The sequence below is a fragment of the Cygnus olor genome, chromosome 25 (genome assembly GCF_009769625.2).
Source record: "Cygnus olor isolate bCygOlo1 chromosome 25, bCygOlo1.pri.v2, whole genome shotgun sequence".
Classification (NCBI taxonomy): Eukaryota; Metazoa; Chordata; class Aves; order Anseriformes; family Anatidae; genus Cygnus; species Cygnus olor.
In genome coordinates this window covers 5,249,607-5,495,420 of record NC_049193.1, presented here as the reverse complement: position 1 = coordinate 5,495,420, position 245,814 = coordinate 5,249,607, and the positions used below count along the sequence as shown (strand labels likewise).

Here is a 245,814-nt window from a genome sequence, read left to right as displayed (position 1 = left end):
GAATAAATAGAGTGAGTGCAGCCACCAGCTCCTCTCCAGAGGCCCTCTCCAGAGGCTGCTCAGCATCACCGAGGGCAGGAAAAGACTAGGTCAGACCAGACCTTGGCTCCTAAATCCTGATTTTCACCCAAGCTGCCTCCTTAGGGTAAGGTTTGAGGTCACACTGCAGTTTCTGGCCCCCCTCCAGCCCTGCTGGTTGCAGAGTTGGCACAGGAACTAAGAGACCAGAGTCCCCAGGGATGGCTGGATGCAAAAGGAGGCTTTGAAGTAAGAGTAAGGGGAGAGAGGACAACCAGCAGCTCTGTGAGGGAGGGACGGGCAGGGTTTCTGAGCAAAGGGCTCGAGGTGATGTGAGAGGGAGGGAATCGTAAAATCAGCAACATGAGGTTCAAGCAGGGTCACCTCCAGCACTTGGCTATTAGCAAGGAGGTGCCCACAAGGCACCATTACAGAGAAATCCCCCACACCATTTCTAGGAACTCAGTGTCCTGGGGAGCCTCTTTCATGTGCCTGTATACTAATGGATGCAGCACTGGGAATAACCATGATGCATTTCCTGGAGGGAAGAGGGGCCTGAAAAAGCTGGTTCTGATTCAAGGATCACGTCCTCCAAGCTCAAGGTGGAAGCAAGGACAGGTAACGTGGAAGGAATAGAGACACTGAGCAGCTAAGGATGAAGTTAAGAAAACTAAAGCTCAAATAGAATTAAATCTATCCAGAGATGTCAAGGACAACAAGGACAGCTTCTGTAAGTACATTGATGACAAAAGGAAGGCTGGGGAACTACGGGCTCACTGCTGAATGAAGCAGGAGACCTGGTTACACAGGACAGGGAGACGGACTGAGTGCCTCAGTCCTTACCAGCAAGACTGGCCTTCAGGAATCACAGGTCCCAAACAGCAGGAAAAGTTGGAGCAAGGAAGGTGCACCCTTGGTGGAAGAGGATCATATCAAGGAACACTTAAGCAAACTGGACATATATAAATCCTTAGGCCATAATGGGATGCACCACACAAGTGCCAAGGGAACAAGCAGATGTCACACTGAGACCACTCTTGATAATCTTTGAACGATCACGGTGGATGGAGAAGTGCTCAAAGACTGGAGGAAAAGCAAGTGTCACTCCTGTTTTCAAGAAGGAGGACCTGGGGAACTACAAGTCAGTCAGCCTCACCCCAGTCCCCGGGAAGGTGTTGGGGGCAGCTAAGCCTGGAAGCCATTTCCAGGCATGCAAAGGGTAAGAAAATAATCAGGAATAGTAAGCATAGACTCACCAAGGGGAAGTCATGCTTAACCAACTTAAGCTTCTGCAGTGAAACAGCTGACCTGGCAGACAAGGAGAGAGCAGTGGACATTGCCTGCCTGGACATTCACAAGGCCTTTGACGGTGTCCCCACGTAGACAAGCTGGTGATGCGTGGGCTGGATGGGCAGACTGAGGTGGATCAAAAGCTGACTGAAGGGCAGAGCCCAGAGGATGACCATCAGTGGTGCAACACTTAAGTGGAGGCCAGCAACTAGCAGAGTACCCCAGGGGTCAATGCTGGGACCAGTCCTGCTCAGCACCTTCATTATTCATTAACGATGTGGGCGAAGAGGCAGAGAGAACCCCCAGCAGGTTTGCAGTCCAGCAGAAGGCCATGAAAGTGAAGGGACTGAAGCATCTCTCCCATGGCAGTGTCAGAGCACTGAGTCTCAGAGGGTCCACATATAAATGTATATAGATGAATGGAGGAAGGGTGCAGTGAGGACAGAGCCAGGCTCTTTCCTGTGATGCCCAGTACCAGGCACAAGCTGAAACGCAGGAGGCATGCTCTGAACACCAGGAAGCACTTCTTTACTGAGCAGGTGACTGAGCCCGGAGAGGCTGGGGGTCTCCCTTCCATGGGCGGGAGTCAGAACCCCCAGACATGGTCCGGGACTACCTGCTCGAGGTGGCACTGCTTGAGCAAGGGGTTGGACCAGATGGACCCAGAGGTCCCTTCCAACCCCATCCCCGCTCCTCCCACCCACCTGGGGTTCAGGGCACATTGCCACCCCCCTCAGCCCCCAGGGGAAGGAGGATGCTCCCTGTCAAGGGACTTCACCTGGAGCCATCCCCTCTCAGGCCCTGTCCCCAGGGCACAGCACCAGGCTCCCTCCCAGACAAGGCAAAGGTGGTGGCCCAGCCTCAGGAGAGCCTGTTGCTGACTCCCAAAGGGCGAGAACAGCTTGGGCAGCTCTTTGCCACCCCTCCCAGTGATTTTGGGAGAAAGGAGCAGCACAGGGAATGCAGAAATCCTCAGTGCTTTATTGGGCTCACAAGACATGCAGTGAGAAGTACCAGGCTTAGCTCTAACCCAGGTGGCCATGGGGGCACTGGTTCCTCACTGGGGAGGGCAGGCAGCCCTGTCCCCACACCAGCACAGGGGCACCACGGGTCTGGGCTGACCACAGGCTGGCCAGGCCACGGTGCAAAGTGCTGTGACAGTGGAGAAGAGTCACCCGCTCTAGGTGGCCCGGGGCTGGGGGATGCTGGCACTGCTCTCTGCCTGTCCTGCAGTCGTGATGCTCCCACCTTCCACCTCCTCTTTGTCCATTGGTGGCTCGGAGAAGCTGGAACCCTGCTGGGGCAGAGACTCAGAGGCTTGGTCCTCCTCCGGGCTGCAGCACGGGTCTGTGGGCAGATGGACAGAGGGCACGGTGAGGAGTCACCTGCATTCAACCCTCCTCCTCTGCTGGAGGAACATACATGACACCAGCACACCAGGCCCTGTAGGGATCAGCTCCTGATCCCTGGGATCCAGAGCACGTTCAGATCCCAGCGCTGCAGAGCAGTATGCACCGGTTCCAAGGCCACAGCAGCATTGGCCCCTCAGGGCTGAGGACAGGGGGCTTTGGGGCACAGAAGGTGCCCCAGAGCAGAAGTGCCCCACCGGTGACATGCCCAAGGCACTTGGTGGCACCAAGGCAGGTCAGGGCAGAGGTAGGGGTGACAAAGCAGAGGAACAGGGATTGATGGGGTGCATTGGAGCCAATGCTTCAGGGCCATCACCTTCCTCATCCTGAGCCTCTGATGCTCTCCTCTCCGTGTTCTGGGACAGCAGGGCGAGCCTGTTGAGCGCCAGCAGGGCTTTGCCTGTTTTCTGGAGAGAAGGGAAGGAGCACTGAGGCCCACAAGAGCAGTCCCCAGCCCCACGGACGCCACCATCTCCTAAACACATCCCTCCCCACGTACCTGCCACTTCCGACGAGCCAGGAACTGCTTTATCCGCTCCTTCGGCAGTGCCTTCGTGCTGCTGGGCAGGGGCTGCTGCAGCCAGGGGTGCAGCAGAGCCTCGGGGCTGGAGAGCCGGTGGCTGGGGAGGGGGCACAGTGGTCAGGGGCTGCCGTCAGGCCCTTGGCCCCAGGGAGAGGCTCTGGGTACTCCACGGGCAGCATTCAGCACAGTATGGCTCACTCCTTCCCCTGTTCCTCCCCCCCTACCCTCCTCACACCCCAAAACCCAGCCCGGCTCTGTGGGGACGCACCTAGCGCCCACCCCCAGCTCCTACCCAGGGTCCTTCTGCAGCAGTTGGCTGATGAAGTCCTTGGCCTGCGGGGAGATGTCCGAGAAGGTCTCCTCCTCGAAGTCCCACTGGGCAGCAGTGATGTTGCTCAGCGTCTCCATGTCGGTGTCCCCCTGGAAGGGGGACTCCCCGCTCAGCCTGGAGAGGGGACAGAGGCTGTCAGCAGCAGCTCAGCCCCTTCCTGCCCAACTGCCGTCCCCCAGGAGCCACTCACAGGATGTAACAGATGACACCGACGCTCCACATGTCCGTGGCAAACCCCACGGGCTCGAAGGAGACCACTTCTGGAGCCATGAACTCGGGGGTCCCGTGCAGCACCTTCACGGGGGTGTCTGGAGCTGCAGAGAAGGTGGAGCTGTGGGGCAGTGCCTGGCCAGAACCTCCCCAGGGCACCCCAACACACACCTCTGCCTGGGGGAGAGGGAGTCCAGAAACTGTCCCCAGGGCCCATCTTGGTGCTGGGCACCCATGGGTGCAGGGCTCTCCAGGCTGCCCACCTCACGGGTTGCCCCGCAGCACCCTGTCGTCAGCAGGGACCCCCCCTCGCTCACCCAGCTTCCGCGCCAGGCCAAAGTCAGCGATCTTGAGCCAGTGGCCGCTGGGGCTGACGCAGACGATGTTCTCGGGCTTGAGGTCGAGGTGGACGACGGCCTGGCCGTGCATGTACTGCAGCCCCTCCAGGATCTGCCGCATGTACTGGGTGCTGCTGGGCTCCGTGTGCTCGAAGTCGTCGTCCACGATGCGCTCGAAGAGCTCCCCGCCAGCCACACTGGGGAGCAGGCAGGGTGCTGGGGGACCCCACTGGGGTCTGCCAGCCCCGAGGAGGGGGACACCCCACCAGGGAGCCCGGACCCAGCGCTCTGGGTGCATCTCAGCGCCCAGGTCCCCGGGGTCTGCAGGTTCCCAATCCACCCTACACCCCATGCCGGGACCCTGGGGTGCAAGGACCCTCCCCAACACAGTGGGTGTTCCCAGCGCTGCCCCCACTCACTACTCCATCACCATCACCAGCTCGGCGGGGCCCTGGAAGGCGGCGAGGCACTGCACGAGGCGCGGGTGATGCAGCAGGTTCATGAGCTCCACCTCGGCCCGAGCCGCCTGCTTCTCTTTGGCCGTCCGTGTCCGAAAATACTTCCCAGCCCGGATCCTGCCGCTGGCTTTCTCCTGCAGCCGGTACACGGTGCCGAACTTGCCCCTGGGACAGAGCGAGCATGAGGGATGGAGGAGCCGTCACCACCACCCCGACCACGCGTGGACAGACCCCGCAGCTCAGGGGTGGTGGGGATGCAGGACCCCAGCTTACTCTCCGAGCTTCTCCAGCTGCGTGTACACATCCGAAACCTTCTCCTGGGTGTTGATGACGACATCGCAGTACTCAAAAGCCTCCTCACCTGCTGGCAGGGACACGCACAGATCCTGCTGGAGCTGAGCCCAAGCCTCATGCCGCAGGGGCCATCCCTTCCCCAGCGGTGCTCGTTTCTGTACCCCAGCACCCTCGGGTCCATCCAGGACCATCCAGCTGCCAGCCCCAGGCACTGCCGCTGGGGACAGGGGCTCCTGTGACCTGCACCCCCCAGAGCAGCCAGCACCATGCAAGTCCCAGTGCCTCAGTGGTGTGGGACAAAGGTGCCTGTAGGATCAGAAGGGCTGCAGGACCCTGGACCGGGTGTTAAATGGGATGGGAGGTGAGCAATGGTGTGGGGGGGCAGACTGGGGCTGTGGCCATCCCAGGGCAGCCCAAGGACTGCGTGGTACCTTCTGCCTGAGACATGGTGCTGTTGTCGGCTCCTTGCCAGGTGCTGGCACGGTCAGGACGGCTGCTGGATGTGGCCCCAGGAGTCCTGGCAGCCCCGGGCTGGGACAGGCACTGCCTGCCTCGTGCCCCTGTGTGCCTGCTCCAGCTGCGCCCTGGGCTCTGCACAGGGAAGAGCCAAGGCTGGACATGAGGGGCCAGCCCCACGGCACCGCGCAGCCCCGAGTGCCTCCCTGCACCTCCGTCCCGCAGAGCCCCAGCGCCTCCGCCACAGGAGACCTTGAGCACCTTGCTGCCTGCACCAGCCCCGCCTGACGTGCCCATCCTGCCCACGAGCTGGCACCTCACTGGGCACCGACACCAGCAGGCACACGGGGTCAAACCCTCTGCTTGGAGGCAATTTCAGAGCAACAGCCCCGTTTCTTTCAAATCAATCTCTTTCTAGGACCACTGACGCCTTAGGCAAGAAGCTGCAGCCTTTCTCATGCTCCATCTTGTGACAGCCAGGAAATCCCCAGGAAAAGCTGCATTTCTAGGGCAAAGGAGCTGTTTCCTTAGCTCGTTCCCCTCCCCAACCTGCACATGAGTAGGGGAAGAGGACAGAGCACGAGGCAGGGACACCCAAGCCCCAAACCGAGAGTCTCAGCACTCACCTGCCTCTGTCTAGTCCCGTCCTGGCCCAGGCCACCAGCACAGGTCTCCAGTCCGTCCCTCTCAGACACTACGGAGCCACTGGAGTCACGAGCGAGCTGGGAAGGAAGGGGTGATGCTGGGGCTGGCATCGGGGACCACGGCGGCCACACAGCCCGGATGGGGACGTCTCAGCGCCAAGCGCCAGCCTGGCTCCAGGAGCAGCTGGAGCATCCCTCCTGTGGCAGTGCAGGAACGGCCCGGCTCTCCCCTCCCTTTCCTTCCCAGCACACGGAGCATTTCCACGCGTCCCATTTCCGGGCTTGGGGATAAACAATCACCAGCATCACCACTGGGCTGCCCCACAGCCACCTCCAAACCAGCACTGCGGTCCCAAACTTCGCCCCACGCAGGGCTCAGCTGGAGGAACCCCAACCAAAACCACCCAAGGGTCTGCAGAGACCCAGCACACCCCCCAACACCCAGCAAAGCCCCCACCTCTGGGCCCCTCTCCCTGCTTGCATCCAGCCTTGGTCCCTCTCAGGACCTAAATCCTGCCATAGCCCAGCCCCACCTCGCCTCGCCCCCACCCATGGGTGGGGGCCCACAAGGGCACCAAGTTCCTGCACCTGCTACCCCAGCTCCACCTGCAGCCAATATCCCACCGGAGCCATCGCTCGCCCCAAACCCACCCCTGGCTCTGGCCACCCCCCTGTCCCCAGCTGAGCTGGGCTCTGGGCTGGCCTCAGGGACACGGAGGTGTCCGCAGAAAGCCAGGATGAACGGGAACGAGGTGTTGCAAAACCACTCGCTGCCTCCAAGCCCTGCTGGTGTGGAGCAAAAATGGGATTTTCCAGCCTCTCCCCCCCCAGGGCAAGGTCTCGCAGGCTGTGTGGCCGCTCTGACACCGGGCAAAATGCTGTGCCTCAGTTTCCCCTGCTTTAAACCGGGAATAACTCGGTGATTTCCCGCAGAGGAGCCTCCAGAGCTGGGGATGGGGCAGAGGGACCCATCCCTTTGGGCAGCCCCCTTTCGCAGCCTCCCCACGGCACAGGGGACATCACCCACGTTACCTGCGGTGCCCCTGCGGGGTCGCGGCGCTGGTCTCACCGCAGAGGCGATTTGGGGCTCCGCCAACACCAGCAGCTGCACCGCCGACACCACCACTCCCGTGCTCAGCCCAAAGTCCAGGGGCAGGGAGCTGAAGGCCGGCGGCAAGCGCGGGGACGACGTCCCCAGCACCAGCGGGTGGTGGTGGCAGGGGCCACCGCGGCCGTGCTCCGGTGTGGAGCACAGCCCGGGGACGGTGGCGTGGCCTCGCTGCTTCCCCGCGACCTCGCCGGTGGCCTGGTGGGAGCTGGGTGCAGCGGAACCCACGGGGGTGGGCGCTGCGGCCGGGGGGGGTGCCTGCTGGCCCCCAGCCCCGTGGGCCAGGGCCGCGCGGCTGCTGCCGGCTCGGTGACGTGGGCAGTGTGCGGCTCGGCCGGGCCCTGCTGGGATATTGACCCCGCCGGGATGCGGCAGGGCACGACGAGGACGTGGAGGACACACGGGGGAGGAACGGCAGAGGAGAGGCCGGGACCACCGGCCTCACCCTGCGGGCTGGGGAGGGGCGGTGGAGGCCCCACTTGTGCCCGGCAGCACCCCCCTTCCTGCAGCATCCTCGGTTGGGCCCTGCTCAGGAGGGTTTTGGGGTCCAGGCCGCGCTTTCCTGCCCGACACGGCAGTCAGCCGGCTTCTTGCATCTCAGCACAGGGCGAAACGGGGCTGAAAGGGACAAAACGGCAGGCTGAGCTCGTGGGGTGCATCGGCAGGGGAGGACGGGGGCTGCGCGGGTGATGCAGCTCCCGGGGAGCAGGATCCGGCCCCCACGTGTGAGGGATCCCAGCAGCCACTTGATGTCAGTGTTGTCCTGACGCTCATCCTGGCCACGAGCAGCAAAAATTACAAAACAAAAACGCTCAGAAAAAGGCCCAACCACCTCGGTGGCGTTGATCAGCCTCTCTGGAGCCCCACAGCTGGATCTGCCCCCGCACCCCCACCCCCCCTTTACATCAACGCCAAAAAACCCCGAAGGCAACGCTTTTGGGGCACGAGTGCCAGTTCTCGGTGCGCTGGGCAGACCCAAGCCGGGAGCTGTGGCAGCGAGCACGGAGCCTTCTCCCCGCAGAGCTCCGCTGGCCGACATCCACCGACGAGCGGGGGCTTGATTCCTTCTCCTCCTCCCTGCCGATGTGCCCGGGTGCCATTGGCCTCCCGGGCGAACCCCGGTCGTGGAGGGGCTTTGGTGTCCGATAATTCCCTTCGAACAACTCCCGAGTGCAGTTCACATCCCCTCGCTTACATTTTTCCTTCCTTTTGTGCCTAATTGCTTTCAGGTCTGGGAAAGCCCGTCTGAAATGTCGGGCGGCGCGTTACCAGCCGAGGCCGGCCTCTGCTTGCACGTTATAAAAGTAATTAGATCATTATCGCCTGCGCCCCGGCAACCATTAATTCCTACGGGGGTGATCGATGTGTCTCCAGCTGCCAGCGGGCGCCGCGGCTTCGCCCCGAGCAAAACGCCGCAGGAAATGCCCTGGTGCAGGATTTGGGGGCTCGGGGCTGTGGGGAAAGTTCCTGGGGTGGAGACTCCAGGCCGCGTCCACGCCACTCCTCCTCCTCCCGGTGGGAAAGCCGCCGTGCCCCGTCCCTGCGCGTCCCCGTGTCCCCAGGGTGGTTCCCAGCCCGCTCCAGGTCCCCCGTTTTGTGCAGGACGCAATGACAAGCTGCCTGTTTTTGTGTAGGTCCTACAAAAACTCCTCTGCGGGGCTCTGCCCACTCACCCCACGGTGCTCATGGCCGCGGCCGTGAGCCCGGGTCCCGCGGGGACTCCCCGCAGTGTCGGGGTGCGGCCACCGTCTGTCATCGCGCCCCCGCTGCTGCCACCCCCCGTGGCCACCCGACTGCCACCCTGGGGGCTGGGGGCAGCACGGGGGGGGACGGTGCCACGGGGGGGGAACGAGGGGAATGTGGAGGGGACAGAGGGGATGCTGGGGACACCGGGCACAGGGTGGGGACGTGGGCACACATGGGGGCCACAAGAGGAGGTGGGCCATGGAGGGCATGTGGGGGACAGAGGGGACGTGGGGGACATGTGGGGGACACAGGGGACATGGTGGAAATGTGGGGGACATGGGTTGTGGGGGGACGTGGGGGGACACAGGGGACATGGGAGGACACAGGGAATGTGGGGGGACAAAGGGTGGGGGGGACAGGGGGGGTGGGGGGGCATGGGGGACACAGGGGACATCGGGGGACACGGGGTGGGGGGGACAGGGGATGTGGGGGGGCATGGGGGACACGGGGGACACCGGGGCCATGGGGACACCGAGGACCTGGGAGGACCCAGGGGCACCTGGGGGCACACGGGGGACCCTGGGGGACACGGGGACACACGGGGACCGGGGGGGGGCACCCAGGGGCAGGGGGGACACGGGGGGACCCTGCCCAGGTCCCCCGGGGGCGGGGCTGGCTCTGGGCGGGGCCTCGGGGGAGCGGGGACAGGGCGGGGGCGTGGCTGGTGCGGGGTGGGCGTGGCCTGGTTCGTTGGGGGCGGGGTCATGGTCTGGGGGCGGGGCCGCACGAGGAGGGCGCCGGAGCCTCGGGCACGGCGGGGGGGGAACTGGGAGGGGGTGCTGGGAACTGGGGGGGGGAACTGGGAAGTGGAGACTGGGAACTGGGAAATGTTAATTGGGAACTGGGAGCTGGATACTGGGAGATGGGAACTGGGAGGTGGGAGCTGGTTACTGGGAACTTGGAGTTGGGAACTGGGAGCTGTTAACTGGGAGCTGGGAGATAGGAATTGGGAGCTGGGATCTGTCAACTGGGAGCTGGGATCTGTTCACTGGGAGCTGTTAGCTGGGCTCTGGGCACTGCGCAGCCACCACTGCGTGCACTGGGCGCGAACGCCTTGCCGGCGGTGCCTGATCCACGGCAGCCTTGGCACGAAGCGGAACAGAACGCGCGGCGCAACGCAGGGGTCACGGGCTGGGGCTCAGGGCGCCCGGGGTGCGAGTCCTCGCGGCAGCCCCTGTGGGTCATCCCCGTTGGGATCGTCCCGTCCAACGCCTGGCTCCGCACAGGACACCCCAAAATAAAACATTCCGGTGTGGTGTGGCCCCGAGTTGTGGTTCCCCCCGCCTCTGCTGGGCACAGGACGCGCTCGGGGCACCACGCGCGGACGAGCTTTGGCTCCGTCTCACCGGCTGTGGGAGCGAGGACTGCGTGTGTGGAACCTCCTGGTCACAGAGCAGGGTGAGACCGCCCCGGGAGGGCGGTGCACGCACACGCAGCTTGGCAGGGGCAGGTTTGCAGGCGCCCCACTGCAGCCAGTAACGAGGCTGCTGGCTAACGAACCCAAGTGAGAGCCCCCCCCCCCCCCCATTTATTTGAGGGGCTTTTTAGCTCCCCGTCGTGAGGGCAAGGGACAAAAATAACCGCACGTGGCAATGGCAGCCTCAGAGCCGGGCTCAGCCCGGCCAATGGGACGCATGAGTGCCGCCACAGCTACCAAAACCATGCCCCCGACACAGGAAAAAAGCATGGAGTCCTAAAGAAGGGGGTCCTCGGGCTTGTAGGGACGGACCGGCACATGGGAGCGCACCGAAACACCTCACGTGAGCTCGGGGTGTGCCGAGGAGAGGCGAGGAGCAATGACCCCATCCCGGGGGTGGCGGCTCTGCCTCCCTCCTGCCCCCTGAGAAGATGCCAACATCACCCTGGGTTAACGCTGCTGCTGGGGACGGGGACAAAACCTCAACTGCGCCCCAGCCGGGGCTGCGGGGCTGAGCTCGGTGCCGGGTTCTCCAGGGCTTCTCCTGCCCCAGCACGGCGTCGGCCATCGCCGCCGCCCGGCCGCAGAGCGGGGCGAGCACGGGCCACGGCCGCTGGCGCTGCCTCCCCGGTGGGTGCCGCCGGGGACACGGGCAGGGAGCTGGCCGACGGGAGCTGGCACCGCGCCGGGGAGCTCCCCTGTGGGGCGTGGACGTGGCAGCGACACTGCCAGCCTCGGGCACAGCTACGCCGGGGTTCCGCAACGGGGTTTCTGCTCCCCGCTTTTTTCCTCGTACCTGCAGCAGGGTCACGCTGGGACAGACACAGTGAGAGGGGGGGATCTGTCCCCTCCCGCCCGCTGAAATCCTGAGGCTGAGACCGGCCCTGGCCCATTTCACATCCACCCTTCCCCTTGGACCTTCGGGAACAGGCCGTTTCCAACGGCAGCCCTCCAGCGGGAAAGTTCAGCACGATTAACTCAGCAACAGCACAAACAAAGGGGGTGGCAATGCCGGGAGTCCCTTACCCACAGAGCTTGTCACCGCCTGCCCTGACAGCGAGGGGCGGCTGCGGGGGCAACCGTCATGCAGGCAGCGCTCCCGTCCCGTTTACCACACACCTTCACCCCGCACAGCCCCAGAGAGGTACCGCCGAGAGCCGAGGGCAATGCCGCCGCCTCGCTCTGAGATTTTAATTCACCAGGAACCAGTTCGCCAGGAGCCCTGCTCTGAATCCTTCCCTGAACGCCAGGAATGGAAGCAGAGATGGGGGTTTGCGGAGGAGGCCGAGGAAGGGAACTGGTGCGGCACTTTGTCCGGAGCCGCTCGCCGCCCTTCCAAATGTTTTTGTGTATTCTGATGTGCTGACAGATTACTTCCGAGGAAGAATCAAACTGTTGAAATTAAATCCTAAGGAGTGCCTGTGATTTTGTGGTTTACCAACCCAGAAAAAAAAAGCCTCTTTATCCTTTTGCAGCAGCAAAATTTGACTGAAAAGGCTTCAAGGGGCTGCAGGGGCCGACTCCGTGCATCGTTCCCCTCGTTCCTCCTGAACTCACAGGGGACGCAGCCCGGGCTCAGCCCGCTCCGTGCCTCCCGTAAGGCCCGAGATGTCTGCTTTCGCACGGCTTTTTGTCGCCCGCCGTGCCGTGCCGTGCCGTGCCCTGCCCCCGACAACCCGGGCTGTCTGTTCCCTTACGCGTGTGCCGGGCCGAGCCCCCCGCCCGCAGCGGCACCACCCCGGGGGCTCGGGGCCAGGCCCTGCGCGAGGAGGGAGCTCACGGGCCGCGCTCCTCGGGCCGCTCCGCTCCCGGCCTCCCAAGCCGGAGCCGGGAGGAGGAGGCAGAGCTGGAGTGAACTGGTTAATTGAGAACTCGGTTAATTAATTGGGATCGCCCAAGCCGCCGGCTCCCGGGGAGCTCCCCAGGGGGACGCTGGTGCCCGTGAGCGGTCACCGGGGCACGAGAGAGGCGTTAGCGGGGGAAGGACCCGGCAGCGCCCGGCCTCGCTCACAGCGGAGGGGCAGGGCCCGGCCCCCGGCCTCGGCCCCGGCCCCCCCCCGGGCGCTGCTCCGGGCAGGGCCGCAGGAGGCCGCAGGAGGCCCCAGTAGGCCGCAGGCCCCGCGCCCGTTGCCATGGCAACGCGCCTCGCCCAGGTGCGGAGCCCCCCGGGAGCAGCCGCTCGGCATCACGGGACAGCGAGTCCGCAACCGCCTTGTCTTCATCACCGCGCCGCGGCGGCGGACCACAACTCCCACAACCCCCTCGGGGCAGCGCGGCCCCCTCCCCTTCCTCTGCGCCCCTCGCTTCCATTGGCTCCGCCGCGACGCCGAGCGGCCGCACGGCGGCTGCCGATTGGCGGAAGCGCGGCGGGGCCGAGGCGCTGCCTATGGCGGCCGAGCGGGCGGTGGGGGAGCGCGGCCGCCATTTTGTGTGCGCGGAGGCCGGCGCCGGGCCTCGGTGCCCGCCGCGCTGGGGCCGGTGAGGGGCCGGGGGCGGGCCGGGGGCTCCGCCGCGGCGGGGCCGGGCCGAGCCGGGAGCGCGGGGGCCTCCGCGCGCCTGGCGGAGCGGAGCGGCTCGGAGCGGCTCTCCCCGGGCCGCCGCCGGCGCTGAGGGGAGCGGCGGGTCGCGGCCGTGCCCCCTCCGGTGCGCGGGGCCGGGGCCGGCCCGGCGGGAGCGTCCCCGGGGACGGGGAGGGAGCCGCGGGGGAGGCTCGGCCACGGCCACGGCCTCGGCCTCGGCCCGGGGCGTTGGGGCCCGGCCCGGCCCCGCGCTCCCTTCCCCGCCTCGGGCCCCGCGGCTCCGGTTCCCCCCCGGGCCTCCGGGCGCGGCGGGGGGAGGCCGCAGCTCGCCCCGTGTCGGCGCTGCGGGCCCGGCCTTAACCCGTGCTGCTGGGGGCGGGGGCGAGCGGGGCCGTTTCTCAGGGAAAAGCTCGCTTGGAGCGGTTTTGGCCTCGCGGCTCGGTTCCCCCGGGCGGCGGCAGGCGTCGGGCGCTGCGGGGCTGGTTCCCGGTCGGTGCCAGGTGGGGAGGCGCGGGGCGATTTCATACTGAAAGTGTGAAAGGCCTAGGAACGAGTTTCCCGGATGGGCGAAAGCTGCTGGTTGTCCGCCATACAGTCGCACCGCACCCGCTCTGTGTGACCCCAGCCGTACGTCCTGTCTGCAGAATAACCCCGAGAGCTTAATCCTTGGTTTCACACACCCCAGCCAAGCTTCCCGCAGGGCTTTCTCCCTGGCCGGATCCGGGGGATCGCAGTTAACATGGCCTCCCCGCTGCCGAGGCAGCAGTTACCACCGTGTCCCTTCCAGAGACTTAAAAATAAAAGCGCTCCCCCGTTGCTGGGGCCGCCTTGGGTAACTTTTCGAGCCGGTAATAAACTGCAGCAAACCTCGTCTTTCGGTTAGAAATGTCACTCCTCTAGCTGGTGGAAACAAGAGCTGTGGAAATAACTGAGTGTTCTTGTGCAAGGAGGAAAAAAAAAAAAAAAAAGCATGGCTGCATGGAAGCGGTGCTGGGGAGGTTTGAGGCGAGAGGAGCCGCTGGGTTTTGGCTTCCCGGCGAGCGGGGAGGCTGCTGGCAGCCCCTGCGTGGCGAGCGCCGCGGGTGCCTGTGCTGCTGCGCCCGGCTGAGCCTGCTCCCGGCACGGGGCCTGGGCTGAGGCCCCGGCTGCATTACGGGCCCAGTTTATTTAAGCAAGTTCCCCGGCCACGTTTTTTCTTCCCTCTGCACGTTGGAGGTGATGCCAGCTTATCCCCTCGGTATTAACGGGGCTTGGTTTAGATGTAAAACAGTGAGGTTTTGGAGGCTGCTGTTTTAAGTGCAGATTGTGCCGTGTGTGGAATCTTCCAGTCATAAACCAGATTATTTTATGTTTATATGCTTGGAGTTTTTTTTTTCTTTTGGAAGCTGTTTTGTTGAAATAACTGCTGGCAAATTTTCAGGCTGGCTTCCATGTTGCTTTACCAGTTCCTGAACTCTCAAGCTTTGTATTTTACATATTGCAGCGTTTCTAAGCTGGGAGGTTTGTTGTCATGTGTGTCTTAGCGTGCACACAATAGCTGAAGGTCTAATTTTAAGTTAATTTTGCCAAACGAAACAGAGTTATATTTAGTTTAAGCCGCGTGCCTTGCACCTCTCTGGGTTGTTAGAAGGTTTTTTGGGGGGAAGGGTGGGAGCAGAAATGAGAGAAACCGCAGAGGGCCTGATCCTAACAGCCAGGCTTTGATATGTTGCAGATGGACCAAAAGCTGCCTGCTTTTTGGAAGGCTGATGGGCACTGGCCCCATCGGTGAGCGCTGTAAAAACTCTTCCTTGTACAGGTTAACTCCCTGTTACACAGCTTCTCCTTTAAAAAGAAATACTGCTTATATTGCAATACAACACGATCATCGGGGTAGCCAGAACAGCTGCGTAAGTATACTGCCGTAGCTTAAAGCTAAAGAAATTAAATGAAGCTGGTGCAAGTGAGGTCTCAGGTAGGGTAACGCCGTGCTGTCAGCACTGTACCCGTGCATTGTAGAACGTGAGGCGTCAAGCAGCCGGGTTTAACGGCCGACTTCAGGGCAGATTGCAGCACTACGGTAATCCCAGAGTCAAGCCTGAATCAAAAAGGCGAGGATCGGCCCCTGGGCAGCAGACGGGAACGGCGGCGTCGAATCGTCCCTCCCTTCTCCGCTGCGGGCCGGGGCTGGAGGAGGGTTGCACAGCACCTCCTCTCCTGCTGGTGTTACGGGGCAGGATCTGGGTTTCGCTTCGCATGAACGTTGACTGTTACAGGGTGAGCACGCTGTTGAGGTGGGCTGCTTCCCTTTTTGTTTTCTTGCAGCGTTTTCAGGGAACTGGCCTGCTATTGCGCTGCTTTGTGTTTGCGCTGAAGAACGGCCGTGCCTGAAGGTGGGTTATGTCAGTCCCCTTTCGTGGTCGTGCCTTCGCACAGTGACTTCTGCCTCTTCCACCCGGGGCGGGGAGAACCACAGTCCTTTCCTCAGCAAGTTGGAAAACCCTCGCGAGGGAGGAACCGCGAAAGACCTTTAGCCAAGAGGTCCTTGCGTGGCCGCGTTTCTGAGGTTGCTGCAGCGCTGACGAACCGCCCCACAGCTGGCGGGGCGCAGCAGCAGGCGGGGCAGCAGCGAGCCCCAGAGCCGTGACGGGTACGAGCCCCAGCGTGGCAGGTTCCTGCCGCCACCGGCTCCGCACTGACGTGCAGCCCATTAGGAGAGATTTAAGTGAAGCTGCAGAGGCAGCAACATTCCTGGGCAGCACAGCTCACTGCTCGAGCAGCGCGCTTGATCTCGGCTCTCCGAAGGAGCCGGAATAAAGGCCAGCTGGCTCCAACAGCCCAGGAAGGACCAAGCGGCGGTAGCGAGAGGAGGGATGTACTTCAAAGCTTTGGCAAGCGCGGCTGCTTTGCCCTGCAGGGAGGTGCTTGCCCTCGACTAGTTAAGACAGTGCTGCCTTATTGTCAGCAGGGCCTAATTGCTGCCCTTTGATACCACATCACTGCCAGTGCTGCAGCACGTTTATCTTTGCCGAGCTCTAAGATTTTATTTGTTCCTCTCAAACAATCCTGTCACCTCTGCACCAGCTCAGAGCTCTGCCCGGCTCCGGACGAGCTCTCCCCTGGGCCAGGGCAGCTGGTGAAAGCGGGACGAGCTCCCGTCTGCGGGGAGGCTTCAGAGGCCCCCAAATGCAGTAATTCTGTGTCTGCTGTGGGGGGCAAATGCAGGAGCTGGAGTAAGCCCCTGTAAGGAGGCATGCTGCTCCAAAACACCTTCCGAAACGGGGATCAGTCTGATGCATAGTGAGACGGCATTAAAACAGAACACGGCATTGGGTTGTAGAACCAGAGGGTGGGTCAGCACGGTGGGAGCAGCGGTACTTTGGGTGCGGGGGGGCGCCCCTTACTTTTGTAAGTCCCAGCAGTTAAAGTATTTGCAGGTTGGACAAAAACTTGTTCCTCGGAATGAAACCTAACAAGGCGGGGGTAACGGGATGGGGGGCAGTGTCTGGGTTCCTGAACTTTTTCGCAGCCGTCACTTTGTAACGACTGTTGCTGCTACATTTGACTAATGCCCTTTCCTTGTGCTAAGTTTTTCACCTTACCCAGGTGCTCAGCTCTGGGCTGTGGCAGGTTGTTGCTGCTCCAAGTGCAATGCCCTCCTGCTGGACTCGGTGCCGTCGGGCACAGCCCTGCCGCAGAAGAACACAGGAGTGCCCCTCGCAGCGCAATTGCTGAGAGAATAAAATCTCAGCTGGACAAACACATCTCCAAGTGCTGGAGAGAAGAGCCCGGGGTGAAGGAAGCGGGCTCATCGGCTGCTGTTTCTCTTCCCGAGTGATGGATCTCTTCCTACGAGCAGGAGCCTGATTAACCCGTTGCCTTTCGCAGCACCTCACCCCGGTCCGACCTGGGGAGCAGCAGCGGAGCCTCGCGAGCGCCCGGCTCCCTCCCGCAGCCAGCGCTGCTGCACCGGCGCTGGCTCTGCCCAATGATGTCATAGCAGAGGGAAGGGAAAAAAGGCGACTGCGAGGCTCCTGAGCAAGTAAACCTCCAATAGTTTTCCTTTCTTCCTTCCCCAAACTAAGAACTGATGCCAGCCTAAACCCCAGAGCAGACTTTTTTTTTTTGCCAAGCTCATGTTAAAAACCTACCTCAGTCCTTAAATCTCATTCCCTCAGCGGCAGCATTGCCGTGCTGCTTCAAATCCCCCAAATCTGTAACAGCTGCTCTGAGCAGAGCAGACCCTCGCTGGGGAAACCTCGTCTTCCTCCTCACCTATAGTTTAAACCCTCTATTTTTTTTATAAAAGGATGTTCCCCCACCCGTAGCGTGACGGGTAGTTAAGCAGGCTGATTCCCCGTTCTGGAGGTAGGAGTTGCGTTCTGTAACACACGTTCCCAAACTTGAGCCTGCTCTCCTCCGATTACACAACAGCACGAACCAGAGCAGGCTCAGCCCCTCCATTGCTCTGCCCTTTACCTTACCTGGGTTTTCCCCACAAAAAAAAAAAAAAAAAAAAAAATCCCAAACCATCAACCACTCAGCTGCTTGGCGCTTCACCTGCCTGCCTTCCACTTCAGGTACAGCAGCAAGAAACTAAAAGGTTCGGCCATCACATGCGACTTCCACCGAGCCACCTCATTTGTCAGCCATTTCTGAGGCAGTGCTGACGACCGTAACTTTCCACAGGGCCACTGCAAAAAACTTTAAGCCTCACTTGTAGCATTAAGGCCATTTCCAGGCGTTTTTGCTATGATTTCAGCTCAATGGCACAGGTTCTTACAGAACTAGAAGGAAGCAGGAAAGTTGGGCTTAACTGAGCAAATATATTTTAGCTTATTAATACGTTAGAAAGGTATAAGTAGTGACCATTATACAAATTATATTAAGAGCATGGGATGTTATCCCTCTTCCAGGTATTTTAAGAGTGCCAGAGCATAAACTCATTTCATGGGATTAGAAGTGAAAAAATAAGGGGAGGAAGGGGGGGGAGGCAGAACCAACTATGCAAAATAGCTAAGTGAGAAATTCCAGCTAATTTTAATCGAAAAACTTCATAGACCAGTTGTAATATCATGAAAATGATTCAAAATGTATTCCCGCGTGGGAGAATGACATTTTGAATATTTTCTAGAAATCACACCGAAACTGTTACAGTTACAAGTAATTAAATTTATTAGACCTCTATAATTTTTATAGTCAGTTTTGGCCAATTTACAGGTTTCTCGGGGATCATTTTTGGTTTAAACACACACACACAAAAAAAAAAGCATCATAAATCGAGTTCACTTATACATCAACCCCTCCCCTAGCCCCGTCACAGCCACCTAAAAAAGGGGGAAGCCTCAGCTGCACACAGGCCGAGCAGCACACACACTATACTACAGCGAGAGCGTCAAACCGATACAAGGCTGTGGTTTATTCCGATTACGCGTCGTAAAAAGGGTCCGCCGGCGTCTCTGTACACATGTATATAATGTTACATCCCACCACTGTAAAAAGCCCCCCCGTCCCCCCCCCCAGTGTCACTCCCCCAGCTTGCTGGGGGCTTTCTCCTGTCTGTGCAGGTCCTTCTCCTTCAGCAGCTGCAGGTTCTCGGCTCGCAACCTGTCCACCTCCAGCTCCAGCTGCCGCACCCGGGCCGCCTCCGCCGCCTCCCCCCCGTACTTTTTGCTCTCCATCCTCAGCCGGTTGTTCTCGTCCTCCATGCGGGAGAGGCACTTCTCCAGCTCCAGGTACTCCTTGACCAGCTCCTGCTTGCTCATGTTCTGCAGGCTCTCCACATGGTACCGCTCGTAGGTCTCCGAGAAGTCCCTCTGCAGAAACTCGCTGCCGTCGCCCCCCATGCCGTCGCTGCCGCCGTCCTCCTCGGCCGCCTCCTCCAGGAAGTCCTCCTCGCTCGTGTCGTCCGACTTGGCGGCCGCCCGCCGCGGGTACAGCCCGGTCTTGAGGTCGGGCTCCTCCTGGTCGTGGTCCTCCATCAGGAACTGCGTCGTGTTGTAGGGGGCCACCGGCTGCCCCTTGGCGAACATCTCGGCGCGGAGCCGCGAGGCGCGGAGGCTCTGCCGCTCGTCGAACTGCTGCTTCTCCTCCCAGCTCAGCTTCGAGTAGGGCTTCCAGCGCCGCTTCTTCTTCGACGGCCGCCGCCGGTGCTTCTTCTTGGCCGGCCACTCCTCGGCGCGCCCCACGGCCGCCCGGTACCGCGGCCCCAGGCCGGGCCGCGCCGCGCCGCCCTCCGCCGGCCGCCCCTCGGCGCCGCCCGCGCCCTCCGCCGCCGCCTCCTTTTCCTCCGCCGCCGTCGCCGCCGCCCCGGGGGCCGGCAGCCGCCCGGCCTCACCGTCCGCCGCCGGCGGCTCGCCCCGCTCGGGCTCGGGCTCGGGCTCCGGCTCCGCGGCGGCCGGGGGCTGCGGCTCGGCGGGCGTCGCGTCTGCCATGGCTCCGGGCTGCGCTCCCGGCCGGCCGCTACCCGCGCCGCATGGGGTCCCCCTCAGGCCGCCGGGGCCATGGCACGGGGCCGAAGCCCGCGGGTCGCCGCCTCCGGTCGCCGCCGGTCGCCGAGGGGTTAACGCCGCTGGGCCCGCCCCCCCGCGCGCATGGCACGCGCCGCCGCCTCCTCCCCCCTCCGCGCCCCCGCCCCGCCCCGCCCCTCCCCGCACCGCCGCCCGCCGCCGCCGCCGCCAGCTCCCGACTGCCGCTCCCCGCCCGTTTCCCCGCCTTATATAGCCGCGAGCGCCCCGCCCCGCCCCGCGCAGGCGCGCTGCTCGCCCCGCCCCCGCCGCGCCGCGCCCCGCCCCCGTCGCGCGCCCGCCGCCGCCACCGCGGCTCCCCGCGAGCCGCAGGCCCCGCCCCGCGGCCAATCGGCGGGCGCGGGGGGCGGGAGCGCGCGCCGCGCCCCTCCCCCTGGCCGCAAGTACAAGCGGGCGCTGATTGGCGGGGCGGAACGCCACTCGCGCGCCGCTCCACCAATCGGAGGGGCGGGGGAGGGCCCGGGCCGTACCACGCGCGGGGGGGCGACCTTCAGGGCGGCGCTGAGGGCAGCGGCACCGCCCCCCCCCGCGCCCGGCCGGTGGCACGGCCCGAAAAGAGTCCCCGCGGCGCGGAGGGAGACCCGGGCGGTGCTGCGGCCCCGCCCCGCCCCGCGGCCCGGCCCCGGCCCCCCCGGGGCTGCCGGGGGTCGGCGGCGGGGCCCGGGAGGGCGGGGGGGGGTGGGGGTGGGAATTGGGGGTTGCGGGCGGAGGAATCCCGGGGCCGCGCTGGGTGATGCGGCCCGGCCGCGCGGAGGGAGATGTAAACAAACCGAGCGGTGACGAGGCCCGGCTTAAAGGCGCCGCGGCCCTCACCAGAGGGGCGGGGCGGGGCGGGGCGGGGCGAGCGAGGGAGGGGGGGCAGGGGGCAAGAGTGGGGGGCGCCCCGTGGGCACGCGGGGGGGGGGCAGCCCTCGGGGACCCCCCCCGCCATGGCCCTGCCACCGAGGGGACACCGGGACACCGCGCCCGGGGCTGGCAGGGCCGGGGGGAGCAGCCCCCGGGGGACGGAGGGCCGGGGCCGGGGGGCGGCGGGGCCCGCACCGGGCCGGGCCCGTGCCCGGGGGCGCTGGGAGCGGGGTGACCCCCCCCGGCCAGCAGGTGCGGGCCCCGCCGCCCCCCTCCCCCCGGGTTCCCCGCAGCAGCACGGAGCGGGCGCCGGGCTGAGAAGGCAACGCTTTAATGGGGCTGGGGCCGGGCGGGCCGCGGGCCCCGAGCCCCCCGGTGCTCCCCGCGGGCCCCCTCGGGGGGGGGGGAGGGGGGGCTCCGGCCCCGCTGCCACGCTCGCGGTGCGCAGGCCCCGAGCCCCCGGTGCGTGATGGCGGCGGCGCTGCTCTGGGTGCGGGGAGCGCTCGGTTGCCCCCGTGCGGTGCTGGCCGGGCCCCAGCGGCTGGTGGCGGCCGGTGGCGGCGGTGCGCGGCGGCCCTGCCCTCCCCCCCCCCCCCCACCCCGGGGCCGGCTGCGGGGGGGCTCCTGGCGGCCCCGGGCTCGCAGCTCGGCCCCCTCGGGGGCAGGAAGGCGGCGGTGGGGAGGGAGCCCCGGGCCGGGAGCCCCGTCCCTCCCCGGTGCGGCGGTCCCGGCTCGTGAGAAGCAGAACGAGGACGGTGGCGGCGGCGGGGCGGGCGGAGCGGGGCCGTCCCGCGGCGGTCACCTCTTGGTGCCCTGCCAGCGGCGCAGCAGCCACTGGGTGACGAAGGGCCAGGCGAGGAGGAAGAGCAGGGTGCGCGGGGACACCGCCAGCGGCCACGGGGACGCTGCCTGGCGAGGGACAGACGGGAGCGGGGTGGGCGGGGGCACAAGGTCACGGTGGCACCGGTGAGACCGACCCCCCCCCCCCCCCCCGGCCCTTATCTGAAAGGGCGGCGGGGGCACCGTCACAGCCCGGCCGTCCTTTTCGCGGCCGTCGTCCCGCCGAGGTCTCCTCGTGCTGCCGCCGCATCGTCCCTGCTGCCTGGACGCTGGGGACGCGTCCCCGGCGCTGCTCCTGCTTTCCAGCTGAGGGACCGTGCCCCCGTCTGTCCCCCCGCCACCCCCAGCGGTGTCGGGGTAGGGGCTGGGGAGCCAGACCCAACGGGGCAGGGCCACGTAGGGGCCAGCCCCGTGCAGCACCGTGCCTGCCTCCGACTCACCTGCGGCGCAAGCAGCCGGCCACGTTCGGTCCCGGAGGCGTCGCCCTGCGAGACAGGAGAGGCGTCAGGGTGCGGCCGGGGCTGGGCAATCCCCGTCCAGCCGCTGCGTCCCCAGGGGACAGGCGCTGGGCAGAACCGGGCCCAGGCAGGGCTCTGCAGGGCACTGGGGCCAGGATCCCAGGGGCAATGGGGATGACGGGGGCAGCAGCTCCCTGCCCGCACCTCGGGGCAGCTCAGAGCAGCATCCACAGCCTCCGCCCTGCCACGCACTGACTGCAGCCCGAGGTCTCTCGGCACCTGGGCCACCCCGGGCTGCATTGGCAGGGACAGGGACTGGCGACACCTTGGGGGGCACCAGAGCCCCACCAGCCAGCACCCGCGGCTCTCCGCGTGGCCGGGCACGTACCTGTGCGGAGGCGAGCGTCTCCAGCTCGCTCAGGCGCTGCAGCACGCGCTGCATGTCGTCCTGCAGGGCCCGCACGGTGCCGGCCACGTGGGCGTCCACCTCCACCAGCAGCCCCTGGCTCCCATGGGCAAGCTCAGGGGTGCCCTCGGCATCCTGCGCCGCCCCGGCGAGCTGCGGATCTGCAGGGTGCAAAGACGGGCGCTGCTCAGACAGGAGGCGGCCGGGCGCTCGCACGTGGCGCGGGGACGATGCCACTTGCCCAGGCAGGTCGAGCTCCCCGAGGACCCGAGGCCGCGCACTGCTGCCGACGGCTCTCAGCGGGTGCCTGCGCCCTGCCCCGGGCTGCCCGCATGGCTCTGCCCAAGCTCGGCACACGCAGAGCCGGGAGCTCCCAGCCCGGCCCAGCAGCCCAATTCCCTCTCCCCCAGCGGCTCTGGGGACAGGGACTGGCGCCGTGTCCCCAAGTGCAGCAGTGGCCGTGGTGGGCGACCTCTGCCCCACCGACACGGCACCTGCACGGGCACACGCGGGGTGCCTCGGTTCACCCAGCGCGGCATCGAAGGCCAGGAGGGTGCCTGGCCTGCTTGGCTGCCGCTTGGCTGGGCCCCAGGGCCCAGCGGAGCCCCAAAACCTGCCTCGCCACAGCCCGTGCGACACCCAAATAATCCTCGCTGCGAGCGGGGGACAGGCAGGTGCCTGCCGCGGCACGGGCTGCTCCTTGGCCCCCGCACTGCGCTGCCCGCTCGCTCCAGTGCCCCGGGGACAGCCCAGCCTGGCTTTATCGGCCTCGTTACAAGTTAACTCCCAAGGTCAAGCAGCCCGGGAGGGTTGGCGGAAACATTGACGGGGAGATAAGTGCGGTGGCGGGCCGTGCTCCTGCCCCTCCGCAGAGGGAGCCCCGCTGGCGAGGGTGGCGGAGCCAGCCCCGAGCACGGAGCCCCCGGACGCGTCTGGCGGGACGGGGAGAGCACGGGGCAGGAGCAGGGCTCCTGGCTGCATCCCCGCAGCAGCGCAGACGCCGGCAGCACCGGAGGCTGCTGGTGTGCGACTGGCACCGCAGGGAGGGCTGGAGCAGGCAGTGGTCCTGGCCCCTGGGCCAGCGCCTCCAGGGGCACCAAGACCAGCTTTGCCCGCCCAAGCCCCGCGGCGAGCTTCCAGCCGCGTCCAAGGGCACCGAGACGCTGCCGGCGGGGCCGTGCGGGGCTCACGATGCCGGGGAACCGCGCTCCAAGCCGGGCTGCCGCAGGGGAGCGGGCACAGCTGGCACAGCCCGGGGACGACAAAGGGGACCTGTCCCGGAGGGGTGAAACACGGAGCTGCTTGGGCACCAAGGGGTGAAGAGAGGGCACGCACGGGACTTGCGGCTACTGCGCCAAGCTGCCGGTGGTCACAGCCCTCGCCTCTCTGCTCAGCCCCTGCACGGGCACCCCAGGGCTCCCCGGCGGGGAGGGAGCAGCGGGAAGGCGCCAGGAGCCCAGCGCCGCACCCACCTCTGTCAGAGCCCGGGGCTGCGAGGCCAGTGCCGCTCCTCCCCGCTCGTCTTCTGCCTTCGCTCCGCTCTCCCCGCCCAGCGGCACGGGGCGCTCGGGGCTCAGGCCCGGCTTGGGCGCTGCTCGGGGAGAGCCCCTGCTTGGCCAGCGGCTGCCCAGCCTGTGCGGGGGTAGAGAAGAACGGCCCTGAGACCCCCCCTCCCACCCCGGGGGCTGCGGGAGGCCGGGGCGGAGGTCCCGGGCGGCCTCGTGCCTCCTGCCCACGGGCGCTCGCTGCGGCACTGGAAGCGCCCCGCGCTGCGGGCGGCACCGTGCTGCCTGCTAGCGCAGGGACGAGCAGGGAGCAAAGAGCGAGCGGCGGTGCCACCGGGCGCCTGCACGGCTCGGGGCCGGCCCTGCTCGGCCGCCAGCACCCCGCCGGGGCCGCGCTGCAGCAGCGAGGGAGGCCGCGGGTGCTGCTGGGGCACCCCGAGGGCTCCTCAGCCTGCCCTCGGTGACGGGGACCGGGCTCCAACGGCACTGGGACGCAGCAGGGCTGCTTCACGGGGGCCCCTGCGGATGCTGGGGGTGTCGCAGGGCTGCCAGGAAAGCAGTGCGGAGGTGACAGCGAGACGCAGAGAGCCGCCCGTTCGGAGCAGGGCTGACGGCAGGGGAAGTTGCTGCCGCGGTGTGGCGGGACCCCAGCCCTCCTCGAGGCCGTCCTGCCCCGGGAGACGTTACCTGCTCGGGCTCCATCTGCTCCAGGGTGTCGCAGAACACTTCCCCCTCGGAGTCGCTGGCCACCTGGCTACCCTCGCGCGTGTCGGCAGCAGGAGCCAGCCCTCCTCCTGGAAGGGAAGCACAGGGCTCAGCCGCAGGCGGTGCCGGCGTGACAAAGGCGTTTCGGGGGCCGCTGCGTTCGTGGGGCAGCGGGAGCCCCGCGCGGGCGGGCACAGGGCAGCGGGGCTGCAGGCGGGCACAAAGGCGGTGTCTGCGTGCACAAAGCAGGGTGGCAGGAGGAGGCCGGAGCTCTTCAGCGGGAGGCTCAAAGCAGCGTTAACACCACCTGCACGAGGCAGCAAAGCGTCGCTCACGCTCCTGGGGAGGAAACCAAGGCACAGAGGGCGAAGGAACGGGCTGCTGCTGGATCAGCACCGCGGCCGGGAGTCCAGGGACCGAATTCCCCATCCCCTCCCCGCCCGACGCGTTGCGGAGCCTCACTCGCAAGCCCCGGTGCGGGGCTTTTCAGGGCAGGTTTCTGCGCACGTCCGGCTCGCCCCGGGAAGAGGGCTGCCGTGTCCCGACAGCACAAAGCCTGGCACGGAGCGCTGCAGCATCCAAGGCCCCAGGGAATTAAGTCGTCGTCCCCCCCCCCTCCGAGTCCAGCGCTGCTGAGGGACACCACAGCGCACCCCGGCCGTCCCGCGTGTGCCACCAGCACCCGGGTGACAGCGCCCGGCTGCGCTCACAGCCCCGGCCCACGCTCGGCCGCGGGCGCTCGCTCCGTGACCATATTCGCTCCTCGAGGGAGGGCCGGGCAGGACTCCTCCCTGCAGCACGAGGCCGAAGCAGGGGCCCCGCCGGGCGGGGAGAGCTGCGCGTGCCGCCGCGGGGCGGGGGGAGCACAGGGAGTTTGCTCTCCCCAGCACAGCGCCGGCAGCGGGTGGGTGTGCTGGGGCCGTGCAAATCCACCACCAGGGCGCTGACAGCCCCAGAGAGCGGCTCCCGGCCCCGCCGGCTGGGCAAACTTGGCCTGAGCCGAGGGAGAACTTCCCCTCCCGGAGCACGGACCTCCCAGGGCATTTGCCCCCTCCGCGGGAGCACAGGAGCACGTCTCACTCCCGGCCCTCAGCCCCCAGCGGCGGTTGAGCAGAATCAGGCCCCTTCGCACAGACACGAGCGACGCGGAGGCACCCAACGCGCTCGGGGTTACCCCGGGGTCCACGACAGCACCGAGAGCTGCCCCCACGGGAAGCTCCGGCTCCGCGTGACCGGGGCGGTGCCCGAAACACGGGCAGGGTCGGACCACACGTGCCTGAAGCCAACAGCTCTGCGGAGAGACGGGAGCCCGGCCCGGCCCTGTCGCCGGCGCCTCCTCCGCGGGGTCTCTGCCGGGTGCTGGCCACGCCGGGGAGACCAACCTGGCGCTCGCTGCCCGTCCTGCTCCTCCCGCCGCTCCTGGGCCGGGCTGCTCGCTCGCTCGTCCTGGCTGGGGTCGGCCGCCTGCTCCTGCCCGTCTGCACGGAGACAGAGAGAGGGAGAGCAGAATGAAGGCGCTGCGGGTGTCCGCTGCGGGCGTCCCCGTGCTGCAGCCCGCCCTGCTCGGCTCCACGCTGCGCTGGGCTCCTCGCAGCTGTTTCCCTGCTGGGCAGAGCGGGGGGACGTGCGGATTTGGGAGCCCGGTGCGGGGAGGACGTGCGCAGTGGCGAGCTCGATGGCTAGCAGCAGGGGAAGAGAGGCTTCGCCCGGGGGCAGGCAGCAGCCAGAACGCGTCTGTATTTATGTACCAGCTCCCCCCGTCTCCCCGGGTGCCCGGCGGGGCCCACGGGGTGAAGCCAGCCACGCAGCCCTTCGGCAGCCGGGACTTTGCTCCCTGCTCCTGGCCAGGCAGGGATGTGGCAACGCCGCCCTGCCGGCGCCTTGCCCACGCACCTCCGCGGGGCTCCCGTCCCCAGCCCGCCATCACGACAGGCTCCCGGCCACGGGACGGGACCGCGCGGCGCAGGAGCCAGCGTGAAGGCTGCTCCGAGACCACCGCCGTCCCCAGGTCTCTGCTCGGAGCAACCCCTGCGCCTGCCCCAGCGGGCAGGGTGCGGTCACCTCCACCACGAGGAGCCAGGCTCCGCCAGCAGCCCCCGTGCGCCCGCGGGGCTGGAGGAGCAGCACCGCCTGGGCGGCGGGACGGAGGTGCTTAACTGTGGGTCCGGGGTTGCTTCAGTCTCGGCCTACGTGTGCAAAGATGCTTGGGAAAGCTTTGTCTGGGCTCCAAGTCGCGGTTTATGGCGCGCCGGCTGTAAATAAACAAGAACGAGTGTGGCTCGGCCACCGCGCGCACCACCTCTGTCCTGCAAGGCGAGGGGGAAACCACGCAGCTCTCTGCGGGCCGGCGTCTGCCACGTTCTGGCCGCACCTCGGGCACCGCTCCCAGCGCCCACCCACCTTCCTCGCCTGCAGTATCACCAGCAGAAGTTGCAGCAGCGCAACATCTCACGGCAGGTTTAAGAGCCTTTAACATAAATGACTCAACAGCTCAAGAAGTTCAGACTTTTAAACCATGTTTTGGGCGCCTGGGGTTCATTTGCTCTGCAGACAGTGCCGGGTTTAGGTACAAACGAGGCTGTCATTTCTGCGTGTCACTACGCAGGGGGACACTGGCGAGTGGGTAGTGACTGGGAGTTTAGCCCCAGCTTCTATGTACCAGAGAAAAATAAAGTCTATTTGCATTTTAAAGGAACTAGATTTGACGTCAACATAGAGAACAAAAGCGTCTGGGCACCATGGGACGGAGCAGCCACTGTAAGGCCAAGCCATACAGGAGCGTGCCCCCCAGGCGACGTGTTTCGGCAGCTCTGCGGACACAGGGGGTGACAGTGGCTGTCAGAGTGGGGACAGATGCCTGGGGACAGGCAGAGAGCGAGGCTGTTTGCCAGAGCTCTTCTGACGTTAGGGAAGCACTGACAGTTTATGCCTGCTGCGAATACACCCCATGGCTCACCTGCTGCTGAGCTAATCTGCTGGCAATTAGGCACGGGCACACGTCCGGATGCACAGCCTTTCTGCGGCAGCCACCCCTCTGAAACAGCACGGATGGCTCCCAAACAGCCCAGCCCCTCACTCACTCAACCACTTCTCGCAGGAACCACCCTGCTCCTGGGGTGAGAAGGGTCCCCAGCGACCCCTCAGCGTGAGACAGCAGCCACCAGCCACATGTGGAAAGGGCTGGAAGGGGACTTTTTATAGTGCAAGGCTGTCCCAGCATCTCCAGATCCCACTAATCCTCTTTCTCAACCCCTGTTTCTCCACCTCCGCTCTGCTGCGAAGAAAGGCACCTGTTTCTATCGGATGACCCTGGCTCTGCTTGGCAGCCCACCCTGCCTGGAGGCGTGCCCGTGCCCAGGCTGACCAGGAGAAAGGAGAGCCCCGCGGCCAGGATGCTGAACCTGCGCCGAGCCCCTGGCGCTACTTTTGGCTGCATACGGCCTTGGGGTGTTCGGAAGCCAAAGCTCAAGTTTCCTCCCCAGAAGTTTAGGGCAGAGAGAGCCCAGGCTGAGGAGACGCCTGCCGGAGAGCGGTGCCCAGACAAGCACCTCAGCAGCACCTGCTCAGGAGCTGGGGAGCCAGGCGGGACGCGGTGTGTCCCCCCCGTCCCCTCTCGGGGAGCAGAGCCTCGAGGCGAGAGCTGTACCGGGACAGCAGCAGCAGGGGGGAGCAGGCGTGAGGAGCACGGCACAGGAGCGAGGGGCGTGCGGGGCAGCAGGGGGGGCAGCGGGGCTCCCACTCACCCCCTTCCCCTTTGAAGAAGTCCTCGGGGGGCCGCGGCATGTCGCGGATCACCTCGTAGAGCGGCTCGAAGTACTTGAACATCTCCCGCGTCGCCTCGTCCATGGGCACCGTGTCGATGACCTGGGGACGGCCACAGCTGCGGCGGGGCCCGGCGGGGGGCACCGGGCCGGCCCCGTCCCGCTCCCCGCTACCTTCTGGGCCACCTTCTTCATCTCGGCCACGTACGCGGCCATGGCCTCCTCCTTGGACATCCGCCCCAGGCTGTGCCACGCGTCCCTGCGGGGCACGGCGCCGTCAGGCGGGGCCGGGCCGGGCCTGCACCGGCCCCGGAGCGGCCCCGACCCCCTCCCCCCCCCCCCCTTACCACTTGTACCGGCCGATGGGGTCCCAGAAGCCGGGCCGGGGGCCCTGGCAGCGCCCCGCCGTCGCCTGCTTGTAGTAGCTGTAGAAGCGCAGCATCTCCTCGTAGGACGGCCGGTACGAGCCTGCGGCACCGCAAACGCCTCAGCGGGGCCGCGGCCGCCGCCGGGCCCGGTAACGACCGAGCTCCCCCCCCCGCCCCGGGGGCCGGCAGCCCGGCCGCACTCACCGCTGCGGGGCAGCCCCTGGATGACGCGCACGGCGGCCCGGAACTGGGCCCCGCAGCCCGGCTCCGCCATGGCCCCGCCGCCGCCGCCCCGGTCCCGGTCCCGGCCCCGCCGAGCGCCTCTCCGTGAGGGGAGAGCGCGGGGCCAATCAGCGCGCGCCTTTCATCAGCGCCTCGGCGCCGCGCCCAATCAGCGCGCCGCTTCCGAAACGGGCCGCGCTGCCCCCTCCCCTCCCGCCCCGCTCGGTGAGCGGCGCGGCGGAGCCAATGGGAGCGCGGCGCGAGCGCTCCCTGCTGGATGAGGGGCGCGCGGCAGCCAATGGGAGAGCGGCTCGGTCGGGGAAGCAACGCCCCCTGCTGGCCGAGGGCGGGGCTGCAAGGCGGCGGGCAGGGGGCGGGGCCCCGGTGCGGGGCGGGCGGGGGATTTAAAGGGACAGCGCCCGGGGATAGCGGGGGGGATTTAAAGGGACAGTGCATGGGGAGGGGGGAACGGGGACAGGGACGGGACGGGGTGGGGGGGGACAGGGACAGGGACAGGGACAGGGACAGGGACAGGGGCAGGGCACGGGGGCACTGCAGCAGGGCGGTGAAGCAGGGCACCAGAGCTGGTTGTGGGGACACTGGGACGGGCCCGTGGGATACTGGGAGCACTGGGAGACGTACTGGGGGCACTGGGAAGGGTGTGTGTCGTGGGGGGGGGCTCACCGCGGGGCGGGTGTCACTGCGTGGGGCAGGGGACTCACCGCAGGGCACGGGGCAGCTGGGCCTAGCGGGGCGATCGGTTATTTTGATTATTATTTTGGTTAATTATAAAAATATAATTGGGGTTAATATAAAAATCTGATCGGGTTAATTGCTGTGGTGAGGAGGGGGTGGAACTGGGCGTCGCGGCGCTTCCCCGGTCCCCACGGTGAGGCTGCAGGGCGTGGGTGTGCTGCGGGGGGACGTGGGTGGCACGGGGACGTGGGTGGCAGGGAGGCACACAGTGCCCTGGGGACATGGGCGTTACGGTGACAGGAGTGCCCGGGGGGCCACAACCAGCTCGGGGACCACCATGGGCAGACCTGCAGTCACCTCGGGGCTGCCTTGTCCCGGCCCTCAGCCAGGGCTGGGTGCGGGGAGGGGGCCAGGCCCCGTCTCTCGGCAGCCCCCCGCATGACCACGGCTTGGTTTTCCCACATTTGGGGGATTTGCCTTCACCTGAGCTCCGCGTCCCGGACCCGGGAGGCTCAGGTGCAGAGAAAAGCCCTGGAACCGCCGCGTCCCCACCCCGCAGGGCCGCAGGGCCGCGCCGCTTGGCGACATCGCCCGCGCTCAGTGCAAAAGTTCAAGACCCAGCAAAACACGGCAGCGAGGAGGATTTTCCATCCTCCCGCGGCTTCTGAGCTCCCACAGAGGATTCCTGCCCACCCAGGACGGCGGCCTGGGCTCTGACTCACTGCAAAACCAGCCCCGGCCGCGGCGAACGCCCCGGCTCCAGCCCGCCGTGATCTGGGCCCTGATTCACGGGACGCGTGCTGTGCTGGACGGGGCCGGGACCGTGAGCCGCTGCCCATCGGCTCCCTCCACATCACGGCAGAAAATGGCAATGCTGCGAGGGCCCCGGGTGGGATCCGCTCCCTCAGGGCCTGAGGTGGGATCTGCTCCCGCTGCGGGCCGTGAGGGATTTCCAAGCCGTGCTCCCCCCCCCCCCCGGCCTCGGCCGTGTTTATTTTATGCAATAAGCCATTCTTTCCCCGCTTGTAATCCTGCTATTAATAATGTTGGTGGTGGCGATGTTTTTTTTTTTTTTTTTTTTTTGCTGGGTAGTGGTTATGCAACGTGTTTTGATTCCCCAGCGCGGCCCAGGGCTGGTGCAGGATGGGGAGGGGGGGGGACGTGTCCTACCCCCGGGAGCTGGTGGCTGCCGCCACGCTCACGGCACCGTTTCACGGTTCGCTTCTCCCCCGGGATCCTCCAAAAATCGCTTGGTGTCGGCAGCTGAATTCCTGCCCGTGCAACTGCCCTTGGGGGCCGAGGGCTTGGAGCGGGGCCAGGGCAGAGCCCGGCTATCCGGTTGCAAGTGCATTTCGGGGTGGATGCAGCTGCTTTCCGAAGTTTTCCAGCAGAGAAAGAGGCGTTTTGCATCAATACACCAAATGCCTTCATTTGCGCATAAATAACACCAAATGCCTTCATTTTTGCATAAATACACCAAATGCTTTCTGCAGCTCCTGAACGGGTAAAAGCCTCGGCCCAAGCAGAAGGGGGCACTGCCCTGGGCTCTGCTGCCCCTCGTTAAAATTCCCCAAGTCCCAACGTCCCCAAAGGCCTCAGCACCCCAAAAACACATCCGAGGGGCTGCCCAGATGTTCCCCCCGGCTCCCCACATGTGCCCCCAGCTCACCCAGGTGTCGCACCGTGGTGCCCAGACACCACCCCGAGCTGCCCAGGTGTTGCCCTGGATCCTCAGACATTGCTCCAGGATGCTCACAGACCATCCAGGACACCCGGGTGTTGCTCCAGGGGCCCGAGGGTCTCCCTTGAAGTAGAGGTGTTGCTCCAGGATAACCAGAGGTGGCCCCAGGGATGCCCCGACATCATTCTATGGTGCCCCGGTGTTGCCCTGGCTGTACAGATGCAGCCCCAGGATGCCCAGAGGTCACCCAGGTGCCCAGATGTTGCCCCAGGACAACCAGAGGTTGCTGCAGAGATGCCCAGATGTTGCCCTGGATTTACAGACGTCCCCCCAGAGTGCTCAGAGATCGTCCATAGTGCCCAGATGTCACCCCAGGGTGCCCAGATGTCATCTCAGGGTGCCCCCCCAGTCCCACATGTGGCCACGGTCACCCCCTCCCTGACCGGGGATGTCCCCCCACGCGCTGTGGCTCCCATTTCCTCGCTTTGTGCTGTGGTTCCCAGTCCCCACGTCCCAGCCTGGGGAAGCCTCTTGTCCCCCCGGTGCTGGCAGTTTTGGCAAGAAGTGGTACCAGCCAGGTGGAAGCAGCCCTTGTCACCGGCACAGGGCTTGAAATCAACGCCCGGCTCGGGTGGAGGGGACGGGGATGGGGAGCCTGGGATGGGGCCGGAGGCGCTCCCTCCGCGCTCACCCGTCCGTCCGTCCCCTCCGACCTGACCTGAGAGAGCCCGCCACAGCCGGGGGAGAGGTGGAAATGGGTACAAATGGAGTGAATTGGGGCAAATCCCCCCCCATTGCACGTGTATGCACACACACAGGCATGCACACATGTCCACAGCAGCACACACGTGCACACGGCTGCACAAAGGCACGGATGTACACACGTGCACACAGCTGCACACACATGCACACAGCCGCCTGCACATGTGTAGGTGTGCACACGTGTGCCGTGCACACACATCCTCCGCAGTGTCACATGGAGGCGAGGGGACATGGTGACACGGCTCCTGTGCTGCAGGCCTTGGTGCCAAAAGCTTTGGTGCCGGGATCTGGACCCCAGCTGCAGCGTGACCCCAGGCAAGGCCACCATGTCCTGCACCACCGACGCGGCCGTGTCCCCGTGTGCCACCAGGCTGCCACCACCCCGGTAGGCCAGAACAGCGTCACCCAGTCCGAGCGCACTGGGTGCCACCGGCGCTGTGACAAGACGCTGTCCCTGGGTGCGGTGGCAGAGGGGTGGCCCATGTGTCCCACCTGATGCTTGGCACCAGCTCCAGCACCAGCACCGGCAGCCGTGCCCCTGGGCAGAGCGGGGTCCTGTGACGGAGATGGGGGGCTCCCCCCGGTGTAGGCCCCTGGGTTCAACCCCCCCGGTACTGCTCCCCCCCGGTGCAGAACCCCCCAGTACTGAACCCCCCTCAGGTGCAATCCCCCTGGTACTGACCCCCTCTGGTACCAAACCCTCTCAGTACCAACCCCCCGGTACTGACCCCCCCCCCCCGTACAGAACCCTGCCGGTACCACCCCCCCCCTCGGTACAATCCCTTCGGTACCGCCCCCCCTCCGGTGCTGCCCCCCCGGCACCGAACCCCCTCGGTGCAGACTCCCCCCCGATGCAGCATCCCCCCGGTACCGACCCCACCCCCCGATGCAGAACCCCCCCTGTGCAATCCCCCCGGTACCGACCACCCCCTCCCCGGTACCGACCCCCCGTGTACCGAACTTCCCGGGTACCGAACACCCCCCCGGTGCAATCCCTCCGGTACCACCCTCCTCCGGTGCCGCCCCCCTCCAGTAACGAACCTCCCGGTACCGACCCCCCACCGGTGCCGACCCCCCAGCAACGACCCCCCCGGTGCATTCCCTCCGGTACCGACCCCCTCCAGTGCTGAACCCCCCGGTACCGAAGCCCCCGGTGCCCCCCCGGTGCCGACCCCCCTGTTGCCCCCCCCCGGTGCCGAACCCCTCCAGTACCGAGCCCCCAGGTGCCCCCCGTTACTGAACCCCTCGGTACCGAACCCCCCGGTACCCAAGCCCCCGGTGCCCCCCCCGGTGCCGAACCCCCCCGTTACCGACCTCCCCGGTGCCGAACCCCCGGTACCGAACCCCTCGGTACCGCCCCCCCCGGTACTGAACCCCCTGTTGCCCCCCCCGGCGCAATCCCCCCGGTGCCGAACCCCTCGGTACCGACCCCCCCGGTACCTAAGCCCCCGGTGCCCCCCCCCCGGTGCCGAACCCCCCCGTTACCGACCCCCCCGTTACCGACCCCCCCGGTACCGACTCCCCCCCGTTGCAATCCCTCCGGTACCGACCCCCCCAGTACCGAACCCTCCGGTACCGACCCCCCCGGTACCCCCCCCGTTCCCCCCCCTCCCCGTCCCGGCCGGGTTACGCCTCCCGGCCGCGGCGCGGCCCCTCCCGGCCCTTCCCCGCTCCGGGCCCCGGTCCCGGCGGGGCCGCCCCGCCCTGCCCGGCCCCGGCCGCCGCCTCCGCCCAGCCGGGGGGGGGGGCCGAGGGGGGAGCTCCGGGGGCCCGGCGGACACCGGCAGCACCGGGCCCTCGCCATGATCTGCGGGCGGAGGGCGCGTCCCGGCGCCGAGCAGCCCCGGGCCCCCCCGGACGGGGCCGGTGGCCCCCGGCGAGCCGGCAGAGCCTTCAGGAAGATGGGTGAGGACTGGAGGGGGGGCACCGGGGGAGGGTCCCGTACTGTCCCGTTCCCCCCCTCCCCGCGGCAGCGAGGGTCCCCAGTTGGGCGGTGTCCCCATGCCGGGAATTGTCCCCAAGGGTGGATGAGGTCCCCGTGGTGGGGGGGTCACCGTGGTGGGGGGGTCACCGTGGTCGGGGCGTCACCGTGATCAGGGGGTCCCCGTGGTCAGGGGGTCCCCATGGTGGGGGGGTCACTGTGGTCAGAGGGGTCACCGTGGTCAGGGGGTCACCGTGGTCAGGGGGTCCCCATGGTGGGGGGGTCACCATGATCAGGGGGTCACAGTGATCAGGGGGTCGCCGTTGTCAGGGGGTCACCATGGTCGGAGGCTCCCCATTGCCAGGGGTGTCCCCATGGCTGGGGGGTTCCCTATTGCCGGGGGGGGGTCCCCACTGCAAGCAGAAGGGGACAGAGCCCTTGTCACCCCCGTGCCACCCCCTCTGGGTGGCCAATGCCTGTCCCACGGGGCGCAGGGGGACAAGGGGCTCGAGGTGGCCGGGTGGCGGCGGGGGGCTGTGTATGGCCTCACATGGCGGGGGGGGGGGTCCTGGTTTGGGTCCTGTCGCGGGTGACAGGGCAGGAGCTTGGCTCCAGTGGCTTCAGGCGCGTGTCCGTGCGTCCGTGTGTCCTGGTGCCCGGGTGTCTGGGTGTCCCTGCATCAGTGCACCCGTGCACCCGCCCGTCCATGCACCCGTGTGTCCTCACATGGCTGCATCCGTGTGTCCGCGCGTCCCTGCAGCCCTACATCCTGCAGCCCTACACCCACCTGTGTATGTCCCTGCAGCCCTACGCCTGTCTGTATGTCCATGCATCCGCACATCCCCCCGTGGCTTGGCCGGCTCCTGGCCCCCAGCGCCATGGCTCATGTGGGGGCTTCATGGCCCGATGGGGACAGGGACGGTTCCCGCAGGAAGGTGTCACAGGAGCTGGTGGCAGAGATGGTGGCCGTGTCCCCGAGGCTGTGGCCCGCTCAGGGACCCGAAACTGCCGTTTCCCACCCCAGGCAGAGCGTTCCTGAAGGGAGCGGGGGCACAGTCACTGGGGCCGTTCTCCGAGAATGGTTGCAAAAAAAAACCAAAACGACTGAAAAAAAAAAAAGGAGGAAATAATTTTCATGGAGAATGGACGGAAAAGTCCTGGCAGTGAGACCGTGGGTGTGCAGGTCCCCCGAGGCCACCCTGTCATTGTGCCCAGCCTGGTCACCAGCCCCATCCGGGCTGGGACCGTCACCACCGTGTGGTCCTTGCCAGCCCCGGGGGCACGGTTGGGGCTGCAGGGGACAGTTGACAGCCCCGTGCCTGGCACTGCTGCCAGCAATCCCACACCGGATTTGGGCGGCTTTGCTGGGATCCAGCAGCCCTGGCCTGAGGGCTGGGCTCCGTGACCGCTGCTGTGCCCTGCCTCGTCCTGCCCGGCCATGTGGTGCCCAAGACGGGCTGAGGGCAGTGGCTTGTCCAGTCCCGTCCCATCCCGTCCTGTCCTGTCCAGTCCCGTCCCATCCCATCCCATCCCATCCCATCCCATCCCATCCCATCCCATCCCATCCCATCCCATCCCATCCCATCCGTCCTGCCCTATACTACTCCATCCCCTCCTGTCACACGTTCCATCCACCCTTTTCTATCCCATCTGACCTGTCCCATCTTGTCCTGTCATGTCCTATCTGTATTGTCACACCCTGTCATGTATGTCCCATTCCATCCCAAACCATCCCAAACCGTTGTCCTGTCCTGTCCATCTTGTGTCATGTCCCATGCCACGCCACACCATGCCATCCCATCCCGTCATCTGTTCTATCCCCTCAGTCCCATCCTGTCCTGTCTTTCCTGTCCCATCCCATTACATCATCTTTATCCTGTCCCATCCTGTCCCATTCCATCTCACCCCATCCCATGTCATCCTGTCCTGTCCTGTCATTCTGTCATGTCTGTCCCGTCCCATCCCATCCCGTCCCGTCCCATCCCATCCCATCCCATCCCATCCCATCCCCTCGTCTGCCCTGCAGCGTGCACATACCACACGGAGATGTGCACAGAGCCCCCCCGTTCCCACCCGGTGCCCCTGGAGCCCCCACCCCGACGCACCCACGGGCTGGTCCCCTCGCAGGGCTGACGGAGGACGAGGACATCCAGCTGATGCTGCGGGGCTCGCTGCTGCGCAAGATCAAGTCGCGGCGGGCGAAGGAGCGGCTGTACCGCCTGCAGGAGGACGGCATGACCGTCTGGTTCGAGCGGCGCTTCAGGCGCGCCCCCTCCAAGCAGATCTGTAGGTGCTGGCGCTGGGGGACTGTCCCCAGGGGCTGGGGACCCCGGGCTGGGTCCTGCCGGCCTCGAATTGCGGGGAGCGGCGGGGAGGGGGGCAGAGCCCCAGCCCACGTGGGGTGCAGGTGGGAGCTGGCACCTGGACCCCAACTCAGCCACGGCCCCCCCTCCTTGGGCTTGTTCTGCCCCCCAGCCATGGACCAGTGCCTCCCAGTACCTCCCAGTACATCCCATTCCACCCAGTGCCTTCCAGTACACTCAGTGCATTCCAGTGTGTCCCAGTGCACCCAGTGTATCCCATTGCCTCGCAGTGTACCCATTGCCTCCCAGGGCATCCCATTACATCCCAGTGCATCCCAGTGCACCCCATTGTGACCCAGTGCACCCCGTGTATCCCATTGCCTCTCAGTGCATCCCATCACATCCCAGTGCACCCGGTTTCTTCCACTGCACCCATTGCCTTCCACTGCCCCCAGTGCTTCCCAGTGCCCCCAGTGCCCCCCAGCTGAGCCCCCCGAGCCCAATCCCTTTGCTCTCCCCCTCGGGACTGGCGCAGGGACCCAACTCCATCCCGGCCAGACTCTGTCCCCACTCCCCGGCGTCACCCAGCTCTCTCCACGCTCACTGGGACGTCTGCCCAGTGCTGGCACCGCGGCAAGACGGCGCCATCCCCCCGCTGGCGTCACCGCCCCCATCCCCGCAGGGGACAGTGGCCTGGACCCGCTGGGCTCTGTCTCGCCTGGGATTAGTGGCTTTAGCACAGCCGCAGCATCACCCGCGCCGAGAGCGCCCGGTCCCTGCCCACAGCACCCTGGGGAGCGGAGGGGACACCCAGCGCCACCATGGGGACACCGGGGGTGGCCGCCAGCGGGGTGCTGGGGCACGGTGGGTGGGGGCGATCCCACGGCCGTGCTGAGCCATCGGCTCGGCTGGGGGCCGGTGGCCTCCTCCCGCACGGGGTGGGGACCATCACCGCGCGTGTCCCCGCAGTCTCCGTGATGCACATCGAGGGCGTGCGCCAGGGCCACCAGTCGGAGGGGCTGCGCAAATACGGCGGCTCCTTCCCCGAGCGGCACTGCTTCACCATCGTCTTCAAGGGCAAGCGCAAGAACCTCGACCTGGTGGCGCGGGGCGAGGAGGACGCCCAGCACTGGGTGCAGGGGCTCACCAAGCTGATGGCGCGGCTGCAGGCCATGAACCAACGGGAGAAGCTCGACCAGTATCCTTTGTGGGACAGCGGGGCACGGCGCGGGGACAGCTTGGGGACAGCCCGGGGCGGTGGCCACGGCGCTTTCCTTAGCGAGGCGCAGCTGGATCCACGGCATCCTGCAGCGAGCCGACAAGAACAAGGACAACAAGATGTGCTTCCAGGAGGTGAAGAGCATGCTGCGGATGATCAACATCGACATGAACGACATCTACGCCTACAAGCTCTTCAAGGTACCTGCCCTGCGCCCTGTCACCCGCTGTCCCCGCTCTGCTGTCACCTGGCTGAGGGCACGCTGGCTCCTTCCCTGCCCTCCCCTGCCAAACACAGAGGACTGTCAAACTCATGGCACCCTGAGCGCTGCCAATGTCCGGGTCCTCTTGTGATGGGAGCTGTCCCCACACTGTCCCCACATGGCTCCATTGATCCCCAGGGTGTGACACCTCCCCAGGTGGCTCTCTGGGGACAGCAGCACCTCCCCAGGGCCCTTTAACCCTAGGGAAACTGAGGCACGGCCCTCTGCTCGGCTCCATCCTGAGCTTGGGGGGCAGAGGAACTGGGGGGACACAGCGGGGTTGTGACCCGTGTACTCCAGGTGACAGAGGGCTGAGGGGGACACAAAGGGGACACCTCCCATGCACAATGCAGCCCCAAGCCCCCCAGCAGGTAGCCGAGCCCCCCCCAAACTCATCACACAGACTCCCAGCCTGGGTGGGTCTGGCCGAGGGGACGGTCCCCAAGGCCAAGGGGACGGTCCCCGAGGCCGGGCTGCGGTCCCATCAGGAGTGCGACCGCTCGGGCGACGAGCGGCTGGAGGGCCGGGAGCTGGAGGAGTTCTGCCGGCGGCTGCTGCGGCGGCCGGAGCTGGAGGAGCTCTTCGGGCACTACTCGGGCGAGGACTGCGTGCTGTCGGCCGAGGAGCTGTGCGAGTTCCTGCGTGACCAGGGCGAGGAGGCCACCCTGCGCCAGGCCCGTGCCATCATCCACGCTCACGAGCTCAACGAGAAGGGTAGGGACGGGGATGTCCCACGATGAGGACGGCAAGCTCGGCTGGTGGCTTGGGTGCGGAGCAAAGGGGATGGCAGCTCATGGGCGCCCTGGGGACATGGTGGTGTCCCCCAGGTAGGCATGGGGCTCCCCAGGGCTGGGGTGAGTGGCTGTGTCCCTCTGGTCCTTCCCTGGTGGTGGCACTGGGTGGCAGTGCGCCAACATAGGGGACATAAGGGTGGAGGTGGACACCAAAGGGACCTCCATGTCCTTAGGGTGCCATAGTGCACAGAGAACATGGCACAGCCCGGGGACGGGGGACAGCAGGGCAGGGACAATTGCCTCCATGTCACCAGCAGGACGTGGGACATCTGAGTGGAGGTGGGACACCAGGGAGACCTCCACGTCCCCTGGGTTTATGATGCCAGGTGATCATGGTGCTATCAGGACAGGGGACATCTGGGTGGAGATGTGACCTCCATGTCCCATGGGAGCTGTGATGCCAGCTCCAGGGTGGATGTGGCACTGCCAGGGGCTATCAGGCAGCGATGGGACACCCAGGGGACATTTGTGTCTTCTGGGTACTGCAATACGAGGCCTGGGGGTGCTATCAAGATGGGGGACATTGGGGTGGGGACAGGGAACCTCCACGTCTTGTGGGTGCCACCATGCCAGGTCCAGGGTGGTTGAGGCAGAGGTGGACGGAGGACATCAGGGTAGACATGGCCCACCCAAGGGGACTTGCGTGTTCCCTGGGTGCCACAGCGCTAGGCCTGGGGTGAACATGGCACTGCCAGGAGACAGGGGACACCCGTGTGGGGACAATCGATGGGGTGCCACCCTGCCGGCTGCATGCCAGCCCTCTGCAACACCCCTCCGCTGTGTCCCTCAGCCAGGCAGCAGGACCTGATGATGCTGGACGGCTTCATGATGTACCTGCTCTCGGCCGCCGGTGACATCCTCAACCAGGAGCACACCAAGGTGCACCAGGACATGAGCCAACCCCTGTGCCACTACTTCATCTCCTCCTCCCACAACACCTACCTGACCCACAACCAGATCGGCGGCACCAGCAGCACTGAAGCCTATGTCAGGTGGGTGCTGCGAGGTGCCCGTGGGCACGGCGGGGTTGCTCCGGGTGGCGCGGGGACTCACCCGGCGGCGGCGCGGTGGCAGGGCGCTGATGACGGGCTGCCGCTGCGTGGAGCTGGACTGCTGGGAAGGTGCCGACGGGGAGCCCGTCATCTACCACGGCCACACGCTCACCTCCAAAATCCTCTTCCGCGATGTCATCGAGAGCATCCGCGACTACGCCTTCAAGGTGAGGCCAGCGCTGGCAGCCCCGGGGCGGGTGCTGGGTGCCGGGTGCTCAGCGCTGCTTGTCCCCGTCCCCGTCCCCAGCAATCGCCCTACCCCGTCATCCTCTCGCTGGAGAACCACTGTGGGCTGGAGCAGCAGGCCACCATGGCCCGGCACATGAAGGCCATCCTCGGGGACATGCTGCTGACACAGCCGCTGGACGGGCAGGACCCCGACAACCTCCCGTCCCCGGAGGTGAGGCCACCCCGCCTGCCGCGGCGTCCCCGTGTCCCCAGCCCGCCCTGAGCTCGGCCCTTCGTCCTGCAGCAGCTGAAGGGGAAGGTCCTGGTGAAGGGCAAGAAGCTGCCAGAGCCGTGGGGTGAGCCCCAGGGTGTCACCGCCATCCCCAACCCCGAGGAAGAGGAGGAAGAGGAGGAGAAGAAAGAAGAGGAGGAGGAGGAGGAAGTGGAGGAAGAAGAGGAGGAGGAGAGGCTGCGGGAGAGAAGCAGCCAGCGGGTAAGGGGCTCTCCTGGGGCTGTGGTGCCAGGGGACCGCGGTGCCCCAGCAGTGCCGCAGAGCAGGGCAGGTGAGCACTGCGGCGTCCCCCAGCACGGCCTCGCTCTCTCCTCTTCCAGGCGCTGCAGGAGATCCAACCGCTGCAGGTGGGTCGGGTGGTGGAGGCGGGTGGGGGCCACGGGGGGCGAGCGGCTCTCACTGCCCAGCTTGGGGAACCCCTGGTGGTGCCTCTCTTGCCCTGTGGGGTCTGGTGTGCCATCTCTGGGATGTTCTTGGGAACACCATGGCTTTGGGTCTCCATCACTTTGGGGCCTCCATCACCTCTCAGTCTCCATTGCCTTGGGGAGGGTTCTCCATCACCTTGGTTTTCCATCACCTCGTGGTCTCCACCACCTTGAGGTCTGCATTACCTCAAGTTCCCCATTGCCTTGGGCTGTCCATGACCTCAGGTTCTCCATCTCCTTGGGGTCTCTGACATCTTGGCTTGTCCATCGCTTTGGGGTCTCCATCACCTTGGAGGTCTCCATTGCCTCAAGTTCTCCATCACTTTGGTAGCCTCCATAGCCTTGTAGCCCCCACAGCGCCAGCGGTGTGGGGGCTCTGCGGACCCTCAGGTGGCTGCTGGTGGTCCTGATGCCGCGGTGGCTCCTGCAGGCCAAGGACGCTTCGCAGGTGGCCCCAGAGCTGTCAGCGGTGGTGGTGTACTGCCAGGCCGTGCCCTTCCCTGGCCTGGCCCAGGCCCTGCAACACCCCCGGCCCTGCGAGATGTCCTCCTTCAGCGAGAGGAAGGCCCGGAGGCTCATCAAGGAGGCGGGTGAGGGCAGTGGAACAGGGACGGGGATGGGGATGGAGCCACGCCAGGACACGGGTCAGGGCTGGACCAGGTGGGGATGCTCTGGGCCCTGTAACTGAGGTGGCTCCCTGGGTTGGGGACATGCCGGCCACAGCCAGCTCAGGACTGGTGGGGCTGGGGGCTCGGGGTTGAAGGTCAGGGCTTGGGATGTGGCATCTGGGGGAGTATCTGGGGCCAGGGCCTGGGCTCTGGGGCCAAGGTCTGGGCTTTGGGCTCAGGCTCAGGGCCTGGGGTCTACAGCCAAGGTCCAGGGTCAGGATCCATGTTCAAGGTCTGAGGTTGGGGTCAGGTTTTGGGGGCCAGGCCAAGATTTGAGGTCCACGCCCAGCTGGCTGGGCAGGGTCTGCGAGCGTCCCCTGGCACAGGGGTGTGGGCAGGACGTGTGGCACCCATGGGTGCTGTGGCCCCTGCCCTGCTCAGCTGGTGTCCCCCAGGCCCGGCGTTCGTGCGCTACAACGCCCGGCAGCTCAGCCGTGTCTACCCGCTGGGGCTGAAGATGAACTCCTCCAACTACAACCCCCAGGAGATGTGGAATGCCGGCTGCCAGCTGGGTGAGCCCCCAGAACCCCTGGGCACCCCCAAACCGGCACCCCCAGGCCCAGCACCCACCCTGACGCCCCTGTCCCCGTCCTCGTCCCTGTCCCCGCAGTGGCCCTCAACTTCCAGACGCCGGGCTACGAGATGGACCTGAACGCCGGGCGCTTCCTGGGCAATGGGTGCTGTGGCTACGTGCTGAAGCCCCCCTTCCTGCGCAGCCCCCACATCGAGGGCCCCTGCTGCCTCGTGCTGCACATCAGGGTGAGGGTCTCCCCCTCCCGCCAGCGTGGGTGCCACCTGCATCCCCACTGGGTGACACCAACACCAACCCCATGCCCAGCCGGGCGCTTCCCACCTCCCTTCTCCTGGGTGACACCAACCCCAGGCCCAGCCAGGTGCCACCCACCTCTCTTCTGGGGACACTGGTCCTGTCCTTGCATCTCTCTGAGAACCACCCACGTCCCTGCCCCTGGGTGACACTGCCCCCATCCCAATGCCCATCCAGGTGCTGCCCATCTCCTGGGGGACACCAGCCCTGTCCCCACTCCCAGCCATGCGCCACCCTTGTCCCTTCCCCCGAGGCCACCGTCCCCGCTGTGCCGCCAGCCCCCTGCACCCTCTGGCCCGCAGGTCATCACGGCCCAGCAGCTGCCCAAGCTGAACCAGGAGAAGCGCAGCTCCATCGTGGACCCCTTCGTGCGGGTGGAGATCCACGGCGTGCCGGCCGACTGCAGCAAGCAGCAAACCGGCTACAGGAGCAACAACGGTGAGCGCCGCCGGGCCCTGGGGCACCCAGTCCCCGGGGGTGGGGGGGTCCTCCGGGCACCCCATGGCCCAGAGGTCCTCTGTGCGCCCCAGGTTGAGCTGGTGCTCAGGACATCCCAGTCCTCCCAGTGCTGCTTCCTCCTCCTCTCCAGTATACCCCAGCCTGGTCCCGGTGCCACTCCCATTTCCATCAGCACTGCCTTGCTGGTCTCCCTTGTCACCCCAATCCCACCCAGTACAGCTCAGCCTGCTCCCAGTATGGCCCCCCCTTCCTGCCAGTATACCTCAGCCTGTCCCCATTGTCACCGACATTTCCCCAGTATACCTCAGCCTGCTCCCAGTGTCACCATCATTCCCCCAGTATACCCCAGCCTGGCCCAAATGTCACTCCCATTCCCCTGGTATACCCCAGCCCGGTCCCAGTGTCACCTTCATTCCCTCCAGTATACCCCAGCCTGCTCCCGTTGTGATCCCATTCCACCCAGTACATCTCAGCCTGGGCCCAGTATGAACCTCATTCCTTCCAGTATACCCCAGTATGAACCCCATTCCTTCCAGTATGCCCCAGCATACCGCCCCCAGTGCCACCCCCATTCCCCCACTCCCCCCACACCCCACCCTGGGGTGACACCCGAGCCACCAAGGACCCAAACCCAGTTGGGGCGAGCACGGCGGTGGCGTGATGAGCCGGTCCCATGCCCGGGGTGGCCGGTGGCCGCGGTGGCCGTGCCCACCCTGACACGGTGCCGCAGGCTTCAACCCGCGCTGGGAGGAGACGCTGACCTTCCAGCTGCAGGCACCCGAGCTGGCGCTGGTGCGCTTCGTGGTGGAGGACCACGACAGCACCTCCTGCAACGACTTCGTGGGGCAGTTCACCCTGCCCCTGGCCAGCATGCGGGAAGGTGGGTGGGCGCCCGCGCCCCGCTGCCGGGGTTTGGGGGGAACGGCCCCGCGCCGCCCGCTCAGCCTGGCTCTGTCCCCAGGGTATCGCCACATCCACCTGCTCTCCAAGGATGGGGCGTCCCTGTCCCCCGCCACGCTCTTCGTGCACGTTAAATGTAAGCGCCTGTGAGGTTCCCGTGGCTGCGGCGGGGGGGACGCTGCGTCCCCGGCCCGTGCCGCACGTGGGGTCGACGTGCCCCTGCGTGGGGCTGGGCACTCGCCCGCGCCGTGGATGCCCCACTCCCTGCACGGGGCGCAGGGACGGGCTGGGGACACCGCTCGCTCGTGTGGGGGCCAGGGTGCCAGCTGGCCAGGGTGACAGCAGGGCAGGTTGGGGGTCCCTGTGGGATTAGGGGACCCTATCTGTGTCCCACGGTGCCACCCCATCTGCACACCCCGCTCTTCCCCTCTCTGGCTGTGAGCACATGGGGACAGGGACGCTGTGACAGCCAGGACAGGGTGGCCAGGCCACCACCAGCCCAGCACAGCTCTGGGGGCACGATGAGTGACAGCAACCCCCCCGCAAACATCACCAGCCGCAGCCATGCTTGATCCTGGCCCCTTGGGCTGCGGGGGTGGTGACTGCCACCACAAGGTCCCCAAGGGGACCCTGCCACTGCCACCACAGCCGTGGTATTGAACCTCCGCTTGGCTCAGCGCAGAACGCAGGGCCGGCCGCATTCGGACCTGTGCTCGAGTACTGGCGATGGTCAAAGATCTGTACCCGGCTGTCAAGCGAGTCGAATAAAGGTTTATTGTAACAGAGCCTGCCCGACGTCCTTGTCACCTGCTGGCATCTGCAAGGGTGGCTTTGGTGGCCACGGGGAGCAGGAGGAGATGGTGGGAGCCCCATTTCCTGATGTCCTCAACAACACTGGGAGCTGGTCGGAGCCAGGTTTTGCACGCCCCATGGTCCCACAGCCCCAAAAAGCCCCATGGCTCCTGGCTCCACTGCCCTCATGGTTGGTGTCCCCCTGTCACCACTACGGGGTGGCCCCCAGCTCCGCGGGGAGCAGGAGGGGACTCAGAGGTGCTTGCATTGGTGACACAGGACCCTGGGCACCGGGCTGCAGCAGTGCTGGCAGCGGGGGCGTGGTGACTCCCGGTCCGCCACCGAAGCCAAACCGGCCCAGGCTGGGGTGGGCAAACAGATGCCCACGGGGCAGGGATGTGCCACGGGGCACAGCAGCCACAGCGCGCGGGGGGACAAGGATGCTGGGAGTGCATAGATGGGCGCTGGCTTTGCGTGCAGCTTTGGAAACCTTTGGCGTGGAGATCGAGAGCATCTCGGAGCGATGGAAACAGGCGGGCTGATGGTACCGGGGAGCAGAGACAAACCACGGGGCTGCACCATCGTGCCGTGGTGACAGCGCAGCCACCGCCGGCCACCAGCAGCACGGGGACAGGCAGCCTGCCCTGCTCCTTCCCCACTCCGAGTCCCAGTGCCCGCGGCATTTCCTGGAAGAGGCACCGCCGAGCTTCGCAGCAGGGCTGGGGTTGGCAGCAAGCTTCTCAGGCATTGGTTTTCAAAGACGACTTAATGGGCTAGAGGGTTTCCGTGGAAGAAAACATTTCCTTCGCCTCTGAGGCTCCTGCAGCACACGATGATGAGCCTGGTGGAAGAGGCACTGGGGTGGTTGCAGAGGCTGACCCCCTGGGGAAGGCTGATGGCACGTCGCAGGGCGATCAGTGGCGTGCGCGTTGCATTTCGGCGATTCAGAAAACCAGTGTGGACAGCACAGCAGCTGAGCGGGGCACCTCGAGGTGCGGCAGCGGAGATGCAGCAGGCAGCGTGCGGCCCTGGTGCCACCTGGGGCGGCAGAGGGGGAGCACCCCGGAGTTCGAGCAGAGCTGGGTGCACAGGACATGCTCCGACAGTGGCAAGGATCCGGGTCCCCCAGGTCTTTGGGAGTTGCTGCTTCTCGGTTCAGCGCTTGCCCCGTTGAGCAGAGAGGTTTTGAGTCTCCAAGGCTGGGGAGGAGAAGGGACAAGGCATTGCTTGCACAAATAGCCCTTAAAAACAAATATCGAGGTGCTCCCAGGACTGCAGGGAGGGACGGCACCATCCTCCCTGTCCATGCACTTGCGGCAGAGCTGGGCCGGCAAGGACCGAGTTTAACAGAGGAGGGAGCGGATGGAAACGGCCGAGCACGGGGACAGAGCCGCAGGAGAGCGCTCCAGCCCTGCCACGGCACCGCGCCGCTCCCGGCCCGGTGCTCCGCTGTGTCGGTGCCAAAGCGGTGGGTGCGCTTCAGGAGGAACCACCTCGCTTGTCTGCTGGGGCGGGATGCGCACAACTCTGCGCAGGGAAAAGCCCGGCACGCCAAGCCTCTACCTCCATCAACCCGGCTTCTCGTCGAGAAAAGTCAGGGTCCAGCGAGCAGGTGGTGACCTTCAGCAGATGAATGCGCTCGTGTCAGTTTGGAACAGGAAAGATTTAAAATATATATAATATATACTTTTATTATTCACCCGTTAACTCCATTATATGCCAATCATGAGCTAGTTTCAGCAGTTACATTCCCTTGATCACGTCTTTACGAGGATGCAATTAAATCAAAACAAAGGAGACCACTGCCGGCACTGGGGGAGCCGTGGCCGGCACTGCGTGACACAGTCGTTAAAATCAGCCGGTGTCTGCGTGGCTGGCTCGCTTCCACCGCTCCGCACGCGGCTCCGGTTTTGGCAGAAGCAGCGAGGGCAGCCCCTCTGCTGGGCCAGGCTCCTCCGCGGCACTGCGCTCTCCTCGTCGGGTTCGCTTACTGCAACACCAGTCCGACCTGGGGAGCCAACGGAGGAGACGCAGGTCAGGAAGCGCCCGAGCACGAGTGGCTTCAGCCCCAGACCCGGCTCCGGTCGGACGCAGCTCCCTCGCCACGCCTGCTGGTAGGGCTCTGCTCTGTTCGCTACCGGTGCTAGGATATTCGGCTCTGGGATATATCACGCCTGCGTGACAAGCCCGGATGGTCTGCGAGAGCGAGGACAGCACAGAGCTGTACAAAGTGCAGAGCTCCAGGGCTCCAGCAGCTGGGGTGATTTGATTTGCTAGTCAAGGTTATCTCTAAGCTAATGACAATAGATTTGGGAGAAGCTGCTTCCTGACAGGTCCCTCTGCAGGCAGCTGGCACGCTGGGCGCTCCCTGGCCGCCGCAGGATGGACGTGCTGGTGGCTGTCCCAGGGATGTGCCTGCAGCGCAGGGACGGGCTCAGCCCCAGGCTCCAAACCCAACAGCGCTCTCGGCGAGGGGAGGAGTTGCTTAAGCCTCCCAGCAACCTCCGAGAGCTCTTCAGAAGGCTCAGTGACAGAGCAAAGCTGCTTTGAAGAGTGTGGATTTGTAACCTGCGGGTGCTGCGTGACTTAGAACCGCTGGGACAGCAACCCAGACACCTCAGCTGGAGAAGGCCACAGAAATACTTAATTCCACGCATTAGTCAGCCTGTCGGACCTCACACCTCTGGCTACCTGTCCGCAGGGCCCTCCTGCTTTCTGGATGGCACAGACAGAAACTGGCTTCACCAGCTCTGCAAACGGAATCGGAGCCCAGAGAGTGCCTGCACAGTGGGGCAGCTGCTGGTTCTCAAGCACCGGCCTCTCCATGGCTGTGAACGGGACGGATGCCGAACCACAACGCCTTCAGGGTGGAGATGCTGCCTAAAATGGCCCAGGGCAGGCATGAAGTCTACGGGCACGGCTACAAGCACCTGCAAGTGCTCGGAGTGGCGGGGTGGGGAGCAGGCTGCTTGCCCCGGGGGCACCGCGGCACCCACGCTGTGGGTGACCACGCTTGCAGAGCCCCCCATCATCATCGTGGGGTCCCGCACAGCGCGACCCGACGGCTCTCAGGAGCGCCTGTTCTCTCCAGGGGGCTCTTGTTCATCGTGTCCCTCCGTGCCATGCCACGACAGACTGACACACAGGCTCCAGGGCTGCGCGAGGACACCCAGCCCTGCATGGGCTCACGGGGCACAGCAACCACCTGCAGGCTATGGACAGGTGACTGCTGCAACCACCGGTGTTACATCTGTTAACTTGCAGCCCTTTGCCCCTTCACAGCCATAATTCCCCGTCTCCTCTCTGTACCTTGCCTCCTTGCACAGAGGTCAAAAGTGCAGACGTGTGTGGGGTTAAGGACCCTGAACCACTCCGGTGCTGCACCAGTGCAAATGTAAAATGGGCCTGGGGAGATGGGTGCTCTTCCCCAGGGCCCCCCTCGGTGCAGACACACTGGGGATGGTGGAGAGGGGCTCGTGGTGTCACAAGACTCATGTTACTGAGTGCAGCTTTGCACCGGACAGCGGCTGGCCTGGGAGCAGGCGTGTGTGAGGGCAAACCCTTGTGCTCGCACGGCGAGGACGTGGCAGCCCGCGGGCAGGATCCCAAGGATCCCTGCAAGGCGAAGAGGCAGCGCCCAGCACCGGCAGCCCGTTCATCTCCCTGGGGGCTCCCTGGGGACGAGACCCCGTCCCGCACGCTGGCTGGACCCCACAAGGCACTCACCTTCTCTGGTGCCATGCTGGGACACTTCCAATTGTACAGGTAATACTGCAGGTTCCCGTCCCCGATCCCAAACTTCAGCTTCTCCAGGAAGGTTTTGTTTTCCATGAGATCCAGTGCATTGAAGACGTCGAATCCTTTCTGCAGAGGCAAGACAAGGCCATCAGCCCGGCCTGCTTACACGCTGGGCAGCATTCCTCTTCCGTGTGTGCTGCCTGCCCCCTCTCTGGTCCAGCTCTGCACCCCCAGAAGGAGGGAGTGAGGGTGCTGGGGATGAACTTGGCACTGGTGTGCCAAGTTATATCTGTATATATTGCCGTATATCTGTAGATATCAGAGATATTGTGTATATCTGTAGATATATGGCAATATTGTTTGCTCTAAGAACCGAGTGGGCACCCTGAGCTCAGCTCAGCGCCAGCTGTGTGCCCTAACCTGGCAGGCTCAGGCTATTTGGGTTGCAGACCCTGCAGGATTTGGCTTTGCACAGCCCTGGGGGGGACGTACAAGCCCTACCCCACTGCCAGCCCTCCCCATAAACCCAGGAGCAGCCAGGCGAGAGGAGATGCTCGTGGGGAGCTGCCCGGTGCCCCACGGCCCCGCTCCCAACCTGCCCGGCCCCGCCACGCTGCTCCGCCAGCGCTCACCGACTTGGCGAGGATGAGAGCATCGCTCATGAGGTCAATGAGAGGCGTCTTGGTGTGAACGTTGTAGAAGGAGTAAGCAGCTTTCAGACTCTTGTGAGTTGGGTGGTTCATGATGGTGGAGGGCAGCGTGTAGAAGCTCAGGAAGTCTGTCACCTCCCCTTGGGCGCTCTAAAAACCAAAAGTGACACCTCTGTGACACCTCAGCACGTCAGAGACACATTAAAGCCTGCTTAGAGCCTCTGAGGGGCTTTGCCAGTTGTGCACATGTTGGCGCCACCAAGAGCTCCCTGCGAGCAGGCTTGGGGCAGCCCAGCATGGAAAGGCACCACCCTGCAGCAGCTCCCACCTCCCACTCTCCTCCCAAGGGAGCAGCCCAGGAACCCGCCCCCCCCAGGTCTTGATCCTGCTCCCTCACCTCTACCACAAAGGTGTCGATGATGTTCTCCTGAGGTAAGAACCAGTGCTCCACCTCCTCTCGGCTCATGATGGGTGTCAGGTGGAAATGCTTCAGGTACTCGGTCAACAGCTTATGCACTGCAGAGATATCTTTCTGCTCCATTGGCCGCAAGCCGGGAGTCTTGGGAGTCTACAAGAAGCGGGACAAATCATTTGCACTGCTTGTAAGGTGGCTTTCACCTCCCCAGGACTCTCAGCTGCCTCAGACAAGCAGCACGGAGATGCTCTGTGCTGAGATCAGCCCACCTGCAGTCCCACAGCCCCTGCCGAGCCCTCTCCCCCTCCAGGCACTAACGACACAAGATCTCTGCTTCCCTCCAGGTCTCTGCTCCCGAGCACAGCGGGGACGGGCTGGGAGAGGTGCCCCGGGCATGGCAGGGTGCTGCACGCAGCTGGCGTTATTTCTCATTTGACTCAATTCCTGCTCTAGGGTTGGGATTGCTCAGCAAAGCCCAGATGAAGCGGCGCGGGCTGTTTCTGGGTCTGGGTTTCTGCACAAAAAGTAGCCACAAAACAGCAGCTGCTGCCTTTGCTGACAGGGGAGGCAGCAGACAGGAGCCATGTGCTGCCCAGCACTGAACCAGCGTTCTCCAAATGAGGCGAGCAGCTCTGACCGACAGAAGGAAGCAAACAAGGTCAGGGAAGGTGGTGGCAATTTTAATGCTTTGTTTTTCTTTTCTCCCATATCCAGCTGGGGAACTTCTCCAGCAGGACAACTGCAGTGACAGAACCGATCAGTTTGACTGAAGAATGAGGGACTAACCCAATTCAAGGTCACTCCGAGGCTGTGTTTGGACAGATGAAGGCTGTCATATCTGCATTCTTGTTTTACTAGGACGACAGGATATGACTCACCATGAAATAAAAGATCACAGGGTCCTCTAGTTGCAAGAATTTGCCCTTAAAATGCAGGTACCCAGGCAAGATAAATAAAAATTAAATAAAGCCCAGTGGCTTGACAAAGCCATTTACGACATGAAAGAAACCCCAGTTCTCCAGGAAGAGGGCTGAACCTCAGCTGAGGTGGTTGCGTGCCTGATTCAGAGCCTCATCCCTTGCTCAGCAAGGAGAAACTCACGAGCTCTGCCTCCGCAGCTCACAGCCCTGCTGGCACCCACCTCGGGCAACCGGTAAAGCTTCATGGTACGTTGCATAGTCATGTTCCTGCTCAGGTGGGAGAATTTGACCTCGATGAGTTTCCGAGGATTCAGGGAGCGGTGCCAGTACCTGCAGAAACACACTCGCTGTGGGAGACTTGTTCTTGGACAGCGGCAGGCTGCAAGAGCACAAGGCTCTCGTAGCTGCCATCAGAGGGCAAGCGAGAACGTTGCGACAGCTCACCGAGGGGCTCTCGCAGGCCAGGAGCTCCCGCAGAGCAAAACAAGGGCGGCCTGAAGAGCCTGTGCTACAGACTCCGCTGCCTTGTGATAAATGAGCAGCTTAAGCAAAGCTGCTGGACTTAATCCCTGAAGGACACCACGGGGAGGAGAAACCTGGGCTGGAGTTGATCTGTCGTGCCCTGGGGAATCCCACACCTGGAAGCGCAGCCGTCCCGGCGCTCTGCAGCACGCCACGGAGGGATCCCAGCACGGGAAGGTCTGCAGAGGTTTTCACTAGCCCTAAATCTTTTCGGAGAACTGGAGACACTCACCTGCAAGTCCCCACAGGCTTCGGCAGCACCACTCCCGCTGTGTAAACAGCCTGAAATATTCCCTCCAGATGAACCCGCCGCGTGATCTCACGGATCAGAACTGGAGCCACTCGTTTTGAGCGCAACTTTTTGTGGACGCACAGGAAGTTTATCTCCACCATCTTCTTCTCTCTTGGGAAAGAAACAACGCATAGCATGAAACCCAACTGTCCTGACCTGGGAGGATCAGTCCAATGCCCTGGGCAATTTACTTCCAGCCTCTTCGAGGCACAGGGGGCTCAAAGCCCCAGGGAAGGCCAAGGGGCAAGGTCTGGCTTTGGAGAACTCTCCTTTAAGCTATTACCCAAGATTTTCCCAGGAAATAGTCTCCATCCAGCCGTGGAGGATTTCTGTAAGCCAGAGCTCTAAGCTGACCTCACTCGCTGGTGAGCCAATATCCCCCTTCGTGGCTCTCAGCTCCAAGACATCCTTGCACAGAACTTTGCTGCCCATCTTAAACATTCCCCACCTTCTCCTCCAAGCAGCAAAGCATCTCCATGGCTGAACAGCATAGAGCCAGCTCAGTCAGACTTCCTGGGCACTCCTGGGAATGTCATCAAGGGCCGGCATGAGAAATTCAACTGAGCAGCACTTACGTGTCATAGATGTGGATTGTGGCTGGAATTGCACTGATAAATCCAACCAGCTTCTTGCTGGAGACAACTCGGACACCACAGTGCCACTGGGGCAACCAGCCTGGGGGACGCAGGGCCCTGGAAAAGAGGCGGTGGTCACGTCCCACCCGAGGTCCCCCGCGCACCTACTTCTGCCTCCTGCCTCCCTGCCTGCCCTGGGACGCTTTGAGTCCTGCCCCAGGCCACCGAGAGCCGTGGGTGTGCAGGCAGGAGAACGAGAGGTGACCACGGTGTCACAGGGCAGGACGGCTGGGATCCAGGGACATTCCTGCACTCTGCGGCCGAGGCCAGTTCTCACTGGCGACACGGGAGCTAATCTGTGTTCCTCGATTCATGAACGCCCTGAGGAAACAGCAGCTCAGCTGTAACAGGTCTCCAAGTGTTATTGCTGGCAGCATTACTTGGCAGTCACCTTCATCCTACAGCTCTGGGTCACTGGGAAGCTCTTCAGCTACCAGGATTTTTGCAGTACTCAAGAAATGAAAACAAAGAGGAAAAAAAAAAACAGTTTGGGGCTCCTGTATCTCAAAGAAGCCGGAAGCAGGCAGGGCTGGGTGAAATCCCTCTCGCAGGGTACCTGGGACGCAGCTCCCAGACAGATGGGTGTGGTGACAGATGGGAAAAGAAGATTTTGGAAGGAGGTGAGAAGGGATGAGCAAAGGCAGCTGCAGTGCTATCAGCGGGATCAAGCTCGCTAGCATCCAACACCCTCTGCTCCACGGTGGCAGTGCCACTCACCACAGCAGGAACTCGGGAGAGTAGTCGAAGCGGAACATGTTGTCGTCGTCTTCCACGTAGTTCTCGTTGAGAAGCGTGTACAGCTCTTTCAGCTAGAGCAGGAGAGATTGAGCAGGTCAAGCGAGTCGGTCACCCATCGCACCCCCCAGCTGCCCTGAAATGGGGCCCAAACACTTTTTGTGCGGCTGCAGAAACGGAGTTCTCGTTCTTCCCCATGAAGAAACCAGACAAACGTGGCCAGTGTGGGACGAGAGCTAAGTGCATGCCGGGGGGAAGTCAGACCCACCCAGCTCTAAGGAGATGTTGAGATGGAGATGTTGGAGTGGTGGAAGTGGTTCAGTCAGTCCAAGCACTGAACCGCTCACCATGTTCCAGAGGCGCCCACCCAGCGAGTGTGTGAGGGGATCTTAGCAATGTTTATAAATACCCGAAGTGGGGGAGACGGAGGGATTTGGCCAACCCCTTTTCAGTGGTTTGTGGGGACAGGACAAGGGGCAATGGCCACAAAATGGAGCACAGGAAGTTCCACACCAACATGCGAAAGAACTTCTTCACGGTGAGTGTGACGGAGCACTGGGACAGGCTGCCCAGGGAGGTTGTGGAGTCTCCTTCTCTGGAGATATTCAAGGCCCGTCTGGACACCTACCTGGGCAGCCTGCTCTAGGGAACCTGCTTTGGCAGAGGGGTTGGACCCGCTGATCTCTGGAGGTCCCTTCCAACCCCTGCAATTCTGTGATTCTGTGTGCCGAGCTGCCTCTACTCACCACGCCTCTATCCCCAAGGTCCAGGGCATCCCAGGTGAAGCCTTGGGGCAAGGTGTATGGCTCCTGGCGGATGTTGTCTTTGTCTGGTTCAACGGGACCATGGGTGTTCACCACTTCTCCTGCGAGAGAGAGCAGGGAGACATGAAGACGCTCTCTGCTCTTTGAGGTCAAGTCTCCATGACACTCGTCTGACCAACACGCCTCGCTTCCACAGCCTGGTCTCTCACCCTCGCTGCCGGTATTTCACCCGTCCATTTTGGGACGTGCCACGTGTTCAACACAACGTGGGCAGAGAATCAAACCCGCTCTTTCAAGGGCAATGGCAGAGCAAAGCAGGCAGCGGAGAGGAAGCGACCGAACTGATCAGAGCTTCAAGGCCACAGCGACATCGGCTGTGCCCGCAAGAGACACCGTGGTGCTCCAGCCCGCCTGCCTTCTCGCCCTGCAGCAGAGGAGCTCTACGCAGAGCTGTAAACACTCTGTGCTCATGCGCTGAGGATCCCACAGGCTTGCTCTTCGCAGACTGAGCCAGCCCAGCCTTTCTTAGCCGAGCAGAACTTCAGCCTTCAGCCAGGCAAAGCAACCACAAGAGCACGGCCTTCCCCTTCTCCAAGCCCCAGCACCAGCCGGCAGTTTCCCATGATCTGCTCCACCTTCCCCGCAGCCTCGGACGGTGGCTCTCTCCCTGCCAGCTCTGGCCCCTGCCATTTGGCAAGCCTCAGGGCTTCCTTCCCACTGCGCTTAACTGAGAGCTGCCGCGAACAGGACAACTTTTGTTCAAAAACACTGACTCCTGAAGCACTCGATTCAGCCAAGAGGTGTTGGTTAAAGCACCAGCTTTTTCAGAGATGTCAACACAGCTCTGCAAACAGCAGCGTCACTTGAGTGCTGCCAAGAGAAGCACACCCCACTGATTAGGAATTCCCATAAAAAGGGATTTGAAAAGGTTTCCAGGCAATGGGGAGGCAAACAAAACCCAGAGCAAGAACTGCCCCCATCACAGCCGAAACAGGACAGGTTCCTGAAATGCTCACCCACGGCAGTGCCCTGTGTTTTGAATAGGTGCTGAACAACTCTGAAATCTGGCCCCAAAATGCTGCAGCACTTTTGCTACCAGACCCTAGATAGCCTCGTGCACCTAACGCTGTGTGCCAAAGTGCTCCTGACCCAGTGCCAAGAGACACAGTGCGACCGTCAGCCAGAGCGCGGCCAGCAACAGGCTGCACTGTGGCTGTGTTGTGCCTCTTCTTCTCCACCCGTTTCAAGAAATGAAATATTTTTGAAATTTCCACCTACCAGGGTTTACCGAGGCAGAAACGACGTTTGCCACGTCAGGATCCTCTGGTGAAAGGGGCAAACACAAGATCAGACTTTGCTGCCTCAGCAACCCCGTGCCCGGGGTATCTCACAATGGTTTTCCCAGCACGAGCACAAAGAGGGACCAAAGCTGAGTGTCACTTCCAGCAAACGGTCCTCTGAGAGCAAACAAAGCCTCAGACTGGTGCTGACAACATGAAAAGGGAATCGGTTGTGGCGTTTGCAGCAAGAGGGGCCGGACACAAGCGTGTGAAGTTTCTACAGCTAACTGCAGCCACAATAAGCTTCGGGGAAATCTGGACACCGTGGGCTTGGACCCGTTCATTAGTTCTCTGGAGCTCTGCATGGATTTTGCTGGGAGATGCAGGGGTGGAGAGAACAAGCAGAACGATCCCAGGCGCCACTGGAGCGCTGCAGATTTGCTCCAATTAGCTCGGGAACGAGCTTTCCAGCAAGGCAGCTCTGCGGCAGCCCGCCCCTCTCTGTGCATCTCTCTTCCTTGCAGGTCTGCTCAGCCGCTAAGCGCTCCTGCCATGCCGAGAAACACCTCGTTACCGACAGCAAATCACTCTGACACACGCTGACAGAATCGAGAGCAGACGGGAGAAAGGGCTGGAGCAAGTACTAGAGGCGGGAGGTGCGGTCTGGCTGCTGGCAGGGGGAGGAGGGCTCGGGAGGTGGGATTCCCCAAACTGGGACGCGCACCGCAGCTTGGAGGTGCTGGTGCTCGCCGTGTCTGTCCCCCTCTCTCCAAGCCTGGGACTTGGTAAGAGGAAGACTGGCAACACTGTGTGTGAAACTCAGCCACAAAGGGCTTGGAAGGTCCATTTTAAGGCTAAAGAATGAGATTGAGGGATCCCAAATGGAGGAGGCACCAAACCAGACGTCTGAGGTGGCTGCTTGTCCTCCTGTCCCCCCAGCCGCGCGTGCGGCCCTCCTGCAGCAGGGTCTGCAGGTGGGGGATCAGTGCTGTTAATGCTTTCAAAGCCCAGATACAGCAGTGAGGGGCCATCCAAGGACTCGCTCGCTGGCCACAAACCCTCACAGCTCCCACGAGGGCTTCTTCAGACAGCCCGGGGACCACAAGGCTGGACCACGGGGCACAGCAGGGCGAGGGGCTGCACGTACCTAGCTTGGGCACCGGCTGCGTGTCCCAGAACTGGTAGCTGCGCTTGCTGGCTTCCTCCATGGTTTTGGCAGGGCCCTGGCCTACAGAGAAGAGCTCGATGGCTTTTTGAATCTCCTGGATCCTCTCAGCAGGCAAAGAGTTGACCTGAGGGTAGAAAAGGGAGATGAAAGGACAAAATGAGTACGCTGAGCTAGCAGGTCTGGGTTTCAGCTCCTCACATGGGGAAACTGGGGCTGACCCTGCCTTGGCGCGCCGCCAGGAAGGGGAGATGACGTTCCCTTTCCAGCCTACATCTTCTCATAACCCCCTACCAGATGGACAAACCCTTTTAGGAGCCACCTGCCACGCACCTAAACCTAGCTTCTAGGTGCCCCTGGGGCAAAGGGGACAGAAGACTAACCGCCTTAAAACGCGTGACGCTTGAGGAAGGAAGGTGTTGCGAGCACACAGAGCAAACGCCTCTGCCTCACAGCCACGCAGCCACCCTGGGCCAACCCCCACGCGGCGTTTGGGTTTTCTGCGCTGTCTCTTCTCTCACTGCTTCAGCCCGTGACTCGCAGGTGAGCCACTGGGCACTGCGGGCCAGGACAACATGCAGCGAGGCTGCGAGGCGCGGCGCGGATGAAGGACGCGCTCCTCTTCCTCCTCCCCACCCGGACCTTCAGCAGCTGAAGTCGCGACCCCAGCTCCTCGCTGATTCCCCGGGAACCAAGTTGGAAACCCTCAGAAAGCCCAATGTAACGCTCTGCACGGGCAGATAGACAAAATATTGGAAATATTTGGCTGACGGGGCTGACCTCCCGCGCTGGGGGTGCCGCCCCAGCAGGGACAAACCGTGCATGCCCCAAGCCTCCTCCTGAGGCTCCGAGCCCAGGGCACAGCCGAGAGGAGCAAGCCAGCCCCTGCTCTGCCCCCGCTGCTGTTCTTATGTTAATTAAGCAAAAATCAACAACATGGGCCGTCGGCCAAGGAGGAGGAAAATGCGCTCCTTGTGCCGGCCGCGGGCAGGAGAGGAAGCTGGCAGGCGGCGGCCGGGCTCGGTGGCACAGAGCGGCGCTTCCCGGCCCTCCCCAGCTCATCTGGGGAAGGAACAAGTCGGAGGCGCCGGTCTGACCCCTTCCCTGCGCCCGGCTTCGACAGCCACTGAAGGACTGCATTCACCCCGCGGCCCTCCCCAGACACCTCCCGCGGCGCTGGGAATCCCCATGCGCCAAGCCAGGCCGGGGAATTAAAGCTTCAGGTTTTTCTGAACAGCCAAGTGGCTGAATACAACAGGCAGTGTCAGCTCTGGGAGGCTCCTTCCTCGCCCTAAGCCACGTGGGAGAGGTTTGGGATGCTCTCGGCCACCGGGAAGGGGTCGGTCACCTTCACTGGCTGGTCCTGAGCCTGCTCAGGTTGGTCTCCTCCTTTCTCTTTCTTCCGTTTTGGTTTCTTTTTCTTCTTTTTGGCTCCACTGTCGTTCGCTGGACTCAAGCCACTAGGGAACAAAAGAAACATCACTGCAGCCTTTTACGTTTATTTTTAAAGGACACTTACACGGTCTCTGAAGCTCTATAAAGAAAATAAAGGCTCCCTGTTCTGGATCCAAGCAAGCCGCCAGGAGAGGAGGGCCCCGTGCACGAGGGACGCAGCCACAAGCACTGTGCCCCGGATCCCTTGAGCCCAGCTCTTGCTCGACGAGCTCCCAAAATGGGACGAGCAGGAACACCTCCCGCCCCGCGTGGCTCCGCGCGGGTCCTGCAGCAGGTCCAGCCCCGGGATCAGGCACTGCAGCAGGTCCTGGCTGAGCCCCACGGGGGGACCGTGGCCAAGGAGGCTGCAGCAAAACTTCCCCCCACGTGCAGGGGCGATGAGCTATGGGGATGGGTGGTGGTTAAATTGGGAAATTATTTTATTGTTAGACTGGGGCTGGAGAAACGAGCCGGGGCAACAAATTCTCTTCGGGAGCAGAGGGTGGGAAGCGCTCAGGCCAGGGCACTGTGGCTCTCTCCAGGGATTTGGGGCAATCCCCGGCCGCGCAGCCAGCAACCGCCCCGAAGCCCCAGGTGTGAGCCCTGTGCAGGGCGCGGAGCCGGGCTCCCCGTGCCCGCAGCCAGGCCGGCGGCAACCCGACGTCGTGTGGGGACAAAGCACGGGGGAGGCGCCTGTCCCCAGCACAGCGTGCGTGAGCGGGGATCCAGCTCGGGAACACGCCCTTCAGCTCGTCCCCGCAAAGCCAGCAGCGGCTCTTCCACCGCTCTCCCCCGGCACCCTCTTAGGAAACTGCGGGGTTGAGCAAGCGAGTTGCAACGAGCGGAGGCGAGGGGGAGGCGGGCGAGAGGGCAGTCACGGATCCCACCGAAGCTTTCGCGTCCTCGGCTGCACGGACGAGCTGCGGAGGGTTGGTTACGGGTGGCTCCTGCCCGGCGGCAGCGTGCCGTGCGGTGCCAGCGAGGACGGGAGGACGGGCAGCGCCGGTGCCTCCTCGCCGGCGGTCCCCAAACCAAGGCTGCAGCCTTGGGCAGGGCCACGGCCCGGGTGGGAACTCGCCGGTCGAAACGGCTGCAGAGGGACCGAGCTGAAGCCGCATCGCCCGCAGAAGAGGGTGGCACAGAGCGGGGGCACCGGCACCCAGCGGGCTCCGCTGATCCACGTGCCCCGGACCTGCCCCCTCTCCCCTGGCCCTACCGAGTTTGTCTGGCTAAAAAGCGACCGTCCCGTTGTCTTTTCCATTTTCACGAAGGACACCAAACCCCTCGAGCGGAGCTGGAAAACCAACCCGCACGGAAAATCCTCGCTGAGGACCGCGGAGGCTTCCTGGAGAATCTCAGCCCGCTCGCGTGCCCTGGGGCTCCTGCCTCCCCGCCACCCCCGGGAGGTCTCCGGGCCACCCTCCCGTCCCCACCCGCCTGGGGACACCCCGCCTGCACCCGTGCACGTCGCGGGCTTCGGCTCGTGGCAAACCTGGAGGCATCAACGGTCGAGACCAAGCAGAAGAGCTACGTCTGGGACTCGATCCCCGTGCTCTCCCAGCTCGGCGCAGGCAGCAGCAGGCGAGGAGCTGGAATTTCTCCTCCCCTCCCTTGTCCTGCGGTTGCAGGGCCGCGGGCTGGCTGAGGCTGGCTCTGGGTGCCCCTGGCCCAAGGCCTGCCCCAGCAGGGCCACCCAGAGCGGGGTGCCCAGCACCTGGCCTCCCGGGGAGAGGTTCCAGCTGGAGAGACCCCACGGCTGATGCCCAGAGATCTCTCCATACGTGGACACGTCCTCGGTGGGAGGACATCGAGCTGCTCCCCTGTCCGTCAGCATCTCCCCCAGGTACAAAGCCCCGTCTGGTGGCACAGATCATCACAAGGGACGTACGGTGGCCTTCACCACGCTGTCCTGCCCTCGGTGTCCCTCGAAGCACGCCTCAGCCGACCCGCTCCTCCTTCCTCTTCTCTCCCCAGCTCTTCGCGCAGGTCTCCAGGGACCCAACCCAGCACATTTCTCACTCTACAAACCTGAGGCTGCCTCTTCCTTGCAGCCCCAGCACGCCCTCAGCGCTGAGCTGGCCCGGCGGCGGATGGAGAACCTCCGCACCCGTGGAAACCCCCTCGGTGCGGCTCCTCCGGGGGCGCCTCAACGACTTTGCCAAGCAGCAGATAGCGGTGAACAGGGTGGAGCAGAGAAAGGGAAGAAGAAACACGCTGGAAAATATGCTGGAGCAGCATCCAACTATTTCTTTCGGAAAGGCCAGGAAAAGGAGAGAGCCAGGAGGGGGAATAAGGCTTAAAAAACCCTGGACGGAGCAGCAGGGGAGTTTTGAAAGCAGGGGAAAGGGGAGCGAGAGCTGTGCTTTGGTGGTGACACAGCCAGAGCCGGGCGCAGAGCTGTCTGCTGACAGCGAGGCTGCTCGCGTTGAGCGCTGCAGAAACCTGATGTAACGCGGAGCCATCGCCCCGGCGAGGCAGCGACCTGTGGCTCGAGGACGTCTCTGCGCCACCGAGCAGCGACCGGGGCCGGGCTTTCTTCACGCGACTGCAGACGGCATTTCCCTGGGGGACGAGTCCTGCCCACTGGGATCCTCCGCGCCCGGGCTTTTCCACGTTCCCCTGACGCTGCAAGGCCCCGCGGGCTGCTCCCCGTCCTCCTCGTGTCCCGGCGTCGCGCTGCTCCTGCGGCACGGCGACCGGGCCCGAGGCTGACGGGAGCCGGCTGCTCTGGAGCCTCTGCGCCGTCACCGGCGGCTGCTGCCGAGGTGCCGGTGAAACACCAAAGCTAACGCCCCCACGACCCGCTCCCGGAGCTCGGCGCCTCCCGGACCGCTCCGGCAGCTCGGTCGTGTGCAGGGCAAGTACCGGTGCGGAGAGCGAGAGGCGCCGGCGGTGCTACCTGCACGGAGCCGGGCAGCGTCGGCTCGCGAGCACGCGGAGCCGTCGGTCGCCCAGGGCCGCTCGCTGCCTCGCTCGGCCAAAGGCAGCTCGCTCAGCGCCCCCGTGCTCTGCAGGAGCGTTTCGAACGCCTGCTCCGGCAGCTGATGAGAAAAAAATCGGCTCTTCTCTCTGCAGAGACGGGCGGTCGGGGGCTGTGCGCAGCGGTCCCCGCAGGGGATGTCTCACCTCTCCTCCCGGCGAGGGGAAGGGGCTTTGCCTTTGCCCCAGGAGCGCGCGGTCTGACATGACAGCGAAAGTAATTACAGCAAAGCGGCCCTGACACGGCTATTGATTTTGGTGACAGACGCGTGACGGGTTTTTTTTAACTCCCCGCACAGCCCCCGGCGGTGCAGGGAGGTGCTGGCGGAGGGGGAAGGACGGCGCCGTCCCTGCGCAGCGTCCCCTGGGGCGGCTGCACCCGGGTCCTGAGCCGGAGAGACGAGCGAAACCGACCACCATGCGGACCGCCAGAGCTGCAGTAAATGCGTTCAGCTCATTTCTTACCCGTTTTGGTACCCCGAGCAGCAGAAGGGGGTGTGCGAGCGCATCCCAGTGCCAAGGGAGATGGGCGCGCTTTCCCAGGTGAGCGGTGCTGCCGCGCTAATCCCTCACGGCGGGACGCTGCGGGTGTCGGAGGCGACAGACAAAACCCTCCTGCCTTCCCCGCTCCCACCTGCCCGTCCCTGCGCACGCAGCCGGCGTCGCCTCGCTTCATAAGTCAGGGCTGCCAAGTCCAAACTCCCCCTGCTAATGAGTTGAGCCCAAGACGATATCACTTTACCGACGCGTTGGGCTTTCAGGTGAAAGCGGGGAGAAAATCCTCCCTGATTTACGAGCAAAGCTGTCGTGACCAGGAAGAAATCAGGGTGGACTGAAGCCCCGCCAGCTTACCCTCGGCAACGCTCGGAGGCGACTTCTATTTTCAAGCCCATTTAGTAAACCACACGCCCTCCTCTTTACCCGCCAGGGTCCCCACTCCAGGGTCCCCAGTCCCTTCTGGCGCTCCCCAGTCGCCGCCATGCCCTGCGGCGGCGCCCGCTGCGGGTGCCCGGGGCCCGAGTTGCGACGGCCCCAAATCCCCGCTAACGGCGCCGACGCAAGGCTCCGAGCAGCGGGCGCGGACGCCGCCCTCCCCTCCCCTCTGCCGAGGAGCAGATAACCGGCAGCCCCGGGCAGCTCTGCACGAAGCCCGCGGCGCTCCCAGCTGCGCTTACAGCCTGCCTCCGCTCCTGTCTCCTTTCTGAGCCGAGCTGCTCTGACAGATAAAGCGGGTGGAGGAGGGCCCGCTGGCCGCGTTAGCAGCTATCTATCTCGCCCCGCCTTGCCAAGCACCTGCAGGACCTCTCCTGGGGAGCTCCACCACCCCCTGAGCACGGAACCCGGTCGCTCGGCACTCTGGGCAAGGCGCCTCCGATGCCATTTCCATCGCCTTTCCCCGCGCCCACCTTCCCCACAGGGACGGCTCCTCCAGTCAGAGGAAAAGGAGCCCGAATTACTTTCTGCACAGCAGTCAAGACTCACGGCCCGAGCCCTCTCCAAAACCGGCCCTCGGAAGCCCCTCACTAAACTTCACCCGGCTCGGGGCCGCTGTCCTGCGCAGCCCCGCTGGAAGCCGGCCAACGTCAGGTGCACCAGGAAGGCGCTCCCGCTGTGTTTCCGCGGCCGAAAGCTTTATTTTGTCACGCAGCGCGAGGGAAGCCCGAGGGGGAAGAGCTCGGCGCTCAGCCAAGCCTTCCGACCGTGCTCGGGCTGCCCGCAGCCCACTCGGCTCCCAAAACCCAGCAGAAGCTGAGTCGTGAGGGGGGCTTCGAGACCGGGGCTGGGGCTATTTGCCGCTGTGTGAGCGCTGCCGCGATCAGAGCAAGATCTTCCTTCCTCGCGCAGGCCGAGACGTCGTGCTCGTGCTCTCAGCCTGCTTCACACCTCGCCTAAGAGAGCGAAGGGGTCCAAACCCTGCCGGTTGTGCCTCCGAAACCAAGCGGGAAACGACCGCTTTGCTCGATGCCGTAAGTCTGCAATTCCCCCCAGGCACAGCCTCGCAACCAGAAAGGCGTCGGGCGAGGGACGGCGTCCGTCCCGCATTTAGATGCTGGCAAATCCCCCTGGCAAACCCGCGGCTAATCGGGCGCAGCCGCACGCAGGTGATCTCCTTAGGCTGCGGGGCAGAGGCGAGGCTCGAGCAGGAGGGAGGCCGCCCAGACGGCGGGGACGTCACGGAGCGGGGCGCGAGGACGCACAGAGCGCAACGGCGCGCGCCGAACTCGCTTCTGCGTGTCAGCCCCAGGGAGGCTGTCTGGGAAACATCCTCCCGTGGGGTAAGCTGTCAGCCCGGGGAGGCTGAGCGTCCTCCCGTGGGGAAAGCAGGGGCAGCGGGGGCGAAACCGGGGAACCGCCCACGGGCTCCGCAGGGCCGTTTACCCACGAGCGGAGCGATCGCCCCGCGGACGTGAGACAGCTGGGACCGCCCGGACGTCCGCGGCACGGAGCGGCGGGATGGGTTGTGCCAAGAGGCCACGGCCACGCTGCCCCCGCGCAACGGGAAGCCAGCAACGAGGCTGAGGCTTCAGATCTGGAGCACCCGCGAGCGCAACGCCCCTTTCGCGCGCAGGAAATTAGGACGAATACGAAAGCGCGAGTCTGTGCTGGAAAATAAACCCGGTCGGCTTCGCCAGAGCTGTGCAGCCACTTCCCAGCGCTGACACGGGCCCGGGGCGGAGGAAAACTCAATTCCTCTTTCCTGTCCTTAAAAGGAAAGGAAGCGTTGCTCTTGCTCTGCGATATTTTCGTGTTTTTAAATCCCAGAGCCAAGACCTGGCGACTCTCGGCACGAACCGGGCACTGGCAGGGGCACGACTCCAAGCAGCGCTCTGCAAACCCGCCCGGGAAATTCCGGCTGAAATCAGAGCTCCCCGTCCCCTGCTGTCCCCGTGGGCCGGAGACAGCGTTCGCCCTGGACCAGAAACACGTCTACACCTCGGCGCAACGGGGCGATAGGAAATCCACAGGACTGACAGGCGTCAGGAAAGCAAACCACAGCCTCTCCTGCTTGGCCTTTTCTCCCCTGCGCAGCTCCGCGGCCAGAAGCCTCGGTGGGGGACGCGCTTGCTCGCGAGCGCCCAAGTCTTCCTGGCTATCACCAGCCCTGCCATTTTAAGGTTATTTCCCAAGTTATCTGAGCTGGGAACTCCGCAAGCGTATTTGTTACGGGGACTGTCAGCTTGTGGTGCTCCAGCCCCAGCCCTAGCAGGGGCAGGAAGCTGCACCTTAGCTCCCCGCGCTCGCAGGGGGCGCGATGCCCGCAGCGGGGCACGACGAGCGCTCCGCCACACCTCTTCCTGGCAAAGAGCAGCCTAAACAGCTGGACTGGGAAATAACGGCGAGAAAGCTCGTCCAGCAACAGTGATTAAGTACCGTGCCTCCTCTCTGCTTGGATCTGGTTTCCGCAAACCTAATCACGTCAGGGGGAAAGAAAAGAAAAATCTTCCCAGGCACGGCTAAACCTATTAAACCGAGACACGGTGCCACACCCGGGAGGCAAATAAAATACAAATGCACATCTGTGCTGTCATAAAGAAGGCCCCGGTAATATTTCTTGGGTGACCTTTTATTAACTTCGGTTACCAGACAGACGACATCAGCTGCTGACGGGGAGAGAAAAGCTCCTTGGCCAGCGGGGCCGGGCGAGCGGCGGGAGCGGGGCAGAGGCACAAAACCCTCTGGAGGCGTGCGGCGAAGCTTCGGGGCGGTGCTGTGCCCGCTGCCGTGCCCGCTGCCTACGGGGCGGGCGCGGGGACGACGCCTCTCCTGCACGCCACGCGCGCCTCGAGGCAGCCGGCGCCTCGCGGAGCGCCACGGGCACGGCGCCGGGGTCTCCCGGCTCCCCTCCTCCTGGCTGCGTGAGCCCCTCGCCGCTTGGCTCAGCCCCCGGCCAGCTGCCTGCGGCTGCCCCCACGCCCCAGCCCCTGGGCAAAGCCCTGGGCACTGCCCCGGGGCCCCGGGGGGCAGGCGGGGGACGAAGGGCACAGGACGCCCCAGGGACGGCAGCGCGAGGCCGTGGGATGGCGGTGGCACCGCCGCAGGGCGACAACCTGCAGGCGCCGGTGTGGCACTGGGTGACACAGCGAGGCTGGGGGGGGGCCGGGGAGGAGCGGGGGGGGGCTGTGGTGGGGAAAGGGGGACACGGGGCGGCATCACCCCGGGACCGGCACTCGGCTGAGGGCGGCCCCGAGGCTCCCCAGCCCGGGTCCCGTCTCCCATCCAGGCCACGGACGCGGCCGGACCCGCTTAGCTTCGGGACACGCTCCCGCAACGGGAGTGAAGGGGAGCCCGGCGGCCCGCCCCGCCCTCTGCGCGACCGACAGGCAGCTCGGCCAATCGCAGCGCGCGGCGCTAGCCGCTGGCCAATCAGCGCGCGCGCGGGGCGGGGCACCGCTCACTTCCCGGCCGCTGCCCGCCTCAATGGGCCCGGCAGCCGCCGCGGCGGGCGGCCCGGCCGCCGCTCACCCCCGGTTCGAGCCGCGCTCCGCCTCGTTCTCGCAGTCGCTGCAGTGCTCGCGGTCGTTCTCCTCCGCCGGCGGCCGCTGAGGCCTCGCCGGCGGCCGCCTCGCTGCTGTCTCACTGTCGTCCGCCATCTTGAAACGGGGCCTCGGCGGCTGCCGCGCCCCCGCAACAACGCGCGCCGCGATTGGGCGGCGGGCCGCGGGGTATGCCGGGATCCGTAGTCCGCGCGGGCAGGCGGGGACGGGGCCGGGCGGAGGCTGGAACTACAACTCCCGTCAGCCTTCGCGGGGCTGCGGGGGCGGGCGGGCACGGCGGCGGCGGAAGCCACCCGGTGCCCGTCTGGATCCCGCGGCGGCGGGGAGCCTCCTCCTCCGTCCCCTCCGCCGCCCGTCCCTCGTGAGGGGCTGCCCGCCCGCTTCCTTCCTGACGGGGCGGAGCGGGGCCAATAAGCGCGGCGCCGATTGGCTGGGAGAGGGACGGCGCTTGGCGACAGCCAATGGGCGTGCGGGACGCTGCGCAGCGAGTGAAGCCGCGCAGGGGGGCAGCGGGTGAGGGAACGGGGGGCTCGGGGCCGGCGGCGGGGCTGGGAGCGGGGCGGGCGGGCGGCGGCGCCGAGGGGAGCCCTCGCGGCAGGGCCCTCACAGAAAGAAGCGCCCCCTGTGGCTGCTCCTGACCTCCCCCGGCTGGCCTCTTGGCCTGCCTCCCGGTCGAGTCGCCCGGCGGAGGCCAAAAGCGTCCCGAACCGGGGAATTTGGGGCAGAAGCCGGTGGTTCCGGCGCCTGCCTGCAAACGCCTGCGGGAGCGGGGCGGCCGCTGCCCGCGCGTGCCGTTCGGTTCTCGTTACGCGTTTACGCTCAGCGCCCCGGAGCTTATGTCCGTGCAGTCTCCGCCGCGGCGCGGGTGTTCCCAGGCCCCGTCTGGCTGCGCGTCCCCGGTAGCCCCTCGGGGTGCTCCGTTGCCCCGGCGGTAGCTCTCGGGGCAGCCGCCCGCGCGCGGAGCCGCGTAACGGAGGGACGGAGGCAGCCGTGGGACCGGGGCCGGCTGAAGCTGCCGGCCAGAGCCCAGCGGTCGCTGCGCTCGCAAACGCTGCGGTTCCTCCACGCGGGCCGGAGAGTTTCAGGCTTTTAACCGTGGGGGCCGCGCCCCTTCCCCTGCGAGGCCGCGCGCCGAAGGCCTCCTCCGCTCCTCGAGCTGTGCCAGCCCTGCGGGCTGCCTCAGAGGGTGTACGAAATCCTGCCGGAAAGGGCTGGGCCTTAACCCGCCGCGGCGCAGGGGCGGTGAGGATCCGACCCTCTGTCACAGCGCGCCCGCTGCGGCGCAGGGGAGGGCTCCCCGTGGGGACTGGGTCCTCGCTTGGCAACAAGGCCCGGGGTTCACGTCAGCCTCTCGCAAGGCGCTGCTGTTTATCGTAAATGCCCTTTCTGATTCCCTTTGAATTCCCCCTTGTCGCTGCTGGAGTTAACCCCATCTGTTTGCCCGGCTTCTTGGAAGGGAAAGGAGCACGCGGTGGTGCTGGTGTGCGCTGGCGTCGGCTCCCAGCAGCCACGGAGCGAAGCCGCTTTGCGACGCTGCTGGCAGGTGCTGCTGGCTTCCTCGCTTTCCTCCGACTCCTGGTTTTTCCCTCTGCAGAACTGCCTCCAGCTGCCGCAGAACACATCCAGCCCCTTTGGTGGACCTGGGTCCTCTTTGTAGGACCAAGTCGTGGCAAAGGTGTCTTTTTCTAGCAGCATGGAAGCAGCGCTGCGTTCTTGGGATGATCCGCCCATCCTCAGCAGTCCTGCACAGCCACATTCCTGCCTTTAGCATGGTCACAACAGCCTTTTGTGGGGGCCCACGTGGGCAGTAGGTAGCTGGTAGCTGCGTGCTGAGTTCTTGGAGCTGGTGCTGAGGTGTATGGAGAGAGGAGTGACACAGGAGCCAGGTTAGGCAGAACAGGGGCTGCCGTCAGGCTTGGGGCAGGTGGCTCTCCAGGAGGGGTGGTGGGAGCTGGATTTCCTTCGTCTGGCCAAGAGGAGGCCGAGGGGTGTCCGAGGGCAGCCGGTGACTCCCGGAAGGGCGCTGCCAAAGACGTGGAGCCAATTCCTGCTCAGCGGCACCAGCTGGGAGCAGCAGCCACCGCTGGGGCTTGGGAGGCTCAGGCTGGGCACGAGAGCTCCTGGCCCATGAGGGCGTCGCGGTCCTGGACAAGGTGCCGTGAGGCTGGGGACTCTGCCCGTGGGGGCTTGCAGGACTCGGCTGCACCAGTGAGAGCTGCTCTGGGTGAGCAGGGTGGTCGCAGGGTCCCCCCCCGGCCTCGAGGCTGTCGCAAGCCCAGGCTGTGCGTTTAGTGCCGCCCTTGTGAGCTGACAGACACAAGCCCGATGCACGGAGCCGTGCTGCCGAAGACGGTGCTGGCTTCCAGGTAACGTGGCGCTGGGATTTACTCACTGGCTGCCGCGCTTTGCGTCCCGATTATGTCGGAGGCAGCTCATCTCCTCTTACAGCCCATCTGTTGAGATCAAGCAGCGCCCTCGCTGTCAGCCCTCGTGTCTGTGGGCTGAGATGTTGGGTAAGTTCTTCCCGTTTGTCGCTGATTCTGGGTCACCCTCGGCAGCCCCGCCAGAGATCTCAATGTCCTGCGATCCGGGGTGCTGGAGGTGAGGCTGTGGCTTGATGCGCGGGCGCTAAAGGGGAGCAATCCCAGCGAGTGGCGGGGAGCTGCAGGTAACCCGCGTGCAGGAGCTTACAGCTGGCTCAAACCACACATCCTGAATTCGCAGGGCCCGGGGAAGCCTCGTTTAACCTGGCTGTTTTTCAGCCCCTGAAGCAGGGGCGCCCAGCGCAGAGGGGTGCCAGACGTGTAATAAGGTCTCGGCGCCCCCCTGGAAGCGTGTGACTGAGCTCTGAATGGAGTCGCCTGTTTGGTGTAAGTGTGTGACGCGCACAGCGTGAACAAAGCAGCCGTGGCCTGGCGTGTTCTCAGCTCTCTCTTTCTGTTTCAGAGCACGATGTTCCTGGTCGGACTCTCGGGTGGAATCGCGTCGGGGAAGAGCACGGTCGTGGCCGTACTCCGGGAACTGGGCTGTGCCGTGATTGATGCCGATGTTATTGCCAGAGAGGGTTAGTTGTGCATAGCTCATCTTTCTCCCCGAGGTTCCCCTGACGACTGGGATTGATGTGCGGTGAAGCGCAGACAGCAGAGGGTGCTCTGGGTACATTAGACGCCCGTTTCCCTCCCATTTCCCCGGTCGACGAGGATGTGCGGAGCGGCTGTCTCGGGGGATTGGAACTGGGATATATTTCTAATCAAGAAAAAAAAAAAATCAGATCATGTCCTAATAATAAATGCCCTGGGGACAATTTGCCCTGAGTTTCCCTCTCCTGGAGCGCAGTGCGGTCAGCGCTTGCTGGCTTTGAAAGCCAACTCCTGGCGAAAGCGATGCGCTTCTCCTTAGAGCGGGTTCCCTCGGCTGATCCGACTTCCTCCCTCAGCCCCAGGACACCCGTCCCAAACCTCGGTTATGTCAGGTGGGATCGCTGATGCTGGAGGAGAATTTCCCTCTGCGCTGGGCGTTGCTTTCTTCTTAATACAAAGATCGATCCACAGAGTTATTTGTGCCTGAACGTGCTGAGAAAAAGCACCTACGAGTATCTCAGATCAGAGGGAATTCGGTCTGCGCTTCCGCCCGGCACACCTGCATCTTGCTGCTCCGTTCGCCTCGCTACAGCGAAGACCCAGAAACCCAGATCTGTCGCACCAGTGGGCCTGGAGCAGACCCCGCTCTCCCCAGGTGTGACGTGGGGCGAGCTGTCAGTGCCCCCGAGACGCCGGGGAGAGCAGCGCTCGCTTCCACGAGGCCCGCTCATTCTGTATGCGCGAGGTCTCGGGTCTGCAGCGGAGGAGTGGTGCAGGTTGTGTCACGGAAACGCCTGCACCGTGCTGCTTGTCGAGGACCTTACCTCGTAGCCGCTCAAAGCTGTGACGCTCCTGCGTCTTATTGCACCGTAATTCCCCTCGAGGTGTGGAAAATTTGCTAGAGGTGCTAAAAGCCCTCAGAGACCATAGGCAAACACCACAGATACGCGGTGTCTGTGTTCTGCCAATCACTTCATTTTCCTCCAATTCCCTTTTTAGATGTCTGTTTACTACACGGATTTCACCCATACCGAAACTGCCTCAATGTGAAACTCCAATGGAGAAAGAAATCGGTCCTAAAGACTTTTATTAGGTTGCCCTGAGGTTACAGCCTGTGGCAACGTTCCTGGATTTCTGAGAGAAAATTATATACAGGCTGTCGTTCTCTGTGGTTAGCCCCAGCTTGATCTTAATTATGTTTTTATTATTTCATCCTTTTCGTTGGCGATTTTGGTGGCTCTAAAATTCCGTGCTTCTGTAATGTCAGAGTCCCTGCAAATACCTGTTGGGAACGGATCTCTAGGAGGTTTCTGTTCATGCTCACAAAGAATTTGGTGACTGAGGCTAACAACAGTGGGGAAAAAAACCCTTAGTAACAGCCAGAACCAACCACCAGCGTGCAGCCAGGCTGCGTTCGCCTCGTGTGAGGTTCCAGCTGAAGGAAACCAATCTCTTTAAGATCCCCCCGCTCAAATCCTTGCCCTGCCCGCGGTGGGAACGGGCTCGGTCCCGTCCCTGCTGTGACAGCGAGTCCCTCGCCCGGCCTGCTGACTCCTAACCCGCACGTACGAGGCGGGTCGTGGCGCTGAATTAATGCCTGCAGGACGCTTCGATCTCGCGGGTGTCAGACCTCGGAGGCACCTTGGGCTGGCGGTTCTGCAGACGAGGTTCGTGCAGCACCGCTGCCAGGTGGCTGCGAGGCTGCGGCGCTGAGCCGCGCCGGTCTGGGCTCGGCGTGCGCTGGCAGCCAGATGCGCTCTCTGCCGAGGAGAACGAGCGCGGTTATTTAATGAACAAAACCCGTTTGAGGCCGATCGCTGATGCAAGCGCTGGCTGTGCCGTAGAATTGTCTCTAACCTCCGGCTGTTTAATGTTATCAGTGGTGCAGCCCCGCTTGAAGGCCTATCAGCAGATAGTGCGTTGCTTCGGCACCGGGATCCTCTTGGAGAGCGGCGAGATAAATCGCGAGGCTCTAGGAAACATTATCTTCTCCCACCCGGAGAAACGGCGGCTGCTGAACGCCATCACCCACCCCGAGATCCAGAAGGAGATGCTGAAGCAGGTCTTGAAGTACTTTGTGCTGGGTAAGAGACCGGGCCGCGCGGCGGCCGGCCCCGCTCGCTCTGGCTTCGGTGTTCAAGTGGGGAGAGGGATGGGGAAGGAGAAGGGAGCGGCGCTGAGGGACGGCCGTTGTGCTCTGCCGCCCGTGGCCTTTAGCGCCGGCGCCTGGAGGATCCGCTCCTGCCCTTCCTGCCTTTCATTGCTGCCCTTCGCGTCCTTCTTCTGTGGTGTAAAGTGCATCTGGAGGGCCTGAGCGAAGCATTGTGAGGCCTCTTCTGAGATTACGTGCTGGATAATGCCATACCTTCCGAAATGGCCAAATGTTATCCCCCGCTCCCGGCCTCTCTGGGCTTCGATGAAAGCTGCGAAGCGCTTTTAGTCCCGATAAGGTGAGAAATGGGCTGACAGCTGTGGTTTCCGAAGTCCCCCTTTTCCCCCTGATAAATATAACAAATACAGCTGTCAAACTTGGTCTAATCAAATGCCAGATAAGATCACCAGCTGTTTCGGAGGTCTCCGTGTAGACAGAAGGATGTCTTAATAGAGTCAGACTGGTTCTGCAGAGCTTATCAAAGCTGAGCCGTCTGACAGCTGAATGGGGCCGCGCTGGGGCTCCGCGGGGCCCCGCTCCCCGGGGCTGAGGAGGAGGAAGGCGGGGGAGCCCCGGGCAGGGAAGCTGGGAGCTAAACCGTGCTGGAGTTTCGAACCCAGGCCGCGGACGCAGAAGGAAGACACTGTCCTGCCCCTTGGCGAGAGCGCTGCGTGTGTTCAGCAGGCTGCTTTGTCCTCATTAGTCAGGCTTTAATGATTCGGGATAGCTGGATGCTGTCTCTGAGGATTGCTTTGTAAGGAAAGCGCTATTGATCAAGCCATAGGGCAGCAAGAAGTCTCTCTGTCTAGAGATGCTGGTAAAATGGTGGTTTGCTGGATGATTACGCCTTTGTCAAGGCTTTCGTTGCCGCGGGCAGGTCGGTTCGGGAGCGCTGGCTTGGTTTGCGAAGCCGAGACCCCGGCGAAGCTGGAGATGTCCCCGTGGCCGGCTGCGTCCGAGCAAACGACCCGGGGAAGTGAGGGCCCCGGCACACAGCTTTCCCAGGCCCTCGCCAGCTCGTCCAAGCCGTGCAGCACCGCCCCGACCGCCCCAAAAGCTGCTGTAGGAGCTTGGGTTCCTGCAGGCGGAGGAGCAGAGGCACGTGGAGAGGTTGGGGTCGGCTGCAGGGCCCCGGAGGATGGAGGCTCACGGTGACGGACTCCTCCACCAGCTGCCCCTCGTGCTCACAGCGCCAGAGATGGAGGGGAGGGGATTTAAAGTTCGCCTGCTCCATCCAGCCCCGAGGCAGGCTCAGCTCTCCTCTGCCCACGCTGTCCCGGCCGTCCCCATGGCTCTGTGCAGAAGGAAGCCCGGCGCTCGGTGCCTCCGACACTTCTCATGCCCAGCCCGGTCCCGGGGTGCAGCCAGGAAGGGTTTGGGGGCTGTACGCGTGGTTTGGGGATGTTTTAAAGAACCTTGGCCACGTTCGGTCAGATATTTGAGAGCCTGGCAAAGGGCATGCAGCCGGCATCAGAGGGACCCTGGTGTGAGTTCTCCGGCTCTGGGGCTGTACCCGGAGGCACGCGCCTGTTTCAGCTGCGAGAGGTTTGCAAGGATTTCCTTGCTCCCCTTGGGAAAAGTGGGGCTGCTTAGCTAAAGCTTTCCAGAAGGGAAGAAAACTAAGTTGAGAAATGAACTGGGAAGCCTCGGCTTAAATGTCTGTAGCCTGGCAGAGACTTGGACAGCCGAAAGAGAGAGGAGCAAATTGTGCTGTGGGCACTGCTCACCGGGAGAGGCCGGCAAAGGCGCTGAGGCTGCCGCTCTTGCCAGCAAAGCACAGGCGCTTTCATTTGAGCTTCTTGTTTCAGCTCCTCATTATATTTCTGCAGCTTCACCTTTGGTCTGAGATCATCCAGGTTAGGGTTGTTGTTTTTTTTTTTTTGGTCTTTTTTTTTGTGTATATTTTTTTTGTTGTTGTGGAAGCTTGGAATTGAACCGTTTCCTCCCTCCGAGAGGGAGGAGGGCAGGCGCGCTCTGCTCTTCCCTCTGGAGCAGCTGTAAAGCTCGAGCAGCTGTGGCTGCGCTGCACGTGCGGAGCGAGGGGTTTGGGAACTGCGAGTGAGACTGTTCCTTTTGGCGGGGGCTGTCGTTCCTGCAGGCTACCGCTATGTGATCCTCGACATCCCCCTGCTCTTTGAGACCAACAGGCTGACGAAGTTTATGAAGCACACTGTCTTGGTTTACTGGTAAGTGCCACGCGAGTCACGAGAGGCCCAGGACGCTGCCACCTCTCTCGGAGGCTGGGGTGGGGCTGTCCCATCCCTCCCCTGCCCTCCGGTGCGGATTTGGCCGCAGCCTCGGCGTGGAGCCGTGCCGTACGCCGCCTCTGCTCTGTAAGCACAAGCAGCAGCACCTTCCTTCATCCTAGCGGAGGAGTGCCGGAGTCTTCCTACCGAGGTTTCTCTGAAACCTGGCACCAGCGTAATGGCAGTTGCTGTCCCTGGGCCTCGCACGAGCTGTGCCCTGTCGGCCGGGGCAGGCTTTTGGGCACCACCCTGCTCTTACGGGCCAGGGGAATGCCAGAACCACGCAGCACAGCCTGCCTGGGCAGCGGGGTGGCAGTTGCTGCGTTCTGTCCATGATGAAGCAGGGCACGTCTCTCTCCCCCACCCCGGCCGTTTCCCCTCGTGCCCAACCAAGACAGACAAACCCCGTCGGCACACGGGGCCGGCCGCGGACCCCTTTTCCCTCCCGTGCCCCTGTCTCAGCGCCGCCTTCCCGCCCCGGCAGCGACCCGCAGACTCAGCTGTCGCGGCTGATGAAGAGGAACGGGCTGTGCCAGGCCGAGGCCGAAGCCCGCGTCGCCTCCCAGCTGCCGCTGGACGAGAAGCGCAAACTGGCGAGCCACGTCATCGACAACTCCGGGGACCGCGAGAGCACGCGCCGGCAGGTCCTGAGGCTGCACGCCCGGCTGGAGGATTCCCTGGACTTCCTCTGGGCACGGCTGGCGGTGGGAGCGGCTGTGGCTGGCCTTGGAGGGCTGGTGTACCTCCTCCTCCGGCACTTCATCTCTTAAGCCACCTTTTTTAGGGGCATTTTTTTTTTTTTTTTTGTCTTTGAAGGGCCTGGATTTCCAGGTTTGAAAAGGGCAGCGAAAGGCCACCTGTTTTAATGAGCTTTGCCAGCTGAATGCAGACAGGGGGGTGAGGCGTCTCCTTGCAGCCTTCCCAAGGTGAATACGAGTTTTCTTCCAGCACCGTCTCCCGTCTCCTTTCTTTAAGTTCCTGCTCAGGTAGTTGCCCACCAGCTGTCTGTGGGGCGGGATGGCTGCCCCTGGAGGGGATGAGGCCCTTGTTTTCCCCCTTGTGGGCCTGAATGGTGGGACTTAGCCTGCCGTGAATTCAGGCACTTCAGTGTCTCCTGGGACAGTCGTGGGGGCTCTCAGGTCCTGAGGCTGCTACCAGGTGTCCCCAGGTTGGTCCCCTCCTAGTGCACAGCCCCAGCTAATCGGAATTTAGGTGTGGGATTTCCCCTTATTTCGTGTTAAATGTGTCCACGCACGTGGGATAGGTGCTCAGCTGGCTGCTCATGGTCCCTCCCGCCCCGTATTTCTGCAACGTAAATAATCCTGCGGTCATTACTTGTGGGTCACCCCTGCCGAAGGGGGGTGATGCTGAGGGGCTGATGCATCCCTGCAGGGGGCTCAGAGCTGGGACCTGCCTCGGGAAACGCGATTGCTGCTGTTGGAGTTCGCCTTCAGCGGCTCCCTGGGGGGGAGAGCACGAATCTGGGCAAAGCGGGTGCGGGTTCTTGGCGTTTGTTTTAATAAAGCACCGAACAGCAGACGGTTCCCTGTGGCTCTGAAATCTCCGGGCTGCGAGCGCTGCTCTTTCCTGGCCGGCTCCCAGGTTGTTCCTACGCCGGGGCACGGCTGCGCTCTGTAAAGTTCACCGCGTGCAAGCAAAGCTTATGAGTGCGCTCGTGCTTTCGTGATGCTGAGCCCGGTCCTGGTCCCAGGGAGCTCCACGGGCATCAGCCGCAGCGCCAGCTTCCTCGCCAGGCTCGGGGCTCGGCCCCAGGTCTGAGCTCTGCAGCTCAGCTCTGGGCTCTGGGCCATGGCTCGGTGTTGGCTCGGGGACTTGGGGTGGTTTTCTGAGGCTGAGGTCAGTGCTTTGCCCTCGGGAAAGTCGTGTCCTGCTGCCACCGGCGCGTCTGGGTGTTTTTAGGACGTCTGGGTGTTTTGGGGGAAGGTGGGTGCTGAAGGGCTGGGGACTCGAGGCTTTTGCCTGCCCCTGCATGCGCGCAGTGGTCTCTGGGCTCGCCCCAAGACCATGCAGCGTGCTTGGGCTCTGATCCACCGATCAGCTCAGGGGCACGGCACAGTAAGTCACTGTGCCCCGGTGTCCCCAGCGCCAGCCTCAGGCACGGGCACCTTTCCCAGCGTGTCCCAGACCCGCCCAGCCCATGCGTGCCCCCCGTTCCCCTGTCCCCAGCCCAGCACCTTGGCCCCCCAAGCCCGGCGGGGTGCCCCGGGGCCTGGCTTGTTTGTGGGGCTCTGCTGGTCCCCGAGCCGCAGCCCTGGCACCGACGGCTGTGGGAGAGCGTCCCCAAGCTGGGGCACCCGGCCGGGGCACCCCGGCTCGTCGGGCAGCGTTGGGAGGAGCCAGTCACAAGCAATAACCTCCGACATGCCCCGCTCCGCACCCAGCCCCTCGCCTCCTTTTTAATGTGCCTTTAATTGCAGTGGTAAGGTCGGGGCTGGGAGTCCCTCCCAGCAAGCCATAAATCAGGGCTGGAGCAGGACGGTCTAAGCCAGAGATAAGCACTGATTGCGCTCCTCCCTCCCGGCTCGCTGCCTCCGCGATAAATGGGGCCGCGATGAGGCCGGGGGGAGCGAGACCAGCACAGTAATCACATTTGGCGCTTCGTTCCTGCCCTGCTGACGTTTCCCAGCCGCTAATGAGTTTAGCAGGGCCGAGGGAGGGGGGATTTTCAGGGGGACTGCGAGGCGCAGCGCTCCCCCGGCGCGGGCTGGTGGGAAGGGGCCGGGGGCGGCCGTGGTGCTGCGGGGGCTGAGCTGGGGTCGGGCCTGGTGCCCCCTCTTGGTGCGTGGAGAGGGCGTTTGGCACCCCTGGGGGGGGGGCACCGAGCCCGGTGCTTGGCCTCAGCAGCAGCCCACCCGGTGGGCACCCAGCTGCTGCACCCCTGTGGGCGCCCACCCGTGGTCCCTCCTGCTGCGGGTGCCCCAGGACAGACCTGTCCTCCCCCAGGTCCCGCGTCCCTTCCTGCAGCCCCTGCGCCACCCCGCCTGGGGGACAAGCCGTGAGGATGCCGCGTGTCCCCACCCCTGTCCCTCTCGGGGACAACCGTCCCCCTGCGCTCGGCGGTGGCCGCGCGGCTCAGCCCGCAGCCGGTGATGGTGACGGATGGCTCCGCTCTGCGGGCTGCCGGCGCTGCTCCGTGTCATCGACAGCTCAATCGATGGCCCTGGAGGGGGCCTGAAGGGCAGCGCGCATCCAGCCCGGGGACACGGCGCGGGCACGCTCGGCCTGCCCGAGCCCCACGTGCCCGTCACGCTGGTGGGTCACCCCGGGGACCTGGGTCCACGCGGGCTCCCGTCACCCGTGGGTCACCCCGGGGTGCTGCGGACGGGCGGGAGCCGCCACGACGGGGTGGGCAGGAGGTGGCCGCGGGAGCTGGCGGTGGCCCAAAGGCACTGCACCGTGTCCCTGGCATCCTCCAGCCCGCGCGCTGAGGCCGGCCCAGCTCGCCGCGCCTCGCGCCATCGATCGGGCAGCGTCTGAGCAGCCGCTCGCCCCTGCCCACCCGTCTCCTCTCGTCGGGCTCTGTTTGAGCAGGGAACCCGGCGGGCTCGGCGCGCAAGCCAAATATTTGGCTGCTGCAAATTGGCGCCTGGATCAATTACGCTGCGGCTGGTGGGGGCCGGGGGCCGCCCCCTCCCCGTGCGCCCCGTCCCGGTGCGTCCCCTCCTGGGGCACCACGAGCTGCACCGGGGGTCCCTGCCCGGGTGAGGGGCTTTGACTGTGCCCTGGGAGGGTTGGTCCCGGTGCTCCCATGCCATGGGGACAGGGCAGGAGGTGGGGACAGGGCGGGAGGTGGGGACAGAGCGGTGTCCCCCCGTGGGGACAGTCCCCGAGCGTGGGCTTGGTCTTGGCCCCGACGCCCAAGGGAGCAGCCCTCAGGGACAGGTGGAGTGGGCTGGGCGGTGGCGCTGCATGGCACCAGTGTCAAGAGTGTCACTGTCGCTGCGTGGCCCCCAGTGTCACACGGCGTCACTGCGTGGCCCCTGGGGCATGGCGTGGTGTCGCTGTCACTGCGTGGCCCCCACGGTGTCGCGTGTTGTCACCATCACTGCACGGTCCCACACGCGCCGGGTCCCACACGGCCCCGAGGCACTGCGCAGCGTCACTGTGCCTCCCTGCTCCGTGGGGTGTCACACGGCGTCACCGTCACCACGCGGTGCTCAGGGTGTCACTGTCACGGCGTGGCCACGGGGTGCCACACAGTGTCACTGCAGCTCCCATGGGTTGTCACACGGAGTCACCGTCAGTGCCTGGCGCAGGGGATGTCACACCGCGCTGTGTCACCGCATGGCCCACGGGTGTCACGCAGCGTCACCGTCACTGCCGTCCCGCAGTGTATCACACAGCGTCGCTGTCACTGCATGGCCCACGGGTGTCACCCAGTGTTGCTGTCACTCCAAGGCCCACGGGGTGTCACAGTGTCACTGCACAGCGCAGGATATCCCCCACAGCCACTCCCCTGCACATCCCGCGGGCTGTCACCAGTGTCACTGCACGCCCCTGGGGTGCGCTGCGCCCCGTCCCTGTCCCTGCCAGCCCTGGGGACAGCCTGGGGACAGGACAGCATCCCCGTGACCGGCTGCCCAAGGGCACAGGGGGAGGAAGGTCCCCAGCAAATACCAGTCACTGCGTGACATCAGTCCCTGTGCCATGGGATGACGAGTCACCTCGGGGACACCGTGTCCACATGCCCAGGGGACAGCGCTGCAGTGGCCAAGAGCTGCGAAGCTCCGGGCTCAAACCAGCAGCAGCCCCGAGCCCGCTGTTCCCAGCCCCACTGGGGGGACACGTCCCCGTGGTCCCCGAGACTGTCCCCTCTGCCCACCCCATCCCGTCCCCCGCTGCCAGGCAAGCAGTGATTTTCCATCAGTCACCGGCTGTCCCAATCAACCAGGCTCTAATTAAGTGTCGGTGTTGGCAGCCCTTAATTGCCAAGCAGTGGGAGGGTGGCGGCCCCGCTGTGCCCGCAGCCTGTGTAACGAGAGGCGGCACGACGTGGCCGGGCTGGGGGCTGCCAGGAGGACGTGGTGCCCCCACCTCGCCCCCCAGCCACGACAGGGTCACCCCGCAGGACGCGGGACAGTGCCGGGCACGGGGCTGGGTGTGCTGCCACGTCCCCATACCAGGGCTAAGCCAGCTGGCCAGCTAGCCCGTCAGCCAGCCAGCTAGCCCCCAAAGTCAACCAACTAGCCTGCTGGCCAGCTGACGAACTGGCTAGCCAACCAGACTGTCGGACAACTGGCCACCTAGCCAACTAGCCTGCCAACCAGCCTGTTGGTCAGCTGGCCAGCTAGCCAACCAGCCAGCCCACTGGCCAGCTAGCCAACCAGCCAGCCAACCAACCCACCATCTGGCCAGCCAACCACCTGCCTACCCATCTACCAAGCAGCCGACCAGCTAGTTGGCCAGTCAGCTAGCCACTTGCCAGCTGGCCAGTGAGCTACCAACCAGGCAGCCAAGCAGCCCCCTAGCCGTGTGGCTAGCAGGACAGCAGACTGGCCAGCTCTCTAGCAGAGCGTGCAACCAGCCAGCCAGCCAAAGAGCCATCCGTGCATCCAACTAGCCAGCTAGCCACCTGGCCACCAGCCATCTGCCCAAAGAGCCTGCCAGCGGTCAGTCAGCCTCCGGGTCGCCAGGCGGACAAGCAGCGCTGCCTGTGCAGTCGTGGCCCTGCCCCGTGCCTCAGTTTCCCTTGTTTCATCCCCCCAGAGCTCCATTGCAGTGCCCAGGCTCCGTGCCGTGTCTTCACAGGCATCACTAGGCTGGAAAACTCATTAACACCTTTGTTTAATCACCTCTGCCTCCTGGCAAGGCAGTCATGGGCCCTTTGTGCAAGGGGTGTAGTGTGACTGTGGGTGATGCACGCGTTTGTATGCGTGCATGGACACACGCGCCCACCTGTGTGCACACAGCCCTGCTTGCACAAGTGCAACCTAAACACACACACGCACACGCGTGCCCATCTGTGCATACATGCACACATCTGTACGCGCACGCACACACAGCTCCTCTCCCCCGCGTGTGCCACGCGTGCGCCACGCTCCGCCCTGCAGCACCGCCACGGTCCCTGGGCTCCGCGGCACCCCATGGAGATGGGGCTGGGGGCTGGGGGCTGGGGGCTGGGGGTTGGGTGCTGGGTGCCCCCCCCCCCCCGTGCCACCCCACGTCCACAGCAATCCCAGCGCATCCAGCACGCCACGTCAGCTCCTGAACCCGCTCGGCTGTCACGGGAGGGGAAACTGAGGCAAGGAGCAGCTCCGACCCCACCACGCGGCCCCGGCACCGCCTGCCCTCTCCCTTCCCCAGATCCTCCCTAATGAGCTCCCGAGCGAGCAGCGGGGCCATGGCCACCCACCGCCGCCCCGTGCCCCCGCGTCGTCCCCCGCACCCCCCGAGCATCGATCGGGCCCCCCGCCGGCGGCGGCCCCTCTGAGCCCCCCGGCCGCCCACCTCCGCCTCATTATGCAGAGCAAACAGCCGTGGGCTCGGCTGCGCATCGATTCTGCGGGAGCTGCTGTTTGCTTAACCTTTGCAGAGAGCGGCGGCTGCTCGCGGCGAGCGGAGCCGCAGCCGCTGCCTCTCAGCTTTGTCCTTCTCCATCCTGCGCCTGCCAGCGGGGCCCTGTGAGGCTGGCTCCCGGTGCGCTCCTCCGAGGGGCTGCGGTGGCCACGTGTAGGGGGTGGGGATGGGGACACGCTGGGGGCTCCGGCATGGGTCACCCGGGACGTTGTCCCCACCCGCACGGCTCTGCGGGCACAGGGTGGTGGTCGCCGAGCTGGATCTGCAGGGACGTGGTGGCTGGGGTGGTGGCGGTGCCATGGGGACCTTGTGGTCCAGGATGGGGAGGTGGCGGCCAGGGTGGTGGCAATGCCATGGGGACATGGTGGCCAGGATGGTGGCAGTGCCATGGGGATGTGGTGGCACAAGCTGGTGGCAGTGCCATGGGGACCTTGTGGTCCTGGGTAGGGAGGTGGTGGCAGTGCCATGGGGACATGATGGCTCAGGGTTGTGGCAATGCCGCAGGGACCTTGTGGTCCGGGGTGGGGACATGGCTGTGGTTGTGCTGTGGGGACGTCGTGGTGGCCCAGGGCGGCGAGGAGGGGTGGGGTGGTGGCCGTGCCATGGGGACACGGTGGCTCAGGTTGGTGAGGTGGCTCGGGGTGGCGGCCGTGGTGTGGGGACGTGATGCCCCAGGGCTGTGCCCCCGCCATAGGCACACAGCAGGCAGGGACAGCGATGCCCCTTGTCCCTCGTCCCTCGTCCCTCAGCATTAGACGCGTGCCCTGATACGGGTGGGGGTGCACCACCGGGACCCTGCCGCGGCCACCCCATCCCTGTCTGCGTCCCTGTCCCCGTCCCCACGCAGAGCCCCGTGCCCACCCGCGGGAGCGCCGTGCTGGAGGGTGACTCACGTCGCCGTGGCCTTGCCGAGGCGTATTTTTAGGAGCTCATTAAAAAACGAAAAGAAAAGGGGGGGGAGAAGGAGAAAAGAAAGGGGGAAGCGGCGGCGGAGCAGGACTTGTCCTTCCCCCGGTGACAGCTCGGAGGGGACACGGAGCCAGCACGGGGGCCAGCACCCCCGCACCAAAATACCTACGAACCCCAAAAAGCCCCCAAAGCCAGCGCCTTGTTAAACCACCAGGAATAATTGCCTCCTCCTCGGGAGCTTCTTATGAAACATGATTTTTTTTCTTTTGGGGCATCTCCATCCTGCTCTCCGGCGAGCGGTGGCGTGGGTCGGAGCTGGCTAATTGATTCCTGCTCGCTGATTAAATTTGAGGCCCTTTGCGGGAGCAGCGGGGGGACGCGGGCACCGCTCCAGGGATCGATGGGCTGCCAAAGCCCCCACGGCCCCGCGCGGGGACGGTCCCTGCATCCCCGGCTTCATTAGGGGGTTGGGTGTTGGTTTTGTCCCCAAAGCGTCCCCACGGAGAGGGGACAGGCACGGGCGCACCCTGCTGTGCCTCCCGTGGGTGCCCCCACCCGTGGGTGCCACCGGGGCTGATGCCACCGCTGCGCTGCCACCCGCCCCAGGCCACCGAGGCGGCCGAGCCCTGCGCGTCCCGGGGCTGCGGTGTCACTCGGGCGGGTGTCACCGGCAGCAGCCCCAGGGGCTGCTCTGCTGCCACGGTCCCCGCATCCTCGTCCCGCTCCCCGCCGCTGTGGTTGGGCCCCGGTGCCGGGGGCGGCTGTCACTTCCCATCGCGTCGCCGGCCGCTGCGGCCGCCCGAGATGCCAAGCGATGACGAGCGGGCTCGCGGCCCCCCAGCCCCCGGGTCCTTGGTACGAATGTAGGGTGACAAGTGGCAGAGCAGGGCCACTGAGCCCCGGGGCGCAGAGCGAGCTCTGCCGCGGGGCTTTGTCCCTGCTGTCACCACCGTGGCCACGTGCACGGGTGCGCCCGCGCCCCCAGCAGCGCTCCGGTGCCATCTGGGGGGCGGGCACGCACCCCTGTGGCATGGCCGGGTTGGGGACACCGTGCTCGGCCCTGCTGCCACCAGCGGCGACATCCCACCGCACGGCCCCACGTGGATCTCCGTGTGGGGCCGGGTCGGGGTGAATGTGTGGGGCCGGAGGGGGGGACTTGGGGATGATGGGGACATGGCAGTGGGACAGCGAGGACCAAGGTGCCACTGGAGCCCTGCTGAGGCAGGACAGGGAGGGACGTCCGAGGGGTCACTGGGCACCCGCCCGCCTCGCGCCCCTCCAGCCCGGTGGCACGCCGTGGGGACGCGGGGACGTGGCCACCAGTGGGGATTGGGTTGGGGCTCGGGGCGCACAGAGCAGCGAGGCTGTCCCCAAGCGCCCTTCTGGGACAGGCACCCAAGGGACAGGCAGCGTGGCACCGCCGGGGTGCTGGGGCTCCTGCGGCCTGTGTCCCCCTTCCCAGCTGCTCCGTCCCTGGCTGCCTCTGTCCCTGCTGGGGACACCGCGGGTGGCCCTGGGGACATCCCCAGGTTTGGCCTCGGCGGCTGCGTCCCCAGTCCCCAGAGTGTCCCCGGGCCGTGGGTCCCAGGGGTGCGGGTGTCCTGCGGGGGGACAGCTCCGGACCCGGCGGGGCCACACGGGGTGGCCGGAGGGGACGCGGGGTGACACGGGTGACCCCGGGTGGGGAGCCGTGGCAGTGTCCCCAGGGAGCTCTTGGGGGACCACGGGGCCGGGAGGGGACACGCGGGGCCGGGGGACCTGGGACAGCCCAAGGGGGGGACACGGGGGGTGGGCGTGGTGATGGGGGCGTGGCCTCGAGGGGTGTGGCGGAGGGGGGCGTGGCTCCCACCCGGTGCGCGGCAGGGAGGGGGCGTGTATAAGGAGTCAGTGGGCGTGGTCATGGACGGAGGGGCGTGGCCAGGGAGGAAGTGGGCGTGGTTAGGGAGGGAACGGGCGAGTTCCCCGCCGGGCTGGGCGTGTCCACAGCTGCTGGGGGCGGGTCCGTGGGCAGGAGGGGGCGTGTCCTTGGGCGGGAGGGGGCGGGCCCTGGGCGCGAGGTGGGCGTGGTCTCCCCGTAGGGGGGGGGCGTGGCTTCCCGGGAGGGGGCGTGTCCGGGGCGGGCGGGCGCGGAGCGCACCGGAGTCAGCGGAGCGGAGCGGAACGGAGCGGCCGCCGCCGAGCCCCGCCGCCGCCTCCCAGCCCGCCGCCGCCGCCGCCGCCGCCCTGCCCGCCGCCGCCTCGCCCCCCCCCGCCGGCACCATTGCCCCCGGCGGGCGGCAGCGCGCCCCGGCCGGGCGGCGGCTCAGCCTCGGCCGCAAAACTTTGCTGGCGGCCGCGGCGGGCGTGGTGATGGTGCTGGTGCTGGTGGTGCTCATCCCGGTGCTGGTCAGCTCGGCGGGCACCGACGGCCGCTACGAGATGCTGGGCACCTGCCGCATGGTCTGCGAGCCCTACGGCACCGCCGGGCCGCTGGGCGAGCGGGGCCCCCTCCCGCCGCCCTCCACCTTGGTGCAGGGTCCCCAGGGCAAACCGGGCCGGCCGGGCAAGCCGGGCCCGCCTGGACCCCCCGGGGAACCGGGGCCGCCGGGGGCTGCGGGGCCGCCGGGGGCGCGGGGCGAGGCGGGGCGGCCGGGACCCCCCGGGCTGCCGGGGCCGGGGGCCACGGGGGCGGTGAGCACGGCCACGTACAGCACGGTGCCGCGCGTCGCCTTCTACGCCGGCCTCAAGAACCCGCACGAGGGCTACGAGATCCTCAAGTTCGACGACGTGGTCACCAACCTGGGCAACAGCTACGACGCCGCCTCGGGCAAGTTCACCTGCGCCATCCCCGGCACCTACTTCTTCACCTACCACGTCCTCATGCGCGGCGGCGACGGCACCAGCATGTGGGCCGACCTCTGCAAGAACGGCCAGGTAAGGGCCGGCCGCCGCGCCGGGCTGCGCGCTGCAGGGACCGGAGCTGCTGCCGCCTCCCTCGCCCTGCAAAAGGGCTCTGGGGCCTCCCCGGGGTGCCCTGACCTTCCCCCGGCCCTGGAGGTGCACCCCGGGAGTGCCCTGCCCGCCTCCTGCTAGCAGCAGTGCGCTCCGGGTGCACCCTCGGGGTGCCCTGCCCTTCTCCCAGCCCCGGGGACGTGCTCTGCATCCCCCCCGGGGTGCCCTCTCCTTCTCCCAGCTCTGGGATGCGCTCCAGGAGCACCCTGAGGTGCCCCGTTCTCCTCTTCCACCCGGAGATGTGCCCTGGGTGCCCCCCCGGGGTGCTCTCTCCTCCTCCCAGCCCCACAAACAAGGCTCTGGATGCCCCGTCCCTTTCGCAGCGCAGGAGATGTGCTCTGCCCGTGCACCTAGCGGGCCCTGATGTGTCCCTGGGGGTCCTCTGGGTCCTTTTCTTGGCCCTGCAGATGTGCCCTGCCATGCCTTTGGGGTGTCCTCGTGGTCCCCTGCCAAGTCCCTGAGGTCCCTTGTCCTCCCTGGCCATGCCAGCCTCCCCATGGACCATGCAGGCTGCCCTGCCCTGGGGACTCCTCCGCAGGGACAGCATCTGCAGTGGCCTCGAGGGGGGCACCGAGCGGGCTGCGTAGCCCCTGCCCCGCATCCTGGGCACCACAACCCTGGAGCTGGGTCCGCAGTGCCCGGCACTTGTTTTGGGAGAGATGTCCCTATCTGCGGCCGGCTGCGCAGCCACGCACCCGTGGGACATCCTGCCTGCCCTGGGGACAGCCCCTGGGGCACCCTGGGCGACCCAACGATGGGACTGACTTCCTGGTGCTGGTGCCTCCCCCCGGTGCTGGTGGCCTCCCCATGCTGGAGGGCAGCTCGGGGCCGTGGTGGTCCCTGCGTCACCCTTGAAGGACATCTGCACAATGGGGAGGGGGGGCAGAGGCTGGCCCTGGCCCTGCCACCCCTGCCCTCCGGCAGCCCCCCCAGCCCTCTCCATCCCCAAATCCTCCAAATTCCGAGACGCCCCTGAGCACCATCCCCGAGGTTTTTGGGTGATGCCCGAAACGGCGCCTCTTCCCCCCGCCGTTCCCCCCACCCGCGACTCGAGGCACAGATCCTCAGCCTTCGCTGGAGCCTTGGCTGTCACACTCGAAATGTCACCCGAGCTGAATTTCCTCCGGTGTCACCGTGGTGGCTGCGGCACGGTCGTGCTGCCGCGGCCGGGATCCATCCCCGGGGAAGGACGGGCAGGGAATCGCGGCAGCGCTGCCGCTCCCCCCGGCTCCTGCCCGCCGTTGCTTTTGCCGTTTTATCTTCCCCCCACGAGAAGCCCCGCTCCTGGCACCCTGATGCACTTCAGCACGCACCCGAGTTTAAGCCTCCAGGCTGCCAGATTAAGCCAAGAGTGAGTTATGAACCCAAAATCATCCTCGGGCTGTGATCACTGGGGAGCCGAGCACCCCCGGCACAGCCGCTGCGCTCCAGTGCTTCGCTCCGAGAAGCTTCGGGCTCGGCAGGGCAGGAGCCCCCAGCATCTTAACCAGGGCTGCTGTGACCGAACAGTTGGATTTTTCTTTTATTTTTTTTATTTTATTTTTTTTTTCCCTCCCTTCGCTTGCACCTGCTTTTCGCAGCCCTGAACTGGGGGATCGCGGCGATGCCTGAGCGCACCGGGTGCTTTTCCCCGCAGTGACGACTCGGAGCATCACCCGATTGGCATCCCCTGCTCGCGGGGTGAGCATCTCCCACAGCACCTGGATGGCTTGTTCCTTCCCTAAGAAGCCCACGCAGCGATTTGGGAACCCGACCCCCCCAAAACCGAGCTGGAAGGGGGGGGCACAACCACCCCATCCCTTTCTGCATCCTCGCCGTTCAAAGCTTGGGGTGCCAGGGCAAGCGCGAGCCTCTGGTGAACCGCGGGGCCCACGCGCCGTGGGCTTGTGCCGGCACGGCGAGGCGCTAACAGATGCGTTTCCAGAAGCTACAAAGCCCCTGTCAAGAGTAAATAAAATCAGCCGGGCGTGCGCCTGCAATACAGCTTAATCATCGTAACGGCAGTCCTCGTCGGGCGCCTGAATCGCAGCCATCTCCACGCGCCGGGTACTAATTACCAACAAGATATCACCGCTCAAATATTTATAAATAAGCAGCTCGGGAGGTGGCTGAGTGCTTTGGGCGGGAGGGAGGGCTGGCACGGGGCTGGAGCGGAGGGAGTTTAAAAAGGTACCAAAAAAAAAAGTATAAAAAAGCAGAGGGATTGGGCTTTCTGCTCTGGAAACACAGCCCTGCGAGAACGAGGCGATGCTCAGCCGGCCCAGGGTGCGCTGGGATGAGGGGGCTGCACCCCGGGGGGGTCGGGGGGGCACCCACTGAGCACCCCTGGGCGCAGGGGCCGGGGTCACCGTGGTGCCTTTCGGGCTTTTGTTGCTGCCAGGGCTGCGTGGGGCGAGCCGGCGCCGGCAGCGTCCCCGCGGGAAGGCTGCAGATCACCAGATCACCCTTGGACTTCTCTGCAGTCCTCGTGCCCGGCTCGGTGACCTGCTCCTCGCAGAGGTGACGCCCCGGGGGATGCGGTTGGCTTCCCCGTGAACAAATGTCGCTCCCGGCATTGGCCGAGCCCCCAGCCCCAGCCCCAGCGGGAGCCCCCGCGTTATTTTTACGCAGGAATAAGCTGCGGGGCGGCGAGCGCTGGAGGATGCTGCAGTTTGGTGCAGCCCTGGCCCCTCCGGCCCCATCCGTCCCGGGGGGCACACACCACCCCCCCCGGCCCCTGCTCTGCTCCCACGTCAGCCCCGGCCCCAGGGAGTGCGAGGTCCCGCAGCCCATCGCCCCCGCACCGCCGCCCCGGTGCTCAAGTTAATGAGAGCCAGGGGAGCCCCGGCGCCGGGAGGGAGCAGCTCCTGATGATTAATTAGCATTAATTATTCTTATTTGTATTAGCTTGTAGCCGTTTCGGTGAGCGGCGAGGAGAGAGCGGGGCGATGAGTTGGTCTTTGGGAGAAAGGCGAGCGGTCGGGACGGGCGGGCGGACGGGGCGGCTCGGTTGGGTTGGAGCTGGGTGGTGGTGGGAGTGCGGCCCCGCAGCACAGGGGTGCCACCACCACCTTGTCCCAGCCTGTCCCGTCCCCACGGTGGGTCCGGAGGTGCCACCTGGGTGCAGGAGCGGATGTCACCATGGTGTCACTGTTGCAGGGCGAGGGCCATCCTCGTTTTGTACGGCTGTGCCACGTCCCGTGGGGTCACAGCAGGTTTGGGGTGGGATTGGGGACCCCGGTCCCTTGCGGCTGGCAGCAGGTGGTGGTGCAGGTGAGTGTCCTGGTGCAGGCACCGTCCCCAGCTGGCCCTGTGGCTGTGACAAGTGACGGCTGGGCTGCAGTGGAGCCGACGGCGGTGAGAGCAGGGTGCAGGTGACTCCATGGGCACCACGGGGACAGCACGGGGACTGTCCCCAAGGTGGGACAGAGGGAGACGTGTCCATGGGTCTGCAGGGACGTGGGCACCTGCTGCACCCTGGGGAGCCCAGATGCGCCCAAGGGCAGCGTGTTTGGTCCCAGGCACGTGCCGGAGGGACCGGTGTCCCCAAACACCCCGTGACGTCCTTCCATGGTGGGGGACAACAGGGGACGGGGCACGGGGCTGCGACGGCTGCAGTGGCCGGGGTTCGTGGGGCAACGGGCTGCCTGCATCCCGTGGGCGCAGCCTGCCACCGGGGGGACTATTCCCAGCCTTAGGGTCACTTGGGTTGGTGACAGCGGCCAGCCCCCCCCGCTGGGTGCCATGTCCCCATTTTGAGCTGCTTCTCCCTTCCCACCCCCTCTCTAGGGGCTGCGCTCTTCCCCGTGGCAGTGCCGTGGGGAAACTGAGGCACGGAGCAGCGCTTGGCCGCCTGTGCCACCCCGGTGTGCCCTGCTCCCTGTGTCCCCCGTGGTCATGGGGACGAGGCCGTTGGGACGACGTGGTGGCACCCCCTCCTCCCCTGCCGCCGTGGAGCCGGGAGCTGCTCAGCCCGGCCCCGGCGCTGCCATTTATCTTCCCTGGTTAGCGAGGAGGGCTGGCGGGCGCGCGGTGATGAGACGGCCCCTTAACGAGGGAAGACGGATGGCACCGCGCGGCTCCCGCTGCAGCAGGGACAGGGCTGGGGGTGGGGGGGGGTGGCAGAGCCAAGTGGCTCTTCCTGCTTCCCCTTTCCCTCTGCTGCTTCCCACCCTCCTCTTCCTCACCGCAGCCCACGGGGCGCGGTGGCAGCGTGTGGCCAGCCGCCAGCCCGGCTGCGTCCCCCGGGGAGCGGGGTGCTGCACCCAAGACCTCCCCCCCCACCAGGATGGGGGTGCTTGTAAACTGCATGGTGCCACGTGGTGGGGTGGAAATAGGGTGACTTTTAGTGTGGTGACGGTGCTGGTGCTCGTGACGGCACGAGGGGTGTCTGCGTGTGTGAGAGCGATCCCCATGGGACTGTGCTGGGCCATCAGTAGGTTCCAGAATAAACAGCTCCTGACTGGTGGGGTTCTTTGCTCCCATGGGCTGGGGAGACGCCGCTGCCTCGGCTGCGCTGCCTTTACCACCAAAGGCTTTTGGGGGTGGCCTTGCTCTGTCCCCAGGGGTGGCCATGACCCTTGGCTGTGGGTGCCGCGGGTGCCGTGGGTGCATCCCTCCTCCTGCGGCTGGTTTGGGGCCCCGCAGCTGCTCAGCGGAGCCTCCCCGAACAGTGCCAGCCAATTTAGAGCCCATTCTTGTCAGTTATAATTAGGAGCCACTTCTCCCCGGTGCATCGCTTTGTATTTCACACGGGATTTTACCTGCCGTCTTGTCACTGTCACCCAGCGCTGTGAGATCTCGCTGCAAGGCTCCGGCGCCGGCTTAGATTTGATTACCCAAATAATTCTGTATCAGCAGCAGGCTCCAGCCGCGGCGCTGCTTCTCCAGGAGGTTTTGCGTCTGCTGGGCAGGCGCGGGCTCTGCCGGGTCCTCGCTCGGGGGCAGCTGTTGATGTGAGCATCCCCTCCTGCCCCACACCCGAGCTGTGGCCCCGTGTCCGAGCCTGCTGGGCTGGGAGAGGCTCAGGGGGCTGCTGGGTGCCACCGTGGTGGCAGAGCCCTGCCAATGTCCCCATGCCGGCGCTGTCTCCTCGGTCTGGGTCCCAGTCACCCGTGGGTGTGGGTCTGAGGCAGCCTGGAGGGAGTGGGAACCGTGCCCCCAGGCACCCATGGGTGTCCCACAGGCATGCAGGAGCCGTTTGCAGCTGCAGACGAGCAGCAGCAGCACAGAAGCTGCTCTTCTGCATCCCCCGCAGCTGGGGCTGAGGCAGGGACATCAGGACGTGGGGCTGATGCCAGGGCTGGGTGCCCCTCGGGGTGGCAGAACGTGGGGTCAAGACGGGGACGTGGGGACCCACGGGTGAGGGAGGGACGCGGGATGCAGCCAGGCTAACGCCATGTCCCCTGCGCAGGTGCGGGCCAGTGCCATCGCGCAGGACGCGGACCAGAACTACGACTACGCCAGCAACAGCGTCATCCTGCACCTGGACGCGGGTGACGAGGTCTTCATCAAGCTGGACGGGGGCAAAGCCCACGGCGGCAACAACAACAAGTACAGCACCTTCTCGGGCTTCATCATCTACTCGGACTGAGCCTGGACCCGCGGCATCGCCCCGCGGCCATCCAGCCCCACGGCACCTCCCCACGGCACCCCCCGACGCCCACCCAGCCCCACGGCACCCCTCTGCCATGGTTTGGACCCATGGGATCCCCGTCCTCCGTCCAGCCCCACGGCATCCCCCCAACTGCTGTGCAGCCCCGTGGCCACCCCCTGCTGCTGTCCAGCCCCACGGCGTCCCCTTGCTGCTGTCCAGCCCCGCGGTGTCCCCCCGCTGAGGTCCAGGACGTCCACCCCGGCTGGCTGTGGGGCCCCAAAACCCCGCTTCCCCACCACCCGCTCACCCCGCCGCTGCTAATTCGGGGCTGGGGGAGCAGAGGGGCAGCGGGCAGGCAGGAGCTGGGGGAAGCCCTGCGCTGCCCCTTCCCACCCCGTGTCCCCTGGCTGCGACCCGCTTGGCCCCACGGTCCCCGCTGCGGGCGCGCCGGGCTGTATATATGTACAGGATGCGCAGCTGTCCTATGGGTGCCCCCGCCCCGCGCCGGGGCTGTGCCGTGGGGGCCACCGCTGCCCGGTCCCGGGCGACTCCATGGTAAAGCAGAGCTGTGACCTCTCCCCGTGTGCTGTCTTTGTCCCTGCGTCGGGAACAGCCGGTGTCCCCAGCCCTGGAGACAGCGTCCCGTGGGCTCGTGGCTTCCTGGGGCACATCCCCGACAGCCCAGCAGAGGGAAACGGGGGCACCAGGAGGGGCCCACGTCCCCTTTGGGTGGCTGCAGCCTGTCCCCAGGTGCCGGTGTCCCCATCGGAGCATGGCTGGGGGTGACGCCGCGATGCCACCAAGGTGTCCCCAAAGGGTCCTGCCCAAAGGCAGGGTCCTGCCTGTCCCCTTGGGGGGCTGCCAGCAGGCCTGCCCCCTCAGGGGCTCGCTATCCCTGTGGTGGGGTCCCACAGGAGTGCAGGGATGTGGTGACAGGACGCGGTGACAGGACGCGGTGACACCTCTCGAGAGGTGGCACCGGGCTTGGGGACATCGCCTGGTGGCCCCTGGGGACACGGGGTGGCTGTGGCGACGGGCTGGGGACCCCCCATGCAACTTTCTCAGCCCCAGTGAGCCGGGAGGGGAGGCGGGGAGCGGCGACCCGGCGCTGCCGGCTGGGGAAGGGGCGGGCGGGACGAGCACCGCCCGCCCCCAAGCCCCCGGCCCCGGCAGCGCCCCGGGACGCCGACATGGCGGCGGCCCGCGGCCGCCGGGACGGGGCACGGCGGGACTACAGCTCCCGTGAGGCACCGCGCGGGAGGAAAGGGGCACGTGGTGCGGGGGAGCCAATGGGAGGCGGCGGAGCGAGCGGCCAATCAGGAGGGCGGGCGGGGGTTGCCGGGTGGTTTGAACGCGGAGGAACGGAAGCGGCGGGTGAGTGGGGCGGGGGGGGCCCGGGGCTGTGCGTGGGGCCCGGGGCTGTGCGTGGGGCCCGGGGCTGTGCGGGGCCCAAAGGGGGGCTGTAGGGCCCGAAAGGGTCGGCGTGGGGCCCTAAAGGGTCTGCATAGAGCCCAAAGAAGGTCTGTGGGGCCCCAAGGGGTCGTCATAAGGCACAAAGGGGTGGGTGTGGGGCCCCAAAGAGGGGCTATAGTGCCCCGAAGGGGTCGTTAAGGCCATAAAGCCTAAAGGCGCCGGTATAACTCCTAAAGCGGTAAGTATGGGGCGCCAGGGGTTGGTGTAGTGTCAGAAGAGGTCAGTATAGGGCTCAAAGGGGGCTATAGGACCCTGAGGGAGTGGCATAGGGCCCGATGGCACAGGGGGCAATATATATATATATATATTTGTATTCAGGCCCTATATATAGGGCCTGAAGTGGTCAGTACAGGGCCCAAAGCAGGGAGCTAGGGGTTTGGGGGTCATAGGGCCCCCGTGGGGGGGTCCGGTAGGGCCCTGGAGGGAGGGAACAGGGCACAGGAGGGGCAGATCCTATAGCGCCCTCGGGGGGTTTAGGCCCCAGCTGTGTGAGCGGGGGCACAGGGGGGTGTTGGCGTTGATGGGGAGGAATTTGGGGAGGTGGGAGCTGGGGCTCCCGTGTGGGGGTCCCCCCACTCCGGCTCTGCCCCGGGGCTGACCCCTTTCCCCCGCAGTGTGCGGCCCCTGGGCTGTATCCTGCTGAGCGCCATGGCGCTGGGACCCCCGCCCGAGGAGGGCACCGTGGCCGTCGTGGTGCGCGTGCGGCCCCCCACCGCCTGCGAGCGGGAGAGGGCGGCGCACACCGTGCTGCACGTCGTCGACCAGCACATCCTCGTCTTCGACCCCGAGGAGCCCAGCGGCCCCCCCGGCGCCGCACTGCCCGGCCGCGGGGCCAAGCACCGGGGCAAGGACCTGAAGTTCGTCTTTGACCGGGTTTTCGGGGAGGGGGCCACGCAGGAGGAGGTGTTCCAGCACACCACGTGGGAGGTGTTGGACAGCGTCCTCAATGGCTACAACTGCTCCGGTAAGGCCTGGCCGCCGCCTCTGTCCCATCTGCTGCTCAGCAGAGCCAGGATGCGGCCCTCGTGCTGCCGCTCGCCACACGGGGACGTCCCCAAGGGGGCAGGTGGCTGCTGCTCTCTTCTCACACCTTGAATTTTTGGTGCTAGTGGGATACCCCAAGCAGTTAGAGAGGGATTGGGTCGTACGGCAGCGGTGCAGGAGCAAAGAGCCTTAAAATCACAAGTGGCGATGAGCTGGGGGTGGTTGGGGGTGCGGACTGGGGTGTTCCTGGCACAAAAGCGTCGACTGGACTCCTCAGGTCAACGAGGAGAAATGAAATTTGAGGTGTAGTGGGAGACAGTTTGTGGAGCAGGGGGGTTGGGTGCTGCTGACGGCTGGAGCAAGCTGCGGACACAGCAAGCCACGTGCTGCGGGGGTGACAGGAGTCGTGTGCGACCAAGGCACGACTGTCCTGCTCTCAGGGGCAGCAGCCAGGGCTCTGGTCCCTTTTGGGGCCACAGCCAGCAGAGCTGTGAGGGCCACGATGGTGCTCAGCGCTTTAGGAGATGCAATGTGTTGAAGGGAAATGGGCACTGCTGTAGGAAATGAGATCAGGCAGGCGTTTTCCAGGCGTTTGTGGCATTCTGGGGGAAGACAACACGTGCTGGGGCTGAAACAGCAGCAGGAGATGGAGTGGATTCACGGTGCAAAGGCCGCTTTGGTTTTGCCATCCTTTCCCATCCCAAAAGGCTGCGATGGGCAGAGCCGTTACCCCCCCAGCGGTGCCTGGGGGGGGGGACGGACGCTGAGCGTCAGAGCAGGAGGCCAGGTGAGGCGCACGCGTGTCGGGGCGCTCGGGGGCTGCTGTGCCCCTCGCACGTCTCCCAGGCTGGCAGCACATAAAGACCGGGTCTGCAAGCTCCTCGCCCGACGCTGCAGATCCTCGTGCCGTTCGCGGGCTGTCAGAGGAGCGGCGTAACGAGCATGTCACTGCCGCAAGGCAGGTGCCGGGCGGGAGACGACGGCTCTCCTGTCTCATCATGAGCTGGGCTGGGCACCGGGACCGGAGGATGCTATTCCTGGCTCCCCGGCGCGCTCGGCGAGCTGCTGAAGGCTGCCTCTGTCACCGTGCCCACCTGGCAGGCATGTCTTGCGTCTCTATCTGCATAAAATAAACCCCGGATCCTCAAATGAGACATTCGCAAAGCACAAAGTGTCGCTAATGGGGAGAAGGGCTGAGGCTCTCTAGATTAGTGTGTCCTGCTCTGATGTTAATGCTTCAGAAATGGTGTTGAAAGACTGGGGTTAAAAATGAGATGAATTGCAAGGTCTGGAAAAAGAAACACCTCCCAGTGAGAGGCAGGGAGCTGGGGCTGCTCAGCTTGTTAAAGGGAGGGTTAAAGGGTGACTCGAGTGTGGCCTCAAAGTGTCTAAATGGGTGACGGTTTGGGGACTCGTTCTGTCTTTATCTGCTAAATTAGAGATGCTGACAGCTGAAACTAGAAAGAAATTGCACTAGAGGATAGTGCAGACAGTGCTGAGGATAATTAACTATTGAACCGCTCTGCCTGGTCTCTACGAAGGCGGGGAGTGACCCCAGCCCTGCTGCAGGGGCTGCTGCAGGAACGTTGCGCGGCTCCTGGTAATGACAGCTTCAAACGTCCGCCCTTCCTCTCCCCAGTGTTCGCTTACGGTGCGACGGGAGCGGGGAAAACCTACACCATGCTGGGCTCGGAGCAGAGCCCCGGCATCATGTACCTCACCATGGTGGAGCTGTACAAGAGGATCGAAGCCAGGAAGGACGAGAAGAGCTGCGAGGTGCTCGTCTCCTACCAGGAGGTACGCCGTGCCCGAGCCGCGTCCCCTCCTGCCTCCGGGGCACCCCTGCTACCAGTCGGGGCTGGCGCGGACCCCCGCGGGCCACACCAAGTGGTCCCGGTGCCCAGAGAGCTGCGCCCCAGCTGGAACCAGGCTCACCTGGGTGAACTGGTGCTGCTGGTTCCTCCCTGCCTCTTCCCCACCTGGAGTTCGGGAAGTTTCTCTTGCTTGCTGACACGCCGCGGTGCCTGCGGTCTGCATAGCAATCTGCTCCTCCCGGCTCAGAGGGCCGCAGGGGAGTGGTGGCACGGTGACTTGCAAGCAAAGCCCTCGAGAGCCGTCCTCTGCATTTAGAGCACCCTCGGCTGCTCTGTGTCACGCCTGGGAAGCGGCCTGCAGGGCGTCGCGGTGGGGGGGGGGGGGCGCGTCTGTTCGGGTTGGGCGCGATCCCGATGCGCGGGGCTTCTCTCTGCTCGCTGCTGGGGAAGCAGACCTCAGCCTCACTGCGGGCTCCCCGCTCCAGGTCTACAACGAGCAGATTCACGACCTGCTGGAGCCCAAGGGCCCCTTGGCGATCCGGGAGGATCCGGAGAAAGGAGTCGTGGTCCAGGGCCTCTCCTTCCATCAGGTGGGTGTAAAAGATGGGCGCGGGTTCTGAGCAGTGCTGCAGCTAAACCAGTTCTGAAAACAAACGTGTGGGAAGGCAGGGGTTGTGCTTTCTGTGCAGCTCCTAGCAGCAAACATGACCCCGAGCTGAAGCGAACCCCGCAGAGCAGTGGGTTGCCTTTCATCTGAGCTGTTGCCATTGCTTGATGTCAGGCTGTCTCGGGGCCTGCGTAGGGGGCGCCCAGCCTGCTGATCCCTGCCTCTGTGTGTTCTCCTCCAGCCCAAATCGGCAGAGCAGCTCCTGGAGATGTTGGCCAACGGCAACAAAAACCGGACGCAGCACCCCACAGACGCCAACGCCACCTCCTCCCGCTCACACGCGGTGTTCCAGGTGAGGGCTGCTGGCTGCCGTGTTGCTCAGGCTTTGTGCTGAGCGGGAGATAGGAAGCAAGCCCACGCTGGGCCTGGCATAGCAGGGTCGCTATCGCTGCTCCTGGTGAATTGCAGGGAAAATCAAAACGGCCGTGGATCCGAAAAGAGAGGACGTGGGGCTGGGCAGGCCTCTTAGCCTGCTCCGCACTGGGACAGGGTGTACTGGTCATGCTGGTGGCTGCACCCCCCAGCCAGCAGTCCCAGCAGGTCCAGCCTGGTGTTACACCTCCCAGGGGCTTAAAATCCGCTTGATGCTTTCGACTGTTGCCGGCTGAGCGTGTGAGCTGTAGGGAGATGCGCCCGAACCTGACCTAGAGCAAAGGGGACCTGCCTCGGGGCTGTGCCTCCCTGCAGGTAGCTGGGGGCAGGCATATTGTCTGCCCCGTCATCCCCCTCGGCTCTGAGCCAGGAGTTACGTTCCCTGCTCTGTAAGTTTGCTCCTGGTTCCTCGGTGCTCTCCCGCACAGACCTGCCGCTTGATTTCAATTCCAGCCAGGCCCTCCCCTGAATTAGCAGGGCCGTCACGGCTGCGTGGGGAGACTGAGGGCTCTGACTGTAATTTCAGTGTGAACCTGGTGCCTTGCCCGTGGCTGCTTGCAGGGGAAGTCCAGGTGTCTGGATGGCTTCCCGGCCGGCTCCCCAGCTGGGCACGGCGGTGGGCGCTGGACTCCTGCCTGCTGTGAATCCATTAGCGGCGCTGGAAGCCTGCCCTCCCGCTGCCAGCTCTGCCTCCCGGCAGCCGGGGCAGGGGCCGCGGAGGAGCTGGGCTCTGTGTGAGGACGCGCGGCTGGTTGCCATCAGTGGCATCTCCAGCGTGGACGTCTCTTGGCCCGTGGCAGGCAGCTGGGCAGGGGGGCGAGCAGCCTGCTGAGGACGTTATGGGGTGGTGGGAGAGGTGTCTGCTTCTCCTGGGGGATCTCTAGGCCTGCAGAAGGTGAAGCTGTGGAGCAGCGCTGCGGAGTCTCAGTGGCAAGTCCCACCTTGCCCACATAAGCCAGGAACTGGGCTCAGCACTGAGAACCCTGCCTGAATGCTCCCAGGAACTGCAAGGCTGTGTCTGGGGGCTTGCAGCCCCTGTCAGGTTTGGGTTTCCCAGCCTATACCGTGGTGATCATCTTCCAGCATCCTTCTGGAGGCAAAATCCACGGTCAGATCTGGGGCTGAGGCTGAGATGCTGCGAGCGTTTCCCGGGTGGCACCAGGGCTCCCCGTCGGCTTTGCCCTTTGGGGACCCGACCGGCTGTACGCTGCTCCCACACAAGGAGGTGCTGATCATTTTCCATACCTCTATCAGTTCCTGTTTGATCCCTCCTGTGGCTTTGCTACCCGTGCCATCAGAGAGTCTTGGCTTGTCTTATCAGCGTGTTGGGATCCTCTTAGAACTTTGCCCCATCTCCTGGCCTTTGTAATCCATTTTACCGTCCTTTTATACAAACTGACACCTTGTCCTCCAGGTGAAGCTGCCTCCAACTGGTAACTTCATGTGCCCTGTTGAGCTGCAGCCTCCTGACTCTCTTTCTTCACAGATCTACGTGAAGCAGCAGGACCGTGTTGTCGGCCTCGCTCACGACCTGCAAGTGGCCAAGATGAGCCTGATCGACCTTGCAGGCTCGGAGCGAGCTTCGGTCACCAACACCCGGGGAGAACGGCTCCGGGAAGGCGCCAATATCAACCGCTCGCTGCTGGCCCTCATCAACGTCATCAACGCGCTGGCTGACGCAAAGGTAAGGCTGTTCCCTGCGTGGCCCCGCCGGGCTACGGCTCTGCAGGGCAGGTGGATGCGAGGGGTGTCCTTGAGTGCTAGGGCTGATGGTTCTGCTGCTGTGGTGGGGCCGGCAGCCTGGGCTGGGCTATGAAAGGTGCTGTGGGATGAGCGTGGCCGTGCCCTTGTGATGCAGGGCTTGGGGCTGAGTGCGCAGGTCCCAAAAGCTGAGCAGCCCCTTGATCTCTCGGTGCAGAGCAAGAAGACCCACATCCCGTACCGGGACAGCAAGCTCACGCGCTTGCTGAAGGACTCCATCGGAGGCAACTGCCGCACCATCATGATTGCTGCCGTGAGTCCCTCCGCGCTGGCCTACGAGGACACCTACAACACGCTCAAGTACGCCAACCGGGCCAAGGAGATCAAGCTGTCGGTGAGGACCTCGTGACCTGCTGTGGTTTGGGGAGCTGCTGGGGACGGGTGGAAAGGAGCCGGGTTTTGCAACGTGCCCTGGTACGTGGGGTAGGTTACTAGGTGTCTCCGTGCTCCAGCCTGAGTTATCCACCCATGGGGGCTGCTCCGGGCAGGATGAAGCTGAGGACGCTGAGTGCCCGGTCTTGTGCTACAGCCCCTCAGCCCAGAGCCCAGAAGGGCTTGTGGCTGGGACAGCAGGTCCCTGAGCACGGGTGGTGCCCGCTGCAGCCACCCGGGAGCAGGCTTTGCTCCGGCTCTGGCTGAGGGCTGTGTGCTGCCCAGTGCTTCTTTAACCTCTCGCTCGTCCCTGTCTCCGCAGCTGAAGAGCAACGTCCTCAGCCTCGACTGCCACATCAGTAAATACGCCGTGATCTGTGAGCGGCTGAAAGCAGAGGTGAGGTGCTGGCAAGGGGGGAGGGCTCTGTCTTTAGCCGTGGTTTGCTTGGGATGTGCGCCTCTGAGCTCCGTGGTCCTCTTTGAGCTGTGTGACAGTGCTGCCCACCGGGAAAGTGGCATCAGCCTCTTGGGGAGCTCTGAGCTCCCCGGGGTCACAGAGCCAGCTGTGAAGCAGCTGCTCCTTCCCCGCAGGTGGCAGATCTGCGGGCGAAGCTCCGTGCCTACGAGGACACCGCACGGGACGCAGAGAAGCAGCCGCCAGCACCACTGGCTGCCCCTAGCTGGAGCCCAGCGGGGTTGCCCAGGTGAGGTTGTGGGGCTGGAAAGGAATTGGGGCAGAGCTGCTGGGTCCTCCTGGCATCCCCTGTGCCAAGTAGGGCTGCGCAGCTTCAGAGCTGGTCAGAGCCCAGGTGTCAGCCCAGGAGCTTCTCCACCAGCGTGCGTTGTCATCTTGACCGTGTTGAGGTGTAGTTATGGGCCTGAGAGACCACAGCATGCAAGCGCCAAGGGAAGCTGGGCTGCAAAGGCCAAGTCTTGTCCTGGTTGATCCACGCCCAAACTTCTTAGTCAAATGTGATGGCTTTCTCACTGGATCTTCTGTCTCAGTGACTTTCTCTCTGACTGCTGTAGGTTGGAGGAAGCTGTCCCAAAGATGTGCTCAGCCCTGGGTGTTCACGGGATGGGTGATGGAGGGCAGCAGGAGCTGGGAGCTGGACAGGCTGCTCAGCCACAGCTGGAACTGGAGGAGGAGGTGAGAGAAGGGGCGAGCAGCATGCGAGGGCTTGGCACAACAAGCTGGGGGCTCAGATACACTCGGGGCACAGCTGGTATGCTAGGAGAAGGCAGGAGCTCAGCTGGTCTGCGGGGTCCTGGCTCAGCGTGAGCTGCATATTGCTAGCAAAACCCCTTAACCTCCCAGAAAACAGCTGTGGGGGATCAAACTCAGTTCAAATATGAACTAATCTTGGGCTAGAAAAGTTCTTACTTCTGGCTGATTGCTCCAGGCTCCTGAGGAAACTCCTCCCAGGAGTCCCAGAGCAACCGATGGGACAGATCTCCAGCCGGGAATGAGGAAACCAAGCTGCCCTCTACAGAGTTTGTCCAGCAGCCAGACAGAAACGTGAGTGTCCTCGTGCTGCCCCCACGTGCCCCTTCCCCTTGTCTGCCTGTTGGCACCATTTCCCACGCAGGATGCGTTGTTCACCCTCCTGCTGCATGCAGCCATCCCAGGGACAGCCCACGCGGACGCAGGAGCAGGTTTCTGCTTGCAGATGGCTGCCGTGTGTGAAAGAACAGATTTAGCTCCCAGGGATCTAATCCCATGGGATGATCTCCTGGAAATGCCATTTCCATGGACAGAGGGAGGTTTCCAGGCACAGCAGCTGCGGGAGCCTTAAGTGCAAATTGTCAGTCCTGAAATTACCTCTGCAAAGTCTTTCCTCCTGCCTTGGCTCCCCAAGGTCCTGCCCTGGCAGGGCTCCCGCGGCACCATCTGCTGATGTCTCTGCCCCAAGCATCTTGGCAGAACGAACCTCTCTAGAAAGGTCTCTTGAGGGAGGCTGGCCTCAACGTGTGCCTGGATCTCTGTCTGCCTCTATCCGAGCTAACGAGTGCCTGAAGCCTGCAAAAAAGTGCACGGATGCTGTTGTGTTCCTTGTAACCACCAGGTGAACGCACACCTTGTGGCTCAGGTCCTCCGGTAGATGTACAGCTTTGGTACCTCACAGCCTCAAAGTTTGTCCATCTTTGCCCAAACCTGTACTAATGGGTTCTGCCCCGCCTCGAGCAGGTCCCTGAGGTGGTGCTGAGCCTCTGGTCTGGGTGACGCTGACCCAAGCTCACCTGTGAATTGGTTCTTGGGTCTGGATGCAGAGGAGCTGTCTTGGGCCAGGTCCATTCATCTGACACCATGTCCCGCTCTGTCCCAGGCTTGTGGCCGCTATCCTGAGCGTTGCCCGAAAGCAGTATTCCCTCCTGAAGGCTGCCAACCTCCTGACTCCTGACATGGTCTCCGAATTTGAGGAACTGGAGCGCCTGGTGCACCAGGAGGCTGGTGCAAGCCTGGAGCAAGCCCCGCTGCCGAGCGGACCCGCAGATACCCACGGGGCCACCCCAGCCCAGAGGACGCAGCGGGGCTGTGACGGTGAGGATTTGGGACAGTTGGTGCTGTCCCCGATCCCGTTTCTTGGGGTGCAGCGTGTGCTGGAGGGGTGCTTTGGAGGAGATGCTTGTGGGAGGGTGCAGCTCCCAGCCGTGGGCACAGGCTGAGAGCTGAGTTTCCTCCTGACACGGTGCCTAGTGGGGAACTCCGAGAGCAGCTCCCAGCCCTGCTCTGTCGAGCATTTCAGGCCAGCCAGCATCTCTGGCAGCCCGGGGCACGGTAGGAGCAGTGAGCAGCACTTGTCCCGGGGGAGTTCAGCATGTGTGCACGAGTCAGCTTAAACGTGAGCGATATTTCTGGTCCACGAGACCACAGCAGCAGCTCGGATTCTCATCTTTTCTAGTCTTGTTTACTCCTTGGCATGTTTGCCCAAGTCAGCCCAGCTGTAGTCTGACAGCCTGTGTCTGAGCAGCGCTGAGCTCTTCCTCCACATCCTCAGTGCCATGGCAGGAACCCAGCAGTGAAGCTGTGGACTCTGCAGACCCCGTTTCTTAGGGACAGACGGGGCACTGCCATGGGGCGTTTGCTTTGGAACCAGTCCGGTGCCTGTAGGTTGACGAGACATCGGGCTTTACGCTGCCTCTCCCTCTGGGTTTCGTGTGAGCGTGGTTTGATGGCAAAACCTGCTGGCAAACCGCTGCTGTTGGGTTCATGGCTAGGGCTGGGCAGACACCTCGGAGCCGTGCCGGGGGCAGAAGGAGGTGCCGGGGATGCCTGGGACCCGCTGCGGGCAGGGCTGATTGTGTTGCTTCTCTCCTTTAGCCAGGGCAGCAGCCACCACGCCCGCTGCTGAGCCCAGCGTCCCCATGACCAGGGCAGCTCTGCGGCGCTTGCAGCAGCTTGCTCCGCTCTCCAGTCCCACGCTGGCAGCTCCTGGCCTGGCGAGGAAGAGGAGGAGGTCTGAGATGAGCAGTGCTTCCAGACAGGAAACTCCCCACAGCCTCAAAATGCGGGTGAAGCGCCAGAGGAAATCCTCCCCCCTGGGCCTACGGAAGGGCTCCAGGAGAGAACTGGAGGCTCCCGAGGTGATGCAGAGCCCGCGCACGCCCTGCTTCAAAGACGCCAAATCCTTCCAGCTGCTGTCGAGTTGCACCCCCAGAATCTGCCCTCTGACAGTCACCAAAAGATGCGCGCCCCTGATGACATCGGCTGCCCAGAACTACTGCGCCCCGACTGTCCTGGCTGGCCGTGACCTGAACATGACTTTTGACCTCTCCGAGGACAGCATTTCACCTGGTGTGGCCAAGCCAGACACCTTCAACCTGCCCGAATTCCCCAGCTGGGAGAACGCCCAGTGCCTCTTAAACAAGCAGGGTGGCCCCTTCGTGCCCAGGTTAGTGCTGCTGCGCCCAGGCTCGTGGAAGGGCTGCCTGCATGGCTGGGGATTTCCCCCTCCCTGATCTTGCTTTTTGGGTGAGTTGCACCCGCAGAGCCTTTGTGGATCCCCACAGCTGGGGTAGGAGGGGAGATAGGGCAGAAAACAGCCTGCAAGCAGTGGGCTGAGCCTGTGCATGAATTGCTTGCTCAGATATAAGAAGTATTCCAAAAAAATCTATGCCTCCTTTTTCCCTTTGGACTCGGAGAAGTATCCTCCAGGTGGCTTCTTGAGCCCCGAGTACTTCTTGGGAAGCAGGTGGGGCAGTGCCTCTCCCTAAGGAGAGGTTGGAGTGAGGAGCGGAGCTGTGCAGTGTTGTCTTTATTGCCAGTGCTTCTGCTGAACTGGGTGGCCGTCTGGAAAGAGGTTGTGGTGCCCTAGGTAACGTGGGAGACCTGAGGGAACACTTCCTGCAGAGGGCAGCTGGGGAAACTGAGGTGCAGGGGCTGGTGCGACCATGAGTGTCTCGGGGAGCAGTGGTGGTGGGGCAGCTGCCTCCTCCCGTGCAGATTTCTTGAGGCTTTAACCATGTTTAAATCACTTCCCCTATGAAACTGGGCTGCTCTCCTGGTTGTGTGTGGCTTCTGCTCCCTGCCTCGGTTGCCTCCCAGCAAGGTGGTCAGGCACCCCTGTGCTAACCCTCTCTTCCCTGGCTGCAGAGCCTCCGTCCCGGTGTTCGCCATGAGGGGCTCCTCCATCCCCAAGCCTTCCTCTGTCTCCAAAGCATCTGCGCAGAAGCGGGGGCAAGCGGTGAGGTGAGACAATGGAGACGGGGGCCAGGAGCGCTCTGTGAGGGCTGCTGGCTGCTCCCCTCGGGGGGCTTGGAGCCCCCTCCTTGCCTGCTGACAGCTGGGGAGGACGGGGGCCATCCACGTCTGCCCTGAGCCTGGGATTTAAGATGGCCATCCCTCTGCGTCCCCTTTTTCTTTCACAGCACCGCTTCGTGCTCCCTGGGTGGGCTCCAGAGCCGAATTGCCCGGCTCTCCAGCAGCAGCCAGAGGTCGGCGCAGCCCCTGAGCATCCCAGGTGAGCCCCGCTCCCAGCCGGGCGCCCCCCTTGTGAAGTTCAGGCTACTGGGGGCAGAGTACCTGGCAGGGGTACGTCTGGTGCTGGTGGAAGTTGCTGTTTGGTGTTCGCTGCTTCCAGGTGCTGGCCTGAGCCTCGGGGAAGGGCAGTGGGTGCTTGCAGTGGGATATAAAGGGGGATGGAGCTGGCAGTGCTGGGATCCCCTTCGGGAGGGGGCCTGGCTTTCAGGTTTTGCCCCAGAGCTGCCTCATCACCTCCTCTCCTGTTTCTCTCCTCAGGGCATCCTCAGGCTGGTCTTGGCTGGAAGGGCAAGCACAGCACCAAGGAGCTGACAGCGTGCGGCAGCGCCTCCGCTGCGCCCACACTGCAAGCCCCAAAACTCTTTTGCTGACGGCACCCAGCATGGCCCAGTCCTCTCCTGGGGGCCCAAACCCAGCTGCCAAAGTTCTTCCTCTGTGCCCCATCCTGTCCTTCCTCGCAGAAGGGCCACCTGCAGTTGTCACCCCCCCCGTCCCCTGCCTCCCTCCAGCTCCCCCCAGTGAGGGGTCCCAGCTGCCTCCTGTGTTGCGTGTACTCTCCCTCGGCCCAGCGCCGTGTATTTTTGTAGCAGATGGATTATTGCTGTTCCCTCTCAGCCCCTCTCTACTCCGCGCTGGGGTGTCGAGTGCTAACAGATGGGTGATGCTAAGAAATAACACATTTTTAATAAATCTTTAAGTTTAAAACCAGAGGGGCGAGGGCAGACGTGTGGCTGCTTCTCCTCGCCTCCACCTCACCCAGGGAGCAGTGGTTGGGTTTTGGCTCCCTCCAAAGCGGGCCTCGAAAAGGCTCTGGCTCCCAGGGGTGGGCTCCCCGTGGCTTCCCCCTTTGGCCCCATAGCTTCAGCCCCATCTCCCATCCCTGCAGGGGCTGTGCCAGGGGGCGGCAGGCCCCTGCTGTGTGTCCTGGTGTGGGGGTGAGGGCAGCTGGCAGCTGCTTGCCCCCTGCTTCCTGTCGCTTTGCTGAGTGCTCTCAGGGCCATTTCTGCCCCATCTTCCCCCTGCTCAAACTCCATCCCTGCCTCCTGCTGGGTCCCTCGCTCCTGCTGCCTGTGGGACCCCAGCTGTGGGGCAGAGCTCAGAGCATTGCCCCTGCAGCTCTCCCCCTGTGCCCTGTCCTACTTCCCCACCCCATCATGGCACCGCTGGGCCCCGTGACGCACCCTGGTGCCTGCTCCAGCTCCTCGGGGCCACTGGCAGTGGTGGGGGCACCGGCAGAGGTCACAAGCTGCGTGGGCTCCGGGCCAGGCGGCTGCGTTTAACCCGCGGCCCTCGGCCTGCTCCGGCAGCACCGTCCTGCACAGGCTGCTCCCTGCAGGGACCGGGGTCACCGGCTCCTCCTGCCCTACTTTGCTCGCTGGCTGGCAGCCGCAGCTCTCGCCTTTGTCTTCTCAGAGGCTGGAAGCTTCTAATTAAAACTTCCAGCCGGCTCTGAGTTCGTTCCTCTCATTAAGAGGGGAGCGGGGAGGCGGGGGGAGAGCCCAGATCTGCATCCCCGCAGTGCCGGGAGTGACAGCTTTCCGCAAGAGGCAGCAGCGCTTTGATCCCGGCTGCGTAGGAGCTGGGAGAAAATAAATCTCCGGGGAGCTGAGCGGGGGCCGGCCGGGCACCCCATGCCCCCCGCGCTCTCCCAGTGGGTTTGGGAAAGGCTGCAGGGACGCAGAGCCCCCCCCGGATGCATGTCCCCACGGGTGTCCCTGTTCCGGCTGGCTGGGGACAGTAGGCAGCTCCCGGCAACTGCGGGGTGCGGATGTGCACCGCAATGATTCCATGGGTATAAAACCCGTCCCGATACCGGCGGCACCAAACCGGGGATCCCCATTGTGGGACGGCATCAGGCTGGGAACAGGGAGCTGTGGGGCGTTAGGGGCAGTGGTGCCAAGAGGATGTCCCTGAGCACACCACCAGTGCCACCAGTGCATCGCCACAGTCCCTCTGGGACGTGGCCCAGCGGGACCTGGCACCGTCCCCACCCGGCGGGCCGGGAGCTTTCCCGGCCATCGGCTGCCACCTAGCTGCCAGCCGCCCAGGCCTGTCCCCATCACTGCAGTGTCCCCAGCCAGCACCCCAGGGACCCGCTGCCTCCGGCCACCCTTGATGCCACCACGTGTCCCTTACGTCCCCAGGTCCCCAAAACACCCTCCAACCCATGCCTTGCACCGCAGTTCCCACCGACGCTGCCTTGTCCCCAGGATGTCCCCAGGCCCCATAACCCCACTTTATGGCCACACCACAGCAGCTCACAAGGGCTGGGGTCGGCAGTGGCCCCGTGCCCATCACCACTGCCTTGTGCCCCGCGTTTCCCGGCAGGGCTGCGCTCGCACAAAGCCCCCTCATTGCCATGCCGGGCCCGTGCCCGCCGGCACACAGAGCCCCTTTCATGCAGCCCTGGCACCCGGCCGCTGGGACTGGTGCGGGGAGAAAGCCCCCCCCTCGGCCTTGGCGCACGTGTGAGCACCCCAACGAGGTCGGTGTGGGGGGGTGGCGGCGGGGGACAAGGCCATGCACACGCGTGTGCACGCGCAGCCGTGCCCGCAGCAGGATCAGGCCCGGGGCTGGGAGCAGGACGCAGCGCCCTGAGCCCCAGGCAGGCCCCAGCGAGGGGCAGGCGCTGCCCAGCGCCCTTACAGCCCCACTGGGCTGGAACGGACTTGGGAGGCTTCAGATGGCTAATTAAAAGCAGCTTTAATTAGCAGCCTACCTGCGCTGCCAGGCGTCCCGCGGGGTGCCTCAGCCATGGGGAACGGGGCAGTGGCGCCTGGGTGCTCAGCCAGGGCCTGTCCTGGGGGTCAGCACAAGCAGTGTGAGCATGGATATGTGTGTGTGTGTGTGTGTGTGTGTGTGTGTGTGTGTGCACGGCCTGGTGGGCATGCACGTGCTTGTGCACACACGTATGTGCACATATGGGGTGGCCATGCACGTGCATGTCTGCACTGCACACTGTGTACGTGTGCTTGGGAGGATCAATGCACGTGTGCACTGCTAAGGGTGTGCAATATGCACGCGTGTTCAGGGAAGCAGCACGTGTGTATCTGTGCACACCATTGCACACGTGCAAGGGGAGTCATGCATGTGTGTAGCTACACTGCACGTGGCATGTGTGTACTTATGGGGGTGGACGTGCAGGTGCACCCCTGTGCACGTGTGCCTGGCCATGGATAGACATGCGTGTGCACATCTGTAGGTGCCCAAGTGAGGGGGGGTTGTGTGTGCATGTGGATGCTTTTTCATGGCTGTGTGCACATCCATGTCCTGAAAAGGCTTTCACAGGCGTGCACATGTGGCTGCGCCTTTGTGCATGTGGGTGTGCATGGACACGTTTGTACGAGGATGTGTGTGCAGGTGTGTGCGCGGCTGTGCAACACACCCCTCAGCCCGTTGAACACCTGGAGACACAGCTGGGGCCAGTGGCTGTGGGGACAGGACCCAGGGCGCAGGGACACCCCGTGCCCTTGCAGTGGGCACCCTCTGAAATGGCACCTGGCCAGCACCCACAGTGCCCCTGGCATTGCTCCAAGCACCAACGGTGCCCCACAGCACCTCACTCGGCACCCACAGCACCCCACGGGTGCCCATGGCCATGGTCCCGCTCTGCCTCCTGCCCCGGGTGCTGGCAGTGCCCACGGGAGTGTGGGGTAAACCCCGGGGTGGTGGGGTCCAGGCAGGGGGCCGGGGGCCTTGCCGTGACGCCAGGGCTGTCTGCCAGGGCTCATCCGTCCCTGCCGGGCACCACAAAGGCCGGCTTTTGTGCTCGCCCTGTGGCTCCTTGGCCCGCGGCCAGTGCCGGGGGCGGCTGGCAGGGGTGGGAGCCCCCACACTCCATAAAACCCCCAGGGCTGGGACACACCGTGCCCAGCCCTTGGCATGGAGAGCCAGCGGCTGTCCTCCTACGGCCGCCGCTTCGGCTCGGCCGCCTCGGCACGCCGGGGGCTCCCCGCCAGCCCCCTGGGCCGGCCCCGCATCCTCAGCTCGCAGCCGGGCCTCCGCTGGGCCGCCTGCCCCGGGCCGGGCAGGATGGACTTCTCGCTGGCCGAGGCGCTCAACTCGGAGTTCAGGGAGACGCGCACCAACGAGAAGGTGGAGATGATGGAGCTCAACGACCGCTTCGCCAGCTACATCGAGAAGGTTCGGCTCCTGGAGCAGCAGAACAAGATGCTGGTGCTGGAGCTGAACCAGGCGCGGGACCAGGAGCCTTCGCACCTGGCCGACGTCTACCAGGAGGAGCTGCGCGACCTGCGGCGCCACGTGGAGCAGCTGGCCACTGCCAAGGCCCGTGTGGAGATCGAGAGGGACAACCTGGCTGAGGACCTCGGAAACCTTCGGCAAAAGTAAGGTGCTGCCCTGCTTGGGGTTGTCCTGGGGGCCAGGGCGGTGACTGGAACCGTGATGGTTACAAGGACCAGGGTGTCCACAGGAGTCAGGGTGGCCACCAGGACCAGGGGCACCCTGGGGACCAGGCAGTGAAGGGGACCAGGGTGACCCCAGGAGGGGATCGGGCTGACCCCAGGAGGAGATCAAGCTGTCCCCAGGCTGGTGACGGGGCTGAGAACAGTGACTCCATGGGACACGGGCTGAGCTGGGGGCTGGCAGGGCTCTGGGCACAGGCGGTGGGGATGAGGGCACAGGGAACGTGCTGGGGGTGCAGGGCTGGGATGGCCACGTGCAGGGAGCATGTGTGGCACAGGGCGAAACGTGAGGGACATGTGTGTGGCGTGAGGGACATGTGTGTGGCGTGGGGGACATGGGGACGGGGCAGGAGGACGGCGGGGTGGGCGCAGGCAGCACCACGGTGCTGCAGGGACCCAAGGGTGGTGCATCCACGGGGCTGAGCTGCAAGTGGCCACTGCAAGTAACGAGTAACGGTGCCCAACAAGTAATGGTGCCCAACGAGTAACGGTGCCTCTCTGCGACACTGCAGGCTGCAGGAGGAGGTGACCCTGCGGCTGGAGGCCGAGAGCACCCTGGCTGCATACAGACAGGTGAGGGCAAGGACCGGATCCTGTCCGCATGCTGCCAGCCCCGGGGCATGAGCGGGGCCGGGCTCAGCACCCCCCAGCACCGGGGCTCCTGGTGGGACCAGGCAGGGCTGAGATGGGGACAAGTGGGGCTGAGGGGTGGGGGGTGCAGCGCCCTGAGCCCACCCTGGGGACCTTCCCTCCTGTCCTGTTCCACACGGTGGCAGGACGTCGATGCCGCCGCCCTGGCTCGCCTCGACCTGGAGCGCCGCGTGGGGTCCCTGCAGGATGAGCTGGCCTTCCTCAGGAAGGTGCACGAGGAGGTAATGCCACCACTGACACTACTGCCACGCCGTCGGGGAACCGGGGATGGGGAGGGGGCTCCGTGCTGACCCCCGGTGCCCCGCAGGAGCTGCGGGAGCTGCAGGAGCAGCTGGCCCGGCACCGGGTGCACGTCGAGGTGGACACCAGCAAGCCGGACCTGACGGCCGCCCTGCGCGACATCCGCACCCAGTACGAGGCTATGGCCGCCAGCAACATGCAGGAGACTGAGGAGTGGTACAAGTCCAAGGTGCGGGGTGGGACCTGGCTGCCGGGCAGGTGCCATCCCCCTCCCGGGATGCCACCTTCATGGGGAGGGGGTCAGCCTCTCCCGGGGCTGGGTGACTCTGCAGGGTGGTGGCACTGGGGGGTTGGCATCCCTGCTGTCCCCGCTCATGTCCCGTGTCCTGATTTGGGCCCTGGGGGAGCAGGGATATGTCCTTGTTGGTGAGTCACAGTCCCTAGAGAGGTGTTTGCAGTGACGGGTCCCACGGGCACTGTCTCATAGGAGCAGCGACGTGTCCCCAGCGACATCCCACACCACCATCCCTCCCTCTTGCAAAAGCAGGGACATGTCCCCTGTAACACCTCCCATCAGGGATGCGTCCCATGTCCACCATCCCATCACCCCAAGGGACCAGGGACATGCCTCCATGAGGTGCCATCAGGGGCGTGCCCCACACCCACTGTCCCGTCATCCCATGGTAGCAGGGATATGTCCCCAGTGGCACATGGCATGGGGGACATGCCCCACCTGCACTGTCCCACCACCCTGCAGGAGCAGGGACATTCCCCCTTCTCCCATGTCATTGTGGCCACGTCCCTCCTGTGGGAGCAGGGACAGGTCCCCCTGGCATGTGCCACTGGGGCCATGCCCCTCCTGTGGAGGAGAGCAGGGTTGTGTCCCCGTGCCACGTGCTACAAGGACGCCGTCCCTGCCCCATGCCCCTGCCCCATGGCATGTCCCCCCCCCCCCCAGTTCACAGACCTGACGGACGCAGCCGCCCGGCATGCGGAGGCCCTGCGCGCGGCCAAGCAGGAGGCCAACGAGTACCGGCGTCAGCTCCAGGCCCTCACCTGCGACCTGGAGGCCCTGCGGGGTTCGGTAGGTGCCAGCCGGGGGGGGGAAAGAGGGGGACATGGCCTCGGGCAGGGGCCACCACCACAGGGATGCTGCTGGGGAGCTCTGCCCGGGGCTGGGGGCACAGGCAGTGGCCAGGGGTGGGAGCTGGGTGGGTACCGTGGGGAGCCCCTCGCTCCTGGAAGGAGGCGGCTGCTGAGGGCACTGCGTCCCCTCGCGGCCCCCAGAACGAGTCCCTGGAGAGGCAGCTGCGGGAGCTGGAGGAGCGCTACGCGCTGGAGACCGCCGGCTACCAGGACACGGTGGTGCGGCTGGAGGAGGACATCCGCAGCCTCAAGGAGGAGATGGCGCGGCACCTGCAGGAGTACCAGGACCTGCTCAACGTCAAGCTGGCCCTCGACATCGAGATCGCCACGTACCGCAAGCTGCTGGAGGGCGAGGAGAGCAGGTGATGGCAGAGCAAGGCCTCATCCTGCCCCGAACCATCCCCACGTCCTCCTGGTCCCTCTGGGGGTGGGGAGCAGCCCCCAGCCCTCCTGCCCCAGCCCTGGGCAGAGCAGAGATGCTGTGTGGGGCGGTGGGGACCTGGTGCTCTCCCCGACGCCCCCCTTGCTCCCGCAGGATCACCATCCCTGTGCAGACCTTCTCCAACCTGCAGATCCGAGGTGGGCAGGATGGTGGTGCTGTGAGTGGGGTGTGAGGCCGGGAGGGCCTGGGGGCTCCATGGAAGGAGGTGTCATCCTGGCCAGCCCTGCCCCATCCAGAAGGAGTGGGACGTTTTCCTCCGAATCTCAAGGAACGAGGACTGCAGGGTCTTGTCCCTGGCACCAACCTGCTGCCAGGTCCCTGTGCCACAGGGGTCCCCCAGGATGGAGGGGAGGAGTGTGCCATGGCTGCATCCCCAAGGCCAACCACGTCCCCCATGCCAACTGTCCCCCCAGGGTCAAACCTGTCGCCAAGGCCAACCACATCCCAAAGCTATCCACATCCCAAAGCCCAAACATATTGCCAAGACCAGTCCTGTCCCCAGTGCCAACCATGTCCCCAGGACCATCTGTGTCCCTGAGGCTGATCACGTCCCCAGGGCTGCTCACTGCCATGGATTGGGGTTTTCCTGCCCAGCATGTTCCCTTTGGGCCCCCCCACTTGTGCATGGCTAGAGGGGCCACATGCAGGACACTGGGTCACTGCTGTGTCCTGCCTGCGTCCCCCAGAGACCAGCCTGGACACCAAATCCCTGTCGGAAGCTCACCTGAAGAGGACCATCGTGGTCAAAACTGTGGAGACCAGAGATGGAGAGGTGGGAAGTCCTCATCCATGCCTCCCACGCTGCTTCCCCTCCATCCCTGCCTCCCTGCAAGGTATCCCCCAAGGGGGATGCTCATCACGCAGGTGGGGCCACCATCCCTCAGCCCCATGAGCAGCCTGGGCAGGGAGCCCGGTGGCTCCAGACCATGGTGGAGCTGAGCCTGGCAGCTTTTAGCGAAAACTATCCTCATCCCTGTCCCCATCCCTGTCCCTGTCCCTAAGGTTGTTCAGAGCCCAGGAAGGCTCAGGAGGGGAGGAGGGCCCGAGCTGGGGTGACAGTCCCTCTCCCTCTGCCTCCAGGTGATCAAGGAGTCCAAGCAGGAGCACAAGGAGGTGGCATAGAGCGAGCGAGCCGCAGCAGCCGCGCTTGTAGCCGTAGCCCCGTAGGTGCTGTCCGATGCTGCGAGGGACCCCGGTGACCGGGCGGGAGCTGCGGGATGAGGTGGGAATGCTCCGGGGGGCACCTCCCTCCTGCCCACCCTCACCTCTCCCACCACCCCTGGACCCCCTGCTTGGGGCCAGGCGCTGCGTGGGGAGGGGACTGGAGACACGGGGGGAGGTGAGCGGTACTGGGCAGAGCCCGGTCCCACAGCACAGCAGAGCTGGCATTTTGGGGTCCATGCCAAGCGTGCGACCTGGGTCTCTGGCTCGCCGATGTCTGTCAAGGAAGTCCATCCTGTTTCGATCTCTGCATGCCAGTTGGAAAAGGCAATGGTGCAAAGAGCATCTCTCCCTGCATCCCACCCCGCTGCCCACTCTCTGGTCCAGGAGGCCGCCCTGGATCTGCCCCTGTGTCCAGGCCCTGAGCATGCCAGGGGGGCTGGAGGGGGCAAGGTACCAGCTGGCCAGGGGCGTTTTCCCATCCCTGAGCATTGGGTGGGCTTAGCCAAGAGGCACGGGCAGGAGGAAGAGGGGGATGGAGCTGCACAGGGAGGCAGGGTTCTGCTGGGATGGTGCGAAAGCGTGATGGAGTGGAGATAACGAGGGGTGCCTGTGGGTGTGGGGGGGCTGTGGGGCTGGAGTAGTGATGGGCACAGCAGGCTGGGTGGCCTCATTCAGTTTTCCAGGACACAGAGCCATGGGGCTGTCCCAGCCCCGAGTGGGTGCCCCCACCAAGGTGCCCCCATCAGCACGGTGGAGGAAACAGTCCCGAGGGGCTCGTGGCCAGGGGGGACCCACAGCCGTGTGCTTGGCCCCTCACCTGGGGGGTTCCCATGCAGGTGAAAGTGGAGATGAGGGGAGTGAGGACAGCGGGAGGAGGAGAAGGAAGAGGAAGAGGAGAAGGAGGAGGAGGAGGGTGTTGGGGCACCCATGGGTGCTCTCAGAGCAGGAGGTGCCTCCTGTGACCCAGGAGTTCTGGGGGAGGACAGGCAGCCCTCCCTGTTCTCCCTGTCCCAACCAGCTCGCAGTATGAGTCCCACCACCACAGCGAGCCAGGGCTGCCTGGGTCAAGCCCTGGCCGTGCAGGAGCCTGAGCCCAGCTCCTGCATGAGAGGGGCTTAGCAGAAATTCCCTGTCCCGGGGCTCCATGTGGCCTTGCCCCCCCATGCGTCCTCCCTTGCTTCCCATGCCCAGACCAGCACGTGCCACCCAGTTGGGGCCATCACCCAGCCCAGTGCTCACCCACAGCCCCCATCCCCAACCTTTAATTTAACCACTACCAGGAGCAAAACCTGCCCCACTGCCACCTAACATAGGAGCAACCACCCAGCAGCGCTTCTCGTACCCCATAAGCCCGTAGGGATGAGCACACGGAATGCTACTCAGTTGCCATCCTCCCTTACCCCCTTTGTCCGCTGTGTCTCCCAGCTCTGTGAAAAATTAATGTCCTAATGTCTGCGGCAGCACGAGATGAGAAATAAAGCTTACACAAGTGCTACTTCGATGGTTGTACTGCAAGCTGCCTCCCTGCGCCAGCCCCTGCCCCAGCCACAGGACAAGCTGCCAGTGCCATGGGTTATTTGGGATTAGCCAGGGCAGAGGGGTCCTTTGGGAGCCCAAACCCACTGCTGGCAGCTTCCTTGTGGGGGGACGAAGGCTCAGTCCTGAACCCCAGGGCCAACACATTTGGCCATTTGTGGTTTGAACACATGCAAGGGCTTGTGGCATGGTGGAGGAATAACCCCCAAAGCCAGCAGTGTGGCAGGAGAGATCCCCTTCCCTAGAGGGAGGGAGGGGAAGCACAGACCTGTTCTGGGGTCTTCAGCAGCAAACCCAGTGTGAACCCAGGCTGCCACTCCTGGGGAGCCTCAGGTGCCGGCTGTATCTCTGAGGACCAGTGGTTAATTCCTAATGACCTCGTGAAGGGCTGGTGAGGATGGGTTGTGTTGGCAAGCAGCAGGAAATGCTGTGGGTGAGTGGGGATTATAGGGGGGCATTGGGAATTTGGGAGCCCCAGCCTGGCCCTGGGTGGAAGGATGTGGCCAGTGCATGTAGGCTGGATATAGCCACCAAAGAGGGTGCCACGAGACCCTGCACACCAGGAAAGCAGCTCAGGGGCTGAGCACTACGAGACCCTCAGTGCTGCCTGGCCACCCGGACAGCTGGCTTCTCCGGGGAAAGCTGAAGTCCTCAGGTCACCTCCTTGGGAAAAGGACCAGAGATGAGCCCAGCAGAGAAGTCGTGCTCTACGCTGAGGAGCAAACAAGAGGCCACCTAAACGCTGCACAGATGCAATCCTCTTTGGAGGACATCTTTTGCAACACATAAATAACGGCTAATAAAAAGCCAAATATCTCACAGGTCCATGCTGAGTTGGGCAAATTCAAACATCAAACCACCACCACCAAAACCAAAACACAAACAGGAAAATTTCTAAAGATATCCTCTGTTTTCATTTGGATTTGTTTTCCTTCAAAAGTATAAATGTTTAAACTCAAATTTTTAAAGACAGGTTTGCTCCAGCTAAGGATCTCAAACAAACACTGGATGTTTTGAAATGTTGGCAGTCGAAGTTTTCAGCAATGAAAAGAACTAAAAAAAAAAAAATCTAAGAAAAGCCAGAATTAATTGGAGTAAAACAGTTTGGTGGACTACAGTGGACTCTTAGAAAAACAGCCCTAATAAATCACTGATGTGGATTGAGAACTCTGTAGTGCTTGGCAAGAAAATACTGCAACAACTCCAAGTATTTATTCAAAAAGGATTATATTGAGCTTAAAAGCCTACTGCAAACCTGCATAAGGGGCCAGGAACAGCCCATGGTGGTGTGAAATCCCCTCCTGTCCCACCAAGCCGTACCACCTAGCAGCACAGGGACTTTTCCATCTCAGTCCTCACTGCTGCGCTCTCGACCCAAAATGGAGGATGAGCGGGTGTTGGCAGCATTTCGATCCCATTTATTTCTAATGGTCAAAACATTATAAATTTCTCATGAAATAATGGTCAGAGGTGTAGGAGTGACCTGTTGGGGCTGCGTGGGGACGCTACTTCCTCACGGGACACCTGAACACCTGCCAGCAGCAGCGGCACACGTGGATGCTGACGAAGATGGCGCTGATGAGGACGTAGCTCGTGCTGATGGCCTTGATGGCATAGATTGTCTCGGGTTCGTCGAGTGTCCGCCTGCGCTGGCGCTGGTGGCCCACGCTGAGCCGGAAGCCGGCCACCAGCTGGCCCTCCCGCCAGCAGAAGTAGGTGCCTCCGTCACTGAACTGGACCCGCTGGATGTGCAGGTGGTTTCCGTGGTCGATGAAGACCCGCATGCTCTGGTTGACACCCACGAGGAAGTGGGAGAGGTAGAGCCGGACAGAGTCCTTGTCCCAGGCCACGGCGTGCTCGGGCCGGGCTCCTGGGCAGGCGATGATCAGATCTCTTCCTACTGGATGCTTGTGGAACTGCGTGGGGACGTGGGGCAGCCAGGGCTTCTGGCCCAGCTTGTAAATTACGTTGGAGATGGCCTGCACCCCTTCCTGGGGGTCCTGCTCCTTCACGCAGGGGGACAGGCAGCTTCGGATGGCCACCTCGGGCCTCCAGCGGCGGCCGTGGCGCTGAAGACGCATGGAGACGGCCCTGGAGCCGCAGGAGGTGACGTTGGGCAGGGCAGTGCGGTAGCGGGGGTGCAGCTTGGCGCTCCACATGTAGCACAGCCCGATCCGCCGCTGCTCGCCCCTCACACCGCAGCGGTTGCATTTGGTCCAGTCCCAGAAGGTGGTGAAGAGGCTGAAGAGCTTCCCTGTGTAGTCGTCCTGGACGTGCTCGCCTCTGTCCACAAAAGCCACCGTGATCTGCTTGGTTGGCTGCACGTCCACGTCGTAGCCGTAGAAGAAGTCCCCTTCTTAGTGCCGCACAGGTAGAGGCCCGAGTCCGTCACTTGGGCCCGGAAGACGATGAGACTGAACATCCGGATGCTGAAACGCTTCAGCACGTTGCTGCCCACGTGGATATGGCCCGAGTCAAGAACCACGTTGCCAGCAAAGTCCGTCAGGACCGTGGTTTCCTTGCTTCCCATGGTCTTCTGGAAGTACCAGACGACGTTAGAGACCTCCTCGGGCTTGCAATTGCAAGGGAGCTCAAAGGTCATGTCGGCCAGGTAAGCGGCGTTGTCAAACATCAGGAAAGCAGGACAAACCATTTGCTTGAATATATCTTCTTTCTCCTCAATCGCAAAAGAGTGGAGCACATCTACCATGCAGAGGAGAAGTACAGCTCTTGGCAGCCTGGTCTCCATCACGCCCAGCAGCCTCTGCCGTCAGCAGAATGAACCCAGCCACCACGTCCTCAGTGTGGCGCGGGGTTGGAGGTGTCGGCACCAAGGCAGGGACCAGGGCGCACACACCACCTGCTCACCAGGGATGGGGCTTGTAACAGACTTTGGAAGGTGGACACCCAGCCTGTGGCTGACAGCAGGGATCAAACAGCAGTCGAAATCTCTCATCCCAGAGTAACAGCTGCTGGGAACCACTTGCAAGCATCTGCTGTTGCAGCAGAGAATGTTTGTCCTGCCCTGTGGCAGCCTGTCCCTGTCTGGGACATGGCCTGTCCCTGTCCCCGCATGTCAGGGACGTGGACTCTAGAATGTTTCCAGCTGCTCTAGAGCGCACCGTGCCGCTGGGCAACGAGCAGAGATTGCTCGTGTAGCATGGCTGCGGAGGCAAAATGCAGCCTGCATGGTGGGAAGAAGGGAACCGCTGCTGTTTTCTTGAAAGAAGTAAACATTAAGGGTTGCACTGACTCTTCTGAGCACAGTGATCATGGAGAAGAACCTCCCCTGACGGCAGCTGACCTCTGTAGCCCAGAACCAGAGGTGACAAACACGGTATTTAGACTTCTGCATCCTCCCTGTTGGCTGTCCAAGTGTTTGTGTGCTGAAGACCCACCACACAGGCAATGTTTGAGACTCCCCCTCTTGGAGTGATTGAGGGAGGCTTTTCATTCACATCCTCCTTGCCTTGGCTGATGCTGGAACCAACCCTGGAGGCTTAAATGCATCTCTCCTACGGTAGAAGTGAGTTATTTGCTCCCCACTGACTCTGGCCAGACCTTCAGTTTAGGTTCTGGCACTTCCTGATCAGACCATGACTGCTTGGGAAACTGATTCCAGCCAGTCCAACAGCCCTTCCTCCTGCTGACATTCACACATCGCTCCTTCGAGGAGGAGCTCAGTGCTTGTGCCTGCATTTCATTTCTCCTGAGTCTTCTCACCAAACAACAGGGATTTTGCTTTTCCCCAAGTGGTGGGATGCAGCAGGCTGCTCCCATCCTTCACATAGGATGTGAGTGCAAGCCCTGAGCCACAGGACTGCTGAAAGCACTGGGGGTGTTCCCACCACAACTGAAGCTGCAGCTAGCGCAGGCTTTCGTACCAGGGCCACTCCTGCATCAACATCCTGCATCCCGACCATGGGACCATCCAGGATCTTTCCGTTTTGTTTGAGATATCAGCGCTTGGCTTTCTGTTAGCCATCAGGTTCACAAGTGTCGTGCAAAGGAATGGCACCTACAGCAGATTGCAGGGACACGTGTCCCCATGGTTGATGCCACAAAGCCTGAAATTAGGGGCTTAGTGGTTTCTACAGAGACAGTGGGAGAAGGTGAGTTGTAGTCAGCCAGGGATGACTCTACCTTTTTCTCCTCTACCTGGGTTTTCAAACAAAATGGACCTGGTAGTTGTTTCTGAGCTGAATTCAAGGCAGTCTGAGCAGTGTAACATGCACTGGGCTCCTCAGCACACTTGGGAGAAGCTTGAGGATCTTCCCAGACCAGAAATGAAAGTGAACTTGGTGGGTAGGGTGCTGAGCTGTACAATATGAGAGTCTTCCTGAAGCCTGCAGCCTCCACAAGAAAGGCCAGTCATTTGGACAGAATATTTGGCAGCACTGGGAGAGTCTCCTTGTTGGAACTGATGTTTGTCAGTCCTTTTAAATTTAAATCTATGTAGATTTTAGGCAAACCATATAGTGTCCAGATCATAGGGCAATATCTCAGAGATTTACCCCATGGCCTACTAAAATAGATGTTGGATCAGCCCCAGATATATCACCTCGCAGAGTATTTCACTCCCATCACCCTAATTCAGCGGCTGCATGGTTAAGCGTGAAGTGCCACTGATTACATTTCTTAATCCTGAGTGACAATGGACAGAGATGGAAAAAGGAAGGAAATACTTGCATTTTGGCCTCTCCTTCATAAATGCCTGCCTAATTTTTCTTTCTCATGTTTGTTCTCCCCATCTAAGAGATTCTCACAGAATTGTCCTGTGAGGACACTCTGCCCCAGAGATCACAACGTACACAGAGTCCTTTCTGTAACTAACTTTTATTTGGCAGAACTATTGCTCTGGGTGGCTCCCAGGTACAGGGAAATGTACAGCAATGCTCCAGAAGTATCTGAGTTATTCTTAACTGTCTCACACAGTATCTGATGCCAAAGCCAAGCCGTAAGGCTCTTTTCCACTCTGCTTCTGCATGACCCTGCTGCTTCTGCTCCTTCAGCTGACTTGGTAACATTTCATCAGCTCCATCATTATCCTTTCCTCGGCTTCGTTTTGCAAGCTGGTGTCTGTGAGGTGGATTTCCTCTCTGCTTTGCAGCTGGCTGGGCCACTAAGGTGGCCAGGGTCCAATAATCCCTGCTCATGCTCTGCAGCTTCCTAAACAAATCCCTGGTGCTCTCCTTCTCTGACTCACTCAGAAGATCCACGTTTAACCCAAAGCGCTTGGTGCCAGAAAGGCTCTGTAAGATCTGAAGGACAGCATCTCTGTCTTTGTGACAGATGTTCTCTGCCAGCACAGCAAGGAATTCACCCAGGAGGCCAAAACCCAAGTCAGCCTGAAAGATTCTGCCCAAGGCCTTCCCTTCGAGCTTAAGCAAAAGCTGGTATTTTTCTTTTCTGCTTTTTAAGTATCTGCGCCAATCTCGGTAAAATTCGGCAGAGGTTCCAGGCAGTTGATCCAGCTCCTGAAGGAAAAAATAATTGTCAAGTTTTCTTTTTGTTCCCACTTGACGATTTTTATTCCCCCCTCATCAGTCTGTGGGTGTGTCTGACAGATGCTTTTAATACAGGCTTTGATAGCACAAAGGGCTCCGTAAAGCTTGTGAGGTATCAAAACATGCAGAAAGATGAAGAAATAGCAGGTTCATCAAGCCCAAAAGAAAACAGAGGACTTAAGAGGAAAATAAAGGAAGAAGGTGAGACCTGAAACACAGCATAGATGAACACAGACCATCAGTGGAGTAATCCAAGCCCTAACCAGAACCAAACACACTAACACTCTCCTGGAACTGCGGTAGTTCAGCAAAAGCCTGTCTCCATCTCAAGCATCAAGAGGCAAATCAAGCAGGTGAGCAGATAAAAGATAAGGGGCATAAAACCCACAAAATACACTGATGACTCTAACATACTGTCTTGTAACATACTGCATTCATACAAGCCTCGGACTAGAAGAGAGCGCCAAGCTCAATGTGGCATCTCAGATAAAAGGAAATCCTGTTTTATACAATATGTAATTGAACTGCTGAACTCATCACTGCTGACTTAACTGACGCACAGACTGAGAAGGATTAAAATGTTTAGGCTTTTTAGATACAAAGTGAGACAAGGCCAGCACATCAGGCTGTGTCTAAACACAAAATGCAGAAGCCCTGGAGATCTGAGCCCAAGCACTAATGGGATTAGGAACAGAGTTTGCTCTGGGGAGATCTCTGCTCACTCCAAGCAAATACAAAGCTGCCTAGAAGAGCTGCAAAAGGATGTCATAATAAACAGGCAAATGAAATTCACTGTCAAAAATTCATGCAATGCTTGTAAGAAACATCCATGCAAAACATCTCTGGCTAGGGAAACGTCCAGTGACAGACTCCACTGTAGCTCCCATCAAGCAGGTGAGTCTCCTGTCATCGTGTCACTGGGCTAGCAGGAGTCACCACAGATATTCTTTTGAAGACATCAGCTCATTCTCAGCAGCAGTCAAATGGCAAAGCCAATATTGGGAGCTAATAGGAAAGCAACTGAAAATAAAACAGAATTATTGTTTTATATCTCTGTTAATCCAGTGGGTGCCTGAGCCTTGGATGCTGACTGCAGTTGGGCTCCTCTTATGCATAAGAGATAACCCAGCACCAGAGAAGAGAAGGGAAACAAAGGCAATGGAAGTATAAAACGCCTTCCATACCAGAAGACATTCAACTAACCAGGACTCTCCAGCTTGGAAAAAGTCCGCTGAAGGGGCAGGAAAGACATCAGTCAAATCACAAATGGCCTGGATATAAAAGGTTTTGTCACCGTTTCCCACAACCGAAGAACTAAGGGGAGCACCCAATGAACTCATCAGACAGCAGGTTTAGAACAAAATAGCACTTTTCTGTATCATGCATAATTAAACCGTGGGGTGAAAAAGAATGGCTGCATTCACAGAAGATGCGTTATCTGCATCTATTAAACGTGATGATCCAGATGCACAGCCTGGCTCTCGGGCTCTAAACTGCAGCCAGCTGGAGGAGTGCGGTCAAGGGAGGGCACTCTTCCCCAAGAATCTTTTACTGGCCACCGGCAGAGGCAGGGTATTGGGAGCTCTGGTCCGACGCTGTGCAGCTGGTCCTAGATTCCCACAGGGTTGAAGCAGCCTTTCCTTGAAGCAGCTGGTGCACGCCCTTACCAGCCACAACAGGGGCCAAGACTGAGCCCTGCAGTTATCTAACTCCAGTGTTCCTGGGGATTTTGAGGGCTTGTTCACATGCAGAAATAATTCTGAATAATTCTTGTGCTTTAAACTAATACTCAAATTATTTTGGAGTAATTTTTAGATGTGGACAAAGTCCCGGAAAGCGTCTCCCTTACCTGGGGTATCTCCATGTCACCGGCTTGCTGGCCCTTCGTGTGGCCTGCACAAGGGTTCCACAGCACGTTTCTCTTGTTCCCCATTTTGTCCTTTTTCTCTAGAGGCTTCAGGTGTGATGCCAGCACGATGTCCCTGCAGGCAACAGGAAGGGACGGAAGACCAAAAACCTTGAGGCTGCACTCCTCCGCAGTGCCTCCTGCGAGGCAGACCATTTCCGAGCTTGTGCCACACATAGCAAACAAGACCAGCATTTACTTAAGATCATGAAGCATCAGAGAGGGATCAGAGGAAAAGAAAATACAGCACATGGGACACTTGGCAGGCACATCCTCCTCACACGCTCTGTATTAATCCAGCCATCAGGCCCAACGAGGCAGGAATTGCCCCGCAGGCTGGACTGCTGTTGAGCACCGCGGTTCCTGCCCGACACGGGCAGGGCACTGCCAGTTCCACCCAGCAGCTCCTGCCAGAGCCAGGGCCCAAGGAACTGGCAGGACACTCTTTTCTCCTGCTTTTTTCTTATGGTACTCTGAAGCTTTTGTGGCTTTGGGACCTCCACAGGAAAGACCCTACATTCCTACAGGCCCTAAGGATTGTTTTGTAGCTTGGACAGGTACTTGTTTGTGGATTCATTTGAATTCAGCATCTTATTACACTGATACCTACGACTACCTACACAGCAGCCAGGACTCAGTGGCTCACTTCGTTCTTCTCATCCCATGGGATGAACATCTGAGCCCACAGCCCTCGCAACCAGCTGCGATCTTTGAAGGGGTCCAGGTCCCTGCTGCTACACTGGCAGCCTTCGCTGGTGAAGATGCTGCACCCACAGTGAGGAGCTGCTCTGCCGCCTCCCTCGGATGGCTTCTAGCTGCTAACGCTACAGTTGCATTGCAGATTTTCTGTACTGAGCAGGAGTGTGATCTTTGATCGTGCTCTAGCAGCTACGCTGACAAAACTGCAGCAGGGAATCCTTTTACAGGGACTGGGGAGAAAGCAACAGGAAAAAATGCCATAAATGCCATTTTAAACTTTTTCGCTTTCACAGATCCGATAGCATGACCAAATTCCAGCAGGATGAGGCTGTGAATGCAATTTGCTCCACTCCTGGATAAGCCTGGTCAGAGCCCTGGATCTGTCTGCAGATCTTTCTGCATATGTCAAGGGATGGGGACTTGTGCAAGGAGGGCATTAGGAGCACTGCTCCTCCAGGGAGCATCCCCGGATCATAAATCTGTTCCCAAACTGCCTCGGACAGGGCGATGATGGGTTTGGGAGCAAGAACGCGCCGAGCTGGGTGCATGGGGATGCGCACTGCCCTGTCCTTCCACACCACCACCGACTGGGGCTGGAGAAGCGGGAGGGGAGAACAGGAGGTCAGGAGGGGCTGCCAGGGGCTGCGCTGCACCAGGGAAAGCATCGCAGCGGGGTAAACCCAACGCCTTTGGGTAGCTGGTTTTCCACAGACCAGTGCCTTGGACTCGGCACAACGCTGGTGACAGCGAGTCGGCAAGAGACTTCTAGGCTGGGACAGCTGAGATCTTAGCAGGCAGAAGTTAAGCTGCCAATTTTTTCAGCCAACTTTAAACAAGACCAGTTCTGTCAGATCAGCGCTTTGTGTCACGGGGGCCACAGAGTTTTCAAGCACCCTGGGAACCCTGAAGCCAGGTTTACTGCACCGTCAAGCCATGCTCATAGCCACCCAGGGCATAAAGCGCATACAGGGAGCTCGGGAGCGAAGGGTGCCTTTTGGAGCCCTTTGGAACAAGGTGTGAGCTCAGAAGCAGCTGGGTGACCCCATCAGCATGTGGTGAGTTTACATCTGTATTGCAAGAGGTCTAAAAATTCACCATCGCCCCCCGGGGGCTGCGTCAGCGCCGTGTCCAGAGCACCAGGCACCAAGGGGAGCCTCTGTGGTACAGAGAGAGACATGACACGACCCTCTTGGTACCAAGGCCAGGGACCGCAGCTGACGGTGCTAATGAATCTCCATGGGGTACGGAACGATTCGAATCCTCCCTCAAGGTGTCCTGGGGATGGCCATGTGCGGGGCCAGCCCTCGGCCGGACCTGAACTCCTCGTAGGAGGCGACCCGCTGGCGCACGGCGCGGAACTTGGCGCTGTTCTCCCTCGCGTGCTTCTCATCGGCCGCCAGTGCCGCCTGCAGCTCCTCGTGCAGCGCACCCAGGTCGAGGGCTCCGTCCGCCTCCATCGCCCTGCGGTTGCCGGCCTGGGGCTGTGCAGTAACGCGGCACCCGAGGGGGCAGGAGCTCCTGTCGTGACAGGCACGACTGGACGGCCTCAGCACGTGGCCAGCTGTGGGGGCAATGACTCCTGTTGCCACAGCCTGGCGGAGCACCTCGATGCCCCCTGCTACTGTCGCAATAGATCCCTGCCAGGCTCGTGGCTGGCCCCAGAGACCCCACTCCTATCACGACAGCCCCATGAGACCATGCACACTGACAGCAACGGGGACCCCACTCCTGTTGCGACAGCCGTGCAGGGATGCATGCATGGCCATCCTCACTCCTGTCGTGATAATCCTGCCAGACTGCGCACCCCAGCGCCCTCACTCCTGTCGCGGCAGCCTCGTTGGGCACTACACCCCGCACTCCCCCACCCTCACTCCTGTCGCGACAGCCTCATTGGGCACTGCACACCACCACCCCTCCACCCTGCCACCCTCACTCCTGTCTCGACGGCCTTGCTGGGCCACGCAGCCCGGCACCCTCGCTCCTGTCACGACAGTCCCGCCGGGCTGCGCACCCCAGCACCCTTGCTCCTGTCGTGACAGCCTCGCTGGGCACCACACCCCGCCACTCCGCCACCCTTACTCCTGTCGCGACAGCCTTGCTGGGCCACGCAGCCCGGTACCCTCGCTCCTGTCACGACAGTCCCGTCAGGCTGCGCACCCCACCACCCTCACTCCTGTCGCGACAGCCCCCGCCGCCCCGGCCGAGCTCGCTCCCGTTGCCATAGCGCCCGGCCGCGTGGCGCCAGGCCCCGGCGGGGCTGCCCGGGCCGCGCCTGACAGAACCGGGCCCGGCGCCCCCGGTACCCCCCCGGTACCCCCCCGTACCCCCGGCCCCGCCTCGCCCCGCGCGGCCCGGCCCGGCCCGCGGGACCCCCCGGCACCGGGCTCGGCCTGGGCCGGTCGCGGCAGGCGGCGGGGGCAGCCCGGGGCCTTCCGCGGGGCTGGCGGCGGCGCCAACGGCCTGGGCGGCGCGGCGGGGAGAGCCGGCGGGTACCGGGGGCACCGGGGGACCGGGATAGGGCCGGGGGTACCGGCGATACAGGGCCGGGGGTACCGGGGCACCTGGGGTACAGGGGGTACAGGGCCGGCGGGTGCCGGGGTACCGAGCCGGGGGTACCGGGGGGGTACTGGGGGCACCGGCGTTACAGGGCCGGGGTTACCGGGGGGCACCGGGGTGCCGGGGTACTGGGGGTATAGGGCCGGGGGTACCGGGGTACTGGGGGTACCGGGACGGGGCACCGGGATACCGGGGTGTTACAGGGACGAGGTACCAGGACAAGGCTGGGGTTACCAAGACAAGGCTGGGGGTACCGGGACAGGGCTGGGAGTACCGGGGGCACTGGGTACTGGGGGTACCGGGACAGGGCCGGGCAGGGGGTCCCGGGGGTCCCAGGCCGTGGTCGAGGGGCTCCGTGCCCCGCTCTGACCCTGTCCCTCCGCCCCCAGCATGGACACCGACCTGTACGATGAGTTCGGGAACTACATCGGGCCGGAGCTGGACTCGGATGATGAGGACGACGAGCTGGGCAGGGAGTCCAAGGACCTGGACGAGGTGAGCGGCAGGGGTGCGCTGAGGCCTCATCCTGCTCCTCGCTGCCTGTGGTGGTGCTGGGGGGAAGCCGCATGTGGCAGGTGCTGAGCGCCTGGTGAGCCCGTCCCCACACCGGGCTGTGCTGTCAGCAGGTCTGGCTCTGGCTTTGCTCCTGAGGATCACGGTGGGTTTGGTTCTGGAAAGACCCAATAAAAAGTGTCCTGCTGGTACCGCGGTAAGGAAAGGCGCTGCTTCGGCGTGAATCGCTGCCAGAACTGGGAGCTTTGGTAGTTCGAGTCACGTTTGGCTTTTTTGTTTGTGTTCAAAGGATCCGTGTGCTTTAAGTAAGGTCTTTATCTGACCCCAATGTGTGCCAGTGCCGCTGCGCTATTGCAAGGAGCTCGACTCCCTGGTGACAAACACTGTAAAGCTCCACAGACGCAGCAACGAGGGATGTGGGCAGCGTTGAGCAGGACAGCAGGGGCAGGTGCTCTGCCGTGCGACACCAAGGAAGGAGATGAAGGACAGCGGGTGCCCCTTCTTGTGTTAGAAGCCTAAAAGCGGGGTTTGTGTGTGCGGGGGTTGTGTTACGTGTGCCAGTGTGGTTCTGTCGTGTCTGTGAGCGAAGGACAGAGCTGCTGCCTGTGCCGTCTGTTTGAAGCGGGGCCGTCAGCAGCGGGCACACGGTGGGGGGATGCGTGCTGCTTCCTGAGGGCATTTCTGCAGGTTGCTCCAAAGCTGGTTGTGACATGCCAGAGCCACCGCGTCTGGTGATTTCCTGGCTGCCTGTGGGCTTATGGCTCTCTGGATATATGATGCCAAGCACTTTCTGGGGCAGTTAAGGTTTATAGAGCACTTCGGTGCCAGCAGAACTAAATGCGAGTGTTGGTTGCAGCTTGAGGATGATGACGATGATGATGATATGGGGGACCACGATGAAGACCACCCTGGGATGGAGGTGTGCTGCACGAGGATAAGAAGTACTATCCCACTGCTGAGGAGGTCTATGGGCCTGAATAGAGACGATAGTGCAAGAGGAAGACACGCAGCCTCTCACTGGTAAGCGGTGACAAAGCAGCAAGGTGGGTGTGGGGTGAGGAGAACTTGTCATGGATCCTTGGAAAAGGAAAATAACGTTGCCTTCCATTCTCCCCATCAGTTTTAATGTCCCTGTTGAATTCCCTGTCAGCCCCAGGCCAAACTCTTCTGTTTGTCTAGCCATGCCCACATTTTAGCACTCTGGATTATTGCAAAAGCTAAGCAAACTGGCTTTTGAAAAACAGATATCGACAGACGCTGCAAAGATATTTAAAGAGAAACGAAAATGTGTTTAAGGCATCTCGTTTGATCCTCATATAAAAAAAATAAAAGAATCTGTCAACTTTAAAAATGTGTTTCTGTCTGCAAAAAATCCCTCTTCAGCATGACTGTTTCTGAGAGTGTTGGGTTCAGGTCACTGATAACAGCATTGCATTGTTCTTTCTCTTGTTTTCAGAGCCTATTATTAAACCTGTGAAAACCAAAAAGTTCTCTTTGATGGAACAGACATTACCGGTCACTGTCTATGAGATGGAGTAAGTAACATGTAGAGCTTTAAGCGTGTACTTTGGATAAAGCCATCTGTGCTGCTATTTCCTCGCTTTTTGTTGTTTACAGGCAAAGGTAGGGAGTCAAAAGGGTGTGTACTGTATGGAGGAGGAAGCTTACAAGGGGCAGTGGGTTTGTTTCTTAATAAACCAGCAATATATGCTGCAAAATATGCAGCTGTTTCCCAGAATTTGAACCAAAAAGAAGAGGAAGAAAGTCCAAGGCTAAACATTTTACAGTTAATCTGCCTCCCGCAGGCAGCATAGTGCAGTTATCTGACACTAGAATGTAAATCTTTTCTCATCTCAGCAGCTGATAGAAAGCTCGGCAGTTGGAAACCTTTGTGTTGCAGATTTGCCGAACACAAGTTTTCCTGACTGGCTCAAGAAGTATTTATTCGGTCAGCATGTGGCACGCCTCATCCTCCTACAGCCGAAAGGGATATTTTGATTTCATCCCAGTGCATGTAGGCCTACGGCTGTCTCAAATTCATTCCTGTCTCTCCTGGAGGAGTTGCCAGGGAGAATTTGTCTGCCGCTGGTTGTACAAAAGCCACTGCCAAGCTGTGTGTGGGTCAGTGCAGGCTTCACAGCTAAGCTGCACTGCTGTGCCTGACGGTGTCTGCTGGTTGTACCCCACAAAGCAGCCCGTGGTACACCAGGAGAAAATCTTCTGGGAGGGAGAAAAAAATCCAAACAAATTTAAAAGCTGAGATTTTGGTAAAGAATAAAAACACTTGTTTCCCTTGTCTATGAAAATATGCGATCTTATTATTGACGCCTAGGCACTGCATTCTGCTGATGGGGGGAGGGGTTCTGTATCCTCACGTTCGTGGTGTTTCTGTATGTTCTTTTCTGTTTGAGGATGGGCAGATTGAGCTGTGTGAGTGTTTTGCTAGGCTGGTATTTCAACCCATGCACTGCTTCATGGGTACTCAGAGCCTTTTCCAGTTCTCAATAGCTGTCTTCAAGTGTTGATACCAAATCCAGACGCAGGCTTAGTAGCAGTTCCCAGTATGCCGAGCAGACCCCAACATGCACAGTCCTTTATACCACCAAGGATCCTGTTACCTTTTGGCAGCAAAATTTCCCTGGAGTTCATATGCAGATGCCCAGGACCTTTCTGAAATGGGCTGTCCCCTTTATTGTTGGTATGGCTGTGTTCATTGACCGGGGAGGTTTTCAGTATAGCCAGATATAAAGCAAACAGTGTGCTTGGTCTTATTTTTCTAAGCAGCCCATTTTGCACTTAGTCGATGGCCTGTGCTCTTCATTATCTGCTGCTTTTCTGAGTCCTGTGTCCTCTGCGTGTTCCTTCAGTAATGAATTCTTCTTCTTCCTGTTCGTTGATATAAATGGTTACGATGGGGCCAAGAGGAAGTCCCTGTGGGACTTAACCAGAAACCTGCAAGCTTGGTATTGATTTCACATTTAGCCTTGTTTTAAGACCAATAAGCAAGCTTTTAATCTGTATCGTTATTGATTTTTGTATTTTTTTAGCTCTTAATCAAAATCTCATATGCTAAGAAGTCTGCCGCATCAGAGAAAATTAAAGGAGTTTTAAAAAGGAGATTATTTGACAGGACTTAATATCTGCAAACCCATAATAATTGATACTTGTTTTATAGCTTCCCGTTATTTTTTAGAGTAGCTGCTAATTTAGGATCTCTATTATATTTTGGCCAGGATCTATGCAGAAGTGACCAGTCCATCATTCCCTAGCTCAGCTGCTGATTCTAAAAAGATTTAAATTCCATTACTGTTTCCTTGAGTCCCTGGGGATATCACTGTTTTAAGACCTGAAAATCAGAATTAATCGTCTCTGGAGCCCTGTGGCCATCTTTTAAAAATGTGTGGGGTGCTTGTTATCCACCCCTGTGATTTAGTTGACTACCTGCCACTATTCAAGCGGAAGTATTTCATCATCTGCTTACATGGATGTGACTTTTGCTCTAATACTGACTAGAAGAGAAGGAAGATATTCAGTAATATTTCATCACTGGCAGTTTTACCAGCTCTGTCTCCTCCCACCCACTGCCATCTGTCTAGCATTCCAACTCTCTTGTCCTCCCCATCTGGAAAGTGGGATTCTTCCTCCGCAGGGCATTGGCAGAATGAAAGTTTGGAGAGGATTTGGAGGGACCTCAGATAGAAAGCGTAGCTGAAATGGCACCTACTTTTCTTAGACGCAGCAGAAGCCTCCAACAGTCTTTTGTGTTTCATTCCTCCAGTTTCCTGGCAGATCTGATGGACAACTCGGAGCTAATTCGAAATGTGACTCTGTGTGGGCACCTTCACCATGGCAAGGTAGTGTGAATATCCAAAGTTTGTTGGGTGGTATCTCTCTCTTGCTTACTTTTGCTGTTGGTCTTTTGACCCCCTGATCTTTGCGGCAGCATTCTCATTCTCTGGCTGATCCTGTTGCTCTGCAGTTATTTGTGGCTGTGCAGTTATTTTGTTCTTTCAGCCATGTGGAAATAGTTCTGTACTCACCTTTCTCTGTACTGCATAGGAGGGATGGGCTCGTATTTGTATTCGTCTGTTTCAGCATGGTCACCTCTTTTTTTCCTTATGATCTGATATTTTTCAGACTTGTTTTGTTGACTGCCTGATAGAACAGACGCACCCAGAAATCCGGAAGCGCTACGACCAGGATGTAAGTGAGCTTTCAGCACATTCCTGCCTTTGGATCGTATGTGGGGAAAATGTGGTTTTGTGATCAGAACATAGGACTGGAAAACCAGAGTACAGTCCTAATTCTGGCTCTATTTTTGCCATGCTAACCATGTATAGAGAGTTATCACATCCTGTTTCAAACATAGTGTTTGATACAAAAAAGGGATATTCTGACTTTTGTTTTGTACTTGCAGCTTTGCTACACCGATATATTGTTCACAGAGCAAGAGGTAAGTGAGCCTCGCAGAACAGGCAGTGATTTTGTACAGTTGTCTTATGCTTTACTCACAGTTAGTTACTGTAGACAGTTTCTTTCTCTTTCTTTTATCATCTTTATGTGCCTTCCACATTTAGATTATTTTCTTCATCAATAAAATGATCTACTCCTCTTGGCTTTGCCTTAGGAAGGTCCCTGGTCCAACTTTCTTCCAGTTCCTGCAACCCTCATCTCCATGTATGATTTTATTTATCTACCTGTGTAAAGCTGAAGATCTATACTGGAGTTATCCCAGCGTACCTGGTTGTAGGCAACTACAACCATTTTCTTCAAGAGAGAGAGGTGGAGGGGGTTTGCGGCAGTGGTGGATAAGGAGAAAAACTGAAGTCAAGATACACGTTTCTCCTAGGTTTCTTTTGATGGGAAATCTTAGCTGGGTGCTCTGATTCCATGTGGTGTGGCATGGATAGGAATTTTATTTAGTCCTACTCGCTAGGTATTGTCACGGCCAGAACAATCCTTTGATGCATTGCTTTCTCTTCACCTTACTGCTGTGCTCTGTACTCTGTATGATTAAATCTTATGCTTTGAGGTATAACTTGGTAGCAGAAGAAGGGTGAAAGCACAGAGAAATATGGATCTTCTGTCTCTGGCATTGCATGTTATAATTCCTTAGCTGGAGTCAGCACAGATTGTGTGGCCCAGGAGTGGTAGCTCACCACTCGGAGCTGGTGTGGATGGGGGAGCTGGGCTGGGCAGTGCAGTGATCTGAGGTTGCTGCTCCCTCCCTGTAGGAAGAGATTGTGCTGGGTGGATGTTTACTTCTTTCAGTCCTTTTGATTAATTGTCCTTGTTCATCTTTTACATGGTGATTTTTCTTTCTCTTTTAATTGATAATCCTGCTTTCCTATCTTTCAGAGGGGAGTAGGCATCAAGAGCACACCAGTGACTATTGTTCTGCCAGACACCAAAGGAAAGTCTTTTCTCTTCAACATCATCGACACTCCAGGTGATTGTGTAATCCTGAAAATCCTGGTTTGGGATGCACTTAGCTGAAGGCAGCTTGATGTGTGAAGCAGATACATGACCGTGTGACTCAAGGTTTCTTCTCTCATTAATGAAACTCTTTGGTCCTCTGGGCAGTGCCATGGGTAGGAGCAGAACAGTAAAAACACGTACAGCTCAGTGGTTAATGAGAGCCTTCAAAGAACTTTTATGTTGGATTGTGGTGGGTCTGCGTAGCATTGGCTCTCAGAAAAACAAAGTGAGAATCTATACCCTGAAACTTCACTGATCCACCTGGAAATGTTACTTAAGTGCAATGAAACCCTGGGAAGTTTTCTTTCAAGATGGAACCCCGTGCTTCGTTGTGTGTTTTCAGTCCAGTCCTGGGACCCAAGCCTTTCACTAAGTTCATTCTTCAGAAATCTCTTCCAGCCGTGATGACTGTACTGCTGGCTCGTAGCTAGGCTTGTGTTTCTGATTAGTGGGCACAGTGAAGGTTAATGGAGCTGAAGATGTTTGACTGAAGTACATGAGAAGCAGGTGTAGAATTGGATTTTCTAGGTACCAATGTGCACGGTGTGGACCGTGGCTTTCTCAAATGCTGTTGCCCACTGTTCCTTCAAGGAGTTCACTCAGTCTTCTGACAGGCTTCTTTGGGTGGATGTAATCACAGATCAATGTGCTGCAGGAAGCTGAGATTTTAGGAAAGAGGGTCTTGGGACGCATCTGTTGAGTTACAGCTAAAGCTAAGAGAAGTTAAACACAGGAAGACGGGAGAGAAAGGCCTCTGTTCTCTGGTGGAAAACAATCTCTCTCCTTTTCTTGAAGTACTTGCACAGGGTTGTGAGAAACACGGTAACAAACGTGAGGAAAAGAAACTGTTAAACTAGTTGTGTTTATTCTCAAAAATGGCATTAAAACTGAAGCAAAACCCTATACAGAGCTCTGCAGCCACTCCTGAGTCACTGTCCAAGGAGGAAGCAGTCTGTGTTTTGCCTCTCTGGATACTTGTGACCAGTGCAAGCCACAGAGCTGAGGGTGGCTTTCCACCCTCTGCGATGCTGGGATCAGGGTTGAGCTTACTCTCGTTCTCACCTCCGTTTCTTTTTTTTTTTCTGAAGGTCATGTCAATTTTTCCGATGAGGTGACTGCAGGCCTTCGTATCTCAGATGGTGTTGTTTTTTCATTGATGCAGCTGAGGGGTGAGTGTCAAGTTCTGCCAGAGGTTCATTTCAAACTCTTGCAGTGGAGTCCTTGATCTTGCTTTATCATGAAGGCCTGGGATGGGTTCAGCTTTCAGTACTGAAGGGTTTCTGAAGGACAGTTTGAGAAGGAAATGTTTTTCAGCCAAATCAGGGAGTCAAGCCTCCAGCGTCTGTTGCCAGGTTTGGCATGATGCATGTGACCTGTAGGCTGATTCCCTGACTTGTTTGCATCTCCATAATATCTAAAATTGAACAGGTTATTTATATCAGAGATGTCCAAGGGGCAGGATTCAAGGAATTTGGTTGGGTTAGCACCTACTTCTAAATCTCAGGAAGATCAGCTGATCGCTGATGGCTGAGCTTAGGCTTTTCTACAGGCTGCAACCCTGCCTGTAAGGGTCACTGCCTGTCATGCCCTAGATAGCATTTTGTGGAGGGCTTTTGCTAGGGTGTTTGTGCTCATTGTTCCCCGCAGGTGATGCTGAACACAGAGAGGCTGATCAAGCACGCGGTGCAGGAAAGGCTAGCAGTGACTGTGTGCATCAACAAATAGACCGCCTGATCCTGGAGCTGAAATTGCCCCCTACAGATGCCTATTACAAACTCCGGCATATTGTAGATGAAGTTAACGGTCTGATAAGGTATGTGCTTGGGATGGTGTGTTATTAGCGCTTGCTGTCCCTGTTTCACTGCAGATGCTTTTCTTTGGGAGCCCTGTGTGTGAAAAGTCTCACGAGCTTGTCTCTTAATATGTTAAATCATAGAAAATGGGACAAGAAGAACCAGTGGAAGTTCATCTCAGATTAGGCAGGATTGGCTCTTGTTGTATGACTTCTGACAGGCTTCGTGGGATCAGCACTTTTTTCCCTATTACAAAGTATGGAAAGTGGACATAGGGCAAGAGGGGGGAAACTTGTGTGTTCCCAAATGTCTCAAATACCCTAAGAAGTCCAGGCTGTATCCCTAACTGTAGGCTGAAATGTCTCAAAGCTCCTAAAAGTTATTTACAAAAATAAAGGGAATTTGCTGTCCCAACCCCTAAACAGAGACTATAATATTGCTGTGGTCAAATCTTGCAAGACCCTCCTCAGAGAAGGGAGGGTTGTCTTCTCTAACCTTGACAATTGCAAGACTTTGTTTCTGTGGGTTCTTTTGCCACTCAGGTGACTTTCTTAACAGCATCCTTCCCTTCAGTTTGTGTTGGCACTGTAGCTTGGATAACCCCAAAATGAATTTGCACGAGTTCACTTGCATGCTTCTTTTGAGTCGCTACTGGCATCATGCAGCTCGTAGCAGGATAATTCATCCTGTTTAGCATGCCTGTGAACTCATTAAAGTTGTTTCAGTTCAATTCTGTCCTTGTTATTTGCCTTGTATTATCTTTTCCCTTGGTTGACTGACTTTGCTGGCTTTTTTAGGTGAAGAAAAACTCTACCTGATAAACAATACAGAGCACTTGTGCTGATAATTTTTTAGTTCTAGGTCTTTAAATATTTCTTTGTACACTACAGCTTTGAGGTTTGTAGTCATAATATGATACTGATCCTGAAATTCCAACAGGTGAGCACGTTGCAGCTGGTTTTAAGCCACTGTTTGGCAACGTAAAATCCTCGCCTATCACATACTGCTATTTGATGTGGGAAATAGACTTAAGTGTCTTTCTTAGTTCATAACATTGATGTTTTTTTTTTCTTCTCTAAAAACTGTCTCCTCTCAGCATGTATTCCACCGATGAGAACCTCGTTCTGTCTCCCCTTCTGGGGAACGTGTGTTTCTCCAGTTCGCAGTACAGCATCTGCTTCACACTGGGATCTTTTGCAAAGATTTATGCAGACACATATGGTGAGGATTATCCAGAAACCTTGTATGCTTTAACATCTTATTTTCTAACCTTTTTTTGTTGAGGCTTTCTGCTTCAGCTTTCACTGCATATATATATATATATATATATATATATATATATATATATGTATAGCCAATATATGCACTCTTGAACTTCAGAACTTGAGAGGTACTGCAGATCTGAGCCCCAGATAACGTTATTGCAGTCTTTCCAAAAATACAATTCTAACTTATTTTTAGGTAAATAGTTTCTCCTGACAAATATTTCTGGAGTCAGAAGTCCGTGTTTTATATGTACCCTTAAGCAGAAAAAGCAACTCCTGCTATGGCAGTTGAAGGCAAGTGTATGCCTTGCACTCTGCCTACTTATCAGAAGAGCTCAGAAGTGAAGCAGTTAAGCTCTGCCTGCCTTTTCCCTGAAGTCTCCAGAGTCTGAGACTCAGCTGCAGCCAGGCGCAAGCTTGGCCCACAAGGTTTTGCACTCTTGCCCTTCGGTCTTTTTTAAGAAACTGTCTTTTTTCTGCCTTTGATTTAATTTTCTGTTCCCTAGGTGCCCACTCAAGGCAATCTGCCACTTGTAAAGTGGGCCTTTTGCTTGCATTAGCTGGCTATAGAGCCAAGATTTTGAAGTCTCACATTGGGAATTTAGGGTGATCTGTAGGAGCAGTGAGCAGGGGACAAGGATGTTGTAGAGCAGCTGGCCTAGCTCTTGCAGAGAAGTTGGCCCAAGGGAGGAAGAATTGTAGGGGTCAGAGACTGATGTGCCAGGGCTATCATGCGTCTTCATGAGTTTGGAGAAATAAATGAGCTCCCTGGGCATCGCAGAATTAACTCAGTGCCTGCTAGGATGATACCCCTTCTTTTGGGGATTAATAAAGCATGCAGGCACAGTCGGTAGGAGATGTCATCCATGTGGGGAAGACATGAGCTGAATGGTACCTGAAGTCAGTAATGTTTGATTGTGGCCACCAGGGATTTTATGTACAGTCACCACACTTCAAATAACATGAGTTATAGTAGTTTAACTGTCAAAACCTCAGCCACCATGAAATTTCTTATGCTTGCACATCTGCCCACAGCAAAAGCTTGTTTGGAAACTGCTGTAAATTATCACCGCTGTCTTATTATTTGTAAATCCACCATGACAGCCAAGCACTTCACTATTCCTTCAGTGCTTGGGTATTTGGCTATGCACTTAACGCATCAGCTGAAAAAGAGAAAAGAACCTGGAGATGTTCAGCAAGGCAGAAAATGCTTGTGATAAGCCTGCGGGGCGATGGGGTGTGAGCCATCCCAGCACCTTGGCACTACATAGTCAGGTTGCAGTGTTAACATTTGGAAAATGAAGCAGATGTGACTGGGTTCCTGCAGTGCAGAGTCTGTCAGGCCAGCTCTTCTCAGCTCTAACCTTGTGTATAATCAAGACAATTGAAATGCTCCTGGGAAGCAAATTGAACCCACGGTGTACCTGGGCTGCTGGTATGGTCCTCAGTAGTCTGTTTTCTGCCCACTTCTCTGTCTAATCTCCCCAGATCAGTGTGTAGTCACTTATTCAGAGTTGGTACCAAGTGTTCGCTCACCAGCGTTGCATCGAATCCTCAGGGTTGTTGTAAAAGGCAAAAACCAAAGATTTGCAAAATGAGAGAAATACAGTGTTATTTGAAAGTCTCTTGTCATTTGCTTTTTCTCTTTAGGAGATATCAATTACCAAGAGTTCGCAAAGCGACTTTGGGGTGACATCTACTTCAACCCAAAGACGTAAGAAGCCTGTTTAAATGTCTATTACCTTATTGCTGTTTGTTTTTGTTTGTTTGTTTGTTTTGCTTCCTCTGTAAAATGTGGTCTAGGTGACCACCTGAGGTCCCTGCCAGCTTGAGTTGTCCTATGGTCCTGTGATGGAGTAGTAGGTGGGAAGGGTTGTCAGGCCTCCTGCTTGGTGTGAATCCATGTGGTTTTCACGAATCCCCTAAGTGGGAGCAGAAAGCCTCTTCTGGTCTTCACTGGGAGTAAGTGTGACTCCTGTATCCATGACTGCTTCCTGGGGAGACTGGGAGGGAGAAGATAACCTGAGAGGAGCAGGGGCTGTGTGTGCGTGCAGTAGGTGCTTGCAGAGTGCTCTTCATTGCTCTCCTTTTGTCTCCTAACAGACGGAAGTTCACTAAAAAGGCCCCAACTAGCAGTTCCCAGCGCAGTTTTGTGGAGTTCATTCTTGAGCCCCTGTACAAGATCTTGGCTCAGGTACGTGGGGGTTTGTTCTCCTTCCTGCAGTTCCAGACATGAGTGTTCAAGGACTGAGCACTAGGTGGTGGTGTGTCTGGTGCCTGTGGGGCTCTGATCCCGTTAACGCAGTGTGATCTTCGTGTGTTCCTGGGTTTGAGCACACACAGAAATGATGGGCATACCCTTGCAGTCGTTCCTTGCAAATACAGCCTTGTGTTTGTACAGTGAGTAGAACAGCCTATGTTCTTTGTAATGTGCTCTGGTATCAGCCAAGTGATAATATGAGCCAGCCAGGCAGTTCTCACGTGAGCTCTAAAGAGCACTGAGGGTGACAGGCTGGTGTGGGAAGGTACACCTGGGAGTTTGTGACTTGGACACCTGCAGCGAAGCTAACAGCGGTGCTCGTTGTCTTGCAGGTGGTGGGGGATGTGGACACGACCCTGCCTAGGACTCTGGATGAACTTGGCATCCACCTGACCAAAGAGGAATTGAAATTGAATATTCGACCGCTCCTGCGGCTTGTCTGCAAGAAGTTCTTTGGGGAATTCACAGGTAAATGCTGTTTGTCTTCTCCTCTGCAATGTTCCCAATAGCTTAGTCACAAATGGGCTGAGTTTAAGGGCTGTAATGCAGCCATGGAGTGCCCACTTGCACAGATCCCTCCTCAGCTTTGCTTTTTCAAATATAAAATATAAACCATTTGCCCAAAGGACAGCTTGAGACATCTTCCCCCTTGCTGTGGGTGCAATGCATTCAGAAAGGATTTGCCTTGTGTTTATTGGAGTACATTTCTTTCCTCTACCCTGCTTAATCATGTTCTCATGAAGTATTACTTTTCCAGGCTTTGTGGACATGTGCGTGCAGCATATTCCCTCCCCAAAGGTGGGAGCCAAGACGAAAATCGAGCATACCTACACTGGTGGCGTTGACTCTGATCTAGGGGAGGCCATGAGTGAATGCGACCCTGATGTAAGGAAACTCTTCTGTTTTGCTCTGAGTGTCCAAAAGTGTGGCAAACACACACTCCTTTCACTGACTTAACAGAGCAGCTGCCTCCTAGACAGCCAACTGCACAGATTTGACTTGCAGCATTTTGAAACCTCTCATCCGATACTGAAACAAATCTCTTCACTCTGAGAAACTTTAGCTGCCTGCCAGGGCAGCCCTTGAGAGAGAGAATTGTTTGACAGTGTTCAGAGAAGATCAGAGGCTAGGTCAGGACTTCAGAGCACGTGGGAACTGCAGGGTGATTTCAGGTCCTTTTGCTGTCTTTTTGTCCCTTTTCCATGAAGTTTGATTCACTCTCAAACTCTGAGAAAACTGACATGAATTATACTGATAAAATAAGCCTACCGTAGTTAGTAAGCCTCTTTCCTGTCAAAGCCTTGCAAGAAAATTCCTCTTCAAATCCAGCTTGCATTGAGCTCGCATTCGGAGTGGTCAAGAACCATCAAAGGCCAGCCCAGCAGTTTAGTGAGGAACTTGTGACTTTTTCTCTAGAGTCTGGAGAGAAAATTAATCTCTTATTTTAATGAGTTGTGGATTAACCCCACAAAACTATACAGTGGTGGCTGTTGCCAGGTCACCGGTTGTGGGGTGCTCTTGTGGGACTTAAAGCTGTGATCTGTGGGGGCTCAGGTGCTCTGCCCAGCAGAGAGAGACTGCACTGGTTTGCAGGCCAGCAGCTGACATTTTTCTTTTGTAATCCACCCAACTCGTGGCCTTGTCCCGACCACTATTCACTGTTTCGCAAGAGGAGGGAGGAGAACTTCAGAAAAGCACACCACAGTCATTCCAAGGGTCTCTGTCCAAGGCAAAGAGATGTAAGGTTTCCAGGGGAAGGGAATTAAGTCAAAAGTGGCAAGTCGCAACAAGTATTTCTAAGCTGCAGCCCCTTAATCGATTTGTATCTATAAGTCCTACCATGCGTGTGTCAATTTCCTGACTGTATTTTGAAAGGGTCTTCTTTCTCTTCCATGGGAAGGGTCCGCTGATGTGTCACACAACGAAAATGTACAGCACAGATGACGGTGTTCAGTTCCATGCCTTTGGCAGAGTGCTCAGTGGTACCATCCATGCTGGACAGCCTGTGAAGGTCCTAGAGAAAACTATACCCTGGAAGATGAGGAGGATTTCACAGATCTGCACTGTTGGACGCCTCTGGAGCTCGGTGGCAGGAGCTATGGAAAGCTCTGGCAATATGTTTGTTTTTGGGAGAAGTCACATGGAGTCGTTGCTGCCAGGGGCAGGGAGGAGGACAGAGCTGCAAGGGGCCGAGGCCGACAGCAGCGAGCACTGCTGTGATGGAAGAGTAGATTAGGTTAGAAGTAAGGAAGAAACTCTTCACTGTGAGGGTGGTAAGGCCCTGGAACAGGTTGTCCAGGGACTGCGGATGCTCCCTCCCTGGAAGTGTTCAAAGACAGGTTGGATGGACCTTGAGCAGCCTGATCTAGTGGAAGGTCCTTGCCTTGTAGATGAACAAGAAAGATGATCTTTAAAGGTTCCTTCCACCCAGACCGTTCTATGCTGCTGTCATGCTCCCCTGTCTTTTAGGTATCACATTGAGGTGAACCGGGTTCCTGCTGGCAACTGGGTGCTGATAGAAGGAGTGGACCAGCCCATAGTGAAGACTGCAACCGTCACGGAGCCTCGAGGCAATGAGGAGGTACTGTGTGTGGTACTGTGTGTGGTACTGGTATCGCTTACAGGGAGTCAGGGGGTTGGAGAGCATCTTAAAAGCTCCAGTGGTGACGTTAAATAAACTTCGCCTGCCAAGGGCCAGGGCATGAGAGCATCTCATGAAAGGAGAATAACTCAAATGCTGTGTCAAACTCCAAGTCCATGTAATGATGTAGAGGTTCAGCTCTTTGTCCTTATCTGGTTTCAGGCTCAGATCTTTCGTCCTTTGAAGTTCAACACCACGTCTGTCATCAAAATAGCTGTAGAGCCAGTCAACCCCTCTGAGCTACCCAAAATGTTAGATGGTCTTCGCAAGTCAACAAGAGTTACCCCTCACTTACTACTAAGGTATTCGGGTGTATGTGTGCCGTCTGTGTTTAGCTTATGTTACGGGATGCCTTGTAGGCTGATCTTAAAAGTCGTTTTTACTGTGGGTTGGTTTTTTTTGTTCCGGATTTTTTCATGTGGTTGCGGTTTATCTCATAAATCATGTGGAAATAGCAGAAAACTGTAAATCTGACAGAAAAGCTCACCTTGCTGTGCTCAGGAGACAGCTTTCTGCAGAGCACATTATCACTTTCTGCTAGAAAAGGCTGGTGGTCAGGTGGTCAGTTTGCCACCAGCATGGCCATGGCCTGGCAGTTATGATGGTTACTGGCAGTGCTGTTGCTGGGACTGGGGTGCATTGGTTTTTGTTCCTTCCACGCAATGTTAAGCTACTCTGTCTACTTGCATTGCTTGGGATCGTGCTTGTGGGAACTTTTCTTGGGTACTCTGATCCTAGCTGAATTATTTACAGCTGATAAATCCTCAGGTTTATATAGGAGCCTGGAAAGCAAGGGCCTTGTGAGCAGTAATGCTGTAAGTTGAATCCTTTTCTTATTTTTCAGGTGGAAGAGTCAGGGGAACATGTGATCCTGGGGACAGGGGAGCTCTATCTGGATTGTGTGATGCATGATCTACGGAAGATGTATTCGGAGATCGATATCAAGGTGAGGAAATGAGACAAGTGCCTTCCCAGCTAGGGAGGGATTTTGTTCCCCAAACTCGGAAGGACAGGAAGATAAACCTTGCAAAATGTACAAGGTGATTGTCTTCCTCTGATTCTTCTCCAGTGTGGGTTGAAGGGGTCTGGTGAGGTTTACTGCAGTAAATTCCCTTGTGGCTTGCAAGTTGTAGAGAGGTTTCTCTGGCTGATACTCAGGAGCTTGTTCCTACCTTGGCTCTGCAATGAGTAGGCAGCCAGTCCTGTGGAAGCCACTTGTACAGGAGGCAGGGAGGTTTGGCATATTCGCGGGCCTGTGATAAGAGGACCAGGAGGGGGGTAAGGGTCCCCTTCATTGCCAGCAGTTGAGACTCTTGTCATCAGTGCCAAGGTCTGTTGTGCTGCAGTCAGGGTCCCTTTCTCTGCAGCATGGATTTTGTCAGCTCTCTTTAAAATAAAAAGGGCTCTTAGGGTGCAGAAGTAACTTACACTGGTGATTGAGACACAGGCTGTGATTGAGAGCCTGAAAATTGGTGTGCAGAGGGGTGTGTGACCATGTTCCAGCCCTTTCCTGCACCGCAGCCACTGCCTAGCTAACATCAAATAAATAAACTGAGTGCATTTTTCTTCTACCTGGAATTAGATGAAAATGTTTCTTGTATGGAAGGAATTGCTAACCCTTCCTGTACAAGCCTCAGCATTTCATATGAAATGCTGATTAAAATACTGCCAGATTTATTTATTTTTTCTTGTAGATGTTCAAAGGTTTTAAACAGCCCTTTAAAACCAGAAAAAGTACTGGAAAACTGAGTAAAACAAACACCTCCACAAACCTGTTGCTGTTATTCCAGGTCGCTGATCCAGTTGTGACGTTCTGCGAGACAGTGGTGGAAACGTCCTCCCTGAAGTGCTTTGCTGAGACACCCAATAAGAAGTAAGAGCCCTTGGCACCCCTGGTGAGCTGGTCACTGGGGGACAGGCAGACGGAGGGGCTCGCTGGAGATTGGGCTTCACCCCCTCCGAGGGGTCTGTTCTCAGCGCCTGTTGGCCAGACAAGTGGCACGTGCTTGAGCTGGCAGCCTGCTGAACCCCTCAGTAACACACTGTGTCCCAGGGATGTTTCTGTGCTCCGCAGGAATTTCCTCATAATGGAGGGAATAAAATAATCCTCCTTTCCTTAACTAAATTTCACACCCTCTCAGCAGTTTTGTGTTGTTTCCAAGACTAGGGGGTGTATTGGGATCCTAGAGCAGGTGCCAAAGAGCCCGGTGCTGCCTTCAGCAACGCCCCAAACTTCCCAAGCAAAAGTTTTATCTTCTTGTATCTGTTCTTAATCTTGAAATGAGTCTGTTCCTTTATGGTGGTGCATTGGAGCCTTACAGCTTGGTCTTGTCTTCTTCCTCGAGCAGTGTGTTATAAGATGTACGCGTTAGAGGGAGATCTGGTGGGGAACGTAGGGCTGAATGACCAAATGAATTTTCATGAAAATGATGGTGTCACGCTGAAGATAGTTGTCCTTTGTTCCACTGTGTCTTCTGGTTCTTCTTGCCCTCCTTTATTTTGATGTAGACTCTCCAAACCTTGTTTTTGGGAACAGAAAGGTTCTAGTCTCAGGATAGTCTTTGAAGCGCTGTACATGTGGAGTGACTTGCTCTGGGGGCAAGATTACCCATTTGAGTGGGGTTCTCCAAGGCAGCATCCCTTGTGTCTGAAACTTGTCTGACACAGCTTATGCTGGCTGATAGAGGCATATTGCTTGCGCCATTGGCCTGCTTGGGCTTGGCTGTGCTTCCTTCCACAGCCTTTATAAGCGCTGGACATCTGGCGGGGGGATGGAGCAGTCCTGTCCTTTAGCAATCTGCTGCTGGAGATGAGCAGGCTTCAGAGAGCAGTTGTTGAGAGTGTGAGCTGTCTTTACAAGCAAGACAGTAACACTGAAAGACAAGGATGGCTTCCTCTCCCTGGCTGTGTTCAAGGCATTGCGCAGTCCCTTAGGTCCTGCCAATTACTGCCATTTCCATCATTCCGTGGACTAATTGCAACTGTCTCTCTTCTCAGGAACAAGATCACGATGATTGCTGAGCCTCTGGAGAAGGGACTTGCGGAGGACATTGAAAATGAAGTGGTCCAGATAACGTGGAACAGGTATGACCAATCTGGGGAGCGCAAGAATCCTTCTAGAAGGGAATAATTGGGAAGACGGGGAGTGCTGGGATCTACAATATCAGACAGCCCCTCCGCAGGGGTCCTGTGTCCGATATTGCTGCTGGTTAGTCCACGCGCATCCCTGCCCCAACAAACAATTTGCATTCAGTTTTTTTTTTTTTTTTTTTTTTTTTTTTAAAAAGACCATTTTATACGCAAAGAGAACAGGTTTATAAATATGTTGTGAGTGCAAGGCAGAGACCTGTTTCCTGAACTTTCTTCTGTTCTTCTTCTATCAGAAAGAAACTGGGTGAATTCTTCCAGACCAAATATGACTGGGATTTGCTGGCTGCCCGTTCCATCTGGGCCTTTGGGCCAGACGCTACTGGCCCAAACATCCTCGTAGATGATACGCTACCCTCAGAGGTGAGAAACACAGGCACCGGGGTTGTATTGCAGTGAAACATTTGTCCTGTGGTGTCCAGAGGTGACAGTTTCTTCCAGGACCTGCAGCAAGGTCCTAAGGCTGTTGGAGTACTTGATGGTTTGCAGTATCTCAGATTTGTTGGACTTCCACCATAGTCATACCATAGGCTAGTAAACTTCCTGTTATTTTTCAAGCTCTGCTATTTGGGCCAACATCCTCAGAACTGGCAACTAAACGGCCTGTCTTTCAGGATTACCAAAATATGGACTCTTTTAATTTATAACTATGGATGCCGAACTCTGAAAGTGGTGATGTTCCTGAGCTGTGAGGGGGATTATAGAGGGATATGGCTGCTTCTCTAATAACTGACTTTTAAACACCGGGGTCTGTCTGTTACTGCCTCATGATGCACATTTGGTCTCTTGAGCAGTCATTCCATCTGTCTGTCTGTCTGTAGGTGGACAAGGCACTGCTGGGCTCTGTGAAGGACAGCATCGTGCAGGGATTTCAGTGGGGGACCAGGGAAGGGCCTCTCTGTGATGAACGTAAGTAGAACCTGGGTAGAAGTGAAGCTAACAAGATCAATAAATTCTGCCATCTGTAAGCACTCAAGTGATTTTGCAGTCCCTCAGTGGCTGTTCCATTCACACGCCACAGCTGGGGACAGCTCTGGGAATGAGTGACGAGGGAGATAACAGAACCTCCCCCTTTCTCCCTGCTGTAGTTTCCACCTGGGCACTGACATTTGGTGCCTACCTGCAAACCGGGGCTGTTAGCAGGCAACTTGACTCTGCCCTCACACAGTTCTGGTACAGACAGCTGAGCACCCTGCAAGATTAACTGCTGAACTGCCTGTCTTGGAGTGTGCAGGGTTAGGACGTGGTCATGCTTTCCCTGCTGGAATTAAACTTAGAACTTTCTCTGGTGGCTCTAGCTCTATACTGGGATCTCCGGGCTTTGTGTCTCTGGGGATGTGTGGCTGGTGCTGGTATGGCAAAGAACATCCCCCCTCAAGTCACTTGCTGTCATTTTTTCCCTTCCTCAGTGATCCGTAATGTGAAGTTTAAGATTCTGGATGCAGTGATTGCTCAGGAGCCCTTGCACAGAGGTGGGGGACAGATCATCCCAACAGCACGGAGAGTGGTGTATTCTGCTTTCCTGATGGTGAGGACCACGCTGTGTGTGACAAAGACTGAGCCCCGTGCTGTGCTGGCACCTGTGGGGTCTGGCAGGGTGGAGGCTCCAAGGACCGCAGGTTGCGCACACGCTGCAGTATGTGCCCCAAGGATGTCGGTTTAAACTGGCTCATTCATCCGTTAATGCTTCCTGTGCCCTTTCAGACTGGCAGGCAGGTTTTATGAGTGTTCATGTTGAAGTCTGGCTGGAAACCTGCTTGCGTCTGCTCTGCCTCCCATTTTGCTAGTGTTAGACATGCAGGGGAAGGTGGGTGTGGGGGAGAGGGTAGCACACCAGTCATGGACAGAAGGAGAACAGCTCCTTTTAGTGTGTGTTTGGGATTTGTTTGGGCACCGCTGGGACAGGAGGAACCCTTTCATCCCCAGTCAGGCGCTGTGTTTGACCAGAGCATGCCAGCCTCTGACTCATGTGAGCCACATCATGTTGGTGCTGCTGTAGGCTCAGGCGATGTGTCCCTTTCTCCCCACAGGCCACCCCTCGCCTGATGGAGCCCTACTACTTCGTGGAGGTGCAGGCCCCTGCTGACTGCGTTTCTGCGGTGTACACGGTGCTGGCCCGGCGGAGGTGAGCTGCTCTGACCAGTTGCCATCACCTTACACTGCAAAGAAGCAACTACTTGTCTGGGATCTGGGTTGCCAGAGACATTTACAGTCCTGGCGCGTGCTGGTTTTAAAGTGAGGGGAGAGGGTGAAATCTATACGAAGCGGTAGCTGAAAGTTTTCTTGGCTGATCCCAGCCCCATACTGTGTGAGATGGGGATGGCCGGGATCACAAATACAAGGGGACATAAGGGAAGACTAATCTTTTGACTGTTGGGCAGAGGCCACGTGACACAAGATGCTCCGATCCCGGGTTCCCCTCTCTACACCATCAAAGCCTTCATCCCAGCCATTGATTCCTTTGGGTTTGAGACAGACCTGAGGACCCACACGCAGGGACAAGCGTTCTCGCTGTCTGTCTTCCACCACTGGCAGGTGAGTCCATGCGCTGGTGAGATGGGGAAGAGGAGCGTGGTAGGACCAGGCACCAGGTTGTGCAAGGTGCTCTCAGTAGAGCTTAGTGCCACAGCGTGCACTGGGTAGGTGAACTTCTCTGGAGATTGCTCTCAGACGATCTCGAATGCAGGCATTTGGGAGCTGGTGGAGACTTTGTGCACCAGCTGTTAAGTGTCTGCCAGAAGCCAGCATCTTTGTTCCAGGTTACATCCATTTGCCCTAGCTGGGGAGTGCAGAATGCTGCTGCTCGCTGAGCATAAAGGTCCTTTAGTGCCTGGGGAGACGGCATCCTCAGCCAGGAGGAGGGAGCTCTTCGGGTGCACACAGCTCTCTGCAGCTCGGGGAGCAGGGTTTGAACTTGTCTGTCTGCCCTAAGACAGATTGCCACCGTTCAGTTTCACCTCTCAGAGAAGGCTTTTTAAACCTACAGAGGACAGGGTTTGGGACACAATACTGTACTGTGGCCTCTTCCCTATCTGGGGCAAACTGCGTCTCGTGGGAGCCACCGCACTGTGAGCCTGTGAGACACACAGCTACATGTGGTGCATCCAGGTGGGAGCAGCAGCGTTCTGAGCCCCAAGGCTGGCTTGAATGTCAGGATGGAAAAGCCAGAGGCTTGGCTCTGACGAGTTAAATGTGCCTGGTTTCTAGAAAGGGTAACACTGATGGGGACCCATGTGGGTTATTCTGGTTAGCAGGTTTTTAGAGGTCTTAGATTACAACAGCAGGCAGAGAAGGTGGGACGTGTTCTTGGCTTGGATTAGCAACACCATATTAGTGACTCCTCACAGGAACGATCGCAGGTGGTGATGTGACAGCTTTCTGTGCCAGGAGAACAGATGCCGTGTTGGGGCTTTGTAACACCAAAGCAGGAGGTGTTTTTGGGGCCCAGGGGTGTTTCCTCTTGTAGTTCAGGCTCTCCTGGAGATTAAACCAGCTGCCAGCATTGCTCTCATGCCTTGGTCCTGTTTCAGATTGTGCCCGGTGACCCCTTGGACAAGAGCATCGTCATCCGACCCCTGGAGCCGCAGCCAGCCCCACATCTGGCCAGAGAGTTCATGATTAAGACCAGGCGCAGGAAGGTAGGTCTGGGAGTAATCCCTGGAGCGTCCCTCTGTCCATCTGTAGCAGCAGCTGAGATGTTGCAGTGTTCTCCCTTGGGCATGCCACATCCCCTCCATGTTCCCAGAAAGGACCGATGTCCTTTGTGCCTCGGGACTTCCCTCACTCTGTGCCCTGTGCTGCCTGTTGGTGCCTGTGACGGCCCCAGGAGTGCAGTGATCTGACAGCAGCTCCAGCCAAAGCGGGGTCCCACAGCATCCACTGAGCCCTCTTCCCTTCCCAGTGCCCTGTGGTGGCCTGGTTTAGCCTGTTAGTCCCCCAGAAAAAGGAGCAGCTGTTTTCTGGTTTAGTGAGTGGGACTGCAGAGGGAGCAGAGAGAATCAAGTTCCAGCCTGGGGTAGCAGTGAGCTGGTGTATATATGCTCAGCAACAGGAACCACCTGTTGGCAGCTTCCTGAGAGGCTTCCTGAGAGGGTAGGTGTCTTTGTTAGGTGTTACCTGCTGAGTAGCACCTGACGCCTTGCAAATTCTCCTGTCGAGCCTGAAAATTGCTCTTACTGTGGGACACCAGGGCCTTTCGATGGGATCTCTGCCAAGATGGCCGCATGGGTGCTGGCATCCAGAGGAATAACCCGGGTTTGTGGTTGCTCTGCAGGGCTTGAGCGAGGATGTGAGCATCAGCAAGTTCTTCGATGACCCCATGTTGCTGGAGCTGGCCAAGCAAGATGTTGTTCTCAACTACCCGATGTGAACGTGCTGCATCAGCTGCTGCCTTGTGAGGGCTGACATGAGTCCTGGCCAGCATCTGCCTGCCTTCCCCATCCCCACTTGCCCAGCCCTGGCTCCTGGATGCTTGGGGCAACCAGGCAGCTGCCCCTCAGGTCGCTCTTTCACAGCCGTAGAAGTTTTCTAGGGCATTTGTGGACTGTGTGCTTAGGGCCTGCCCCATACAGGGAGCAGCCCAAGGCACTGATGCTTTTTGTATTATTAGAGTTCAGCCATTGTAGCTTCCAGCAAGATTTCCCCTTTGGATTTGCTCTTTCCAGGCACACACGTTATCCTTGTGCTGCAACAGAGCAGTTGCAATATAATGTTAACATCAGAAGGGGCTGAGTGTAAGCGTGCGTCAAGCATTTGCGCTGGGGTCAGCTCCTGGCTGTGCTTCTGATAATGCTGCCCCCCTCCAGGATGCTGCCAGGATGGTTTTTTTTTTTTTTTGCCCTGAGCAAAGCCTGTCTTTGGGCAGCTGAGGAAGGTGGAGGTATGGGGAGGAGGGGGTGTTTCTACCAGCCTCTCCAGGAGAAGTGGCAAGTGTGGATTTTACCTTTTTTGTACATGTTTTTTCAACCCTTATAAACATTTAATACAAACTTCCAGCCAGAGCTCAGTCTGATCCCTTCGACAGGAGGGAGAGCTGGGAGCTCTTCCTTCCCTGGTGCTTAGAGCACACAGTGCCCCAGTTCCCCACGGCTCGGCGCTGATTTCTCTGCCCTTGGCACTGTCCCCCCCCCCCCCCCCCCCCCCCCCCCCGAGGCCTTTGTGTCCCCCACCCAGATCTCACATCCTGCCTACTGTAGCTAATTAGCCCAGGACAATCCTGTCCCACCCCAAGCTTTTCTTCATTTCTCTCTGTTTTGGGCTGCTGCTGTGTTTTCGGGGGATGTCATCAGTTGTCCATGTTGCTTTTGGTGCTCCCTGTCCACTGCCCCAGCTCCCTGCTCAGACCCTTGTCCACTCCTGAGTGTGTGCTGGGCAACTGGGCCTAGTTTACATCTCCCTGAGGCATTTACAGCCTGTCTGCCTCCTGGCCCTGCTCTCATGGAGCAGATGCCTGTTATCAGCCCACTGGGACCGTCCTCGTGTGCCACTTGTGCGTCGTGCGAGCACGGGCTGGGGCTGGGACCATCGGGTGCTCAGCCCTGCGCTGGGGACTGGAGCCCGGCAGGGCTCACAGCTCACCTCAGCTGTGTTCAGCATCTCAGTGCTGTTTAACTCCTGTAGGGCCAAAGGAAATCATATATCCATGGGCAATCGTCTTGTATGTGAGGGTGGAGGCTCTCTGGTATGGAAAGACCTTGTCAAGATCAGATGCAGAGTCTGCACGAGGAAAAAAACAAACACATTTTTGAGTACCAGGAGCTTTGCCAACACCCAAAGCATCATATCTCGTGTCCTGCCACCATCCCTCTACCACCAGCCCTACCTTGTTGCTCTCAGAGCACAATTTGGTGCTAGCATGGTCCTGGGAGAACCTGGGATCTGGGCCTGGATTTGTCCGCAATACCCAGCCCTATTTCCTCCTTCCACGGTGTTCGTAACCCTCGTTAGGGAGCTGTGCTGAGTTTGACTGCGGCAGCCAGCGTGGTGGCAGCACGCACCTTGTGGTCCAGGCCAGCGAACCTGCCACAGAGCATCAGTGTCCCTGGGGGACATCGGGACAGGTCGTGGGAGCATGCAGCACCCAAGGAGCAGAAGGTAAAGCCGAGGCACGTCCTAAACCCTCTCCCAGCTACCGGTGGAAACTGGGAAGCACCGGACTGACGTAGACCCAGGGAAGGAGGAAGCAGCCCTGTCAAAGAGCATCCAGGCATCCCGCGGTGTCCTAGCTCTCTGCGGAAGCTGAACAGGGCAGGGGGTAATGGAGGGCTGGGCCCGGGAGCCACCAGGCTTGGAAAACACCGGGAAGGGTTTCCTGCCACTACTGGGGGACAGGGGCATCGCCCACACACCTGGCAGGCTGCTGTGTCGGGGCTCAGCCATTCCACCGGGGCAGCTCCAGGAGCTGCCCCATCACCTCCCGTATCGGGCCTGGCCCCACGGCCTCGCTGCAGTGCAGCCTCGGCAGAGAGGTCCCAGGGAGGACGAAAGCTCCTGCCTTGTGCTCCTACCAGGTCCTGCAGTGCCTGGTGGCCCTGTGCCTGCTGTGAGGGCACCATGGAGAGCAGCCCAGTGCCCAGCTGGGCCCTGGGGGCCAGGCTTGCCGTCTCCTGGAGCTGCTCGAGCCCTGAATTGCTCAAGCCAGGGCCCGGGCTGCAGCAGGCTCTGGGTCTGTGGGGCCGGCAGCATGCTTGGCGCAGCACCACATGTCCCAAGGCTTGGGGGCTGCGGCCTCAGCTCTGGAGCTAAGTGCTCGGCCGCCCTGTCACATCACAGGGAGGGCTTTGTCCCAGGAAGGGGACGTCTGTCAGCCCTCTGGGATGGCTCCATTCCCAGCTCCAGACTCTCCAGCGCTGGGTGTAAAGGCCAGGAGTCCTGCCGCCACAGCGGGCGTACCCGTGCACTGATGGCCATCAGCATGCATCACCCCTTGCCTGCCAGAGAGCAGAGCCTTGGGGCTGCTCTGCCCACAGGTCTGGCCACCATGGACATGTCCCTGAGCTGGGCATGTCCCCCAGGCTGTTTACCCGCAGGCCGGGATGCAGGATGTGGCCCAGCAGCGTGGGAAGGAGCCAGTTCTCAGGCAGGCTGCTCCCAGCGGGGAGCGCGGCTGGAAAACGCTGACCTGCAGCGGGTCCGGGGCTATCATGCAAGCTCTCGCAGCCGTGGCTGAACACGCAGCCTCGTGCACAGGCTGGGAATTTTCCACGGAAATGGTTGTTCCCTGGGAACGGGGAATGTGCGCAGCTGGGCCTGACCCTTCTCCCTGCGGAGCGGCTGGAATTACCCCCCACCGGCCCGGCCACAGGGGCAGCCGAGCTGTAGCAGCGGTGCAGCAGGTAAACTGAGGCACAGCCACGATGGTGGGGACTGTGGCTCCATCCTGGGCATGAGTTCATCGGGGCTCAGCAATGGGGCTGTCAGGCAGGAGAGCGATCACATCCCAGCCCCTACATCATCCCCGTTTATCCCCATCCCGCCTGACTCCCAAGGGGCCTTGGAGCGTTGAGCAACAGGCTCCCATTGGGGTGACCCAGCCCTGCCCGCAGTGTCCCTGTCCCCATCCTGCTCCTGGTGTCCCCATCCCTGTCTTGTTCCCCATGTCCTCATCCCCATCCTGCTCCCAGTGTCCCTGTCCCATCCCCAAAGCATCTGACACTGTCCTGCGTGACATCTTTGTCTCCAAGTTGGAGAGACGTGGATGTGGTGGATGGGCTGCTTGGGGGATAAGGAAGTGGCTGGGTGGTCACAATCAAACTGAGGTCAGTGGCTCGATGTCCAGGTGGAGACTGGTGACAAGCAGTGTTCCTCAGGGGTCGGTATTGGGACCAGCACTGTCTAACATATTTGTCAGCGACATGGACAGTGAAATTGAGTGCACCCTCAACAAGCCTGCCAATGACACCAAGCTGTGTGGTGTGGCCAACACGCTGGAGGGAAGGGATGGATGCCATCCAGAGGGACCTGCACGTGCCTGAGAGGTGGGGCTGTGCGAACCTCGTGAGGTTCAGCAGGGCCAAGTGCAAGGTCCTGCATCTGGGCCAGGGCAATCCCAAGCACAATGACAGGCTGGGTGGAGAACGGATTGAGAGCAGCCCTGAGGAGAAAGACCTGGGAGTGTAGGCTGATGAGAATTTTGACGTGAGCCAGCAACATGCATTTGCAGCCCAGAAAGCCAACCATAACCTGGGCTGCACCAAAAGCAGCGTGGGCAGCAGGGCGAAGGAGGGGATTGTGCCCCTCTGCTCTGCTCTCGTGAAACCCCCCCTGGAGCCCTGTGTTCAGCTCTGGGCCCCCAGCACCAGCAGGACACGGAGCTGTTGGAGAGGGTCTGGGGAAGGCCATGAGGATGCTCAGGGGCTGGGGCAGCTTCGCTGCGGGGCCAGGCTGAGAGCTGGAGGGTTTCGGCCTGGGGAAGGGAAGGCCCCGGGGAGAGCTCACAGGGGCCTGCCAGGGCCTCAAGGGGGCTGCAGGAAAGCTGGGAAGGGACTCTTCGTTGGGGTGCGGTGACAGGATGAGGGAGAATTAAACAGAGGGGGGATTGAGACGAGATCAAAGGGAGAAATTCTTTACTATGAGGGCGGTGAGGCCCTGGCCCAGGCTGCCCAGAGGAGCTGTGGGTGCCCCATCCCTGGCGGTGCCCAAGGCCGGGCTGGCTGGGGCTGGGGACAGCCTGGGCTGGGGGTGTCACTCGATGACCTTTACGGTCCCTCTCCCCCAGCCCGCCTCAGCTCCGATGTGGGTGGGTTCATGGGGACGGGGGGGGGGTTACGGGGCTTCGCGCATGCGTTCCCCGACGCCCCCTTGCCCGGGCTCGGCGAGCCCGCCGCGGCGGAGCGTGGGGGAGGCTGGGGGGCCCCGCCGCGGCCATGAGCCGGAGCGGCGAGGGGTGGCGGCGGCGTGAGTGAGGGGCGACCCGGGGGGGGCTGAGGGGAGACGGGCGGCTGAGGGGAGACCGGGGGCTGAGGGGGGACCGGGGGCCGAGGGGAGGCTGAAGGGGGCCGGGGGGCTGAGGGGAGCCGGCAGCCGCCGCCGGGGGGCCCCTCGCTGGATGCCCGCAGCGCCCCCGGCGTCCTTCGTGCTCTGAGGGGGGGGCGGCCGGGGCCGGGCACCCCCGGTCTGTGCCCGCGGATGTCCCCGGGGGGACCGCGCTGGGTCCTGCGGGGAGGTCGCTTTTCGCGGCGGGTGCTGGTAACGAGGTTTTCCCCAGGGAAGGAACGGAGAAGCTCATCGCAGCTTTTGGTATTAGAGAGAAACGTGCTGGAGCAGGCGGACTTTGAAGCGGTTTCACGGCCCTCGGTGGTAAATTTGGCTTTTTCATGCCATAAGAACTTGTATGGAAGGCGTCAGCTCCTAGTAACAGGTATTTTTTTCCTTTAAGAGGCACCAGCAGTGGCACTCCGGGCACTGACAGCACCCAGAGGTGGCCGTGCCGCTCACGGCTTGGTCTGGGCTGAGCTGAGCGTTGGGTTCCCTGTTACAGCTGCTGTTGGGTCGCCACAACAAGCTAAGAAATGCGTGGTGCCCTGTGGTCCTTGGCCAGGTAAATGCTTACAACGCTGCCGACAGGCTTAGCCCCGTCTCAAGGTAGACCTGAAGTGCAGCGGTGCTGCTTGGCGTTTCTGCCTGCTCAGGGTGAATGCAGAGTGCAAGGAGAAAAATTCGGCCCCTGCATCAGATAACGATGCTTTTGTTATGAAAGTTTTGGCCTCCGCTAGGCCTTTCACCTGTTGTTTTAAAATTTCGCAAGGATCACATTTGTACAGTTATTTTTAGTGTTTATTTTATTTTATCCAGTTCCCTTTTGTGCTGGGAGGAATCAATTCTGACTTTCTGGCTGTTGAGACCTTGCTTCCTAGGGAAGTGCTAATTTTGTTCCACTATCCAATTGATTGCAAACAGGAGACTGTGTATAGATTTAATTAGGGCATGTACGTACAATATGGATTCTTGAGCAACAACTGGTAGCACTGGATTCAGCTCTTTTACTGGATGTTTAGTTAGCCCTTACCAATAAGAGGGAAAACAAAACACGTGTGTTTTATAGGCAATTGTTCTTGATATTTCCGTGTCTCATTTCCATGCTTTCTGCACTCTGTAAGCCAAGGATAATTGGTAGAAAAAATTTCTGTTCCTTTTCTGTTAGAAAGCCGTTTCTCAGTGACGTTCAGCAAGCCTGCTGTCAGTGCAGTTACCCAAACCCACCTTTGTTCAGCTCATTGCAAATGAGAAAAAATGACGTTGTTGTCAAGACTTGTGGCTAGGAAAATAAAAGGTGCCCTTCTCCTTGGTTTGGATTCTTTTGAAGAATGCACTGAAGTTGTCCGTATGCTTTCCTGGGGGAACAAGTAAGCTCCGCTCTGATATATGAAGCTAGATATGTAAGACTTTTCTTTTAAAGACAATTAATATACAATTACAGGGGTAACTTGAGCTTTATTGTACCGTTCCTCGTTCTTCCCACACAGCTGAACAGAGCTGAAGGATCTGTGTTTGCAGCAATCCTAAAATTCACTTCGGCGTTTGCGGTTCCGAGCAAGCACGAGGGGCAGCGTTTGCGTTCCCTCTGCTGTCGCGCTCGTGACTGAGGCAGATCCCGAGGGCGTGACCGTGGGTGGGGTGAACTCCTGCATATTTTCTGCATCTGACAGATGCGCAGGCTGCTCGCCGTCCGTCCTCTGCTCGCTGGTCAGCGGCAAAGCTGGTACCGAGCGGATGGCCCTGGCGTTGCCGTAGTTTGAATGCGGTGCCTCGCTGAGTGAAGTGCGGGCGGCCGGGATCTGGGAGCGGGCTCCGACCCTCCTGCGGCCGCCGGCTTTTTGCCATGCCTGCAGCTGTGACAAAGCCGTGGTAAGGGAAGCGCCGGGCGCGGAGCAGCGGTGGGGCTGAGCTGGTGCGCGGTGGGGCTGGGCACCGTGGCTGCGTGCTGCCGGTCACTCGTGTTGAGCTTGGTGTCAGGCTTGGGAATATTTCTGTGGTTCCTCGGAGGAGAATCACCCTTCTGCAGTGTCTTTTCCCCTCGGAAAACAGTGTCCAGAGTAATGTTTCTGAATTGAAATGGCAAAAGGATGGGGCAAACCAGAACAAGGAAAGTAATTTGTTATGCTTTGACATACGTTTGAAGGCTTATATTTAAGATGAAACCTATTTTATGAGACCATCTTTTTTTTTTCAACTGTGGAAGACCTGTGCAGTTAGTATTTGTTGTGACTACTTGTCTTTATTGCTTACCTTCTCTCAGCGTTGCATTTGCTTTTAAGACTGGCTTTATTGAGTTTCAATTCAGTTCAAACTGTGAAAAGTCATTAAAAAATGTAATGACGGGCTGTACCCCTTCCAAAGTGACTACCTTTAGGACTTTAGGACTTAACAAAAACTTGCAATTTTAGTCTTATCAGTGATGCAACAGACTTTGGATTATTGGTAACAGAAAACATTTCTGTTTTAAAGAAAAAACAAGGGGACTAAGTGTTTTTTAAGGTGATGCAGCAACATTGAGTGGTGTGTGTGTGTGTTTGAATTGACTTACAGGTGGAATGCGTGAACTACAAATGAGGAATTGTCCTTTTCTGTCTGTTTTCTAGATGGATTCCGTCAGTACCCATTCTTAGCCCTTCATAAGTGAATATTCTTATTTGTTGCTTGGACAAAAACATCCCAGTCATCACAGATAACATGCAGGTGATGCAAATATTGGGATATAACTGAAAAATTAGGGTCGTAGATTGAGAGCACTGTGGCTCACTTGGAACGAGTTAGAGAAGAGCCTAGAAGGGGTCAGGAAACGTGCTGAGGTGAAGGCTTCCAGCGGTCCTGTCCACTGCTCAACAAAGAGAAGGCTGAAATCAAAAACCTGGTAACTGTAAGTGTTTGTGGGGAAAACAGCTGGAGCAGCAGAATGGTCTTCGGGCTAACATAGGCACAGCAAGGCTGTGATCAGGCTCTGGACAAGTTCAGACCAATTTAAGAATTCAGGAGAGATTTTAGTGCGTGCTTCACAGTTTTAATTTTAGACACAGTTTTTCTAAAGAATTTTCTGTGGTTTAAAAAGATAATTAATTTGGGAATTGTGCTGCATAGGTGAAATATTAAAAGGATTCTTCTGGCTTCGTGTAGTTTTATATCTGACAAGGACGAGATTCAAGGGCAAAAATCTTAAACTGAAATCTAGTTGTTGGTGGAGAGTTTGTACGATGAGTTTTTAATGTACAGAATTGTTCACTTAGTGATGTGTTGACTGCCAGCAGCTCCTCCAAGTCCTCAAAAGTCCCCTAAAACTGCCTTTTTTTTTCTTTTTTACCATCCAGAGCAAGTCAAGGGTGAGGTCCAGAACACTTGTGGCGCCTGGAATTGTCTGTGGGTGTAGTTCAGACGCTTAAGACCAACAAAGTAACGTAGAAGCACTTTATCAGGAGTAACTTTATCCTGAAAGTGGCTCTGTTGGTGGCTGCGTTATGGACTGAGCTCCTGGGACATGCGTGGGTCGGGTCCTGCTGCTCAGGAGCTGCGCCAGGAGCCTCAGCGCGCCCCACGCAGCTTTTACTGAGCAGCCCCGCTGGGGGTAAGGATGTGTTACGGTGCGGTGACCCCTCAGCTCCTTCTAAAAGCAAAACGGCGTCTGTGGAAGCCGGGAAAGGAGAAACCCAGGCAGATCATGCTCGTCTGTTGAATTTTGGTGAATGTTCTTGAATCCGTTCACCAGTGTTCCTCCAGCGGTCACTTGTACGCAGTCACGGGTGCACAGTGCCCCGCCCTCTGTAGCTGTACAGCTGTAGTTCCTGTTAACGCTGTGCTTTGTCCTCTTACAACAGTTTTGACAGAAGCTGGGTTCTCCCATTGGCTTTGCCAACTCGTCGTGGTTTCGCTCACCTGCTGTGAGGTGGCGCGGGGCACTCGTGCCCTGAGTTTCCGCGCTGGGAAGCGCCGTGGCCGTGCCGTGCCTCGTTCCTGCGCAGGAGCCAACCGTGACCACCAGGGCTGGGGAGCTTGCTGTCCCTTCTTCCACCAGCGCGAGGGGATTAAATGCCACAGCTCTTACTTCGCAGCAGCCTGTAGAAAGTGCCGGGCTATAGATAGTGACGGGTGATGAGCCATCCTCTGCTGCTCCTTTTGAGGCTGGGAAGAGCAGGGAAATCACGGACTTGCTGTCCGCGCTGTGCCAGCAGGAGGGAGGCGATTTGGTGGCTGTTTTCCTAGTGCCACTTTGAATTTTCACCACCCTTTTTCTCCCATGTAGGCAACATGTAAGCGAATTACAGCAGGTCCCTTGTTTGTGCTTTAGCCTGATTGCTCAGACAGGACCCTCTGAATGGTGGCACAGACTCAGACAACGGTAACGATCATTAAACAGTTGGAGTAAAAAGCTGGGAGGATAACGGACCCCTTTGTTCCCCGCAGCTCGGCGGGCTCTGAGGATGGACGATGTCTCACTGAAGGTGATCCTTTCTTCCCATGCTCCTTCCAGGTTTTGTTTTTCATCCAGCAAACACCTTCGGAGTGTCTCCTAGATAACGGGAGTTACTCCAGTGAGAAACATTTCATTAATGCTTCCCATTTTTATATATTTCCCCTTATGCTCGCTCTGGCTTTACCGCCGCTGGCCCACGTGAGGATGCAGGGACAGCAGCTACAGGTCCCCGCGTTATGGGCATGCTGCTGACAGCAGGTCCCTGCTCCACGACAGTGTCCCCTTCTGGGGACCAGCCCCACCGTGTCCCCTTCTGGGGACCAGCCCCGTTGGCTGCGCTTCGTGTGGTGGTGGAGGTGCTGTGCACGACCCCTCCTAATTATCGCAGGACCCCACCTAACTATTGGCCATCCCAGCTGCTCGCTGGGCTTCCTGCGGGCAGCGGGGCTGGAATTGCAGCACCCTGTACTCGTGCTACGTTCGCTTCTGACTGAAGCTGTGGCTAAGAATGGTAGAATGATATAAATTCAGATTTTACTTACTGTTCTACTTACATTGCTCGATGTTTAAATTCTGCTTCTGGAAAGAATTACTCTTTAAACACCTAAACGATCTGTTCGCTTCCCAGTGTTTATCATCTTTTGAATTGACTGTTCACTTTCTACTAGAAGCCACAAAAATGAGTTTATCTTCAAATTCCTTCTAGGAAGGGAAGACTGCATTGTTGGATTTTCTTTTCTGTGCTACTCCTACAATAAACACAAATCCTTATCACTATGTGGGTAGTAACACAGTTCACTCCAAATTGCGGACTCTCTGGAAGATCTGGTTGGGATTTTTAAAACCTTGGGTTTCTCTGAAATATAGTGCACCTTAATCCTTCATTTTGAGCTAAATTGGTGTACAGCTACATGTGGCTGGGCAGGTAGGGTGCTACCAAGTATTTTTTGGGTAACACTCTTCTGGAGGAAATACTGAGAACGGTAAATACTGCAGAAAAAAAATCCTTTTTCCTCCTGCAAATGTAGGTGTCTTAGTTCCATACCTCCATAATAATTTCTTAACAATTACATTTCAAGAAAGAACCCAGGGGTTTAAATAATAACACGAGATACAGGGCATTCTTACTCTAGAAATAAAAAGCTATGTTTGGAAAAATAAATAGCGTATTTATGGGCAAAACTGTATGGAGGGAAATGCGATGGAAAATTTGAGTCAGATGAGCTGATGTATGAGGCATTTCCCTATGGAGTCATTGGGCTGAAAAATGTTTTATATGCCTAAACTTGAACAGATGTGTGCGCACACACAGCCCCCCGCCAGTTTAATATTAGCCGTTCTGTTTGGATCCCTGTGATTAATTTAGAAACAGAGCTGGTTTAGTCTGTTTTCCGGGGGCTATGGGGTATTTCCAGATCATCCAGGTACTTAAGCCTGTGCCTAGCAGTAGATATGCAAGCAGCCCGGTTATTAGGAGGATCTCTTTCGAGCTTTAAATTAGGCATGCGCTTAAATGTCTCGCTGAACTGGGATTTGTGCTTTGCAGAGGAGCGAGGGATTTCTCCCTATTAGCTTTCTTAGATGAAAATCATTGGAGCCAGCCAGCTTTTTGCCTAAATAAGGACACGATACCAGCTTTCCGCTCTTACGGATGTTAGTTCCACCTTTTTAGTTACACGTTTGTCAGAGGACAGCCAGGATTGCATCTGCCTGACCCTGCGCGAGATGCTGTTGAGGTACGGAGAGGAGGCGTTTGTTCTAGGGGATGGGCACATTTCGCCTGCTGTGCTTCTCAAGTACAAATACTGCGTTCAGTGGTGCCAGAGAGGTGGATGACAATAGCGCTTTGTGATTTTCGTTTGAGTACCTTGTACTGTGTTCCTCTCAGCCATTAATCTCCCTCTGAGGATTGTTTGATTTGCCTTGTAGGTGGCTGTGCACGCTGCTTCCTCTCTCTCCTAAAAATCCCCAAAGCCCTCCCCAAAAAAGCACCGCACTGCAACCAGTTGGTTCCACTCTGCTTTTCCGATTGAGCTGAACTAATGAAGGAACGTGAAAGATGATTTGGGGTTTTAAAACCAAGGATAGCTGCGGTGTGCTTCCGAAGTAGGCGGCGCGTGGGATGTCGGGCAGCTCTTGGGGCATAAGGGTGTGTTGAGTCCTGCGGTGACATCCCGGGGCTGGACAGGCTAGTAGAGCCTGGAAGGGCGATTGTATTTCTTGTGTGTGGGGATGCTTTCCCTGTTACCTTGAGGGGGAGTTTCTGGCTCCTTGGGTGCTCTGGGAGCCTTGCTGTTATGTTACACGGGTGGTGCTGTGCAGGTCGGGGGCTTGGGGTGGGTGGGTTGTGCACACCGGGCTGGTACAGATGGTAGGGTGATCCTAAATGGTGTAAAAAATAAAATTATGTATGAAAAATGCGTGTCTTGCTGGTATGCCGTCTTGGATGCAGCATTTACTCCTGATTTTACTTAAAAATAGAAAAAAAAAAAAAAGATTCTCCCACTAAACATTTTTTTTAGGTGATTAACAAATGCCTCAATTTTAAATAAAGCAGTCATTCGTGTACAAGAGTTCCTTTGGCTTTCAAATGCATAGCTGAACTATTTTTAAAAGGAGGAATAATTTCATGTTGGAGACGGATTCCCAGGATATTTCAGAAACAAAAACCGAAGCGCTCGGGAAGACGTACACATCGACGTCCCGTGCAGCCATATGGCAGCGATCCTCCGAAGTCCCTGGCTCGCTTCAAGTCTTCACTCCCACTGCACTTGGAATCTCCACCTCTCTGGCAGGATCCAGCTTGATTTGTATTCCTCAGCCTGCTCTTGTGCTTTTTGCAGTCTGTAGCCAAGCCCTTATTGATCTGGGTGTCTGGAAGGTCTGATTCCCTGGAGTGCTGCGTTGTGGAGCTGCTGGCAGAAACAAATGGCGGCTGCACAGGAACAGCCGCGCCGGAGCGGCCGCCTGGCCTCGCGTCCTGTTGTGGCACCGGCCCGCGGCGGGGGCTGAAAAGAAAGCCCAACAGAAGCATCTTTGAAACCCCTTGCAGCACTTTGACTGCTTTCTGCTTGGAGACTCACCCGCTGCGTGAACAACTGTCCCTTTCTTCAGTTTTGAAGGAGCAGTGAGTAATCGACTGCATTCCACCTCCAGGCTCGGTTCTTTGCAGCTCCCCACCCTTTTGCCCCTTTAACCTTTTCTTTTCCCTACTGTTCTTCCTACATCAGCCAGCGTGTGCCTGTGGTGGGTTTTGTCCTTCTCCGAAGCTGTTTGCTTCTGCTCTCTTGTTTCTGTGGCGGGGACAGTGTGGGTGGCACCATGTCTGGGATGCAGGGAACCACACACGGGGAACCATGATGCCGCAGCAGCGTGCTCTGCGCTCCCTCCCTTCCTTCTCCGATCCTGGTCAAGTGCTGGTCGCTTTCTGGAACTTGCTGAGCAGCGCTGGAGCTTTTGTGGAGCAGCCTGTCAGCCCCAGGATCTCTTTCTGCGCCAAGGTCAACTCAGGGCTCATCCTTTTGAGTGTGAAATAGGATTTTATTATAATTATTTTTGGTGTACGCATCACTTTATCTACATGCGATTTCATCTACCGCTTTACTACCAGGTTACTTACAGCCATAATATTTTTCTGCTGTTCTTCACAGCTGCTTGCCTTCCTTGCCTTGGGTATTACCATCAGGGTACGTGGTCGCTGCCTGCCCTCCTACTGTCCCGTTGACTCAGATGATGGCCTGGTCCCAGCTTCTGTCCCTGTGAAACTGCTGTGACTCCCTCCCTTGCTGGAAATGACTGTTTACTCCCACCCTTGTTTGTTATCTCTTGCCCAGTTGTTTATCCCTGCGGGGACGGTCCCTGTTCCGGTATGGCCTTGCGGATTCCTTGTGAGAAGCCTTTGAGGGAGCCACAAGTCTTGAAAATCAAAGTGGTCTGCGCTGCCTTCTGCGAGGCTGGGAGTCCCATTGCAGAAGTCTCAATGATTTTCTTTTTTTTCCTGGTGTGTCATATTTATACAGATACATCAGTAGTCCGCTAATTCTTGTCTGTATTTTAAATATTGTCAGTTTTTCCTCGAAGAGCGCTGGGTTTTGAGGCCTACAAGTCACCAGGGTTTGCTTTGTCTCACAGAAGTGGCGTCACGCTCACCTCCCTGCTGTCCCCAGGTACCAAGGCGGTTTTAGGAAGGTTATAGCTGGCTTGCAGGTTTCCTCTTTGGTGAACACCAACCAGGGCTGGCAACCCGCTGCTCCTCAGTTTGGCTCTTTGTTCTGTGACCTCTTTTTTTTTCAGACATTTCAGTGTCAGCCAATTTGCCAAAGAGTCCCCAGAGGAACAGACGGGTCTGGTTTTTGTACCGTGAGTAGAAATGCGAAGAAGCCGTTTCACTTGTCCTGTGTGCCACTGTCCCTCTACTAGCAGCACGAAGAAGCGAGCCTGCTCCGGCCGGTGGCTTCCTGCAGGGAGGCTCCCCTCGAGGGACGCCCAGGATGCCTGTGGCTCTGGCAGTGGTGGGACAGAAGCTGCGGTGGTCGTGGGTGAGCCGGATGGCAGCAGCGTGGTGGGGCAGGTACCTAAGGAAGGGAATCCACCAAATCATTGGCAGTTTCTTGCTAGGAATTACCTCACTTGGCAGCTAATCCCCCGTTTCTCCGAGTGAGTGAGAAGTGATGCAGCTCAAGCTGCTGGAGCGTCCTTTGTGGTGGGGATGTTTCCGAAGGCAAGCTTGCCTCTGCTAGAGCACGGCTGGGCCGCTTGTGCCTGCCAGCGGTCAGTGCTTCAGAGAACTGGTAAAGCAATCACAGGAGTGGTTTGTGACACATCCTTGAGTATGTGCTGCATCAACTTGTGAGGCTGTGCCTGCATTTATTGCCGTGGCATCTAGTGTGCTAACGTCTTTTCACAAGCTTGTATATTCCCGTGAGTATTTTATTCTTGTAACGCTGCTGGGAAATTACTTGTAACCGAACTGATGGTGAAGCCTTAGCCAGGCTTGGGAGTAAAATGGTTGTCCGAAGACTGCAGAGGCCTCCAGCCGTTGTCTGAAAGGAGGCTGTGTAGGTATAGGGTCTGTTCTGATATGCTCTGCTTTCTATTTCTCTTTAGTTATAAAAAAAAAAATCAATTTTTATAATCCTTTGCTGTTATAGGTAAGTTTCTAAGCAAGGTCTAAGGCCAAACCGCTTATGCTGCTGCCCGCTTGGTGCGGAGGTGAAGCTGAACGCTGGGTCTCGGTGGCTCTGTAGACTTGTGAAATGGCAGCTGTGTGCTGTCTCCCAGGCAGAGCTCAGAAGAGAACACGTACACCACAGGCAGGAAGCTCATTCTTTGACTAACAAGGTTAGGTTAAGAAGTGACCACCTGCCTAAAATCGTGAAAGCTCAGAAATAAGAAGCTGGGGGAAGTTCAGCATTGTTGGGCGGTTCTGGCAGTAGTCAAGGTGCTTTTCTCCATCTCCCGCGGTACCAAAGAGCAGCACGGACCGTGGTCTGTCTGCACTCGAGTACCAAGCTTTTCAGTATGCCGTCACATCTACAGGTCACGTACCTGATTTAAGCAGTTTCCCTGCATTTGGGAGGCTAATGTGCATCGCAGGTGCTGCCACTTTTCATAATCCTTGTTAATAACGAGCCTGATGCCATGTATGGCAAGGTAAAGCGGGCAGTTGACCAGAAATGAACTGTCTGCTGCTTTGTGCTTGGTTTAGCGCATCTTCTTCCATGAAGCACAGTGGGAAAAGGGCTTCTAGTTCTTCATAAACTTCAAGTTATTTGTGGCTGTTTTCAGGAAGGCAAAAAAAAAAGTTGGTGTGCGTGTTCTGGCAGCTCACGGCCGCTGTGATGGTTGTGTGAGGAGCAGTGTGGAGAGCGCGATCCGCGCTTCAGCTTCCTTCCCAAGGGGTCTGTAAACGTACTCAGGTCATTCAGGGAAAATGACAATCTGGGGCTTCTTATTTCACTCTAGGAAATAATTTCCAACAAAAAATTTTGCGTAGTAAGTTTCTATCCACATTAATATTCTGTATTTTTTATCTTTGGTGAAATAAAGCTGTTCAAACTCCCATTGAACTCAAGCCGGAGTAAAATTTTAGTTACAGTTCAGCAATCTGCTCGGATTCACTGCTCTCCTTTTCCTCAAAACAAATTGTACTGAAAACGGATTTACTGAAACAAACTTTTCAATTATTTCTGCAGCTTAGGAAGTTGACGCAGCAGGCAGTATGTGACAGAAGAAACAGTTTGCCTGACGAGCTTGTGTTTTCGCCGTTACCTTGTTCTAGCGCAGAGCTTCCTCTTCGCATGGCCCTCTGGAAGGAGCATCCGTGTGATCTGTACCGCGCTCAGCCACGTGCAGGCTGGACACCCGGTCATACCGAAAGTGCTTTTGGAGGTCTGGTGAGGCGCTGGGGTTCTCTGTCCTTGGCTGTCGGTCAGCACGACCCTCGTGCGTAGCTGCGGTGTGCCGGTAACTTGCAGTAACCGACGGCGAGGCGGCGGCCTTCTGGCGTAGCTGGCTGCTGACAGCTTCCATCTTCCTGAGGTTAGCGCTTTCTGCCTGAGGAGCCTCACAGTCGTGTGAAGTCACAGAGGTCTGGAAAGCTTTCCTGCCCTTCATCTGAACAGGTGGGAAGTGCTGACCAGGTTTAGCAGAGCTAATTTAAGTGCGGGACATCTTGTGAAGCAGTCTCTGGTAAGGATCTGGAATACATGTTCCGTTGCAAACTCCTCTTTTGCCTTCAGAACATCTTTTTCTGTACAGCGAAGTCACAAAGCTGCCATTGAGGAAACAATTACATGGATTTGAGTGATGCCGTTGTAGGGAGAGGTGGCATCTCTTGCTAGACCAGCTGACAGAGCTGGGAAAGAACAGTCTTCTTGGAATCTGGGTCACAGTGAAGCCGCAGCCATTCTTAAATGTTGCAGAGTGACTGATCGGGGGCGTTGTGGCAGACAGAGTCATGGCACGGGGTGTCTGTTTTATTTGTGTGTCATTCACGCCAGTTTTTGAGGCTTCTTTATGAAGCAAGCACTAGCAGAGTTCCTTTTTCCTGTCATAATACGGTGCTGGGTGAATTAGGTGTTCATACCCATTCCATTGTCTCCAGCTCAGCTGAGAGCCTCTGACTTACAGGAGCAGACAGAATTGCTCTCTTTTGGCTTCTCTCTTCCCCCCCCCCCCCCCCCCCAAAATGGCTGTGAGAGTGTTATTTGGGTCAGCTGCCTCGAGTGTGTCATTTTCTTTTGACACTCATCCCTCTGAGCGTGTAAGAGGAGCCTGGTGGGGAAAAGCTGTGGTGCTGTTGGCTGCAGTGGAATTAGGAGTGGTTAGAGGGGTTTTGTGGTTATTTGAATCACTGATCACGTCACGGTGGGGAAATATCTCTGATGGCTGCCTGAAACGGTGCGCGGGTGAAGACGGCCAACCTCAGCCCTCGCTGCGAGGGAGGCAGAGGGACCCTGTAAGTGCTCACACGCTCGGGCACGTACAAAGGTGGCTGCCCTGCAGCAGCATGTGTCCGTCTTGCAGGGGTGTTTCAGGTAGGGCGTCGTGCTCCGATTTGCATCCTGAGCGTGCAAACAGTTCTGGTTCACCTGAGGTGTGCTCTTTGCCTGTTTGCCTCCAGTGCAGTCCCGCACAGTGGTGCTGGGCCTGTCTGTACAGGAGCTGTTGTGGGGTTTGAAGGAGGATGCTGTTTTTCCCTCTGAAAGGAGCTTAATATCCTGCAGTGAGCTGAACCTGTAGGATTAGTCAGCAGGTGTGTGCAGTAACCCAAGCCTGCTGTCACTTTGGAGTGCTGTTTGTCACTCGGTACCTGGCTTTTGCGCTCTGCCCCATTGTATTGCTTTTCCATCCCTACCCTTCCACTGCCCATAGCTGTTTATGCTAAAATAGCTGCTGAGAACACAGGTGTGATGGGCTACTAAAATGTTAAAAATACTGTACTGTTAGGTATTGTTTATATAGCACTGCACGCGGCGTGTCGTGGGTGACTGCACAGCAAGCAGCCCAAGCTTATTTGGGCACTCAGCCTGCACTGTGGATGGAAAAGGTTTGATGTCCCAAAATCACTTTCCTGTGTATTTCAAGTCCCTGTAAAACATTTCCTCTCTGTTACATTCATTCTTAGAGGAAAAACAGCTTTGCTGCTGTGGTCCCAGCCTCTTCTCGGTGACACCTAGTGCAGGGGCTGCAGGTGATGGACATAGATCGAAACGCAGGAAATTCCACTTAAAGGGAGAACAACTTTTTTCTGTGAGTGTGGGCAAATGTCGGAGCCGGCTGCTCAGAGGGCTCCTGGATTCTCCATCCTTGGAGCACGGGATGTGTCTGCGTTTGTAGCCGTTGCTCGGGAGCCTGCCCTGGAGCTCTGTTGAGGTAGTAGGCTGAAAACAGCAGATAGAATTAGTAGTTTAAACTGCAAGTTGGCAGAATATTGTAACTTTTTAGGGTAATGCATATTGACACAAGGAAAACTAGAGGTCATCAAGTATAAATGAATGACCGAGGTGAGCAGGTGCTTCTGTTGCTTAAAAAGAAGCTGTCACAGCGTCGGGCTTGTTGGGCATTTGGCATGCTTATCTCCGAAGCATTTCATCAAGTGGTAGCACTTCATGTCCTGAGCCAAGGAGCACGTGTTATCTCATCGAATGGATATCTAGCTGGGAGCAGCTCCTGGCGAGAACTCCTTGGTATTTGGAAGATGAGTGCTGAGTATCTCTGATCATCTCTCGGAAAAGCCTGCAGAATCCATTTTGTGTGGAATAAAGGGAGCCAACAGCTCAGCCAGGAGTATTTTGTAGTCCTGAATCCATCCTGGCCCAACTCAGCAATTTGGTTAGTCATTTGTGTTGGTAGGAACAGTCATTTTTGAGGACACGCTGCTGACCTCTGGATGTTACAAGGGTGAGCGTAGCAGTCCCTGGCTGTGCTGTGTGCAGACAGCCTGGTCTGGTTCAGGTTTTGGTTAAACACTTTGGCCTTGGTCTTGAAACACCAGGCTTGGCTGTTCTCTCTAGTATGGCTTGAGGTCCAGATTCAATCTTTTCTCAAAAAGAAATTGCCCTTTTCAAACCCTGTAATGCCTTGTTTTCAATGTCTGACACAGGGAAGGAGTTCGTGTATGTTCCCAACTCCTGTGCAGAGAAGAACAAGCACAGCAGTGCTGGGGCCCAGTGCAGGGCAGAGCCCGAGTCAGTAAATGGTGGTGAGCCTCTGCCAGTGCTACATAAGGTCTGCTCATATAGGAGCTGTTCAAAACCACCTGGGCTTCATGGGCTTAGATTACATTGCAAAGAAATGCTTTGAAGTGTGTGAGACTCGAGAGGCGTTCAGACTAAGGAGAGTGCTGCAGAGAGCTTGAGCAGAGTGAACCCGGTGGCTGTTAGAGCTCCGGCAGCAGTTCTTCTTCATCCATTGTTACTCCCAGCTCATGAGCTGCATGAAGGGAGAAGGCTTACTGGCACACAAGCCTCAGCCCGGTACCGCACTGCTACAGCCCAGGTTTGGTCTTAGTCTGAGCCTTCCTGCCCCAAGGATTGAGTGTTTCCTTGCAAAGACTGTCAAATGTGCCGTGTCTCGTTGTGTAATCTGCTGACCGGTTTATTTTCTCCATTATTATATTTCACATCAGAGCGCCAGCATCACCTGGGGCTTGCTTCTGAAGTTTCTTGGTGTCTCAAGTCAGTAGGACTGATCTGAAGAGCAACCTCCTCAAATTTACTGCACATCTGACAGCTCTGTCCTGAGCTGCTACAGAAATGCCCAAGTTGGGAGCTCACTGTACCACTCTGCAGCTGATCCACCTCTTCCCCACTGGTTTGAAGGGCACTGAATGCTGAGCCTGTATAAGGGGACACAGGCTGACAGGGACCCAAAAGCAGGACTCCAAAAATCCCTCGAAATAACAGAGACTCGACAGCTCAGCCTCCGTTTTCAATGGAGGTTTCCAGTCCTCAATGCACCTGAGCGGGGCTTGCAGCTTGTCCTGTCCTCGTGCTGGAGCTGCCCCGATGGGCGCTGCTCTTCGGAAGGGATCTTGTGCGCTCCGAGGTGTCTGCCCTGGAAATGCCGCGTCCTGGATGCTGTAGGTGAAGTAAATGCTTGTTCTGGCCAGCACGAAACATACAACGATTTGAATTGTGTCACTGCGGGGGAGTGTTGCTAAAATTGTCACTTGGCTTTCCATGTTAGCACTACCTAGAGGGCACTCTGAGGCTACTGGAGGTTCATGTCTTAGCTGCACATTCCAGTTTATCTTTAAGCTGAATGCTTGGGTGGATATATGTGTGTTGATTTTCAAAAAGATAAGTATTTGACATCTTTATTTTTCTGACAGCACAAGAATCTTATTATATCTCTACCTCCTACCCGCATTTCAGTATGCTGTTTATATTCCGCATCGAATCTGTGGTCTGATCATTCGACGAGGGGGTTTTTAGACTCGGGGGGGTTGGTCTGGGGATCAGCAGAACCTTGTTAACATGCCTGGGATTTGAAGGCGCTGTTCAGAAGCTGTTCCCAAATTGATGTTGATGCCGTGGCTTTTTTGGAACTGCTCTCTGTTCTTTGCCACCGTGAGGCTTACGAGATGACTGGGTACTTCCAGTTACTTGAGAAAGCGTTGTGTTTTGTCCAAAAAGCACCAGGCTTTTAACTCCAAAATGTTACATAATACAGATTTAAAAAAAAAATAAAAATCAGTACGGTTGTTTCCATACTATTTTTCAGCTGCACGGTGCTGCAAGCACTTCCTTAAAACATAGGAATAAAGGTAATGGCGACTGAGCGCGCCCCTTCGCGAGTGAGGGAAGCGGGGAGCTGTCTGGTCGCTGTCACGCAGGAGGAACCCCGCAGGAGGATCCCCCTGTCCTTCCCCTCGCACCCCCGGGGAGGACGGGTGCTGGAGCCGCTGGGAGCGCGGGTGGTGGCGGTGCGCTGCCAGCCTGGGTACGTGGCGGGCTCGTACCCTGCCGGTGCTGGGTCTGGCCGAGGCTTTCTCCCTTCTTAATAGTGAATTCTGACTCATTTTCCAGGTTTAAAAAAAAGGTAAAATGCAAAAATGCTGAGCTTCCCCAAAAATTGTAAATCATGCAATTTCTTACATTTCAATGTAAATGGGATTTGAATGAATAATGCTAATTATTCATTCATCCTAATTCAAATCCTATTTTAATTAGCCTGTGGGCCTAATTTCACTTTCATGCAGCATGAAACCTCTTTTGGTTATCAACAGAATTGCCATGCATTTATTCTTGATTTTTTTTCTGATCAGCACACATCTTTTTACGCTGCTTAAAAACAAAACAAAACAAATATTTCAGCAATAAATTAATCAAATTTAATTAGGATGACACGGTAGGATATGTTTTAAGGAAAAAAAAAAAAGTGCTCCTATAAGAACATTCCCTGTCATGATCATCTTTTGGCTTCAGAGGCTTTCTCCTATGCCTGCTGTTTAAGCGAGGTGCCGGTGTCGTGCTGAGGGTCGGTGGCATCGAGAGCTTCGGCTCCTGCTCTCCCCTGGGAGCTGGACCTTGGGGCGAGAAGGAGCACGGGGCTCTGCCGTGCCTCAGGTACGTGCAGTGGAAGCCGAGCTGGGAGCTGAAGCCCCTACTGGGGTTGGCTGTGGTTGGGGAAGGGTCTCGCAGGATTTGCCTGTGTGCCCTGGCAGCAGCCCGCCAGCCGTGGCCGAAGCTGAGTGTAGCTTCCTCCTGCCCAGCCCGCACCTGGTGTCGGACATCGCGAAGGCATTTTGGATTCGGAAGGGGTTTGGGAATTGGAAGGCTTTTGGGATTCGGCAGCCTGTTCTTCAACCCTGGCTGTCGCACGGCGCACCGAGCTATCGGTGCCGTACGTCACGGGGCACGGAGGCATCGCAGGGAGCGTTTCACAAAAGCTGCTCTGGGCCAAGCTGCCTCCACTCCTCCTGTCCCTGCTGCGTCTTGGTCATCTCACCTGGAGACAGGATTTTAAGGTAGCTGAGTAATCTGCCATTCAGAGGCACGTGTTTTCTTCCCTGACCGCCGGGAGGCTATTACAGCTAGGTAGGAAAACTGGAACGAGGTCAAATTAATCCCGTGTTTAAACACATTCAAAAGCACACATGGGCTGGACAGGGGAAGCTCCACACGAGGGGCTGTTCAGCGCTTGTGTCAGTGTTTGAGCAACAGGGATGTGGTAAATCAGCTCGGAAATTTCCTGCAGTGAAACTGTTAACTTGAAAATGATTTTTTTTTCCCATGTACCTGCTCCAAATTCTTTTTTTTTCTTTCTTTCTTTTTTCTTTCCCCTTTCTGGATGTCAGTGTCTGCTCGGAGCTGGTGCACAGAACTTTAATTCACAGGAGCCAGGTCGCTGTCAGAGATAGCGTCGTGCTGTTTGCATCCTGCGTCCTGTCTGCTCCAAGGAGCCGCCTCTGCTCTAAGTGCTGGAATGAGCTTATGACAAATACAAGGAATGAAAGTCTCTCTCAAATGCACTTTCTGGCATGACTTAAATTAGCTGAAATTGCTGACATTTTGCCTTTTTCAGATGTGTGTCAGTGTCCATAGACTTTTGCTTCAAACAATGGAAAATTATTGAGTTAAATGTTGCCAGAACAACAGTTCTGGGAGACACTAAGTGTACATTAGGTGAAGGTTACTGCAGTATATCTGGGTCCTGCAGTACACATGTTGTAGAGGCAGAAATATGCGTTCTCTAGCCTTGGCTGATCTCGCGAAACTCAAGAATTTTAAGTGCCTAATCCTGCTTGTAACTTTTTTTCCTGTTACTTCCCATTAGGATGGGCCGAGCACCTCAGTAGAACAGCGGGTTAATGCCAGGTCGTTTCGCTTGAGCCTAAAAGACAAAGAAGGTGCCAAACATTCTTTGCCAGCTGGTGGATTTTCCCATATTTGTATCAGCAGCGCTGCTCTGGACTGAAACTAAATTTGGAATAAATGACACTTTGCTGTCAAAGAGAAACAGAGCTTTTCAACAACTTCAAATTGTAGCAGTAAGAGCTCTCTAATCAACAGAAGTCTTGGTTAGTAAATGCACAGCTGGTATGGCTTCCTCACGTGAAGGCTGTGGTTAATCGAAACGTAAATGTCTACGTTGTCAGTCTGTGCATTTGTGACGCCAGTGATGCCGTCCTCAGGTAGAAAACACACCTTGAAAAGGCTGATGTGTACCTCGAAAAACGTGGTGCAATCCCAAGGTAGCATCTCATCTAAAATTCAAGATTCAGTTTCCTCTCTCATATGGATACCGCTCTAATTTAAGTCTTCTCTGCTAGCAGCCATCCAGGAATGAACACTGACACCTGAAAAGTTAAAGGCTGGTTCCTGCCTTTAGTCCAAATTAAAACCAGCAACAGTGTTTGTTTTTGAGTTTGCTCAGTAGCTTCCTTATAGAAAAGAATTTGGCCCTAACGTTGTCAGTGAGTGAAAATTAACCCCTTTTTTTTTTCCTCATTGCTCAGTTAAAACACGTCAGCTAGCAACGTGCGCGTGCCATTGCATGTTCTTGTTTGGTGCCTAGATTGATAAAGCATCTCGGTGAGAATGGGAGTGTTGTGGCTCTTAACTCTGTTCCCCGGGTTTGGACGCAGTTTTCACTTGAGCTCTCTGTTCAGCGTATGGGAGTCTCCTTAAGCGCACGGTATCTGCAGCCTCTGCTACCCGTGTTGAGTCCTAATCTAAGTGAGCCACTGGAAAATGCCAAGCACGGGGGGCTGAAGCAGCCTCTCGCATCTTGCTGTAACGCAGAACTCAGGGTTGCAAAGCTGAAGTCAGGGGGCTTTCTGAAACAAGGGGTCAGAGCCCGAAGCCTGGGCCTGGACCCGTCTGGTCTCTTTTGCCCATTAAAATGCTTTTTTTTGGCAGCCAGTTCTGTCTATGGCATAATGGTAGCATAGTTGCCTACTAAGAAGAGCGTCGATTACAAGCCTTAGGTTGATTGCATGCTCAATTGACAGACACTAGGTTAAGTGAATCACCTGTAATCCGTCCCTTTCTTCCCACGTTTCCCAGCTAAACAAATTGAACTCTAAATCTTTCACTTTCAGGCATCCTCCCCATTCTTCGGATGGCTTTGAGACTGCTGTATTCACTTTCTGACGTTTAAGCAACTTTTAAAGGATGCAGACACGGGCATTGTATGCTGTCTTGCTAACAAGGAGGTAAGGTCACCCTCCTTGCTCATGTTTGCATGTTACACCACCAAGGATTACATTAATCACTTTTGTTCTATTGCCAGTGCTCGTTGACACCCTTGCCCATTAGGACCCTGACTCCCTTTCCTATTAACTGCTGTCCAGAGTAACCGCTCTTTTACATGTTCTTCTGCTTAGCTCTATGTCCTTGCATTAAGCTTGGCTAAAGCATTTTTTTGTTTCGGTGGACTCAGCCTCTCAAACAATGCATTTTTTTGCATCACTGATATTCTTATCTTTATTTGTCAGTCTGCAAACTTCTGGGCCATTTGTGGATTTTGTCAGTAGCCATTTTCTGTTCAGGGGAAAAAGCAGACTGGTTGCCAGGCCTGTTTCTAGTCTTTGTAGGACTCGCTGTAATTAAGAGTGATTGATCTTTGTTCTAACGTGGGAATCATTATTCAAGATCTTTAATTCTCTTAATGTGTGCTTTTTTTAATACTCTATCATGCTATCTTTTTCTCACATTATCAAGAAGTAATAAATCAAATGTTCTATGGAGCCCAACCACATCATGCCGGTGCTGTTGCCTTTTCAATGAAACATTTTGTTCTGCATTGATTGCATCCCCTCAAATTTCATTACATTGCCTGTGAACAACTTCATAGTTGTGTGGAAGAAGTTGAATAGATGTAAATCTTAGTTTTCTTCCAGTCTCCTCAAATTTCTCTGCTTTAAGACCAAAACAATTTTAAGATCAGAGTGCCAGAGATTTTTCCAGTTCTGGTTTTAGAACTCCTTTTTTAGAACTCTCCTTTCTCCGGACTTCCTCTGTTGTCTCCAGCACCTGAGATTTCTGAGGGCTGATCTTAGTGGTAAAGACTGAAGAAAAAAGGCATTCAGCAACTCTGCCTTCTCCATATCGTTTGTCACCAGGGCACCTGCCCCATTCAGCAGTGGGCCGACATTTTCCCATCTTCCTTTTTCTACTGATGTATTTGAAGAAGCCCGTCTTGTTGTCCTTGACATCCCTTGCCAGATTTAATTCCAGCAGGGCCTTGGCCTTCCTTGTCACATCCCTGCATACTCTGACAGTGTCCCTATATCCCTCCCGAGTGGCCTGTCCCTTTTTTCACATGCTGTAAACTTCCTTCTTCTGTTTGAGCTTCACCAGGAGCTTCATGCTCACCCATGCACGTCTCCTGGCCCCTTTGCTTGCCTTCTTGCTCATAGGGATGCACTGATCTTGAGCTTGGAAGAAGTGATACTCGAATACTGACCCTCGTTCCTTCCAGGGCCCTAACCCATGGAATTCTTCCAATTAAATCCCTGAAGAAGACAGTCTGCTCTCCTGAAGTCCAGGGTCACAATACTACTTTTTGCCCTGCTTCCTCCTAGCAAGATCCTGAACCTTTGACCAAGTGTTCCTCATTTTTTTTTGACTTGAAAATTTCTATTACTGTTACATCTTTAACATCATCAGAGGACTGAAAGATATCCCCTGTGCTATGGCAATGTCAAATGGTTCTTTCTGTCCTTAATGTTTTACCAGTTTTACTACTTAAAGCACCAGGTAGGCCTATAGTGTTGCTAGCTTTTTGTTCATTATAATACTTCACAGCGCTCCCAGCTCTGAGTTTCCACTGATAGTGTTTTTTTTGTTTTGTTTTGTTTTGTTTTTTTACTGTTAAGATTACAAACTTATATTGGTTGCTATCTAATAGGTATCTTCTTTAACTAGATTTTCCTTCCACTATCCCAGTGGCACTACGAGATACATATCCTAAGGTCTTCTGTGCCTTAAAGGGAGACTGTTAGCCTCCCTGAGGGATTGAGCCAAAATACACAGAATGAGTAGTTTGACCATAAGGTTAGAAGTGAGATGTCACTTGGGTCACACGCTGTCTCTGGCTTAGACCTGCAGGATAGCATTGGTCAGGTCACAATCTATATAAGGTTGTCCTGTCCTTAAAACAAAGATAATAGCAGTTGCCTGCCTCTCAGGCTTTGGCTGGGCAATTCGTTTCTGCCTTGCAGCAGCTGGCACTGCTCCATAGATAGAACTGTTTCCACTGTCTCTGGTGGAGGCCAACACTGCCAGCTCAGACTTCAACAGCTCTTGGATGCCTCCACACAATTAAAACAAATCCTAATTTCAGTGATGGGACATAGCCAATGGTGCCCATAAAATTTCACAGGAGCTGAGCTTTTGTTCCACTATATTTAGGAGATTTCAGCCCGAAGTGTAAATGTTATTTTTAACATTTGAAATACAGAGCAGCTGTGTCTTTCTCTTCTGCTTGGAAATAGCTTGGAACGCAAGTTTTGTTTGTGAAATGGCAGCTAACTCCTTTTTTTTTTTTTTTTTTATGTATATGTATAGTGGACTTCTCAAAAGCCTGCAGAGGAGACACAGGATCTTCAAGCAAATCCTGGCAGCTGGAATTTCCCGATAGCAGGTGATAGCACAAACAAAAGTTGTGTGTTTGGTTGTAAAATTCTAGTCTAATTCTCTTAATTGAATATTTGCAGCATTTAGGCTTAAGCCGATAAACTCAAACATCTGGGGATTTTGTTTGTTTGTTTGTTTTTTAGATAAAATTATTTGACCACCATGAGTTGGAGTTTTCTGACCCGTCTGTTAGAGGAGATCCACAATCACTCAACCTTTGTTGGCAAAATCTGGCTGACAGTGTTGATTGTATTTCGGATTGTCCTAACTGCTGTGGGAGGAGAATCCATTTACTATGATGAACAAAGCAAGTTTGTGTGCAACACAGAGCAGCCTGGCTGTGAGAATGTTTGTTACGATGCTTTTGCTCCTCTTTCGCACGTGAGATTTTGGGTGTTTCAGATCATTCTTGTAGCCACTCCGTCTGTGATGTATTTAGGCTACGCAATTCACAAAATTGCCCGGATGGTGGAACACAGCGAAGCTGACAGAAGAATCAGAAGTAAAAGCTTCTCAACGCGCTGGAAACAACACCGTGGCTTAGAGGAAGCTGAAGATGACCACGAGGAAGACCCAATGATGTACCCAGAAATAGAGCTGGAAAGTGAACGGGAGAACAAAGAGCAGCCAGCCCCTGCCAAAGCTAAGCATGATGGCAGGCGACGAATTCGTGAAGATGGACTCATGAGAATTTACGTGCTGCAACTTCTGGCAAGGACTACGTTTGAAATTGGATTTCTTGTGGGTCAGTATCTTTTGTATGGTTTTGAGGTCAGCCCCATATTTGTGTGTAGCAGAAAGCCGTGCCCACATAAGATAGATTGCTTCATTTCAAGGCCAACTGAAAAGACCATTTTCCTGCTAATAATGTATGGGGTGAGCTGTATGTGTTTACTTTTGAATGTCTGGGAGATGCTCCATTTAGGGTTTGGCACAATCCGGGACACATTAAACAACAAGAGAAAAGAGCTGGAAGATTCTGGTACTTACAACTACCCTTTTACTTGGAATACACCATCTGCTCCTCCTGGCTATAACATTGCCGTCAAGCCAGATCAAATCCAATATACTGAACTGTCCAATGCCAAAATGGCCTACAAACAGAACAAAGCCAACATAGCTCAGGAACAGCAGTATGGAAGCAATGAAGAAAACATTCCTGCTGACCTGGAAAATCTGCAGAGGGAAATTAAAGTGGCTCAGGAACGCCTGGACCTTGCGATCCAGGCTTACAACAACCAAAACAATCCCAGCAGCTCCAGAGAGAAGAAGTCCAAAGCAGGCTCAAACAAAAGCAGTGCCAGTAGCAAATCAGGAGACGGAAAGAACTGTGTCTGGATTTAACGTTGGCTGAGTTAATATATTTTTTTTCTCCTAGTTTATCATAACCAGCAACCCCTTGAATAATGGCTTCCATTAAGTAAATATTTGGTTCTGCTTATTTTCAGGGATACCGTTGGCTAGTGATTCAAGCTCTAAGAAAGTGTTTATACGCATATGCTAGGATTATAGAACTTTATTCTTCTGCCTTCCAAGCCAGGAGACAAATAGGTATATTTAAATCATTCTCATTGAACGGTTTATGCTGTATGTACAGTATTATAGTACATTTATTATGCACAATTTTTGTATTTGTACACTGGATCTCTGAAGTTACACATTTTTATATTAAAAAGGAGAAAACAGTAGGTAGTTGTTAGCATTTTGCTAGTTTTATTACTGTGGTCCGCAGGTTTGTTGTTGTTTTTTGTTTGTTTTAAATGTAAAAACTTTCTATGCTGCATTTCAGAAGTGCCTTGAACATGCACACAGCACAGAGGAGTCTCCAGTTATCCAGGCAGCCCACGGGTGCCAGTCACTTCATAGCAGAGCAGAGAAAGATTTGGAAAACATCTGCTAATGGTGCTCTTGACTGTATCTTTTACAAAAATGATGTGCTACTTACAAAACGGAAGTGTCAAACTATAGCTATTATGTGCAACATTTTTTTGTCCTATGGAAAATGGGGGAAAAAATGCGTGTGTGTTAGAGTACTTGTGTTCAGAGCAAGCCTGCCAGCCATAATGCAGAGTGGGGTCAGACCTCCCTGCAAGCTTTATTCAACAGGAGGGAAGAGAGACTTCAAACTCCTGTAAAACATTCAGAAAAAGTAAATAGAAACTACTGTATTCAGTAATTCCACATATTTATGTGATATCTACGGAAAGATGTTTCTGAGGTCTCTTGTTACGCAACACCCCGCTCCCCAAGGGCATCACGTTGTTACAATACCTTTTGGGTAAGATTTTTGTATTTTCCAGAGTAATCTGGTTAGAAGGAGTCATGTTAATTTTGTTTCTCGATGCATTACATTCAAGAAATAACCTTCCTCCCCCCACAACCCTGTACACACAAGCTGTCTGCACAAGTTCTATTACAAAGCCCTTTCTGAATATGAATGATAATGCCTTATTCCAGACCCCTCTTCCTTCCATTATGTCCGAGGAACTTAGTTCAGACAGAGCAATATGTATAATTTAGATTTCTGCTTGAGAGACCAGTCAGATTTGGCATTCTGTGGTTTTGGCATTAAACTTGAATTTATAATTAGAAAAAGGAGAACGCGGTATTCTCCGCCTCTGGCGGTGTCTTTTTGGCAAGGATGAGCATTAATATCTGAGGGATGCTGGTAAATGTGTATGCTTTTTGCTACTATTTATAATGTGTTCAGGGCCTTGCTCTGTTTCCTCTTCTGTTAGTTTTTTGTGTATTTAATTTATTTTGGGGGCCTGCTTCCGGTGGGAAGGGGACTGTTCTGTTTCAAGGCTACCTCAGTCCGTAGTGCCCTTGTTACGGTCTGACCAGGAACGGGACTGAGAAGTAAAGCTACACAGAGAACGTGTAAACCTGTACTCCATTCCTGTCTGCAGAACAGCTAAGCATAGGCTTTATGTTAAATATAAACTAAGGATAAACAGGCATGTGCTTGCGGTTATCATCTACCCAAGCACTTGCTGAAAATAGATATTTTGCTGAATTGTTTTCAGTCTGTTTTTGCTCCGGGACACCAGACAGTCGGAGTGTCCAGGCATAGATATCTCTCCCAGCTATCTCTCAGCTCTGCTTTAGAGAGACGTAAGTGTGCCCAGAGCCAGTGCAACCCTCCACAGAACGTCAGCTAGAGCTTCTCCAGTTTGCGTCCAGCAGAGAGGTTTGGAAGAAAACTTGCTGTCTGGCTTTTTGTTTAACAGCACATCCTGGGCTCTGTGCTGGGAGAGGAGTAACCTCTGAATTTAACGCAGAGAAGTTTCAGGGTGATGTCTTTTAGATGATAAACTCAGTAAATATATACCCACTTCTAAAAGCTGAAGTGGAGTTTCAGGCAGGGATGGCTAGCTGGTGAGATGGGACTAGCTGTGCGGGGTGAGAAAGTTTATTAATAGTGTTCCTCCAGTTAAACAGGAGTCTGAAGAGAAGTGTGCCGCCTGAGGATGGGCAGAGAGGCTTTGCCAGCAAAGAGCTGCATGTGATGGAGAAGTTGGGTGAAAAACATGTTGTCAGAAAGTACTAGGGAAAGACGTTTGGAGCCTGGAGATAAACACAGATTCATGGCTACATTCCACTCATTATCCCGAGCACTGCATCTCAGTTGTTCTTTTCAGCTTCCCAAAAGGGTTACATTGCCCTTAACCCCTTGCGGTGGTTTCAGAACTCCCTTTCATCAGCTGAATGGCAAGAAGCTAAAATTCTTCCCCCCTGTTGCTCTCTATGCAAACTGCATCAGTGCAGCCATTTCTTGTTAATGGCATAAAACCTGTTTGCAATCAGTTCACAACAGCTGCTTCACCTCTTGTTTGTATTAGCCCTTTCCTAATTCATGATCTAAAACCATTACGTGCATAAAGTTACCGTCTCAGGTCAGTCCTGTGAGCTTTTGTCCAAACCACTAAGTAATTCTGTTAGCAAGCAAAGTGTGTAGAGTATTTCAATCCCAACACTAAGTTCATTCCAAAAATGCAAAGTGATGGATCTGTTTTTATTACTGTTTTGTTTCCATTTTAATTGTGTATAAAGTGCACATTTTCTTTGAAACTGTTATTAGTAGAGGATGTATGTTGAAGCTCTAACTGTTCATGTCTGTGACTGTATTCAGTTTCAAAGTATTGGGTTGGATTTTTTTCCTTTTGAAGAAATGATACATGCATTACTTGAAAATGCTCTCTTGCTTTGGCTTAATGTAGCCATTCTGAAATAAATATTCAGAACAGTCTTTTGGACAAAGAAAACACTGAACATAACTTGAGTTTGTGTTGTCATTCTCTGGTTTTGGATGCAGTTTGGAAAAAAAAGTATTAAATCCAGTGGATTACTGAACATCGTCTGAGATGACTTCTTTTTCCAACAATGAATATGCTTTGGATATGAGAGTGAAGAAGAGGGGTATTTCAGTGATTTGTATTGGAACACAGCTTGAAGTTTTTTAAAATTTGACCTTGTTCAGTATAATAAAGAGTCAGTTTGTAACTGCCTTTCTGCATGTGAATTGATCTTCAGTGACAAGAACAATTGAATTTAAAAAATAAAAATTTAAACTTTGAAAGTCAGACCTTGGAAAGGGTACCACTCATGAAAACACAAAAATCTGCGTTTATGCATATGAATGAGCGTGCTGATATTGTCCAGTGAACTGTGCTGCATTAGCTGCCCTAATTTAGCCGCAGTTTTTGAAGGAACAGAAGGGAACTGGCTGCCCAGCTCCTTTTAAAAATTGCAGCTGAATGCCCGTCTGTTTTGCTGTCACAAAAGATAGCTTTTGTAAGTGTCCCATGCTTTCCCCTTGTTTGGCCTCGTTGAAAATTTGGCCTCAGCCTTGGAAGCGTGCATAAGGTGGCACTAACCCGTTTGCCGTGTCACGTAGCTACAGGAAAGCAAGGAGTGAAGTGGATTTGGTGGCGTGGACCTGGGATAAAAAGCCGTTTGTTCCTCGGAAGGGTTCAGCCTCGGCCTCCCGCACGCCCCATGCTGCTTCGGCCTGCCCTGCAATCTGTCAGCAGCCGCGACCTCCGCGGCCAGGCCGGGAAGCGCCGGCCTCAGCCACATGGCGCAGGTTTGGCTGTGGCACGGGTTCGGCTTCGGCACGGTTGGGCACAGATAATGAGGCCTGGGCTCCCGCTGCCTCGCCTCTGCAGCTCCAGCCAGATGCTTGAACCCGCAGTTATCTTTAACCACATGATTATCTCTGTGTGAGTCAATGCAGCCAGCTGCAGGCATCTGGTTAAGCATGTGCTCAAGTATTTTAATGTGCAGAAGCCTTGGTTTAACAACAAATAGGTGGTGAGGAATTCTGAAGTGCTTCAGGCGTTTAACTGGAAAAGAAGGGTGTGAGCGCAGCATGCTGTGCTGGTGGGGTGTGTTGGGAAATCACCTCACGGAAACCATCACGCAGTGGCTGCGGTCGGCGTTGTTCTCAGCATGGGGAAACGCGGAGGGATCCTGCGCAGCCTCCCCAGGCATGGTCCCGCAGCTCTGTGTGGATGCCCAGTGCTGTTGGAGATGCTCCAGCGTGTTTCACGTGGCCGCCAGCTGCTGCTGCCAAGGGACAGGCCCCTGGGCTCCTGCGATGCGTCTGCCAGCCCTGTGCCGGTGCCCCAGGTACGCGAGGATGTCTCAGACGGCACCGTGCCCCCAGATGTGATCCTAACCGACCCTTCGCACCTCCGGGCAGGTCACTGACTGTGTCCACCTTATTGTCCTCTGCTACAAAGCAAGGATAGCATGACATTTTGTACCGGGTATTGCAAGTATAAACGAGAGCATCTCTCCCGAACAGTTTTCCCGCTGGAAGCAGTGGTTAGGGGGTGAATATTGTTAGCATTAAGCGTTCCTGTGTGTAGTTCAGCTACAATCTTGTAGCAGCTACACAATGCTTGTAGCTCAGTCTGCTGATAGTTGAAGAATTCTTGCCATCAGGTGTGTACCTTGCCAGCTACGAGGTTACTCCTTTGTAAAGGAGCTGTTTATTGCGACACGCATGGTTGCTCTCGGAGCGCTTGTGGCGTTCCTGATTCCTGTGAATCAGATGTGCTGTGCTTTGCACGTTGTGCAGTTACCATGAAATAGTTCCTGAAAGACCAATCCGTGTGCGTGAGTTAAATTATGTTTTGCTGTTAGTGGTGTAGCTAGACACAATCCACCTTTCCACAGCAGTGTGGAAAGGAGCATGGGGACTTCAGCTCCTTCGGGGCTTGCCATTCATTTTCTCTGTATTAGAGGAGACTTAAAATACCAGTTCATCATTGCTTGGAAAATGACATTTTGCTTTCTACAGAGTGACATTATAGTTGTTGTTTAAATTCCATGTTGATAGCTGAGGAAAAATGCCTCAGAACAGGGATTTAGAGGCACCTGACCAATGCTAATCAGTGTTACGGAACAGTACCTACACTTCAGATTTTGTTGTCCTCCCTTTTATTTTGCTATTGAATGGGGTGTTCTCATTCTTTCGCAAAGGAAGAGTCTCACGTTTGCTCACGGAGGACCCAAGCCCACTGCTTCCCTGGGAGCAGAACCGAGGCCTCCGTGGCCGCATCTAAATTGCCTCACGGTTGTACGCCCCAGGATTTGTGCACGTTACCCTTGTTCAGGTCTGACAAAAGCACCTTCAGGACTTCTCCTGGTGTACTTGGGTTTCCTTTCTGTGTCCCGGGGTTCGAAGTGGTGCAGACCTGTGCATCCTCTGCGGCACACTTTGCCAGCAGGTTGGTCTTGGTCTTCAGATAGAAATTAAGATCTGAATCTCTTGCCATGAATGAAATTTCATGTCAGCAAATAAACAGTGATATATTTCCACTTTGTGGAAATATTGGAAGACACATGAGTAGCGTGTTGTGCCAACTTCTAAGCTTTTATCTTGCCCTTACTTAAAAACATTGTGACTTGAGAACTTTTTTTTTCTTACCCTTTATTTCTTCTGCCCAGAAATTCAGTACTGCCATTAATGACTGCTTGCCAGGCTTTATATCTTTTTCCATGAGCTTGAAATCACGTGAAATTCCCTTGTTCTATATGGAAAATGTTTCTGGTAGTACACTGATACGGGCAGGTGCCAAGATGTATGTGTATATCCAGAGTTTTGAAGCCACCTTTGGCTGTTACTCCCCCTGACTCTTTGTGTAGGGAGGAAGGGGAGGAGACCAATGATAGCTGAATTTAAATGTAATGGGGGGAAATTCTGAAACCAAACTCTTTTGCTTTGTTTTGTTGACAGCAATATTTGTTCTTTTCCTCTGAAAGTGGTTCTACAATATTTAGTGATTTGTTGCTGCGTGCGTTCTCATGTTGTATACAGAAAATTACGACAACAAATGATGGAGATCCTTTGGGTGTTTGCATTATGTCCTCTGATTGTTTCCATTGACTGGAATTAGACCACAGACCACAGTAAATGCCACTGGTGTGTCCCGGTGAAAAGCTTTGTGAAAGTACCAAGTTACAAAGAGAAGTTTTCTGTGGGACTGGGGCCTGCTGGCTGGCAAGCAGCTTAACTGGTGTTACAAGCCCAGGGAGTTCTCCCAGCCCTTGTGTGTTAAATGCTCCCCTGCAAACAGCTGTTTGTCTGGTTTAAATGGAGGGAAGAGAGACCCATGAAAACTCCCTAACTGCTGCTCGGATCAGCTTCATTGCAGAGTGCCTGCCCGAAGGAGCGCGAGGAGCATGGGGAGAGAGGCGGCAGAGGGACAGCCATCAAACTGCCTGGGGTTTGCTCAGCAAAGCAGCGTGTTTCATTAATCGGTTCCAGCACTAATTGAAGGCCCGTGTGGTCAGCGGTCTGGTCCCCCAGGTATGTAGGATGTTTTATAAGCTGCATAAAGAGTAGCCTCTGTGAGCAGTCCGGCCCGTTGGAATGAGCTGGGTTCTGCTGCGCTCTTAGTGACCCTCCAGCACAGACAGAGCCCTTTATCTAACATGTAAAGCATGAATCAGAAAATGGGGCTGATTAGTCAACCATATTTGGTAATAAACTTGTTAACGTTTCAAAAGCTCTCTGAAGGAGCTGTTGAAAAGTCAGTTTGATTACATCAGCTGCATGCTGAATCTCTATGGGCGTGCAGCTGGAACGTGTTCAGCATGTGCGATTAACACATAGGTTCCCTGGCAGTGTGTGCTTTCTGTAAGCTCCAAGAGAAAATACATAACTTTGCTTGTATGAACACACACCATTGCAAATGGTCTTAAAATGAGGTGGAAAGACAGACATGAAAATGTACAGAGTGGGTTTATCAGAATTAGGGCTGGATTGACGTGGTAAATTTTGTGATAAGGTGAATGACTCAGGTGAGAAATGAGAAAATTGATAAATGTCTCTATGTCTGTTTCTCCCAGTCCTGTTGCAGTGCCACGTAAGACATTGTGAGAGCAGAAAGGTGCGTTGTTCCTTGGAGCAGTGCAGCACATGATGCGAACACAGGAGCGAGAAGGGGGAATTGCCCGTCTGAGGGCAGGAGCTGTGCTCTTTGTCTTTAAAAGAGCTGTCATGGAACAGCTCCTCATTGATATTTTTCATTGATTTTTTTTTCCCCTGCAAATATCAAGTGTGCTAATAGAATTTGCTAGTACCGTGGCATTGGGAAGCATTTTGTAAAGTCAGTGAAGGTTTGGGTGACAGGAGTTCCTGTTATCCATGCTACAGACCTGGTGTGAACCTGGATGTATGGTATTCAGCCTCTTAGAGAAAATCTGCTTTCACTGTGGAAACGTGTGTTGTCTTGCCTTGTTTTTCAGCATCTCTTTTTAGCCCTCCTGCAGGTGCTGGCTGACTTCAAGCAAATTAAAGAGAATTTCAGGATGTTTCCAGTCCCATAAAACGGCAATGACCAGAAATGCTTCTGCTGAAAACCAGAAGAATATTAGCAAGGACTTCTGTAGCATGTCTGGGCAGCTGCTGAGAGGAGGTAGCAGATCATGTGGCAGCGGCTCCAAGCCTTCCAGAAGCACCTGCAGGCTTTGGTCTGACAGGCACACAGCGGAGGATGCATGGCCAGGAGCCCCTCCGTGGCAAGAACTAAAATAAGAGAAGACGTGTGACTGTATCAAACAGAAAATGAGTTTATTAAAGGAAACGCAGGGAGCGAGGTACAGCTGGATGTTTTGCCTCTGTGCATAGAGCATGAACGTGATTCACCCGGCACAGTTCAGATGATGTACAGTGTCTGGCACTCCAGTCAGGGAAATCCTGACTGTTAGTTGCGTAGAATAGCACCTAGATGCTGCAGGGCAGGCTGGAGATCATGGAGCTATACAGGTATAAAAATAGTCCCTTCCCCATGCATGTTACACGTAGCTAGGCAGAGGAGTGTCATGTACTGCAGATATTCCAGAGAGGAGAGCTGAGATCTTCTGGAGCTTGAGAGACTTCAAAACTAATTTAATCAATTGCTGGTATGTAGTTACAAATCTAAATTTTTAAGAAAAAAAAGGAAAGAAATGCTAGTAGACCTGCGGAGGATCTACAGTGCAGGGGAGGACCACAGGAGGCCTCCACTGTGCGCGGCAGTGCACTAGAGAGCCCTGAGAGGCCTCCACAGGCCTCTAGATTCCAGAAAGAGTCCTTATTTTGCCTCTAGGGTTCAAGAGGAGGCCTGTAGGGCACCCTAGAGTGCCCTGGGAGGCCTCTAGGGCATCCTAGAGGAAACTGGGGGTCACTGGGAGGCTTTCCGGGGCAGCTAGAGGGCACTGGGGCAGAGTTTATGTAACCATCTCCTTATGCTGGCTTCTGCCATTTTTCTGGGATCTCCTTTCTTAATCAGAATTTTCTGTTTCCTTACTGGACATCAGAACATACATACTAATAGGAAATGCAAAAAATCCTAACATTACAGAGGATCATAACTTTTATTTTTTATTTTTTTTAATAAAAGCATAAAAATAAAACCAGGTCATTATATAACACTGTAGCTCCAACCAGCTCATCAGCAAGAAAAGGGAACAGGTGATGAGAAACCAGACTTCAGAGCCACTCATTAACCCCAAATTTCACCTTACAGACTTGTGGCACGCTCTGAGCTCTTCCCCTGCCACGATGCTCCAGCAATGACCTACTCTCCCTTCCCTGGTATGACAGGGAGAAATATTCACGGACAGTGCTCTAGCAGACGTTCTGATGAAGGAAACTTGAAGGCAGCTTGAGAATTCCTGGAAATACCATCTTCTGGGTGAACCAGCACGTAAAGCTTTCCTGCTTGCCCTCAGCCTGGCATTAGTCTCCTATTATCTTCAAGACTAAACATGAAAATATCAATCCTCTAATGTGGTGAAAGGCATTAAGAGACCTTCCCTCTGACTAGTCTGATCTGTTTATATCTCTGCTTAATTAAATATAGAAAACTCCATATATATGTGTGTGCATTTGGTTGCAGTAGTCTTGTGCCATGTTTCCTTTATAGCATCTCTGCCATCCCAGTGAGGAGCCAGGAGTGGTGCTCCCCCAGGTCTACCAGGGCCCCCCAGTGCCCTCTACCTCCCCTGGAAAGCCTCCCGGTGACCCCCGGTTTCCTCTAGGATGCCCTAGAGGCCTCCCAGGGCACTCTAGGATGCCCTATGAGCCTCCTCTTGTACCCTAGAGGCAAAATAAGGACTCTTCCTGGAATCTAGAGGCCTGTGGAGGCCTCACAGGGCTCTCCAGTGCACTCTTGAGCACACTGCAGGCATCCTGTAGTCTTCTCCTACACTCTAGATCCTCCATAGGTATACCAGGGCCACCCAGTTCCCTCTAGCTCCCCTGGAAAGCCCCCAGAAACCAAGACCATGGAAAGAAATGCTCAGGAAAACAGGAAAGTCAGCCTTTTCTTTGTCAGATGCCAATTTAACTCAACAATCTCTGCTCCCTAGCTCGTACAGTTTAACATAAAGGTAATGAGGGTTTAATGCTTAGCCTGGGACCACAGGCAGGGCTGGAAAGCTGCGGGTCCCGGCGTGTTGTGCCCTGTGCTGAGACGCGCGATGGCCTGAGCCTGTGGGGTGGGGAGTTCAGCAGCTGCCATCTCTCTGTGCTCCGACAGCGCCGACAAGGTGAAATGGGCCCACTGGGTATTCTCAATTAAATTTTGCTGACCTGGATTTGAACTGCTGAGCTGTAAAACAGGCTGCACCTATCTTATGCACACAGTTCCAGAAGCAATCAGCCGTCGTTTTGAGTCATGCCAGTGTCTGCCTCGGCTCCTTGTGGGTTAAAGCTCACCAGCAGCAGAAATGTGAACTCGAGCGTTCAGAGGGCCGTTAATAAAGAGCAGCAGCGAGGCTGGCCCAAGCCTGGAATGACATAATCTTTGAGCTGGAAAAGACCTATAAGGCAATGCAGTCGGCATCCTAGCCAGCAGAAGATTGCTTCTTAAAGGATGTTGGGAAATTTCTTATACAGCCCAGTCATAACAGACTCAAGGAATAGGATTTCCCCATTGTCCCCAGGATATTCGGCCCCCCACTGGAGCTGGCAGCGGCGGCGCAGCCAAAGCAGAGAACAAAAAGCCTTCAATCACGTTTTCAGGCCATTGGCTGTCTTCTGGGCTAGCAAAACCCCTTCCTTCTCCATTCTGAGCTCCCTCAGCGGGCTGTTTGCACGCCGAGGGGCCGCTCTCGGAGGTGAGCAGTTACTGATGCAGCAGTGTGGTGACACATGAGCAGCGTGTGCGCGCCCCATTTTGGCACGAGGCATGTGTAGGGTCAGGCCCCAGCCCCTGCCTTGGCAGTGGAGTGGCTCCTGCCCCCTCTGCAAGCAGTAGCCCCGGTCGTGAACAGATCTGTCTTATTAGTAGTATTATCTGGCCTTTGGCTGTTCCCTCTGGTGGCACGGGACTGCTCTCACCTGTCACTCCAATGGCTAAGCTGGCCTTGGAGACTCGGCTCTTCCCTTCTCGCCCCTCACCGCCCTGAGATTGAGTGTTTGGTGCTGTTGTAGGGGCTGGGGGGTGAATACTGACCCAGCCTGCAGTGCCCTGGGTTGGGACCGGTGCCACCAGGAGCTCCCTCCACCTGAACTCATTAACCCTCAAAGAATTTTTTAAAAGAGATTTTGGATCTGGCATGAGCCTGGTTTGGGTGCAGGTGTCCTGCTGCTGCTGAGGGTTCCTTGTAGCCATTAGAAATTGAGTTGCTGGTGACTCAAATGGGTCAGAAGAAGGTTTTAGCACGGATAACTTTGTGTTTACTGAAAAATTGGGATTCAGCTTTCCTGTGCAAAATGCTTTAAGCACCGTGTAGTGCTGGGTGTGTTTACTACCCTCAAGGTGCTCAGTAGCATGACTTAGCAGGAGGGAGCCTGGGGGGTGGCGTGGTCTCTGCGATCTGTTTGCAAAGCTGCGACAAGCGTTTTCCAAAACATGTGTCACCCTTCAGCCTCACCCGTGTCAGCTCAGCACCTCTGGAGTGGCCAGCTCAGCCTGCACAGGTCCTGCCGCTTCACCTGACGCTGGAGTCACCTCCGCTGCAGGCGCGTGGTGCTTGGCAAACCCTCAGTGGCTGGGAGCACTGCTGCTCCCCTTCCCCTGGAGCGCGCAGTCTCTGATCAGCGCGCCGGAGTGCCATTTGGACTGACAGCGTTGTGTAAGCCATGCGGAGCTGAGGCAGCTCAGAGACACTTGCTGCTTTTCCCTGAACTGCCTCTTTTCCGTGCACTGATTTGTTTCTTGTTTCCAGCTGGGGCCTAAATAACGAAATTCCCACAGCAGGTAAGACAAAGCCAGGATCTGCTTTCACTTGACGTGCGTGTTCTCCTTTGTACCTTTTATCAGATGTTTGCCTGCAGAATTTCTCTGTGGTCACATTGAATTTTCCTGCGACAAAAAGGTAATTGTCCTAAAATGTCCCTGTGCCAAATGAGAGCCTCAGCTCAGAGAGGCAGCCTTGCATAGCTGAACGGGGCAAGAGTGACGGGGCAGGACCGCACCAAGTCCTTGCCGTGCGCCTGGGGGAGAGCCAGAGCAGGCGCTGCCCTCGCCAACCCCTCTCTCTCCAGACCCCAGTTTCCTATGAGGGAAAGGCGCTGGCGCAGCCAAGTGGCGTCTTCCAGGGCGTGAAGTGACTGGAGCAGAAAGTGCCTGCTGCTCGGGGCGTGGGTGCAGGTAGGGCTGCAGCTCGTGGTGGGCAGTGGGGCATGGCCAGAGGGCTTCTGGCAGGGAAGGGGCAGATGGGCAGAAGATGTGGCTTTAGTGTGAGCATGCTTCTCAGCCTTCAGAGGGCTTCCTGGCTGGAAAACGCATGTCCTGGTTTGTGGTCAGAGTTCAGCTCTGTGCCTCCAGTTATTTGCTGTATCTGCATGGAAACGAGGACATGGATTTTGAGCTGTGTTGCAGTGTGTGAAGCCAATATTTGGCATATTGCTTGCTTTCGCCTTTTGATTTATCCCCCAACAAAAACTCCCTTCAGGGTGACATTCCTCCGTTTCGTTTCACACAGCAGTGTTGGCTCCTGACCCTCTGACATCTCCCTCTGCTCTCTAAAGCTGACTGAAACATCTCGACTTTCTTACGGGTACAAAAGCTGAAAAAATCATAGCCTCCTTCTGCTTGTGCAAGCTGCTGCTCACGTGGCGCCGTGCCATGCTGTGGCCTCTGCTGCAACCATGTTCCCGAGGAGTCCACGAGGATTTTCTTCCTTGTGTGTACCCTAAAAGCAAGGTCTGCCTCATTAGATTATAGATGAAAAGTCACAGCCAGATGGTCAACCATCAGTGTCTGCAAGCAAAGGAGCAGAGAGATTTTTAGGTTCAAGGGTTCCCCATTATGTAATGGCACAGACACAGAGGAGGCTGCAGAAGACTTGGTTTCTTATTTCTTTGGTTTTACTAATTATAAGAGGATTTTATTTGTTATTTTTTTGCCCCCAGCATGGACTTTGTGATTGGCAGGATCCACCCTTAAGAGGCTCATTGCTGTTTTCAGTGAAAAGACAGGGAAATAACTTTGATTTTAGCCCTGTAAGCAACAGCTGTTCTGACAAACACATCCTCCGTGCATACCCAAGCTGTTACTCCCTGCAGGCTGTCAGGTGTGCTGTGTTACAGGAGGATGCATCGCACTGGGATCAGGGAGAGGGCTCTGCAAGTGACCTCCGAGGGACTGGAAAGCCAGCACTGGCTGCACAGCAAGGACTGCCTTTGTTGGAGGAGCGTTGTGTTGGACACGGTGCCAGTGAGCCCAGAGCTTGGTGACAGCATCTCAGCACATGGCACAGGCGCGGAAGTCTGTGGCTTCTCCCCTGGCATACGGTTAACTTTTAGTAAGTGTTGCTGAAGTGTCCTCTGGCTGGGGATGCTGAGAAGTCTGGCTCAGAGCTGCCTGTGAGGACTGGGCTTTAGCCTAAAGCTGGTGAGTTAAAAGTAGGAGAAAGCACTTGAGAAGGACAGGAAGCAATGGGGCAGCGTGCAGCTGGTCTGTGCTCTGCGACGGCATGCTCTGGGGCAGTCCCTGTTCAAGGCAAAGGAGGGGGGGTGCTGTGGTGGAGGAAGCTAAAACAGAGCTGGAGAAGCTCATGGGGAAGAGGATCTGCAGTCTGGTGCATTGAGTACACCTGGGTGCTGGACCCTGCTGGCTCTCACAGATTTTATTGTGCTGGGGAGCACCTCCCTTGCTCCACACACATCCAACCCCGCTGCAGCATCCTCCCCGTGAGCCCTGGCTAGGAGCCTGCTCTAAGCACGCTGTCGGAGCTGGGGTGACTATAAGCCATTTTTTTTTTGTCCTCCTGACCCTGAGGGCCCTCTGTAACTCAACATTCAAAAAAAGCCTGTGGGTTATTTCTGATGCACTTGTCACAGTGGTATCCAGACACCAGCCTGACATTGCAGAGGGACACCAAGGAAGATTCTCCCACCACTGTCAGGGCCAAGGGGACTGTGGCTGCCTCCCCCTGCTGTCACCTCGAGCCTGTCTTTGTGCCCACATTGGCAGGGGTGTTACTGCTGTGCTATTGCGAAGGAGGAGCTGGGGTCTGGGCGCTGGGCACTGCGCACTTTGACCTCCCAGCAGAGGGCTGCTGGGGCTGGCCAAGCTTCTCTCAGCCGTCCGGTGTGGGGCTGGCTGGCAGCAGTGATAAACATGTCCCCTGTCCTATCCATATGGCTGAAGGACACCAAATGGCAGCAGCGTGCTGCAGCCCTAGCCCTGGTCTGTGCCTTCATCCTCCGCCTCCATCCTCCCAGGGCTGAGGCCCACAGAGTGCGTGTGGTCCAGCAGCATGTCAGGGACGCCAGCGCATCCCTTGTGCCGTCCAGTCCAGACGTGCAGCTGCTCATGGACTGGACTGGGGGAGCCCTCTTGTGGCCAATGTGCCGAGTAATATGGCTGGAATGAGCAGTCCGGCTGGGCCGAGGAGTCCAGCAGGGCTGAGCTTTGCATGGCAGCACCAGAAGCCACGTCCAGGCCTTGGCATGACCCCGGGGCCAGCAGCTCTCCCTGCTCCCAGGGCCGGGCAGGACACTGCTGCCTCCTTGGTGCTGCTCTCCTGGGGGCTACCCCCAGCCCCTTCCCCAGGGTGCAGGCTGCAGCTTCCCCAGGAGGCCAGCTGGGGATGGGGGCTCAGACAGTGCCTCCCACTGCCCGGTGATTGTCCCCAAGCCTGGGCCCATACCCTGGGCTGGTCCCGTGGAGGCTGCTCCAGCCTCATGAGTCCCCTGGGAGCACTGGCAGGACCCCGCACGGAACTGACCCAGCCCTGGGGTGTCCCTGGGGGGGGACAGGGACCTGCCCATGTGTCCTTGCAGTGGGATGGGGACAAGGTGTGGTGTCCCCTCAAGGGGACAGGGACCTGCCCATGTGTCCCCGTGATGGGATGGCTGCTCTTGCATCCCAGAGGTGGGCAAGGCTTTGGGCCCCATGGGAGGCAGTGGCTGGTGCACAAGTCCCTGTCATGGCACAGGGACTGAGCCATGTCCTTGTCACAGGCCAGGCACTGGGCTGCGCAGCACTGTGCTGGGACAGGGAGCAGCCACGTCCCCACTGTGGGGCAGGGTCCCCAGACAGTCAAGGGGACAGAGCATTGTGGCACTTACCACCGGCTGTTGTCTCCGTGCAGTGGGACCAGCTGCTCTGCTGCCCCTCAGTCAGACGTGATGGTTGGGGTGTCCCCAACCCACAAAGCCCACCTGGGGTGGGCACATGGGGTGCAGGGAAGGGGGGGCGGGGGGGAACATGTGGGACCAGAACATCACCATGACCATGACATTTCAGAAGAGGTGCAATTTGGGGGCAGTGCATGTCGCACCACCCTGCACAGCCGTTCCCACCCCACCATTCCCCAGAGGAAGGAAGAGACCCCCCCCCCGCTGATTTTCCAAGTCTTTATTGTAAATAAACTCTGCGACATTGCAGGAGGCGTCCCGGGGGCCGGGTGACGCGCACCCAGCGGGTCCCACCAGCTCCCTGGCGCGTGCGAAGCGGGAGCGCGGGCACGAGGCGAGGTGCGGCCGGCAGGGGATGGGGGCCAGGCCGAGCGCAAGGAGGGCCGGGTAGCGCGAGCGAGGCGGTGCGGGGCGGCTGGCGGGCAGCAGCGGGCTGGGGGCTTGCTGCCGGCCCCAGGGCTTCTCCTGGCATCAGCTGGGCCGGGGCTGTTCGACTGGGCCTGCTGGGGGTCGGGGGGGGGCTCGGGAAGCACTGGGTGCCGCCCCCCTTTTTCTCCCCTAGTCTGGCCCTCCCCGGCGCATGAGCAGCACTGCTTGACTGTACGGCATTAAAATCATCGAGAAAAAAAATATTTATATATATTTATATATGAATGTCCCCCAAACCAGTGACGAATGTGGCTTCTTGCTGTGAAAGTGGCAGCAGAGGAGGGACATGGGGCCCCCCTCCACACAGGGCCTGGGGAGGGGTTGTCCCCTCGCAGCAGGGATCACCCCACCACTGCAGCCATGACAGCTTTGGGGACAGGGTGGTGACAGAGATGGTGATGGGGGAGGACAGAGGGGACAGTGAGGGGTCCAGATCCAAATACCCCTGCCCTTCACCCCCATGCCCCTCAGCCTCAGCCACAGGGCACCCACCTGCGCTCACACCCGGTGGCTAAGGCACGTGAGGGGCCACCACTGCAGCTGTGGCCGTGGAAGTCTGGTCACCCCCTCATGTCCTGCAGCACACCCACACTGGCCCACCCCATAGGACTGGGGACGTGGGGACAGCAGGCACACAGCTGGCCCTGGGTGGGGGACCACAGCCAGCGATGCTTGAGCCAGCACAGCTGAGGCACCCTTGTGTGCTGTGGGCTCTCAGCATACCAGGGGACATGTCTGGGCTTGGGGACTCCAGCCCTAGGTCACCCCCCCCAGGAACCCACCCTCCCCTGCCTCCAGGGGATGACAGTGGGGACCTCCCCCTAGTACCAAGTGTCACCAGTGCTCTGAGGGGCCCGTGGAGGCCCCGAGTGCTCTGTGGGTTTGTGGTTTGGGGGGGACACCTCATGCAGGGCACCTTGGGGACAGGAGATGGGTGACACGTTCCCCCCCCCGCCAGCCATGACAGTGACATGTGGCACATGTGCTGTGCCTGCCATGGGGACCGCTGACAGGGGTGGGGTGATATGCCCTGGGCTCACCCTGTACCTCAGCACCTGAGTGTGGCCCCTTGCCCTCCCCGGTGCCGCCATTTTGGGGTTCACCTGTCAGGGCTGGGGAGGTGGGGGGAGGGCACATGATAGGGAGAGCCTGGCACCATGGGTGCTGGACACCAGTGCTGGGGACAGGAGGCAGGAGGGTGCAGCCATGAAATGGGGTAATAAGCAGGGGAAACTGGGGGGGGAGGGGAAGCAGAGGGGGGGTTGCATACCTAGTGCACATCCAGGGGGCTGCTTTTTGGGCCCCAGAGCTGGGGGTGCAGACCCAGCCCCTGGGTTGCAGGGGTGGTGGGGGACAGGCCCTGCTCTGGGGCGAGGAAGGGGGGAAAAGACAAAGTGGCCTGGTAGTGGGAGATACTGGCCTGGAACTGGGGGATTCAGCCCCCAAAGCTGGAAGATGCTGATGTGGGTTTGGGGGGGAGGAGTCCCAGCCCCACCCCCCCAAGAACCATGTGGGTTTGGGGGCTCCTGGCACAGCCCCCCCCCAGGTACATTCATCGCGGTGCCATGAGTGAGTCCAGCCCCGGGGGGCCTGGACATTCGTGGTGGTGCGGCAGAGGTCAAGGAGGGGGGTTCCCACAATCAGGCCCCCCCGTGCTCTCCTCCCTCCTCAGGCGGACTCCTGGCAGCTGCGCCCCATTTAATTGCAGTTAATTAGGCGCTGGAGGGGGGGGCGCGAGGCATGGAGGCCCCGCTCAGGTCCCCCCGGACCTGCAACACAGAAGTGAGGAGCGCTTTAGTGTGGGGGTGTGACACACGGGGTGGGGGGGGGGGGTGGGGGACACAAGGGACACTGAGCCCAAAAGAGCCAGCACCGGGGGGGGCGGGGCCACTGCCAGGGCCCCGCTCGCCTGCTGCAGGCACCCGGTGAGTTTATTCCCAGGGCTGGTCCCCCCCCTTGGCTGGCTCTTTGAAGCTATGGGGGGGGCCACAGAGATGGAGACAGCACAAGGGCAGCCGGACACACAGCGACACGGACAGACGGGCCCATGGCGGCAGTCCCGGCCCTGGGACGGAGGTCCCGTGCCGCTGGGCCGCCGGTGCCTGACGGTGACGAGGAGACGACGACGGGGGGACAGGCGGCGGGGGCTACACTCCCTGCTGTGCTGGGTCGTACCTTCCTCGACGGATGTTCCTGGGGGCGGCAGGGGGAGAGGACAGGAGCGTCAGTGCCCCCCCCATGTCTCCCCTCCTTCATTTTGTGTCCCCTCCTCCGCCACTGCCCCCTGACCCATGACACCCCCTGGTTCCATGGGCAGCAGCCATAGCCCCGAGCACGTAGGGGTGCTGGTGCCCGAGCACACAGTGGGACAGGGCTGGGGGGAGCCCCCCCCCAGGACCCCACACCTGGGGACAGACAGGCAGGACACAGCTGGGGTCGGGGTGATAGCGAGGTCCTGGTGCCTCATGCAGGCAGGGCCAGGGGGCAAAGGGGACACAGGGACAGGGGCACCAGGCATCCTCGCATCCCCAAGGGATGGCACCAGGGCCACCTTCCCCACTGTCATGCTGGGAGATGAGGAGGAGGAGGAAGCATGTGGCATCTGCTTACTTAAATCCCCAGCCAGTCCCTCCTAGGACAATGGCAGCCACCAGCACGGCCCCAGCGATGGAGCCAATAATGATATTGGTGCCACTGGGACCTGGGTCAGGGAGAAGAGGACAGGGACACAGGTCAGCAGGGACAGGGCCACGGGGCACCCTGGGGACCCAGCTGTGCCCAGCTGAGGCGCAGTCCTGGGATGGGGGGAGAGGGAGCTGGGGACACGGTGGGAGCCCCCATGCAGCGTGCACTGACCCTTGTATCGCTCCGTCTCGCCTGTGGGCTTTGGCTCGGGGATGGGGTCGTAGACACTGCAGTCCTTCCCCGTCCACTCGGGCTGGCAGATGCACTTGCCCTCATTGCTGCAGACCTGTGAGGGGACAGCGTCAGCACCCTGCAATGGCCCCGCGCACCCCTGGGAGCCCCCCCTCCTCACCCCATGGTCAAAACAGATCTTCCCGTCCCAGCTGCCGGGACAGGAGCTGAAGTTAAAGGCTGTCACTGGAAGGCATTTATGGTCAAGACACAGCATGCTGGGCCCGCAGGGCGTCCCGTCCTCCACGTAGCTCAGGTCCGAGCCGTCCACCAGCTGCACGTGGCCGCCCCTGTGGGAGGGCAGTGAGTGGGTGACGCAGGGACCCCCACGCCCCAGGGTGGCCCCAGCCCCGTGCCCGCAGTGGCACCCACCTGCAGTCCACGTAGCGGTTTTGATGGAAGAAGGTCATGGTGGCAATCTCGCCGCTGAGCTCGCCCAGCCGGGGAGCACCCGAGATGTTGGCACAGAGGAGGAAGCCGCAGAGCACATCCCTGCAAGGCACAGGGGGCGATAGCACCAAGGGGGATGTGTGGCAGGTGGGGGGACATGGGTGGGGGGCTTGCTCACTGCTTGTTGCACTGCATCCAGCCCAAGCCCTCGCGCCCGCAGTTGCCCCTCTCGGTCCCCTCCACGTTGAGCTTCTCATAGCAGAAACGCTCTGCCGAGCCTCGGAGAAAGCAGGCGTCACCCATTTGCCCCCAGTTCCCCACCCCCAACAACTCCCCTGCTGCAGGGGATGGGGCACGGGGTGCTCCTCTGAGCACCCCGGGGCTTTCTGCAAAGACATCGCCACCCCACGCTCCCTGATGGGCACAGGGCATGGTGCGGGCAGGGCACTTACTGCGACCCCACAGCGCGTTGCACTGCCGGTCTCGGGTTTTGCAGCGCCCACCGTAGCATCGGCCCTGGGGAGCAGGGAGCGGTGTCATGGCATGAGTGGCACCCGCGGGTGAGCGCCCAAGGAGGTGGCTTGGGCAGTGCAGGGTGACAACCCCGGGTGCATGTGCTTGGGGCACACGGCCCCGGAAACACAGCCTCAATTGGACGAGCACAGGGATGGCTTGCACGGCACAAGGACCCGTGCACACAGAAGGTTTGCAGTGCACGGGGACCATGCCTGCAGGCACACACGCACAAGGAAGACTTGCGCGATGTAAGGGCCATCTCTGCTGATGCACACACATGGGAAAACCTGCAGGGTATGGGGACCACGACTGCATGCACAGGGAAGGTGCGCGGCACAGGGACCATGGCTGCAGGTGCGCACACAGCTGTACAGGCACGGATGACCCCACACACTGGGGGGGCTCGCACAGCCCAGGGACCAGAGCTGCAGTGTGGTCCTGCTCTCCCCAGTGCATGCACCCCATGCACTGCAGCTGCCAGCACTGATGCCGGAGCCCACGGGATGTGCCCGAGCCCCCGGCCACATCCCACGGGGCAGACTCACCTGCTCGTTTTCGCAGAAGTAGCCATCCAGCTTGTGGAGGTTAGGGGGACACTAGGGGTGGGCAAAGAAGATGGGTGAGGCCGTGAGCCCCCTTGAGGCCCCACAGCCCCGCTCTGTCCCCACCAGTCCGAGTCCTCACCTGGCTCGAGTCCCCAGTGCAGGTCTCGGGGATGTCGCACTCGTTCACGGCCTCCCGGCAGGACACGCCACGCGGCTCATACTGTGCAGGGGAAGGCACACGCGTCGGCACAGAAACCCCCGCGGCCCCCAGGGACTTCGTGTGCCGCAGGACACAGCCCCCGCCGCCTGCCCCGCACCTTGCAGCCCTTGCAGCACAGCCCGTCGCTGCACATGGCGTCGTGGGTCAGCGTGCACTTCTTGCAGCAGTTGCCTCCGCTCTTGGCGCATTCCTGCCGGGGCCGGTGGCAAGCGTGTGAGCCCGCTGCCGGCCCTGCTGCTCACCGCCGGCCCCCGGCCCCGCTCACCGCCAGCGAGCCGCAGTCGCACTCCTCGCCCGCCTCCACGAAGCCGTTGCCGCACTCCGGAGGGTCCAGGAGCTGCCAGGGAGAGTGACTGCTGCAGCCGGGGGCATGCGGCAGGTGCTGGGCACAGCACTCCCACCCCCAGCGTCTCCAGGGGGGTGTGAGCCCCCCAGCACCCCAAAAGGGCTCTGCATCCCCAGGGACGGCAGGACCTGCCGACCTCTCACGTTTTGCAGGCAATTTTGCAGCTCAATCAGTCAATTAAGAACTAGAGCTGAAGCCAGCACCATTACCTCGCGCGTCACAGGGCTGGGGCAGCCCACAAGCCCCAGGGGACCCCCTGACCCTCCCCAGCATTGCTCACCCCCATTTTGCACCCACCCCGGTGCCAGGCCCGCTACCTTCAGGGGCTTGTTGAAGAGGCAGCTGCCGCCACCGTCCTGCAGGAACTGGTTGTACTCGTCGATGCTGCAGCGGGAAAACTTCCGTGGGAGGTAGTACCTGCGGCGGGGGGATGCGGTGACCCCCAGGGATGCCAACCCCAGGCAGCACCTCCCCCCCAGGGTGCCGTGGAGTGGGCTGCCCAAAGCCAACGGGTCCATGCAGGGACGCAGCCCCCTGACAGGCACTCACCCTGTGTCCTCCATGATACAGCCCAGCCATGCGTCGGGACACCGGCAGTCCCCTGTGAGGAGAGAGGAGAGGAGCTGCATCCCCTGGCAGCCCCCGGGGATGGCGCCCTGTGCCTCCCGCCCGGTGGGTACCTGCCGAGGTGCGGTGCTTGTTCCACATCATGCCCACGTTCTGCCCCAGCGTCTGTGCCAGCGTCACGGCCATGGCTGCCACATTGCCGTACTGCACGGGAGGGACAGCGGGGTCACGGGGGGGGGGACCCCTCGACCAGCCTACCCGCCTGCTTTCCTCACCCACCTCATTGACCCCCCCACCACGGCCGGGAGAGCAGATGCCCCCCACGAAGGCGGTGCCGCTGCGGCTGCTCTGAAACGTCCGTCCCCTGCAAGGGTGAGAGAGGAGGTGATGGGCAAAGCGGCCGCCGGCTCCCGGCCCCGGGGGAGGCGGTGTGGCTGCAGTGCTCACGAGAAGAGGTGGACGGTGTCGCTCTGCTCTGGCATCGCCTCGCGCCGGTACTTCATGAACTCATTCAGTGTCTCCAGCGAGTCCTCCTCCATGCGGATCCGGTCCTCGGAGGCCCACGTCTCCATGGCCACCAGCACGATGCGGGTGTTGAGCTGCTCCTTGTAGATCTGCACAGGCGAGAGGACGGCGCTGGGGACAAACCCACGGGGGGTGAGGGACGAACCCGCCAGGGACAACCCCGCTCTCACCATGTCGGCCAGGTTGACCACGGACTTGGCAAAGTTGCTGGTGAGGACCACAGACTTGCGGAGCTGCAGGAACTGGGAGGAGTGGAAGTGAGGAGGGCTGGGGCCGGCCCACGCTGCCCGCTCTGCTCGGCTCCTCTCGGCCTGGTGCTTACCAGCTGATGGTCGTTCACCACCGCCAGCTCAATGTACTTGGTCTCGCTGTGAACCGTGTGCTGGGCTCGTCGCACCTGCAAGCAGGAGCCAGGAGCTGAGCCACTCCCCACACCCCGGGGGGATGCATGGGGCAGGACTGGCCCTGTGGAGCCTCTCGCTTTCAGGGAGAGTGCAGTGAATGGGATTTTTGAGCCCTGTTTTGTGGCTCGAGGTACATTTGGGAAGCACTGGCATCATCCTACTGACAGCTGGCAGGATGGACCTGGGGACTGACACCCCATCACGCCCCAGCTACAGCCTCTCTGGTGGCTCCCAAGGGGGCTCCTGTGCAGGAGCAGTATCCCACAAACACGTCTCCAGCACCCACAAACCAGCTCTGGCTGTGCCACGAGCGAGCAGCCACCTCAGAGATGCTGAGCGGGCAGCTGGAGCCTGGCTGGGGCTGAGCATCCCCATCCCCTGCCCGGTGTCCTCCACCCTGTGCCCACAGCCCTGCCACCCTCGCTTGCCTGCCGCCGCCGCCGCAGCTTGGGTAAACTGTCGGAGATGTAGTGGTCCAGTGCAGCGAAGAGGCAGCCTGGAGGGAAGGGAGACAGCTGGCGGTGTGCGGGATGAGGGCACTGCCCTGCGTGCTCGGGAACAGCAGGGGGCACAGGCGCAGTGACACGGATGCCAGCCCTCAGGAGCGAGCGTGGTGCTCACCTGGCTGGGCGCAGCTTGGAGTGCGCTGGATGACGTGTGGCCGAAGGCCCTGCGGTGGGGAGAGGAGTGTCACCAACACCCAACGGCCCCTGCTCTCCAGCTCCCCACGTCCCCGAGGCCATGTCCCCCGACACCCCTGACCCACAGCCAGACCCTGCGATGGGGAAACTGAGGCAGGGGCGAGCTCACCTGCCCGTGCTCAGCGCCCGCCTGGGGTTCGATCAGGTACGTGTCCCTGCCATCCGAGAAGACACCGCTGCAAAGGAAGCCCAGAGGTGTAAGATGGTGCTGGTGGGGTGTAGCAACCCCTCGAAACATCCGTTTTGACCCAAATCACGGACGCAGGATACTCACTGCAGGCCCTGGCAGCTGGAGAGCGCCGCGAAGGAACGGGGCCGGCCGCGAACCCGGCCCTGGTAATAACAGTGCTCCCCGGCACCCTGTGAGAGCCAGGAGAGGCCGCTGAGCCCATGGGGCTGGCGCTGCCTCTGCAGCACGGGGAACTCTGCGCGACGGGCAGGGCCAGCACCAGCCGCCCGGGGAGCCATTTCTGGAAATCCCATTTGTCTTTTTCACACCGCCTCTGCTGGAGCCGTGCTGCTCCCTGCAGCCACCGGCCCCGCTCGGACCCCCCCACGGCAGCGATGGCACCGCTGGGCCCCATCCTGCCCATCGCAGGTGGCTACACCCATCGCTGGTGTCCCCTGCGGTTCGCTGCCTACCCAGCCCAACGCCCGAGCAGGCACCACCACGGTCCCAGAGCAAGGCTGTGAGCGCGGCAATGTGCTGAACCGTGCCAGGGGCAAGCGGGGAGCCCATTGCGGCAGTGCCCACGGGAAGTGTGTCCCTGCATCATCTGCTGGGGCAGTGCCCGGACACCCGGTGCTGGGCACAGAGGCACCATGAGGCTGCCCAGGTGGAGCCACCCAGGGCCATCATCCATGAACCGAGGGCTGCATCGAGCAGATCGGCGCTCACAGCCCGGCATGGAACCTTGGGCCCTGTGGTGCTGCTTGGCACGGCGCGGCATGGTGCTTACTGTGCTGTGGCTGCTGTTCTTGCCCGTGCCGACGTGCCGCTCCACGTAGTGTGAGGCGAGGAGGTGGCTGCGGGGAAGAGCAGAGGGGTGAGAGGCCGCAGGGCAGCGGGCAGGAGGAGGACGGAGACGGCTGTGCCCCTGCCCCATGCACCCTCATCCTCTGGCACGCACCCACGTGCCACCCCGTGCACCCGGCGTCGTCTTGGTGCAGGAACCCCGTGGTTTGGGAAACCCAAGGCCTGCGGCCCCCCCCGCTATGGCGCTGGCTCCTCTTACATCCCCTCTGCCTCTGGAGCGCAGCTCTGCCCATGGCCAAGCAGGCTCAGGGCTCCGTTACTGGAGCTGGGACAGCTCCGAGCGACTCCATCAAATATTAAGGACGCCTGTGCCAGCACGTCGAGCGGCACACGCTGTGCCAGGCACACGCTCCCAGCAGACACGATGAGGACATCTACCTGTCCCCTTTCCCCGAGTGCCAAGGGGCACCAAGATGTCACCACTTCTGCACCCCATCCCTCTCGTGGCGGCAGTGGCGGCCCCACAGCGGTCCGTTCCCCCCCCCGGGACACTTACTGGTTGAGCTCGAGGTCGAGGGTGAAGGCCGAGCCGAAGGCACGCACCACGAAGCTCACCTGTGCCAGGTGCACCCCCTGCAAGAGAGTGGCAGCAGTGAGGCATGGACGGCCCCGTGTGCCCGGTGCCAGGAGAAATCCCATTGGAATCGTGAAAAATCACAGCCAGGTCTGAGCGGAGCAGAGAGTGTTTGCATGGCAGTGTGGGAATGAGGAGCAGCTGATGTGCCTGCTGCCACCCCAAGCCAGGATCTGGCCTTAAACCCGTCACGGATCTGGTGTCACACCAAGGAGCGCAGTGGCCGTTTTGGCTCCTTGGTCCCACGGCAGCTGGGCTGGCGCAGGGATGCCTCCGGCCGACGTTGCCGTCACGCATTGCGCATTGCAAGCCCCACCGTGAGATCACCAGCAGCCCCCGGCCCCCCCATGCCAGGCAAGGACCACACGCCGCGATGCAGCACGGCATCACTCCGACAGCCCCGCTCGTGGTGCCCCAAGAGCCTGCGCCCACGGGTGCCCGGCACCGAGCCCTGCCCTGATGAAGGGTGCAGGCACCAAAAGCAGCCAAGGCTCCCACCTGGAGCTGATGAAGACTTTTCTGATTTTTACCTAAAGAAAAAAATAATAATCCCCAGACCTCAATCATGTGGTCTCTGAAGGTGTTCTTTCAATTAAAAAAAAATAAATGTAAAGGAAATCATTATTTTTTCACCCAAAACTTCACTAGCTGTGACCCAAGCTGCCCATGGTCTCAGTGCTGGGAGCGCAGCATCTCGGAGCAGCAGCGCTGGGGACCAGCGCGTCACCGAGCAGCATTTCGGCGGAAGCCACTGCTGCTCCCGCAGCCCAGCCAGACATCGCCAAACCCACCCCAGGATGCCAAGGTGCCAAACTCCTCCGAGCCAAACTCCTCCGAACCGGTAACCGGACACCGGTGGCTGGGGGGGAGCCGCCTTCGTCCTGCCCGGGGGCTGCCAGAGCTCAGCCCCCAGCCCTGCCTGGGCTGCAGCAGCCCGGGCTCAGCGTGCGGAGCTGGCGCTTCACCCGCCCTGCAGCGCCCGCCGCTCGTGACCTAATTCCTGCGAGCGGCAGCGTGCCGGAGGCGGGAGCCGCGCTCTGCAGCGCCTGGCTGAGACCTGGCAAACTCCTCGCGTGGGTGAGGGGCCGCCCGGTGGCTCCTCACCTCCGGCCCCCACCATGCCCCAAAGCACCCTCGCCTCCGACACGCGGCTGTCACTCGCTGTCCCCGTGTGTCCCACAGGAGCCAATGCTCGCCCCTGCTGCCACAGCCCTGAGCTACCCGCCAGCCCCTGGGCTTTGCCCCCCAGGGGAAGCCACAGCAAGGAGAAGCCAAATCATCAGGATGTGTTTCTCCCATGGTTTTTGGGGTGAAAGCCCCCGTTATCTGCTTTGCTGAACCAAAAAGCTGTGACTGCAGCATGGGTCAGGGGCACAGTGCCAAAACCAGCAGGGACAGCTGCTCCTTGGCCACCGGTGGGTGTCCCTGCACCGCTGGGCGCATGGGCAGCAGCATCGGCACCGTGTCCTGCCCAGGGTGCGGGAGAGAAGCAGCCGGGGGTTAAGCTGGAAGCCAAAATCGAAGTGCTGGGTGATGGCCCCGGCACCTCCAGCTCCGCGGTGGGAAGGTGATGCCCCCTTTGGGGCTGGCAGACCCGGTGCGGGGTCCCCCTGTTGTCTCCCACCCCTTCCCCACCGAGAGGGTCTCTGGGCTGCAGGGGCCGTGCCAAGGGTGCCCCATCCCCAGGCTGCCAGCAGAGCTGCTGCCCTGCCAGGTGCTGCACCAAGGGCACCCGGAGCAGGAGCCACCAGGTGCCAGCCATCCATGGGCACAGCTCGGCACGGGGTGACAGGGACATGGGATGGCCCCACTGGCCCCTTTGCCACCACAGAGCAGCCACACAGCGTTCCCAGAGCTGATCCCGGGAGGGGACGTCCCGGCCGCGGATGACATTGAACCAAGACCGTGTCCTTCAGCGGGCCAAGCAGTGCAGATGGAAGCAGCGTGCAGGGGCTCTACCGGTGCTGGGACCCATGGCAGCACCCGACCCTGTCCCCTGGGGCCTGCGGCCACGCTGCCCGCCCCACAGCTGCGCCTCCTCACGCCTCTGCTTAATGCCTCCCAAAAAACCACCAGCGCCGGCGGTGCTGCAGCCGTCCCCTGGTGATTCTTCCCCCCCCTCCGTGACATCCTCACCGTTAGGAGGTTTTACTTAATGCCAAGCTTAAATCACCTTTGCTGCAATTTAAGCCCATTATTTCTCCTTTTATCCAGCAAGGATGTGGGGAATCGATTATTGCTGGTCTCTGCGGCGGCCGCCTCTTTGAAAGCTTCCCCCTGTGCAATGGGCTCTCACCGGCTCCCCGAAATGCAGCTGCCCCCTGGCTCCAGGCAAAGCAGCCATGTCCGAGTGTGACCGCCTGCCTGGCATGGTTTGGGGCTGGCAGGATGAGGGTCGATGGCTGGCATGGTCATGCCGCGGGGCCACGGCTCCAATTTGGGGCCACGGCTCCTGTTTGGGGCCATGGCTCCGGCTCCGAGCGGCGAGCAGCGAGCCCATCCATTATGCATGAGCCCTGCCAGCGTGCTGCCCTTCAATCTCTCCTAACGCCCGTACGCGCACCTCCGGTACCGAGGTTTAATGGAAGTCATCAGGGCCTCGCCGGCCGGGCGGAAGGCGGCAGTGGCACGGCCACAGGGCCGCTCGTGGCCGCATGCGGCTGTGCCCGACCGTGAGGGCAGCGGGAGGAGCCGCGGGGCCCGGTACCACGGGAGCAGCCCTCGTGCCCGGGGGGGCCCCCAGCCCCAGCCTGAAAGAGAGCGGAGGGGGGATGCGGTTCACTTACAGGGCCTCCTCCTCCTCCTCTAGGCTCATTCCTGACCCTGGTGTCCAGCTGATGCTTCTGGACTTCTCCTCCTGAGCTCTGCCCCACTAACCTGCTGGGGTGGGTGATTTCGGAAACAACCCGCCCGTCCTGCCATCCGGCCCGCGGGAGCCTCCGCTGCGGAGCGCCAGCGTGCGCGGCGGGACCTGCGGGCGAGGAGAGGGTCGGTGGCGGGGGGACGCGGGTGGGCTGCCATGGGGACACGTCCAGGGGGGACCCGAGGCCAGGTTGCGTCCCAGCGGGGACATGTCCCCAAGGGGGGGACACGGAGGGCTGGCGTGGGGACGCGTCCCGGGGTGGGGAGTGCAGTGGGGACCTGAGCATGGCGTTGTGCCCCGGGAGGGGACACCCAGGGCGCCAGGTACACGGCGAGTGACGCGGAGGGGACGCTCCGGGGACCCTGGGGAGGACGGTCCGTGCTGGCGGGGACACCCAGGGGACACGGGGGTGGGAGAGCGGGGTGGTCCCGGAGGGGACAGGGAGGGGGACACCGGGAACGGCTCCGCAGCCGGAGCAACGCGGCCGGGGGCCACCTCCCGGGGGGTCACCGGGGGGATGGGGGGGTACACGAGCGGGGCCGGTCCCGGGGCCCCCCCGCGAGCAACCGGGCCCGGAGGGGTGTCGGGGCCCGCCGCGGGCAGCGGGGGCCGGGGGCGGCGGGCCCGGAGCCCCTCCCGCGCGGCTGCGGGGCGGCGCTGCGGAGAAATGTGTCGATGCAGCAAAAAATCCCGCAGCGGCGGCGGGGCCGGGAGCGGGGCCGGGAGCGGGAGCGGGGCCGGCACCTACCTGCCCGCGGCGTGAGCGAGAGGAGCGCGGCCAGCAGCCAGCCCCGCAGCGGGCTCATGGCTCCCTCATAATCCGCCCGCGGCGCTCCGGGCTCTGCCGCGCCGGGCGGCCCCGCGGCGCCGGGCTCCCTCCGGCCCCTCCTCCGCCCGGGCCGGGCATGGGCGGCGGCGGCGGGGCCGAGCGGGGCCGAGGGAGCGGCCTCGGCCCCGTGCGCGCCGCCCCCGCCACCTGCACGCGCACTGCACCGGGCCCCGCCGCTCCCGCCCCCGCCGGCACCGGCGCCGGCACCGGCACCGGCAGGGCCCGCCCCGGGCCCGCCCCGCCGCGCCCCGCCCCCGCCCCCCGCCTGCCGCAGCGCCGCGGCCCCCCCCGGCATTGCAGCGCGGGACCGGGCGGCACCGGAGCCCCCCCCGGCAGCACCGGGCCCCCCCCCGCCGGGACCGGAGCCCCCGCCGGTAGCAAATGGGAGCCGGGACCGGAGCCACGGCAGCCCTTAGGGCCCGTACCGAAGCCCGTACCGAAGCCCCCGGTCGGTACCGACCCCCCCCCAGTCGGTACCGGAACCTCCAGCCAGTACCGGTTGGTACCAGCCCTGTCCCTCAGCCGGTACCAGGTGCCCCCCAGCCACTACCGGAGCCCCCACCGGTATCAAATCAGAGCTGGTACCGGAGCCCCGCCAGCCCTTATGCACCCCTCCGAATCCCGTACCAAAGCCCCCAGTCGGTATCGCCCCCCCAGCCTGTACCAGGCCCCCCCTCCAGCTGGTACAGAAGTCCCCAGCCAGTACCGGAGTCCCCAGCAGGTACCAGAGTCCCCAGCCGGTACCGTAGCCCCCCACCACTATCAAAAACAAGCTGGTACCAGAGCCCTGCCAGCCCTTACACCCCCCCAAAACCAGTACTGAAGCCCCCAGTCAGTACTGGCCCCCCGTTGGTACCGGAGCCCCCACCAGTATCAAATCCCAGCTCTGAGCCAGAGGACCCGGGGCAGGATGGAGGTGCCTGGGCAACTGGGTCAACCCCGGGCTGCCGCCAGTGGGTGCTGACACCCGGGGGGGCCGTGGGGTCCACACCCACACCCCGGCTGGCCCCAATCCCCCTGCACCAGCTGGGGACACCCGGAGGAAAGTAACAGCACAGCCGGGGTGCTCCCGTGCTGCCCCAGTTCTGGGGGGGTGCTGCAAGGCCGCATTTGCAACCTGGAGAAAAAAAAAATTGTTTTTGGGGAAAAACGATGAATTCCCTTTCATTCTGCAGCAGGACAGAGCCGTGGGATCGAGGGTGCAGAAGAGCACGGGAAGGTGACACAGCCTGGGGGGGGGAGCAGAGCCACGGGAGGGACATGGCACAGACACCGGCAGCGCGGGGGTCCCGGGGGGAGCAGGAGGGATGGGGAGCTGCACAAGTGGGTCAGCGCAAAGCTTCCCGGGGAGCAGCCACCGCCTCCTCTCCCCGGAGCATAGCAGAAAACAGCTCGGCTGCAGCTGGACCGAGGCAGAGGCTCATTTATAATAGAGCTGCTGCCTCCCCCCGGTCTGGCTGGTGGGGAAGGCCCTGGGGACCCCCACGGCAGCGCCAAACCCAGGGAAACGTTTCCCTGCACGTGCTGGCGCTCAGCGTGTCCACAGGGCTGGCGGAGGTTGAAGTTTGTCGAGGATTTTGAGCAGGGACTCGCGTTACTGCACCGAGCGCCCTCCCCACAAAGATGGGGTAACAGCGCTGTTAATAGCAGCTGCTTTGGAGCTCCAGCTACCATGCAAAAAGGGGACAGGAGCTTTTAGCAGGGGCAGTGAAGGCAGGGACATGCCAAAGGTCATGGAGCAGGGTTGGGAGAAGTGAATTAGCCTCAGCCCTCCCCATTTCCTCTCCCTGATGCTCCACAGGGCCTTAACAAAGCGGGAAGGGTTGCCCACGAGGCTGGGAGCAGGCTCTGGGGACTTCCCATCACCTCTGATGCCACCAGGCCCAGGGCGCGCTGCCATATCCCGCAAAGCCTTCCCTGGGCCCAAGGAGCAGGGTTGCAGTGGGAGGAAGGGCCATGGGTGCAGTGACAAGAGGGACAAGAGCTTCACAGGAGGAGTCCGGGCCAGCTGAGCACCTGCTGGACCGTCTAAGCCTTCCTCGAGGGTACACAGAGCAGCTCGGCTGCCCTCAAGAAGTGCCAGAATTTGGTTGTTACGCAAGGAAGGGTTTAGCTTCAGAAGGACATCTGAAGTCCCCAGTGCAGCCTCCTGCCCAAAGCAGGGCTGTTGTCCAACTCCAGGCAATGCTGAGGCAGGGGGGGAATTTCCAAGGCCAGACAGCCCCCCCAGTGCCCCAGGCAGCTGGCCCAGGGCTGTCCCACCCTCCTGGGCACGGAGCTTTTCCTCTCCTAACCTGCTCCCAACCTCAGAAGCCCCACTGGGCCACCTGGCACCACTGAAAGAAGAGAGTGGCTCCATTACACCCGTAACTGCCCTTCCCCAAGTGACAGCTTTTTGACACCTCTCAGCAAGACCAGCCCACCCCAGGCCCGTTGCCTGGCCATCTCAGCAGCCTCCAGCGCCAGCTCTCCAGTTTCTCCACACCCCTCTCCACCTGGGGCCATCCCACACGTGGCTGTCCCTGTGCTAAGCAGAGGTACAACACCTTCCCCCAACTTGCTGGCCACGTTCCTAAGGCAAACCCTATCCCGGGGGTTGTTCTGGGACTGCTGGCTCCTACTCAACCTGGTGCCCCCCTGCAGCTCCTTCTCAGCAAGGTTCCTGCTCAGTCACCGCCCAGCCCAAAGCCAGGGAAGATTCACGCTCCCTGGAGGTAGCTGTGAGAAACAAGGCAGACAAATTTTACCCAGCATACAGCAGAATAGCATCTCTTTCACTTTATTTCAAAGTTTAAAAATTCGCTTAAAAAAAAAAAATCAACTTATTACCAGCTATAAACATCCGTAAACACTCAAGACATCCGACGCAGCCCCAAACCACAAGAACGCAGATGTCACCGCCACAGCCCTCCTCCTCCCCATCTCTGCAACCCCAAAGACAGCATGGAAGGGGGAACAGGCCATGCCCTGCATCTTGCTGGGCAACGAGCCTATTCCCACTGAAGATTTACCACCAGAGACAGACCACCTTGTCAGCAGCCTGGTGAGGAGTTAAAGAAGGAAGCTACCAGCTACAAGTAAGAGGAGGGAAGATCCCAGCCCCTGAAGACAGTGAAATCACTGCAGCACCCAGCAGATCCCCAGTTTCAGATCTTGAATGCCTGCACAAGGAGGATGCACGTGTCACCCTACCCTACCCAGGCCGGGATGAGGAGCTGCCTGTGGTGCTTCCTCACACATCCAGTGAAACGCAGCCATGAAGAGCTGGGCTGTGACTCGCAGCCGCTGGTGTCTTTCCTCCAGGGAATCAGGCAAGATGTCAGAGCCTAGGGAAGGCAGTGCTGGACAGAGATGCATCGCACCAGAGAGGTGTCGGCACATCTCAATCCCTCAGGCTCAGTCCAGGCTGTCTGGAAGAGGCTGTGCAGGCACCATCCTCACTCCAGCTCCCAGATGGCCCTAACAGCAAGGGTGCCTTGTTAAATCCCTCTCCAGCCACTCTGCAGCTCCCATTAAGGGACCAGAGAACTGCCAGGAGGTGGTTTTAACTTGTCCAGCTGCCAAAAAAGGTCTCAAATATAGGGAGGGAGGCTTCTTTGGTCTCTGTGCAGCAGTTCCGGCAGCTCTTGTCACCTTTGGCTGCCCACTCAAACTCCGAGTTCTGCTTCAGGACTGAGCAGAGCTGAGACTCGTACCCACTGTCCCTCACATTGACGTGTGTCCTTTGGAGCAAGTCCCTGTCCACAGCCCGAATCCTGCTGTCTTGGACACCCGTTAGTGTGGAGAGCAGCTGGACATCCCAGTCTGACTCAGAAGAACTCTTCCTGAAGTCATCATCAGCCTGTGTGTTACACGGAAGACGCTGAAGGAGCCCAGGGCACGGAGTCTGCTCCTTGCTGTGGCTGGGGAGGCTGGGTAGTTCAGGGGCTATTTTTTCTCCTGTTTTGACACAGAGGGAGCAGCAACATCTGGCTTCAGCCACAGGCAGTTTTGGAGAGGGCGACTGGCCAGCAGGACAGCTGCCCTTGCTCATTGTGGACTCCAGAGCAGGACTGTGCACATTCCTGGGTGTATTTCCATTCTCCCCTCCAAGCTTCCCATGGGAACTCGTGTTCCCTCTGCTCCAGCCATGCTTGCTGACAGTGCTCGCTGCAGCAGTCTCTGTGGGATCAAACCCCACAGACAGAGCTTCCAGGGAACCTGGCTGTGACGCAGGGTCCCCCCCGGGGTTCCCACGAAGGCACAGGTCCAAAACAGGAGGGCGATGAGGCCTGGTGGAGAGCTTTGTGCTTAGGGGCCAGCTGCCAGCCTCCACACCAGGCAAGCCCGGCTCAGGCATCTGTCCTGCACCCTGCACACCCATCCCGCCACCCACTGGGCTTGCCTGCTTACACAGGGAGCGGCCACCACCCAGCTCCAGCCTGGGCTTCTTTCCCACCTGGGTGCTCTGACTGGAGGAGAGCTGGCGTTTCCTGGAGACAGGCAGCACTTGCGGAAGATGGCTGACAGACCCGAGCACCCGCTGTTTATGAGGTTCAGAGGAAGAAGCGATTGCCCCTCCGACATGACTGGCTGCTACACAAGTGCCCCAGCCCAGCTCAGGAGCCAAGTCTGAATCCGTATCCTCCACCACAGCAAAGTCCTCCGCTGTGCCACGTGCAGCGCAGACCCCCGCGGTGAGTCCTGCTCTGACAGACAGCCCCAAGGAGCAGTTCTCAGACAATCCCCCTGCTTCTCTGGGGTTACTGACCCTGTCCCTGGGCAGGCCAGAGGAGCATTCTTTGGTCTTCAGGCCAGGATCAGGCTCTGCATCAACAAACAGATCCACAGCACCCTGCTCAGGCTGCTGGCTTTCCTTTCCCAGCTCTGCTGTCAGCTTCTCAATTCCTCCAGTAACCTGTGCTCGAGGCATTAAGTGTTCATCTGTCAGGCAGGACGGTGGCACCCTGAAAAGAACCATCCGTTAATGCTCATTCTCCCTAGGCCTGGCGACACGCTCCCCCCAGCAAGATGAAGCACTTTCTGCAGAGGCAGTAAGAAATTTTAGACAGGTAAGGCTCAGCAAACAGCGATACTGCTGCTGGCAGAGGAGACGGGCAGCACGAAGGATCTCAGCCTGCTCAACAGCCCACAGTCTGGGCACAGGAGTGTAACAGAGCAGCAGGGTTGTGCCAGATGTGGAACAGAGGAGACAGGTCTGTTCTTTCGAGTTTAAGCTGTTCTTTCCAATTTAAGAGGCACTAGAAGCCCACAGGGAGTTCCTTGAAGCAAAGAACCCATAGAAACTGAAAAAGATTGTTTCCCACAGCTTGCCTAAGCCTTGTTGGCCAGGCCAGCAACACCGGGTTGGCTGTGCAGTCAATCCCAGCCCTCAGCTCTGTGCTGGCAGATTCTCTGGCACAGGACATGAACTAGGATCTAGTACCACAGTAGCATGGTGATTCAGGCCTGTTCCCGTGAGCACACCATGCAGCATGGTGCTGCTGTTCTGCTCCAGGAGTTACCACATTCACAGAGACTTACTTGGCTGGCTGCTCCACAAAGTCATTGGTGAGCTGCGAAATGACATGATCCACAGGGGCGTACTGCGAGTTGTCCAGTGCGAACCGCTTGTGCTGGGGGCTCTGGAGATGCTGGAAAGTGGCAAAAGCCCTTTTAGCAACACTCATCCTTTCACAGAACTTGTAGTAACAGCCACTTCCCAGAGTCTAGAAGTCACACAGTCTTTCCACCAGATAGAGCCATTGTTTGGAAGCAGATTTGGGAAACGTAGGCAACGCTGTTACCCCCAGTTGCTTACAGTGAGTGTGCTGTTCCCATAGACACCTGACGATGAGGAGGCTGTGTCTATATCTAACAGCAGCCTACAGCTTTCCCCAGCAGCTACTAAAAAGGCAGATTCCAAGTATGTACTGTCTATCACTAGAGGCTGGGTTCTGAAAGCCACATTGTTCAGCATCTTGCAGGAGATAAAAACCTCTTCTCACCTTTTTCCATCAGTCTATCCCCCCCAGCTGCCACAGAATCGGGTTCTCATCTTACACTTCAGCTAACAGGATGATCCCTGAGGCCCTCCTAGCCCCAGAAATGAGCATGCCATGCTCTGATCTTCATAACCAGTTTACCCAGACCAAGAAATCTGGGTAGACATTCTGTGGCTTTCGTCTACAAGACAGATCCTACTACATACCACAAAGGCTGTACAAACCTGCCTTCCTTCCAGAAGGGGTTTGTATTGATAACAGGCACATCGTGATCAGCTAAGCCACTGAGTGGTCTCTGTAATTTTTGCAAGAAGCCAGGTCCCAGGGGAGCCTTTACCTTTTGCAGCTCTTCAAATGTCTCTCGGCAGCACTCACAAAATCCCCTCTTCTTCTTTGGCACAGTGACAGGCGTGGACCGGGGGCTCTTCTCCCCGTTGCTGTGCATCAGACAGCCCTCCGCACCCCTGCAAGGTAACAGCAAACATCTTCCCTGCCCTCACGTCACAGCAGCAGCAGGCACCCAACTGCCTGCACAAGGCCAGGGACACGGTGCTGCCTTTGAGCTACAGCTGTTTAACCCAGAGCAGTGCTCCTTTCACCCATGCTCATAAGTGCTTCTCCAAGCCCTGGTAGCCAGCAGGTCAGCAGGATTAAAAACTTGCACAGAAGTAGCTACAACCTACCTGGCTCTGCAAGAATTCGAGAGGCTTTTCAGAGGTTCGAACGGGCTGGAACTTTTGGGTGCCAGGAAGTTCAGGTCAGGAAAGCTTTTAAACTGGTGGTGGAAGGGCCGGAATTGCCTGAAAGAAGCACATCAGGACAGCCGGCAGTGATAGCAAGGTTAGAGAGCTGTCCTTCCCTCAGAGGGGCTCAAGGCACTGTCTCGCTTATGACGGGATACTGGCCATTGTTTGTCCTTATGTTTGGCTGTTCCAGAGACCTCCCACTTCTCAATGGAGCAGAGTACTAAACTGGATCCCCAGTAAGCAGCACTGAGGGGGGAATGTTTTAGACAGCAGCAGCTAGCGCAGTATTTTCAGCTACACTGCAGCATAAGAAGGTTTCAATTCCCAGACCACATTTCTCTTCTTCACACTTTATTGCAAGCAGCATGTAAAACCTAATATTTGACCCTGTAGCTGCCTTAAATGTTGTCTTCAGAATAATTAGTTGGTGCTGTGGATACCGTTAGAGTTACAGAGTTGTTAGAAACACCACAGAGATCAGATCCCCTTGTGCTGGATGCTGTAATCAAATTACAGGCCTTGACCTTATGTGCCTCAATCTCTTTCCCCATTTCAGAGGGCTCAAACAGATTAAGTGACCTGCAAGGATCACATATGGAATCTTGTCAAGTCTCATTTAGCACCTTTTTTTCACCCCGACACACAAGCCGCCTAGATTATTTCTCTAAACTCCATTTGCCTCCTCTAGGAGAGCGTCACCTTTCTGGTGTGTAACAGGGTCTCCAAAGAAGCCTTGGGAACAGAATATTCATTGCCACACAAGTAAGGAAAAGCAGAAAAGGATTCCCTCCCTGGGAGCCCTGAAGTTTTAATATAGTTTGGCTGTGATATTTGGAAAGGCCTGATTTACCTGCTCTGGTCTTCAACCTTCAGAAAAGGGGGCTTCAGTTTTCCTGCTAGAAAGACAGCTGGTTAGAAGTTACCCTGGCCAAATTCCCTACTTATTCATTCATTCCTCAACAGAAATGGGCTGCAGAGCCGAGCTCATCAGTACTTCTGACACCCATGTGTGCCAAGTGCTGGCTAAGTGCAGCTAAGACAGGATCCAGCAAACAGCTCTTTGGGAAATCTGCAACAGCCTCCACCTCCAGAGCATTCACTAGGGTGATACAAACCCTACAGGCAGTCCACTAGTGGACTCTTTCCTCCTTTGAAAGGATGTCCAGCCCCAGAGGTTTGTATCTCAAACATCTCCTCAGCCTTAGCAGTCAGTGGCCTAACTCCAAGCCTCCAGTTTGGACTTGAATCTTAAGAACTGTCACACAACCTCAGTGCAACATGCCACCAAGCATGAGAAACAAGTCGGGAAGAAACAAAGCGCAGCTACAGTCACATAAACACAGTGCTCTGCCTCAGCCTTTCCAGTGCTGGTTTCTTCCCTGACTTTTATACAACAGCCCAGAGTTCAGAATGGCTCAGGCCAGGACAGTTGAGTCTAATAGCTAAGAGCTGCTGGAGGCACACCGACGCGATGCAGAGCCAAGCCTGCCACGAGAACTCTGCTAGAGAGCAGTGCCTGGCCTTAGCTTGGTCCCTTAGGAGGTCAAACAGCAGCTCTGTTTTGTACAGAGGCATATATTAAGGAAGCAGAAAAAAGCCTCAGCAGTGCATTCAGAGAAAAGGTTTTCAGAGGCAGGCAAATGACCAAGATAGGAAAAACTACTTTGTCCCTCCTGCCTTGCAGGTCTGTTCAACTCACGAGTGGTAACATTATGCTTAGCACACATATCTGAGTACAGACCTGGTTAAGAAACAGAAGGACACCAGGGTATTCCCGCTGAGCATCTGCCTGAACCTGAAACCAACTCTCTCCTCTCTCTCTCCTTGCCTCTGAAGGGCGAGGTGTTTTGTTGTCTTGTGATCCTGGAGCTCAGTGCTATTTTCTCTGAAGAAATTTTAACCTCATTCTCCAGAAAGGCAGAGTCCACCTGTTAGTTTCTCAAGTCTCATCCGGAGCTTGTACCAAATGTGCCGTTAAGTCGCTAAAGTAGCTATTTAAGTACAGGATCAATGTTTCCACATAAATGCTGCCAAATGCTTAGCAGTTCTGCGAGCAAGGCCACATTTAGGGGCCTAGATAAAACCAAGGCTGGTGGGCAGACCCTAAGCTCTTGTGGCAGAGTGCTGAATGGTGACAAACTGTTCAGCTGTCACCACAAGTCCCCAAGCAGAGTTTGAAGTGTGCCACAACTATGAGCTCTGAGCTTGCAGCAGACAATCTGGCTTACTCAACAGCTTTTCATGCTATTTTTCACAACCTTTCCCCCAAAACTGGAAAATAGTCTAAGCAGCACACAAAGAATCCAGGCTGGAGTCTGCTTTAAGACGTTCTCCAACGAGCAAAATCTAAAAGTCACAAATAGACTTGTGCCACTGGGATTGGCACCAGTGAGATAAGTGGCTCTTGTCTAATTGCAGATGAGAACCTGGGCTTCCCCCCCTCCTTTGGAAGCGTTAGCCCTAGATTGTGTCTCAGCAGCGCATTTCAGCCTAACAGCAGTGAGTGGGTTGTGAGGAACATGCTCTCCTCCGTAGGATGCATTATTCTTCAAAACTTAGTTTGAGCCAGCGGATTCAACACAGTGCCAGCAGCACAGTTCTTAAGTGCCTTGGGATTCTGGGAGTTGAGCTGCAAACTGTTCATGGGATTTTAAAAACACTGCCTGAAATCAAAGGCATAACATTCTCATCTGCATTAGGAGGCTGCAGCTAGACTCAGACAAGGAGTTACAAAAACTGTTCAAGAGAAACTGCCTTAAACAGTTGCAGTATCTTGCTTTGCTGAAGTTTCAGACAGATGTTCAATTTCTAAGTGAGGCTTCTTCAAGCAGCTCCACGTTTGAATGTGAAGGGGAACACAACTTCCAGGCCTACCTTTGCGAATTTTTGATCCAGACGCAAGGCATTTTGCCTAAAGGAAAAAGTGACATATTTAATATGGGAGCCAGTGCAAGCAGAACCGTAATTACTGATCCCAGAGCAACAAACTGAGATTACAGCAGTCTCACCCACCACTTCAGGGCTCTTGCATTGCAGACTATATCACCTACCCGATTATTCTGTCTCCCAAGTTACCTAAAGGTACTTTAAATATGATATGCAGGCTGCCACTCTCTAATTTTCTGCCTTACCTTCTCACTGACCTCTCCAATACATTAAAGGATAGTTCAGAAAGCCAGTACACTAGCCACATACAATTTTATTTTTTTTAACCCTTAGTCCCCTACAAATCAAAATCAGCACTAGCTGTGCTACAGATGAGGTTGATAACTACCAGCTGTCTTGTTCTCATCTGCTTCTATCCCCACTTTAAAAATTCTTTGACTGTTGCCATCCCCATCAATGAACAGAAGCACCAATGCTGAATGAAAACCTAGGTCACCCTGCTTACTAACCCACTGGCATTAGATGAGCTAGGAGGAGTGCTCAAGAGCTACCAAGGGATCCCAAGCACTTCCAACTGGGCTGGAGTTAGGTCAGTTACCTCTGTCTTCTGGCTCTGCTTCCTCGATCCTGAGATGGCACGCAGCAGCTGTTGAGCATACAACAACATTTCTGTAGAGGAGGGCTGTCAAAGAGCCATAGCTCAGCAAGAGAAGGTGAGCTGGTCCCCCTGCACCGAGTGCAGGGCAAGTACAACTGCCTGCATGCACTGAGGAGAGCACGCAGTGCCTGAGCCTGCCATCACCTGGCACAGTATCACTACTACACACGTAATTCACCCAAGAGCAAGACAAGAAAGAGTATTTTGAGGGAAGGCACCCAACGTTGCTCTTTAGCAGAGCTGGAGGCTGGCTTTGAGTCTCCGCAGAAATGACACTGTCAGGGATTGTTCAGCACACAGACCAGACCCTGGAATTTGAAAGCCTTGACAGACTTGTAACACTGCTGCAGTTCAGCAGTGCTGGCTGCTCGGGAAGGGGTTCTAGCAGTAGCAGCCTCCATCACGCATCCAGACAAGTGCGGCCAAGGCTGTATGTCACTGTCATTGGACACTCAGGAACCTTTTACTCCAGACCTATTATTAGAATCAGTTTCACCATCTGTCTTTCCTATCACCCCCTCCCCATTCATCACCAAGGCAGGAAGCGCCTTCCAGCACAGCTCCTCAAACAGCAGCACTTGCTAATTAAAAACAACCAAGTCCTGCCATTATTGTGATCTGTACTTCCAGGTCAATTAGTAAAAATGGTCTCCTTGGAAGAAATTCAGGCACCAACTGAGCTATTAACATTTCCTAATATCACAGTCTCAGTATTTTACAACATACTCTGTGTTTGCTATTGTAAATGTGACACTAGCATGTTCTATGCATACAAAGTTAATCTCATTTTTGAAGCGCAAACCTAACCAGTGCAGCATAGCTCAAGAACCATGTATTCCTCACAATTTCTTCCTTCTCCCATACCACACTCACTGTATCACTGCTGCCTATCCTCCTTCAAAACCACTGATTACCAGAAGCTAAATTCCAGCATACAGAGAAGGATACCATCCACGTGCAAGATCTGGACTCCCCACAATCGAGCATTGGCGAGGATACTGCTTCCACTGCAGGTGTCCTGTTCAAACAGAGAGGTTTGGCAAGGTACAGCTCAAAGCAGACAGCACATGCAACAATAAATCTAGTTTATTGTTAACCCTGCTGTCTGATTAACAGACCAATACATAGGTATTAAAACGTGAGCTTCAGGGCACAGAAGAAAAGGCTCATACTCATGGCTTTACCTACCCCAAATCAACACTAGCATCTAATTCAGATTTTTATCCCTGCTATAGTTTGAGCTTCTTAAGTGGGCACTGAGATTCTTTTGGCCACTGTGATAGTGAACGGACTCCAGAGGAGCCCTTTGCCCCAGCCATATGGCTTTAGTTCTTTCTAGGCTAAGAATTCATCTGTTAGTTTTACGTTAATAATTCTCTTATGCGGAGCAACCAAATCACTAGGACAGGCCTAGGACAAGCAGCTAACATGGAAGGATGACATGGCTCCATGAAGAACAGTGTCCAGGAGCACTGCATAGTTTTCTGCAGAGCCACAAGCAACAGCTTCATACCTTTATTAGCCCCAGAGTCTGCTCCCGTCAGCAGGGAGGGGCTCTGGAGAAGTGGCTGGCACTGGTTCTGCAAGGCTCAGTAGTACTGTGAACATACCCAGCTACAGGAAAGCCCATCCACATGCTGCTCACCTGATTCTTCATGGCCTTCTGCAGCAGCTCCTTTCCCCTGCTGATCAGGACCTGCAGAGAAAGAAGCCAAGTACTGTGCTAAAGCAGAGAGCTGCCAGGCAGCACCAAGCTGAGAACAACGTGGCTACCCAGTAACAACGATTTCTAGTGATACCTGCTCTCTGCTGGGGAGAGGAATCTGGCCAACACTTCATCTCAAAGACAGCAGGACTTAGCTTTTCCAGGGAATACAAACCGCAGACACCCTTTATATCCACAGTAAGCAGCAATTCAGCCAAGGCTTGGCTTTTATTGAACAGCAGAGAATGCTCCAGAGGGAGCCAAGAGGAAGCAGAGACTTAGTTCTGAAACTCCACGTGCCAACAGGCTGGCAGGGGGTTAGAACCATCCTTGCTAGCCCTTCCTGGTAAGCAAATCTCATTTGATAGCCTATGACTTCAGCAAACAGGTTAAGCTTACTGTAAGACAAGTGGATAGGGCTGCAAGCAAGGTTGGGGAACAAACACACCATGAGTGAACCCCCTGATACCAGCCCAGGCTTCTCCAAGAGATGCTATGCTGCAAGTGGTCCAGATCCACCTGGCAGAGATGCCTATGGCCTGGACTCAGGTAGTAGGCTCTGCCAGCATCGCTGCTGCCCACGGCCACAGCTTCCAGCAGGCCCCAGCACCCAAGGACGCTGGAGCTTTGGCCACAAGCACTGCTGATCAGAAAGCCCAGCTCCAGCAGAGTGAATAGGACCTAGAGAAAACCCTTTTTGCAAGCTGCACTTGCAGATCTCCTCCCACACGGCAATTGCTGTGCCCTACCCGTGTCTGTCCACATGCAACCACAGCCTGCCATACTTCTGATGCAGATTTATCTCGCCTACATTTCTGCACTTTCTAAATACACCTCTGTGTCCAGATGGATTACCTGCTCTGTTGGGAAGCCAACCAAGCCCCCTATTTCCTCTGCCATTTGAGTAGATATCCTTTGCTTACTAGCTCAATCGAAGCTGTGACATGCACATTAGAGTGGACAATGATGCAAAAGCACAAAGAACATTGGTATAAATACGAATGATTAGACTGATGGAAAAAAAAAAGCACACAACACGGTTGCTCAGAGCAGAAACAACTACCTTGAACACTGGTCTCAGGTTCTACTCTATAGATCCCTTGGGACAAACTTTGGGGTGGCCTAAACCTTGATAGCTCTTACCGTGTCTGGTGGCTTCTGCTGAAGTTTGGTATGATTCCCCTTGGAGGTAGAAGGCATTGGGCTCTTGGCTTTTGCATCCTCTGACGTTGTGTTGCTCCTCTTTTCAGTCCGAGTCCTGGCTTTGTCTCGTTTGGCCTCTTTGTTACTGGACACCACGTAGTTGACTTCTTTGCTTAGGAAGCTTTCGGTGACCTGCAGCAAAAGGGAGAACAGAGCAGCTCTAAAATTGTCCAGCATCTCTGAGTCAGAAGAATCCTGCTAAGCAAGAACTATTGCCTTTAGCTTAACCTCTCTGCAGCTAAGGGGCTACTGAACATACTCATCTTCACAAGTACGTCTTCCTTCTATTGCTTGCTGTGGTCTCCCAGAGGGAGGAAAACCCATGATATGGGGACAGTGTGTGTCCTAGAGATAAACTGCAAATAGTCACCAGAATTTTCAAACTGAGATTTATTTGGCACGATACTATTATCTACTCCTCTAGCAGTGGTTTCAGAAGAAAGCAATGGCAAGTTTTCAAGGCAGAGAAAGCCAACAAGTGAAAAAAACAGACCTGGACATCATGCAACACTGGAAGACCTCAGTTCTGAGGAGAATAGAGCACATTTTGGCAACAGAAAGCCAAAAGTAAACAGCTGGGACAAGTAGCTTAGTGCAGAACAGAATGCCAGGGAACCAGAAAGCTGAAACACAAACACTTTTGCACAGAAGGTAGAAGACTAAGAGGTGGAAAACAACATGCTTCGTTTGGGATACTAACTGTAGGCTTATCAGAAACTCAGCAGAAGGCAGAGTCACGGGGCACTAACACACAGGTATGGGGCACATAGGAAGACACACAACCGAACAAGATGAAGTCACGGCTGCTGAACAAGTCAGTTCTGCTGCCCTACAGAATCCCTGTGGACCAGGATCCCAGACTCACACACGTGAAGTGCCACAAACGACATTACAGGCTGCCCTACAGCAGCGACCTACGCTGCAGGACATCAAGAAAGCTGAAGGTATTAAAGACCAACTCAAAATATCCCAGTCCAAATAACACTTCAATGTGTTATCACCCCTATATCAAGGTGAAATTTAAGGCCCCACATTCAAGTCTGAGTTAATTGCTCTTAACCTGGTCCTCAAAGAACACCCAGGTTTCAGATGCTACCACTGAAGGGGCACCACGTACTTGAATTCAGCATCTCCATAGCAGCAGAGGAATGAGAACTCCACCACGGGTGGGCTGCACTTCAGAGAGAGAAGTGACATGAGACAATGCCTGATAAGAAGCCAGAGGGACAGCCAAAAGGCTAAAGTTAGATCCAGCTACTGTGGCAGCTACGTAGAGCACTAACCACTGGGAGCAAGCATTTCTCAGGCTTGAAAACGCGCAGCTAACTAAGGGGGAGGCTTTGAGGAGAGCCCTTGGAAGTTGATGGCACATGCAGGTGAGGGCAGAAAGAAACCAGCAAGTTAAGCATGAACGGATGATTAAAAAAAGAGAGGAAAAAAATCACACATCAGCCTCCCCAGGACCTGATCCTGAGGCAAGAACTAAGCAGGGATTTTACACCCATGTGTAGCACTGAGGGACTTAGGAAGCTTTGGGGCGCGCATGAGAAGATCTGCCTCAAGCAGAGAGAGGAGACAGCCTGAACACATGCAGCAACACCTCAGGACCGCTGAATGGTTGGGAGGGGAAGGCAGCACCGGGTTCCCCTGCGCCAGCCCAGAGCAGGGTGCCCAGGGCCAGGTCCCGGCGGCTTCTGGAGGCCTCTCAGGAGGAGCCCCCACAGCCTCTCCTGTGCCAGCTCCGCCAGCGCCAGGGCACAGAAGCACTTCCCAGCAGTCAGAGGGCACCTCCCGGGCCCCGCTTCGTGCCCGGTGCCCCTGGGCCCGGCCCCGTCCTCCCCGCGGGGATTTACGGGCACGGCCGGGCCCCCCCAGCTCCCCCCTCACCAGGGGGCTCCGGGCCCGCCATCGCCTCGGTGCCCCCGCCTCGGTGCCCCCCAACCCCCCTCCTACCGAGGAGGGCCCCGCACGGAGGCACCGGCGGCCCCCGGGAGAGGGAATCCCAGCGAGCACCGGCAGCAAGAGGGGGTGCACCGGGGCAGGTCCCGGTGCCGCTCACCCCGCCCAGGTGCCGGATGGCCGCCGCCAGGTCCCGCGCCGCCCGCCCGCTCGGCACGTCCAGGTAGAAGGACTTCCCGCGGAGCGGTCGGCCGGCGGCGGCGGAGCCCGCCATAGCGGGGGAGGCTCCGCTCGGTCCCGAGGCCCCAGCACGGCCCCGCTTCCCCCGCCGCCGCCGCCGTTTAAATTTCCGCCCGCCCCGCCCCTAACGGCGCCGCGGAGGGCCGCGGGCTGCCCGGGGAGCCGGGAACGGCGGCGGCAGCGGCGGCGAGGCTCGGTGCTGGGGAAGGGGGCGCGGCCCGGGATCCCGCGCTGCAAGGCTCAGCCCAGCCCGGTGCGGTCCCGGTGTCGGTCCCGGTGCGGTCCCGGTGCGGTCCCGCGTGGCCCCTCGCGGCCCCTCGCGCACGCGCAGCCGGTAGCGGCGGCGCTGCGAAATGGCGGCGCCCAGCGCGGCGGCGGCAGCGGCGGGGGGCGGCGGCGGCGGCGGGGGGTTCGAGCCATGGCTGGCGGCGCGGCTGGAGGCGCTGGGGCTCGACCGCGCCGTGTACGGCGCCTACATCGCGGGGCTGCTCCGCGAGGAGGAGGGCGACGAGGAGCGGCTGGAGGCGCTGCGCGGGGTGCTGGCCGCCTGCCTGGTGAGGGCCGCCGCCCGGGGATCGAAGGGAGGGCCCGGGGCCCCCCCCCGGGTTGGGGAGCCCGGGCCGGGCTCCGTGGGTGGCGGGCGGCCGGGGCGGGCCGAGCGCGGGGCCGAGCGGGGCTCCGGTGCCGCAGTGTGAGGCCGGGGGTCTGCGGCGCGGGGAAGGGTCCCGAGGGCGAAACGTGAGGAGGGGGTTGGGGGGGTTCCGGGCTTGGGGAGGCCTCGTGGCGGCTTTCAGCCTTCTCACGAGGGGAACGGAGGGGCAGGCGCTGAGTTCTGCCGGGGGACAGCGACAGGACCCGAGGGAACGGCATGGAGCTGGGACAGGGGAAGGTCAGGGTGGTGTTAGGGAAAGGTTCTGCACCCAGAGGTGGCTGGGTGCTGGGACAAGCTCCCATGGGACGTGGTCACAGCACCGAGCCTGCCGGCGGCCAGGTGTTTGGACAAGGGTCTCAGATAGGCAGTCTGATTTTTTAGGTAGTGCTGTGTAGAGCCAGGAGTTGGACTTCATGATCCTGGTGGCACCTGGCAGATAGCTAGTGATAGGACTAGAGGGAACAGCCTCAAGTTGCACCAGGGGAGGTTTAGGTTGGAAATGAGAAGACATTTCTTCTCAGAAAGAGCAGTCAGGCACTGGGATGGGTTGCCCATGGAGGTGGTGGAGTCACCGTCCTAGGGGGTGTTCAAGGAAATGTTGGACGTGGTGCTTGGGGACATGGTTTAGTGGGTGACATGGGTGGTAGGGGGATGGTTGGACCAGATGGTCTTGGAGGCATTTTCCAACCTTAATGTTTCTGTGATTCTGTGACCCTTCCAACTCGGATATTCCGTACCTCCTTCACACCGTGGTGCCGGCTCCAAGGCTGGCCAAGAGCTGCAGCTCCTGCAGGGCCCGGCAGCTTGCGGGGGAGCAGAGGGTGCGAGGCTTGGGCTGCGAGCTGGCGGCTCCCAGGGGTGCAGGGCATGGCTTTGGAGGTGGTGTTCAACAGCAGACCCTCTTGGCAGCTATGCAATAGCTGTGCTAAGCGGTTATCGTTCCTTAAATAGGTCTCATTTCTCCCAGTACAGCACGGTCATACAGGAATCAGTCCCTGGGATCCAACTGGAGCTGGAGTTAGTGACTGTGACAGGCTGAAGGTGCTGCCAGCCTTGCCTGGCCGGAGCCTGGAGCCTCCAGTGATGGGCAGTGCCTGCCTGCTCTGCCAGGAAAGCGTTAGGAGAGTTCACAAGAGTTTCTTCCCAACGGTCAGCTCTTTTGGGGGCTGTAAGACTTTTATACCATCTGTGTTTCAGGACTTTGCATAAATAGATATTCAGTAGTATAAAGTGCTCAGTAGTAAGTGCACACTTGTATTAGGTAATGGTCTGCTCAGGTGCTGTCACTGGCTTCCTCTCAGACCGTTTGTATAGGAGCATAAAACCCAAAAGGGTTAGCTCTTTTTGGGTAACTTTAATTCCCTCTGTTAGCTGACTGCATGCCATTTTAAATCAGCTTTCCGAAAATTAAGTGTGGCTCTTTACTATGTTCTGTCATCACTTCCCCACCCTGGTGGGGCACCAGCCATGAGTTTCTAAAAGAAGTTTAACAATGTCAGCGTAGCCATGTGCCTAGACTAATAGGAGGAGCAGACACTAACTCCCCTGGAGCTAGGGGCAGAGTGAAACGAAATACTGTTCTAAAGCCTTGTCTGTAGCTGAGGTTAATGGCCTTGCCTGTAATCACCAGACTGCTTCTTCTCATCGCCAAAGGCAGAGCCTGTGTCTGAAGCCTGACCGTGCTGGTTGCAGACTTGCAGCTGGGGTGGGCCTTGTGTTTCGGTCTGCGTGCTCTTTCTGAACCTCGGAGGTATGTAGCTCGTTGCCCTTCCCGTGCCCTGCAGCTGGCTGCAGTATGCTCTGATATTTCCTGTTTTCTCTTTATTGCTGAGGTACCCTTCTCTTGCACTGTCACCAGTGCGGTTTTTGAAGACTAGTGTGCGGTTTTCATGTGCATCTAGTTCTAGGCTGCCTTTCATTCATGACAATCCCATTTTTTCTGTTTTCTCTTTTGAGTCAGGGTTGACTCTCTTGCAATTGACTTATGCTTCATGTGCAAGTTCCAGGTCAGTTTGATTATCTACTTCTCTTGTAAAATGTATTTTTGCCTCTTAAACCCTGTGACATTCTTTTTATTTCTTCTAGTCAGTGCGTCTTTTCTTTATTTGTTAGACTCCATGCTTATTTCTTTATTGATTTTTGAGACACTCTTTCATTTGGTTAATTTGGGGCCTTTCTTTACAATTGTTTTCTCTATGTTCTGTGTACAAATTCCAGGTCGTCTCTTCATTTGTTTTTGGCAATCATCACTAGAATACATCTTGAGCAGCCTCTGCACCTCATGTTCAGGTTCCTCGGTCTCTCATACATCAGTCCTCTGAGTTTATTCAAACTTGCTCGTTTCAGATCAATTTCTGTTTCTGTTCTGTTCTCCTCCTTATGCCAAACAGCCTCTGGATCACTCAGTCCATGTATATCTTCCATAGTTATTTTTTCCTCTGTATTTACTGACCTCTAAGATAACATAATTTCTTGTTTAGAGAATATTAGATGAAATATGTTACGTCCACAGCTATCTGAACTCCACCAGTACCAGTAGCATTTGTTCTTCAGTTGTATACATGGGAGGTGAGTCTCCCACAGACCCAGAAATCGGTGCTGGTAGAGGTCTTTATCCAGACTGCGGTAAGACAGAAGGGTTATAATAGCAAACGCCCTGCACTATGTGGCAGAACTTCTCTCTGCTTCCTTCTGTAAAGGTTTCAGCTGGGCTGTCCCATCATGTTTCTTTTCTGTTGCTCCATTCATGTCCATTTGCACGCTGTCATCTTGGTCTTTCATTTCTTCCTTTGGAATATGAAGACATTCCAGCTCTGAGGCTGAGTGTTATTTCTTCATCATGTTTCAGGGATATCTGAAATGGCTCATCTTTGTGTTCTTCTCCCCATATAGGCTACGCTGGTATACAAACACTTGGTTTGCTCTTATTGCTCAAATCCTCATTAGAAGGCACAGGTATCTGCCATCATTATTAGTCTTCTGCACTTCGTTTTCCTTCCTACTTACTACTATTCCTTTGTCATCACTTACCTGATTTTCATCTTCCTGCACACTGAAAGCAGGCAGATGGGGAATATGTCTTTCCCATCCTTCTTTCCTGGTTTAATAGAAAGTTGCTGTCCATTTTGCCAGCCTTGATTTCAGCGGACTCATATTCCCAGCGCTTGGGGTAGCCCATCCATCACGGAGGATCCTCTTACTGTGAATGTTTCTAGCGCTTCAAATCCTCCATGTCTTTGAACCTTGTTAATGTTTGTTATCTTTTCACGACTCAGTGTTTTTTTCTCTGAGGACTGGAGACTGTCACATTGTGTTTCTATGCACATCATCCTTGGTGTGGTCTGCTCATCCGGCATGTGTGCCTGTGAGGATCTCAGGGCAGAATCTCCCAATGTGAATGGGGTCTGTAGGTTCTTATGCTTGATCTTAGCAGATTGGGCATCATCCCATCCTCTGGATTTACTCAAGGCAAGTTGTCTACTTAACATGTCGGTGTGAATCACAAACCCTTCATCCTTCTGCTATTTCTGTGTTTGTACATCACCTCAACCTCACAGCCCCAAGTATCCTGCCCACTTCTTGTAGAATCTCCTCCCTAAGCCAGGGTCTTTGTTCCTTGTTCCTGTGCTGTGCTCATGATCTCAGTGCTCAGCAGATTTGTGTAACGGTATTACTGCGTGGTGTTCTCCTGCCATCTCTGTTACGTGCAGAATTTTTTGCTTAGCTGTTGTAGACCTAGGGTGGGAGGACTTCACTCTGAGTTACTCTTTATTTGTATTGCAGCAAAAGGTGAAGAGATTTGTGTGTTTCTGTAGCTTGTCTGTCCCATGGCTGTGGAAAACTCAGCTTCTTTGCTGTCCCCCATGCAGGTGAGCTTTGCTCTGCTGGATGAGTAATGTTTTCAGCGACTGTCCTGGAACTTGGAGGTGTTTTTTAGGTACCTGTTGCCCAAGTTTTCGAGATGAGAATTGTGAACTTGTTACCTGTTTGGCGGGAAGCCTGTGTGCAGGGGTTTCGTGTGTTGGCTTTCAAATGCCAGTTACTGCATGCCAAGCGGGGGAAGATGGTGAAAGGGACAGCTGAGGCCTGGTTATTATGCACCTTGATAAGATATTCTTTTCTAGGCAGAGATTATCAAGCTTTCTGCAAGTATTTAGAGCTAGCTTTTGGCATAGACAGGGTAAGCAGTGGTCATGGGTGGTAGAAGTAGTCTAGGAAGAGGCCACCACTGCTTTGGTGCCTAATTTGACCCTGTCTAAATGTAGCACTGCTTCCAAAGGAGGGTAGGAAGACTGCAAGAAGCTGCAGGCCTGGACCTAGCTGGACGTTAATGCCTGTGATGTGCTCAGCAGCCCTGCCAAGGTACCAGGGAGGGAATGGCTCAGTCCCAGCTGCCTGTGTCCTGGCCAGCTAGTTTCCATTTGGTATTAACCCTTCTCAAGCCCCTCAAACCCTCAGCAGCTGTTTTTCCCTAAGCTGTGGGTAGATTTGCTGTTGGGTGATTTAACGTTAATTAGCAAAAGCAAAAAAAAAAAACCAAAAAACTAAAAAACCAAAACCTTGAAACCTTCCGCCTGCTGTACAGGTGCATATTCCCAGTCAAGTGCTCCGGGCTGTAGCTGGAGCGGTGTGTCTGCTGCTGGTGCTTGTGTTACGCTGATGGTGAGACCCCTGAGAAGCCACAGGTGGACAGTGGGGAGAGCATCAGTGGTGGCAGAGCAGCGCGTGTGAAGGACCTGGTGGTGGGAATACCTCCCTGCTGCTGCTCGGGCGTGCTTCCTTTCTCCCCATGGCTTCAGGTTTTCCTTTGTAATGACCGAGTGCATTCCACTGCCACCTCTCTGTCATGTTTAATGCTCCAGGCAGGTCAAGGGGCTGCCAATATCAGTCCTTTAGTTGCTGGTGGGAGGATATCTTCTATCAGTACCACCAGAGTGGGTTCCGTTCCGACCCATCTTGTCTCCAGTCTCGTTTATTAGTGTCGGTGAGGAGGTGGTCTTTGACTAGCTTCTCTGCAGCCTGGCTCAGGAGGAGATACGATGCTGCTCAGTAGCTGGCTAGAGTTACGGCAGCCTGCTCGCCTTTCTTCGGTGATGGTAGGGCTGTTGTGCCTAGTGAGCCTGCAGCTGTGAGACCAGCATTTGTGAGGGCCGTACCTGATAGAAAAGCAACGCGCGGTGATGATGCGGCATCTCCTGGCGTGGTGCTTGTGCTTGGGTAGCCATGCGTAGCTCTCGCCCTGAGCTGTGTCAGCAAGCGAGTGCATCTCGTGACTTGCCTTGTCCTGCTGCCCTGGGTTAACAGAAGTCCTACGTGTGCGTTTATTGAGTAGGGTCCATGTGAAAAGCTGTGTCGGTTGAGCTTATTGCTGGGTGTTCAGATTCTTTGCAGCTGGTACTACTTATATCTGATTCATGCTTGTTTAAAGCAGACCAACTTTGCTCCAAGACTGAGAAGTCTCTTTTCCCCTCACTAGGAAGAAGATCTCTTAAACGATGTTTGCAGGGAAGTAGTCGAGAAGTGGTCTGAATCTCAGATTGTTGACGCCAAAGAGAAAAAAGAAGGTAGTGTCGCTGCTCCGTGTGTCTTTCCATGTGGTATGAGTACTTTGCAGGGCTTTACTAAGATGAGAACTGTATGTCTGTTCTGTTAGGAGCTAAAACCAGTGCTGCTAATATGTGTGCAGATCTGGCTCACTTCTCATTGCCATGGCTGCTTATTTACTGTTTTGTCTTGAAACACGAAATGAGGTTGAGTAGTTTCACTTCTGGCTGTCGCTAGCATTCTGCTGCTCTTTGGGCTCGGAATCCTGCAGAGGAAAGTTTTTTTTTATCTTTTTTTTTTCTGCAGGATTTTTAAAATTGCCTTTTGCAAAAAAACCAAGGGCTTAATCTCCATTAAATGCTAATGATGTAGCGATGGCAGCTAGTGCTCTGATGGTAGGTGCAGTTATGGTATAAAATGCATATGCTGCTTCAGTTCATGCTCATTTGGGAAGTGAGTAGTTTTACACTACTACAGCTGCACCTACGGAGAGCTGTGCAGCCCCTTGTGCTGCTGCTCACCCCAGCAGGCATCAGGAAAGCATCCTTATTTTCCTCTTTCAAAATCTTCTCTTAAAACTGTCCTTTTTTTTCCCTAAACGCTTGCAGGGGAGAAGCTCTGTTGGGCTGCTGCTGTACTAATGCTGCTACTTTCCCAATAATGCATATAGTCCTGCTGCTCCTTTCTACCCTCTCTGAATCCATCCCTTGTCTTCAGCTGCTGGCTCTGGAGTGAAGACCTCTTGTTCTTGTTGGCTGGGGGAGGCATATTCTGGTCACTGAGCAGAGCTCTGGAGCACAAGGAAGTCACACTGAAAGGTTTTGCAGGTTTAAGCACACTGCATGGTTCAGTTAGGGGTCTTCCAACTGTACGGACCTAACTGCTGGCCTGCATAGGTGACAGTGTAACATCCCTTTGGGCTAAATCTGTTTTTTTGGTTGCTTTGCATTTTTTTTTGTCAGTTCTGGTGCAGACGGAACATTATCTCTGATGTTGTTCTAGAAATAGCTCTCCCCAGTGAGCCCTTGTCATGAGGGCTGTGTTTAAGTAGCGCTTCTCTCGTCTAAATCTTGGGGTTTCACTTAACTGCTGAAGCACACCGCAGTCAAGTGTCTTTCCCTGAAAATTCATGGAAGTACTCTGTCCTTGGCCTATCCTTTGCAGAGGACAGGAAAATGTTCTGTTATTCTTTGTATTACAAAAACAAATCCCTCTTTTGTGGACAAGTGAGTGGAATTGCTGAAGTTGCTGCTGGACTCCTGCAGCTCGTACCATTGGTTTCTCACAGTAAACCAGGGATTTTCTTACCTGTCACAGAAAGAAGGTAGCAAAATACATATGAGGTGTTAGTTCTTGTGGAAGAATGAAGTGTGTGAAATGAAAAACCTGGAGTGTATCTTCCAGCTTTTAAATTGAGCACAAAAGCTAACCCGTATGGAAACCTGGCCTTGTGAAACTGGCAGTGTGTAGCAGCCTTTCTACATTGGCAATAAAATTGTAAGTTATTAACAAACAAACAAATGTCAAAAATAAATGCCATTTTAAATAATGGACACCGTGATATTAAAAAGTTAATCAACTGTTCATTTTCCTAGGTGAAAAAAGAGTATTAAACTGATTAGTAACTTTTATTTTCAGAATTTCTATATAACATGATTTTAACTACGTAGTTGAATAAACATACTTAGCCTCTTTTCACCAGAAGAGAATGCAGTTTGGGGTGAAATGGATTTTCATTAGCTAATGGTTTTATTGATTTAAGAGTTGAATCGTGAAGCTTCCCTTACTCCAGGGAGAACAGCGCCTGGGCAGTGCTGCGTGCTCAGGGGAGCTCCTCCTCGCCACGAGGAGCTGCTGCTCCCATCGCCTCGGCCAGGTGGCTTTGCCTTTAGGTCAGCAGCAGGAGGGCGGCGTGCTTGGCCCCGGTGGCAGGACGAGGCCTTTGGGGGCCTGCGGAGGCACGGGCGGGAGGTGCAGGAGGGAGCAGCTGGGTCTTGGTGGCCTGCATCTGCAGGGACTGACTGATGCTCTGACTCTTCTTGCCAGATGAGATCCAAGCGATTGCCAGCATGATGGAGAAGCAGGCCAAGATTGTCGTGAAGCCAAAGGAGATCTCCCAGGAAGAGAAGCAAAGGAAAGCTGCCCTCCTGGCCCAGTATGCCAACGTGACAGATGAGGAGGAATATCCTTTTCCTGACCCAGTCAAGATGAAGTGCCTGGAAGGACGATGCTTATAAAAAAAAAAAAAAAAAAATCTCCTGAAATGCCTTTCTAGCTTTGCAGTGTCTGGTGGAAGAATTGGAGGAACTTGTCAGTCTTCTTTTTTCCTAGTGAAGTAGCTTCCATGAGAAAAAGCATGGAATCTCTTAGTTTGTGGAGTGCCATGTGTGCAGACACTTCTTTGAGTGTGGTTCTCCACCATTTTCACACTCCCACCAACACGGCTTGGCTGGGTAAGGTTTGTTCACTCTAGGTGCATTGCAGAAGATGTGTGAATCCGCTCCCAGCATCTGTGCATGGTAGGTAATGTATTGAATTTCTCTCTGGCTTTCTGGCAAGAAATCTGCTGAAAAGATCCTCTTCAGAGAGAGTATAGGTAGAGTGGGAGAGCTTAAAGTTAGCTCTCTGTAGTGCTGAAGAACAAGTTCTTCCTTGAAGAGAAGGTTGAATAAGAGCGGATCTTACCTGGCATTTGAGCAGCAGAGGGGAGTTAAACATCGGGCTTTATGCTTGTCTTGTCCTTGATCATCAACGTTAGTTTTTAGCTTCTTCCTCCTGGCTTGGTAAAATTGCTATTTGATGTATTTTGACGTGAGTGTGACTGTATAGAGGCACAAGTTTGTTACTGATGTTCATATTTCCTTAATTCCCTCACTGGCGACGATGAACAGGATGGATCTGTTGGGACAGCAGTAAATATTGGATCAGAGAAATGTATCCTTTGATTCTCAATGACTTGGGCTTTTTGGAAGGAAGGCAGCATGTGTGAGTTTCCTGTCCTTTTTTAATCAGTGTTGATGCTCATTGTTTCTTTAGGGCCACCATTTAAGCTGGTGATTATTTTTTTTCATGTAACCTCACCTCGCTCGTAATGAAGTTAAAGGTTCATCTGCTTTTCTGCTCTCCCCCCACTGCCTTGTGTGCACACCTAGGACTGATCCTGTCATTTTCTTTTCTCTCCTTTATCCCTTCCTTTTCTCTCCTGTCCTCTCTGAAGCTTCACAGAACATGCTACTGATAAAAGATAATTCTTCCAACATTAGTTTAATGCTAAGTGGTGTCCAGATAGGCAGATCATATCAGGAACTAATAAAAGTGAAATAGAAACAAGACTACTGAGAAATGCCTAAGGGCATGGTGCAGTTGAACTTCGTTGGTGAACAAGGGCCAAACTATCTCATATTTTTCTCAATGCAATAATTTGGGATATTCCTTGAACTCACCAGCTGCTAAGTTTAAGGTGGAAGCAGGTTTTATCACAGCACGGAATTAAAATGTGAAATATTTAAATTATTCTTGTCCCTAAATTGCTGATAGTTAGGAGGAAGAGACAGAAAAGGAGACGCCCACTTGCTCTTTCAAATGCTGTTCCCAAAGGGCTTACCATTAGTTCCTGCAGGAGAGAGGACCTGAGGCTGTGGCAGTCCTCGGCGTCTCATCTGTGCCCGTGTCCGCAGCCTTCCTCCATGGCGAGCAGGACGGGTAGAGCTGCACTGCATGGGTCTGTCCATGCGGTGCCATTTCCTTTGGCTTGACGGTTACAGAGCTAGCGGGATGTGTTGCGCCTGCTGGCTGACAGCTCTGTGCCTGGGATGTCAGCTGTAATCACAGTGGATGCAGCTGTATGTGCATACATACATGTATAAACATACACATAAATACAGCTATAGCGAATCTACTCAAGGAAGCTTTATGAAATGCATTATTTTTCTACTTCTGGTTTGTAGAGGTTTCACTTTTTTTTCAAATCAGTCTAAAGAACCTGCAGGCTTGGTTTTGAACTTGAATTTTCTAAGAAAGAACTTGATTTTTCCATTTTCTAGGAAGCACAGATTTAAGCTACGTGACTTTTCTGTTTGGAAAAACAAGCAGAGTTTCCTTTTCGTTTTTCATTCCTCACTTTGTATTCCCAGATTCCTTACCTGCTTGGTGAGAAAGCAGAACTGGGAGTCAGAAATGTTACTTTTCTTTGCACAGCACTTTCTGTAGAGTTGCTGGCTGCTGGCGTGCAGGGTTTCTTTTCTCTGCAGAGCCCTTGGGTGAGAAATGAGCAGCTGAGATCTGTCTTGGGTGAATCAAGGCTGAGCTTACCAAGGCAGAACTCTGCCCTGCTCCCAACAAGGCAGGGATTCTGCAAGGTGCAGCCATCAGCAAGAAGCAGGAGAGCACAGGAACTGGGGGCGAGGCAGAACAGAGCTGATGCAGCCACTGTCTTTTCCTGTGCCACGGGGCTGCGCTGTGACAGCAGACACCCCTCGGCCCTGACCGCCATCCCTCTGGATGGGAGGTGCGGCCCTAGGTGAAGGGGGAGGTAAAACAAAGCAACCCATGTGCTAAAAACGGCGTATGGTTTACAGCCCCAAAATACCACTGAAAAGATGAACTGTGCATGTTCAGACAGAGCATGTTGTTTGCCCTTAACTCACTACCAGCGCTGTTCCGAAACACCAATGTGGAGGATGTCTTGAATGCCCGAAAGCTGGAACGGGAGCTGCTGCGAGATGAGTTCCAGAAGAAAAAAGAGCAAGATAAACTCCAGCGAGAGAAGGATAAGCTAGCCAAGCAGGAGCGGAAGGAAAAGGAGAAGAAAAGGACACAAAAAGGAGAGCGGAAGCGATAGCTGGGGTTTTCTAGTTGGACTCTCAAGGGATAAAATCAATTAAGAATATGGTGTGTGTTTAAAAAGCTGCAGAAATTCTGGGCACGTGGCTGGTAACTGGTTCTCTGGAAGCATTTCCTCTTTTTTTTTTTTTTTTTTAACCTAGCAAAAAAGAAATTTCAAGCACCTCTTAAACTCAAATTGTGCCATGTGCTTGTGGTGTCAAGTGTCCCATTTGGTTATTGTGGCCAATGTCCGTACCAAAGAACGGTGAAGTGATTGTCTGTGTTTCAAATTGATCAATTTTACTTCTAACTACTTAAGGCAAAGCAAAATGAGATGTAGGAAAGGGCTTCCAAACTGGCTGCATCCTCGTGCTGGCCTAGGATTTGCAGCATCAGCATTGTATGATTTGAGAACAGAGCAAAGCCCCTTTCTGACGTGTAATTAAGGACATGCTGCTACAGGGTGAATGTGAATTTACACTAGCCTGAAAAATGTATTTGCAAATACATTTATTTGTGCTGCCAAGAACAATGCTATGTCTTCATTCTGGCTGAGGGAGCAGGGTTTGGATCTGACCTCAGCAAGAGCAAGTGCTGTTCTGCAGCAAGAGAAAGGAAATCGTATGAAATATATATGAGTTCCAGCTATGAGGACTGCTTCACCCACAGGCTCTTGGTAAGGGAAATGCCACAGTGATTTGAGTATCAGCTAGAGCAGTAGCTAATGGGTCAAGTCCTTATGCTGTTCTGAGATTTAATGCTGGTAGCTGGAAAATGGTGCTCCCCGATGTTTCATGTGGGTGAACATCGACTGTTATTTCTACGATAGCTGCCAGGGCAACTGCTTTAATGCAGGCTCAGCGCTGAGCAGCTGTGGCTGTAAGCGATTTGGATGCGCTGGCTTTACCAGCAGGTCACACTCCCCAGGTCCAGCTTCACTCAGGAGCTGTATGTAGGGGTTGAAGGCTTCTCTTGCCCCGCAAGGGCTCGTTACCTGCCATTTCCAGCCTTCTTCGTGACAGGGTCACCTGCCTCTGGTAAGGAGGACACCAACTCCTGTACATTCTCACTGGTGTGTGCAGGAAGACGTGCAGGGCTTCAGGGGTGCAGAAACGGCATGCCTCACCCCTGTGCTGCTTCGTGTTCTGGCCACTGCGTTCACTTGCAAGGTTTGCTTTTGGCAACAGGCAGCTCCTGACCCGTCGGTGGTAACTGTCTCTATCTCCTGCTTTCAGCACCAGTTTGATTAAAGGGTAATGCATCCTATTTAATTAACTATTTTGCAAGCGTGAGTATCTAACTGCTTTATCTTTGGACTTGAATAATAAAGCCGGCTGGCCAAGAAGCTGAGCTTGTCTCTGCGTCTTTGTGAGCACCGGGGTCAGCGACTGGGGCAACCAGGGGCACAGTGCAGCTGTGTGGAGCCTGCTCTCTGGCGGGTTTATGCCAGGTCCTGCAACCTCCCTTCCTCTTGCCCAACAGCAGTGTTTCAGAGGGCTGATCTGTTGCTGTCATGGTGCTGTTCTTCTCGTTCGCACCTCTCTGCCCATGGCTGCAGTGCCTCCCTTCTCCTCTCCTGCAGCCTGGCTGGGTTGTACAGGAGCAGCGCTGCCTCAGGCTTGGCCTCAGGGCCGGGTTCTCCCAGCCTCAAGCCAAGTGCTGCAGTGGAGCCCTGCTGCAGGGTCGTTTTCCTGCAGCTGCCACTGGTGTGCAGCACTGCAGTGGGATGGGGGGGGTTAGTGGGGGAATGGGGTGCTCTGACCCCAGCATTGCTGGCTGGTTCTCGCTTTTTCCTTGGTCCTGGAGCTCTTCCCACAGGAAGGTTTTGGGCAGCTGTCAGTTCAGTGTGTGTGTTAATGCTTCTACTTGTACCTCAGCTGGTCTGGCAGCAGCCTGCAGATGGTACAAGTCCCTTTTCTGGTGTTCCAAAACTGGGCAAGACAAACTCTGCAACTTGCTACTGAACCTTTACTTAGATGTGGACAGAAAGCTGAGGCCTGGAGCTGCCCATCTGTATAGCTGCTGGTACACCAGAGCCTGCTACAGGTCTTTTTTCATTTATTTATTTATTTTTTTGGAGACCTTTGCTTACAAAGGTCAAGAGAAAACAGCCCATGTTACCCTACTTGTTACTGGACCTGACGCCCATGTGCCTGTTACTGGCTTAGTCCGGCCTTTCAAAGAACAAAAAACTGAGCGGCACGTCACCCATCAAAACACATACACATGAAATCATACACATTAAATAGCCGGTTGTATGGCTTTCGGAGGAGACTGCTCCCAAGCACACCACAGCAGCAACCTCTCGTCCTTTAAGCCGCAAAGCTATTACCAAATGTCAATAAATTTTGGTGTTGATTCAGACAGCTAATCACTGATGTTAGGCTAATATTCAGGAGTGCATTACTGCAGACCCATGGGTCCCTGTTTAGGAAGTTCCAAATCTAAAAAAATGTTACTTTACTTTCCTTGTCCTGGCATCGAAACCCAGAAATTTAGAATAGGAGAACTCCAGACACACTCCTGAGATTTCTATTGCAGATACTGAAATTATTGCACAAGCTTTGTCTGACAGTACAGAGCTTGCAACTAAGAAAATACAGGGAAAAAAATATATACATGCTACTTTGGATTCACTGCACTAATTTTGCCTTAGTTTGTCTAAAGTTGCAGTCATTTCCTCTATTAGCATCAAGAGAGTAATTTCAGTATTACCACTGCTTGGTAACTCTTATTTCAATAACTAACTGAAAATTACAATCGCTATTAATGGAGAATGTTTTAGGAACTGACGCTATGAAGAAAAACATAGAACAAATGCTCTTCAACAAAAGCTAATTTATTTCCTACCAGACAGACTACATTCAGTACAGTACTGTTTTTAACATCAACATGTCCTAGGTTAAACTTAACAAATCTTAATGCAGTGACTTGCGGTATCAAGATGTACTTTGTCCTCCTGCCCCAATAAAATCACTCTGGCAGTGCTTTTGGTCATATCAGTGATCAAAACGGTTACTCTACTTTCTCCTGCATTCTCATTCAGTTTCTTTCTCACATCATCTAATGACAATTTATGTGGTGTCATTACACCTTTTACGTATCAGGATTTCTAGAAGTAGGAAGAGCACAGACATTTCAAATATCTGGGTATCTAGGCAAGCATAGCTGAATAAATTTAATCCAGACATTATAAACGCGATGCTGTAAGTGTTAAAACCCCTTATCTCCTGAGCCACATAATAACAACACTTTGTATCAATGAATAAGTTATTTATATTCCGTACAAAGAGATTGAGATAAGATGCGTAAACACCAAGTATTAATAGCTGTCAAAAATACAGATGTAAACTAAGATATCTAAAATATGACAATCAAATCACAAACCAAACTAGTGAAAGAGTAACTTTAAAAAAAAAAAAAAACAGATTTCAGAACATTGTGATACCCTCTTTTCAAAGTTTAAAGCGAAGGTATTAAAAACAACACTCATTATTTCAGCTGTCGGACAGCTTTTTAGAGGTTAATACTGTGTGCATGTCATATTTTGATTACATTTAAATACTTTAAAACAGAGGTTCTTTTTTTTTTTCCCCAAGAGCATGCCCGAATGATTTGAACACATTCACTAAATTGCATGGTTTCACAACAGCAATTTTATCATCATTAATTTAGTAGAACCTGGTGCATTTCCATTCACAAACTTAGATTCTAAAATCTCAAATTCATAAATATTAATATTTTAAATATTTAATTTTACATGAATATTGGGTACTTTTAGCATTTTTCCTCCTGTTTCCAGGTATTAGTTTGATAAGGAAAACATTTTTACATCACAATCTTGTCTGATACTGGCTGGACACCACAGTAGACTACAGTCTTTAAGACTCATTATTTTAAAACCTACTTACTAAAGCAAAACTATATGAACTTAATGGAAGAGTTTCACACCAGGGCTCACCTGTAAAAGTTAAATAATATCTTAGCTGTTAGTTGTTTAGTGAATCTGATTATTTTAAATTAACACTCATCAATTTTTACATTCATCAGGCTTTACAACATCCTGACGCTGCCTGTAATGTTGACAGTTTAAGTAGAACTTGAGAGCCCTTAAGAAAATTCAACTTCTCATCAAGGCAGAGATTTAAATATGAATATTAGTTTGAACTTTAGAAATAATTAGGAAGATTTAATGTATCATCTCTTCATACATACACACTGCAAAGTTTACTTTTGTATGCAACTGATACTTCATTAGTGCTTGCTTATTTCAGCCCTCTGATTTAGGATGCCACAGCCGTTCAGATTTTCATGCACTTTTTCTTCAGCTTGTACCATCTCCCGCAGAGCTTCCTCCATAACTAGTTGTCCAGCTGAAGGTTTCGGTAGGGTCATCTGGAGCGCGCACCAGAGAGTTGTACGTGCTTTACGTGTTGCTACACTCATCTCTTTAATTGCCAGAGCAAGAGCAAAAACATCTGTGAGGGTGAAAGGTATTTTAATGTTTATTACAGAGTTAATCAGCAAGCATTATTGGAATTAATTCACCCTGGTGCTGATAAAAAGAGCAATACCTTTTAGGCCCTTTTTTAGTCTCATTCTGTGTCTTTTCCTTTAGGCCCCAATAGAAGGTATATGGAATTTAGGTACTTATTTTGTCGAAATTCCTACTTAGCTCTCATCTATTATTAAGAGCACCTAAAGCCTTGCAGTCACCTCAGTGTTTGAAAGTATTCCATGTACACACACATACTGAAGGCTTCCTCCCCAAGCTCATTGCTGATAACTCACAGTGACCTCTTCAGATTAACGCACTGGATCCTTTGCCCATCTTGCCTAATAAATCAGGCAAGACAACTGAAGGAATAGCTCATTTACAGCATTTTATTAGAGCGTACAGATCATGTTCGGCAAAAATGTGACAAAACCCACCACTTTCAGATAAAACAAAGCAGAGGTGGTGCAGTGGTCCATCTATTTAACGGCTCATCGCTTACAACAATCACTTAATGTGTAGATAATTCTTTGATTTCAATTCCAGCCTCTGTGAGGAAACAGATTTAATACCCTCCTCTAGGCACTGTAATTTTCAGTCAGAACTTGCATGTTATTTTGAGATAGGAGCACGCTCCTGTTAAGAGCTGGTTAACACCCCACTGCAGATTGGACTGCACAGAAAGCACGTGAGTACTTGCCCTCCCTTGTCAAACACTTCCATGGGGTTTGGAAGAAGTGGAAGACTAAGATTTAAGATCTGCTCCTCCAAGCGCTGATGCTCAGTAAGCGTGACTGCAGTTTCATGCTACTGCAAAAAGCTGGCACCTACCTTCAACTAATATTCTTGGATTCACTGTTCTAGCTGAAAGCATCTCTCTCCTGGAGGTATTAAGGGTACCTCAGAAAAGGACAGAATATAAAGGCCTAACTTCACCTCCTCACCAGCTCATCTGGCTCTCACTCAATGGGCTGATTTCTGTGAAACCCATTCTGAGACATCTTCTGCACAGTGACCACTGATTCCTATACAGTTAACACTGTAAGTAGCTGGAAGGAGTGATACAAGAAAGTTGATGTAGGTAACTATGAAGAATCAGATGAAATACACTTGTCCAACACAAATGTCAGCCACCCAAAGAACTCTGAAAGGCAATATTGGAAGGATAGCTCTGGAGAAATTAAGGACAGAATACAGAGTGGGAGGATTTTATTACTGACTCTCGAATTTTCAAAATTCCAACTTTTCACACCAAACTTTGTGAAATCAAGAACAGACCACAGGAATGGTATCATCTGGACGGCCTAGAAGAAGGTAAGAAACAAGTGACACTCAGATAAATGCGTATCTCAAAGCAGTAAGATAGGGTTGGTATTTGGTCACTACCAGGTAAGAACGGAAAATCCCAGAGGAATAAGGAAGAGTTGTTTTAAAGTCTTTGGCTGAATGCAGTGTCAGAGTTACAGACATTAAAAGGTCTTTTCCCCCCTCAAACAAACAAAAACAACAACAAAACAACCCCCAAAAAACCTGTAACATCTAGATTCTTCTGAGAGATCTTGAACATTGCATCTAGATCAATCTCAAAACAGAGGTATGGCCACAGATGGCTCTGAATGCTTCACTGAAAGGTTTGATGGCTGTTCTGGGTGACAGATGGCACTCAGTAAAAACCCTTTTCTCATCACCACTTCTTCCAGAACTTTATTTGTTAAGTGGTCACGAACATTTACAAACAACTGCCAGATACCTTGTACAGTTCTGCAACTCTAGTGTGTAAAAGCAGAATTTTTGAGGCTCATGTTGTGCATGAAGGGGCAGATAAGAGGCAGCTCAGCTCCACCTGCTTCCCACTGAAGTAAATCTGTGTTGCAACAAAAGCGAAGTAGCTGGGAGAAGAAAATATTATTGTTTGCCCTAGAATACTGGACACAATAGATAGGTTCTGCCTTGTAAGATACTTCATATCCTATCAGATGGAATAGAAAGGCGCACTGAAAACAAGGTTGAGCTGGGGGAGACCTTTTCTCAAACAAAACAAACCTCACGTAACAAGAAAACTCTGCCAAAGAGAGGAGACACACAGCTTCAAGTGTTTTCCTCAAGGCTTTCCCAGACATGCAACAAACGCAGTTACTAGATTGAATATTCTACTGTCTGAAAGTCTCCCCAGTTGCCATAACATGCTAACATGTTAGAGACAGCCAGCAGGGAGGAGCGGCAGGCACAGAAATTGTGACCCATCTAGTTCAGTCATCAGATCCCGTTGTACAAACCCTACTTCTTCCTCTACCGGGGAACTGATCCTGAGGACATCTTGTCTTTGCCAGTCTACCCGGTTCCAAAGAGGTCACTGATCTGGTTAAGGAGCCAACACCAACAATCTGAATGGGCTTAAAGAAAAAAGTGACATGACCTTCAAGGTAAAGAGAGACGAGAATGATTGTGAAGAGGTGGAAAGGAAAACTGCTGTAGTGTCTTCTGAAGTAATCCTGAGAATTGCAGAACTGCATGATGGGACACACAAAAAAAATAAAATAATCCAGATAATTCAGTTTGGAAAGCGAGGCAGGAAATGAACAGAGCAGTTGCAGAAACGTAGCAAAGCTCCAATACAAGGCCATAAAGCAGAGCACCACAGGTGGCAGGACTTTAATCTGACACACCTCAGGAACAATGAGAGAAGAGAACCTGCCATTCTGCCTGTGTACTAGTGGAAGATTAAGCTGAATATTCTGCGTATTTTGGATGCCATTAAGAATAAGAACACTCTGACCAATGTGTCATTGTATATTCATCCAAAATATTACTTGCATTTTATGTCAATCTACGACAGAAATACTTAAAGAGGGAATCCATTCATAACTCAAGGCCATCTTGGTCTCTTTTCACAGATTCAACATTCAGATACCAAGGAAGTTGTACGCAGAAACACAGACAGGACTAGGAGGGTGATGGTAACAGGGCTATGAGGGACTGGAAGAAGAAACAGGCAATAGCTTAATATCATCTCCAATGCCAAGCTGCATTACATAAAAAACCCACTGCCTTTTATTAGTTGCTAGTTTATTAATCGAATAAATGCAATCAAAACTGATTTAAACCATTTGCCTCTAAACCCCAATGTTTTACCGTGTCCTCTCAAAACCATCATTTAGAAACCATAGTCTGCCTCTCTCAAAGCTGAAAAATAATTTAAGATTGTAATTTATTTTAAAATGAAATAAAACTGTAATATAAAAACCTTTACAAATTTTAATACAGACTTGCAATACTTGTGGAATGTTTCAGTTGCCTTATCGATGTAAGCATAGTTATACCTCTGTCATCTTGGCATCTGGGAGCTCCTTGCCTCTGTCGATTCGAAGCATTTACAATTTCATCTTTTCTACGTGACTGCACTACATGAATTACCTCCAGATGTTTATCAAGAGCAGTAGAAATGTTAGCATGAAGAGGAGAACTGCGAAGGCGCTCCATTTTTCCCAGCAAAGTCACAACCTAATGAACATTTCACACGTTACAAGAGTTCATGCTGTACTCACCAAGACTTACATGAAAATTAACCAGAGTAGGAAGAAAAGGTTAACAATAACCATTATTTTCCTTTGAGAACAGTTCATAAAGTTATAATTGTAGTAGTTAAACTCTTACCTGGGATTTTTTCTTCTCCAAAAACAAACCTGTAGCATACATGGGTGTGCACATGATAACAGCAAAACCTACAATAACCAAGTGTTAGGACACCTGCTTACTCGTTAATAATGGATATATCCAACTTTGAGACAACTCTGTAATGGGAGGTGGTTCCATGACAACATGCCCTCTTCTAAAACAAGATCACCATGGCCCTACTTTCTATCAGCAATGCTGCAGCTACCTGGGTGAACAGCAGTCCCACCAAGACTGGCCAGTTTTCACGCAGATGATCTCCTTGTGCCAGTGCAAAGCAAACGGCAACAAGGCCGAGCAGCAGTCCCAATTCCGACCAGCTAAAGCCAGCTGTGGAACCACTGACTGAGGATGGGTCCTCAACACTAAAGGAGTTCTCTCAGAGAATACCAAGCACAAGCATCAAAAAATCACTGTTTTTTCAGTCAGTTGAAAACCTGCGTCTTTGCTGTCTTGTTTACCTTACAACAGTCACATTACTATGAATTTCCCCTGGGTGAGTGGTTCACAGACCTCTGGAGAATCTGGTTTGCAGAAACAGAACACAGAATTCCAAAACTAATGCTTACAGGACAATGGCTACACCTGATGATCTATAAAGAAATCTGATGATTAATGGTCATCCGCAGGTTAAAAAATACCAGGGGCAAAACCAAGTTCTTCATGTTTCCTTGCAACAGGACTGTAGGCTTTCCTAAAAAAAGGACAAGCCCTGAGTTTGTAAGATGTAACAGTGGGAAACAAAAGCATTTGAACTAGGACAATTTGTCCAACTTGCCCCAAGTACCCTCAGAACAGACTGCTGGCAAGACAATTATTTTGACAACAGTATCCACAATAGCAGCACAGGGCAGCCTCTTCTTTGCCACCAGGCTCAGGAGTGAGCATTTGTCAAGTAGCAAGGTCCCACTGCCAGAACAGTCCTGCTCTCTCTCAGGTCACGTGAAAGCCTTGAAAAAACATAGGCAGGAATAAATTTTGTGAGTTACTGTGACAGCAGCAGCAGCAACCAGTAAACTCAAAAAGTCACAATCTACGTTTTAAAAAAAAAAAAGCGAAGGAAGCAGGGAGAACTTCACATAAACAGCTGAGGAATCAGTCACTATGAAAGGAAACAAAAGTTGATAAGATTGTTTGAAAATCACTAGAATTGTTTCTGAAGAAAAAGACAAATTTTAAGGAGTGGCATAGCAGGAAAGCAAGTAAACAAGTGAAACAACGTAAGATGACACTGACAGTCATTTCCCAGTCTCACTTAGAGTATCTGATGGTTGGATTTGATGATCTTGAAGGTCTTCCAACCTAAACGATTCCATGTGCTACTCTTAAGTCCAGATCCACAGGAGGAGTTAGGTTCTGCAAGACCCATTTTTCAGGTACCACAATCTTGTCTAATGGGATCACAGTGGCGAGTTAAATGTCTCCATTCTTCATACTATGCCTGTGTGCCAGGTGTCTAAAATCAAAGTCCACGAAGTCATCAAAACTGGGCCTCCCCAGCAACCCAAGGGGAACCACTGAAGGCTCAAATGCTCCAATTCCCACCCCCTCACGGTTTTCAGAAGTTCCTTCTGAACTCCAAAGAGAAATTTGCTCCCACTTGCGACTCAGAGGCATTACTTAAGCCTGCCCTCCCTTGTAAAGCACAACCCTTTGACTGTCACAGGGCTTGCTGAGTAATTCAAATCCTCCAGTGGGAACAGCAGAAAGCCAGCAGCAATGTTGAGGCTGACCACTGGAGTGGCATGCTCATAGGGAAGCAGCCAGCACTGTACTGACCCTCCATTTCAGAGGTGAGAACATACCACGGAGTAAGGACTGAAGTTTCAGGCCCAGCTGTGATGCCTGTTTGTCACAAAACAACGTCTGCGGATCAGGGACCATGATGCTTTACCAAGCCCATACAGATAACCTCACGACTAGAAATAAGTTCATATTTACTGCCTCTGGCAAAAATCATTGTTAGTCCAGAACAGAGAGGCTTCACCAGGACAGACTGAAGGTTCAGGCTCCAAGTATCCCCCAGCGGGATGGCTAGGGCATTCTACAGTTACAAAAGAGCTGCAGATTCACATTTCCCCAGGCACAAAGGAGATGAGAGTCTGCAGAGAGTTGATTCTGGTTTGAAGTGTTTTTAATAGCTACTGATGGCACAGTGAAGGAAGCTATTGTCACTTCTCCTACCGCTATTTTTCTGAAACTGAGCACAACTTCAAGTGAAAATCTCAAATGATAAATGCAAAGTTTGTGACCACCAAGAGGATTTAACTGGATGCTCCACACTCTGAAGAGCTAATCCCAGATCCAGCCAACTCAGCTTCCACTTGAACCTTTGTGCCAATGTTTCTCTTCTCTTTGGCTGTCACTCAGCTTTTTGATGTTAGAAGCCAGGTTAAACAGCCCTACTGTGCTTTCGAGCATCCTTGAAACTACTTTTCAGCTGCCATCTACCAAGCGTTTGCAGTTCTTCACCGTGAAGTTCAGTTCCTCAAATAGCTGAACAAGATTAAGTCCTATTTTAGACAAAGTCTTAAAGTAGTAGGACAGGGACAGGCAAGCCTTCTCAAATTAAGGAGGTAACTTCCTAACACTGCTCTTTTGGGGTTCACAAAACAGTAGTTTAAAAAGTGTCCACTAAGACTTCAGCCTATCAACGTATCTTGTACTATTCTCTCTACTCAGACGTATGAACAAAACCAGGCGGTTGCAGAAGACTGATTTCAGCAGGCTGTGAGCAAACACAGCTCCGTGGCTCATTTTTACCTGTGCAAGACTGGTGAGACTGCGCCTTAGCACCGCTGCCTCGGCAGCAGCTGAGCTCAGTCGCACTGCTTCCTCCAAAAACCAGCATTTTTCAGAACAACAGCCACCGCCTTTAATCTCATGTCCCTTAGCAGGGACAAGCTGCAGCGTCTCTGCTTTCAGCCCACAATTCTCTTCCTTCTGCAGCACGGGCAGCCTGGCTCCGGCCTCTCTGCCTCAGAACAGCTGGATCAGGCTGTCGCTATTCTGTTGGCAGCGCGCAGAACAGCGCTGTGTGTGTTTGGCTCCTCCCTCTGGTCTCCCTCGCAGAATTCTGCAGAGGCTGCAGCCTCTCAAAGCAGCACGACACTGCACACTGTCACCATCGTTTGGCCACAGAGCCACACGCAGCCGAAACAACACCAGTCTCGTTTACAGGTTGTGGCTGTTTGGCTTAAGAAGCAAATTAATGATGTAGAAATTCAGTCTAAAGCTGCATCAAATAAACATTCTGCACTAACACATACACAAGACTCTTAAGCAAATATGTCATAATGTCTTATAAATGTTAATAAACACCTGCTGTTTTCACAAGTGCTTCCTCTTAATAGAGTGTGTACAAATCCACAACAAACATTTTTCTGCTGAGCAGGGGCAAAAGAGGTGTTCAAAACAGAAAAGCTCAAAATGCAGGCACATCTCAGAGCCATGCAAGCAGTTTGGCTAGATTAGATTGATTTCTAGCATGGCATGCATGCTTTTGAACTAGAAAACACACCTGGCATGTACAAAGGTAAACATGAGCCTCAGCTACTCAGTGGGTTCTCTGCTAACAGAGCATTGAACCTGGAGCTGTAAAAATTCTAGCTGTACCTGCTGAAGTATTATTCCCTGCACAGCCTTTAAGAACAAAGCTATTTGGAGAAAAGCTGCTCTGATAAATTTACATATCTTATGCTGTACTCTAAGATCCATGTGATAAGTACAACAGGTTTTTTTTAATCTTTCTACAACTCACTCTGGCTTGTTCACGTAGCTGATCCACAATTAAGCGATCAACTCTTGATGGGTTTGATGTCAGCCTTGGAATTGGGGTGTTGTTAGTACTGGAAACTTTTTTCCCTGGGTAATTCTTAGCAAGAGCTGATTCAGTCTGCAGGAAAACAAAAGATAACTTCCTAAGAATGTAAGTTGCGAGGTGTGCTTTATTATAGAAGCAAGAAGTGTAAGAAGCACAATATTTTTTCCCTGGGGTTTTGGATTTTCTGAAGTAGATAATGCAGATTCAGACACTTGGGATTTAACCATTTGGTATGACAATCACCTGTGTTAAATGAACAACCAGTTTACTCAAAGCAGTTCAAATAGAGTAATTATGGCAAGATAATGTGTGGTGTATACGTGGCATGCAGAAGTGCCACATCTTCTCACTCCAATTACAGACTGTATATTTTTTTTTTTCTATAAATAATATGGAGGCAAGCTAGAACTACATGGCAAAAAAGAATGGGCAAACGGGTATAGACCTCATCCAAAAAATTGCCTAAGTCAGCAATTAACCTAGATTTTGTACAGTTTCGCCAAATTGCACAAAGTGTAGGCTTTTTTGTTGTTGTTGCTTTATGCCAAATCAAATGTTATTTACCTGTAAGAAAATTACTTTGAAAACTGACTGCAAAATTTCAATCTCATTCAGTCCAGTACTATGTCACTCTGGGACACCTGTAACAACAGAGACCTAACTAAATCTGTTTTAAAGTTACCTTTCTTAGATAGTTTGGTGGTGGTCCAGGCAAGGCTGCAGCCTCATTTTCTCCAGTCCCCACGTACTTCTCAGCATGCACCTTTCAACTCTTTCTCTTTTGCATTTTCCGTGCAAACAGACACCAACCCCATTTCCCTCTAACCACTCTATTCGAAGCAACAACTGGCTTTTGTCATGAACTGCTTTGCAAAAATCTACGTTACATCCCCATTAAATTTATTCTACTGGACTGGGACAACAATGGCCGGCCAATGGCTGGCCAAATGGCCAGCCCCCACTACTCCCTGGTTACATTTGGTCACAATTCCCTCAGAGAAAATGATGGTTCCAGATTGATTTTGAATTTCCGTATCACCTAAGCTGGAGAAATTAAGACAGCTTTTACATTTAACAATGGGAGCCTGAGGCACTTAAGCTGATTACCAAAAAGGGCAACTGCTTTAAGTAGGGAAACTGCTTCCTACAGAATTGTCTGAAGCTTTTAAGTGTTTTAATGTTACTGTTTCTTCAGTTTCTGGGGAAAAACAAAAAACACTTCCCACAATATATGTTAGGTTTTAAACATCAGGGAAGCAGGAAGTGAGAAGAACCCTTTGAAAGAACTATAGTTCTTGAAAGGATTGACGTTTAGTCCTAATTCAAAATCTAATTAATGTATTTGCCTTGCAAGTTTCCAGATGCATTGTTTCTTGTGCTAGAGCGTATTTCTTTTTTCCGTCATACAACAAACCTTTCCCTGATCCCCAAACAGAAACTGAAAATGCCACCAAATTCCTGCTCTAAGTGTAACATGCAGTACAACATTGGGTATGCTCCAAAGCAGGCTATAAACCTTCAAAACTCAAAAAAAAACTTCAAAACATTCAATCTCAAATATATATGGAAGCAAAATCTTTTAAGTGTTTCAACTCATAACAGTGAGAACTACCCATGTTCTCTAACGGGTCTGACCTTTGAGTATGATGAGATCTAAATTAAATCTGTGCTATGGCGTATTAATATACATATTTTTTTTTTCCTTTACCTTCTTTCTTTCTTTTTCCAAAGCTCTCCACTGTTCATAACACTCTTCTAGTCTGAGATGGAGCTCGCTGGCAGGCCCACAACGGGTTTTAACTTGCCTTTGAAATCCAAATGCTGGTACAAAACCAGAAAAAGAGCTGTCTCCATACGTCATATCATTAAAGTAAGGATAGAAGTGGTTTAAATCATCACCGGAGAACAAGTCGTAAGACTCCATCAGAGGGACAACTGAATGGCCAAATGGACGAGCTGATCTCAAGGGGAATGCGCTTGAACCAAGCTGCGGATTACGTCTCAAGTCACCCATCATGCAATTGTTGGGAAAGCTGGAGGCCTGTAGGCGAGTCACATGGTTGATAGCATTACTGTCTCCGCTTCCCTGCCTGAGACTAAACTGCCCCTGAGACTCCACTGAACCTTGGTACATGTTCTGCAACAAACTGCCTGCATGTTTTTGTCCTTCCAGATCGTAATGTCCACTCTGTGGCTTCAACTGAAAACAGTGTTTGTTCAGATTTTCAATGATCCCAAACTGCGGAGCTGAGTAATTTTCACAGAATCCATTTGGCTGCTTTAATTTCTTGTCACTCAGATAGTCAATGAGATTCTCTTCTCCAGACTTTACCAGTGCTTCCACATAAGAAGCAGACTGAGCTCGTTCTGAAGCATTATAACCAAAATCAAGACTTGAAAAAAACGAAGGATTATCTTGACAGTACTTATGAAATAAATTACTATTTAAAGGGAAGTTTGAAGATGATAACGGAAAAGAATCATTAGGATGACTGAAATTTTTTGGAAAAGCAGATAAATGATTATTCAGTTTCACCGAAGGACTTGGGCTCTGAAATGGGACAGAAGCAGTAGTTCTACTTTGAACATTCATCCAAGTTGGCCTTATATTAGTACCTGCTGAAGTGTTTGCTGAGTTTGGTAGTAAAGGAATTGATTTACAGTATTCAGAATTCTGAAGATCAGACCTGGAAAACTGCTGCTTATCTACACCATTTGCACAGTCACTATTTCCTGGACAAGCTGCAAGAGATTTTAGTCCATAGTCAAATTTTTGTCCCAGATCAGTGCAGAATGAAGGCTCATTGAAAAATTGTTTTTCTGATAGAAGTCCTGCAGCCTTGGGAAATGTAAAGTTTTGCTGATCTGGAATTGTATCTTCTATTTTTTTCTGAGTACCTGATTTAACTTGAAATAATTTAGTATAGGGTTCTGTGTCCAGAAATGATGCCTCAGTTGTTCCATTTACTAACTTCTTATTTTCTTGGAGGCTACAATTGGTGCTCTTGTTAGGCTTTGCTTTACTAGAATGACAGTACTCAGTGTATCTACTATAATCCATACTTTCGTTGTATCTGTGAAACTGTGGAAGAAATGTTTCTGCCCGCTTTTGGTGCAACTGCATATCTGCTCCTTTGGGACAGACCTTCTCTCTTCCGTAGGAGTAAGCATCAGCTCCTGAGTCTTTAATTACTTCTAAGTACCCAACTTGAGGTGTAAAGGTGTTCTTTATATATGGATAGTTCTGATATATGGGTGTTGTCTTAATATTCTCGTTAGTCTGCATGTTGCAACAGTTGACATGCTCATTTTTAGGAGAGTATAACCATTGCTCTTCAAGGTCTATACCAGTAAACCCATGATAACATTCATCTACTTTTTGTTGTGATGCAAGATTACCACCTTGCAAGTACTGTTTTTCAGCAGCAGATGCGGATTCACTACTATAAAAACCCTGTTGCGAGACAGCTGCAACAACTGGTCTTTTAGTTTCTGACAAGTCATGGTGGTCTGCGATTCTGCTTGCATTCATGGGCCATACTGACTTTAAGCTGGAAGAGCAACTCCTTGAAAAACAAGAAATACACGGTTAGATTCTGTCCGTGGTGCTCCTCTTCCATTCCCAAATGCAGGAAAAGGTTTAAGCATCCAATTCTTCCCCAACCATTTCTCTTAATTGATTAAAGGATCTCTTTCTCCAACTTCTATCTACTACTGTAACCTGCTCAGCTTCCCATACCTGGACTAGACAGCTAATTCTGGCTTGCCTAAACCAACCCATACAGCTTGGGAGCTACGTACAATGCCTGCAAGCCTCAAGTGATGTATGCACACCAAATATGTTCAACCAATTCTTTCCAAGTATTTACTATGCATTATCTCCAACATATTTCTGGTGGAGAAACAGGTTAAGATTATCATACTGCTCAAACTACCCACAAGCCTTCAAAGCCATGACTGAGTTCTCCAGACAAAATGCTTCTGTGTATCATCTTGCTCACTGCTTCCGAATCGCCTGTGCTTCACACTGGCTTACACTGCTTCCTACAGGTAAATCAACTCACTAAAAATAGGTTTCTCAGCAAATTTCCCTTCATTCCACTAATCACCATGGATTAACACAGGAACAAACACTGTGTGTCAAGGAAAGCTGTAAACCGGCTAAGTGAAAAATGGAACTGTAGCTGGTTCCAGCCAAATTTGGCAGTACTGAGAACAGAAATCCAGTCAAAACTGGCTAAAGCAAACGAATTACTAGGTACATATTTTGATCGAGACTGACTCTCTCTAAAGTCTTCCTTCACTTCAGCCACATAACTCAGCAAACATAGAGAAACCGGTAGAGCTGTTTGGGGGAGACAGGAAGGAAGAATGATGCCTGACTTGGGAACCTTGAGAACTGGGTTTCCTTTCTTATCCTTTAGATCTAGAATGCTCAGATTCAGAAAAAAAATGGGATCTGAATTGCTCTGTGTCAAGTTATTGCAACTATCTAATGGTTTCTTACAGCATTAGAACATCGACATAATCAATATGACATTTAGATATATAAATATTGCTTAAGGGGCACATAAAGAAATACTCTTCCCTCCCACCAACTCAAGAGTGTGAAAGAGTACTATTTCTATTTTTGTGTATTCTTTCTGTGACTTGAAACTAATTAATAAAGAACCTAAAGCCTGAACCCAATCTTGATCTAAAAAAATAAGCCAAGGCATACACTCAAGGAGATTTACTTTAATACAGCATTTCCAGAAGGCTCATTAAGAACTTATTTAAAAACTTCTAATAAAAGAGTTCCATAAATACCAGAAAGCCAAAAGCTACTAAGCTACTCTCACAAGTAAAATACTTAGAAGATTAGGGTGAAGGAAGGGTGAAGAATATGAGGAATACGAGGGCTTGCTTGCTAGCAGCTGACATGAAGATGACAAACAGAAAGCAGACGCAGATCAGTGAGGGTAGTTTTTGTCAGAGAAAGAGAATGACAATAGCGCTCGCACGGCAACCTACTCACCCCTCAGCACAATATGGCTGCGATTTATCTTGTTCTTCCAAGATGTTAGACACTAGACCATATAAATCTGTTTCACTGCCATAATCATTCCTTTCAGTCTGAATTCTGAGAACAAATTGCATATCAAATAAAATAATTACTTTGTTTTAAATATTTCACTAGATTTAAATCACACAAAACAACAACAAAAAAATCTATTCCTTCAACACAGATGATCTCCGTTAAAACTGACTACCTGGACTTCATATTAATCTGGGAAGTGGCAGACTGCTTATTGTCATCTCCATACACAGACCACGGTGCATATAAAAGGGAAGGGTCCGCAGGTGCAGAGTACTCTGATGTTGAAAGGGAAGAACTGTAGGTCTGAGGTAGGTCTACATTTTCTTCATTCTGCATTTTATATACAATAAAAGCATTGATTTTAATATGAAACACTTATTATAAATTGTAATATTAAATCAAATTGTCATTTCATCATTCTACCAGGTTGTAAATGAGTTTACCCCTGGAGTACCCGGATCATGAGAAAAAAGCAAACCACATGGTTGTAGCATTATGCCAAAAAGTAACTTCTGCTACTGGCTACTGCCCGGTGCAGATAAGCATAGAAGTACAAATTCCAGGCCGTGTCAGCCATAAACTTTACGGCTATGAAATGCAAAATGAAAAGAAATCTAATATACGTAACTATCATGGCGCTTCCTACTGGCCAGACTAACCCTCCTGCTCAACAGGCTGGTTTATGCGAACGCTTGGACTCTATGGCATGCCACTCAAATACCTGTTGCAAGATCTAAGCTGCTGCTTCTTCCCAGTTTTCTTTACAATAGTCATTTGTTCCTCACTTTGTTACAAATGTTTATGCTAACAGCAGAACAAAGCACATATTGAAACATTATCTTCCCCAACACCACTATTCCTTCATCTCTCACATTGAGTGAGATAATATACTTCATAATATCTCTGAATCTTTTTTTTAATGCTTCATTAGACACCCTCTAACCAAGTCCTAATCCCCTCCCTTCATCCTTACATTTTGTTGTTTTTGACTTTAACTCTCCTTTCAGTCACAATCTCTTGATTTTGCTCCTGTGACTTTTCATTTTTTTAATCCAGGTGAGCTCAGTACAAGCAACTTCAACAACTACTTTTTAGCTCCAGATGTCCCTTTACTCTAAACCCACTTCCCTCTGCTGGCCCTAAACACTCCACATTTCAGCATGCCAGTGGTTAACTCTTCCATGACTTATTCAGCTAAATTTAGCACATCTGCAGCTGAAGTCCTAATTTCTCCTCCCACACTGCTTTTTGCTCCACAGTCTCTCTTGTTGGTTAATGCTGCCTCTCACATATTTATCAGCTTTCTACATAAATGCCTGTGTCTTCTGCCACTCTGCCTCTAAAACCATGAAATGTTCAAACGGAACCCATCTGTTGTCCTTTCCCTCTTTCCAGTACTGTCAGCCCCATTTCTGTGATGTTTGGGATTAAACAGAGAGACAAAGCGCAAAATAAACAAAGCAGGTTTATGGGAAGTTCATGAACTATGAAAGTTGAGAGGGAGAGAAGGGGTGGAAGGCCCTGTGCTATTCTGCAGTTATTCTGTTATTCTCAAATTGAAATCTCTTTTAGGGGGAGTTTTCTTGGAATTCTGGGTGCAGCGGGGATGACAGGGAAGCTTTCAAAATCCATCCCAGCACAGCAGGTGGCATCAGGCAAAAGCTGACAACAGAAGTGAGGCAGCAAAAGATGGGATACACAAGTGAACAGCCTTTATCGTGACTGTACTAAAAAAGTCACTGTCCTTTCTAGTGGGCATCACTACCACAGACACTTAGTATGAACAAACCAAACACTGTAATTGGTGTTCTCCAGTATAAGAAACTATATTTGAAGTATTTTTGACTGTTTCACTTACAAACAACAAAAACTCTTACAAAGATATAAAAAAAAGATTTACAATCAACTGAACCTGTGATTTGTAGCAACCATACAATGAGCCAGAGCCCGTCATTACGCTACTGAATACATCAGTCAGCCTCCCGCCAGCTTCTGTGCTACTCCAGCAGCAACTGCCACCTCTGCACGCAACTTTAGGCTATGCAAGACAAGGGGGAAAAAACAAAGAGGCAGAAGGACATAATTACACATAGACCTGAGAGTTGTAGATCTTATACCAACTTTAACTTCTCTAACATTTTCACTTACCTGTGGATTCTGCTCATCTGAGCCCTCGAGGAGTTAGCTCTATATAACGTCATTTTAACACTTTCAGATTTACTCTTAGATCCAAGTTTGATCCAACAACCACAAGAAATTCACAAGGTGCTTAAAGACAGAGGAGGTGCAGGTAAAGAGGAAACCTGCATTCTCCACTGGGCTTCTGAACAGCAAGAGCAGACAGGTTGTTTGGCTATCTATGCACCACACGACACCTCTTGTCTTTAGTGATCCTTTCATTGCTGCTCTTATTGGATATGTTGTGCTACATAACCGCACATACATGCATTTTCAGATTTCAGGAGCTATAATTTTACTGTAATGCGCACACTGTGAGATACTGGGGAAATGTGCCCCGTTCTCTAACTCGGGGAGACAACCTCCACCTAGGAAACCCCTGCCCCACCGCCAAACTGGATGTGCTCAGAAAGAGGCAGCCAGTGGGAAAAGGCAATGAAAACAGAACGAAAACTTCAGCTTTTCTTCCCTTTTTCAGAACATTGAGGTACACAACAAAATTAAAATACAACTGCCTTGCTAAAAAAACCACCCTTAGTTCAGAAATACAGAAATGAAGTTATTTGCATAATGTTTAAGATATTACTGGAGCACCTAGAATCATAGGCTCGTTTAGGTTGGAAAAGACCTTCATGATCACCCAGCCCAACCACCAGCCTGCCCTGCCGAGCCCCATCACTACAACGTGTCCGTAAGCGCCACGTCCACACGTTTAAGAGATGTGTGAGACACGTTTAAGAGATGGGTTTAAATACCCCCAGGAACAGGGACCCCACCATTCCCTGGGCAGCCTGTTCAATGCCTCACCACCACTTCTGTGAAGAAATTTGTCCTGACATCCAATCTAATCCTCCTCTGACACAACTTGAGGCTGCTGCCTCACATCCTAGCACTTGTTACCCGAGAAAAGAGACCAGCAGCCACCTCGCTGCCACCTCCTGTCAGGAGCTACAGACTGCGACGAGGCCTCCCCCCAGCCTCCTGTTCCAGACCAAGCAGCCCCAGCTCCCTCAGCTGCTCCTCACAACTCATTTTCCAGTCCCTTCACCAGCTTCGTTGCTCTTCCCTCCATTTGTAATGCTTACTACATTCGGAAAACGTACAAGTTTGACAGTGCTAACATTCTGAAATTACTTGGAATTAGCCCTCCTCTCTAAAATGTTTTATCTATCGGTGCATGACAGGAAAATGCGGTCTGCAGCACCAGCTTCCTTCTAGTTTACATACCAATTACACTGATGTATTTTAACACATTGGTTTCTTCAGACTTTACAACTGTGTGAACACACAAAGCCAGAACCAGTGTGAAAAACTGCGACTTTTTAATCCAAATTATGCCATGTTTTCTCCTCAGTAATCTCCTCGTCCAGGAGGGTCACCTAGCACTTACTGTGTACTTGCATGGTGTGTGATCTCAGAGAACAAGGGGACACAGGGGCAGAGGGACACACATGGGCACAAGAAGCTCCTACAGACGGGTTACACCTCCCCACCCCCACCCCCAATTTTCCCAAATAAATTTTTACACGGCTCTTTGGAGCTCGGCTTTGCAGCGCCTCTTGCCAGTACCGGCAGCCCGCACCCCTCACAGGCAGTGCCCGCAGCCAAGCCCCAGCACTGAGGGCGCTGAGGGAAGCGGGTTGGTGACAGGAGTCCCACCGGGGCACAGCGCAGCACCTCACCCACCCCCGGCCCTTCTCTGTTACCGGCACCCCAATTCCCCTGCTGCCTGCTGGGGTTCTGACAGGAGAAGTGCGGCGGCCCGGCCTCCCGGGCCCCGCGGCCGGGTCCTCGGGCTCTCCCGGCCGCCCTGCCGCTCGCCTCACCTCCATGGGTGCCCAGGACGGCGCCTCCCGGCCCCCAGCGCTACCGACCCCCGACGCGGCCGCCCCTGCCCCGCACCGCCATGGCGGCTCCTGAGGCCTGAGGCTGCCGTTAGCCTCCGCCGGGGCAACCGCCGGCCCCGCCCCGCGCGCCCGACGCGATTGGCCGGCTCCTGAGGGAGCGGGCCAATGAGGAGCCGTTCTGGCGCCTCGCGCCTCCCCGCGCCGCGTGAGCGCCCCGCTTCTCCACGCGGCTGTTCGGGCGTCGAGAGCCGGCGGCGAGTTACGGGGCACCGGGGCTGTATTTCGATTGGCTCCTGCCTGACAAGGAATAGCCAGTGAGAAATCAGCTCGCTCCGTCCTCCCGCCCGTATCGGCTGCCGGCCGGCCTATGAGGGCCCGCGAAGGAATTTTTCACCCGGAGACAGCGGCAGCGGTGTTTGGGCGGCCTCGCGCTGCCCCCCCCCCCCCCCCCCCCCAGGCACTGCCCCCCTCCTCAGGCGCTGCTCCCCTCAGGCGCTGCTCCCCTCAGGCGCTGACCCCGGCGGCTGCTCTGTTACGGGCACTGGCAGCAGAGCATTCCCGGGGCCCCCTGCCTGCCCTGGGGGCCCTGCCCCGGGTGGTCGGGTCGGTGGGCAGCCCCCCCAGCGCCCGCTGCGCCGTGCCTAAAAAAAAAACCACACACCTAAAAGCCCTGAAACCAAACCCAGCTTGGTTTTCACTGCTCTAGCTATTTCTGTGCAATCTAGGGATGCTGTTTTTGCTGCTGTAACCGCACGATGACTCTTTTTGGATAGAGGCACGGATGTTTTCTTATGACTTGCGAGCGCTTGTTTTGATGCATCTTTCTCGTTCCCTGTCCAGCTCGCCTCCAGCGCTCCCGCTCCCCTCAGCGCACCACAGCCTGGCCCTGTGCAGGTTCGTGGGCAGGTCACTGGGACAAGCCCGGCTGCTGCAAAACGCTCTGTGGTGGGCCTGATCGTGCCCCTTGCGCCTCCCTAAGCTCACCAGGGACAGGAGCCATCCTGCCTGCCCTGGGATTCAGGACACAGGTGTGTTTGCCAGACTGAGGTTTTGCCTGGGGAGACCGCAGTGTGAGTGGGGAAGGTCTTGGTTCTGTCACATTCACGGCTCTCCAGTATCATCCCTCACTCCCTGCCCCACAGAAAGGCCGGCTGTGGGGCAGAGCTCTGGGGCATGCCCTGGCGAAGGCTCCGGAGTGCTTTCCACTACCCTGCTCAGAGCAGGCTCAGCTCTATGTTCAGAGCTCCCCAAGGTGCAGTCCTGGTAACGGGAGGCAACTTGTGGCTGGAGCACTGGGCCAAACCGGGGGCAGGGATTATCTTTGGTCTTGGACTTGAAGAGAAACTTGTGTGGCCATAGTGTTTGGTTTGGGAAGATTTTCTTTTTTTTTCTTTTTTCTTTTTTTTTTTCCTTAAAAAAAAAGGTGAAATATGGGGAAACAGAGGCCAAGTGACAAACTTGGCACCCTACCCTTGCCATTCCCTCATGTGTCCTCTTGTTCCCCAGATCCCATCCTGAAGCCCAAACAGCCACAGCCCTCCAGCAGCCTCCAGGCCTCCTTCCCAGGCTTCTGCATGGAGATTGGAGCTTGAGCTGGAGCAGGATCCTTTCTCCCTTGCCACAGGACTACACAGACAGAGGCCAGGTAGAGCGCCAGGAGCTGCAGGCCCTGCTGGGGAGGAGCAGGAGGGTGATGGAGGGAAGGGCTCCTGGTGCTGTCCCTAACGCACCAAGAACGATCATGGTGATTCCTGCCTCACTGTGCACTCATCCACCTCCAGCCCTCTCTCCCCTTCTCCTCAGTTCAACCCCTCCACCTATTCCCCTCCCTCTACCCTTCTCTCCACATCTCCATCTACCTCCACCTTCCATTCACCCATTGCTCCATCCCTTCTTCTATCTATCCAGAGCAGTAACAATCAGTGAACCAGGCTGACACTGGATTTCCAAGGCTTAACCCACAGGTCCCAGTGCCATGAGCACTCTTCTACCATTTGCTGGAGCTGGGGGCACTGTAGTAGTGCCCAGGCCTGATTCTGGAGGAGCTGGGCCACAAAGGCTGCCCCAGTGGATTAGTTAGTGGCTGTGTAAGGGCAGAGCAGGGACTCAACAGGTATTACCTGCCAGCAGCCAGATTTTACATGACTTAACCAGCGTTTTCTGTCTTGGAGACTCCAAATTCCCTACTAAGTTAGTGCAATAGTGCATTAAAATGGGCTGCGCACACTGCAAAATCATTTATCAGGAACCATAAGCACATTCAGTTTAGGTAGGAAGAGTTGCTGCAAATTGAAGTCTGCCCAGCAGCCTGGACTTCAGCTGGGGTCTTACATGTTACGAGACCATGCTATAGGCTGGCTGTGAGGTGTTGAGCGGTCCATAGCAGGACTATCTCCCTGCAGATGCAGAGGTCATATTTCCTGTGCTTGTTTCTGTAAGAGACTTTTCAAGGTCATAGGGCAGAGAGCTTTGGGAAGCTCAGAGTGCTGAGAAAATCCCCCGTTAAACTGTTTAGCCAGAGTTCACGGCTG

General features: G+C 56.9%; 17 protein-coding genes and 2 long non-coding RNA genes across 51 annotated transcripts; 9 read left to right on the top strand and 10 right to left on the bottom strand.

The window, feature by feature from the left end:
* Positions 1-2,269: 2,269 nt before the first annotated feature.
* Positions 2,270-7,283, bottom strand: LOC121059858 (myosin light chain kinase, smooth muscle-like). Of its 4 annotated transcripts, none has more exons than XM_040537031.1 (11): positions 7,004-7,283; positions 5,954-6,049; positions 5,303-5,462; positions 4,851-4,941; positions 4,539-4,742; positions 4,099-4,316; positions 3,762-3,885; positions 3,533-3,685; positions 3,217-3,337; positions 3,034-3,124; positions 2,270-2,655 (listed from the first exon to the last, which is right to left on the bottom strand). In XM_040537031.1, the coding sequence occupies exons 3-11, from the start codon at positions 5,316-5,318 to the stop codon at positions 2,489-2,491; spliced, it is 1,185 nt and encodes a 394-aa protein (XP_040392965.1). In that variant the 5' UTR covers positions 5,319-5,462; positions 5,954-6,049; positions 7,004-7,283; the 3' UTR covers positions 2,270-2,488. The 4 variants fall into 4 exon arrangements, with proteins under 4 accessions (XP_040392965.1, XP_040392964.1, XP_040392962.1 ...); XM_040537030.1 differs by lacking the exon at positions 7,004-7,283 and adding an exon at positions 6,429-6,480; XM_040537028.1 differs by lacking the exon at positions 7,004-7,283 and having other exon boundaries at positions 5,954-6,380.
* A 10,608-nt stretch (positions 7,284-17,891) lies between these two features.
* Positions 17,892-19,386, bottom strand: HEXIM1 (HEXIM P-TEFb complex subunit 1). Its single transcript, XM_040536995.1, has one exon. It carries the CDS (start codon positions 19,172-19,174, stop codon positions 18,266-18,268), a length of 909 nt encoding a protein of 302 aa, XP_040392929.1. The 5' UTR covers positions 19,175-19,386; the 3' UTR covers positions 17,892-18,265.
* A 1,077-nt stretch (positions 19,387-20,463) lies between these two features.
* Positions 20,464-28,590, bottom strand: ACBD4 (acyl-CoA binding domain containing 4). The gene is given in 10 exon segments (XM_040536375.1): positions 20,464-21,022; positions 21,394-21,438; positions 21,800-21,978; positions 23,290-23,449; positions 24,010-24,116; positions 25,410-25,505; positions 27,771-27,945; positions 27,948-28,047; positions 28,136-28,256; positions 28,361-28,590. Coding segments are annotated over 10 exon segments (1,164 nt in total). The 5' UTR covers positions 28,431-28,590; the 3' UTR covers positions 20,464-20,911.
* Positions 28,591-30,509: 1,919 nt separating this feature from the next.
* Positions 30,510-32,122, bottom strand: LOC121059492. Its single transcript, XR_005814573.1, has 2 exons — positions 32,010-32,122; positions 30,510-31,473 (listed from the first exon to the last, which is right to left on the bottom strand). It is a non-coding gene; the product is annotated as an uncharacterized LOC121059492 (long non-coding RNA).
* A 1,076-nt stretch (positions 32,123-33,198) lies between these two features.
* PLCD3 (phospholipase C delta 3) lies at positions 33,199-43,591 on the top strand. 3 transcript variants are annotated; one of them, XM_040536372.1, is made up of 16 exons: positions 33,199-33,422; positions 35,566-35,724; positions 36,711-36,939; positions 37,031-37,160; positions 37,711-37,936; positions 38,807-39,008; positions 39,091-39,235; positions 39,316-39,468; positions 39,544-39,729; positions 39,849-39,875; positions 40,384-40,543; positions 41,017-41,133; positions 41,232-41,380; positions 41,750-41,885; positions 42,637-42,786; positions 42,868-43,591. In XM_040536372.1, the coding sequence occupies exons 1-16, from the start codon at positions 33,320-33,322 to the stop codon at positions 42,954-42,956; spliced, it is 2,361 nt and encodes a 786-aa protein (XP_040392306.1). In that variant the 5' UTR covers positions 33,199-33,319; the 3' UTR covers positions 42,957-43,591. The 3 variants fall into 3 exon arrangements, with proteins under 3 accessions (XP_040392306.1, XP_040392307.1, XP_040392305.1); XM_040536371.1 differs by having other exon boundaries at positions 33,200-33,422; positions 39,541-39,729; XM_040536373.1 differs by lacking the exon at positions 35,566-35,724 and having other exon boundaries at positions 39,541-39,729.
* A 1,680-nt stretch (positions 43,592-45,271) lies between these two features.
* On the bottom strand, positions 45,272-63,747 carry NMT1 (N-myristoyltransferase 1). Its single transcript, XM_040536374.1, has 12 exons — positions 63,592-63,747; positions 56,063-56,174; positions 54,697-54,841; positions 52,252-52,370; positions 51,488-51,579; positions 50,711-50,827; positions 50,076-50,246; positions 49,543-49,651; positions 48,384-48,554; positions 47,969-48,136; positions 47,325-47,462; positions 45,272-45,606 (listed from the first exon to the last, which is right to left on the bottom strand). Exons 1-12 carry the CDS (start codon positions 63,717-63,719, stop codon positions 45,586-45,588), a joined length of 1,491 nt encoding a protein of 496 aa, XP_040392308.1. The 5' UTR covers positions 63,720-63,747; the 3' UTR covers positions 45,272-45,585.
* DCAKD (dephospho-CoA kinase domain containing) lies at positions 63,662-72,048 on the top strand. Of its 8 annotated transcripts, none has more exons than XM_040536376.1 (6): positions 63,996-64,136; positions 66,570-66,687; positions 67,175-67,358; positions 68,584-68,787; positions 70,954-71,041; positions 71,586-72,048. In XM_040536376.1, the coding sequence occupies exons 2-6, from the start codon at positions 66,664-66,666 to the stop codon at positions 71,869-71,871; spliced, it is 786 nt and encodes a 261-aa protein (XP_040392310.1). In that variant the 5' UTR covers positions 63,996-64,136; positions 66,570-66,663; the 3' UTR covers positions 71,872-72,048. The 8 variants fall into 8 exon arrangements, with proteins under 8 accessions (XP_040392318.1, XP_040392313.1, XP_040392317.1 ...); XM_040536377.1 differs by lacking the exon at positions 63,996-64,136 and adding an exon at positions 66,085-66,136; XM_040536384.1 differs by lacking the exons at positions 63,996-64,136; positions 67,175-67,358 and adding an exon at positions 63,662-63,791.
* Positions 72,049-80,766: 8,718 nt separating this feature from the next.
* C1QL1 (complement C1q like 1) lies at positions 80,767-87,689 on the top strand. The gene is made up of 2 exons (XM_040537038.1): positions 80,767-81,460; positions 86,931-87,689. Exons 1-2 carry the CDS (start codon positions 80,897-80,899, stop codon positions 87,108-87,110), a joined length of 744 nt encoding a protein of 247 aa, XP_040392972.1. The 5' UTR covers positions 80,767-80,896; the 3' UTR covers positions 87,111-87,689.
* A 747-nt stretch (positions 87,690-88,436) lies between these two features.
* On the top strand, positions 88,437-100,244 carry KIF18B (kinesin family member 18B). 2 transcript variants are annotated; one of them, XM_040536471.1, is made up of 16 exons: positions 88,437-88,487; positions 89,201-89,550; positions 91,210-91,367; positions 91,870-91,974; positions 92,233-92,343; positions 93,910-94,107; positions 94,342-94,518; positions 94,879-94,953; positions 95,148-95,260; positions 95,586-95,706; positions 95,960-96,075; positions 96,884-97,098; positions 97,879-98,449; positions 99,151-99,246; positions 99,426-99,517; positions 99,796-100,244. In XM_040536471.1, the coding sequence occupies exons 2-16, from the start codon at positions 89,235-89,237 to the stop codon at positions 99,906-99,908; spliced, it is 2,577 nt and encodes an 858-aa protein (XP_040392405.1). In that variant the 5' UTR covers positions 88,437-88,487; positions 89,201-89,234; the 3' UTR covers positions 99,909-100,244. The 2 variants fall into 2 exon arrangements, with proteins under 2 accessions (XP_040392405.1, XP_040392406.1); XM_040536472.1 differs by lacking the exon at positions 88,437-88,487 and adding an exon at positions 88,554-88,764.
* Positions 100,245-103,413: 3,169 nt separating this feature from the next.
* Positions 103,414-109,115, top strand: LOC121059583 (glial fibrillary acidic protein). The gene is made up of 9 exons (XM_040536473.1): positions 103,414-103,883; positions 104,474-104,534; positions 104,738-104,833; positions 104,920-105,081; positions 105,811-105,936; positions 106,140-106,360; positions 106,534-106,577; positions 107,127-107,212; positions 107,521-109,115. Exons 1-9 carry the CDS (start codon positions 103,420-103,422, stop codon positions 107,560-107,562), a joined length of 1,302 nt encoding a protein of 433 aa, XP_040392407.1. The 5' UTR covers positions 103,414-103,419; the 3' UTR covers positions 107,563-109,115.
* A 1,182-nt stretch (positions 109,116-110,297) lies between these two features.
* FAM187A (family with sequence similarity 187 member A) lies at positions 110,298-113,806 on the bottom strand. Its single transcript, XM_040536474.1, is given in 2 exon segments — positions 110,298-111,496; positions 111,499-113,806. Coding segments are annotated over 2 exon segments (1,242 nt in total). The 5' UTR covers positions 111,890-113,806; the 3' UTR covers positions 110,298-110,645.
* Positions 113,807-113,967: 161 nt separating this feature from the next.
* CCDC103 (coiled-coil domain containing 103) lies at positions 113,968-119,524 on the bottom strand. 3 transcript variants are annotated; one of them, XM_040536475.1, is made up of 4 exons: positions 119,410-119,524; positions 118,567-118,813; positions 116,497-116,629; positions 113,968-114,617 (listed from the first exon to the last, which is right to left on the bottom strand). In XM_040536475.1, the coding sequence occupies exons 2-4, from the start codon at positions 118,707-118,709 to the stop codon at positions 113,970-113,972; spliced, it is 924 nt and encodes a 307-aa protein (XP_040392409.1). In that variant the 5' UTR covers positions 118,710-118,813; positions 119,410-119,524; the 3' UTR covers positions 113,968-113,969. The 3 variants fall into 3 exon arrangements, with proteins under 3 accessions (XP_040392409.1, XP_040392410.1, XP_040392412.1); XM_040536476.1 differs by having other exon boundaries at positions 119,424-119,505; XM_040536478.1 differs by lacking the exon at positions 119,410-119,524 and adding an exon at positions 119,240-119,291 and having other exon boundaries at positions 118,567-118,776.
* Positions 119,525-119,688: 164 nt separating this feature from the next.
* Positions 119,689-141,899, top strand: EFTUD2 (elongation factor Tu GTP binding domain containing 2). Its single transcript, XM_040536470.1, is given in 35 exon segments — positions 119,689-119,741; positions 120,198-120,303; positions 121,178-121,238; positions 121,241-121,297; positions 121,300-121,341; positions 121,778-121,856; positions 124,100-124,175; positions 124,459-124,524; positions 124,739-124,774; positions 125,680-125,770; positions 126,888-126,944; positions 126,947-126,972; positions 127,447-127,519; positions 127,522-127,612; positions 128,689-128,813; positions 130,508-130,571; positions 130,961-131,051; positions 131,450-131,585; positions 131,875-132,002; positions 133,018-133,132; positions 133,135-133,166; positions 133,168-133,208; positions 133,584-133,698; positions 133,921-134,026; positions 134,029-134,060; positions 134,603-134,704; positions 135,549-135,631; positions 136,756-136,842; positions 137,142-137,268; positions 137,727-137,814; positions 138,315-138,433; positions 138,936-139,030; positions 139,287-139,440; positions 140,436-140,543; positions 141,179-141,899. Coding segments are annotated over 34 exon segments (2,904 nt in total). The 5' UTR covers positions 119,689-119,741; position 120,198; the 3' UTR covers positions 141,275-141,899.
* A 3,792-nt stretch (positions 141,900-145,691) lies between these two features.
* On the top strand, positions 145,692-171,403 carry GJC1 (gap junction protein gamma 1). Of its 13 annotated transcripts, none has more exons than XM_040536962.1 (5): positions 145,692-145,800; positions 163,091-163,163; positions 164,358-164,471; positions 166,828-166,903; positions 167,040-171,403. In XM_040536962.1, the coding sequence occupies exon 5, from the start codon at positions 167,059-167,061 to the stop codon at positions 168,238-168,240; it is 1,182 nt and encodes a 393-aa protein (XP_040392896.1). In that variant the 5' UTR covers positions 145,692-145,800; positions 163,091-163,163; positions 164,358-164,471; positions 166,828-166,903; positions 167,040-167,058; the 3' UTR covers positions 168,241-171,403. The 13 variants fall into 13 exon arrangements, 12 of the variants coding, with proteins under 12 accessions (XP_040392896.1, XP_040392893.1, XP_040392898.1 ...); XM_040536964.1 differs by lacking the exon at positions 163,091-163,163 and adding an exon at positions 159,939-160,391 and having other exon boundaries at positions 145,737-145,800; XR_005814651.1 differs by lacking the exons at positions 145,692-145,800; positions 163,091-163,163 and adding an exon at positions 146,691-147,750 and having other exon boundaries at positions 167,040-168,447; positions 168,686-171,403.
* Positions 171,404-171,982: 579 nt separating this feature from the next.
* LOC121059810 lies at positions 171,983-176,384 on the top strand. 2 transcript variants are annotated; one of them, XR_005814652.1, is made up of 3 exons: positions 171,983-172,527; positions 174,550-174,715; positions 175,657-176,384. It is a non-coding gene; the product is annotated as an uncharacterized LOC121059810 (long non-coding RNA). The 2 variants fall into 2 exon arrangements; XR_005814653.1 differs by having other exon boundaries at positions 175,258-176,384.
* Positions 176,385-183,191: 6,807 nt separating this feature from the next.
* Positions 183,192-195,942, bottom strand: ADAM11 (ADAM metallopeptidase domain 11). 2 transcript variants are annotated; one of them, XM_040537016.1, is made up of 26 exons: positions 195,767-195,939; positions 194,942-195,126; positions 192,078-192,154; positions 191,505-191,571; positions 190,820-190,905; positions 190,655-190,721; positions 190,466-190,514; positions 190,273-190,340; positions 189,763-189,837; positions 189,611-189,682; positions 189,363-189,529; positions 189,195-189,279; positions 189,029-189,119; positions 188,898-188,949; positions 188,666-188,765; positions 188,268-188,339; positions 188,100-188,192; positions 187,922-188,002; positions 187,783-187,833; positions 187,174-187,237; positions 186,900-186,999; positions 186,704-186,823; positions 186,453-186,621; positions 186,272-186,386; positions 186,026-186,116; positions 185,340-185,608 (listed from the first exon to the last, which is right to left on the bottom strand). In XM_040537016.1, the coding sequence occupies exons 1-26, from the start codon at positions 195,822-195,824 to the stop codon at positions 185,563-185,565; spliced, it is 2,301 nt and encodes a 766-aa protein (XP_040392950.1). In that variant the 5' UTR covers positions 195,825-195,939; the 3' UTR covers positions 185,340-185,562. The 2 variants fall into 2 exon arrangements, with proteins under 2 accessions (XP_040392949.1, XP_040392950.1); XM_040537015.1 differs by lacking the exon at positions 186,026-186,116 and having other exon boundaries at positions 183,192-185,608; positions 195,767-195,942.
* A 2,668-nt stretch (positions 195,943-198,610) lies between these two features.
* On the bottom strand, positions 198,611-211,446 carry DBF4B (DBF4 zinc finger B). Of its 3 annotated transcripts, none has more exons than XM_040536488.1 (11): positions 211,089-211,446; positions 208,970-209,161; positions 207,767-207,817; positions 207,070-207,139; positions 206,062-206,132; positions 205,452-205,488; positions 203,428-203,470; positions 202,515-202,631; positions 202,169-202,295; positions 201,371-201,480; positions 198,611-200,793 (listed from the first exon to the last, which is right to left on the bottom strand). In XM_040536488.1, the coding sequence occupies exons 1-11, from the start codon at positions 211,200-211,202 to the stop codon at positions 199,392-199,394; spliced, it is 2,334 nt and encodes a 777-aa protein (XP_040392422.1). In that variant the 5' UTR covers positions 211,203-211,446; the 3' UTR covers positions 198,611-199,391. The 3 variants fall into 3 exon arrangements, with proteins under 3 accessions (XP_040392422.1, XP_040392421.1, XP_040392423.1); XM_040536487.1 differs by having other exon boundaries at positions 203,428-203,473; positions 211,089-211,362; XM_040536489.1 differs by having other exon boundaries at positions 203,428-203,473; positions 210,983-211,113.
* Positions 211,447-211,499: 53 nt separating this feature from the next.
* On the top strand, positions 211,500-223,538 carry CCDC43 (coiled-coil domain containing 43). Its single transcript, XM_040536490.1, has 5 exons — positions 211,500-211,722; positions 217,297-217,384; positions 219,411-219,546; positions 220,240-220,298; positions 222,017-223,538. The coding sequence occupies exons 1-5, from the start codon at positions 211,522-211,524 to the stop codon at positions 222,202-222,204; spliced, it is 672 nt and encodes a 223-aa protein (XP_040392424.1). The 5' UTR covers positions 211,500-211,521; the 3' UTR covers positions 222,205-223,538.
* A 1,474-nt stretch (positions 223,539-225,012) lies between these two features.
* Positions 225,013-243,393, bottom strand: MEIOC (meiosis specific with coiled-coil domain). 2 transcript variants are annotated; one of them, XM_040537019.1, is made up of 8 exons: positions 243,263-243,393; positions 241,171-241,296; positions 239,431-239,588; positions 239,196-239,300; positions 235,887-237,744; positions 234,116-234,250; positions 230,004-230,184; positions 225,013-226,666 (listed from the first exon to the last, which is right to left on the bottom strand). In XM_040537019.1, exons 1-8 carry the CDS (start codon positions 243,266-243,268, stop codon positions 226,443-226,445), a joined length of 2,793 nt encoding a protein of 930 aa, XP_040392953.1. In that variant the 5' UTR covers positions 243,269-243,393; the 3' UTR covers positions 225,013-226,442. The 2 variants fall into 2 exon arrangements, with proteins under 2 accessions (XP_040392953.1, XP_040392955.1); XM_040537021.1 differs by lacking the exon at positions 243,263-243,393 and adding an exon at positions 241,407-242,408.
* Between the last annotated feature and the right edge of the window lie 2,421 nt (positions 243,394-245,814).

Coding starts and splice junctions, on each gene's coding strand:
- DBF4B (XM_040536487.1), bottom strand. CDS start 211,202: ATGGCGGGCTCCGCCGCCGCCGGCCGACCGCTCCGCGGGAAGTCCTTC. Junction 207,140..207,766: donor AGAAGGCCATGAAGAATCAG/GTGAGCAGCATG, acceptor CTGTTTGAACAG/GACACCTGCAGTGGAAGCAG. Junction 203,474..205,451: donor TGGATCAAAAATTCGCAAAG/GTAGGCCTGGAA, acceptor CTGTCTTTCTAG/CAGGAAAACTGAAGCCCCCT.
- ADAM11 (XM_040537015.1), bottom strand. CDS start 195,824: ATGAGCCCGCTGCGGGGCTGGCTGCTGGCCGCGCTCCTCTCGCTCACG. Junction 188,950..189,028: donor CAAGCACCGCACCTCGGCAG/GTACCCACCGGG, acceptor CTCTCCTCACAG/GGGACTGCCGGTGTCCCGAC. Junction 186,824..186,899: donor TGGATGCAGTGCAACAAGCA/GTGAGCAAGCCC, acceptor TGTGCCTTGCAG/GGATGTGCTCTGCGGCTTCC.
- DCAKD (XM_040536376.1), top strand. CDS start 66,664: ATGCCGATGTTATTGCCAGAGAGG. Junction 66,688..67,174: donor CGATGTTATTGCCAGAGAGG/GTTAGTTGTGCA, acceptor ATCGATCCACAG/AGTTATTTGTGCCTGAACGT. Junction 71,042..71,585: donor CACACTGTCTTGGTTTACTG/GTAAGTGCCACG, acceptor CCGCCCCGGCAG/CGACCCGCAGACTCAGCTGT.
- LOC121059858 (XM_040537028.1), bottom strand. CDS start 6,082: ATGCCAGCCCCAGCATCACCCCTTCCTTCCCAGCTCGCTCGTGACTCC. Junction 3,886..4,098: donor TGGCCTGGCGCGGAAGCTGG/GTGAGCGAGGGG, acceptor CCTTCTCTGCAG/CTCCAGACACCCCCGTGAAG. Junction 2,656..3,033: donor AGAGGCTCAGGATGAGGAAG/GTGATGGCCCTG, acceptor ATCTGCCCACAG/ACCCGTGCTGCAGCCCGGAG.
- HEXIM1 (XM_040536995.1), bottom strand. CDS start 19,174: ATGGCAGACGCGACGCCCGCCGAGCCGCAGCCCCCGGCCGCCGCGGAG.
- NMT1 (XM_040536374.1), bottom strand. CDS start 63,719: ATGGCGGACGACAGTGAGACAGCAGCGAGGCGGCCGCCGGCGAGGCCT. Junction 52,371..54,696: donor GCAGCCGGTGCCCAAGCTAG/GTACGTGCAGCC, acceptor TCTCTCTCGCAG/GAGAAGTGGTGAACACCCAT. Junction 48,137..48,383: donor TCGACACCTTTGTGGTAGAG/GTGAGGGAGCAG, acceptor TTTGGTTTTTAG/AGCGCCCAAGGGGAGGTGAC.
- C1QL1 (XM_040537038.1), top strand. CDS start 80,897: ATGGTGCTGGTGCTGGTGGTGCTCATCCCGGTGCTGGTCAGCTCGGCG. Junction 81,461..86,930: donor ACCTCTGCAAGAACGGCCAG/GTAAGGGCCGGC, acceptor TCCCCTGCGCAG/GTGCGGGCCAGTGCCATCGC.
- GJC1 (XM_040536962.1), top strand. CDS start 167,059: ATGAGTTGGAGTTTTCTGACCCGTCTGTTAGAGGAGATCCACAATCAC.
- MEIOC (XM_040537019.1), bottom strand. Junction 237,745..239,195: donor CAGCCATATTGTGCTGAGGG/GTGAGTAGGTTG, acceptor TTGTTTTTCAAG/GAGTTGCTCTTCCAGCTTAA. Junction 234,251..235,886: donor TGGAAAAAGAAAGAAAGAAG/GTAAAGGAAAAA, acceptor GTTTTCCTGCAG/ACTGAATCAGCTCTTGCTAA.
- LOC121059583 (XM_040536473.1), top strand. CDS start 103,420: ATGGAGAGCCAGCGGCTGTCCTCCTACGGCCGCCGCTTCGGCTCGGCC. Junction 103,884..104,473: donor CTCGGAAACCTTCGGCAAAA/GTAAGGTGCTGC, acceptor GCGACACTGCAG/GCTGCAGGAGGAGGTGACCC. Junction 105,937..106,139: donor TGGAGGCCCTGCGGGGTTCG/GTAGGTGCCAGC, acceptor CGCGGCCCCCAG/AACGAGTCCCTGGAGAGGCA.
- PLCD3 (XM_040536371.1), top strand. CDS start 33,320: ATGATCTGCGGGCGGAGGGCGCGTCCCGGCGCCGAGCAGCCCCGGGCC. Junction 39,236..39,315: donor TCCGCGACTACGCCTTCAAG/GTGAGGCCAGCG, acceptor CCCCGTCCCCAG/CAATCGCCCTACCCCGTCAT. Junction 41,134..41,231: donor GAATGCCGGCTGCCAGCTGG/GTGAGCCCCCAG, acceptor CTGTCCCCGCAG/TGGCCCTCAACTTCCAGACG.
- CCDC43 (XM_040536490.1), top strand. CDS start 211,522: ATGGCGGCGCCCAGCGCGGCGGCGGCAGCGGCGGGGGGCGGCGGCGGC. Junction 217,385..219,410: donor CGCCAAAGAGAAAAAAGAAG/GTAGTGTCGCTG, acceptor TCTTCTTGCCAG/ATGAGATCCAAGCGATTGCC. Junction 219,547..220,239: donor AACGTGACAGATGAGGAGGA/ATATCCTTTTCC, acceptor TAATTCCCTCAC/TGGCGACGATGAACAGGATG.
- KIF18B (XM_040536471.1), top strand. CDS start 89,235: ATGGCGCTGGGACCCCCGCCCGAGGAGGGCACCGTGGCCGTCGTGGTG. Junction 89,551..91,209: donor CAATGGCTACAACTGCTCCG/GTAAGGCCTGGC, acceptor TCCTCTCCCCAG/TGTTCGCTTACGGTGCGACG. Junction 91,368..91,869: donor TGCTCGTCTCCTACCAGGAG/GTACGCCGTGCC, acceptor TCCCCGCTCCAG/GTCTACAACGAGCAGATTCA.
- CCDC103 (XM_040536475.1), bottom strand. CDS start 118,709: ATGGAGGCGGACGGAGCCCTCGACCTGGGTGCGCTGCACGAGGAGCTG. Junction 116,630..118,566: donor GCCTCCTACGAGGAGTTCAG/GTCCGGCCGAGG, acceptor TGTTGCCTGCAG/GGACATCGTGCTGGCATCAC. Junction 114,618..116,496: donor GTGACATGGAGATACCCCAG/GTAAGGGAGACG, acceptor TTTTTCCTTCAG/GAGCTGGATCAACTGCCTGG.